The 288,358-nt window shown below is 36.5% G+C and overlaps 4 protein-coding genes across 13 annotated transcripts; 2 read left to right on the top strand and 2 right to left on the bottom strand.

The window, feature by feature from the left end:
* Positions 1-43,775: 43,775 nt before the first annotated feature.
* Tmtc3 (transmembrane O-mannosyltransferase targeting cadherins 3) lies at positions 43,776-84,461 on the bottom strand. 4 transcript variants are annotated; one of them, XM_076920087.1, is made up of 15 exons: positions 84,272-84,459; positions 82,327-82,398; positions 76,393-76,608; positions 75,107-75,325; positions 72,860-72,959; positions 70,850-70,965; positions 70,263-70,435; positions 64,969-65,221; positions 59,537-59,685; positions 57,585-57,705; positions 55,751-55,862; positions 49,167-49,270; positions 47,946-48,115; positions 46,507-46,733; positions 43,776-45,403 (listed from the first exon to the last, which is right to left on the bottom strand). In XM_076920087.1, the coding sequence occupies exons 3-15, from the start codon at positions 76,594-76,596 to the stop codon at positions 44,589-44,591; spliced, it is 2,763 nt and encodes a 920-aa protein (XP_076776202.1). In that variant the 5' UTR covers positions 76,597-76,608; positions 82,327-82,398; positions 84,272-84,459; the 3' UTR covers positions 43,776-44,588. The 4 variants fall into 4 exon arrangements, with proteins under 4 accessions (XP_076776202.1, XP_076776203.1, XP_076776200.1 ...); XM_076920088.1 differs by lacking the exon at positions 82,327-82,398 and having other exon boundaries at positions 84,272-84,461; XM_076920085.1 differs by lacking the exon at positions 82,327-82,398 and having other exon boundaries at positions 76,393-76,604; positions 84,272-84,409.
* Positions 84,462-84,659: 198 nt separating this feature from the next.
* Positions 84,660-162,162, top strand: Cep290 (centrosomal protein 290). 4 transcript variants are annotated; one of them, XM_076920092.1, is made up of 56 exons: positions 84,729-84,864; positions 85,371-85,500; positions 85,647-85,724; positions 86,424-86,493; positions 87,181-87,227; positions 90,015-90,158; positions 93,152-93,205; positions 93,891-93,911; positions 94,071-94,223; positions 94,946-95,128; positions 96,075-96,164; positions 98,466-98,588; positions 99,613-99,736; positions 100,464-100,636; positions 102,607-102,769; positions 104,279-104,379; positions 104,450-104,537; positions 106,105-106,217; positions 106,390-107,145; positions 107,390-107,482; positions 107,749-107,833; positions 108,379-108,521; positions 109,289-109,453; positions 110,305-110,454; positions 111,905-112,020; positions 112,369-112,471; positions 112,566-112,796; positions 115,079-115,252; positions 117,807-117,918; positions 119,428-119,633; positions 121,047-121,198; positions 128,396-128,507; positions 129,012-129,467; positions 130,540-130,704; positions 131,760-131,867; positions 132,099-132,233; positions 132,819-133,085; positions 133,689-133,796; positions 134,440-134,639; positions 135,899-136,112; positions 137,179-137,316; positions 139,504-139,725; positions 140,031-140,153; positions 141,296-141,441; positions 141,751-141,906; positions 144,513-144,636; positions 147,704-147,838; positions 149,287-149,373; positions 150,444-150,608; positions 151,285-151,407; positions 152,394-152,566; positions 155,708-155,849; positions 156,733-156,806; positions 157,601-157,695; positions 160,930-161,009; positions 161,796-162,162. In XM_076920092.1, exons 2-56 carry the CDS (start codon positions 85,399-85,401, stop codon positions 162,021-162,023), a joined length of 8,289 nt encoding a protein of 2,762 aa, XP_076776207.1. In that variant the 5' UTR covers positions 84,729-84,864; positions 85,371-85,398; the 3' UTR covers positions 162,024-162,162. The 4 variants fall into 4 exon arrangements, with proteins under 4 accessions (XP_076776205.1, XP_076776207.1, XP_076776204.1 ...); XM_076920089.1 differs by lacking the exons at positions 106,390-107,145; positions 107,390-107,482; XM_076920090.1 differs by lacking the exons at positions 93,891-93,911; positions 106,390-107,145; positions 107,390-107,482 and having other exon boundaries at positions 84,660-84,864.
* Rlig1 (RNA 5'-phosphate and 3'-OH ligase 1) lies at positions 161,193-172,713 on the bottom strand. The gene is made up of 7 exons (XM_076920097.1): positions 172,455-172,713; positions 169,705-169,822; positions 167,405-167,500; positions 166,672-166,788; positions 165,694-165,891; positions 164,277-164,446; positions 161,193-162,695 (listed from the first exon to the last, which is right to left on the bottom strand). Exons 1-7 carry the CDS (start codon positions 172,542-172,544, stop codon positions 162,507-162,509), a joined length of 978 nt encoding a protein of 325 aa, XP_076776212.1. The 5' UTR covers positions 172,545-172,713; the 3' UTR covers positions 161,193-162,506.
* C22H12orf50 (chromosome 22 C12orf50 homolog) lies at positions 170,376-205,292 on the top strand. 4 transcript variants are annotated; one of them, XM_076920096.1, is made up of 13 exons: positions 170,376-170,592; positions 177,933-178,052; positions 178,363-178,483; positions 185,562-185,720; positions 187,011-187,088; positions 187,169-187,282; positions 189,354-189,464; positions 196,167-196,271; positions 197,645-197,764; positions 199,470-199,574; positions 199,791-199,994; positions 201,838-201,930; positions 204,971-205,292. In XM_076920096.1, the coding sequence occupies exons 2-13, from the start codon at positions 178,041-178,043 to the stop codon at positions 204,994-204,996; spliced, it is 1,248 nt and encodes a 415-aa protein (XP_076776211.1). In that variant the 5' UTR covers positions 170,376-170,592; positions 177,933-178,040; the 3' UTR covers positions 204,997-205,292. The 4 variants fall into 4 exon arrangements, with proteins under 4 accessions (XP_076776211.1, XP_076776209.1, XP_076776210.1 ...); XM_076920094.1 differs by lacking the exon at positions 170,376-170,592 and adding an exon at positions 175,178-175,365; XM_076920095.1 differs by lacking the exon at positions 170,376-170,592 and adding an exon at positions 175,731-175,791.
* Positions 205,293-288,358: the final 83,066 nt, after the last annotated feature.

A 288,358-nucleotide genomic window follows, 5' to 3' on the forward strand; every position in this document is an offset into this window, starting at 1 on the left:
AAGACCAACTGAAATATCTAGCCAAATGGATTAAATAAGTACTGAATTCTTGGACCTTCTATTTATAGACAGGCATTTTGGATTAGCTGGCCTAGAGTCTATAAACTATTCTAATAAAATCATATACACACATATACATACATACATACAAACATAAATGTACATGTACAATACATATACATATGTAGAACATCCAGTGACCACACCTGGTAGGATCTCAGAAACACTCCATACCAGGCATCCACAGCCACCACACTCTCCTAAGACCCAGAGAAAGGGAGACAGAGAGAGAGAACAAACATATACCCAGCCGACAAGAGCCAGAAAACAGTATAGTGAATTACAACCATCCTAAATCCAGATGCTGAGAATCCAGTAAAAAAAAAAATCACAAATCAATAACATCCAGGACAATATGTCTTCACTAAAGCCTGCAATACTGCCACCGTAGACCCTGAGAAATGTAATATAGTTGAAGCACAAGACAAGGGCTTTCAAATAGCCTTTATGAATATGTTTGTGTTGTCTAGTTCTATGTCAACTAGATATAAGCAGAAGTCATCTGAGAGGAGAGAATCTCAGTTAAGAAAATACCTCCATAAGATTGGCCTATATGTAAGCATGAAGGGAATTTTCTTAATTACTAATTAATATGAGAGAGTCTGGCCCATTTGAGTGGTGCCATCTAAGGTCTAGTGGCCCTGGCTTATGTAAGAAAGGAGGCTGAGCAAGCCGTGAGGAGCAAGCTAGTACAGCACGCACTATGGCTTCTGCCTCAGCTTCTGCCTCCAGATTTCCATACTATTTGAGTTCCTGCCCTAACTTCCTTTGAAGATGAATAGTGATATGGAAGTGTCAGCCAAATAAACCCTGCCCTCCACAAGTTGCACAAACAGTGGCATTAAGTGAAAAAAAAAACTACTCAATAAAAGAAAATGGAAACAGAATTAATAAAGAAAACCAAAACTAGGGGAAATCTGGAAATAAAAAAAATTAGCAAATCAAACAGAAATCTCAGAGGTAAGCCTCATCAATAGAATACAAGAGATGGAAGAGAAAATCACAATCACTGAAGACAAAATAGAAGGAATGAATACTGAATGTCCCAGTCAAAGAAAATGTTTTTTTTAAAAAATCCAGAAACAAAACATCTAGGGAATCTATGATAAGAGTAAATTTATGAATAATAGGAATAGAGGAGGAACAAATTCCAAGTCAAAAGCACAGAACATATTTTCAACAAAATCATAGAAGAAAATTTTTCTGACCTAAAAAAGGAGGTGCCTAACAAGGTCTAAGAAGCATACAGGACACAAAATAGACTGGACAAAAAAAAAAAAAAAAAGAAATTCTCTATGATACATAATCAAAACATTAAACAGTAGAACAAAGAAAGAATATCAAAACCTGCAAGGGAAAAAGACCAAATGTCTAAAGGTAGACTGATCAAAATAACACCTGACTTTTCCATGGAGACTCTAAAAGTCAAAAGAACCTAGACGGGCATTCTACAAATTGCAAGAGACTGCAGAGTCAAGTCCCGAGTACCTATACCCAGCAAAACTTTCAATCACAATAGATGAAGAAAGAAAGACATTTGATGATAAAACCATATTTAAGCAGAATTAGTTTACGAATCCAGCCTTGCAGAAGGCAATAGAAAAAAATTTGAGCTTGAGAAGACTCGCTATACCCAGAGAAATACAAGGAATGGAACGTCCGTGCCACAACAACAAAATAACGTGAAGAAACAAACAGTGTTCATTGATAATTCTCAACGTGGTCTCAATTTTCCAATGAAAATACACAGACAGACAGGGCAGATTGGAAAACAGGAACTATTCTTTTTAATATTCAACATTTGCACCTTAACATCAAGGATAGACATTACCTCAGGGTAAATGGATGAAAAAATGACCTAAGAAGCAAGTCTAAAAATAATTCCACACACTTGTGGACACCTGATTTACGTGTGTGTGTGTGTGTGTGTGTGTGTGTGTGTGTGTGTGTGTGTGCCAGAAATATATTATCTCCATCAAATGGTGCTGGTCAAATCAAAAGTCTGCATGTAGAAAAATGCAAATAGATCCAATAGATCCATACTTATTACCCTGCACAAATCTCTACTTCAAATGGGATCAAAGACCTCAACATAAGATCAGAAACACTGAATGCAATAGAAGAGAAAGTGGGGAGCAGTCTTGAAGTCATTGACAAAGGAAAACACATTTTTGAACAGAACACTGATAGCACAGGCATTAAGAACATTTAATAAACTAGATCTTATGAGGTTCAAAAGCTTCTGCATGGCAAAGGACACAATCACTTGGACAAAGCAGCAGGCACAGAATGGGAAAATGATGGCAACGTTCTTGCAGTGTTTCAAAGTAAGGAAAAACAAGTATTTAGGAGTATTATGGAACACAAAATAATGGTGATAATGATGATGATGGTGATGGTGATGATGATGATGATGAGATTATGGTGATGACAACAAAGACGACAATGACAACGTTGAAAGCGTCATGAAAGAATGAAAATGTCAGGAAAATTACTCTCATTTTAAATGCGAGGTCAAGGAAAAAGAGCTGAATTTTAACAGTATTTTGTGATAACTTACAGGAGAGGAGACAGTGAAGGCAACGTGTACTGAAGCATCATTACCCCATGCCCATGATTTACATGAATGAAATAGTCCTGTATGTCTCTACTTTCTTCTTATTTAGAATGCTATGTAACTAAAATAAATGACTTGTAAAACTTTAAAGACTGACATCTTCCAATAGTAATATTCTTTCCATTATCTGGATACACCACAGTGTATTTACTTACTTAACTACTGAATGACATCCCGATGTCTCTAAATTCTAGCAATTAAGAACAAAACTCCTATGCCTACTTGGGCTTTATATGGCCTTCTGTAGATAACAAGGAATACAATGCAGTAAGCATTTAGTTCTGTAAGAAATAACCAGGCTATTATTCAAATAAGCTAAGTACCATGTTATATCCCCGGAAAGGTGACTTAGAACGACTGTTATTGTACCGTGATCTGCCATTTGCATTGTCAAATTTTAGATTTGCGCATCCTAGTTGGCACGTTGTGGTATCTTATTGTTTTAATTTGTATTTCCCTGATGGTATACGTACATGTTATTAGGTTTTCAGTTCCAGTGATAAAATATCTGAGACAAACCAACTTAAAGAGAAACAGGTTACTAATAACTTCAAATTTCTTTTGAGCTCCCATTTCCCATATCTTCCTGGGGAGAATTAAAATATGCCACATTGGTTTTTTTTTTTTTAAATCACTCTTTCAAGAGGCTGAATCTCTGTCTTCTGTCTCTTAAGTCCGACTGACACTGTGACTTATTTTGACTAAAAATGTGTGTCAGAAATTATGTCATACCCCTTCAGCATAAACTGTTAAGGTGCTTTGATGGTTAACATTTATACTCTGATGAAATGTCTGGAAAGAAAATCAGTTAAAAGTATTGGAAAATGAAATGAACCACTAAGGACTAGCATATGCTGCTAAAACCAATTCTAGTTTTCAAGTCTGAAAGACAGCATTTTATACCTCAAAGGAACTGGTTTTAACTACCTGAAGCAACCATCCAGCCCCGTGTCTCTTTTGGCTTTGGCTGCTTCAGTAGAACTGAGTAATTGGAACAGTAAGTAGATTACAGAGCCTAATGCCTGTTGTTTTTCCCCGGTTTTGTTGTTTGTTTCTTTACTTGACATGATTTGGGTTTTTTTTTTTTACAGAAAAAAAATGTTGATGTTTGACAATTGCTTTAAGCCATTAGCTTTATTTATTTTTATGTAGCAATACATGATCTGTGTATCTGTGTATTCTTAGATTCTCAGGTTTAAATCTATTCCTTCTGCGCTCTCCAGATCTGAAATGCTATTTCTATTTATTTGTTTATCAAAGCAGAAATGTTAGAAAACATGCAACCATTTGTTTATTATCCTCTGAACTATTTCATTTATCACCAAATCTTATTTAATATGTATTTTGCTTGTCAAGTATAGCTTTATAAAATACTCATCTTCAATATCCCATAAATTTCATCTTTCCTACACACAGTTGTCTCCTTTACTTATCATTGTTTGATAGTGGACAGTAAATAAATTAGCCATAGTTTTTGTAATAAGTAATACAATAGTATAATACAAGAAGATGATTGCTGCTAGATATAATACCTGTAGTTAAAAGCTACTCCTTGAAGGAACAAATAATTTTCTATAACTTAAGTGTATTCTGAAAGAAAACACAAAAGGACCAAATACCATTGATTCAGAATTAGTAGAGTGGATATTACACTGCAAAAGGGACCCTAGGCTGGGCCAACAATCCTCCATACCTAGCCCACATACCATGGAACTCTCTACCACATCATATAAAGTTTTCCATTCACAACTCTGTAGCCCTACATCCTGGCTTAGGAAAGGAAGCACATCTTGTATACCAGCCCAGCCCCGAATACCCATCTGTTTTTATTATAACCAAGCCATTTCCAACCTGCCCCAATATCTTCGCTTCTCTTCCAACCTTTTTTATTGATAACAAATTCAAAATTAACAAAGGAAGTCCATCTACCTAGATTTTTGTGGGAATATCAACAATGTGAGAATCTAAGCGTTTAATCTTTTAAAATATTTTCTCCAAAACTTACTAGTCCAGTAGAAATGCTTGCTGATGAGAATTGCCCAGATGGACTTCAGGAAACAGAAATTAAAAGAACAATCATAAATTTCCTCAAATAATTCAAGAATTTAAAACAATCAGCTTAATAAAATTAAGATAAAAATGCTCAAGGACAATAAGTACTTGGGTGATGCCTAAGAAACTAATAGCATAGAACGATACCCAAATCTAAAATCTGACAATGCCTAATGGCAGTTTGATGTAGAGTAATAAGAACTCTTAATCACATTTTTAGGATACAGCACAACAACCTTCCACCTTAAAAAAATAATATCAAGGCCAGATGGATTCACAGAAGAATTTACCGGACTTATAGAGATCTACAACGAGCCCTTCTTAAACTATTCAAAAATAAAAATCAAAACAGAAACACCCCCAGGATCCTTCTATGATGCTGGTGTCAATCTAATACACAAAACAGATACAGACACAACAACTACAGTTCAAATTCCCTGACGAATACAGATTTTAAATTTTTCAATAAATTTTCAATAAAGTACTTGAAAATGAATACAAGCATACATCAAAATATTATCTACCCTGACCAAATTGGCTTTATCTTTGAAATGCAGTTGTAGTTCAATATACACAAGCAAATAAATCTAATAAATTACATAATGAACGTAAAGACAAAAATCACATGATCATCTCATAGATGTAAAAAAAAAAGTCTTTGGCAAAATCCAACATGCCTTCATGATAAAAGTCCAAAAGAATGTAGAGCTACAGAAAACAGGTCTCTACATAATAAAAGTTGTATTTGAGAAACACAGCTATAATCATCCTTAATGGGGAAAACTTGAAACAATCTGACTGAAGCCAGGAACCAGACATAGCTGTCCACCATCTCCACTCCTCTTCAATCTTGTACTTGAGGCATAGCAATAAGACAAGAAAAGGAAATCAAGGGATACGAGTAGGGTAAGAAAATAATTAAGCTATCCCTGTTTACAGATGACATAACATATATTAATGAACTTCATGTCTACCAGAAAACTTCCCGAAATTTTAAACAAATTCAACAATGTGGCAGTATCCATAAACTTGCATATTCAATAGCTTGTCTATATGCCAACAACACACAGAAAAATATTGTGAACACATTCTGATCACAATAGCGTCAAAGAAAATAAAACATCTAGAAATAAACCTATCCAATGAAACCTTTAAAACTCAAAAAAAAAAGACACTAATAGTAGAAAAAATATTTCACGTACATATTTGGTAGAATTATTATTGTAAAAATGACCATTTTCTAACAACTGTTTACATATTCAACGCAATATCAATAAAAATATAAGATTTTAACTTATCTTGCTGTTTTCTTTTAAAATATTTTTATTAATCCTATGAAAATTTCATAATGCATATTGTGCATTTTAATAGCTTACTTTTTTCCTTAATAAAGTGGCTTTGAAGTATGCTAATAAAGTCACAAAGCCACAAGAATTTTAATAAAAATATTTACACAAGGGGAGGCATTGTCCTTCTTCCAAGAGGCATTCTCCACACTTAAAGTATTGTCAGTGAACACAGAGCCTACATTCATTTTCTACAAAATGATAAAGAGGCAAGAAAGAAGTGACAAAAAATGTATGATAATAAACTGATAATCATTTCTTAGAGATCTCATGTTAAATCTCAATTTATCTATTGAACTATTTGCCCTTGTTAATAATGTTTTCAAGTTTTAGAGGATTAATTTTTTTATTTTATTCTATTTTTACTACATTTGTGTACTGTTGTTGGGCTTCTACCATCATGGCAGGGATATATGACAGTAGTTATATACTTCAGGAAAATATTGGTACAGTATTGCAAGTAAAGTCTCCCTCTTTGCCACAGTAAGTTTGTGTGAAAAAGTCATGGACATCGGATATTCTGATACTATGTTGTGCTTGCAGACAAGAGCCTAAAATGACTCTCCTCTGAGCTGACTGAAACAGAGGCAGATACTCATAGCCAAGCATTCGAGGGAGCTCGGGGACCCCTGTAGAAGAGTTAGGGGAAGAATTGAAGGAACTGAAGGGGACAGTAACCCCACAGGAAGATTAACAGTAACAACTAACATGGACTCCTAGGAGCTCCCAGAGACTGAGCCAAAAGAGCATACACAAATATACACACATATGTAGCAGATGGCTGCCTTGCCTGGCTTCAGTGATAGAGGAAGTGCCTAATCCTGTAGAGACTTGATGCCCCAGGGTGGAGGGATATCTGGGTGGGGGTACCACCCTCTCAGAGGCAAAGGGGACGGGAGATGGTGGTAAGAACTCTGTGAGAGGCAACCAAGAGGGGAACAGCATTTGGGATGTAAATAAATAAGATAGTAAAAAGAAAAATTAGAATCCATACCAAAGAAGAGAAAAAGACAAATTTGTAATCCAACAGGTACAAAGGAATGACTACAACACTCCTGTGTCGAATCAAGCAGAGGAATAGCATCCTCTAAGAATAGTGCTTTCATGTAACACACTCCTGGGGACATAGGCAACTCTTTCAGGGCACTCTGCATTCATAGTCCTTGTTCCAGTTGTCAGGTGGGGAGAACAGGAAGAAGTATAGTGATTTTGATTGCTGGTATGATAAAAGATTGTGTACCTCCATTGTTGTGAAGCATTTCTTCCTAATCAAAACCAAAGCAGACAGAATGAGTAGCAATAGAAATGTAGAAATGACTACAGTTTACCCTGCATGGGTCTGACCTGGGTCCTCTGCATGGGCATTATGGTTGTGCAGCTTGGTGTTCTGTGAAGCTCCCAACAATGGGAAGAGGGTGTCTCTGACACTTTTGCCTGCACTTGGGACCCTTTTCCTTCTACTGGGTCATTCCTTCAGCCTTGATATGAGGGTTTGTGCTAATTTGTAGTCATTGTTGTTGTTATTTGTTTATTTTTAAGGGAAACTGAGGAGGAGTGCATCTAGGGGAGAAGGGAGGTAGGGGAAGACTGGGAGAACTGGATGGAGGAGAAGGGAGGTAGGGGAAGACTGGGAGAACTGGATGGAGGGGAAGCTGAAACTGTGGTTTGGGTGCAATGAATATAAAAAAATAAATAGTAAACTGAAACATTTAAAAAAGAAATTATTACAATTTAACATAACCCCCCACAAATATAGATCTACTTAAAAGGATCAATTTATTAAAATAGCCAGTCAGTGGTAACAGAACTGAAATGTCACACTTCATATAATTGCCCTAGTTTAAGGCATTTATATTCTTCTACTCTGGTCCTTTTTCATCCGCTGCCTTTTCAACCCCCCACCCCTCCAAATAAGTCCTGTCTTCTGTGTTCAAATTCCTAGTATGAATTCTCAGAATATTTTGTTCATACCTATGCCTAACTTTAGTGTTACAGTTGGTCATTGTTACATATTCCTACCCAGCTTAGGTATTCCTTAGGACATTAGAAAGCATGGTTACTTATGTGTTTATTCCTGAAATTTAATGCAGTGTCTAAAATCAAGTGACCACATTAAATATGGACTTATAAAAGGGTGGCTATATAGTCACCTCCACTATAAAGTATCTACGAAAGACATCAGCAGCTGCCACAAATAACAATTATAAGCTGTAAAAATTCTAAGTTGTTTATCATCAGTCTCTGAGGTCATACACCATATGCATCTTATTTTCAAAATCCTCTAAGGATTATGTTCAGATTTAAATATCCACTGACTGAAATTAAACATACTTTCCTCAAGGAATGTTTGAGAGTTACAATGCCTTTATTCAACTTTGGTAGGATGTTACAGAATGTGTTGAAACAGATTATATATCTCAAACCATTTTTCATTTATACTTATCAAACGAAAGTCATTACTAATTATTTGGAAATGGACTCAACCTTCAAAACAAAACAGTAAGACTTGGCAAAGCCCTTGACAAATAGATGCTCTGAGTTCCTTCAGCATCCTATGAGTGCACCACAGGGTTTCCAGAACTCTGAGTTACTGGAGATCTTCTTATCCCTTCTTAGTGTTCACAGGTTTGTACTGTGGTTAAAATAGTGTCAATCAGGGAGTCCTGAAAGCTTCTTGCGAGGAAGCTCTGCTCAAAAGTTCCCTAACTGAAATGAAGTCGCTTGCAAACATACAGATCACTTATTGGAATACAATAATCCTCGTGAGCTCACGGGGATCATTCCGCTGATTTTAGGTTTTATTCTTGTCACTTTTCTTTCTCTTTTTTTTGGATATTTTATTTACATTTCAGATGTCATCCCCTTTCCCCATTTCCCCTATCTTGGCACTTTATAAACAAGGATTATTATGTATTTATTGTAGTTTTCTTGCTTAATTTTTCCTAGTGTTTATTTAGACGGAAGTTATGAAGCTTTGGCTAGGTACAGAAGAAAGTTACTTCAGGATGACACTAATCTTTTCAGCCTGGGCCACACGCAGAAGAAAACATTGTCATTGATGGTCTTGGAGAGCATGAAGCATGACAATGAAAAAAATATGCTGTGTTCTCACCGGAGTTTGATTTCACAAATCTCTATGGTGCTTAATAATTAAACAGTTACTCTTGCCATAGAAACCAGGATCTGCACCCACTAGAGCAGGCCAAGGGTGTGATCTTTCCCAACCTCAGTCTCCAAAGGGATTCTTTATAGAAATTAACAAGCTAATTTTAAACTATGTAGGGAAATGAAAGAATCTAAAATATCCAGCATAGTCCAGAGAAAGAAAATTATTAGAGTTGGAAGGCTTGTCCTATCTGACTTCTAAATTACTCTAAAACTATAATAACTAAGCAGTGTGAATCTGGAAGGTGAATGATAAAAATGAATTAATAATGTCATGTTTCTATAACTCCAGCTATTCAGAATTATGAACTCATAGCCAGCCTGGATAATGTGAGACCCAGTCTTATGAAAATAAAACACCAGGGCCATTGCGTATCACAAATTCATAAAGTCATTTGTTTGGATTTTGTTTTTATTGTCTCTGTCTCTGTCTCTCTGTCTCTCTGTCTCTCTGTCTCTCTGTCTCTCTGTCTCTCTGTCTCTCTGTCTCTCTGTCTCTCTGTCTCTCTGTCTCTGTCTCTCTCTCTTTGTGTGTGTGTGTGTCTATGTGTGCTCATGAATGCCAATGTCTGCTTCTTAGGAGCCATCTACCTTGTTTTATGAGACAGAATCTTTCTACTAATCCAAGGGTGTGTGATTATGCTAATATGACTGACCAGCATATCTCAAGGACCCTCCTTTCTCCTCCTCCTCCTCCCTGGGATTGCATATGTGTGTCACCATGCCTGACATTTTATAAAAGGCAAAGAAGGCATGCACTCACAAGGGATGTTGTGGCAATAGAACGAGAAAGGGTTTGGGATTTGAATCTTGGTACTTCTATCTATGAGGAAAGGTTTTTTTTATGCAAAGAAATACTGTTTTCTACTGTATAACTTTGCATGTATACTAAACACTTAGCACCACATTTCAGATAGAGGATATCCTAGGGTGACTATCATTACCACAACTATTCCTTCAGACTAACTGTGCTCTTTCCTGAATATCCATGAGCAATACTAACAAAACAAAACAAAACAAAAAGCAAACAAAAATCATAGAGTTCAAAAAACACCCAGAGACTTCTGAGAGGACTGAGGTTTTTTTGTTTTTTGTTTGTTTTGTTTTGTTTTATTTTGTTTTCTCAAAAGCTACTCAGATAAATAATTACTATAGTGGAAAATCAAAGTTGAGGAAACACTAGCTTAAATGGAGATGACAAGGATATTAAGCAAATAGTTTTGATGAATGTACCTTGAATATCAGTGCTACCATTATAAATCTCTCTAAGTCATCCTCTGATGATTAACTTCACGGTTGCAATTTAACTAAATCATGAATGGTATAAAGATGGGCATAAATCACAATAGAAGTTTTTTTTTCTTTCACATTTTGCCTTGGACGTATTTTCTGATTTTATCATTTGGCCAGGACGATTTTGCTTGAAAAGAAATTTATTTTGTCCATTGGGAGGCTATAACATGTTTTAACATTATTATGTAGTTTTCAGATATAATGTGAAAGATAATTCTTTTAAAATATCATTTGCTATTTAATGACTATGTTTTAGTATCACACAAGAATTATTTATTGTCGATGTGTTTCATGGTGCATACTTATTGAAATATATATATTTGCTATATAGCCCAGGCTGGTTTTACATTTCCGTGCAGCTCAGGCTAATCTAGAGTTTCAGTGATGTTCATTATCCTAAGTTCTGGGACTAAAAGTGTATGCACCATTCCTGGCTCATGTGGATTTTATTTTACTTTATTAGCTGTGTGTGTGTGTGTGTGTGTGTGTGTGTGTGTGTGTGTGTGTGTTAGGTATACACATGTGGATTTGTGTATAAGTGTAGGTATGGAGACTGGAGGTAGTAGACCTCACTCTTCCTTTAATTTGAAAAAGTGTCTCTTGTTTTTTGCCACTGTATACACAGGGATAGCTTACTTACAAGATTCCAGGAATTCCCCTGTCTCCACTTTCCACATCACTGTGAGAGTGCTGGGACTAGTGTTGCTCACAGCCGTGCCTAGCTTTATGTAGGTTCTGATCATTCAGATTCATAGAGCCAGATCTTCAGGTTGTGGGGCAGGCACTTTTGCCCAATGATTCTTCTCTTGTTGAATATTTGAATAAGCATTTATCATATCCTGTCTCTGATTTAAAGATTCTAACTGTATCTCCATAAAAGCTAAACAAAATAACCAATTAGCAAAGACAAAACAATTCATGTACTATTCTATTTTATTAGTTCTTTATTTTGAAAAGCTTAGCAGAAATACATAAAAGTAAAGAGAATATTATAAAAAATCTTATTCAAGACCGCATCCAAACTTTGAAATGAACTATATTAAAGAACCAACAGGGTTTTTTTAATGTATCTATCTTTCTAAACTCGTCTTCAGATTAAAAGCACTACGAATGTATAATATTCCAATTGTAATACTTCAGACTATTATTGTTATGTAATTGATCTGTAATTGACAAACTTTGAAATGAACTATATTAAAGAACCAACAGGGTTTTTTAAATGTATCTATCTTTCTAAACTCATCTTTGGATTAAAAGCACTACGAATGTATGATATTCCAATTGTAATACTTCAGACTATTATTGTTATGTAATTGATCTGTAATTGATTGCAGGACATTATAGATAACCCCTGAAGAAATAAACTGTCATTAGTGTTCTACTAAACTCTCAGTCTCCGGCTTCCATATCCCTGTGGAGGATGGCATGGAGGTCTGAATGCATGAAATAATTTCTGAGAATAACTGGAACAATGAAGCTTCTAAGCCATCTACTTTTATGTTTTTGGGTAAACAATGAAAAACAGAAGACTCTGAGAGATGCTACCAAAGGAGAAGCATAAACACTAACCCAGCCACAAATCCTCTCATATACGATGGTGCCCTACCTGGTATGCTTGGGCAATGATGTGGCCAAAGCTTATGGAAGTAACCAACCAATACCTGGTTTGACTTAAGGCCCAGTCAATGAGATGTATCCCATATCTAATACTGCGTGGATAACCAAAATTCAGAGACAAGATAGTCCAAATGCTACAAGCCTTAATAATGTAGTGATGAAGCCGGGCAGTGGTGGCGCATGCCTTTAATCCCAGCACTTGGGAGGCAGAGGCAGGCGGATTTCTGAGTTCAAGGCCAGCCTGGTCTACAGAGTGAGTTCCAAGACAGCCAGGGCTACACAGAGAAACCCTGTCTCGAAAAACCAAATAACAACAACAACAACAACAACAACAACAATAATAATAATAATAATAATAATGTAGTGATGATGATATTCTGCTATAGTCAGAGATCAGTGCCTTATTTAGCCATCATCAGAATCAGAGAAGCTTTCTCCTGAAGCAGATGAAAACAGATGTAGAGGTCCACCTTAAGAGGTGGGGAGAGCCCTCTAGAATATACCAGAGACCTGGGAGGTGAGAGATACTCAGGACTTAAAGCGAGAGACCTTAGATGAAATGCCCAACAAAAACAGTGGGGAGAGAAAACTTGTAGAGTCAACCTCCAGTAGAAAGACAGGGCATGAAGTGGAAGGTTGGGGTTGCCAGCCCACAATCAAAAATTCCGACCCACAATTGTTCCTGTCTAAAAGAACTGCAGGGACAAAAATGGAGAAGAGACTGAGGGAAAGGAGGTCAAGTGACCAGCCCAACTTGGTACATATCTCAAGGGGAAGTTCCAAGGCCTGACACTATTACTGATGCTATGATTTACTTACAAACAGGACCCTAACTTGACTGCTCTCTAAGAGGCTGAGAGGCCCAAAAAGCAGCTGACTGAGACAGAAGCAGATGCTTATACCCAGCCAGTAGTCTGAAGCCAGGGCCCCCTGTGGTTGAATTACAGAAAGGCTGGAAGAAGGTGAGGAGGAGGACAATCCCATAGAAAGACCAGCAGTCTCAACAAATCTGGACCCCTTAGATTTCTCAGACACTGAACCACCAATCAGGCAGCATACACTAGCTGGTCCGGGGCCCTTGACACATATACAGCAGAGGACTGCCTGGTCTGCCCTCAAGGAGAAAAGATGCACCTAACCTTTGGGAGACTTGAGGCCTCAGGGAATGGGGAGTTCTGGTAGGGGGTGTGGGGGTGTGGGGGCATCTTAGAGATGGGGAAAGGATGGGATGAGGAACTGTTAGAGGGCAGAACAGGAGGGAGATAACGACTGGACTGTAAAAAAAGATTAAAGATAATAATAAAAGAAAGAAGGAAGGAAGGAAGGAAGAAAGGAAAGAAGGAAGTGAGGAAGGAAGTGAGGAAGGAAGGAAGGAAGGAAGGGAGGGAGGGAGGAAGGGAGGGAGAAAAGAAGGAAGGGAGGAAGGGAGGGAGGAAGGAAGGAAGGAGAGAAGGAAGGAAGGAAGAAAAGAAGGAAGGAAGGAAGGAAGGAAGGAAGGAAGGAAGGAAGGAAGGAAGGAAGAAAGGAAGGAAGGAAGGAAGGGAGGGAGGGAGAAAGGGAGGGAGGGAGGGAGGGAGGAGGAAGGAAGGAAGGAAGGAAGGAAGGAAGGAAGGAAGGAAGGAAGGAAGAAAATGGCAAGCAAGCAAGGGAGTTTCCAGCCTGGCAAGCATCTAACTGAATGACTATTGTAAGCCAGCAGGTGGGCGTTCTGAAACAAAACCATGAACAATCGAAAACATCCGAAACAATCCGACTTCTCTTGATTGGCTGTTGCTGGGAAGTAGCTAGAGAGTAACTCTGGGGTATGGGCCAAGGACAAGCTGAGGGGTCCTTCTTGGAACTTGGGTGCAGCTTGGGTTTAGCTGCATGTCAAGTCATCAGGTTATTTTCTGTTTTCTAAGTTGCAGTCTGGTCCTAAGATGGAGGTTTGCCCTCTCATAGCCAATAAATGAGGTTTGACTTAACTTCACGAAATGGGCAAGTTTATTTAGAGCATCAGACAATTGAATTCTGAGGGTTAAGAAGAATCGCATGAGTAAAGGTGAACAACACGTGGATGAACTGCTCCACATGGCAAAACCATGTGTCTTCACAGGTGTATTCAAACATCTACCCAGCCAAAACATGTATCTTCATAGAAGCATGCAAACATCCACATGACAAAACACATACCTTCACAGGTGCATACAAATAAATAACAATAACCAGTTGTAATGAATAAACCAAATTCACTCCTATCCACTATACCTGGGAGGAGCACAAAAACACTTTCCAAGAACAGTTCTGTGTTTTGAAGAAAGTGAGATTCCCAAGACTTGTTTTCTTGGAGTTTTCCCGCAAGCTTCCAGAAATCCCACAGAATTCCATTTTTGGACTGTATGTTATGACATCACCCCTTTTAAATTTTTTAATAGCAAGATATCCAGGGTGTTTTTGATTTGAGATGCTGTAGATAAATCAAATTATCATTTGATGCACAAGTACCTTATAAGAAAGCAAATAGTAAACATAATGATTACTATTAGAACAGTGAGAGCATTGGGTGTAATACTCTGTCACCAATAAAAGAAATCCAAACTATTTCCAATACCATCAGTTACATTATTATATTATCAAAAAGATCAAGAGAATAGCTTGAAGAGACATCAATATGTTTAGTAGTTCTGGCCCCTTGTAGAATGTAAGCCCATATTGGCCCTTTAATCGGAATATAAATGTCATGATGTTCTGAGAAAACGGGAAGTGATTCAAATCCCCAAGAAAAATTAAATGTGGTCCCTTCTTCAGAAGAGTAAATTGATCTATTACAGTCCTGAGGTCCAGTCATAAAAGCAAAGCCATTAGTACAAAAAATAAAAATAAAAAACAACAACAACAACAACAAAAAACAGGGCTGGATCCATCCACTCTACAAGTTGAAGCAAAGGAGAAAGTGTTACATAAGACCAAAGCATGAGGTCCGGCAATTCCATCTGGAGGCAATGAAGACACAGTATCAGAAGCTTATCAATTTGCTCTTCCCCCCACTCCTCTTCTAATATCTCAACGGCCATAGTCAGCTTGAAGAAGTTAAAGAAGAGTCTGCGCCCCTATTCCCTGGTCTTGGGGACTAAGGTGGTTAATATTGGTCTGTCTTTCTAGGGAAAAGTAGTGGTTTTGTGGGAATAGAGAGGATTAGCTAGGGTTTATTGCATAACCATAACCTATTAGTAGAAATCTGTATAATTAGTATGAAGATGAAGATATAAATTCTTAAAAAGCACCAATTTACTCTGATTACAAATTTTAAGGTTTTCATTGGTATGAGCCTCTTATTGATTTAAAAGAGTGAGATGAATATTGTTACCCTCATAGGCATTGTACCAGTATAACACACTTAGGAATACAAGGCTTAGACCCAGTCCTTCTTTAACTTTTTTTTTTAACTGATTTGAGATGGTCAGCCTGTGAGTTAAGGGACTACAGCAAATTCATGGGTGGGAGTTTGTTAGGGTGTTTTCTATGTTTTATTTAGAAATAGCTGAGTGGAGTTAACAGGCAACAGTCCAGATTACCTTACATGGGTAGTTGGTTTTCAAAACATCAGAAATCCACAGAATTGACATGACATACATTTCTGTATTAATGTTCATTTTCATTAGAGACCTTTCTGCTCCTGACAGCGTCCTATGTTGAATTCTAAGAAGAAATTGAGCATCTTTGGAGTTACTCCAGTTGTGGTGAGACAGCCACTAGACAAGAATTGCCTCTTTCCATCTGCAGACAAATTACTGTCCAGAAAAGGACACACTTGCAGAACAGTCGACTGATTATATCTGCCTAGATAGAGTAATCAGCCCTTAATAATTCTGCAGCACTAAGGTCTGTCAGATGATCCTGGGCCAGAAGGCGGAAGAACAGATGCTCCAACATTATGTAGTAGAGGGAGTGTCCAGGTGTTCAGAGGTCTCTATAAATTGGCTAAGTTTTAGAAGCTATGCTTTGTGCTTCCCATAATTATAGTTAACTCAGTCATTCTGGATTTCTGACGGGGTTGAAAACGTATAGCCTCATAGCCAATTCTGGCTATTTGCCTTGAGAGAAAAGATTTGAGTGGATGGTCGTCAGCTGACATTCATCCTAAAGCCAAGGAAAAAGCCAGGTTCAGAACTAAGTGTTATAGTTAGGAGAGACGACAGAGGTTCTGGTTAGTCAACAAAATGTTGGACTGGGTATGAGGACTATCTTGTATCTAGGTTGGGTAGTGGGTTACACCTCTGATTGAGCAATACCATACTTATAAAGCCTATGATTAACATTTTTTAAAAAATGTATATGTGCAAAAAGAAAAAGGGGGCAAGTGATAGGGGTTTTCTAAGGGGGGGGATGGGGAATGGGGAAAGGGGATGGCATCTGAAGTGTAAATAAAATATCTAATAAAAAAAAAAAGACCAAAGCATGTGCTCAGAGGTACCCACTGCAGATGCACGGGTCAAAGCAGTTAGCACGGCCAGAAAAATATATTCAGGTGATACAGGGCTCTGTATGTTTCATAGAATATCTTCTCTCATGGTGCATAGAGCCTTAACTTGGTCGCAGGTGAGCAGACTTGACTTCTGATGACATGGTCACTATCTCTGCTTATGTTTTAGCTGGAGGTTTGCTGTCTTTCTGGTGATTTTCACTGTCTCCTCACCATCCATGACTTTGTTCTTATTGTCCCAGGGACAAATAAACTGAAGAAGACTCTATAATATGTCAGTGGATCCATCTGCGATGATAGATACACACCTTTTCCCAATTCTCTTCTTCTTTGTGGGTCCCCACTCTCCTATCTAGTAGTGGGCTTCAGGTCTTTTTTTCAGGCACTTCTCATTTACTGCTCTCACTGGTGGTGTGACATGGAAGAGTGGAGCCAATAAATGAGGCAGACTATAGTCTCATGCAATAGCAACTCGCTCAGAGCATCACATTATACTCTGAGGGTTAAAGGGAGTCACATGAGTAAGTGTACAATCACAAGGACAAGTCATGCATGATGAGAAAACCACACCACACAGCACTTCTATTCACTATACCTGCGAGAAGCACAAAACCATAACCCAAGAACAATTCCATATTTAGAGGAAACTGTGGTCACAAGAATCTTGTCTTCTTGGAGATTTCTCAACAAGCACTTAGAATTTTCTTCAAATGACACCATTCTTGAACCATGTTCCGAAAATCAGTGTGTATGTTTATGTGCCTGTTATTTTACATCTGTGGGTGGAAGGGCTTTGTGCGCATGGCATGACGGTGCATAGAAGTCAGAGAACAATTCTATGAGTCAGTCCTCTCCTTCCACTTTCATTCACATTTCAGGGATCGAACTAAGGTGGCCCAGCATGTGAAATGCAGTATTTTTTAAACTGGATGTTCATTTGATTTCACAAATCCTTTTGCTATATGACAAGTTGTTAAGTTCAGTGAAAAGGCTGAGATTGACAGAACAAGATCTCACTCATCACACACAAACAGACACACACACACATACACACACACCCACATACATGCATACTCACAACACTCCCAAACACACACACACAGTCACATACACTTATAGACATACACACATATACACACACAATCACACACTACTCACATATAATCACACACACTACTCAATACACACACACACACATACACACACACACACACAGAGACCACTCACACACATCACTCACATACACTCATAGACACATTAAAATATTTTATCTGCTTCAGTGGGAAAATATGATGCATTATTTTTTCTGAGCCAAAATGTGAAAATGATTTTAACAAATAGAAAACTTTATGAAAATAAGAAAATGGGGTATGCTTATACCTCAATATAACAATATATTGTTAATTGTCAATATAACAATATGAAAATAAAGATATCATATAAAATGTAAAGAATATTATTGTTCTTCATCAAGAGAGGAAGAATAGAATTAACCTTGTATAATGGTATGTATAAGAAGGTGCCAGGAAGCAATCTGTCAAAAAATAAGGGAGAATAAGTTGATATATATCATTCAGGCATTCAATGTATGAATCAGGAATGCTTTATGATAATTATTTTTCTCACAATTTTGCAGCAATTATGGCATGGTTTTCTAATCTACCAATGAAAAAAAATATTCAAATGTTATCATTGGTAGTAACATGGAGTGAATGGGAGAATCTTATGTTAAGTGATGTTAATGTTATGTTATATTATAACAAATAAAAGACAAGTGTTATATGTTCTCAAATGTATGGATATGCTGAAAAGTTCATCACATACCAGTAGACAATAGATCATGATGAGTGAATGCATAAAGAGTAGCAGCGTTTATTTCTAATGTTTTATAGCACAGAGCAGAACCCTGATTGACAGAGATTGCTTGACTATTTCAAAGTATCTAGCAGAGAGGACCTTGAATGTTTCCAATACAAAGAACTGATAAATGTCATAGGTGATATGAGAGCTGTTGGTAACTTTCATCTTATTGTTACATAATATACACGTATTTTCCATATACTGTATATCTGTAGTTTCTGTGTCAATTAAAATAAAATATATTTAAATTAAATTGTAATTTTTATACCTTAGGTTCTTTCAAGTGTTTAATATTTAACACAAACATAGTATTTTATCATGTGATAATAATACAACTTAGCAACCATAATATCTTGTATTCTTAAAGAGTTCGGTGTTTTTAAAGTACCATTGCTCATGTTATTTTTGTAGAATATGCATATATAACTATAACATGCACTTATATATGTATATGTACATATTGTGTAAAATGAATATATTCTATCTAGTATGTGGTATAAAGATAGTTTGAAAATTCCTAGCAGAAGACAGATAATGCCAGACACAGAAAGGAATACTTAGATTCTTTTTTGAGAGCAGCCTACTCTTATGTCTATGGAATCTTTCTTCCATATTCAAAGGCATCTCTACTCAAAGGTATACACAAGCTCGCCTGTGCATACCATGAATACCATGAATACATTGGAAAGGAAACAGAGAGCTTTGTAGCCACTATAGCCTTTGCTGTTGTTCTGCGAGAAGCCTCATCTTTTACCTCAGTGTGACTTGACTTCACTGTGTAGTCTGGCTGGTCTTGAACTTGCAGCAATTCTTCTGCCTCATCTTTCTAGGTGTGGGGATTTTAGATGTGAGCCACTAAACCCGACAGATAAATATTTTAATGTTACAGAAGAAGGGGATTATTATGAGTTCTTACTTTCTATATCTTTGCCATTGACTTCTCCCACACACCTACACCGTGGCTGCTACAATTTTTATCTCTGTCAATAGACCAAAAAAGTAATGTGCATGAGACTGTCTTCAGAACTCCAGGCAGGCTTCCACCCAAGCGTCCTTGACTAGGGCTAAACTGTGCAGTATTTTGTTTTGCTATCTGCTTCAGTCCCCAAGGACCTCAAACCCTGCAAAAAGAAACCTTGGAAAAATGAACGCACTAGTCACTTGTTCAAATAAAAATATGTTTCAGTTCTAAATCTGGAGCTAAAGGGAAATCATAAAGATGTAAAACAGTTTCAAGACTCGTCACACCCTTCCCAATGTCACCTTTACGGTGTGTCACTGTGTATATGCATATGTGTCCAGACATATAAGAAAATAGGTGATAAATGATGGTACAGGCAGAAAGATGAGAGGGAGAGAGATGGCAGAACAACAGTTTTTGTCAGAGAGTTACAAATATATTTATTTTACCACACTTTGTAATTTGAGTGTACTGACAAAATCAAGTCATAAAGATACATTTTTTTTTCAGACAAGTACTATTGAAAATTTCAGAGTGCTACACACAGAGAAACTCTTTTAAAATAGATAATATTGTGTGCAAAGGTAAACACAAACTGTAAAATTTGATTGACACTTTTCAAGCGTCTACCTAATTCATACGTATTCCAGTTACGGCATCAGGACACCGTTCACGCTGAGAGCATGGATATTTCCTCAGTGCACAGAGAAACACTCTTTCTTTTTTAAATTCATCTTTTATTTTTCTTTGGTTTCATTAGGGGTTAATTAACAAATATTTTTACAATGCCCTAATACAAAGTATGCATACATTATGAGATGCTTACCACCATCAACCTACTTGACACATGTCACCTCATATAGTTACTTTTTGTGGTAATAACAGTTTAGATTTATGTTCTTAGCAAGTTTCAATTATATATTACACACACACACACATATCTATATCTATATCTATATCTATATCTATATCTATATCTATATCTATATCTATATCTATATCTATATATCATGAATTACATTTACCATGTATATATTAGGCCTCTAGAACTTACATTAGAACAGAGTTACTATACTTTGGCCAACACCAACATCTTCCCATCTCTCCTAGCTCTCAGCCCTAGAAATCAACATTCTACTCTCTTATGGATGACAGAAGAATGTCCTCCAGGCTTATGCATGTTCTTGCCAGTACCATATTTCCTTCATTTTAACGTTTAAATAACACTGTACTGTATATAGATGTCATGCATTCTCTACCCCAATTATCTTTTGACAGGCACTTAGGTTGATTCTGTGTGTTGGATATTATAAATACTGCTTCAGTTAGCACTAGAGTGTAGATATTTCTTTGCATTTATAATTCAGTTCTTTTGGATATCATTACAGGGGCTTCCATGGACCCTCTTGCAGTTTAAATAAGACACAAAAGTTCAATATAGTTTAAACATTAAGCCTTTTGCTGGGACAGACTCCCATCTGGCATCTAAGTTAACCTGACTTCCAGGCCTGCAGCCCACCTTCTTGCTCTGCTCTGCTGGTCTCCTTTCTCTTCCCTTTTGTGTCTATTTTGATACTTCTGCCTTCTCTTGTGTTCCTTCTACATCCTCACCTGCCCAGAAGTTCCACTCTTTTACTTAATGTAACAGCTATTGGCTGACAGATCTTTATTAAACCCAATAAGCTGTAAGACAATGCCAGGTCCATCTCCTTGGTTGCCTAAGATATTGAGGACTGTCTGACCTTCATCTTTTGGGTAGGCCTAGAAGGACAAGCATTTGCAAATAGAAATCCTAGTGGCAGGTCATAGGAATCACAATACCAAAATCCTGCCAGTACTTAGCTCTCTGCCAGTATAGAAATAACCATTGAAAACACAGACACATGCCTTAGTGCAATGTGAAGAAAATCACCCCAAGAGGACATATACTCAAAAGTAGGGTTTCTGGGTTGTATGACGATTCTATTTGTAATTTTCTGAGTAACTCCCATATGGATTTCAACACTGGTTGCATAATTTACATTCCTAGTATCAATGTAGAAGGGGTCTGTTTTCTCCGCACTAGCACCAAGACATGGTTTCTTTGTTGTTGTTGTTGTTTTAAAGGCCACAAAACATGTGTGATTCATTGATATTTAGTTTTTGTTTATCTGCTATGCTGATTTATGAAGTTCAGTACCTTTTCATAAATCTGTTGGCTATTAGCATACCTTTCCTTGAAAGTAAGTCTCTTCAGCTCATTTAGTTATTTTTAAATTGCATTTTTGTGGGGTTTGCTATTGGATTTTAGGAGATAATTCCCAATAGTCACACTGTTTTGTTCTTAACTTTTGTGCCTTTTGCCAAGACTAGTGCCAAGGATCCTTTTATGGACCATGCTATCTAGTAGAACTTTCAGATTTATAGCTACTACTTTACTCTATTTTTGTATATGGTGTATGTCATGGACAAATTTCCTTCTTTCTTAGAGTTTGATAATGAATACATGCTAGGCAAGTACACTACCATTAAGCCATACTCCCAGCCTTAATTTCATTCTCTTGCTGGTGTATTTCCAGACTTCCTGGTTCCATTTATCGAAGAGATTTTCAATTCCAAATTATGTATTCCTTGTATCATTGTCAGAGTATTTGACTCTGTGTGTGTGTGTGTGTGTGTGTGTGTGTGTGTGTGTGTGTGTGTTGGCTTTTCATTCTGTCCCACTGGCCTGTGCATCTGCTTTTATACCATTATCTTACTATTTTGGTTACTATAAGTTTGTACTATAATTGGGAGACAATAAAGTGTACTTCCTCCAGGTTTGTCAATTCTCAAGATTGTTTTAGCTATTCTGAAACTTCTTTTTACAATTTTTTCTTCATTTGAAAATAATTTTTTTCTTATATAATATATCCTGATTAAGATTTCCTTCTTCTTCTTCACAGTTCCTCCCCATCTCCATTCCATCTGTATTGATTTCCTTTCCGTTTCACATTTGAAAACAAACAGGCTTCTAAGGGATAATAATAAAATATAATGAGAGAAAATAAAAGCTCACTCATTAGAATAAGAAAAAATTAACAAACAGAAGGGGAAAGACCCACCCCCCCCCCTAAAAAAACACAAGTCAGATATAGATGCAGAGTACCATTTGCCCACAATCAAAAATTAAAAACATAATAGCTGGTCCGCTCCCATGAAGACACCATATCCTGATCCTTCCTAGAGGAACCACTGTATCAGAGCAGCGGAGAACCCACTGCACTCAGAGCAGTGGAGGAAGCTGGACTCTCAGGAGCTCCAAAATGCCCAGGATCATAGGATCTCAGGATCCCAGAGGCAGCCTAAGTCCCAGGAGCTCTTCCACCCAGGAGCTCAGGATCACAAGATCACAGAGACAGCTGGACTCAGAGGAGCTCTGACACAAGCAAGATAACCAGAGATACAGGCTCCTATCAGAGACAGTGAGTGACGGTAGCACCAAAGATAAGCAGTTGTTGGAAGGCAAGCGCAAGAGCATAAGCAACAGAAACCAAGGTTACCTGGCATCATCAGAACCCAGTTCTCCCACCATTGTGAGTCCCGGACACCCCATTACACTGGACAAACAGGATTAAGATTTAAAATCACTTCTCATGGTGATAATAGAGGACTTTAAGAAGGACATAAACAACTCCCTTAAAGAAATACAGGAGAACACATGTAAACAGGTAGAAACCCTTAAAGAGGACACACAAAAATCTTTTAAAGAATTGCAAGAAAATACAACCAAACAGATGAAGGAATTAAACAAAGCCATCTAGGATCTAAAACTGGAAGTAGAGACAATAAAGAAATCTCAAAGGGAGACTATCCTGGAGATAGAAAACCTAGGAAAGCGATCAGGAGTCATAGACACAAGCATCGCCAACAGAATACAAGAGATAGAATCTCATGTGCAGAAGATATCATGGAAAACTGACAAAACTGTCAAAGAAAATGCAAAATGCAAAAAGCTCCTAACCCAAAACATCTAAGAGATCCAGGACACAATGAAAAGACCAAACCTAAGGATAATAGGTATAGATGAAAGTAAAGATTCCCAACTTAAAGGGCCAGTAAATATCTTCAATAACATTATTGAGGAAAACTTTCCTAATGTAAAGAACAAGATGCCCATGAACATACAAGAGGCCTACAGAACTCCAAACAGACTAGACCAGAAAAGAAATTCCTCCTGTCACATAATAATCAAAACATCAAATGCCCAAAACAAAGAAAAAATACTAAAAGCAGTAAGGGAAAAGGGTAAAGTAACATATATAGGCAGACCTATAAGAATTACACCAGACTTCTCACCAGAGACTATAAAAGCCAGAAGATCCTGGACTGATATCCTACAGACCCTAAGAGAACACAAGTGCCAGCCCAGACCACTATACCTAGAAAAACTCTCAATCACTATAGATGGAGAAACCAAGATATTCCATGACAAAAACAAATTTACACAATATCTTCCCACAAATCCAGCCCTACAAAGGATAATAGATGGAAAACTCCAACACAAGGATGGAAACTATAACCTAGAAAAATCAAGAAAGTAGTCTTCCAACAAACACAAAAGAAGATAGCTACACAAACATAATTCCACCTCTAATAACAAAAATAACAGGAAGCAACAATCATTTTTCCTTAATATCTCTCCACATCAATGAACTCAATTCCCCAATAAAAAGACATAGACTAAGAGACTGGATACATAAACAGGACCCAGAATTTTGCTGCATACAGGAAATGCACCTCAGTGACAAAGACAAACACTACCTCTGAGTAAAATTCTGGAAAACAATTTTCCAAGCAAATAGTCCCAAGAAGCAAGCTGGAGCTGCCATTCTTCCCCAGGGTCTAAACCACCAGCCTGGGAGCACATAGGGAGGAACCCATGGCTCCAGCTGTATATGTAGGGGAGGATGGCCTTATTGGGCATAGGTTGGAGATGAAGTCCTTGATCCTGTGAAGGCTGGATGCCCCAGTATGGGGGAATTCAAAGGTGGGTGGATGAGGGCACATCCTCATAGAAGCAGGAGGAAGGGGGATTTTATAGGGGGGTTGTAGGTGAGGGGGAAATGAGGAAAGGAGATAACATCTGAAGTGTAAATAAAATATCCAATAAAAAATTAAAAACATAAAACTGGAAGACATGACATATGCTCAAAGAACCTATAGGGCAAAGAGAGAGGGGGGAGGGAGAAAGAGAGAGAGAATATAAGAATGTATTATTACTCAGCTATTAAAAAATAAGGACATCATGAAATTTGCAGGCAAATGGATGGAACTAGAAAATATCATCCTGAGTGAGGTAGCCCAGACCCAAAAGGACATGCCTGATATGTACTCACTGATAAGTGGCTAATTCACATAAAGTACATGATACCCATGCTATGATTCTTATACCCAAAGAAGTCAAATAACAAGGAGGGCCCAAGGAAAGATGCTAGAATCTCACTCAGAAGGGGAAATAAAATGGTGATTGGAGGTAGATGGATGGAGGGAAGTGGGTAAGAGAAGGGATGGAGAGAGGAGTGGGTTGTGGTGGATCAGGTTTAAGGGAGCCAGGGAGAGAGGAGCAGAAAGTGACTGGAAATCAGCAGGGGGCAGAGAGTGGTCATCTCTAGGACATGCCAGAGACCTGGGATAGTGTACAAAGTTTCTTCCCTGGACCAAAGATGCTAGCCTATGCAGATGTAGGTTCTATGTAGGCACCAGATCTACTCCTGCATGTTCAGTGAACTGTATAGGTGTTGTCTTCAGCAAGGAGGACTTTCTGTCAGTTTCTGGAGAGCTAACTGTAGTCTTGGCAATATTCTGGGTTGTTTGTGACTTTCCATGGATTCATTTAGCCAACAAGTCAAGCCTATTAGATGTAACCCATTTCTGGTCCTGTAAGCTGCATTTAGTTATAAAAAATAGCCAGTTGGAGCTCTCTCTTTCCCATTACATGGAAATTTTATTTAAATTACCTTTATGTAACCTTTAGGAAGCTTCTATAGTTTTACGTTTTCACACTACCCTTCAAACGACCCTTATTTTAGCTCTGTATCTCCATACTCTCTTCCTCATCCCCTCTTCCATTCTCCTTCCCAGTTTATTCTCCTAGTCAATCACCCCCCACCCATAATTATCTGGTATATCTTCTTTTCTTAGGGATATCTATATGTCCCCCCCTATACTTTTACTATATGCCTAACCTCTGTTTTATGTATTGCAGCTTAGTTTTTATTGACTTGGTAGCTTACATTCACATGTAAGTAAATACACACCATTTTTGTTTTTGTCTTTCTGGGTCTGAGTTATCTCACTCCAGGTGATTTTTTTTTTCTAGTTGCATCCACTTATATGTGAATTTCATTATTTCATATTTTTAATGTCTGAGTAATACTCCATTGTATAAACATACCCCATTTCTTTTATTCTTTCATCTGTTTACAGGCATACAGCTTGTTTCCAGTTTTGGTTTATTTTGGATAGGGAATCAGTGAAGATGGGTGAGAAAGTGTCTCTGTGGAGAAAATAATTTTCACAATACAAAGGGAAACTAAATTTTCTTTTTACATTTCCTGGCAGTTTGTAATTTTATATACAAATTCTCTTCATCAAAAGAAGCCAAACAAGTATCCTCACAAGAGAACTCCTAAAATTCATCAGAAATTTCTAGTATAATATCAAAGAATAACCCTATACATGAGAGATTAATACCATAAGGATTTTTTTAATTATGCAACTACCACACTAAAAAGAACTATCCTGTTTATTTTTGTGTAGCTCTGAGAGTCTTTGCCAAATTCCAAATGGTAAAATATTTTTAACATTTTAAGATGTCATTGAGATAATGCTTTGATATGTACTAAATGTATTCAGTTCCAAGACTTCGCTATATGCGAAAGCTCAAATATTAAATTCACTAACAGATGTCCAAGGAAATATATCAGCATCCGGAAGGTCACATCATTGGAAGAGACAACGGAAATAAAGAATAAATAAATGAACCTTCTGGGAATGTTGGCTTCCTGGAAACCAAAATCCTATAAAGTGAGAAATGTGAATTAAATCCAAAACCATTATAAACTAAGAGAACCCTGCATAGTCAGAAGAGACCCCATAGAATTTAGAATAAATTGAATGTTTTCTATGATAAAGGGATAATATTTATGTATCCAATTGGAATTCAGGAATAAGATGCTAAGTTTCTCCTTGCCAAGACAGCTTTTAGAAAATTTGAGACAATTTAGAAATTTTTTACACTTAGAGTTTAAAGACTCTGCAGAAGCAAAGGGATAAAAGTGAGCTGAGAGAATATACTCTACATCATAGTGTTTAAGATGATCTGCTGCCACTTGCTCCAAATTCATGGCAATCCATGACAGAGGTACCCAAGACAGACAGATGTGAAGCAGCAGAATTGTGAAAGATGCTAAAATAGCAAGCCACGTGAGGTAAAGGAGTATGATCCTATGCATATTTTCAAGATAATTGTTAATTTGCTAAATGCAGGATATTGTTAGTGGGTTGGTAGGCTATTTCTTTTATCCTTAACAATAGGGCAAATTAAGCTGCCATCAAATAAAATGGAAAACACTGGTCAAAGAAAGAATCTGGGCAGCAGTGGTCAGGCAGGCTGGGCTGGGAAGATGAGCCAGAGGAGATTACTTAATTTTCTGACATAATTTTAAGACACCTCTAAGAAGTACTTCCAAGTAGGAGTATCAAATACATAGATGATCCTGGGATTTAGAGTCATGATCAGTCCTAAAGAGATCAATTTTTAAGTATGGACTGCAGAAAATCGTTATGGCAAAGAGCCTAAACAGAAACAAGAACATGAAGAGATAAGAAAAGTCCAGAAGAATCCAGCAGACAAGTGTGGCTGTAACCAGTGGAGTAGCCTGGGAAGTCTACTAGACTCAGTTTCCAAAAAGACTCCTAGCATTCCTAGATCAAAACAGGACAACTGTGAAATATGACCTTGGCTGTCTGGGCTGTTTCCTGTGCAAGCACTCTGCTCTTGGAAGAAGGTTTCAAATCACATAGAATTCTGTTTTTGCTTTCTGTCCATGTAATGTTGGCTTTATACCATTGAATGAGATACCTCAGAGAATAAATAAATATTAATGTCATTTTAAAAAAAAAGATGATCTGGTGCTTTAAAATGGTGTATCAGAAAGGGAGAGGTGAATCGAGCTAACGAAAGAAGGCAAGATGTTGGAAGGTATACCCAGAAATTCCTCAGGTTGCCAGCTCCAAGATGCGAATGGAGATATGATAAGAAAGCAACCTAAGAGAACAGATATACCTTTCACCAATCCTCAGGTATGACTTACATTTTAGTCACTAACCCAACTCAACAGCTAATCATTGAACATGAAATTATTTGCTGACTATACCTCACTGTTAATTTCAACAGAGTTACCGAAGCCTTTCTAGGTGAGAAGGTACCTGGGAGGGGCTGGAGGGAAGAAAGGAAACAGGTTGTGATTTTATTTCAATTACAAACATATTTAAAATTAGAATTAAGGAATTCTTTGACCAAGACAAACAAACAAACAAACAAATAAACAAAAGAATCTTTTAGGTGGTGTTCAACTAATTGTTTAATCTGTTATTTGCACAACTCTTCTGAAAATGAAATTCTTCTCATCTTTTTCTACTGACCATTCAGCAATCCAAACTGAATGGGGGCTCAATTCTTCACAAATCTAAAACAAGCAAGCAAGCAAGCAAGCAAGCAAGCAAGCAAACAAACAACAACAAAACAATTAAAATTAAAAAAATTTGAAAGACCAACAGTGGGTGGGACAAGGTAAGAAGGAATTCAGGAAGTGATTGGATTTTGATCATGTTCACTAACTATCCTACTTTGCTTAATTTCTGGGATAATGATCATGACCAAAGGGGGACAAGAGATAAAGCAGGAACTATGGAGGAATTCTGCTCACCAGTTTGTTCTCTCTGCTACTATTCTCTCTGGAGTGCCTGCCCAGGGCAGCACTGCCCTCTGTTGGTTGGGCCCTCCCACATTAACTATTAATCAAAACCACACCCCCACAGACTTGCTTAAAGGGAAGTCTGGCACTTGATGTTCTCTCTCCCTAGATGACCCTAGTTTGTGTCAAGCCATGTTGATAAAAAAACTAACTAGCAGATTAATTCTCAAGGATCAGATGAAATGGACAGTGGTCAGTAATATATTTTTTGAAAATGTCATTCTTTTCGAAGAAAGATTAAAAATTCAGTGTTTGGTATGAAAGATAACTATGTAGCATTTTCTTTGAACATCAGTGAAGTACAGACAACTAGACAGTCTGAAACTTACAGCAGACATCTTGTGACCCACTCACACAACAGTGATAAGGTCACAGAAGGGAAATGCTTTTCAAATATAATGTTAAAGAGAAAAACAAGGAATCAGAAATCCAGCTCTATGAGTTCCTGAAGAATGTCACGAAAAGTCCGAGAATAGATCAAAGGGAAATAATAGTGGAACAAATTCTATAAAATTTATTTGGAGCTTTTCTAAACCTTGTGGTTCATTTGTAGCCAAGAGTTTGGGTCTAGGATGATGTAACTCAAAGTGCTGCAACGGAATCCTGATTCACTTGTGGATCAGGTGAGTTTTGATATTATGCAGGCCAAGGGCTTCCAATTTTTCTTTTATGGGAATTAAATAAACCAGAGCTGCTTTGTGCATGTTTATAAAAGAAGAAAATGGGCTGCCAAGACACAGTTAATAATATTGTATATGTTTGAATTTACCATGAGGGGAACTAGTAACCCTCTATATAGCATCTTATTTTTGCAAACAGCCAAATAATTTCCCTAATTTGCAATTCTTAAAATGGCTCATAAACATAAGCTCATAGCCAAATTGAAGCATTAGCCAAGGGCACACAGATTATCTAGCCTCTAGAACAAAACTAGTCACTTTTGGCCAATTCATTAAAATGAACAACATTAATACAATCTTTTTATTTATGTGGAAGTTGCTAATGGTATTTTAATATATTACCATGAGTTTATATAGACTTTGACTATGAAAGGAAAACATCACTTAAGCATAGACCCTGTGTGAAGAGATAGGAGTCAAAGAAAGAAACCGCAAAAGGAAAAAGTTTATAGTCTTCAAATCTTTTTTTCCCCTTTTAAGATTTTATTTATTTTATGTACATGACTGCACCATAGCTGTCCTCAGACACACCAGACCTAGAATAGGGCATAAGAGTCCATTACAGATGGTTGTGAGCCACCATGTAGTTGCTGGGAATTGAACTCAGGACCTCTGGAGCCACTGAGCCATCTCTCCATCCCATCTTCAATAGTTAAATTAGCATTATCTCTGTGTTTTAGAGGTTATACCCAGGAAAAATATGCACTGACATTATTCTCCCTTGTCCATTGCCAATTGATCACAGCCAAGATAGCACTTCAAGTACCTATTACCAACGCTCTGAGTTAGCATTGCAGATTAAAGAGAGAAAGTAGATTTTAGTTTACAGGTCAATGTGCAGTCTATCATGGTGGGGAAGTTAAGACAGCATCAACTTGAAGCTACAGATTGCACCACATTTACAATCAGAAAATGGTGAGGGATGAATGCATGCTACTTCTCAATCCCCTCTCTTCATTTATACAGTCTGGTAGACTCCTAACAAAGGAATAGTGCCACCCACAGTGGACATGCCAATGAGCATATCCAGAGGTCCCTCTCTATGACTCTAGAATATGAAAAGTGGACAATTGGCATTAGTAATCATAATTAGCACACTGAAATGAACTGCAGTCTCCAATGCATTAAAAAATTTCAGAATTAAAAAATTGAAGGAAACTATTTTAGTGGGCTTTCAGGATAGTGGATGATTATAGTTCTGCATATCTATAAGTAGAAGGATATGTGCTATTATCCATCACATGTGTGATCCATCATTCACATTACATATTTGTTAATATCTGCTCATCCATCCTTGTTATGTTTTTCTTACCATAAGTTTTTGTGAGGTTTAAACTTAAAGTGTCTTTAAATAGTTGTTTTCAGTTTCCATCAAATCAATAATTATAATTTGTAAACTCTGTCTGTGAAGAACACCTAATAGCCTCTGCCATGCTTATATAATGGCTCTGTGATGCTTTATAAATATCTCTTTATTCTCTTATCTCTCAGGGTCTTCTACGCTGAGTTCTGTGAGTGCTGGCACAGGAAAAGCATAGCTATCATGTGTGCTGCTTGTAATGAATGCTTGCCCAGAGTAATGAAAACATGTGCTTGGTTGTAGCAGGAGGCAAGACGACAATGGGTGCACAATGGAGAGCAAAGCTCAGAGAGCAGCAGCTTCTTGGGAACATAGAAATCCTTCATGTAGGAGGTGATGTTTTCCAGAGAAAGTTCTTTAGCAGAGCAGAAAAAGAAGCTTGGCATTTCCTCAAAGTATTCAGAAGACCCATGGGATATAGAGATAGTGACGTCAATGCAGTATGAGACCAGATGTGAACTGGCTTTGGTAGCCAAGATAAGAATTTCATATTTTTAGAGATAAGTAAAAATGAGATAGTAGAGTTCTCTTGGGCTGGTCTACTGAGATTTAGAATTGGGGTGGGTGCAATGTTATTATTTGGTGAATTGTGTGTGTGTGTGTGTGTGAGTGTGTGTGTGTCCTTCTAGTTCTTTTGATAAACAGAGAAGAATATTTATTGATATTTTAAATAATAACATATTGATAAGTAAGATGAATAAAAATTATCAGTAATTGAATTGATTGAGATAAACCCTAGGAAACTAAGTGGCTAGAATAAAAAGCTTTTCCATGAACTTTAATAGATATAGATATATACACAGACTTAGTGATTATGTACTTAAAGAATCATAGTATGATTGCATACACTGGGAATAACATCTACTCATTTCTCCCAGCAACATACTTGTAATAAAGTAAATTCATGTCATCTTCTGTTTTCGATATTGTGAAGGCTGTTGAGTTGTCAGTATTGTATCCTTAGTTTTGTAGCTCTCTCTCTGGGTTGGATGTGATCATTGCTGCCTTAAATCAGAGCTGCTATGATCACATGAATGTCATCCATGTGACCCTCATAAAACTGGACCTATTAACATTCCTTGGAAAGGCCTCAGTTTTAGAGATCTCGTGGGAATTATGGGAGTCAAAAGGCTCAGAAGCTTTCACAGGTTCCTCATCAAGGCTGCTTTGCTTCCCAGGGTTCACGGGAGCTAAAGAGGTACCGTGGGATGTGCCATTCAATTGTGTAGCTGCCTGTAAATTATCCAACAGACTCCAGTGACACAACATTTGTGAGTTGTCACCTATGCCAGGATGGGATATTTTGATGAAATGATATACCTGTCTTAGGACACATATCAGTCTATAAGTAACTCCTAAAAACTCATTGATTCACTAAGTTGTTCTTGAATGTATTCATTTCTTTAGTCTATAGATGCTCTATCTGGGATAAATAGATGTTCCCCCAGAAAAAATAATGTGAAATACATACATACATACATACATACATACATACATACATACATACACACATATATGTACATATACATACACATACAGTTTTTATTTATAAGACTATAGTAAGATATGGTGGAACACACCTTTAATCCCAGCACATATGAACAGAGGCAGGTGTATCTCTGTGAGTTTGAGACCACCCTACACATTAAGTTCTAGGCCAGCCATGGCTAGATAGAGACCATGTTTCAAAGACAAAACAAAAATATGTGTATCAGTATATTTTTTTTGCTGGTTCAGCCTGAAGTTGTCAATTAAAACAAATTTATCTCTTTATTCTTAACTGTTGTTCTGTGCCTAAATTTTTAGGTCATCTCAGAATTCTTCCCTGTAGTCAGGAATAACAGATCTAGGAAAGTTTATACCACTTTTTTTTCCCCCACCAGAATGACAGCATCTTTCTCTAACTGCTGGGAAGCAGTTCTCCCATCATCCATCATGCTGCCTGTCTTACAAATGTTCTTGTGGTCCATCTACAGCATGCTATCCTAGTTACTTCATATAGACATTACCAGGGTGGTTTTGAGAGTGGCTTCCTATTTGAGCTGCAATAGTTAGCTCTGTGCCTTGGGTGATCTCAGCTTGGATCTTATGCTCTTTGGTGTTCAGAACCACAGCCACGGTTCGGTAGAGAATGGTCAGAGGCAAAGTGTTTCATGGTTGTGCACACTAAACAGTCATTGCAGATTGAATCATCTCCTTCAACATCCCCAGTGATTCATTGTGGGCTCATGGGACAAATGATGCTAGTGGAAGCAACATCATCAATGTTCAGGCAGCATGTTAACAGGAGTGTGTCATCCCTAGCCACATGAAAATGTCGGATTGTAAAGCCCCTTGTGATTATCCTGAGCCTATTAAGACAATCTTTTCATCTCAAAATAATCACATCTGTGAGGTCTCTTTGATAATATAATAACTCATAATAATATTAACAATACAGATACTATATCCACAGATTCAATGTTTTGATGTAATTTTGGTTTTTTTTTATTTTTAAAATTTATTTATTTACATCCCAAATGAAGCCTCCCCTCCCTCCTCTCCTCCAAGTCCCTCCCTCTCACCTTACCTTCCCTATCCCCATTCCCTTTCTCCTTAGAGAAGAGGAGGCCTTCCAAGGACATCATCCTGCCTTGGCATATCAAGTTGCAGTGGGACTAGGTGCATCTTATTCTGAGCCTAGACAAGGCAGCCTATTTGGGAAAGTGGTCCAAAGGCAGGCATCAGAGTCAGATACTGCCCTTGTTAAGGTTCCCACCTTAAGATCAAGGTGCCCATCTGTTATATATGTGTAGAGAGTCAAGGCCTGTCCCATGCATGATCTTTGGTTGGTGGTTTAGTCTCTCTGAGCCACTATGAGTCCAGGTTAGTTAATTCTAGAGGTTTTCTTGTGGTGTTCTTGACCCCTTTGGCTCCTTCAATCTGTCTTTTCTATCTTCCACGGGATTCCCAAGCTCTGCCTAATGTTTGGTTGTGGGTCTCTGCATATGCTTTCATCAGCTGCTTGGTGAATCCTCTCAGTCATGCTAGGCTCCTGTCTGCAAGTATAGTAGAAAATCATTAATAGTGTCAGGGGTGAGCTCTCTCCCATGGCGTGGGTCTCAAGTTGGGACAGTCATTGGTTGGGCATTCCCTCAATTTCTGTTCCATTTCTATTCCTGCAAATCTTGTAAGTAGTCTGGTGGGTAATTTACAGGCAGCTACACAATTGAATGGTGCACCCCACAGAATTTCTTTAGCTCCTGGAACCCTGGGAAACAAATAGGCCTTGATGAGGAACCTGTGAAAGCTTCTGAGCCTGCTGACAAAGTTGGGGTGGGTTGGTTTCCCCAACCCTCTGTTGGAAGTCTTTCCTCATTACAGGAGATGGCTGTTTCATGCCCCATATCTCCAATTGCTAGGAGTGTTATTTAGGGTAACCCTCATAGTTTCCTGGGAGTTTCCCTCATCCTAGGTTTCTAGTTCATCCCAGAGATGCCCCCCCCAGTTCCTAGTTCTCTCACCCTTTGTTCTTCTCACACTTGATCCCCCCTGTTACCTTCCATTCCTCTCCTACCCAGTTTCTTCCCTCCATCTAGTCATGATGTCTATTTTATTTCTCCTTCTCAGTGAAATTCAAGCATCCTCCCTTAGACCCTCCTTGTTACTTAGCTTTTTGGGCTCTGTGGATTGTAGCATGGGAATCCTATAGTTTATGGCTAATGTGGACATTTAAAAAGAGATTTTAACCTACTAAAATGACTGCACTAAAAGAATGTATAACTAACTGGAAAAGGAACACAAATAACACAAATTTTTATTCATAAACTGATTGTATCTACCTTGGGATTTTTGTCAGCATAATTTGTTGACTTGCTATGCATTTGGGTGCATGCTGAGTTCCCTAGGCCTTATGTTCCCCACCTAGCAAAATGAAATAAATTCTTGACATAACTGGGGACTTAAAAGGCATTATGGTGATTAAATGAAATATCACTTAGGGTGTTCTTGCTTTATTACCTGAGTGTGCTGTTGGCCTTGATGTTTTTGAGTGAAACAGTTTTTATTCCATATTTACTGTATACTAGGGTTTTACTGGGGACACACTGACATTTCTTGATTAAACTGTAACCTTTAAAAAAGATTTATTTATTTTATGTGTATTATTATTGCCTGCATGCATATATATGTGTACAACATGCATGCCTGGTATCATGTATCCCCTGGAACATGAGTTACAGAAAGCTGTAAACTGCCGTGTGGGGTGCTGAGAATTGAATCTGGGAATCGGTCCTTGAGAGGAACATCCAGTGCTTCTGACCACTGGTTTGTTTCTCCAGCCCTAAACTGTAGCTTTTTTCAAAAAAGAGAGAATAGTTTGAATAATCTGTGCAATTCCATGTATTATTGTCCCAAATTTTCATGTGAAAAATGACTATATGATGGCTGGCTTTCTTTAAGCTACTTTCTGTCTGTAAATGTCAACATACTTATATCCTCTAGTATGAATTGGGGATCAAGCTTTTAAATTAAGGAATGTTTTTAGATGTTCTTCATTTTCATGTACATTCTTACATTAAGAAATAAATATGACAAAAGCCATAGCCCAATGTAAATTTAGCATGCCATTGGAACTATTATAATAAAAGGGAGCAGTCAAGAGGAAAATGAATACACTTCATAGTTGGATACATTTAACTTTAATTTCTAAATTTGCTATGAGCTGTATCCTTGGGCTTTTTTTTCTTTTTTTCCTTTGTAAATTTCAGCTTTATCATTTTGAGAATGTAAATAATTTCATTATTTTAGATGTGAGTCTCAAGTAAGGAAAAAGAAACCCTTAGAATGTATAGAATAGTGGCTGTCAATAAGCAGTAATTATTATCTTAATGTATTTCTTAATTACACTGCAACTAGCAAATAACGCTTGGAACAGTAAATATAAAGCTATCTTATTTGTTTTCGAAACAGATAAGGAGCCATGACCCATTACGAATAGTTTGTTGATTGGCTTTTGGTACTCTTACTTCATGAAGTACACAGAGATACACATACACCAATATGGACACAGTCTAATGTACCATCAGTGTTGGGAGTTCCCTGCAAAAATTCAAGGAATTAAAAAGTAGTATACCATTCTTAGTGCTGTCCAGAGCATTGTCTTCCCATATTTCAGATTTTCCAAGCCTGGGAAAACAATTGACTTTCTAGGTAACTCAGTGGCCTGATAACCTCAACTTCTCTATTCAACTCAATATAATCAGTAACTTGCTCTATTAAAACCCCAGATGAGGATAGTCTGGTGCAAAGTAGAAGTCATAGTTTCATCTGATCAGTCATAAACATAACACATCATCATTTTACTCTGTTGAGGTTATGCGTAATGCTATGCAAAGCTGAACGTACTAGGGTCATAGATCATTGACGCCTTCCTTGCTACGAGCTATCTAAGTGATAGGTATATATTTGCCATTTTTATAGAAGCCAAATGGATTTTCAAAGGGCTTGCTATTATTTTTCTCTTCTACCAGCAGTGACTAAAAATACATTTTATTATAAGTGCTTTTAAATTTTATATAGTAGTAGGTGTGTACATGTCAAGTGTTTATTAACACAGTTCACGTAAGTCAGGAATGCTTTCAGTTATGAATATGTGGTGCAAGCATGTGTGTGTGTGTGTGTGTGTGTGTGTGTGTGTGAGAGCGTTTTATATAAGAGGTTGTTGGGGATTGGCTCTAATGCTTTGTCTTACTTCAGCTCCTGAAGAAGCCATGCTTCCAGACCTGAAGTTCCTGCCCCCTGCTGGCTTCAATTGATAATGAATAATTGCTGTACAGCCATTGGCTAGGCAGGAGGACAGGGCAGGACCTTTTAGATTGTGCAGGCAAGAGACTGGGAGAGAGGAGAAGAGGAGAATCACCATGACTCAGAGGGGGAAGAATTAGATTTAAGAACTGCAGGAGAGAAAGCATCGTACAATGTAGGTAGGAAGGGAATGTGGCCCTATTGGTGGGGCAGGGGGAGCTGCCCAGAAAGATACAATATAGATTTAGAAGGTGTTAAGCCAGGAACATCAGAGGGAAGGGTGTGCTAGCTGAGGGAGGTTTAGAAATGCCCAACCATTGAGCTAGTCATATCAAAATTAGCTGTGTGTGTGTGTGTGTGTGTGTGTGTGTGTGTGTGTGTGTGTGTGTGTTTCATTTGTGAATTCAGAAAGCTTTTGGCCACATGCAGCATGTGTGTGAGCCACCCACCATGACCCAAAACAGTTTTACTAATTCACTGCTACAAGAGGTTTTCTTTTTTTATTTTCATTAATTAATTAATTTGAGGCAAGGTCTCTAATTAAATATGGAATTCATGGCTCGGCTGGAAGCCTCCAAGAATCTACTTATCTTCTCTTGAATGGCAGGATTACAAGAGTGTGCTGCCATAACCAACTTCTTACCTGGATGCTGGGGACCTGAACTCAGGGCTTCATGATTATAGAATAAACACATTACCTACTGAGCCATCTCTTATTTCCATGGCTATAGTTTTTTGTATAGTGATCTTGTACACTGTCTGGTTGTACACTGTCTAGTTGTGGGTCTCTGTACTCTGTATTAGTTCCCATCTACCACAGGAGGGAGCGTTTGGTGAAGGGTGAGTGAAATACTGATCTATAAGTATAGCAGACTGCTGATGAGTCATTTTATTGCTATGTACCTTTAGCTGAACTACCGCATTTGACTTTGACTTTCTGCTATGCCCGTGGGCTATGTAGTCTTAGGTTCTTGGCAACCAAGCAGTGTCAAGTATGGGTTCCATCTCACGGAGTGGGCTTTAAATTCAGTAAGATATTGCTTGGTTACTGCCATGGTTGTGCCATTACTGTATCAGCATATTACGCATGCAGACCACTATTATAGATTGGAGCATTCTCAGTTGGGTTGGTGTTTACCTTTCTTCTCTAGTAGCATACAAAGTACCTTCCATTTCCATGAAGAATAGTCAGTGGGGGTGGACGCTTTAGACACTGGCTTGACTTCTCTGTGTTCAATGAGTTGTGTAGCTGTTGTCATCAGCAACATGGCTTTGTCATTCGTTTGTGAAGAACAACTAATAGCCTTGGCAATAACCTGTGTTCTTTGAGGGATTTCCATGGGGTCTCTTTGGCCAACAACTCAATTGGATTAGTCACATTTCTGGCACTGAAGGTTTCACTTGGTGACTAAAGATGTCTACCTAGTTGGGGCTTTGTTTTCCCTGTTATTACTGGTGACTCCATTTAGATATATGTACACATATTAAGAAGCTTCTACTGTAGTAGGCTTGCACATGACACTTTAAATGGGCTTTGCTGTTCATTGTCTGTTTCCTCCTTTACCCCACTCTGTCTTTCCCTCCCCATTTAATTCTCCAGTTCTAGTTTCTCCTATCACTCCATATAATCTATTTCCCTTTCCTTGGGCAACCTTCTTCTCATTAGTCCCTTACTCAATACCTTACCTGTATGGCTATACAGATTATTGTATGCCCTTCAAAGACTTAAAAGCATACCCCCACATATAACACAATACATTCATCTTTTTGGGTCTGGGTTACCTCACCCAGGATGATATTTTTTTTTTCTAGCTCTATGCTCTTACCTGTAAATTTTGTGATTTCGTTTTTAACAGCAGAGTAGTATTCTATTATGTAAATGTATTATTAAATGTGTAAATGTATTATTGTGTAAATGTATTATTAAATGTATTTCATTATCAAGCTATTTTGAACAGAGCAGCAGTGGACATAGAAGAGCAAGCGTCTCTGTAGAATGTAGAATTCTTTGGGTATATGCCTAAGAGCAGTATGTATAAAACTAACTTTTATTCACTAGATGTAATTGTTGTTTTGGAGACTTACTGCTGAATAAGCTCACCCTTTCTGGTTCTTTCTGAACTCTGGCTGGTTCAATTCAGCTGTTCTGGCTCAACCTCCTCTCCAAGCTGACTAAATCAAATTGGCTTTTCACTGAATTGTTCTGCTTGGAAAAACTAACTCTGGCAATTTGCTCTAAATTTTTGGCTCCTTCTCATTCTCTGGCTCGTTTTGTCTTCACCCGCAACCTGTCTTTATAAAACTGTCCTGGTAAACTGCCTCCTCTCCTTCTCTATCACTATTCTTCACTTCTTCACTCCCTCTCCCATATTCCCTCTCTATGCTGTTCTCTTAAATCACCTCTTTCCTGCCTGTTCCTGTTAAGAGTTGGGTGTGTCCTATCTCTGACTCGTCCTGATAAATCTGTTTCTGATTTGTCATGTTGTCTGCTCCTTAAACATCACTTTCAAACATGGCAGCTTCCTTCTACAAACCTGAACTTCATTGTTAGGGATTAAAGGTGTGTACTAACAAGAGTGTGCCTATATTCCAGCAAGATCACACTGTAACCCAGAGCATGATTGCATTGCAACTAAATCACACATATCTAGAAAGGCCTTTGGATATGACCACTGCTTTCCGTAGTGGCTGTAGACGTATGCACTCCCAACCAGCAATGGATAACTGTTTCCCATCCTTGCCAGCATGAGCTATCATTTGTTAATCTTGGCCATTCTGCCTGGTATAAAATTAAATTTCCAAGTATTTAAAATTGGAATTTCCATGATGACTAAGAATACTGAACATTATTAAAGTGTTTTCAGCCAGAACTGTTTAATTCTGTATGCCATTTTTAAACTGGGTTGTTTGGTGATATGTGGAATTTTGCTTTTTTTTTTTTTTTAATTCTTTAAATACTATTTTAGATATTAACTGTCAGTTTTCCCACATTTCTTGCTTTATTTCTTGTACCTTTGGTTGCTGTTGATGGATTTCAATGTCTTTGGTTGAAAACAGGTCGAAAATATTTATATTAATACATTGATGTAACTTGGAAAATATTATAGTTTTTGATTCTTTTCTTCTATAATTTCAATGAAATGAATTCTACTTCTTGTCTTTGCATTTTTCCCTGTCTGTCAGGACAACTGGTTTATGCAAGTCATTTGCATGTCTCTGTTTACTAATTTTATGTTTTGCTATGTCCAGTCGAAAACTAAAAGTAGTTTCTATCATTTTTAGGTCTAGAATGTGCATTTAATTCATTCTCATAAAATCCACATTTTGATTATTCTTGTAACTCTTTTTCTGCTAACTCCAGTAGGAAAGAATTATGTCTTATTTTTATTCTCCTGGTGAAAACCCCTCCCTCGCCCCACACTCTATCTTTAGATACCCAGCTCAGAAATCAGGTAAAAGTGAAAGAGGTAACTGTTTAGTTATCTTCATTGCAGGTCTCCCTCTTTTTTAGGAATTTGTCACCAAAGCAAAAGGCTAAAATGTAATAAAGTTCAGTCTAACTTTCCTGCCTAACTCAATAATCTGTGGTAGGGCAGAGCTCAGACTACATCTAATGGAAATATCAACCTTATTTAATAAGCGACACACAAAGTTCAGCAGCTTGTCTCTAGTAGCAGGTCCTTTCTGCAAATAACGTGTCAAATATATAGTGTATACATTCTGTACAGACCTCACAAATGTCCCCAAAGAAAACAAGTCCCCAAAATTAGCTCTTCTAGGAAAGCCTCTTCTTCTACCTAGATTCTAATATTTGTGATCCCCATTATTTTCACAGGTCCTCGATGTATTCTTTCAATGTGCCCCTTTTCATCTGTAACTGTGAATATGTTCCTCTGAACCAGATTCACCTTCTGGATATTGACTGTTTAATGATGTGTTATGGATGTTCAAAGAACTTACCACTTTAGAACTTAGTGATTTCCTTTAATTTATATTATAGGTGGACATACAAACATTCCTCATGGATATTGTTTGTTACTCAACTGATAAGTTTCCTTTTCCCTCATTCACTGTGGCCTTGAAATTCACTGTCAGGTAAACTGTTACAGCAGCTTGCCCTTGGTTCATATTTTCCTGATAATGCTCTCTTATTTCCTCAAATGTATTTTATAAGCAGACTGCTGGACCTTTGTATTTTTAAACAAATAATCATTCAAAGATTAAATAATGATAAAATGAAAAAAAATCAACCCTTTAGTAATTAGGTTTAATCTATATGTATTTTAATTTTGCTACATAAGCCATTAGACTTTAACATATTGTCTCTTTGTTTGCCCATCTCCCCATTATGACACACACACACACACACACACACACACACACACACACACACACACACACCCCTACCTATCTTATTCATAATTTTATGTGGTTTAGTTAGCCACTTTTTGGATAACCCAAACCTAGGGTATAAAAAAGATGAAGGTTACTGAATTCTGATCACTGAAGTCTTTAAAAAAAGGATAAATTACAATGATTTTTGAGATCTACTTCATTCAAAGCAGAAGTAGAAAGGTACCAAATTCTTACAGAACATAAATTCTTTTTGATGGGAAATATCTACTTCACTGACATAAACAGACATTTTTGATGAAATGTGTTTTAAAGAATTTGCCTAAGACAAACTCTTCAGACTTTTTCTAACGTCTTTTGCTATGTCAATGACAGAAGTAAAGGAGCAGGACTGTATAATAATCCAATTTTAAGCTTAGTTTTCATTTTAACTTATTCCAGAATTATCTTTACACTATCTATGCATAAACATTAGTGCTAAATCTAATTATTTGTGCCGTTACAACCATCACTAACAAATATTCCAGCATGTACATAAGCCAGGTTGTACTTATCCCATTAAAAGAGCTAACATTTTATGTTTAAACAACTAAATCTATATACTAAGTATTTGAAATGTTTTTGTGATTGTGTATACCAACTCTTTTAAAAATATGAAGAAATAAAATAATTTACCCTAAATTATAGTAAGGGTAATAACTTGGATTTGAACCTAGAGAGATGCAGAACTTTATATAAAATTTCAAGTTTGAGTTTAATCTTTTCATTTTCTAATATTTGAAAATATAGCATTATCAGGGATTATAATGTACAACCTGCTATTCATAGGTCATTTCTAACAAATCACATGTCAGCTCATTGATTTCTTTCTGTAGACAGACCTGTTATACATGAAACTTTGTATTTCATTTTAACATCAAAAGACAATCAGGTTAAAAATTTTAAAAAGTAACAATTTAATAATGAATATTTAGAAATGTGATACACACAAACAGCATAGTAATATAAAAATGCATATAATTTTAAACTAGTTTTTTTAACAAACCCTTAATATGGACAGGTGACAAGAACTTTAACAGTTACTGGATATTTGGGGGGGGGGGGGCCTCATTTTAAATATCATTTGGCCATGCAAATAAAAAAATAAATATGACAAATATATGGATTTTTGAAGTATAAATTGACATACAAATCTATATATTCTTAATAATTTTCATTAAAGCATCTTTGAAGCATTCTATAAGATGAAGTTGAAAACTCAGATGTAAAGAAAGGCATGATGTTTTATTAGATTGTGTAATTCACACACCAAATACAGAAGAGTATACATAAAACGTTAAACAAGGTGATATATCTACCAACTTATTCTCTGCGTCACTGACGTCAGAAAACCTCACGCTGGGACTGGGCAAGGATGTACATGCCAGTATTCCCTGGCACACAGGGAGCTGGGACAGGATCCCTTGAGCCTTTGAGTTCTAGACCTGTTTGGGTAACATTCTAAGGCCTAACCTCAAACAGGAGGGTTGGTGAGTAGGGCTACTACTCAATAGAAAAATTTGAAAATTCCCAAGTTTAAATGTTAATAGGGAAACAAAAACTACAGTAGCAATTTGGAAGTTAACTCTACTTTTTGAGGAGTAGTGAAGGAGAAATGAACATGGCTCCTTGAAGATTGTCAAAGCTTTGCTAGAACTTATGACAAGTAGGTTTGTAAAATGTTGAAAATTAAACCTACATCCTTTTATCTGCACACAATCCTTTGATGTCTTTTTTTCTTTTCTTTTTTTTTTTTTTTTTAAATTTAGATATCCAATGTGCTAAACCATGAGATATTAAACTGGGCTTAAAATGATTATATTCTCACTTCTTCAAAAAGACAGCTCTGAGGCAGCTGGAGATACAGAGATTATTTATTGTATCTTCTCATCTGAATAGTTTCAATAAAATTTCATGCACTTAACAAATATTAATTTCACCATAAGCAAGGTTGATAGAATTTACTATTTATATTTTCAATAGAATATATTCCTTAGTGGGATTTAAGCCATGAAAACTTAATTGGGTTGTATTACTAACTTACACATTTAACCCAGGAGTGAAACAGGACCTCTGAACTAACATGGAGCAGGAGCCCTGAACTCTACTACAGGTGAGAATCACTCAAAGAGGTTTTGGAAAGACTGAAGCATGATTCAATTTCAGGAAAGCTCCCATATTATTCTACTACGAAATGAGGTTGGATATCATTGATTGGTAATAATTGCTATTCAAGATGGATTTGTTTAAATAAATTAAAATTCAAGTATGAGTACTTTCTTTGTGACAGACATTATTATGAGTGCTAATAAAAGATTTTTTTCTATAAAAATTATTGGATATTACTATTTATCCTAATCACTCGACTAGCTATATAAATTTACTAAAATAGTCTTCAAACTTTTCTTGTTTGCTATCATAAAAGGTTTCCTTTGACTTTACTTACTGAGCTGTCCTCCACTTAGAATTTTAACTGTAGTGATTATCAACAAAAAGTTTTCTAGAGAAAAGAGAGAAACAGTAACTTCATCTTCAAGTTATAGTACATGAGGTATTCTCCACTCCATATCTGAAGTCACAAAGATACACTCTAAAAACTGAAACAAGATACTGCTTTGATGGTTACCAAAATCTCTTGGGTCAAGAACTAACACCCACTGGCTTTAGTGCTAGAACTAAATTATCTTTAAAAAAAAAAATCTATGTCAGGTCCTCTGGGAAACTAAAAGGAATGGGTCTTTAATGCAGAACATGTTTCTTGTGACCTATTTATAAAAGATTTCTTAGAAAACATTACAGAAGGATGGTTTCTAAGATATAATTAGAGATTAGTTAACTCAAGAGAACAATTTAAACTAAAAGTTTAAAATTTTTATGAAAGATCAGTAGTTAAAATAAATACTTAATAAAATATGTACCACAAGAGGAATTTAGTGTTTAAATGTCACATTGTATTACCTTCAGTTAAACAAAACTGACTTTAGTGGCTTAGATATCTAAGAATGTCTAAGGTATGAGTTTGGAAACAGGAAACTCATCTTAAGACCAGAGAAACAAAGATGAAAGAGATTACTATACTTACTCTAAAGCTTACAGAAAGAATGATTGGGATTTTTCTGCCAAGAAGCAGAAGACTTTAGGGGCAAGTGTCAGTAAGTAGTCATGGTTATGTAGCTTATGTCAAAATCTTCTCAGTGTCAAAGAGAGAATACAGTATTAGTGAGCACCACTATGAGTGTGTATGTATAACACTTTATCTGCTTAATGCTTTCATTTTATAGTGAAGGAAAAAATGTATTCCTAAGCTAACAAGTCATCTATGTGATTTATGATTTATCTTAAAATGTTTTTTTTTTCTACCATTCCTTCTAAATCCCAATCAGAGAACACATAAAGAGAACACGATGCATTTGCAGTACAATGTCCCTTGGTTTATGAGAATTACTGAAGAGAAAAGAAAGTCTTCAATGAGTATCAGTCCATTCTTGGATCCGAAGAGGTAAAGAAAAATGAAAAAGTTAAGAAATGGGAATTCACAAACCCCAGTACATTCTGGATTTATCTCCAAGGGTTCATCTTTGACACCCCATATTGTTTCAATTCATATTAGTAGAAAGACTTACCACTACTCTCCAACCCTTTGTTTTCTATAATAAACCCACACCTTTTTCTTTCTATAATAAAAGTTTCAAGTTGTGACCTGGAATTTGTGATTTCTCCTTTCGTCATCCAAATTAAAATCTGTGTTCTATCTTATAAAACATATATCCTGGGACAGATAGGTCTTCAATAAAACTCTCATTTGGATCCTATATCGAGGATCTTATGCAGTTTCTGAAAAATCAGTATATATTCTTGACATTTTCAGTCTCCAGTACAAGCAAACACATGATATACACTGAAGGTCTTAGAAACATTGTTACATGATACAGAATTAGTATTATTCTCCATTTAAAATACGTTCAATCTCTTCCAGCCTTTTCAAAGCAGCAACTCTTTTCTTCTCAATTTCTTTGATGTCTTTTGTTGTTTTATGCGGGGCATCTTGGTCTGCATTTTCTGTTGATTGCTGGTTGGATTTAGAGTTTCTTTTATCATTTGTTTTTATGATTTGTGCTGGTCTGGATTCACTGCTGATTTCTTTTACATCCTCAGAAGGGATTTCATCTCTTTCTTCTGTACCTGAAGTCTTATCAACTGGGGACAGTGGCTGCTCCACAATACCAGAGGAGGAGATTTTATCCCTGACTATACTCAGATGGCGTTGAATATATTCCTCATGAGGTGCTAATGCCAATGTTTCAACGAGGCATCTCTCAGCCTTTAGTAACTCCCTCTCCTCAAAGTACACGACACACAGATTGTGCTTTCCTTGCACATTGGTTGGATCCATTTCCAGTATCTTTTCAAAACATTTTTTAGCTCCAGGTATATCCTTCTTTTGGTTCATCAGAATGTCTCCTTTTAAAATGAGACCCTTGGTATGGTCAGGATAGTATCTGAGCAGCTCTTCTAAGATTGGCAATGCCTTTAACTCCTTAGCAGTCTGTGAGTACAGGAGTGCCAGGTTAAACAAAGCACTTCTGAAGTCAGGCTGTAATTTGATAGCTTTCTTCATCCAAGTCTCTGCTTCAGAATCCTTTTTGTCATCCATGGCAAGCATCCCCAAATTAAAATAGCCATTAGCATCTTGTGGCTCTTCATTTATGTAATTTAGAAGCCGTTTTCTAGCTTCAGGTCTGAGTTTAACTTCACCTAAAAGTAATTTTATTTAAAGGAGATACATTATCAATGAATTAACCATTCAGGTATTTTGTTAGATTACAAAATACAGCAGTAAAGCAACTTATTTTTATATATAAATAAAAAAGTAGAAAACAAAAAAGGGATAACAATGTGATTGAAACACTCAAATGATAAATTCATTTCTTTTTCAATCAGTACTCCAGATGCCAAGAGAAGAAAATTCTTTAGTTTGGAATCTAGTAAGGCATCAGAGAAGAGTAGATACGTGTCCAACAAAGGATTTCCAAAGAGCTGTATTCAAGCACAGTTGTGTTAGTATTTTGAATTTATATACCAAACAAGTTCTTTAATTTCTCTGGGTTAATTTACTGAGTTTTCTAATAATTATAGGACATGTGTATATATGTAAGTATATATGTATGTACACATTTATGTGCATATATATATGTTGGATAATGAGCGATTTTTATCATTATTTAGAAAAGAATTACACTTAACACAGAATAAAGATGATATTTATGACATAAAAAATTAATATTATAAATAATTTATTCTGTCTTGTGAAGGAAAATATTCCCACATAAAATATGGTTTAAAAACACTATTGCAGTTAATATTAGTTTACTAAATTATAGAAAGTACTAGAAATTATAATAATAGTTGAAAAAACTAAACAAAGATATGCAAAGAATTTTCTTTTAAGTCACAGTAAACTAATATGAGATTAAAAATATGATAATGCTCTGGAATCTTTAAACATAGTTACAATTTTTTTTCACAATTTCTGCAGCATTTAGACTTCATATTTACTATACAAGAAGTTTTATTATGTTTATATGAATAATGTGGTATTATATGCTAGTTAGGTACTGGCTGATGGTTTCTGAAAAGTTAGTTTCACTATCTCTCTAGAAAAATGGGCAAGTAAACTGTCTCATAGGCCTCTTCATGTCACTTGAAAGGACTTTTTGTCAAGTATTTTAAATATTCTTCTTATTATAAGTTGTGTTCTGTACATTATTTTATAATAAACAACCAGTCCACAAAATACTTATTATAGGCTTTGCAATATTTTAATTGATTAAATAGAGACATATTTTCAGGAAACTTACCTGATTCCTGCATTAGAATAGCAGAATTGAACAGTGCTAGCTTATGTTTGGGGTTTAGTTCCAAAGCCTGATTAAAGTTCTTCATAGCTTCATTTGGGTCTTTCAGTTCAATATAAACAATTGCCAAGTTGTACCACAAATCTGCATTATTCCTGTCCAGCTCCAGTGCTTTAAGATAGGCTTCTTTTGCTCTGAGAGGCTTATTCATTTTTAAAAGCAACTCTCCCCTGTGGGAAACAGACAGACAAGGTTTACTTTATTATCTTAGTATGCCACATCATAAATACTTCTTTAGACAAAAACAGTCTCTTAAAAAAAAATCCCTTTCTGAAACTAGCCTCAAGTCTAAACTCCTTTCAGCAACTCTGGCTGCACATGCTTTCAGATATTATAAAAGAAGAGCGCATGCCTGACTGGACAGTAAATGAGAGAAGCAGTCAGGAAGGGCGACAGAGGAAAGGTGCTCAAGAATGAGTCTTTAAAAAAGACAACTAGACTGCTTGGGGACATAAGCAGCTAATTACAGAGACAGATTAATAAATCAGATGATAACATTGGAACACTTGAGAAAAAAATGCCATTGTTACTGGGAGTTTCTCGTCTTTAAATCTGATGTCTCACTATACTAATTAGCCAAGACTTTTAAAAATGTGAAATCTGCACATATATTAACTTAGTCCCCTTCAAAGTATTCTTACATAATGGCTAGCAAAAACAGATAGACAGACAGACAGATAGATGGATGAATGAATGAATAAATGAATGTACTGAATTTTCAAATGGTTGATTAGGAGAGCCCTTGTACTACCTACAGGTAGCTTTCAGGAACACACTAGAACCATGCAGCTTAAAAACTTTTATCTATCTTTCCATATGGTCACTTTGAGTTTGAGAAGTTAAAAAAAAGGCATTTTGCTTAAATTTAGTGAACTTATTTTTACTAAGAATAATACAGCAACTTCTAGACATGAAACCAAAGTTTTAATGCAGACTACCAAAGTCTTCATCAAATAATATAGGACATACTGACTACTGGATGAGGAAAAAACAAAAAGACAATATCCATTTTAGGAACAGAAAAAAAAAAAAAGCTAAATTCAGAATATTCTTTCCTCAGAGAAACAATGTTATAAATTCTAAGTTTAATGCTCAATATATAAAAGAAAGCTTAACATGCGATGCCCCGTAAGCATGGGAATGATGTTTATATGGAGTATGGAGCTCTGCTAGAACTCTTTCAAACAGAACCTACGTCAGCTACTGTAATGATTCTCTTGTCAGTATCAAATTACTTAAGTGTGACTATCTACTTACAAGATACACACTTTGTGCACACAGCTGTCAAGAAAAAACATTAAAAGAACACCATGGTAATAAACTTGAAACATACATGCAGATGTAGGTTCAATTTGACAGAGGTAACCCTGAAGTAAGGATACCTGCTAATGTAAGCCTGCTTGAAGTCTGGCCTCATGCTGATTGCCTGTCGGTACAGTTGATCCGCTTCCTCCAGGCGGGACTCGTTTGCTCGAATAAGGTTGGCCAGATTGATATAAACATTTAGGTGATTAGGGGCAATTCTGGCTGCATATTTTTTACCAGGAATAATCTATTTAAGAGAAAAACACGTTTGTGTATTTGACAGTACAGTAGCAAATAAAAATAACAACAATTTTCTGAGTGACTTATTTCAAGGGATATGAAACCTAAGATTTTGCTGAAAGTTTTACTAACATAACAAATTAAATCATAAAAATGTAAAAAGTAAGCAGGGCATGAAGGGTGGCACATGTCTTTAATGTGAGCATGGTAGAAGCAAATGAACTTCTGGGAGTTAGGGTCCATCTTATTTACATAGAGAGCACGCCAAAGATCATGCATGAGCACACACATGTACACAAAAGCAAGCACTTACAAGCATCTGAAAATATTAATAGAATTTTTGACAGTGAAAGCCATATATTGGTTTTATTTATTCTGGCTATGAATTATTTCTGGCTTTTTGTTTACATTTATCTTTGTATTAAGTCAGATAAACCAGAAGTTTTAGAGATTAATGGTTCGTAGTCTACAATGCAAGAAAACAATCCATTTCAGTCTGAATATACACTTTGTTAACTCTAGCGCGGTCAAGAAAGTTATTTATTTCCTGGCTGCAATAGTAGGGCAGCCAGTTTTATTTTAGAGTCGTGTATCAACTTGCTTATTTAGTATGGTTGGAAAATAAAATGCTCTAACTGACAATTCAAGGTAGTTGTTATACATAATACAGATATGGATGTCTGGTACTACATATCCAATGATCTTTTACCTGTATCAGTGCATCTGTCAATCAGCACAACAAAGCAGCAGTGGTGCAGCCACTGTTTTACAACTTCCTTTCATTGCTCTGATAGTAGTTAAGTTTGAACATGCTATTTAAAGTACATGAATTAAAGTCTCTTCACTTAGCCATTTTTGGTAATTTATAATCGGCACCAGATATTTATGTTCTAAGAGTCAGCATTTATATATTAACTATAAATAACCTTTTAAAAAATTGTTTGAATAATCAATTCTGTCTAACCAGGGACAGAAGGCTGGGGTGGAATAAACTACTGCTTTATGTCAATGACTTAAGTAAGTCTTTTCATATGGACACAGTAAAGGAGACAACTTACCTGAGGCATTAGTGATTTAGCCAACATATAAGACTCCTCAGCTTCTTTAGTTCTGTTTAAGTTTTTATAAGTTCTTCCTACATTCATGTGGGCACCAATGTCATCTAAAACAAAACAGAACACTTAATGGCAAATACACCAGGCATTACTCAGTGCAACTGTTGGAAGGCAGGTTTTCCGGGACAAGCAAGAGCGTGTGAGAAGAGGGCTGGCCCCGCTTTCTAGGAAGTTCTTCTAAAACAACTTGTCTTAATTTACACCTAACAGGACTGATGGACACAACAAAAGAACTTAGAGCAGCATAAGAACAGAATGCACACAACATGGGAAACTTCCTGAGTGTATCTTTGAGGGTGTTGGGCAAGAGAGAGGGGCAACGGAGTGCTGCACATTTTACTATATCAGACCATGCACAGCTCGATTCTACTTGCTTAATCTTACAGTTTGGAAATCATTAAAAATACCGCTCAATTTTACACCTCAAAAAGACTACGGTTAATTCCTATAATAGAACATGAGTTTAAATAACAAACCTTGTTATTGTACCTTGGTAGAATTACTATTAAGAAATAGAAAAACTTGTATTTAAGAAAAAAATGTGATTGTGATTAGAGTTGAATGACAGGTTGATAGGCTGACATAAGAAGTTGTGGTCATTCTCTTTTAAATGATGATACATTCTTATAAAACTTAAAGAATTTTAAAGTTATGTTAATATCAGAATGTGAAGAATTTATATATCATCTCTTGATATGGAAAATAAAATACAAAGTAAATTTATTTAGGGTGAGAATAACTATGCATCTTTAAGAAAGATCTCTGAAAATGATTTCAAAGGTTTGGAATAAAGATAAAAGGAAGGGAGATCTTAAAGCAAGAGCCTTTACACAGCATCAGTATCTAGCGGACATGGCAGGATTTAGTTATGACTCTACCTGCCGGTAATACTGAGGATTTGCAACAGTGGAACAGTGGTTCTCTGAGTGCCACTCCCAGGACACAGAGGGGACAGACTTATGTATTGTGGCCATTCCCCCCCCCCCCCCGAAGGAGAGCAACAGCCCTAAGATCTTGCTATGTGATGTTCTTTATGTTTCAACAGAGTGCAAGCATGAAACTGTCAAAGTTTCGGGAACTAAATGTTCCTAACAATTTTGCTTCTAATAACCCTGAACTGCAAATAATCCAGCAGTCCATGAACAGATAAATGGCTGGACAACGTGGCATATCCACATGAAGAAGTGCTAGTCAGCTACACAAAAGTAGTTATTTCAGAATTCATGAACAACATTGATGAGCAACAACAAAAAAAAATCATATATAACAAGATATTCAGAAAAAAAATGAGTCCATAGAGGACGAGTCTCTTTATATATAATTTTAGAAGAGTAAAGAAATATATGGTAACTGAAAGCAGTTCTATTTTATTTGGAGGAAAGTACTGTAAAGAGGTAGAAAGATTTGGGAAACTGATGTGTATTTTCCCCGTTTGGTGGTAATGGATTTGCAAGCACAAACACATGAGCACTTAGATTTCTAAATGGTCTCCACTTCCTCTTATGTGTTTGCATAGCCAGTGGTCCCAAAATCACCTTTAATGATTCATACTTACAAGGAATCTGATCTCATTTTATTCTCTGCCAAATGATAATTTCTCAAAAGCCATTTCTAGCCATTACTTCTAATCTCTATGCTTCTTATTTTTATATTTTAACTATAATTTCAAGTACTTAAAAAGACATGACTACACACATACATGCATTTTTGGCTGTGTATTTATAAGGAACTTTTATGAATCTTTTATACCTTACAGCAAATGTATTTCTTTGGTATATTTTGACTTGGTTAATCAAGGAAACTAAGGACCCTAAAAAAAGAGAAATGCATTTCTATTTATATTAGTGATGTAAAAAGCAAACAGACAGCAGGTAATACAACACGGTTTTTTCCTGTTATTCATCTGTAGTCAGTTTATATGACCAATTAAAATTATCAAACATGAAAAAGATCTGAGTAATTTTTAAACTACATTCCCAGTGGGAGCCTCACGGCAATGGTAAAACCGTTCTACTCACTGCTGGTTTTTAGCAGCTAAAGCAGTTCCTGACACATGGCTACGTTTTCAATGTACAGGCGATGAACACATCTATTATTCTCCTTTTAACCTTTCTCTTTGGTGTAATCTGGTTCTGGACTGTCAGCCAAAGGTCATGTATACAGGTGCTATGCTCTTGTGAAGTGGTGGAACCTTTAAGAGATGACTACTGTTAAGAAGTTAGGTCATTGCAGGAATGCCATAATGAAAATATTTGAACTCAGGCATTTTCCTGAGGCTTTGCTTTCTGGCTGTCATAAGGTGAGAAACCTTGTGCTGTAACACTGTCATATGAGCACTGTCTACCAAAGGCTCAAAATGATGGATCAAGTCACCTAAAACTTTCCTTGTCTTATTTTAAGTTGATTGTCTCAATATTTATATATTAATACAATAATGGCAAACATAAACATTCACTGTATCCCACAGTTGTACATTGTCTCCTTGTTCCCTAATGGTATTGAACATAATATATTTGCATATATAGTTTTAAGTTACTTACTATGTTACTACAGGCTAGACACTGTTTTTATGAGTTTCTATTGAGTATTTAATCAATACAAAAAGACATTTGATTACTTTTCAAAATATATGGAACATTTGTGATTGGATTCATTTTAATATAAAGTGTATTTGATAGCAGGTTCTAAGCATTCCCATTATGTAATTTAGGTTATCCTCATTTCTAAAAAAAAAAAACAGTTTAACATATAAAAAAAAGTCTTAATCTGCTAAGAATCTCCTAACCTCATATTTTTAATCTTTCTGCCCATATCCCGAGTGCTGTCTTTACAGGCCCATGGTACCACAAGTGTTTTAGAGTCTAACTTTTTAACCACAAAACAACTGCCTCTTTTAGCTTACCCTGGTCATTCTCTTAATTTCTACAATATCTAGTAATAGCATGTTATAACATATCATCCTACATGCCAAGTGACGTTAAAAACATCACTATATAGCAAGAAGTCAAAAAGCACACCATACATGCTATCCTCAGAGTTTCCAAGTTCATGTGCCTCAAGCAAAAGAAACTATAAGGATGTTGACTATCTTCCTAGCCTATAGCTTATCAAACTTACTTTTGAACATGTTGATAGTGAAGTCATATTCAGGCTAGATACCGGGTATATTTGAAATAGAAATAAGTGAAAACTGAGGATGTGTTACTTAGACCAAATGTTTACAACTGCAACATTCTCCATTCACACGAGAAAACTGATCACTCATAAATACGGGTCACACATGTACTTGATTTAGTCTTTACAAAAATGCTGAGACAGAAACCACCATGCCAACATAGAAGTGAGATAAGAGTGAGCAGGCTGAAATCTTAGGTGTTTGATATGAAAGTGATAACTTAAGCTGGCAAGATGGCTTGTTTGTAATAGTGCCAAGCCTGGCAACCTCAATTCATTTCCCTGGACCGACAAGACTGAAGGAGAGAACTGATTCTAATTGTCCTGTGACTGTCACAAGCACATAGCGCGCACACACACACACACACACACACTGCAACAAAAATTTTAAAATGATACAAATTCTAGAATAAAAATCTAAGACTAAAATAAATTAGAATTACTACATTTAGTGAATTTGTTTGCATATAGGACTAATCAGATGATGCAAATATAAACATGAATCAGATGTTTATGCTGCCACAATGAAGCCCACATTTAAAATAAATTAGTATTTTAAAGACCTGAATTATAAGTACATGCGTATCTCACAGGAAATATGTGAATAGTGCTTTTACTTAGAAGGGAAGATGCTTGGGAGAGAGGCCATGAGGCTGGTTATAAAAGACAACTAGTGTAGACAACAAGGTATGTTAAGGTTGACAACAGATGGGAGGAGAAAAATACATTGTAGGCTCAAGAAGATACATTAAATCAAAGAGGAGTTGTAGGACACATACTCGTATTCCAAGCAAAACCAGACTATGTGAAAACTTAAGGAAGGCAGATTAGCAAGTTACATTTCTATAACCGTCTCTTCACTCTGTTCTAACTGAATTTGGTTTTGTCTTAATGACACAGTAACTGTCCTTCTTAGTGTAATGGCTATGAACATTTCTTTGTTTTTTTTTTTCTTTTCTGAGAACATATTTAATTTAGCAAGCAAATACAAATAATAAACAATGTTTTATACACCCAGTTTCTACATTTAACAAAACATAAGGATTAAATTTTACAGTTTTTTAATATCCTACTTCAAACTCCACTTCCCCAACATGAGAACTTAGAAACCTATTTACCCTTTGAAGTTATAAGTAAGATTTTTTTCTTTCCCATCCCTTGTTTGTGCCGTATGTCTCATGCTGCAAAAGTTACACAAATGACTAATGTCAAGCAAATTATGTGGTAACTGGAAACCAGGGCATACATTTTAAAACAGAATGATGGCGGGTTGTAACAGATGCTCTCAGAGCAATACAAGGCAAGCAATGGTTACGGATCAGTAGGAAGGTCAATTTTTATGGCAGTAATGGCCTATTAAGGAGTCACCATTTGAGCACACCTCAAATTATGTAGCTGGGTCCCATCAGCAGAGGATAAAGTGTGGAGGAGTATTAAGGACTGACTGGGCGTGGTCCATCTTAGGTACAGAGAAGCATCCCAGTGTGGCAAGTAGTCTACAGATGGAGGAGACACTACAGCAAAGAGCTCCTCTGGACAGTTGCTAGACTTGGTTTTTATTCCCTTCTTTTTATATTTACAAATACCTTGGCCATGTAGCTAGGCTCTACTATGAGCAGATCATAACTAAAGATAATCCATTCATTTTAACCTACATTCTGCCATGTGTGGTTACCAGTGCTCAGGTACCATGTGGACTATGACCGTTAATTACCCTGTGCAAACTGGGCCTGGAGGAAGAGGTGTTACCCTTAACCTCTGTTTTTCATTCCATACAATTCTCAGTGCTTTAAAAAAATTCACTCCACTCTGATGATCATTAAACTGTTTATCTACTGCTATTTTTACAGCTACCTATATTTGACTCACAGATCCTGGATCTCTGGGGCTCTAACAACACTACTTTCAAAACTCAGCAGTGTACATACATGTAACTGTTTTTGTGAGACAGGGTCTCTCTCTATAGTCTTAGCCATCCTAGAACTTACCATGTAGATAGACCAAGCTTGTTTTGATCTCAAGAGATCTACCTGCCTCTGACTTCAAAGTGCCAGCACATAGAGTGTGCCACCACACTGAACATATACATGTTATTTTCTAACACTGTGGCCTTGATGTTCTTTTCTTTCAATAAACCACCTCTTTTCTACCCTAACACTCAGTTCAAAGGTCTCAATTTTACAAAATAGGAAAAAATAAGGCAGTGCCCACTACTGTGTCATTTGTGGGACAGTTACTGCACCATTTGTGGGACAGTTAAAATATGAAGATTGTTCAACTTGTTTCTGAATAGAATGATGACCTCTGGTGGTACTGGTAGCTGGATACAACCTTTGGTGAAATAATTCTGCATACTAAAAATGTCAAGAGCATTCTAATGAAAACAACTGCTGTTCCAGTTACATGCTACTCAGATGTCATCATTTTGTTAGACATATCTGCTGATCTTATCTCTTTTCGCCCATCCCTTTTGATTCAATCTGTACTATAAACAGTTACTATAATTGACCTCTTAGCCTTTTCTTCCTTAGTAAAACACATCTGAAAAAAATTCTAGTCCTTATTAACAGAGTAATGCACATCTACAGGATCATTACCTTACCTGGGAGATAAGAAGAGAAAACCATTTAACTGTATCAAGTGATTAAATTTTCAGTTTTCACTAATCCAGGATGATGTTAATGGCTGGCAACTGTGTATTTTTCTAGCTGCCTACCTTTGCTTCATGTGGATACATCATATGAGGGCTCACTAGAAATGTACAATTTCAGCTGGCATCTAAATCTGCATCAGAATGGCCAGGAGAACAAGATCTCTAGGTCTCTATGTACATGGAGGGATAGGAGCACTGTCTTACAGGACCACTTTGCCTTCTCTCTTGTTCTCACATCTCAAATGAGTTCTTTCCTTTCCTTTCTACTGGTGATTTTACTTTTCACTGAGGAAACAGAAGCAAACAGAAGGCAACTTCAGGTTACTCCATATTATTCACTCACCTCTTATCCACTGTCCACACACTATGCCTGTCTGTTATTACAACTGATTCTAGTCCTAAAGGAAAGGAGCCTGCATAGCAGATGCTGTCTCTCCCCAACAGCTGCATTATTCCTTTTCTCAAGTATACTGGATACGCTTGGGATATGCTTGATTCTCCACCTTAATAGAATCTCTGTCATTCTGGCATCCTTTCGCCTGGCACAAGAGCTTTCAGTTTGCAACACCCTTGACATTTTCTATGGTGTCATCAATAACTCTTTCTTTACTCCCTTGAACTTAAGAGTAATAAAAACTGGCCCCCTCACTCCATCTAATGTCTATACTGCCACCTACCAATTACAATGAACAGTGCTTACCTGGCTGAACATGGGTAGCCTGCAAGAAGTATTTCAACGCTTTCTCAAAGTTCTTTTCATTTTCCAAAGCATGACCCACATTATTCCATAATTTGGCATTGTTTTTATTCACCTTAAACACAAATGAAAATAGAATAATCTATAATCAGAAAAATCAACAACAAAAATCCAAAACACTCTAGTTGACAGACATTTGTTTGGTAAACTACTGGGAATGGAATGTTTTATGGAAATATTCCTAGAAATGAGACAAAAGCCTATATAGTCTGCCCTTTCCTCTAAGGTAGTTCTCAACCTTCCCTATGGCGTGACTCTTTAACAGAGTTCCTCATGTTATGGTGGTCGCTAACCATAAAATTATTTTCATTGCTACTTTATACTTGTAATCTTCTGATTGTTATGAATAAAAATGTAAATACTTGTGCTTTCTTATAGTTTTAGGTGACCTATGTGAAAGGGTCAGTCGACCAACCCCTGCAGGGATCAGGCCTCACTGGCTGACGACGACACTTTAACATGTTAGAAAACCACAGCAGTTTGACTTCATTTATCTATCAGAAGTGTTGCAAAGGTTTTTCTGATTAGATCACAATCCAACCTATTTGTATTTTGTTGAGGAGAGAGGATATGAGAATATACTTAAGAGAGTGTATTGATGGCGTATTGTTGGGCGAGACATATTTAAAGCTAATTATATAGTTTATTATGGAAACAGAAATGCTGAGATTACAGCTGTGAAGTCCATCTGTGTGTGTAGAGTTCACAGATGGGTGGAGAGCATGATATACACCCAAAAGGCGAGCTGCAGTGATTAGCACGGAAAGTTTTAACCAGTGTTCTAAGAATGCAGGTAAGAAAAATTCCTAATAATTATGACACACCATTAGCACTGAAAATTATGGATTAACAGTGTGGTAGTGATACTTCACGTGTGTATCCAGCTAGGAGGGAAATAAAGAAGTAGTTAAAAGGAGGGGCTGGAGAAATGCCTTAGCAGTTTAAGCATGGACTACTCTCACAGAGAACTTCTGTTTGGCTCCTAGCATACATATCAGGCAGCTATTACCTGCCTGAAATTTGAGCTTCAGCGGAATCAACACCTCTGCCCTCAGTGGGCACCTGAATACACATATACATACTCATCTGCAAACATATATATTTTAAAAAAAGAAACAGTCAAAGGGAAGTATGAGTTTAGAGATTTGTAAAGGATAAGAAGTGTTTATGGAAATATTCTATTGATAACTATAAAAATGAGTCTGTATAGTTGAAATAAAATTCTGCTTACCAGCTCCATTCCCAATACTGCTAAACCAGTGGTAGTGCTGCTCCTTCACACAGTAGGTGACACTTTTGTGCACTTCATCTCACTGAACTAGTGATGCACTGATTACACAACTCATTATTTTATATACCATTAGCAACTAAGCTACTAATTAACTGTATGTTCTGCCCTATCTGATTTATCTTGCTATTAAGCCTATAAAGGTAACACAAATGTGCACTCTAAGAACTAAGAAAATACGGTTTTATATTTAAATATTTTACCATGTGAACTTCATGTAAATTTAGTATACCATTCATTAAAGTAAATACATATATAAGTATATATGTATGGTATGTATATGTGTCTATCTATACATATATATATGTAATCCTTCAGACATATAACTAAGTAGTAACTTAGGGAGTTTGGTTATGGTATATACTATAAAAACAATGTATTACTTCTCAACTTCTCAGCTAAAATAGAATTAAAATGTCTGCCTAAAAGTGTGGTAAATACAATTTTACAAATACACATTTTCCTGTCCTCTGAATAAAAATACTTTACCTTTAAGGCTGACATAAACAATGTATATTCTGACTCCCAGTCCCAATTTCTATGGAGTGTTTTCAAGGCATGGGTTAGTATCACCATGGACAGACAAACCCATGAGAGCTTTTTCAGTACACTGTTGAAAAGATAAAAACAGGGAAAAATATTGTCTTCATCATCAAGAGCATTTTTCTTTAGAAGAAATAAGAAATAAGGTAGGTCTAAATTATCATGTTTGAATCCATCCCAGTGACTTTACACATTTAAATAGCACCCCCAAATTAAATATGAAGATGGCCCACCAACTGAGACTTTACTTATATTTTATTCTTTGGGATTTGTTACAAAATTCCCACAGGACAGTAAAGTCTGAGGCTGCTCAAAACCCTCAACTAAGATGATAAACATTTGTAGAGAGACTACACAACTCTCCCATATATTTTAAGCAATACTCGACAATTATGTTAGAGTTAACACTTTGTTAATGTAAATAATTAACATTTGTATATTAACAATGTAATTAGTGACCTGTAAAAAGTCTACATACTTTCAGTAAAAATAAAAGTTTTTCAAAATATATTTCATCTGTAAAACTATATCATGACCAAAGGGAGAAAGGTGACTCCATATTCTAATGTGTTAATCACTAGTTCTAAAGCTGTATTTAAGTTAGTGATTTAAAAACTGATAATTTTTTTATTTAAGTGTCCTTTGGGTCATTGTTTACAACTTAATAGTTGAGTTTAGAAAGGGTCAACCTTACTTCTGATACTTTGAAAAGGGTTTTGCTTACAAATTATTCTATAGGCTCTCCTATTCTTTGACTTGTTTTATTTTTACGTTTCAGAACTGCCTGTTAAAACTGAGAAAAAGCTGTAAAACAAATGCAAATTACAAAACTTTAGACTAACTGCTGACATCTGACTCTTCACTGACAACAGGATGATCACTTCAATTTCTATTATCCCAGAGTTAATATTCTGAGTCTGTCTGTGTTTTGTGTCTCTAATATGGTTCAATTTCCCATTTCGACAGGTCCACCTATACAGAACAGGATAGTATGGATCTGATAATACATCATTGGCAGAATTAAGATGTAAACTGGAATCAACACGTCTGTTTACTAGTTGTGTGACCTTGGGTGATTCAGCTAATTTGTATGGGCTTCAATTTTCACATCTGCAAACAAGGGCGTTGCGTTAAGATTAAATGAAAAAAAATAATCGTAAATGTGCACCATAAATCATCCCTGGCATACAGTAGTTCCTAAAAATGGGTCGTGATCAAAACTATATATATATATGGGTAGAAATTCTAAGAAGGGATAGTGGATAAAAATTGTGAAACTAAATAGGATAATCTACTGAGTCCATGTTTGTCAAAAGAGGCTAGATGCAAAATGCAGGAAAAAACTGTTAATATTCAGAATAGATATAAAAAGAAGATTCTGAAATAGGATTTACATGAGATAACTAGGTTGGGGATTTTATAGAAACCATGGAAATAATTTTTAAATAACAGTATTGACTGGATATAGGAGAAGCCAATTTTTAAGAGATATAGAGAAAAGTCAGATTGATACAGTAAATGTACATAATCTCTATGATTATGAGTTTCTAGGCATTTTAATTGGTAATGCAACAAAAAGCCCCATATGCGTGCTAAACACATTTTATATGCACTAAGCACTTAAGATGGCTCACTCCAATAGGGTGAGTGTAGCTGTCATTGCTTATGAATGTGGAAATACTCATCTGTAAACGCCTCAGTAACAGCAGCGCTGTCTGCACATGGGTCTGACTCAGGCTGTTGTGTGGGGCTGTAACAAACTATGTAGAGGGAACATAGCAGGAGTAGTGGTGAAATCTTTTCTAACCTGAATTCTAGCTATACAGATGGAAAGACTCAAAGTATGCCTTACAGAGCATGTATTTTATAGCTATAAAACAAACTAGTATTTAATTCACCTTTTGTTTGAAATTTTTTGCCATCCATGGGCTACTAAAATACAGAACCCCATGCTAGGAACATATAGTACTCGCTCAGCAACAACAAATCCCACAGGAAAGAAGAGGTTTGATGCAGGAATAAATGGTAACGCCATTAAACAAAGTGCCTAGAATGAAAAAGATAGCATGTTCAGTTAAACAACACAGATGACAGGCAACACAGGCTTTTACACTTTACTTGGAGTAAATGATTTGTAAACTATTTTAGAAAATACTGCCAGGAATAATGAACACAAAGGCCACACACGGGTGGTAATAAACATCAGGGTGTAGTTGGCAAGGTAAGAAGGGAGTTTTTACTTGTTCTGTGAGCAATACGAATTTTACCAAAGGTTGACTCCTGAGGTTCACCTAGTTAAATTAAAAATTACTTTAAAAATATTTTGAAAATAGCACATTCAACTTATCAGTAAGCAAAAATATATAATGAAAAAATGGGCAGAGAAGAAATACCAATAACCAAAAGCTATATGAAAAACACTCCACATCATCAGAGAAGTACAAATTTGAATACCAATGGACTCAATCTGAGTCTTGATGGCTACTGTCAGAAAGACAAGTGAAAGCAAGTGTTAAGAAGAATGTGGACAACGTTAACCAATGCAAACCTAACAGTGGGAACTGAATTAGTCATGCGGGCAATGGTATGGAAATGTCTCAAAATATTAAAAACAGAATTATCGCAATCCAGTGATCCTATCAATAGGCATATAGCCAAAAGAAAGGAAACCCACACAGTGTCCTCCACTACACCACCAGGATTCAGAACAGCTAACATATGGACCCAACATAGTGATGGGCAGAGCACATAAAGAAAACAGGGCATATATGAACAAGAAAATCCCACTTAGTCTTAAAAGGAGAAAGAAACTCAAACTGAAGGGCATTATGTCATATATCTGATACTCTCATTTGTATATGAATGATTAAAAAAAGTGATATTAGAAATTGAGAACAGAATGGTGTTTACCAGAATGAGGCAGTAAAGTTTGGTAAGATGTTGGTCAGGAACATAAACTTATGTTACATAAGAAGGATGAAATAAAAAGGAAGAGGAGGAGGAAGAAGAGGGGCAGGGGAGGGGGACGGGGAGGAGGAGGAGGAAGAGGAGAAAAGTTACATATCTAACTTTCCTGCATGAACCAACAGTAAGGTAAAAGAAATGCTAATAAGCTTTATAGCAGAAGAAAATCATGAATGTTGGTAACAAACAAAAATTTTGGTTTCTATATAAGAAACTAAATGAAGAAAAGAATGATTTAGATAAGATACCAGACTTCTGGTTCTATAGCTTAGTCATACTTTGTATAACATTCTGTTTTTAAAGATGTTTCTAAATGATGTTTCTTTCTTTATTTTTATTTATGTGGATGGGTGTTTGCCTGTGTGAATGTGTGCACTGGGCCCACAGAGGGCAGAAGAGGGTATCAGCTCCTCTGAAAACGGAGTTACAAATACTTGGGAACTGCACTGTGGGTGTTGGGAATTGAATCTGGGTCCTCTGGAAGAGCTACCAGTGCTTTTAACCACTTAGCCATCTCTCTAGCCCCACCTTATAATGCCAACAGGCCTATATGTTTAATAAGATGTTTATACTATGTATATAAAAATAAGATTTTCCCTTTAAATCAATTCCTTTTTTTTTTCTTTGAAGGAATCACTAAAATGTTAGCACTGCTTACTGAGAGAAATATTAGGCTATTCTGACTTCCTGTTCTTCAGAAAATGGGATGACATGTGGTTTCTTGACTATAAAGCCACCCGTGACTAAGCATATAAATAACATGGGAAGATTTAAGTTTAAGAGTTTAGGACTTGTAGCTCTGGACATTTGCCTACTTCCCTGCTCTTCTTTTTCCAGTTTTTTTTATTTTTTATTTTTTTTATTTTTAAAACAGGATAGAATCTCTTGTAACCCAGGCTGGCCTTGGAATTGCTGTGTTGCCAAGGTTGACTTCTAGCTTCTGCTGTTTCTGCCTGCACCCAGGACCTCAAGCACACCAGTCAAGCAATCTACCAATTGTGTTACACCACTAGGTCCCTTTGCTTTGGTTTACAGAACTTAGTTAAATATGCAACTTAATGTTTCACTTTGGAAATCTGAAATTATCTAAAGGGCATGGAGAAAAGATTGTTTCTTACTATATTTCATTACTGAAATAGAGGTGAAGATGTATTGCATCAATTTATGTGTCTGAAATTTCAGTTTTTTTTTTTAAATCAAAGCATGAACCATTAAAGGTTTTTCTTTATACTTCCTGGAGACGCATGATTAATAAAGAACCAGCTAGATGTAAAGCTATTTAGATATAGATATCCCCAAATTTGATGATCATTTAAAAAAATAATTTGGTTGTCAAAAAGAAATTTTATTTGTAGGACTTGACAGTACTCATTCGGAAACACCATAGATTAATGAATAAATTACAAAGGAGGAAAACGACCAATCAGTTAAAGTCTATCACCTCCATAAGTTTTTAATGATTAGTGACCTAGAAATCCTAATTAATGAAGTAATAATAAATGTATGGGAATTACATTAACCGTGATTAACCAACAATTTTCTAATAATGTAAAGTCTTTTTGAGATGAATGTTACTGACTGGAAACACAGTAGCTTAGCAGTTACAGGTGCTTGTTCTTCAAGAGGACCTGGGTTTAGTTCCTAGCACCCTCATGGCAGCTCACAACTAACTAACTGCCTGTAACTCCAGTCTCAGGGGATCCAATGCCTTCTTTTGGTCCCTCCAAGCAGTAGGCACAGAAACTGCACAGAAATAGATCAAGAAAAATATCCATACACGAAAAAACAAAAAACAAAAAATATTGGGGTATTAGCAGCAAGAGCCAAGAGTTTAAGATAAAACTTTAACATAATTCTTTTGTAATAGAAACTATTCACTCACCCTGAGAACACCTCCTTGTAAACAGAAATGGAAACTAATAACTGTTTACATTATGTTGCTGGTAAATATTAAGTATCTTAATAGATAATATGAAATCTGTCCGAGTACTACTTTCTTACCCTGCTTCTTCAGATATCTTTAAAAATTCAACATTTAGAAAATTTAGCATGCCTCAGAAATACATAAAACACTGTTACATTCAAGGGCATATTTTTCCTTTATACAAATATGAAATAGCAAATAACTTACATAAATTATGTTTATTTTGTTGATTTTAATTTTTTAAATATATCTATCTACGTGTCTATGCTTTTTTACTTGGCAAACTTGGATTCTTCTGTCTTTTCTTATTCAACTGTTTTTTTAGCACAACTTCAAAAGTAAATACATCCTAGCATTTATCTATTTTGTGTGAATTTACTTAAGCAACAACGGACTCTTAAAAACAGTATGACGACTGACAAGTTGTTTTTATCATCAGAAACTCATGATGGCCAGCTTCAGATCAACTTCCCAGGCTGCTCAGGAGTTTGAGGTTTTCCTGATAGGCCTAACTCCAGTCTCCTGGGTTGTTTTGAAACTTGATTGCTTTTATCAAATTCTCACCAATATTTTCATAGAAATTTTTTTCCCTAATTTATGGGAGGGAACACTGAAGGGTTAATAAGATTAAAACAAAAAAAAAAAAAAAAACAAAAGAAAAAAACAAGTTGTTACTAACCTCACTACCATTCACATTAGTGATCCTTCTCTTTCTTCATGTGATAGAACAACCCTTACAATGCAAACCAAATCTCTGCTAGGTGTTCTCGTGATCCTCACAAACATACTAGCTATCCACTTTCTAAATAAATGTAGTCTTCACACCTAAAGTTAAACATGTTGCCTCTGCAACCCTAGATACCGTATTGCACACTGCATTTTAAATCTCTCTCTACATCCCTCACATATAAAACAGTTGTGGGATATGACTCTTAAAGCTGTGGTCACAAGTACTTATTTTACAGCCACTAAATACTTCAAGTAAATTTGATTTTACAAATTCAACCAATTAGTAACGTTGTAAACGTCTCACAACTCAAATGAAAGTGCTTTTTAAATATTAACCAATGGTCTCTGACATCAACTTGTTCTCACTGTCTCACGTTCCAATCTAACTGCTTCAGTGAGAGTTCACATAGATCTCACTTTTATGTTTGACAATGCCTCTTAGTGTCAGCCATTTACTCTTTCCTAAAACATTTACCTTTTTGAATTTCTCTCCTACCCAGGTCTTTTTCTTCTCCATAAAGACCTAATGACAAGAGTTCTTCAAGAATTCAGTGGTGAACTCCTTTTTATACTACTCGGCCACATTAACTATTTTCTAGTAAAGAATTAACACTAAGAACTCCATAGCATTCTTAAGTTTGATTTAACCTCTCTGTGGCCTGAAGGTATTAGGCAGTAGTCTATGAAGAACTGGCCAAGGCCTAGGCCTATTTGAGAACCGTTTCTCCCACCCGCCCCTGCCCCCCATATGCATCTTATCTACCCTCTGGTTTCAATTAGTACCTTAGGTCTACGTGTGACCTAAGCATTTCTTCTGACCCTCAGAACTCCAGTAAGATGTTCTAATGATACAAACTGGCATGCTGAAGCATAAAAGTAAACATCTTTCTCCTACACTCTGCATTCTTTCACATTTTTTCTACTTCTTAGCCATGTATTGTAAATTTCTTAGACTGCAAACTCTGGAAACAAGGACCTTATAATTCATTCATCTTATTATAGTGCTTCAAATGTTACCAGGTAAATAGAGTGCAATCATAATTTTATACTGAACGAACAAATATGTGAATCTATTGGTGTTAGCCATAAATGATGTACTTGATACTTTCTCAAATACAGTAAATGCTGTTGAAATGTTATATGTAACAAAAATAACGAGGAAAAGAAATTCTTAAGGGGTCAAGAGTGAAGGAGGAAACTAAAAATAAACAAACAAAACACTGCCCCCACACAAACAGTTTTGAAATAATCAGAGGTTTCTGGACACAGTCCTACTCAGGGAATAATTAAAACCTTGTTAACAAAACTTAAAATCTATTACTTTTAGCTGCATATTGCAGGACACTATTTATAATGTCAAAAAACCAAGTATACAATATAATCAATTTTTTCAAATGTGTGTATAATCTAGTTAGAAAAAAATAAATGTAAAGAATTATAAATGAAATACAAAGAGATGCACTGTGATTTTTTCTATTAAATTAGAAAAAATATTAACTTCTGTTTTACATAGCTGAATGTGCAGGCTAAAATATACCTGCAAATTAACCATATTATTAATTTAATTAGTAATATAAAGGCAATCTAACAAGTTTATAAATCAGGAATGATCAAAAAAGAAACATACTTCTAGAAGCATATGCTGGATAAATTAAAGATAATGTCAAATGTGACCAACCAAATGCAACATTCTTTGAAAGAAAGATTTCTTACCATTAGGACAGTCTTTGAGGAGTCACCAGGGTATCTGAGACTGAATATTCCCAAAGCCCCCAGAAAGCAAAAGAAAGCAAAAGTGGCAAGATTTCGAACATCTAGAAATGATTCTATCAGTGGTATTGTCCCCATGGTCCAATCACAGCAGAGCTCTGAAGGATTCAATAGAAGCCAAGCATTCACAGGAAGGAGGTAGTTAAACGTAAGCTGTCGTGTAGGGGTTGGGCTTACAGCAGCTGGATTATCAAACCTGCATCAACAACAAAAAAGATATTTAAACAAAACTTGTTTTCTCTTTGTTTCAGCTGAGGACTGAAACCACACACTGAATAAGAAGCCAGCACTCTATTACTGAGCTACATCTTAGCCATTCTTGATTTTGAGACAAGGTTATTGCTTATATAATTCATGCTAACTTACAACACATGATCCTCCTGTCTTAGTTTTTCAAGTACGGCAGTTATGTATGCCTGTACCATGTAAATAGCAAGCAACAGCTCTAATTTTAAATGCTGTTGGCTTTATTTGTTTTAATTAATGGGAAGGGGGAGTGACAATGAATGAGGGCATACACATGACGATCACACACATGGGGAGGGCAGAGGACCACTTGTGGGACTCAGTTCTCTCTCCATCATGTGGGTTCCCCATAACCAACCTCTGGTTCTAAGTTTTGGTAGCAAGTGCCTCTACCCACTGAGCAAGCAGTACCAGATCCCACCTTTTAAATACAAATTTTATGTGTTAAATTATGTAAGTAAGACATAAAATTAGTTTATGTGCAACACAAGAATAAATCCGTTGGGGCTCAGCAGTTGGAAGCATTTGCTGCTCTGTTAGAGACCTAAGTTCGGTTCTCAGCAACACACGGAGCAGCTTACCACTGCCTGTAATTCCAACTCCAAGGTATCTAACATGTTCTTCTGGTCTCTGTTCTTACCTGTACACATGTGGCACACATATACACAAAATAAAAATAAATAATAAAAATATATTATTATAGGTACCTCAGAATCGTGCTAATTGAAAATCTAAATCGAACTGCCTAACATAAATGTCTTTGTGAGAGCAATGGTATCCATGGAGAAATGCTTGAAGAGAAATTAGGTCAGCTGTTTTCAGTAATTAGAATGATCCAAACTGACCTGTAGAAGTACTTCCATTAAATCATGACCTTCAAATTAAAAGTCATGAAGAAATTGTATGAGATTCAGATTCATTTGTTTTATGGAAACTTCCAGAATATCTAGCCATGTTGCTCTATACAAGTGAAGGTTTAGAGCTAAATACTAATAAAAATTATGGTTCCCAGGGAAAATTTGTCTTTGTCCTTTCATCACAGACAAAGCTGTAGCATTTAGAGCTTTTGTCTTGCTTTGAAATGAAACTGAAAATAAAATTTCCAATACAAAGTAATTAGCAGTGAGCCCACTCAGCAGTTTGGGTTCTCATTTTTCTCCCAGTAAATACTAACATGTTCATATCTAGTTTTCTCCAAACCATGATATATTGAATACAAATTTAATTATTAGTCTACCTTTTGCAAATTGAGTAAAATATTAAATTAAGTTTATTACAAAGGACTATATTTATATATTTGGTATTTTATCCAAATACTACATTTAAATGACTAAATTTACATATAGTCCTTAGGAACCCAGTTAGTTGTTTTACAATGAGGAAACGAATTAAGCATCAACTGCATCTTGTTTGAGTTGACTTACTTAACTGAAAAGTATCAAACAACTGAGGAAAAGTCATACTGCTTGAACAAGCCCTATCATTTGGAACTTTCATAGTTGACTATATATGGAAAGTAACATGGCTTCAGAGTCAGAGCTTGAACTGTAAAAAAAGTGAATGCAACTTGAAGCTCTTTCTATTTCGAAGAAACACTGTTCACTGTTTTAAATTAATAGCTTAATTAGGATACCTGATTTAAAGAGCCAATGTTTAAACAAACCAAATCATATTAAAATCAATTTCTCGGTGCAGTACAATAAAATATAATTTATATACTCACATTTTAAAATTGTTATTTAAAAATATTATATGCAATACATACCAAATACATATTCTTATAACGCATGTACACAGAATTTCTCAGAATGATTAATAAGCAGAGCAAAATCATTGGAACTAAGAGTAAGGGAAATATAACTTAATCTAATTGAGCACAGATAGAATCATATAAAAGATAAGCTGAAATTATTTCTTAAATTAAAAAAATGCTGAGAATAACTAATTACAGGAATATACTATAAATGTTTTGGCTTAGATAATAATCTGAATTTTTTTCTCTAATCCATGCTTATAATGCAGTATGAATCTGAATGATTTTTTTCCAGCTAGTACTTGTAACATACTATCATGGACAACCAAGTCACTATGTTGGTATCCCTCCCCCCACCCTTCAATTATTTCATGTAACACTAGTTACTTAAAATTTATAGGAGACCATTTTAAATTTCATTGAATAATTTAACAGTGATAACGTGGGGAAAAAGTTAATGTTACAGCAGGCAACCATGGAATGCGGATTTTAAATTCTTAAGATAGTCACACTAGAGTGGCACTATATCCAATGACTCAGTGCCCTTTACACGGAGAAGACAAACAGACACGCAGGCAAGGCTATATAAGGATGGGGCAAACCTGTATGAGAAAGCTACAAGTTGAGAAATGCCAAAGAATGCTAGCACTACAGAAGCTAGGAGCAGGGCTGCTGTTTCAGGCCATCTAGCTTGCAGTTATTTGCTACAGCTCTTACAGAGAAACTAATAGTCAGGAAAGAATGTCTTGAAGAAAAAAAATCAAGAGATAAAATCTACTAATAAAAAAATCTCTGGGGTTGCTATGAACCCATAGGGGCCATTCCTATTCAAACCAGAAGTCTCTGTGGTAACTGCCATCTATTGCAAGGAGAAATTTCTCTGATTAAGGCTGAGAGATGGCCTGATCCCATTCTTTTCTCCATTCTAAACATTTATCATTTTTATATGAATTTTAGAATCAACTTGTCAGTGTCTCAAAAACAGCTCTTAGGATTCTGACTGGTACAGTATTCAACCTATGGTTAATTTACATCCAAGTATCATTCGAACACGTCAAGCTCCTTATTATATACTATTTATGACGTCTTCATTTCCCTCATTGATTCCTCAGTTGTCAGCATAGAAATACTACATATACTTAATTAATTGATTCCAAGTATTCTGTGTTTCCTATGTTTCATATATAGAACTGACTTCTTTTTCCTTTTTTCCCCTTCATTAATTTATTTATTCACTTTACAGGCTGATTGGAGCCCTTCTCTCCCTCCTCCCAGTCTATCCTTCCATCCCTTTCCTTCCATCTCCCCCTTTCCTTCCAGTTCCTGTTGCCTCATACTTGTGGATCAGATGTAACCTCCCATAGACTCCTCCAGTATCACACCTAGCTGCCTGCGACCATACTCCCCACAGTGATGGGCATGGACCTAACTTCTCAATTTGTAAGCTTCCATTATGTGCTTTCCCTTATAAGTTTCTGTGGTGGTTTGAGTAAGAACAGCCTCCATAGGCTCGTATAATCAAATGCTTAGTCATCGGAGATTGGAACTGTTTGAGAAAGGTTAGGATGTGTGTGTCTTATTGGAGAAAGTGTGTCATTGGGAATGGGCTTTGAAATTTCAAAAATCCATGCCAGGCCCAGTATTTTACTCTCTGCCTGCTGCCTGCAGATCAGGATGTAAAGCTTCAAGCTAGTGCCCCAGCACTATGACTGTGTGCTTCCTGCCACAATGTTTATGGACTAACTCTATAAAATGGTAAGCAAACTACCTATTAAATGATTTCTAAAAAAAAAAAAAAAAAAAGCTTGGAAAGGTCTCATGAAACAAAATAACTTTTAGGCTAAGGCTTAGTGTCATTCCACAAATAAAATTTAAAAGCAAAAATTAACAGATAACACAACTTTAACTAACAGAAACACACCTAGAACAAACCTCAGAAGTATGTTTGGTAATACTACAGAATACATCCAGAATTACCAGGTGTATGAAGAATGCATGTAACTCATAAGGAAAAAAAAATTACAAAAGACAAACTAACTATTCTTCATAAAAGAATCATGATAGCGCGTATAATTGGAGACCAGAGAACACAACAGAACATGTAGAAATATGGGAGACATAAGGAAAGCATGTCTGAGTGCACACCTGTGCAGAAGAGCATATCTAAGAGTAAGATGAAACAAATATACCATTTCTTAAAATTCTGAGGCAGCCTATGAAAGCAATGCATGCTGGGTGATAGTAAAATCAACTTTAAGGAACAACTGAGATAATGTAACCAGTAGTAATGTAAAGGTATTTTTAGAAAAAAAAGTTGAAAAAATTTGTTGCTGATAGACCAGGGCATGTCAAAATCCTTCAAGAAGTAGTAATGGCACAATCTGAAAATGTTGGTAACAATGAAGTAAGAAACACTGAAACTAATACCATAATTTAATATAAAAATTTTATCTCGTATTTGTCCAAAGATAAATGGTCCAAGCCAAAATGTACATCCCAGGAAGTCACGTGAACCTGCAGAGGGCGGCTCTTTACAAGTCACACTTACACCATAGATAAGACAAAGAGAAAAATCACACACTGGAGATTTATGTCACATATATCAATAATTATATTAAAAGTAAATGGATAAAACACCCAATTTAGAAGATCTGAAAAGACAAGAAGAACACCAAATTATATATACTCTGTATATATACATACAGAGTCTCCATAGTCAGGCAGAGAGAGGAAAAAGTAAAATGCTAGAGAACAGAGATATTATGTCACACTAAAGAGAAAGCTGGGCAGACTACATTAAGAGAAAACAGTTAACGTCTGAAAAGACAATTACTAGGAATTAAAAACAAAGCCCATTTCATAGTGATAAAGGGATAAACTCATCAATATGACAACAATCTTAAATATTTAATAACAGAGTTTTAAAAATACATGAACTTAAATTACTCATGCAAGGAGAAATATACAAATCTGCCAGACTAGTGAAAGGATTAAACTTTTTTCTCTCTCCATAGTATATGATAAAACACTTACAAGTTACTCAGAATATGAAGGCCACACTCGTATAATCTTTGCAGTGGAGGCTTCACACGTAACTAACCATATATGCCAGAGTAGTCCATCTATTTATAAATGCAGCTTTTAAAGTATATTGATATCTCAGTAAAGCTGTTGAAAAATTAAGTACGAACTAAAGACTTTCTGGGACACTTATGATGACTGACAATCAAGGTCATACCTTGTAAACACTGGAAGTTGTGACTGAATAACCTGGACTCTGACCACGACAAGTAGCAAAGTACTGAACATCAGGACGATGAGCTTGATTAACGTCTGCAGCATAGAAAATGGAATGCTCCCCTTCCCGCGGAGAAACTGTCCAGCAACGGTACATAACAATGGCAACGTGTACTAAAAAAGAAGACGGTCTGAGTAACAAACACCAATGCACATTTTCAGAAATGCAGCAATTCTAAACATGTGTTAAAACAAAAATTAACTTAAAAACAATTAAAACAATTTGTAGACTTGATAAAGAATAATACCACTTTTGATAACTTTGGCAAATATTGAGCTCAACTATAATGGTATCACTGGAATATCCACAAGTTGTCTAAAAATTTTAGTTTTTAAAACATAAAGGTATCGTAACATTTTAATTTTGTTTTTTGTGGGTAAGAGGACAAAATACACTTGTTTCTTATAAATTGTGTTTTCATTATAGTAAGCAAAGTGTTTATATCTATGACTTATGTAGAAAATAAGGGTATTAAAATCTGACTTAGCTAGACAAAAGAGAAAGTTGAAATTTTCATTTTTTCTTACCCCTTGTGCCACAAATACTTCATATACACAACAAATGCCAACAACTGTTATTCCTTGTTCTTTACACAATGTTGCAACAGCCACTAAGAGCACTGTCAGTACAATCGGGGGCCACACTACAATTTAAGAATAGAAAATAAGAGGTCTATGCAAATTGTTATCATGTAAAAAGTGTATTTTAAATTCTTCTTAAAGCTATCAATAGTTTTTATTTCCTATTGACCAACACTTTATATTTTATGATATATTTAAATTGTATACCTTTAATGTTATATTGTCAAAACATGATACGATGCATAATTTAAACTACAGAGTTTTGTGAAGATGAAAATTATCTATGCATAATTTAAACTACAGAGTTTTGTGAAGATGAAAATTATCTATGCTCATTCTAACTTTTGTAATAAAGGTTAAATATAGATAAATTAACAGGGCTTATTAGTGACTAATCAACCAGAAACAAAGACAAATATTTGAAATTAGGTATAGAAAGAATTTAGAAGAGAACATTTCCAGGGTTGATAGCAGGAACATAAAGAAAATGGTATACAAGTTCCTTAAAATTAGTAGCACGATTAATAACATTTTAACTAAGTGATCCTACTCCTGCCTAGCAGGAAATGAAAATCAGTATGTCTAGGAGATGGTACATACTCTTGTTACTATATTATTATTCACAAGAGTAAGCGAATTGTAGTATCATCTGATTAGGGTATCAAGAAAATGTTTACATACACAAACACTATTTAATAATACACAAATTAAACCTTAGAATTTGCAAGAACATAGATCAAACTGGAGGCCAATATTACATCTTAGTTATATGAGGAATCTAAAAAAGTTGATCTCATGAAGTTGTGAATATAGTGGTGGTTATGAGAATCTGGAATGACCGAGGGAAGAGATGGGGGAAGGTTGACTAAGTGCTAAGTTATGACTAGACAGCAGTAAGCAGTTCTGAGGTGATATTGTTCAGTAGGGTAGTAGGGTAATTATTAATAATAATGTGTAGTATGTTTCAAAAAAAATAAGGAACTTTGAAAAATTTTCCACAAAGAAGTTACATTTAAGAAGACAGATATTTTTAATTTTATTACATTATGTATGCATGCATTTCTGTATCATATCAGACTCTATAATATGTATTTCTTTTATGTGTTAAATGTCTTTTTCTTGAGACACGGAGCCAGGCGGCCTCCAACTCACTCTACCACCTTTACTGAGGAGAACCTTAAACGTCTCATTCTGCCCCTCCCCTCCCAAGAGCTGGGACTGCAGGTGTATGCCACCACATTTAGTTCTGGGCAGCACAGGGACTGAACCCAGCGACTAGCAAATGCTGAGCAAGCACTCTACCAACTAAGCTTCATCTCCAGTTCCCAGTAAGCTCAGGTAGAGATGCATTTATCTTCACAATACCTCAATATTCTACATTGAGATGCTACCACCAAACAAAAGTGAGGATAAACCTGGGAGTTTAATACTGACCACATATAGGTTAAGACTACATAGAAAGTCTTTTTTTTCTGACCACTATGCCCACACTGTTAAGGGAAAAATGGTGCAGCAATATATAAAATCTATTTTAGAGAAAGCTACATGGTAGAGGCTCGATAAATATTTAACTGTGATGACACATAATAAAAGAGAAATTCTAGCAGGCTTCAAACTTTGCCTAAATGGAATCATGGGTCACTAGCTATTATTTCTCAAGGACAACCGAGGGCTGGGCAGTGGCTGAACAGGGAACGCACTTGCTGTGCAAGTGAGAGGGCCTCAGTTCAAACCCGCATTTGAATTTGATTATAGAGAACACATCCTGCTGGGTAACGACAAAAATATAAATTACATATAATTTTTAAGAATATTGGCCATGTTACAAGTCAATTACATTCTGGCGGAACAATAAAAGCAAACTCTAAATGTTATCTTAATAGAGAAGCACTTAAAAGAAAGAGTTATTTGATCAAGTTTCATAACTATAATAAGAGACATCGGGTAGACACGTACCTATGGAATTATCTGGTCCTTTTGATTTAGTATATGACAGAAATGCAGCTAGGAAAAAGACAGATGATAAGAGTTCAGCTCTTCCTACAACACCTGTGACCTGGAAAAAATGACAGGACATTCATTTTAACGCAGTGTCCTGAAAATCTGTTAAGTATAATAATAACAGGAGAACACCCTCATAGAAGCAGGGGAGGGGGAATAGAATGGGGGTTCCCGGGGAGAAAATGGGAAAAGGAATAACATTTGAAATGTAAATAAAAAAAAAAAAATCCAATTTAAAAGGAACATTTAACCACTGCAATCTTGGACCAAAAACATAAGCTTCCTCTGTGTTAATAAAATAAAATCAATAATTTTTACTTTAAAATTTTTAATAAAAATGAAAATGCAAATAAGTTGTTTCCAAAGCAGAAACAAGTTGGAAGACAGTTGAGGAAGCCATAACTGATAAACTCCACTAAAAACACATGTCCTTTCCTTAGAAACAGCTCACTATAATTATCTGATCTTCCTGCTTTAGGAATAAATGGTGTATGGCTGTGGTATTAAAAAACAAAAAAACATAAAACCTACATTTTTAAAGGGTAAAATTTCTGGGCTTTTTTTTTTTTTTTTTTTTTTTTTAAGGAAATGAGCGCCCTCTTGTGGTAAACATAGGTATCATTCATAAATGGAAAACCTATCAGTGATTCTTGTAAACAAATCATTTTAACTTTGCAAAAATTAGGTTCTGTGTATTCTTTATCATCTTTCATATAATCATAACACCTTATGTAATTAAAATTAAAATAAAATTTAAAGAATTTAAGTTCTTTAAAAATTTTAGTAGCCCTGCATTATTTTCTTAAAATTAGTGTTCTTTTAAATATGAAGCTACTATAAATTTGATAATCTACAAACCAAAGAAGAAATTTTAAAAGCTCTTTTAATTAAAAGAACACAGAATTCCAAAAGTTTGTCTTTTAAAGCAATAGAATACAATGTACAAATTAAAGCAATTTATCTCTTTTATATATGAATGGCGAAACTCGGCTAGACACCACATAGTTCCAGCATGGCAAGAGAGATATAATCATTCTGCAAATTCAAACATTTTTTGTTTAGGAAAAAAAGCTTATAAGAAAGCTATGAAACCCCTGACTCTTAAACAAGCAAAGAAAGAATAAAATAGTATTCTTAGTTCTTTCTCAGAGAGGCAATTTTAGAACATCACTGTATCCAAGAAAAATTAGTTTGTATATATCATCATAGAAAAACTATGTTCATTTGTATTTTCATTAATAACATAAAAGAATATATTTATATCTATCCATATAGATATAAATATGTATACATATATACGCACGCAATCTATATATAGGTAAGATTTTTCTCTGTGTATGCTTGTCAGAATATATGTGCAAGGGTGCACGTGTGTGTGTGTGTGTGTGCATGTGTGTGTGTGTGTGTGTGTGTGTTTGGACTGCGCTCCTCTTAACTTTCCTTTTTTTAAAAGATTTATTTTATTTATAATTTTTATTTTATTATTTTTATGTATGTGAGTACACTGTTGCTGTCTTCAGACACACCAGAAGAGGGCATCAGATCTCATTACAGATGGTTGTGAGCCACCATGTGGTTGCTGGGAATTGAACTCAGGACCTCAGAAAATGTGGACGGTGCTCTTAACCACTGAGCCATCTCTCCAGCCCTTAACTTCCTTTTTAAGGATTTATTTTTATTTTATATATGTAAGTGCTCACATGTATTACTGTGTATGCCTAGTGCTTGAAGTGGCCAAAGGAGATCTGGAATTATTGAATGTTTAAGCTACTATGTGGCTAAGAACTAAACCTGGGTCTTCTGCAAAAGCAACAACTGCTCTTAAACACTGGCCATCTTTCCAGTCCCTTTATATTGTTTTTTGAAGAAAAGTTCTCTCAATAAACCCAAACTCAGGCATCATCTAGATCAAGCCAGGGATCCTCTCGACTCTACCTCACACTGTGGGATTACACGTGTCTTCTATCACACTTGGCTTTTCACATGGATGTTAGGGATACAAACTCCAGTGTGCATGCTGGTGAGGTGATCACTTTACCTATACATTCATTCTTGAACAACACTCTATTTCAAAAACCACTTTAACTGCAAAATTTTTATATAATAGGTAAGCTGGACTTTGTGCATGGGCGAGTAAGACTGTACTAAATTAGGAATACTTAATGCTCAAGATGTAAAAAGTGATGGCGCAGTTTTACTTACTGCTTCTGTGTGGATTGGGTGCACTGCAAAGAGCAGAGCAGCAATCACACTGCTCCTCTTATCCAGAAAAAGTCTGCAGACCTTAAGAAAGATCACACTGACGACAGCATGGAACACTGTGTTCAAGAGGTGGTAAGACATGGGTTTTAGCTCACTGAGGAGATAATTTAAGCGAAATGTCAACACTGTTAAGGGCCTGTATGACTTGTGGCTTCTCTCCTGAAAGGAAAAACAAACAACCATTGATTACTAAAATATTCAATCTTCTGGCTAGGCATTAGTTTATTAAGATAATGATCAAAGAGTTACACAAACAACAAATTGTGCTCATCACTAGAAGGAGTGAGGTAGGAAAACCTAGACAGGGGTGGGGTGGGGATATTCACGACATTTGTCACTTATAAATATTGGCTGAGATTCAGACTGTGGAGGAGCACACAGTCAGTTTCAAAGCATTTTACTCCAAAGTGACCTGACAGGCACTGCAGATAAATACCTCAAGGTATCATCCATCTTTATAGCCAGAGAAATAATTTACCATCTAAAAGTTGTAGTTTATTTCACATAGCTAATGAATGACAGATCTAACATCAGGATCCAGTCTATATGATTCCCAGTGAAAAGGGTTTAATCCTAAATAAGTTAAAGCTGACCTTCAAAATTATTTTAAGTGAACATTTTCTTACTGCAGAGAAACAGGCAGTATGTACTCAACTGTAAAATCTAATCTACTTACATTAAATTTACCATGTTTTATTGGTTACATTAAAACAATTCTGTTGCCTGACTCAAAGCAAAGCAAACGGCAAGAAACTTTTGTTAACACTTGTTGCCCTTCCTACACACACATACGTTATCCTCATACATAGATATTATCTTTAAAAAGTTAAGTCAAGGCACATGCCCACTGAAACGAATACTGCTTTTAAGATAAGGGAGTTACAGGACACAGTGACATTCACAGCTGCATTGGTTTTGAGTGGGAAAGTAGTTATTTTTTTCAAATACCTGAAAAAAATCTGGAAATTGATTTTTTTTAAAAGTCCTCAATATTTGTATTCCCTATAGTGAATCTTCAACAGTCTTCTCGAGGTTGATATTGGATATCAGGGATATAGTAGAATTTAGTAGCTCACTGGTTAATTATTTATTAAATATCTATCTAAATATACTGACTTAAGTGATGAATATTAAACTATATTTGTTTTTTAAAGGTAAGTAAATTATACCTGTAATTTGCTTGAGTTCTATTAAAAATTGTTTTATATAAACAAGTAATTATTTACCTCAGACATAGGAGTTCCCCAGAAGTCATTCTGAAATAAAGTTTTTAAAGGTGTAGATGGATGCAGATCTTTATTATCCAGTATTGCTGAAACATCATCAAAAACAAACCCACAGAACAGACTGTTCCAGTAGCAGGCAGCAACCACACTGACAATTAAAGTCACTTCTTTGAAGTTAATATCAGCCATCTTTCCTTCAAGCATCGATCAGCCTAACTAGAAAAACATTCAAGATAAAAATAAAATAACCAAGATTTTCCTCCAAATAATTACGTTAGCATTAAATAATATTTAGAATAAAGACTGTACAGTAACACTCCCAGAGAAAGGATCAGCTTCAGTGCCACTTACTTTTACAGAACGATTCACTGACTCGTTCCATATTTCTAAGGCAAATTATTTCTTTTATACCACTTAATCTTTGTACCTCTGTCTCTAGCTAATTAGACAGTGTAAGACCCACCGGCTGTCACTGGTTAGGCTCGTTGGGAAGCAGACACATAGTACATCTTGTGGGAGAACCTCTACCCTGAGTATGAGATTTCCAAGACTAATGGAACTTTCATTTCAATAGTTTATATATTTAAAAGTCTACTTCAGCCATAGCTTCTGGAGTTTTGTTTAGTTTTGTTGCAAGCTTTAAAGTCCTTCTTGAATCCTTTCAGTTTGAGTGTATATGAGCACTCATTACCTAATTAGGTGTATTACCTAATCCTAATATTTCTTACTCTCGAATTTATCTCTTTGATAAATCAATTTGCCCCTTTGGTTATCTGAGTTTGTGACGTGCATAGATGTCATTTTTTTTTTGGGGGGGGGGCCACTGCACTGAATGCTTTTAGTTTAGAATCTAAGTGTCATAAACGACAATCTTTATCTGAGGAAGAAGAGAACATGAGAAGCACTGCTTTAGAAAATACTGAGTTAGGAAATGGTGCAGTGAAGAAAGATCTCTAGTAACTGGAAAATAGAGAAAAGGAAAATCAGCTACACAACAAACGAAAATTATTTAAAACAAAACTAAACCAAGTCGGCCATTATCTGTTTTGCGTAGTGTCAATAGATCACTAAGTTATTATATTAGCACTTATAAAATGCAGATTAATAAATAGTTCCTAACAACTGTTACTATCTACATACCATATCTTTGTCTATGATGTTTAGACAGCAAGTGACCTTAAAAGTGTGATGGTTTTACCAGAGGAATCAACTGGGTAGGCCCAACACAACAGCAAAGTCCTTAAGAGTGAAAGAAAGAAGCAGACAAACCAAAGGCCAGAAGGTAAGCCTGGGGACCCTAAGCCCAAAATGACAGCAGCTTCTGCTAGGTTGGAAAAGGCAAATAAATAAATTAAATTCAGAATCCTTCTCAGCACATCTAAAACTACTGACACTGTGGTTGTATTTAGATAGAATCATTTTGCACTTTTGATTTTAAATTGGCAAGAAAATGAGTTTAGCTGAACCTGCTATGTCTGTGGCAAAGTCTTGAATGGTACCAATGTACCATTTACAGGCAGAGGTTTGAGATCTGAGTTTGTCTGTAGGACTTCTGACTATTTTCACAAAGGAATGAGAAATAAACTTAAAATTACGGTTAGCAATAAAATAGCTAACATGGGTACAGATTTATAATCCAATGTAAAACACAAAGCACATACTTAAAACTATATATGTGATACATAACTTGTGAAAGCAAAAACGCACTTCTATAACCGTTAAATGCCTTGCACTTAAAGAAAACTTAAAATTCAGACCAACAAAGCACAGGAACATAGGTATCAAATTTCCTCTAGGAAATGAGCTTTCAAGTAAAAAAAAAAAAATTATTTAAAGCTTCATCTTGACTCTGGAAGTAACTTCCCACCTCTGAAGGGTATAGAGTTGTGTGATCCTGTTAATTCACACACCCCAAAAGCTGATGGTGTTTCTAATTAAAAGGTTGAATTCAACTAGCATTTTCTTCAGTTCTCACCAAATTGGACAACAGAATATGAGGCATTTTTGCTATGGGAAGGATATAAGTATGTATGCATAAGGCAATGCAAAGGCAATAGCAAATTCTGGAAGCTAGAGAAGTGAAAGAATCAGTAAGTTAATCAGTGGATCTCTAGAAAGTGAGTTCCAGGCTGAGAGAGAAGCTGAAATATTTTGTTCCTAGCATGCCCCATAACAGCAATCAGAAAATCGAGTCTCAAGATTGTAGGAAACAACAGGATTAGGAGCAGATGAGTGAGTGAGTGTCTGGTCCCTCTTCCCCTCCTCCTCCTAGGGAATGACTGGAACTTTCTTTTTGAGAGTATTAAAACACAGGGTCTCTTACATAGGCTATTGTAAATGAGGGTTAAAGAAGTTTGTCTACATAATTTATGCTAAGACCCTCTAGCTCTCTTCTCTATTAAGGCTGGTAATTTTCTCCAACTTTACACCATTGGAAACAGGGATGATTCTAAAGGTTTATAAAAACAAAACCGGTTTCATACCCCAAGCCAGAAATTAAAAAAAAAAAAAAAGGTCAACAACGGTACATTTTAGAATAAACACTCCACAAGGCACAGAAAGAAGCAGTGGCTTAAATTTCTACAAGAAAATAAAATTCTTCATCCAGAAAACCAAACTACATGCATGGAAAAGCAGAATGGAGAAATTTTAAAGTTTAGTTTTAAGATGTTTATAACTGTCAGCCAATTAGGGCAATACTAAATAAATAGTGTATATAGTGTATATTATTAAACAAATAGGAAAATTGGAGAACTGAATCCATCAGGTGGTATTCAAATTTCTAAGAAAACAATTGAAGGGAAGGCTTTATTTTAGCATATGGCTTTAGAAGGTTCAATGAATAGATATCTGGAGTTACTGCTCTGATGGCCATGGGAGGACAGCTTGGGAAAAAAGCATCAGGTAAGAAAGTTGCTGGTCTGAAGGCAGGAAAGACTAGAGAAGAGACAAAGAATGGCTATAGGGGCAAGTCACCTCCTTCAAATGCACACTGCTGGAGACCCACATCCTGTCAGGCCCCACCCAACAATTTTTACTACCTCATAAGAGTCCACTCAGTTATGAACACATGGCTTACGTTATAGAATTCATGATCCAATTACTTCTGAAACGTTGCGCCTTTGAACACTAAACTTGGGAGCAAGTATTCAACACATGAAGTTTTGCGGGGCTTTTTATATCAAAGTTACAAAACAATGTAAAGCAGTGAAAAAAGGAAATACCCAGAATGACAACCACAGCATGTCAAAAAGTTTCTTAATGATGATCCCAAGACGATATAATACCCAGTACATTTAAACAGAAGAACCAGTGTTATATAAGTTGTATATACACACACACACACACACACACACACACACAGCTTGTAAGTCAGGAAAGCAACTCACACACCCATTATGAGGTAGACTTAAAAAATCAAGTGTTACATAAGGTTGGAAACCTCTCTCATAGTCTAAGGCTTCAGATCTGCTAAGACCAATCTACTTACAATGAAATGCATTCTTTGATTAAAGGTTTTAATAACACGTTTAATTAATAGAAGATAATCTGACATATTGAAAATTGACAAGCTAGTTTCATAATTATAACTTAAAATAGAATATCTGTGATAATGTGCAATATAAAACATTAAGCTCACTAATTTATATACAAATTATAGAAATCCTTGAGTTGCTAGTTTTGAGTTTAACTTACTAGCTTTATGAAAGTTAGTGACGTTGTCATACATATATAGCATTGCAATCAAAAGAATACAATCTGAACAGTGGACCTTTAGGATTAAATAGCCTAGTGTATTAGGATTATAGCTTATGTAAATACACTCTAGAATGATCAGACAATGACACTGGTTTAATGATACACCTTTAGGAATACATTTTCATCACTAAATGACATATAATTACACTGTCAATGTTTGGCTTAAATTAGGCATTTCATTTAAGTACTTATTAAAGATGAATGCATCCAAATTATAAATGTAGTTTTAAATTAAACCATTTAAACAAGGTTTTCTTTTTATGGGTGCTTTTTTATTAACCTTGTTGTCTTCGTTTCATGTATATAATATTTTAATTACTCTGACCTTCAGACCCTTTCAACCCTCTTAGCTCTTCCTCCTCCTTAAAATCCTGTCACACATTTGTCTTTCTCTTTTAAAGAAGAACAAACATTTATTGATTCGGAACAAGTGGGAAAGAACTATGAAGAGCAGGGAAGGTTCCAAGGAAGAAAATCCCCAAGTTTCAAATGTTCAAATTACAGAGTTCGTCCTTTTGAGTTTTTTTTTAACATGTAAAAAAAAAATGTAATTAAAAATGTAAACGAAATTAAAAGTGATTTTTTTATATGATACAAAGTAAGAGTTTTAGGTTTTAAATGTTAAAGACTACAAAGAGTTACTTTAATAAAGTTGGATAGACCCATGGCATCTATATAATTAGGTATGATTACAAGAATTACTGTACTGCAAGAGGAGGAAGAAGGATTGAAGGAGCTAAGGGATCACACACCACAAGAAAACCTACAGAATAAGCTAACCTGGACCCATAGGGGTTTACAGAGACTTAACTGACAACCAGACAGCTGCATGGGAGGGACCTAGGCCCTCTGCACATATATAACATTGTGTAGCAGGTCTTCATGTGTCTCTGACTACATTGCCTGCCTTTAGATTCCTTTCCCCTAACTGGGCTGCCTTGCCTAGCCTCAACAGATGTGCCTAGTCTTACTGCAATTTGATTTGCCAAGGCTGGCTGATACCCATGGGAGGCCAGAAGGGATGGAGGCATGGGGATGTGAAGTGAGCGGGAGGGACTAGGAGGAGAGGAAGAATGTAAATAAATGCCAATAAAAAAATGACAGTACTTTTAAACTACAGAAGCTCAATTCCGTAAGCATAATGCTCAGTTCTAATGTTATCACTAAAACTCTGAACTTGATTTAACTTTGAGAAATGTCCTCTTCCCAGGCTTAGGCTCACTAAAAATGAGATACGATCTGTCCTCCGTTGTGGATAAATAGTACCTCATGTTCTTATTATGCAAACACACATGGTGTTTTGTTTTTATCACTGATGTCAAGGTAGAATAAAGAGACAAGAACAATAAGCTGTTATATTCAGCTCTCACTTGACTATTATATTCAAACCCTCATGGATGTTTGCGGGTTCTCTGGAGCACAAAATCTCATGCAAGGGCAGAGAATGTAGTTCAGTGGTAGTGCCTGGTTAACATATAGTATTCTGCATGTATGTAAATGTTCGTGCACACTTGCATGCGTATGTGTGTGTATGTGTTTGTGCGTATACGTTAGAGGTCTTATTATGTATATAGCCCAGTCCATGAAACCTGGGACCTAGGAGAGTTAGTCCTAGTACAAACCCTGAGTGCAGTTACAGCTTTGTTGAAGGTTTGCCCCAGTGAAGATTTGGATGAGAGTGCCTACACAGCACTCCTTCCTCACTAGAAGATTCATTGTGGGAATTAGCATATTTACACATACGTGCAGTATAAGTGATCAGGATGCCCAACTTGTCTGATTACAAAAAAAGAGATCTCAGCAAATATGTACACAAAATCCAACTGTAATCAAAGGTCACTAAGCACCTATGTTATAGATATAAATTCAATTCCTTTAAAATTAAGTGCTGTTAGGGTTAAAAATCTAATGATATACTTACAGAAAGACATAGCTATAGGACAAAGCTATAACTCTAGGGGATCTTTAACCAAGGGAAGTCCTTCCTGTTCTGTTTCCTGGGAAATCAACAAAGTCATTTAGACCTTCTCTATAACATCCTCTATTTATTATTAATTTTAGTTTATAGAACTTTGGCATGGGAAGTCTATATTCACGCTGAATCATACTTATCTGTCTAGACTCCTCATGCTAAAGAGAGGCAAGTATCTGCTTGTTATGGACACATTCCTTTACCTGAACATGAAGGTCCTTTGAAGCAGTAAGATTCTTGAAAAATCAGCAAAAGACAGGTAATGAATTTAAGTCCTTTGGTACAGAGAACAGAGGCAACAATTACAAAACGCAAGGCTTTGTCACAAAGTGATTTTTGTTTGATAAAACTCTTCATATAAGCCCAGGTTAGATAGAACACAAGTCCAGGCAAGTGCTCCTGAAAAAAAGGCTATTTATACGACTGTCACATAAAAATTAGCTCTTGGAAAATTTTGAAAAATGGAGAAATTCTGATGAAAAACTGTTTTAGTAATTTGAAAATTATATAGCAACTTGCAGAACCAGACTTCAGTTACATGTCCTGACACACAAGTATACAATATGAAGACCTGGATCATAATATAGTTTGTTTCCTGCTGTTCTCTTAGGCCAAGAAAATTGCATTAGCTCAAAAATACTGTTACAATAATCTACAGACTTGAATTTAATAAAGATTATAGTTTAAGTTGTGACTGTCACTGAGATGTACAATCTTGGCTTCATCAGTTACTAATAAATGACTTCTTTGAAATTCTCCCTTCTGAAGAGAATACAATTTATTACTTGAAGATATTACAAATATGAACAACAGAAAGAAATAGGGGTGGAGAGACCAATACAAATGCACAAAAATAGTAAATGAGTAATAGGAAATATGTATTAAATCATAGAAAAAAATCAAGGTGTTGTGATTAAAAACAGCAAATTCTTAATATAGTATACTAGTGAACATATTACATGTGTCCAATAAATACTGTTTTCACTTCTTAGTATTTTTGACAAAATGGACAGGAAAAATTCATACTTTTGAGTAAATGAAGCTATAAAATTGAAACGTGCAAAATACAAGTAAAATTTAGTATTGCCGTTTAAAACAGTAAGAAGGAAGTGCAACTATCTCAGGAATTTCACAAGCATTAGTTTGTAGAATGAATGAACGTGTTCATCACATTAAGTGAGAAAACAGTGTTTATCCTCTCCAAGCTCCAACCTCTTAGATGGACAAGGAGGACAATTTAAGTGCTCATTTTGCTGGACCTCTATCAAGAATAAATCCAAAACTGAACAGTATTTGAAAAAAAAAAAAACAAACAAATATGGTAATCAGGCCTACAAATCTGATGAATGTCTTTAAAATTTGTTTCAAATACCATTTTTTACGCTATTTGTTTTTCTCAACCACAGAAATCTTTTCAAAAGAAAACTTTAACTGCCTACATTTTTCTTTTAATTACTTAATATCCATTACGCATGACACATACAATTTATATATCCATGTATACTACACACACACACACACACACACACACACACACACACGCGCGCGCGCGCGCGCGCGCACATATGAGACGCACTCTTTCAAATAGAAGTTTACAGCTCCTAAAGTTACCTGCTGGTGTTGATTAGCTGTGGCACTGGCAAAAGTTCCCTGCGCAAGAAGGTAAACACCCGAGGAGGCGCTTTCACCCAAGAACTCCCCTTGGTACCCAGCAAATGACAGCAAAATGCCAGCGCTTGGCAGAGCCCTCCTCCCTCCCTCCAGCAGGGCTAGCCGCGCGCTAAGCCTCCCCTTTCTTCGGCCTCCACTCCACTCTAACTAACCTAAGAAGCACTACAATCCGCAAGCTGCTGCAGGAGGCTGCCCCATTTGGATGCTCCTCTACTCAACCAGAGCATGAACTCAGCGGTGGGGGGTAGGGGCGCTCCACTTTCCCAGACACCTAGGAAGCTGGAAACTTTTATTTACTCCCTTCTCATGGAAGCCACTAATTGGGAGCTCCTAGCACATACCTGAGTAGCTGGAGGACTCTTTCCCACCTCTGCAAGATCCGCCGGCCCTTCGGCCGCCCCAAGCTAGAGAGCTTCCCTAAAACGCAAATGTTCCCTGAGCTCCTCCCGGCTGCTCACTGACCCGCCCTGACCTCACCTGAGGGCGGTTCCGCCAAGAGATGGTTCAGGAAAGCTTCTGAGACGGTGGACCGGAGAGGGACTGTGCAGAAGACACTGTCATGGTCCGCCACTCTCAGGCTCCAGGGCGGCCGCACCTTAGCAGCCGCTCCTCCAGCCTCCCGATCCTTCCCCTGCTCTTCCAGGGCGGCCGCAGCCTCTCGCATTGCACGCCGGGAAAGCGCTGCTCTTCCCAAAAACTTCTAATCCCAGTATGCACAGCCGCAAGGCCGAACTGCACTCTGGGATGCAGAGTCCTCTTCTCACGGCTTTCCCTCATCCACAGTAAGAAGGTCTTGGGGGGGGGGTGGGGAATATAGCCGTAAAGCTTTTCCCACCGTCGTGAAATGTAGTCTTCCCTGGTATCCGGGGCCTACTTCCGGCCTTGTCTGGCTGGGCGGGGAGTGGTGTCGCCTAGCAGCCGGCGCCGCTTCGGCACATTCGGGAAGAGTTGGCGGGAGCCGCCTGAGTGCGCGAGGACAGCTCTGGGAAGCGAGAGGCCGGGGCTGTGGCCGAACCCGGAGGTGGTCGCCGTAGATGAGTGACTGCTCCAGTTTGCACGTCTTGGTTTAGGTGGGTGGATCCTCCGGAGCCGGAGCAGCTTAGTGTCGTTCACAGGTTCATAATCCTGAGGGACAACCTGCAGCCTACCTACCCAGACCTTCTATCGCTCTTGTCCGCAGTGCCTTGGTCTCCTTGATTGAGCTTGGTTCCGCGCACACTTCATTTAGCTCAGTCTTTATCCACTTTAAAAATCCTCTGGTCCCCTTTTTCTCAGAATCGGAGGAGGTTTTCAAAAAACTTCCGAACATCTTGGGACTTGGTACGGTCATTGATGGTACGGGACTTGGAAGAAGGGACTCGGGGTTTTAGCTCCGATTTCGTTTTAGCAAAGATAATAATTTAGCATGTACATTACCGTATAGTCTGTGCCAGGTGAACTAATTCTCATCAACGTTGTTTGCCTGTGCATCTGTTTAGCGGTTCAGGAGCCATAACTCTTAGCCAGCACCTAGATCATGTAAACACTGCAATGCCATTTTCCTTGAAAATGCTAAAATCCACCTGCTTCATTGTAGGGACTGAGAGACGGTGAAAGAATTCAAGATGCCACCTAATATAAAATGGAAAGAATTAATCAAAGTTGACCCAGATGACCTGCCACGTCAAGAAGAGTTAGCAGATAAATTATTGATATCCTTATCCAAGGTACTTAATGAATGATTTGTACACAGATCCTGATGTACAATATTGTGAATTGAAATTGCTTCTTGAAATAATTGAAAGCTATAACCAGAAGAGTGATTGCATTTTATGCACAGGGTATGAAATACTCCGTTTTTTTCTTTCTTTAGGTGGAAGTAAATGAACTAAAAAATGAAGATCAAGAAAACATGATACATCTTTTCAGAATTACTCAGTCACTAATGAAGGTTTGTGGGAAAGAGTGTAGGAAAAGAAATATTTTTAAAAGTAACATAAAGAAATATAACCAGAGGGCCAAATAAAATACACAATGTCTCCCCTATAAGCTAATAATGAAATGATAAGAGGATTCTATATTCTTCATAAATAAATACTGAGAAAGAATATATTTATTCATTTCATTAAGGTAAAAGCACATAGAAAATTTGTAGGCTATCGACACACAGATTTTGGGTTGGTAGTTTGGGATATACTGGTCAATCTAAGGGTATATTTTGGTTATCAGTACTTTAGAAGTGAATAAAGGTTTTTGAATCATAGTTGGCAGATACAGAAATGTGCTTATAAAGGCAAAATTAAATATGTTGTATAGACTGAAGGGATGAGAGCTGATTAGCTCCAGTTATAAGAAAGAATTAATAAATTTATTAATAACAATTTGAATAGAAAAAAAGATAATGAAAACATTTAAGATAGATATAAAATGGATATAAAGTTTAATGGAAAAACCAGAGATGATTCAAAGTCTTGTCATTTTGGAATATCTAGCCTTAACTATTTATTCAACAACTGTTTACTGACTGTCTCTGTGTGTTAATCATTGTACACACTAAAGACTGAAATAGCAAATTCTACACAATTTCCATTCTCACTGTTTATATTAGTGTAAATAATACAGATTTCTCTCCTCTTATTTTAATATTCAGATGAAAGCTCAAGAGGTAGAGCTAGCTTTGGAAGAAGTTGAAAAGGCTGGAGAAGAACAAGCAAAATTTGGTAAATGTCTTGGGAAAAAAAAACTACTGTGTTTCCATTATGTATTAGACAGTACAAAATTTATCATATTCTATAATATATGTATTCAATTCATATTGAAAGATGCTGCATTCTTGCACAGTTCCAGGGATGGACTTGAGTGCTGTGGTAGGGAGTGAAGAAAAGAAAACACATAGACACCCAGAACAGTTGGGTGGACCGGGCTCTCTGATGGAGAAACTGCCACATCCCAGAAGCTCAGTGTCTATTGAACAGAGTAGTGGAGTTGGTACACAGCTGAACGTGAAGTCAGCTGAATGCATGCAGATAGACAAGGAGACAGGGTTCCTGGTAGACAGTTGAATAGGAAGGCAGCTGTAGTTAATCTCAGCAGGAGTAGTCTCTAAGGGAAGCAAGCTACAGTGTCAACATACACACTCAGACTAGGAGGGAAGTCTTTGCCCACATCAATAGTACGCATTGACTCAGGACTTTACTCACTCGTGTCTTCCTCTGCTCTCTACATCAAGACGTTTCTAGAATTCATATTTTATGCATTTAGTATATGATAATTACTTTCCTTTACATTATATGATAAGAAGATGGAATCTTTTATAGAGAATTGTACTATATTATTGAAATTTATGTAAAATATGATGGCAGGAAATTTAACCAATTGAAACATTTGTGTTTTTTTTTTTTTACTAGAAAATCAATTAAAGACAAAAGTAATGAAATTGGAAAATGAACTGGAGGTATGTCATTTTGTATTTCCTTGTTTTTGAATTTCCTTGTAATTGTTTTTAATTGCATTATTTTAAATTATATTCAAATTTTCGTATTAGTTGAAAAATACAAGATTTCATGCTCAAAGAGTTTTCTCATTATACAGAATGTGTTTTTGTAACTTGAGTTTTAAGAATTATGCATCAAATAAAATAAAAACGGTTAATATCTGAATGGAGCTGTCAGTCTAGAGAAGCATACAGGAAGTTTAGTAGCAACTGAGGGAAAAGGATATGGGAAGTAAACACACTAAGATTCTGAAAAGCTAAGAGGGCCTGTAATACGAAAGGATTAGCCTACGAAAGGAGGAACTAGGGAAAAGGAGAGAGGTCCAGAAGTTTTTCTGCTTGTGAGTTTAGTGTTTAGAAGCTGAGATGGAGATGAGATCACCTGTGAGATTTAACAATGGAAGACAGTAAGATTAAATAACCTTTGAGACATCGTAGACAAAGGGGGGCCACCTGAGGGCTATGCACACAGATGGGAGTTCTAGTCCTCATTATTTTGACTTGATTAACTCTGTGCACACAGATGCGTTAGTTCACATTTCCGGCTGGATTTCAAGCTCCTTTTGAAGTAACTGATACCTGAAGTTGAACTGATCCTGTGCTAGAATTTAGGCAGACAGCTGGTAAAGAATAGAAGACTGTGGCAGTTCAAGGTCTTTAAAGTATTGGTGATGAAATCTTAGCTCAATGGGGCTGATGTCAAAAACTGGAGTTGGGACAGGAGAAGTGTGGAGTCAGGGAACAGGAATAGTCAAGGATGTGTCAGCCCATAGAGTTGATCAAAGGGAAAATACCAGAGAACAGCTGAGGAAGATGTTTCTTTGGGCAGAACCTGTGATGATGTAGGACGGGTAGAATGCAGTAAATCAAGAAACATGTTATTTTTAACTTTTCACTTAAAGCTACTTAACAAATTAATTGTGGAAGTCATCTGATTGTGGATATTGCTCAGGTTGATTTTTGATAGAAGACTGAGCTGCCACATGCCCGGCTCCTAAGGACGTTTAAGACTGGGCAGGAAATTGGTCGTTTGCTGATGCCACGAGTGTATTGGAGTGTTTAGGAAGCTAGATATCTTGTAAAGTCAAATGGGTGAAGATATGGAAGAGGTGTCAAGATGGAGGAGCCCTAGGAGACCGTTGTCACCTTTTCTTAATCTTGAAACAGTGTTGGGGTCCACACTAGCCCCACGTTGGGGCGACCAAAATAATGTTGGGGTCCACACTAGCCCCACGTTGGGGCGGCCAAAAACGTCGCAGCCCAGGCAAAATGTTGAGGCCTAGGCCAACCCACGTTTGGGTGGCCACTGTATCCCGGCCCAAGCTGCCGCTCTGGTCTGCGGGTCGGGGTTCAGTAAGCACAAGGGTGAGGGCAGACTCTACCTAATGTCTGATGTGTCTGATTCGTCTGATCTCAGTCTGATTCTGATCTGTTCTGTCTCTGCCTTTTATATGTCTTACTTCTAAGCCACGCCTCTAAGTTACACCTTTAATCATGCCCTTAGGTCTTGTCTCCAACTCTGATCTCTATACTTCTAAGTCATACTCTTAAGTCACACACCTTTAATCTCACACACCTTTAATCTCACACACCTTTAATCTCAAGGTATCTAAACCAAGATTATTGGAGTGTTCTCAGCTGTTGTAGGCTATTGTAATCCAAATCTCATGTCAGGGTATATGGCTCAAGATGGCTGCAAAGCTGATAGCCGCTTTCTGCTAAAAGTTGGCCCCCAACAGAAGAGCAAACAATATCCAAAGGAATGAGTGCTCTTCAAAGAACCTAATTACAGCCTTGTACAACGTAAAGAAGGTTCAGTTAAACACAAAAGCTCCGGCTGTAAAATCTGTATTTTAGAAGAGATTGAGAAGCATCCGAGCAGGAAGTGAATAGCAGAAATGTGTGGGAAGTGTTCCCCTTGAGGCAAGCCTAGGGGACTGATGGCTCAAGGGTTGGGCCATGGTCCAGTTGACAGGAATATGAAGTAAAATAAATGTAATTGTCTGGAAAGTTGTAAAGTGAATCTGTCTTGGCTTGCTTATAGAGTAGTACTAAGCAGTTATAATGCTTTACACTTGTGAAAACTGAAAATCAGCTCTTTGGTTGCCCTTGACACAAGTCAAGTGTACACATGGCTCAGACCAAGGGATGACACACCACAGAGACTGTTTCTACTAGACTACAGAGTGTCGTCTATTCCAGCTAGCCTGTGCTATCAGGGAAGAGCAGAAGAAGAGGACCCAGCTGCTTCAGTTTCAGTTCACAGCCTTTGCAGTCTCTAAGCCTTTGCATTGTAGTCTGTACCTATGCTTAGTGACCATGACAGAGCCTGCAGTCCGTTCCTGGTTCTTTTGGTGGTCGAAGAAAGCTCACGGATTGATTGCTGATTTACCAATTAAAGCCTAAATAAGTTCAGGGTTTTTGTGGTTGTTGTTTTTTATATTTTTTATATTATATGAAGTTTATATTTTTTATATTATATGAAGTGATTTTAAATTTACATATATTTTGATCTTATTCTTCTCCTTCCTCAAGTCCTTCCAGATCCTCTCCCTCTCTCTACCCACCCGATTCTAGGTTTGTTGTAAATGGTGTTCACATGCTTATGCCTTAAAATATCTGGTAATGAAGCAGACTGAAAATTTAAAGTGGAGAACTTGTTTATTGATTTAAGGAATCAATCCAACCTTCAAGTAAAAAAGAATTACTTATATTTGGAAGAATTAATTCTTGGCTTATGACTTTAAGATGGCTCAGCAGTCTGCGGGCGGACGTGACACTCGGTTCTTACGGGACGAAATTCGCCAGCTTGAGAAGCAGTTGGAACAAAAAGATAGAGAATTAGAGGATATGGAAAAAGAACTGGATAAAGAGAAGAAGGTTAATGAACAAGTAAGACACATCTATCTCAATGAATCTTAATATTTAAGATAACCCTACACGGCTAATCTTACCTCTGTAGTTACCTTTGGAAGCAGTTCTGGGTTGTGTGTTCTAGTTGGGGAATAATGTACAAGAAGGTAAGGTTTGTAGTAGCGTTCATTTTGTAGGCACATTTGAAATACATAATGGAATTACCTACCTACTTCTTATGATACGCTGGGAAATAATTCTTTAACTTTGTGGCATGTTTTCTGAGGATGTTAGAATTATGAAAAATTAACTTTGGTCTTGAACATTGGGATGAAGAAATGAATTCCACATTCATAAATAAACAAGTAATTTCTCTACTACTGACAATTTGTTTTGGTGAGTTATATATGAATTAATGAATTTCGATGTGGTAGAATTAGAAGATGTAAATACATGGCTCGTATACTTCTTTAGCTCCTAGAGTATAAAGTCCCTTTTTCATCCTTAACTTATCACTGTTATAGCACAACCAAAACTTTGTTGTATAGTACAAAGTTTCTAGTTCTAAGACAGATTCACAATTTATAATAGGTGTAGCATAAGGATAATGTGATACTTTATGGTTGCATCTGGATATAAGACTTGATCTGGGCGGTGGAGGGATATTTAAATCAGTCTGGTTGTTCAGCATGTAGTGCATAAACTAAGTCTGGAAGTACAAGTGAGTATGGCAACAGAAATTAGAATGTATATATCGTCAAGGATTGAAGGTATATCATTTACTAAGACTAGAGGTAAGAAATAAGAACTATAATTACTCATTTGATGAAATAGAGATAAAGTGGAGTTTTCACCATTTGTCAGGTACTTTTTATGCCTTAACTCATCATTCCATATTTGATGAGATGGGAGTCACTTCTGACATGGTAAAAGTGAAGAAATGAAGGAATATAGGGAGTGCATAAGTGTGCAGTATTGCAGCTAATAAATGATTGAATACTGACAGTCCCACTCAAGAATGCTCTCACTCGCTGTCTGTCCTTCCTCCCAGCTTTACCCTACTTTGTGGAGAGCAGACGGAAGAGGGTCAAAGTTAAAAGGAAACATTTGTATTGATTCTGGCAGATGCCAATGGTGGACTAATTAATGAATAACTGCTGGGATTACTAGACATGCCTGAGGGATAGAGTACAAGTGGGTGTGGTGAAGGACTGAGGATGGAGAGCAATGGAGTCTGCCTAGTTTGTGGTTTGGGTGTGGATAAACTGGTGCTGTCTGGAATATAACAGTTTGCAGGTTTACCATTGTTTCAGTTTTGTGTAGTTGATCTTGAGGTTTTTGTGCACATTCTCAAAGATGAAATATTTAAATATTGTACACATAGTAGACATGCGAGTGTATTGGTATTTATTACAGATATTAATGAAGCCAGAACCTTGATCATAAGATTTGCCTTGGAAAAATGTTTAATAAAATAATGAAATAGGCTTTCTGAAAAAAAAAAAAAAAAGACATCAGTAGTGAAGCCAAAGGAAAACAATGGAGTAACACAGAGTGCTTGAGTATTAAATTATTACCTTTCTGATTTAGAATACGATTGGACAGATAGTACCAGATAATAATAATCACCACTTAAATCATCATCAAACTTATAAAATTTTCATTTGCATCGCATGTTATGAGTGTTCTTGAAATGTTTTATCTTGGAAGATAATAAATATAATAAAGTAAAATAAGTATATTTTATAAAGATTGTCAGAAAAAACAATAAATATTCATATTCTTATGTGAATATATTCTTATTCATCAATTAAGATTTCTGTCATATCATTGTACACATAATTCTTTTATCTCTCACTCATTTTTCTTGAACCATTTGAGACTTAATTTTAGACATAATAATACTTTATACATAAATATAAAATTATGAATATTCCCTTATACAACCAAAATAGACTTTTGATGTTCAGGAAATGCAATATTGATTCAGTAGTATTCTAGTCTTTAATCAGATTTTCTCTACTGACCTAATGGTGTCTTTGATTCTGCTGCCTCCCTTTGCCTAAAGAACCGTTATATGCCTCCTTATAGATGGGTTTAAGTTTTTTACATACTATTGTGATTGGATTTTTTTGCTTGAGTAAGGCAGAGAACAGAAAAGTAAAAGACCATGAAAAGGATGTTTTATAGAGAATAGATAATTTAAAAAACTATCATATTGGTTATAATATTTATTCTGTCCAAAAGAAAACAGAAACTGCTGCAAATGATCTGTTTTAGGTGAAGAAAACAGCATCTAATACTGTTTGCTGTTCTGTTAGTCGAGTGTCACGTTAAGGACTTAATGTCTTGTCATGACGACAAGAGACATAAAATCAACTAAAGAGATAGTAAACAGACTTTTTGTACTTACATAGGAGTTGATAATCAAAGGATATAAATGTAGGCTAATCTGATTTCAGCTTGTTTCAGTCATATCTGTATGCCCTCCCCCTGTTTTTTTAGGTATTTCAGAGTTTATAAAGAGGAAAGAGTGATTTCTCCTTGGCATAAAGGAAAGGCAGAAAGATCTTAAACAGTTTTTAGGACATTGGGCAATATAACTTTGAGATTTTTGTCTTTAGTTTACTTTGGTATATATAGTTTTGTTTTGTTTTTCTTTTAAAGCTGAGCCTTTCCTTTTATACTTTATTAAATCCTTAGTTTAAAGTTCTGACTTATTTGTGTTCTAGTGTGATATGAAGTCTTTACTAGTCCTTAGTACTTAAATGTTCTCTATTGGAAAGGAATAAGAGTTTAAGTAAAAAAGCTAAATGTGGAATTTAGATTGAATTATTTTTGAGTTTTAGTTTACAGAAAAGTAAAAGACCATGAAAAGGATGTTTTATAGAGAATACATAATTTTTTTTTAAAAAAAAAAACTATCATATTGGTTATAATATTTATTCTGTCCAAAAGGAAACAGGAAATGCTGCAAATGATCTGTTTTAGGTGAAGAAAACAGCATTAATACTGTTTTTTTACTGTTTTAGTTGGCTCTTCGAAATGAGGAGGCAGAAAATGAAAACAGCAAATTAAGAAGAGAGGTTAGTAGAGACTTTGAGTTTTGGGGTGGTTCAACAAAGGCTTACTTGTTTAAAATGTTTACTTAAAATTGTATTTTATCCAGAATGTAAGCTTCTGTGTAAACTGATGATAGGCACACTGGCTCTTTTCATGATAGCTTTGTCTCAGGAAATTACAAAGTCAACCAAAATGTGAGGCCATTAGGTAGTTCATCCCTGCCTTGGATCTGTGTGGGGAAATCTTGTTTTCTGTTACATGACCATCTTGCTAATCAGCTAATTATGCATTTCAGTGGATTTCTTTTCTTATGACTTCTTGTCCAGCATTGTTGTAGTTTCGTTTCTCACGAAATCTTATAAGTCATACTATTATTCTTGTATATGTGCTAAATCAGAGTTTTCTGTCATGTAGCAGAAATGTTTTAACTCACATATGATCACATCATTTTCCCTATTCCTGTTTTCTTCTGACCGCCACCTATCATGTCCTCTTTTATTTATTTTTATCTAAAATTTTTTAGCCTAGTTAGAATTTTTTTCCTTTTGGTTCATACTTAATATTTTTTCTTTTCTTTCACTGTTTTAAATTATGAATTCAGTTGTTCTCAAATGTTCTTTATTCTTATTTCTCTTAACACTTAAATGTTAGTTTTAATTATATGTTGCCTTTCTCATTTCTAATTATTCTTTTCCTGTCCTTTTGAAGAACAAACGTCTAAAGAAAAAGGTGAGGCTTTAAGGGTAGTTAAACCTTGGGAATTTAGAGACCTGCTCTGGGATCAGTAGCTAACAGATAGAGTTTTGTCATTCTCAATAGTATTGTCCTGTTGTCTCTTGGCTCTGGAGAGTGGTTTAATGCTGACTGCTGTGTTTGCTCTAAACTCAGAATGAACAGCTTCGTCAGGACATTATTGACTACCAGAAACAAATAGATTCACAAAAAGAATCACTTCTATCAAGGAGAGGAGAAGACAGCGATTACCGATCACAGTTGTCTAAAAAGAACTATGAACTTGTTCAATATCTGGACGAAATACAGGTAAATGAGAAAGTTAGTTCAGAGCAATGGTTTTACAAGTTTTTCAGAGTGGTGTAAATCTAATATTTATTGCTCTTTGTTACTTTTGAGTATATATTTGCCACTGTGTCCATTAAATAATTTATTTTGTGTATGTATAATGCCGCCTGGACATGTATGTGTGTACGTGAGTGCTTGCATGTGGGCCGAAGTCAGAGGATAACTTCTGGTATTTGTTACTGGCTTCTGCTGTGTGTGAGATAGGATCCTTTTGTGGCTCACTACTCTGCATTCCAGACCTTGTGGCTCACAGATTCCAGGGATTGACCTCTTTTCTCTCTCCTATCTCACAGTAGGAGCACTGAGAATAAAGATGCATAGTGCAGTGTCTGGCTATATGTGCATTCCCATATATGTATGTATATGTATATGCTGCAACTATTTTATTCATCTGGATCTACTATGTACTATTAAAGCACAAAATACATTGTGTCTTTAAATTTTCATTTATTTATTTACTCTGCTTTTGGCTGTTTTGGGCACCAAGAACAATTGATATACCAAATACAATTTTCTTGACATTTAATTTGACTTAATTAGCGAATGCTGTGTTAATCTAATTGTTTGTCAAGATTCATTGTTTTCTCTAGAGGACCCTGTGGCTCTATTTAATTGTAATTTGGTATAAATTTCAGTTTCTTGGAAGACTGTTTTAAAGTAATAGTATATTTAACATTTTTTAGACCTTAACAGAAGCTAATGAAAAAATTGAAGTTCAGAACCAAGAAATGCGGAAAAATCTAGAAGAGTCTGTACAGGAAATGGAGAAGATGACAGATGAGTATAACAGGATGAAAGCTATCGTGCATCAAACGGATACTGTTATGGACCAGATCAAAAAAGAGAATGAGCACTATCGCCTTCAAGTAAGAGCGTAAGACGCTGCTGGAATCCAGCCTGGTTCTCACCAGCGTCTTAGGACTTCACTGCTGGGTGTTCGAAAGTAGACAGACTCTATAATTTCCTAGGATGTTGCTTTTGTTGCTTGTCTTAATAATAATGTGTTACCATCCTGACATACGTGTCCACGAGGGCTCTTCACCCTCTCACGTGCACCTGTGCTTCTAGCCTTTTGGGGAAAGTAAATGAAGCCTGAGGGAGTGTAGAAAAACCCAGTGGCTATAACATTTAATTTTATTTCTTAAAACACTGAAAATATAACAAAGATCAGCATATTATTTATTATTTACATGGGGTAAACTTGTTTAAAAAGTCCAATAACGTTTAAAAGTGTGGTTCTCTGGTAGTAATTATGTAGTAGTTTCTTGAGTAGAGCTTATCGAAAATACATGGGATTAGAAGTGGTCCAGAGTGTGAAGCTTTTTAATTTTTGTTTTTTAATTTTTTTAGATTTTTGGGAGATTTTTAGGTTTTGGAAATAATGTAGGTTACACATATACATGAGTAATTTTGGGGATACCGTTAATAGCTAAACAGTAGATTCATGTATGCTCATATGGTCCTGATATGTAAACCATTGATACAGTATTTTTATGCCTATATTTTAACTAAAACACAGCAAATAAAATGTGATATGTAATTTTACACTTGTGGCAGCATAAAAAGTGTACAATTTGGGAGTATTTCAGATTTTAAAGTTTTATTTAGTATTGTACAGTCTTATTACAGTTTAGTATTGTAAAGGTTTTTAGTATTACATGTCACCTTTAAATGTAGGACTATGATAGTAATGAATAGCACATGTAATATAATGCATCTGTCAGCATGTCTTTGTGCATAAATAAATATGTGTATGCCATCACATTAAGTCTCCCTGGTTTGTACTATTTTTGAACTGATGGCTACTCTTAGGTGCGAGAGCTCACGGATCTTCTGAAAGCAAAGGATGAAGAGGACGATCCAGTCATGATGGCTGTCAATGCAAAAGTGGAAGAATGGAAGGTACTGTGTCACGTGATAAGATTCTTTCTCATTTCGTATTTTGATTTAACTTTGATTTTGATTCTTAAGGATTTACGTCAGATAATAACATGTTGGTTTTTAAGAGTTCATTATCTGCCCTGAGTATAAAAGCTGTAAAATTTCTATATGTAGTCCTTGAGCTTGTTTATTTATTAGACAAGCACCTTCAAGGCAAGAGTAATCAGGAATGCAATCAGGAAAAAGATTTATCAAAATCATGTGGAAAGCCTTCTCAGAATACCCCCTTTCTTTGTCTGATTTCCACCTTCCAGCCTAACTCCAGAGCTGTACCCCCTGTAAGAAGCTATGATTAGGATGCTTGCTATTTGTGAATGAACTGAGATGACTGAATTGAAAATTCTTACTGTAAATGTAGGCACTTCTAGGATCTCCACTTCTGGCCATGCCCATTGAACTCTTATTGGCAATTAAGTATTGTTTATTATCTGGGAAGCTCAGATAATCGATATTGTAAACAACTGTAGTTGCAATGAGTGAAACCGCATTCATTGTGAAGGGGTCAGATAACTTGTGAAGCTCTAGAAAGTAAATGTTTTAGCTATCCCATTGCCGTTGTAGCCACTCAGCTGCTATTTCAGCTTGACAACAGCAGTGCACAGTTCATGGCTGCTTTCCAGGTCCTTAAGAAACAAGCATAGGCCAGGTTTGTTTCCAACTGTGGGGTGTAATTTTCTAACCTTTGCAAAAAAAAAACCAGTTGTTCCAATCACATTTAATATTTAATTTTTGTACATATAATGAATGAGTACCCTGTTGTGTAACACTTAGGAGGCTTCCAGTTTTTCTTTGGAAAGTAGTATTTTAATAAGAAACTTTATATATATATACTATTTGCCTATGTATAAATATTTTGGTGAATTCAATTGCTGCAAGTATGCTGCAAGTATGATTGCAGTCTAAATTGCAAATATATCCCTCTAGTTTGTTACTTATCTTTTGGCACTTATAATTTTTGATATGAAGTATTTGTTTTTATATTTTATAATTATATTTAGTATATTTTAATGTTTTGACCTTTTCATTGACCTTTTATTATAATTAAATACTCGTGATATTGCTAGGGTAGAGGGCACGAGCCTAACCCTATTATTCAGAAAGTTGAGGATCTGAAATTCAAGGCCAGCCTGGACTTCAGAATAGTGAGACATTATCTCCAGATAGATAGATAGATAGATAGATAGATAGATAGATAGAAAAAAAGAAAGATAGATGAATAAATAAATAAATTAGTTAATACACTTTGAAAAAAGAAAAAACAAAAAGAACACTTTTTATTCTTAGTATCTTCTGCTTTTATATTTTATTTTAAATCTTCAAAGCATGTATATTTATTTAAAAAAACTTTAATATGTGCAGCAAAAATGACTTTTATTCAAGCAATGTTATTGAATATTTCATCTTTCTCATACTGAAATATTGTTCTACTTTTATTACATAAAGCTCAGGTTGCATTTGAGTATTTTTGCATGCTTTTTTATTTGTTTGATTGAGTTGTTTCTTGACCACGTGCTCTTACAGTTGTTGTATGTCTCAATACCTGACAACCTGTTCTCCCTATTTCTGTTTTGTCTTTTAGACTCTTACGAACAATTTTTATGATTTTTATGAACATTTTATGAATTTTTTGGCTTCTGTAGCTGAGAACATAAAATATCATTTAATTTATTCAAGTTATATTATATTTTTTGTGACATTTCAATGTTTTCTTAATAAACATCTTATATAAAACATCTTGCATTTCTATAAATTTTCATTTAGAAATGAGATCTGACACTCAGAGAGTTTTCTCTGAATTGGATTGAACTGTGAATTCCAAACTGTGTATATGTACTTGTAGTTACTAACATTTTTCTATTAAACGAATTTTATTTCCTGAGTTTGAGAGATGACATCAATCCAGTTCCATCTGTGGCAGCATGTGGCCCAAAGTTTGGATCTCTAGCACCATGTGAAAGCATGATGGGGAGGCAGAGGCAGAGGCAGAGGCAGAGGCAGAGGCAGAGGCAGGCAGATTCCTAAAACTCACTGGCTAGTCAGTCTAGTTAGCGTGTAAGATCTAAGTTCAGTGAAAGAGCCTATCTCACAAACACACATAAACACACGTATACATAAACACATTATAAACCGTACACTGAAAAAGTATGAGAAAGAATTTTTTTTTTATTGTTTTAAATGTACTAAAAGTATTATTTATACTTTTCTAAAAATGATGAGGGGTTTGTTAATTTTCATTTTTTATAACATCTTTTTTTTTCCTAGTTAATTTTGTCTTCTAAAGATGATGAAATCATTGAATATCAGCAAATGTTACAGAGTCTGAGAGGGAAACTTAAAAATGCCCAACTTGATGCTGACAAAAGTAACATTATGGCTCTGAAACAGGTAAAACCTTCTTAAGGTTTGTAATATCAGGAAATGATGCTAAAGTCCACGCTGTCTTATCTGTCTTTCCTTGTGTCTCATTGGCCTCCATTACTGTGTGTTTACGTAACAAGCTCTGAAGTTTCTCATACATGCCTAATGGGGGAGGAGAAAATGGAATTAAGTTTAGAGTGAGTGTAAAACTTTAGAATAAGATTATTTTAGGGTTATTTTTCTTTTTTATATTATTATTTATTGTCAGTTTGGAGTTACTAAGTATCTACTCAAAAGCTGTAGATTTTAAAATACTTTGCTACCTTCTTATTTATTATTGTGTATCTTATGCCTAAACTACTAAGTGAACTATGTTTATACTGTGAGTGTGCTACTTAAAAGTTGTTTTTAGCAAAACAAACTCATTCAGAACTCCACCCCCCCCCCCCCCCCCGCCCCCTGGCACTTCTCTTGTGTGTGTGCTTTCCGGTGAAGTGCTAAGACAGAGTAGAGTTGTATTTGGAGAACGAGAGCAGTGACGAGGACCTTATCTCTCAGTTGGGCATAGAAAGCACAGAAGTTGGACTGGATGGAAAGAAAGAACAGAGAAAACAAGCAGAGAAAGTACTAAAGATAAGATTCAATGGATGATGAGCAAAAATACCCTATCATGAGTTATAAAGCCATAAATACTAAGGAGTTCTAGAATAAAATTTTTCAGCTTTCAATATTCGCATGAGAACAGTTGTGCAGTACAGTTTGAGGAATACATAAGCAACTTACTTTCTTGCATCTGGTAAGTGGCGAAGTGAGTAAAGACACTTAATGTCCTTCCTCACAATCTTAGTTTAGTCCCTGGAACCCATGAGGGGAAAGAGAAATAACTGTTACGAGTTCTCACCTGACCCCCACACATCTGCCTACAAATAAATAAATGTAATAAAAATTCTTTGAAAGAAACCGTTTGGCCACAAGGAAGTATATTCTCTTATTTGTTACAAAAATGTATGTTCATATTAATGGGTAGTTAATATTTCAAAATGTTTTATAGGGTATCCAGGAACGAGACAGTCAAATTAAGATGCTAACTGAACAAGTAGAGCAGTACACGAAAGAAATGGAAAAAAATACTTTTATTATTGAAGATTTGAAAAATGAGCTCCAAAAAGACAAAGGTAACTTAATATTTTACAAGTAAATGGCTTGCATATATTATTGTGTTTCAAATGGTATTTTACATTTCAAATAATAGTCCCCTTCCTGGTCACCCCTTCACAACCTCCCCATCCCATCCCCCCTCTCCCGCTTCCTCTTTGCCTCTGTGAGGGTGCTCCTCCACCCACTCATCCACCACCTCACAATCAGAGGGAAAGAGGAACTGGAGAGAAGAAACTGAAAATCTTTTCTGCAAAGGGGTAGTAAAAAACTAGGTAGTAGCCTGAGGAGAAAGGTTAAGAAAGTTTTTATACTTTAGAAGAAATAACTAATTTTTGTAGATTAATGGAAAGACTCCATTGGTGAAGCAGAGGAAAAAGAAACTTCTGAAGGTTTAGATTGGCAATACGTCCAGCTGAAAATCTATTTTACTGTTAATAGTGGTCAAAAGAGATGTTGATTCTTATCACCACTCAACATTTCCTGTCACAGAGTTGCAGCTTCTGTAAAGTGGGCTTTTACAACTTTTTAAAAATAAGCCATATTCTTCTAGTTAGAGTAACTGTACTCAACTCTACTTTTTAGTTGGTTTTCTTAATAAAACCAAAACAGTGCATTGGTTTTCCAATGAGTAAACACCTAAGAAGCCTTTGTGCCATACTGATGTTGCCCCTTTTCGGGAACAGGAGATTCATAAGAAGGGTTACTCAATTCAGTTCCTTCATGTTTTCTTTTTTCACACTGTAGGTACTTCAAACATTTATCAGCAGACTCATTATATGAAAATTCACTCAAAAGTACAAATTTTAGAAGAGAAAACAAAAGAAGCCGAGAGAACAGCTGAACTGGCTGAGGCTGATGCTAGGGAGAAGGACAAAGAATTGGTTGAGGCTCTGAAGAGATTAAAAGATTATGAATCTGTAAGTATTTTTATCTTGTCAGTCAAAGAGCTTAAAATTATTCATGACACCAGGCTTGTTTTGGGGTTCTTACTGTGTTTCGTGTAGAAAACATTCTAAATCTTTTGATTTTAAACTACAAATTTCGAAGCATTTGTTTTATGTCAAGAGAATTGTTTACAAACCTTTTTTTCTTTTTAAAAAAAGTTTATTATTTTTTTCTTTTAAATTTGAGATTACTATATCATTTTTCCCTTCTCTTTCTTCCTTTCAAACTGTTGTCTCTTAAGGAGCATTTCTTTCCTCTTTCTTCTCCTGAGAGTTGGACATATCCTATTCTGTAAACTCTTTCTCTGATTCATCACTTTGTCTGCCACTCAATTAGACATCATTTCCAAACGTGTGCTTTCTTCTACAAACTAACTTTACTTTCGTCATTCAGGATTAAAGGTCTGTACTGAGGGTGTGTCTGTATTCCAGCCAGAGGGATTACAGGTGTATGCTAATGGTTGAGCCAGACCACAAATAGAAACAGGTTTTTTTCAGTAAATAATACAATCTTGGGGTTCACAGTATGATCAAATATCATGCAATATGTAGAGTTACTTGTATGTATTTATTGGGTATTGGATAACCAAATGTGTTTTTCACTGGAGAAGACTATTTTTTCTGCTCAACTTTAGGAATTGTTCTTGTGTAGTTCTTTGTGTAGGGCTGAGGTTCTGTGGGCTCCTATTGCAGAGAGAAAGAACATTGCACTTATTTTTAGGTATAAGGACAAATGTTTCGACTGCTGTTGAGATTATGCTGCTTTAGTAAAGTGGTAGCTGTGGGCTCTACGGCAACCACGATTTCACCAGCACTGAGTAGTTTTCCTTAGGATTATTGTGTTGTGTCGGTCATTGAAGTTCATAACCAGGCAGGTAGGGTTTGTTAGTTCCTTTCCACCTTTTCAAGCTTTCATGGTGTCTTCTGGTACCATGAAAGCTAGCCCTCAGGGAAGAGACTTTACACTCAGTTCCAACCTGGACTCTCTAGGCCCTGTGTCTGAAATGCATGGTGTCTTCAGTAATTGGAACTTATTGTCTGCTTCTGGGGTCAATCAGGGGCAATAGCAATAAACTGTATGTTTTCAGAGTCTTTTAGACAACCTTGGCTAGCAATTCAAAAAAAACGCATCTCATGGTCTGGTATTGGATTTTTGTTACATGATCTTTCGCACTTGGAGGGATCATTGTCAGGACGGATGAGAAAAGTTTATCTGAACCATATATGCATTTCTACACAGAATTAGATTTGGTATAGAGTTGTTTTTATTGTCACATAAATAATCGATCATGTGATTCCTTATGGCTGTTTCAGACGGCATTATTGTTGTTTACCCTCCTCTTCCTTCTGTTTTTACCTCCCTGTCAAACCTTTTGATGAGGTGTTTTGTTCAGAGAAGCATCTCAGGTGAGGTATCAGGATTAGTCCCTTGTATGAGCATGTCCTTTGTGTGAGCATGGAAGTGTGACTAGCTTGATGGACTTGGGATGGAGATGGCTTTGGTGCCTCCAATGTCTATATCAACTGAGTTACTTGGACCTTTCATATCTTTAAATTGATTCATCAGGCAGTTAAATATACATTCTAGTTGGTATGGCTGATTCTCTCTTCATGTTTCATCTCTGTACCTTTATGTTTATCTCTAAGTACTCAGTATTTCATTTATAATATTCTGAGTTACATTGCTTTTGGGTCAGATATTCATATTCTGCCCTCTTTACTAGATTTGGTTTATAGAAGCACAGTGATAGATTAATATGTACCATTAATATGTACTATTTTTATTTTTTATGTATCAGTTCTAAAAAAAAAGTCTGCCATATAAAATACAGGTGTAGGTAAGTTTACCCATCACCTTAATAAAAAAAAAAGTAAGTTCATACATTTGATTTGTTTATGCAAATAAATTATATTATATTGAAGTTAGATGGGATATTTTTCAGGGAGTATATGGCTTAGAAGATGCTGTTATTGAAATAAAGAATTGTAAAGCCCAAATTAAAATAAGAGATGGAGAAATTGAAGTGCTGACCAAAGAAATCAATAAGCTTGAGATGAAGATCAATGATGTCCTGGATGAAAACGAAGCCCTTAGAGAGCGGGCTGGTAAGCTGTTTTCTGAGACAGTGCTTTGTCCTCAGCCTTGATCAAGTCCTCTTTGGGTTTTTTTGGGCTTGGTTTTACTTTTGTAGGGGAAGTTGCCCTATTCCTCAAGCACATCCTGTGCACACATCCTGTGCACACATTCTGTGTACGTGTTCTCCCTTCCTGCCTTGTGTTTGCCTCTAGCCCTTACCTTACATTTGTTTATTTATTTCTCAGCAGTTGCATGGCATTTTTGCCCAAATAAATGTTTCTGTAGAAACACTTAAAGAAAAGTGGAGGTACTCTGACTGAAGTAGGTTTGGGACCGAATCATTGATAAGGAACATGGCTTTTATTGGCCAAATATGCCTTCAGTAATAGTCGAATGGTGAAAGTAAAGCAGTGCATTATGCTGCATAAGAGGACAACTGTTTTTCTGCAATAAGAAACATCTGTATGAAAGGTTAATTTACAAAAGGATTTTGTTTCAAGGCCATTTAAAAGTCCTATGTAAACCTTTTAAGGACATATAAATACATTATACACAGCTTATGTTTTCTTGAGTAGTTTAGGAGTTCCATTTAGTCTAAGATGTAATTTCCAAATATAACATGGGGATTTATGTACTTTTAAAATTAGGGATGAATTATTTAATTCTACTACTTTACATGTTAAGTTATGACTAAAGTGTCCAATCTCAGTTGCTGCTTTAAAATGACTGATTTACATAGTGATTTCATTGTGCTCTCTGACTAGCAGTTAGTGCTTTCCTAGAGTTAAACTGACAGTCTAGGAAATTTTTGTCTAGAAGAAAAATAAATACTTTATATTGATTATTTAATTCTGAAACAATTTAAGTAGAATTTAGAATTAGACTAGGTGGTCAAGGTAGATTTCTCTTCACTTGACTAGTCAAGCCACAGCTAGGAATCTAAAAGTATGTGTGGATAACTTCTGACCTATCTAGAAAGCTGTCACAAATATCGCGTTTCTTGCCTTTAAGAGATTTAGCTTTTAATATCCGAAGTCTGGTTTGCAACTCTTTAAACTGTCTTGGTACTTGATTTTCACCTCCTACTTATTTATGAACCACGAAACATAATGGAGGCATATTAGGACTCAGGTTAGCTGGAAGGATTAAATCAGTAACAACATCATTAGTAGTAATGATTGCTATTTGACAGGTATTACTCTAACATTTGATTTAGTCTAATCATATTATACTCTTGGCAGACTAAAATAACATATAAATAAGTGTCATCAAGTTTCAAGTGGGCATTGAGTCTCGTTTACTTCATGACAGGGATTCTTAGTTAATGAATCGTAGTACCTTTGCAACATCCCCATATGTGTTTGTTAGGATTTTCATAATTAGCTAACATTTAGCTTTCTTGTAGTATAACTGTCTGGAAATCTTATATAAGAAGTCTCCATGTTTTAAATCATAATGAATAATTCTTGGTGTTTTGTGAAGATTCTGTGATTTATTTGCAAGTTTTTAAGTTTGTAATTATTTGTTTTCTATTTCAGGCCTTGAACCCAAGACAATGATTGATTTGACTGAATTTAGAAACAGTAAACGCTTGAAGCAGCAGCAGTACAGAGCTGAAAACCAGATTCTTTTGAAAGAGGCAAGTGATGCTCAGTTGACGAGATTCTCACCTGAACTAAGGAAAACGACTAATAATTCATGCTTTGCAGATCGAAAGTCTAGAGGAAGAACGCCTTGACTTGAAAAGAAAAATTCGTCAAATGGCTCAAGAAAGAGGCAAAAGGAGTGCAGCATCAGGTAGTCTCAGTTATCCCTCAGCTGCAAAGAGTCACTTGGAAAACACAGGTCTACATTAGGGTGGTCTGTGTGTTGAGGATGATTTTGCTGTGCATGTGGTCTCACAAAAGCGATAACTGAGTATAATTGAGTGTGATCCTGAATCTGAAACAGTTAAAAAAATTAGAAGTAAAAACAACAACAACAAACAAACAAACAAAACCAACCAAACAAACCCAAATATTGGAATTAGGGACTTTTGAAAAATTCAGTGTACAGTCTGTTGACTTTTCGACAGCCCTACATTATTATGACCATAATCTTAAAGCAGTATTGCTGTATTTCATCCTTAGAGTGCTTCTTTATTTTCAAAGCTATACATTGGGAGTACTTAAATTAAATTTTATTCAAATTTACTGAAAAATTTCATTAATCTTAAATTAACATTTGTTAATCTACCTTCCTTTTAAAAAGGCAGTATGATCTTTATAACATTGCAGTTCACTTTTTGAGGATCATATAAAGAAGGTTTCATATATATATAGTTTGTTTGTTTGTTTGCCTGTTCCATGTATGCCAGTACCCATGGAAGCCAGAAAAAAGCACTGGGTTCCCTGGAGTTGGAGTTACATGCAATTGTGAGCTGCTTGGTGTGGGTGCTGGGAACTAAACTTGGGTCCTCTGAAAGAGCATTGCACACATTTAAAAATTAAAATATATTGCATTATTTTCTCACCCTCCTTTACCTCCGATGTCTTCATCCCACCCCCATCCTGTACATGCGTGCGTGCGTGTGTATGTGTGTGTGTGTGTAAATAAATCTATCAATCCCGCATACTGAATTCATTAGTGTTGGGCTCATATGCTTGTTGTTCGGACTGACACATGGCATTGGTATTCTGGGTAGAGGACATATCTAAGGGGAAGACGAATTCCCCCTCTCTCAGCATTTTTTAATTTCCTGTAGCTTTTCATGTAGTGTTGAGGCCGCATCTGATTTTTCCTGTCCATGTTAATATAGTAACTGGTATTCTCATTGTTCAGGTCTTCTTTAAGCAGCTGTACTGTTGCAATTTTCTGGGTGTAACTTCCATGTCATGTACGGAAGACTCAATTTTTTCACAAAGGTCCTGATCCTCTGGCTCTTATAGTATTTCTGCCCCGCTTTCTGCTATGTTTTGTGAGCCTCGGGTGAAACCCTAGTATCGGGACACTTGTCTAGCATGTACAGAACCTGTGCAAAGTCGCTTGCCAGCAGCTCAAAAATAAAGTAAAATGTAAATATAGAAAATCCAAATTTATGGTTTTTAATTTATCTATATATCTTAAATGTCTTATATTAATGGTACTTTTAAACTAACAGAATAAAATGATAAAGATGATACAATTCAAATTATTCCATTATTTTATTGATATAGCCTATTAAAAATAAACTAAATCAGAGGGTTATATTGGCTGGATGTTAGTCAAGAATTTTAAAAACATTAAACCATTTTTTGGATTAAAATTTTATTCTTGCATTGGAATAAAGGAGAGTTATTGTTTTTGTTGTTGTTGCTTCTTATTTGTTATTTCTTTCATCTTGTAGGATTAACCATTGATGACCTGAGCTTAACTGAAACCTTTTCTCTTGAAGATAAAATAGGAGAAAGAAAACTAAATTTTATGAACCTCCATAATATGAATGAAACACAATCAAAGGTAAATAAAATGCTTAAGAAGAAGGAAAAGTGCTAGCAGCTGGGTCTCTTTCTTTACTTAATCCCATTTATCACCTCTTTCCCCATAGGTGATTAAATAATAATTTTTGCTTGCTTAAATAGCATGGTGATCTGAAGACTGATTAACGAGACATTGTTTACTTTGTATACAGATTACAAGTTCAGCTAAAACAGAGCTGCATAGGAGACCATCATTCAGTGTTCTGCAGTCAGATCAAAGTGAGACAGAGGCGAATATGGCCACACGATCATTATCGAGAATGCTGTCCGCAATTCATCATAGTGTAGGCAGTGCAGTGGATCCGATTGTCTCTTTAACTAGATGCTCCTCATTTATGCAAGTGAAAGACAGCAGTACAACTCCAGAAGCTATTACAATAAGGGAGATTTTTAAAGCACCGTGTCTGCGCTCTTTGAGAAACCTAGAATCGCTAGTCAGTACCTTCAGTAAGGACAACAATGAAGAATTAAGTGAGTACTTACACTCTCACTCTGATGACCATTTGAAGAGAGGGGCAGGAGACCATCGAGCACTAGAGAAAACCAGGTTCTTACAGAAGAGCAGTTCATCTTTTCAAGCATCACCAGCAGCTTCAGAGTTAATGCAGAAGTCATCACATGGGCAGAGCTCTGCAATATTTTCTCAACAGTCATATGACCATGATAAAGATAAAGTAACATCAGAAGATAACCAGGTCCATTCGCAAATAGACAATGCCAGTCTCAGTTTGAAAGACAGTAAAAGACAAAGTGAATCACCCTCACAAACTGAGATGTTGAGAAGTAAGAGCCAGGTTAATCTTTCAGATCTTGTGCCTGTTACTGTACAATCCAAACCATCTCTAATACATCCCCTTGAAAATCTTATAGGGCAGCTACAGAGAGAGCTAGTATTCCTTAGATCTCAGGTGAGCTTTCTTCCAAATATATTCATGGAATCACTATACTTATTATCATTATTATTATTATTATTGTTATTATTATTATTATTATTTTACTGGAGTTCTCTAAAAAATTCTGTGAAGATTTTTTTTTTACTTACACATTAACACTCATTTATAAGTGATCTGTACTTTTTAAAAATCTAAAATCGTAGTATATTTGCATGGAACTTGTTGACTCCCCTAATTAATATATTAAATGTTTCTTTAGAATGAAACCGTAGAACAGGATTTATCGATCCAAGAAGAGCAGAGTAGAAATGCAGAATTAGAACTTGACCATCAGAGAAGCCAGGCAGAACAGGTAGTATAAAGATAGACCACCATGAACAACGATATAGTTGATACTAAGAACAGAAAACTCCTGTATGTCTTTCTGTGCCCTGCCATGGGGAATGTGGGCGGAAGAGGTGGTAGAAAGATGGCCTCTGGACTTGACTTTATAGCTGCTGTGCAGCTAGAGAGCTTGTTTGCTGGTGTGCTAAACTTGAATCGGTAAAATATTGTTTTAACTTGAAACCTATTTATTACTGTGATATCTTATAAATCATTTTTCTTCTCTTTGTTCAGAATGAGTTTCTTTCAAAAGAATTGATTGAAAAGGAAAAAGAATTAGAAAGAAGTAGGACAGTAATTGCTAAATTTCAGAATAAACGTAAGTCACTCTTATCTCTTTCTTCTCTGCACCTATTTTTTAAGTCTTTAATTACATTTATAATATATAGCTCAGTCTCTTACTTAGCTTTGTAGTTTATATTGCTATGTTTATTGTTACAGAATATTATTATGTCCAGTTTTTATGAAAATATGTGTCATATATTTTATGCTCAAGTGAAGGTAAAGTTATAAACATTTAAAGATTTTTAATAGGACAGAGCTATGCCATCTCTCTCTCTCTCTCTTTCTCTCTCTCTCTCTCTATGTATCTATGTATGTATGTATGTATGTATGTATGTATGTATCTATCTATCTTCTCTTTCTGTATTTATATAAATTTTGCATTTATATATTTGCATATGTATATTACTAAAATAAGTGTTTAATTCAGCATTTATATTGAATTTATAGTTGAATATAGTTGAATTTTTTTATTTCCATTTTTGTTTTTCAAATTTTTTTATTGAAATCTGTCATGAACATGAAATAATATAAGTTGTAGAAAAGATCTATTCATCTAATGTGAAAAAATTATGATTACAGTAAAAGAACTAGTTGAGGAAAATAAGCAACTTGAAGAAGGTATGAAGGAAATTTTGCAAGCTATTAAGGACATGCCGAAGGATTCTGATGTGAAAGGAGGTGAAACATCTTTAATCATCCCAAGTCTCGAAAGACTGGTTCATGTAAGTTATGTTTTCATGTTAATGTCTGCCTTCAGCCAACCCACCTCCTGTATTAGTTTCATTTTGATGCTATGATAAAATACTCAGTTAAAAAGCAACGTAAGTATTTGTGTTTATTGTCTTGCTTGCTCCTTGACTATTTGCATCTATTGTTTTACTAGTTCCTCAAACTAGAACTGACCTTAATACTTGCATGTAATTAAAATGGTATAAAAGCAAAATAGAGGAGGGGAGATGGGATGGGGGGTTTTCTACAGAGGGGAAATGGGGAAAGGGGTTGGCATCTGAAATGTAAATAAATAAAATTTCCAATTAAAAAAAAAAAAGCAATGTAAAAAAAAGGACAAATTATACAAGCCGGGTATAACCTGTTATGGCAGGCAAATGTCGTGAGCCGGTGCCAGCTATAGAGGTCATCACTGCGTCCACTGGCTGGCTGACTAATGCTTCTAATAGAAAGATGCTCAAGGGAGGATGTGGGCATGGAAGGAGTCAGTTATGTGCTCTAAGAAACTGGATCATGTATGAGTGCTGATCGTTTTCTAATCTATATTTACTAAATGTTATTTTTAATGAAGTAGTAACTGTATAATAATATAAGCTAAATTTAAGTTTTATAAATATTAGTTCATAAGAAATGTAAATAGCATTTTATTATACATGGCAGTGAGCATGGAAAGAGGATTAGTTATTTAAAGGCATATTTTTCTTGACTATGATTTTCCTGTTTCCCATTGCATTCATAATACATAATATGAATGTACAAGGCTATGGAATCAAAGAATGCAGAAGGAATCTTTGATGCCAGTTTGCATCTGAAAGCCCAAGTTGATCAACTTACAGGAAGGAATGAAGAATTAAGGCAAGAACTCAGGGAATCTCGGAAAGAGGCTGTAAATTATTCACAGCAGTTGGTAAAAGCAAACTTAAAGGTAACAATTCTATTAAATATAAAGAATATTAAATCTATGACTGTAGTTTTAACAGGAAACTTCCTTAAATCACTGCTTCATGAGGGGAAGATGTTCTATGCATTCTTTCAACCCTAAGACTACATTTTCTTTTAGAGATTTTGAAAAATGTTCCTAGTCTTTGATAATTTCATATAGTATATTTTAATCATATCCTGCCTACACACTTTCTTCTCTGATCCTTCTTAAGTTCATGTTCGTTCTCCATCTTCAGACCACAACCAAAAGTAAACAAAGACAAACCATGGAATCTGATTTGGAATAGCCAACTAAGCACTGAGCACGGTGATTGCCCTGGAGTATGCTTGATATACCCAGTGGTTCTCTACTAAAGAAAACCGAATTGTTTTCCTGTCCTGGCAGCTACCAATTAGAAATGGCTTTTTGGCTAGCGGTGGGACTTTGTGACCACATCCTTTCCTCTGTGCTGGGGTTTTGTAAGGCTTGCTCTTGTGCAGATATGGAGTGTGCTGTCACAACTGTCTCTATGAGTTCTTTCTGAGTCTGAAAACGCTGTGTCCATGGAGCCATCTACAACCACGGGCCCTCATGATCTTTCTGTTCACTCTTCCACATAGATCCTGAGCCCTGTTTTGGCTGAACATCCCAAAGTCTCTCACCCTCTGCACAAGGTTTTTTAAGAAGCTATGTGGAAAATGTTTCTTGTATTATAAAAGAGAACATAATAGCTCCAAATCTTATTTTAGGCATTTCTAAGAAAAATTAAAGCTTAATTTAATTAATTTGTGTTAGTATAACTTGCTGCTTTGTACTTTTCCTAAATGCGATTATCATTCCTGGATTGTTTCCAGATTGATCATCTTGAGAAAGAAACTGACCTTCTACGACAGTCTGCAGGCTCCAATGTAGTTTACAAAGGCATAGACTTACCTGATGGGATAGCACCATCTAGTGCCTATGTCATCAATTCTCAGAATGAGTATTTAATACATCTTTTGCAGGTACTAAAAATTTATGTGTCAATGACAGTTTTGATAGAATGTTTCTGAATTTAGTCTATGAATGCCTTTGAATTCTCCAAATAAATAGATTGTTGGGAGATAGTGAGTCAACTGGACTAATATAAATAAACAAGTTTATTCCATTTACCTACATGTAAAATATGTTTAATTGTGTGTTATGTGTTTGAAATATAGAAGGACATGAAGAATATAAGCAGTCAGTATGAAGTAGATGAGTATGTGTGTTTACTGCTGCTTAGAAACATGAGAGAGTGAAATGCTAAGGGTTGGTGTGTTCGTCACTCTTAAGAGAATCGTCTCTTTTCTGTTAATCACGAGAAAAGCTTGCAAGTACACTTGACTTCCATCTTCCCTTTCCTGTGTAAACTGTTAATTGATCCTCAGCAAATTAGAAGGGTGCTCTATTATATCACGTGCCCTGTACTTGCTTTACTGTTGGCATCTATACAGTGGGATGAAAAAATAGCATGGTGAAGTGGTTTTCAAATTTTCTTTTAAAGTTTAATATTTATAACATCACAAACACTATAATAGTACTTAGAAAAGTCTACACAAAACCAACAAAATACATTTGTAACTGTAAGCATCCCACTGCTAGATTATCCATTGTGTGATACTTAAGTTACACCCATTTCTTGGTTTTGTATTTGGGCATGACATTAATCTTGCCTTTATATGAATTTGTATGCTACTTAGGTCAGATATAGGTAACTTTAACGACATATCAAAACATTTCTACATCTTAGGTCACTACTCTTAAGTACATGGAAATATTAATGTTTTATTTTCATACTTTATATAGATACCATCAACAAATAATGGCAACCTGGTATTGTCATGTTTGATCTAGGATTTGTGGTTTGTATTTTTATTTAAAGAAATTGCGAACTAGCAAGATGTCTCAGTATGTAAAGGCACCTGGTGCCAGCCAGCCCTTAATGACCTGTGTCTGTGTTCAATCACTGGGACCACATTGTGGAAGGAGAGGGTAGACTCCACAAATGTTTATCTGACCTCTAAACATGCACTGTGCATGCACTGCATGCAAACAAATGATTACTGTAAAAATCACAGGTTTGCCATATTTAAAAAGAAATAGGCTAATTTTAGTGGAGGCACAAACGTGTATGTTGGTAAAGACTATGTGACTAGGTAATAGGAGTTGAGTATTTAACTTGTCAGTCTGTTGAACAGTTGTGCTTAAGGTGAATTCTGTATCTGATAGTTTGTGTGCTTACTGCAGCTACCATATTTAAAAGAATAATTTGTTTTAAAGAACTTTTTATGTGTATTGCCTCATTCTTTTTGCCTTATTAAAATGTTGAAAATACAGAGTTTGAATAATTGCTTTGGAATGTGAATGTGTACCTTTTGGATTCAAAATATAGTCTAATGTTATTTGTATTCTTATTTATAAACCAAATTTTAGGAACTAGACAATAAAGAAAAGAAATTAAAGCATTTAGAAGATTCTCTTGAAGATTATAACAGAAAATTTGCAGTGATTCGTCATCAACAAAGTTTACTATATAAAGAATATCTAAGGTATTTATATTTTGAAAATTTTATAAACATAGATGCAGTATTATACTAATAGTCACAAAAGAAAGTATTGATCCTTCTCCAGATAATCACTGCTAAGAGCATGTTTAAACATGTTTCATAACTAATTTATTGATCTTAACTCTCTTTATTTGGGAATAATAAGAGTTTAGTCAGATTCCAACACTTGGTAGGTGTGAGGCATTGAGCAAGTTGCTTTGCCTTTACTGTCTGTGTCTTTTGTTCTGAGAAACCTTAAAGCTCTCATAATCTAAATGTATTTCTCTTGTGGTTAAGCATTTTATTCGGTTTACTTTATTCTCTTTTTCATTGTTATTGCATTTATTACAGTGAAAAGGATACTTGGAAAGCAGACTCTGAGGTGATAAAAGAGGAGAAGAGGAAACTTGAGGATCAAGCCCAGCAGGATGCTGTGAAAGTGAAAGAGTACAATGTGAGCACAGCTCTGAGCATCGCCTCTTCCTGTCTGCCAGGTACAGATGAGGATAACTAGACTCACTCAGTAATGTTGCTGTGCTTTTGTCCAGAATTTGCTCAATGCTCTTCAGATGGATTCGAATGAAATGAAGAAAATGCTTTCAGAAAACAGTAGGAAAATCACTGTTCTGCAAGTGAATGAAAAGTCCCTCATCCGGCAGTATACAACCTTAGTGGAAATGGAGCGGCATCTTAGAAAAGAAAATGGGAAACACAAAAATGACATCATAGCCATGGAAGCCGAAGTTACTGAAAAAATTGGAAGTTTGCAAAGATTTAAGGTATTTCTGACTTATTTTTTTGTTTAAGACCTTTTTGGGTCTGAAGATAGTTAGGATCATATCCATACATCACCAGGGTTAATGGTTAATGTTTGTTGACATTTGCTGTAATTACTTCATTTATTTCTTGTAGGAATATTTAAATTGTTGCCATTTCTCTCCTAAATATTTTTAGTGTACATCTCTACATGGAAAGCTTTTGTTTACATAACTGTAATAATGTTATTTTACTGAAAACACTGACAGTATTTCCATTTCCTAATGTGTAGGCTGTATTCAGTTTTCTTTGGTTGCTGTAGGAGTTGATGATGAATAAAACATTTATTGGATTTGACGGTTACATGTCCTAAATCTCAAATACAGCAGCCTATTTTGCTATGTTATACTTTTCTCCCTGAAGAATATTTAATCCATTTTGTTTTTATTTTATTCAAGTTTACCTCTGAGGCCTGGGTATGATTCAATTAAACAGTTTTAGCAAAAATATATCTTAAACAATAATCTGTGTTAGTTCAAACGACATCATAGTTTGATTAGTGTTTTGTGGGGAATTACATATTTTTTGATGGATACCTTCATTTTTAAGTGATAAGATTTTAACTTGATTTAAATAAAGTCTCCTTTTCTATTTTTCTCAATAATTTTAGCATTCATGATTAGTGCCCGATGTGGGTGTTCACAATTTTTCCATTATGTTAGTGCTTTTATATTCTTTAGGAAGTAGAAAATTTTTTGTCATTAGCCAGGGGATCTTACCCTCTGGAAATATATCTCCCACTGGGAAGGCAGGATGAGTGCTTTGATCTCTCCTTCTCATCACCAATTATAGAAGGCAGGTGTGTGCATGTGTGTACAAGTGTGGGCAGGTATGGACACATGTGTGCACATGTGTACAGGTATAGGCAGGTGTGTGTACATGTGTACAGGTCTAGGAATGTGCACATGTATGTATATGTAGGCAGGTGTGTGCACATGTGTACAAGTGTGTGTGCTCTGTTTCTGGGATAATTTCTTTGTTTCCTCATAAAGTTCTTCTGTGGTTATCATGAGAGGTTCATAGACTTTTAAACAGTAGGCACAATTGTTACTCAATTGTTAATTCTCATTAGGAAGCTTTTGATGATGTCTGTTAGTTATTTTAGCAAAGACCATTGTTTTTTTTAACCTAGCTTGATGTGTTTTCTGGCATAAGGTTTCCTAGACCTAACATACAGTGCACACAACTTCTGCTAAGTTATAAAGTAATCTAATTCCAAGGAACCGTGTTTCATTGTAGAAAAGAAAACATTTATATACTCAGAACTTATTACCCTGAGTCATTGCTTTTGGGATGTCATTGCTGCTAGTCTCTTTCCTTGGACTACACGTAGTGTGTTTTTAGAATACAAGTTCATATTTAACTTTGTAGTTTTATGTTCTTCATTGTTTTACAGACAGCTGAGAGATTAAACTATTTATATATATATATATATATATATATCATCATATAGTAATTAAAAATAATAAGCTCTAATACTTCTTAATATAAACTAAAATTGCTTTAAAGTTCTTATGTTCCTTGGAACCTATCTCACTGAGCATGTGTTGGCAAATCTAACATATTCTAGTAACTTGAAATGATACTTGTTTTCTATTTTTTTTAAATATTAGGATTTTTTTAAAGTGAAATTGAATATATAAAACATTTATATTTTCAAAAGATTTAGTGTGAAGTGTCTAGCTGCTGTACCTGGCCTGCTACCCAGGTAACAGAATATCCTGTAGGTAGCTCTCCTGCAACAGAAACAGAAGGTGGGAATGATGACCCATTCACATGCATCTGGACCTTCACCTGAGAGCTGCTTCTCTCACATGAGGAAGTTTTGAGACTTACAAATGTTCTTTTTTTTTTTATTTTTTTGTGGCTTTTAAAATTGACTGCACTCTTGTGGAGTTTTGCCAGTACAGATAGTGAAAAATCTGAGCTGGGGTTTTCTGCAGGACTCCTTTTTGGGTTTTGTGATTTTTGTTTTTAATAGAAAACAAAATTTTTTCTATTAAAAAATTAATTGTACTTTCTTTTACTGTGATAGCTTGTAAAATGATTCATTTAAATCTTTAATTAAAAGTTTCAAAATGTTGTTTCCTATATGAAAAAATAACATAGAAAATATACATTTTTTCCAAATGGCTTCCAACTATTTTGTTTTCAACCAAATTATTTTTTTAAAAAGTGAGTAATGCTTTGTCAGAAAAAAAATATGCAAACTTAACTTAGTGTATCCTTTTTTTTTTTTTTTCAGGAAATGGCTACCTTCAAGATTGCAGCTCTTCAGAAAGTTGTAGATAATAGTGTTTCTTTGTCTGAACTAGAACTAGCCAATAAACAGTACAATGAGCTGACTACTAAGTACAGGGACATTTTGCAGAAAGATAATATGCTTGTTCAAAGAACAAGTAACTTAGAACACCTAGAGGTGAGTGTTTATGGTCTTTAAACCTTGTTATTCTAGTCATTTTACTTTCAGAGTATCCTGGGGTCTGTAGGATTTTTGCTGATTTTAAATGATTAAAATTGGTTTCTATTTATCTAACTATGGTGAAAATATGATAATAGTTATAATCTAATTGTGGTTTGTCCTAGATATAAGTACATATACCAATATGCGATATACTAACTATTTATAATTGCAAATGACTTGATGGTGAATTTACCTAGGCCATTCTGTTATGACTCTTATATGATTTAGCTGAGCCAAACTTCTTTTAAGGCACAGAGAGGATATTGTAATTAAAGAGGGAAATACTATTAAGTATCTATTTCTTTCTTTTCTGACCTTTTTTCAGAGTCCCTAGATTGTATTTCTTATGATGGATTTATTTGACTGTGGATGCATTATTAGTGGCATTTACTAGACATTGGATGAGCTTTCCAGTTCTCTATCCTTTTGTGTTATAGAAATACTGAAAATCAGGGAGAGGACGAAAGAAATAGTTCAGTATACAAAACACTTACTTGACAAGTAATTTGGATCTGTGGTATGCATATGACTTAGTTTCCATAATAAATGACTTCAACAACAACAACAAAACTTTAAAAAGGAAGGGTTTATTCTGACTCACAAATCATGGTAGTGTCTTTCATGGTAGGGAATTCAACAGAGCAGGATCTCAAAGTGCTGGTCACATTGTATCCACAATCAAGACAGACTGATTAATGTTTCAATATTGCTGTTTCCTCCTGCTGAAAGCAGGTTCATTTTCTTCTTTATGGTTACTACCTATAGTAATAGGTAATTCTAATATTTTTGTTACATCATGATTATGCATTTACATGTCTGCCTCCTTTAGTGAAATGTAAGCCTCTTATGAGGAAATGTTTAATGCATTTCCATGTGAATTTAGTATCATGGAATTACTGCTAATTTATTCTGGATGAAGTTTGGGGGATGGAAGGGAGAGAGAATATGAATATAGGGCCATGGTTATAGTAATCAGGAAAATATTGACACCTTTTAAGAGTAAAGTGCCATGAGACTGTAGACTATGAAAATCAGATTTCAAAATATAAAGAAAGAAAGAAATAGTAGCAGAAAAGACAAAGACTGGACAGGTAATAAGGAAGGCAGGAGGGAAACTGATGAAGAGAAACATAAATTGTGATAGAATGCACAGGAGGATTTGTTTTATCTCTTTATTCTTTAAGTAGTAAGACACTATTGAAAAAGGGGGAAGTTAGAGGTCGTACAGAGAGCAGTGGCTATGACATCCATCATAAGAACTAAAGCCTGAGGGTACAGGGAGGAGATAGGATATAGGCAGGACCATGTGAGGTGACAGTAAAAAGGGAATAGAGTAGTATGGTATTCATTTTTACTAAAAAAAAAATCATGTCTTTTTATCATATTTTTACCTCCCCAAGTTCAGTCAGATCTTACTTTTCTATCTACTCAACTTCATGTTCTTTTGCTTTCTTTAAAAAGAAAAACAAAACAGACAAACAAAAAAATAGGGAAAATAACAACCCACCTCCAAAAAGGAAGAAGAAAACCAGCAGACAAGCAAAACAGTGAAAAATTAATGAGACAGAAAACACACACAAAAAAGGTTCATGCTTGCCTTCTCACGCACGCGCACACACACACACACACACATATACACACACACATACACACATACACACAGATAGAGAGAGGTGCGGAGGGAAGGAAAGAGAGCGAGCATAAATGGGGAAGTCTGAAATATGGGGGTTCAGCTTATTTCTTTTTATTGTTAACATCTAGCACCTGCCTCAGATGGTGTGCTAGGGATATGCACGTAAGTGCATGTGAATGAGGCAAGGAAGCACTAGTTTGTGAGAGTTGTGAAAACCCTCACTAGGCCTTATTAGTTAAGATGGGTAGGTACCTTCCCTGGTGAAAATGAATGCTTGGTAATCTAGAGCCTGGATTATTATATACAAGAGTTTGATTATTCTCATTCTCTCTCTCTCTCTCTCTCTCTCTCTCTCTCTCTCTCTCTCTCTCTCTCTGTCTCTGTCTCTGTCTCTTTCTCTCTCCCTTTTCCTCCCTCCCTCTCTCTCTCTCTGATGTGTGAGAAATTATAATTTGTAAAAATTTCTAGATTTTAGTTTGTGATTTTTAAAATTATTTATTTTAAACTCCAAATTGTATTCCCCTCCCAGTCCACATCCCATACCTCCACCCTGGCCCCCAGTCTCCATGAGGATGTCCCCACCCCACCCCCACCCCACCAGACCTCTAAACTTCCTGGGGCCTCCAGTCTCTTGAGGATTAGGTGCATCTTCTCTGACTAACCCAGACCTGGCAGTCCTCTGCTGTATATGTATGGGGGGGCCTCAGATCTTTTTATTTGCATCTTTTTATAATAAGGTTTATTTAGATTTTTAAAGTAAAGCGTGGATTGTGAATTCTAAGGATACTGCATAAAGTCAAAGCAAAGCAGTGTCATTTCTGCGACTCTCACCCTCACTGAAGTGAAGCTCATCTACAATGTCTGTCTTCCACTCAGTGTGAAAACGCGTCTCTAAAAGACCAGATGGAGGGTATCAGCAAAGAGCTGGAGATTACAAAGGAAAAACTCCACACCATTGAACAAGCCTGGGAACAAGAAACGAAATTAGGTGAGTCTTATTACTCTGCTAATACCAAGTGATAAATATCTAACGGTGCATTTTGGTTTTGGGTTTTTTTGTTTGTTTGTTTTTCTTTTTTTACTGAAAAATTATTTTTTGTAGCAGAATACATGGATGTAGTTTGATTTAAAAGATGAACTGTATCCCATACATTAGTTTAGTACACAGATGATGACTATAATACTGGGTATTTGCTTTATAGTTCTCATGTGAGATTTTTTTCCTGTTAAAATCATATGTTATAAATTTATGATTCAACACTAGCTGTCTCTATTTCTATTTTTCATTAATTTATTTATTCACTTTCTATCCCAATTACAGCCTCCCTCCTCTTCTTCCAGTCCCACCCTCACAAATCCCTCTTTCATTGCCTCCTTCCCTTCTCCTCAGGGAAGGGGAAACCCCCACTTGGGTACCACCTTGCCCTGGGACATCAAGTTACAGCAGGACTAGCATCCACCTTGCCCTGGGACATCAAGTTACAGCATCCTCTCCCACTGAGGCCAGACAGGACAGTCCAGCTCAGGGAAGGGCTCCAATAACAGGCAACTGAGTCAGAGAAGGACCCACTTCCAATTGTTACAGGACCCACATGGGGACCTATTTTAATTATTATAACAGTAAACACCAATGATAATTTTGAAATACATGTTTTTCTGAGTGCAAAGTTTAAAAGTTTATGTGTTGAATACTATCTGATGATATGTTTTACCTTGAAATATCAAAAATTTGGGATTTATATTGCTTATATTTGCAGCAGTATATCATCATAATTCTCTTTTATATGATTTTATTTTTATGTATTTTAAGTAATAAACATTACATATTATATACTATACCAATTTAGTAGAAATTCCAAGTATTTCCATATTTTAATCCTTTTTCTTATAGAAATTTATGCAGTATCATGTTGTTTGAGTGATTATGATTAAAGCATTAGTTGTTTACTTTTACTATTATTTAGAATGCTACAGAAATCTTCATCTATACTTGACTTGCCGTATTATTGAAAATAAAATTATAATATGATAGTATTTGATACTGCATGCTTATAATGCCCAAAATAATGCTCATGATTTGAGATTATCTTGTAGGGTTTCTTAATCATATCACTTAAGATTTTACTGTTGATTTTGGTGTTTGGTAACTTTAAACATATTATACCTGTATGTCTAAAGTCACATTCCTGTCCTGTATTGTCCCAGTGCAATTAATATTACTTCCATAACAAGTGTTCATTTACTGCTTGTTAAAATCCTCCTATATTCTGACAGCTCTACACTGGCCTTCCCTTGAGTATTTCAGTAATATTACAGATTTTATTGTCATTTGATAAATGGAGATGTTTATTCTAGAAAGAATACATAGATAACCATCAGAGAGGTAGGGATAAATAAATAGAATATGGATATGTCTTAATTCAAATAGTTCATAGAACTGTGCTATTTTTTACACCTCTTCTGAATTGTCTTTTGTGTGTTGTATTCTTGCACATAGGAAATGAATCAAACATGGATAAGGCAAAGAAATCAATGACAAATAGTGACATTGTTTCTATTTCAAAAAAAATCACTGTGTTGGAGATGAAGGAATTAAATGAAAGGCAGAGGGCTGAACACTGTCAGAAAATGTATGAGCATTTAAGAACTTCATTAAAGCACATGGAAGAACGTAATATTGAATTGGAAACCAAGTTCACTGAGGTTTGATATGATTTTTATCATGTAAATAGACATTAAGAGTCAATAGTAGACACTAGATTACTGCTAAGAACTTTGTGTCTCTAAGCTAGCATATGCATACAGCATTTGCCTTTTATATAATGGATATATAGACTATTCTTTTAAAATCTCAATTGCTCTACATCAAAGCACTTGATTCTGTAAACAAATTCTTTCTTGCTAATGTCATGGTATTGTTTTTAATGAGTAGAAGAATGTTGTTTCTTTACAAAGCAAGTTATCTTCCAATCTCATCTCTTTGTTTAAAAAAATTCTCTTTTATACTCCAGAAATATAGTTAAAAATCTCTGTGTTCAAAAACTTTAATAGCAGGTTACTAAAGATACTTAGTGTGGTCTGAATTAATCAGTCTGCAGATACTCAACAACCTATGATTGATAGATTTCAAAGCATATATATCATTTGTTTTCTTTAAGCCATTTAATGTTAAGAAAAATTTTAATAGTTTATGCAACAAAAACTATGTTGTGGTAGGTTTCTTCTCTGCTGGCTTAAATTTGTTAAATTCAAGAGCAAATAGAGACAGCCTATTTGACTAAATCAAAGCCACAATGAGAAAAAAAATAATTAAATAAATAACTAAAAATGTACATAATTTTATAAATCACTTGGATTTATTTGTAAGTACTTTGCATATATTCAAAAGTTCTTAAGTAGTGATTGCCTAACATAAATAATTTATGATAGAATTAGATTATCTTTTTTTGTTCTCGATTCTTTTTTTTTTTTTTTTTTAGAGGAAAGAGTTTATTTGGCCTACATATCCCAATCACAACCCATCACTGTAGGAAGCAAAATTATCCCCACAGACTAGCCCATAGTCCAATCCCATGGAGTCAAATCCTCAGCTGAAGTTCTCTCTTTCATGGTGTGTCAGATTGACAGCTGGGGCTGAACATGGTATACTCCCCTTGTCAAAGTTGAGAACATGAACATATCACATCAAACTGTAACCTTTCCTTTTTCGTTTTTTGCTCCTAAGATCTTATATTAAAATCACAAGATAAAATACAATATAAATTTTAAGGTTTTTAACCACAGGCTTTTGCAAAATAGAAAACTAAAAACAAGTTAACCCATTTCTTATGGTAAGAGAGAAAAACATCAGCACAAAACAACCACATTTAAGCGAAACCAAAGTTGAGCATTGTAGCTCCAAAATCTTGTAGCTAGTGTCGTCTTTAGTTTGTTCTTACCACTTTATACCTGTTTTTGGACTAGGGGAAACTAAAGAGGACTTTAATACTCAAGAGACCAGATGTTATGTATCCAGACATTAGTGTAGGCTCTGGGTTCTGTTCCCAGCATAAGGTAAAATAGAAAAAATAAAATGATACAGTCCTGGGGAATATTTTGTTGTTGCTTTTCCCATAGCTTACCAGAATCAACCTGGATGCACAAAAGGTGGAGCAGATGTTGAGAGATGAATTAGCTAATAGTGTGACCAAGGCAGTAAGCGATGCCGATCGACAGCGGATTCTAGAATTAGAGAAGAGTGAAGTGGAGCTCAAAGTTGAAGTGTCCAAGTAAGTGCACGAAAACAGTTTCACCATTTGATGGGTCTATTTGATTTGTCTTTAAGTTCACCATTACAAATATGTAGAGCAGTATTTATACTCTTTTTTTTTTAAAGAAGAGGATTAATATCCTAGTTGTTTTTTAACCAGATGACATATCATTGAAGAGGAAGTGACATCATACAGTTTGTTCCTTCCCCCCCCCCCCCACCGAGTATAGGGATGCGAATGTAGAAGACACTAAAGTTGAAACAGAAAATTGTGTAGGGTCCATGTCTTACTCATATTGCCTATTTTGGAGGAAGTAGAGATGGCAGAGTCACTTAGTAGTTAGTTCATTCACTTTCAAAAGAAAGGAATTTTACCTTTTTATAAGGTTGATGTCAACATATAATTAATTCATATTTAAATTTTATTTCATTTTCTTAGGAGCTAGCTATATGGTAGGCATTGTGTAAGACATCAGACATATTAACTCATGAACTCTTGCTTACTAACAGGCGAATTGTTTTTCATTTGGCAGTAGAAAATCTGCCCAGTTACTTTAGAACATTAAATGTATGAGCCAGGTAGTTACTGTCCACTCACTTTTCTGGTCAGGTACTGCCTTCGTCGGTGATCATAAGGAGCTTTTAGGTCCAGCCCCTGCTCATTCTTTGGTTGTTGATTCAATCTTGGGAAGCCCCCAAGGGTTCAGGTTAGTTGACTCTGCTGGTTTTCCTGTGGAGTCATTGTCCTCTTTGGATCTCTCAATCTTTTTCTCAACTTTTCCATAAGATTCATTGAGATCCATCTAATGTTGGGGGGTTTCATTGAGATCCATCTAATGTTTGGGGGTTAGTCTCTGCATCTGTTTTCATTGGCTATTGGGTGGAGCCTCTCAGAGGACAGTTATGCTAGGTTTCTGTCTGGAATCATAAGAGTATCATTACTAGTGTCAGGGATTAGTTCTTGCCCATAGGATGGGTCTCAAGTTGGGCTAGATATTGGTTGGTCATTCCCTCAGTCTCTGCTCCATCTTTGCCCCTGTACATCTTGTAGGTAGGACACATTTTCAGTCTAAGGCTTTATGGATGAGTTGGTGTTCTTATCATTCCACTGGGAGTCCTGCCTGGCTATAGGAAATGGCCACTTCAGGATCCATATCTGCCATTGCCAGGAATCTCATAGAGTCAGTCACTCTTTTAGACCCTCTGCTCCTCTTCTCATCCCAGGTCTTTAGCACTTTTGAGAGATTGCCCCTCCCACCCCCAGGCTGATCTCCCTTCTATCTCCCCTGCTCTCCCTACCTATATGATCTACCTCTCCACTCCCCTACCATTCCCTCTTCTACCTAGATCACTCCTTCCATCCATCTCTGATATCTATTTTGTTTTCCTTTCTGAGAAAGATTCAAACATCCTCATTTGTGCTCTCCTTGTTATTAGGCTTTTTTGGGTCTGTTGATTATAGCATGGTTATCCTGTACTTCATGGCTAGTATTTATTTATAAGTGAGTACATTCCATACATGTCCTTTTGGCTCTGGGTTACCTCACTCAAGATGATATTTTCTAGTTCCATCCATTTGCCTGTGAAATTCATGATATCCTTGATTTTAATGGCTAAGTATTATTCCATTGTATAAATATACCACATTTTCTGAATCCATTCTTCAGTTGATAGACATCTAGGTTTTTTCCAGTTTCTGGCTATTATGAATAAAGCTGCTATAAACATAGATGAGCAAGTGTCCATGTGGTATAGTAGGGCACCTTTGGAGTATATGCCCAGGAGTAGTATATTTGGGTCTTGAGCTAGAACTATTCGCAGTCTTCTGAGAAACCACCAAATTGATTTCCAGAGTAGCTGTACAATTTGCACTCCTACCAGAAATGGAGGTGTGTTTCCTTGTTCCACAACCTCTCCATCATGTGCTGTCCTTTGAATTTTTGATCTTCACCATTCTGATTGGTATAAGGTGGAATCTCAAGAGTCATTTCGATTTGCATTTCTCTGATGACTTAGGACTTTGAACATTGCTTTATGTGCTTTCAGCCATTTGAGATTTCTCTGTTGAGAATTTTGTTATTTATACCCACTTTTTAATTGGGTTATTTGGGTTGTTGGAGGATAACTTCTTAAGTTCTTTATATATTTTAGATAATAGCCCTCTGTTAGAATTAGGGTTAGTGAAGAACTTTTCCACAGTTTGCAGGCTGCCCTTTTGTCCTGATGATGGTGTCCTTTGACTTACATAAGCTTTTCAGGTCCTATTTATTAATTAATTGACCTTAGTGCCTGAGACATTGGTGTTCTGTTCAGGAAGTTATCTCCTGTACCAACACATTCAAGTCTATTCTCCTCTTTCTGTTCTATTAGGTTAAGTGTGTCTGATTTTATGTTGAGGTCTTTGATCCATTTGGACTTGAGTTTTATGCAGGGTGATGAATATGGATCTATTTTTATTCTTCTGCGTATAAATATCCAGTTACACCACCACCATTTGTTGAAGATGCTCTCCCTTTTTCATTGTATGGTTTTGGCTTCTTTGTGAAAAATTTAAATGTCTGTAGGTTTATGTCTAGGTCTTTGATTTTATTCCATTGATACACCTGTCTGTTTCTACAACAATATCATGTAGTTTTTTTATCACTATTGCTCTGTGCTACAGCTTTATTCAGTGATGGTGAAACCACCAGAAGTTCTTTTACGGTTCAGAATCGTTTGGCTGTCCTGTGTCTTTTGTTTTTCCATATGAAGTTGAGAATTGTTCTTTCCATGTCTGTGAAGAATTGTGTGTTGGAATTTTGATGGGCATTGCATTGAATCTGTAGATTGCTTTTGGTAGGTTGGCCAATTTCACTATGATTATTCTAATGATTCATGACCAAGAAAGATCATTCCATCTTCTGATATCTTCCTCAATTTCTTTTTTCTGGGACTTGAAGTTCTTGTCATACAGGTCTTTTCACTTGCTTGGTTAGGGTTTTTTTTTTTTTTTTTTTTTTTTTTTTTTTTTTTTTTTTTTTTTATTTTATTTTATCTGTGACTATTCTAAACTGTGTTGTTTCTCTAACTTTTTTTCTCAGCTTGTTTAATCACAGTAGAAGATGGCTACTGATTTCTTTGAGGTTAATTTTGTATTCAGCCACTTTGCTGAAGGTGTTTATCAGCTGTATGAATTTTCTAGTAGGTTTTATGGGGACACTTACCTATATTATCATATCATCTGCAAATAGCAATACTTTGACTTTTTCCATTCCAGTTTGTATCCCCTTGATTCCTTTAGTTGTCTTATTGCTCTAGCCAGATCTTCAAGTACTATATTGAAGAGATTTGGGGAAAAAGTAGACAGCCTTGTCTTGTCCTTGATTTTAGTGGAAATGTGTTTGTTACTCTCCATTTAATTTAATGTTGGCTATTGGCCTGCTGTATTTTGCCTTTATTGTGTTTAGTTATGCACCTTGTATCCTTGCTATTTCCAAGACTTTTAGCTTGAAGGGGTGTTGTATTTTGTCAAATGCTTCTTTGGCATCTAGTGAGATGACCATGTGGTTTTTCTTTCCATTTTTTTTTTTTTAATTTGGTGGATTACCTTGATAAATTTTTGTATATTGAACCACCACTGCATCCCTGGGATGAAGCCTACTTGATCATGATGAACAATGTCTTAGATGTGTTCTTAGATTCAGTTTGCTGGTATTTTACTGTATGTTTTGCATCAATGTTTGGAAGAGAAATTGTTCAGAAATTTTCTATGTTGATTCTTTGTGTGGTTTAAGTACCAGGATGACTATGGCTTCATAGAATGGGTTTGACAGTCTTTCTCTTGTTTTTATTTTATAAAATAGTTTGAGGAGTATTGGCATTAGCACTTCTATATGAAACTCTGGTAGAATTCTGCACTAAAAGTCTGGCCCAGGGCTTTTTTGGGTTGGCAAACTATTAATAACAGCTTCTATTTCCTTAGGTGTTATAGGACTATTCAGATAGTTTACCTGATCTTGATTTTGCTTTGATAATTGGTAACTCTCTAGAAAAACATCCATTTCATTTAGATTTTTTCAATTTTGTGGAATATAGGCTTTTGAAGTAAGACCTAAAGACTCTTTGAATTTCCTAGGTGTCCATTGTTATATCTCCCTCTTTATTTATGATTTTGTTAATTTGGATACTGTCTCTCTGCCTTTTAGTTAGTTTGGCTAAGGGTTTGTCTATCTTGATTTTCTCAAATAACTTCTGGTTTCATTGATTATTTGCATTATTCTCTTTGTTTCTAACTGACTGATTTCAGCCCTGATTTGGATTATTTCCTGCTGTCTACTACTCTTGGATGTGTTTGCTTCTATTGCAAGTGTACTTTTAATTCGCTAATATGATTATGCTCCAATTATTTTAGTGCTATGAACGTTCTTATCTGCTTTCATAGTATTGCATGAGTTTGGATATGTTGTGCCCTCATTTTTATTGAATTCTAGAAAGTCTTTAATTTCTTCCCTGACTCAGTGATCATTGAGTAGAGAGAGTTGTTCAGTTTCTATGAATAGGAGCACTTTTGTTGTTTCTGTTGTTGTTGAAGTCCACCTTTAATCCATGGTGATCTGGTAATATGAATGGGGTTATTTCAATCTTCTTGTATCTGTTGAGGCTTGCTTTGTAATAGATTATATGATCAATTTTGGAGAAAGTTCTGTAATGTGCTGAGAGTAAGGTATTTTGTGTGTGTGTGTGTTTGGGTGAAATGTTCTATAGATATCTGTTAGGTTCATTTGAATCATAACCTCTGTTATTTCCATTATTTGTCTCTTTAGTTTCTGTCTTGATGACCTGTCTATTGGTGAGAGTGGGGTGTTGAGGTCTCCCACTGTTAATGTGTGGGGTTTTGTTTCTGATTTAAGCTTCAGTAATGTTTCTTTTACGAATGTGGGTACCCTTGCATCTGGGGCATACAAGTTCAGAACTGAGATGTCCTTTTGGTGAATTTTTTTCTTTGATCAGTATGAAGTGTCTTTTCCTGTATCTTTTGATTACTTTCTGTTTGAAGTCTATTTTATTGGTTAGAGAGTGGCTACTCCAGCTTGTTTCTTTGTGTCCTTTTGCTTGGGAAACCTTTTTCCATCCCTTATACTGAGATAATGACTATCCTTGATGCTGAGATGTATTTCTTGTATACAGCAGAATGATGGATTCTGTTTACAATCCATTCTGTTAGCCTATGTCATTTTACTGGGATATTGAGACCACTGATATTGAGAGATTCTAATGACCAATTATTGTTACTTTCTATTATTTTGATGTTGATGGTTGTTGAGTGTGTATTTCTCTTTTATTGATTTTAATTGTGAGAAATGATTTATTCCTTGTGTTTTCTTGAGTATAGTTAGCCTCATTGGGTTGTAGTTTTCCTTATAGTAACCTCTATAAGGCTGGGTTAACAGAAAGGTATTGTTGGAATTTGGTTTTTGTTTTGTTTTGTTTTTTCATAGAATATCTTGTTTTGTCAATATATGGTGATTGAAAGTTTTGCTGGGTATTATAGTCTGGGCTGACATCTGTGGTCTCTTGGGATCTGCAAGGCCCTTCTAGCTTTTACAGTCTCAGGTGAGAAATCAGGTGTAATTCTGATAGATCTGCTTTTATGTGTTACTTTGCCTTTTCCCTTGCTGCTTTTAATATTCTTTCTTTCTTCTGTGCATTTAGTGTTTTTATTATTATGTGACAGGAGGATTTTCATTTCTGGTCCAGTCTGTGAGCTTCTTGTACCTTTATCAGCATCTCTTTCTTTAGGTTAGGGATTTTTTCTTCTATGATTTTGTTGATATTTTCTGGGCCTTTGAGCTGAGAATCTTTTTCTATTCCTATTATTCTTAGGTTTAGTCTTTTTGTAGTGTCCCAGGTTTCTTAAATGTTTTATATCATAAGTTGTTTAGATTTTACATTTTCTTTGACAGATGTATTGATTTCGTCTATTGTATCATTTACACCTGAGATTCTCTCTTCCATCTCCTGTATTATGTTGGTGATGCTTGCATCTGTGGTTCCTGTTCTCTCCCCTGGGTTTTCCCTCTCCAGGATTGCCTCAGTTTGTATTTTCTTTATTGCTTCTATTTCCCTTTTCAGGTCTTAGACAGTGTTATACATATCCTTCACCTGTTTGATTTTATTTTCTCTTTTAATGCCTCTATCTGTTTGAATGCATTTTCCTATATATCCTTAAGGGATTTATTCATGCGCTCTTTAAAGGCCTCTATGATCTTTGTAAGACTGGAGTTAAGACTATTCTTGTGCTTCGGTTTCATTAGGATATACAGGGTTTGTTGTAGCAAGGTGTTTCCATGGTCCCATATTGCCCTGGGTCTTATTGATCGTGTTTGTACCCTGTCCTTTACACATCTGCTTTTCCCTGGTGTTGTATGGGTGATCTTGATGGCAGCAGGACTTCTCAGGAAGGTAGGGGTTAGCTGTGGGCCAGACAGTGGAGGTCAGAGTACCCTATTTGATGTCCTAGTCATACCCAGCTGGGGTGGGTGGGTGTTCAGGATTCAAAGCTAGTTAGTTTGGGGACCTGCAAAGGTTTCCATGGGGAAGCAGGACACTCTTGGGGTTCCACCAGACTCCTCCAGACCAAGGAACAAGTCCAGAGCTAGACAGTAGTGCTCAGGGAATTGTGTGGGCCACACGTCTGCAGGCTGGCCCAGGCAGACCACCTGGGCTAGTGGGTAGATCCAACCAGGATGGATGGTCGAGCAGGGTTCCAAGGTGGGTAGTTTTGGAGTCCTAGAAGGTTTCCACAGGGAAGCAGGATGCTTTTGGGTTCCCAGAGGGCTCCTCTGGACCAAGGAGTAAGGCCAGAGCTAGGCAATTGACCTACTATTTTCTAAATAAAATAAAAAGTATCTTAGGAAAAATGTGTGGAAGTGTTCTCTGACAGCCTGCATTTATAAAATGCCATCTGTTAAGTGAAATTGGGATAATGACTTATGTCACTTTCTTTCAAAATGTATTTATTATGTTATACCACAGGTTAAAGACTTTCCTGAGTAGATGTTGTTGATCACATATAAAATTAGGTTTCATGAAATAGTTCAAGAGACCTTTGAACTCTTTGTTAAGTTTGATACAATGAAGAGACACAAAAACTAAATTGCTTTTCTAAACAGGTATCTCAAAATTGGAGCTTTTGGTATTTACTGAATTGTTACTTAAATATGTTATCATTTTCTAGACTGAGAGAGATTTCTGATATTGCCAAAAGACAAGTTGATTTTTTGAATTCGCAACAACAGTCCAGGGAAAAGGAAGTGGAATCCCTCAGAATGCAGCTGCTGGACTTCCAGGTGCATATAGTGTTAGCTCCGCTGATAGTCTGTTGTTTCCTAAGCTCACCTTAGACATTGCTGTATGAAGGTAGTGCTCTTCAGTCATTGAAGCAGCAGGAAAAGCTGTTTCTGCTGGTTGGAACTGTAGAGAAGATTTTCATTTGAATACCTATGGTTGCGTTTCCTGGCTGCTGGTCAGTCAACACACTAAGGAGGAGTAATTAGTGAATCTTTACTGACTATTTTGTATGTATTTGTAGGTTTTTATCTATCCCATGTTCTGTAATTTTTAGAGGATTAAAAGGTGTTCATTGTATATATCAGAACTCTGCTGTTAATGTTATCTGTGAATTACAAGGCAAAATTAGAAATGTAAGTGTACTTTATTTGTTTGTTATTTTTTTTAAAATCTCATGTGTCAGTGTTTTAAAATTTTATTTACTGAACTGTGACTTTGAACCCATGACATATGTGTTGACAAAAACCTGAAATTTACTCTAAATATGTATTTTTTACTGTTAGGCACAATCTGATGAAAAGGCACTAATTGCCAAATTGCACCAACATGTTGTCTCTCTTCAAATTAGTGAGGCCACTGCCCTTGGTAAGTTACAGTCAGTTACGTCCAAACTCCAGAAGATGGAAGCCTACAATTTGCGCTTAGAACAGAAACTGGATGAAAAAGAGCAGGCTCTCTACTATGCTCGTTTAGAAGGTAGGAACAGAGCAAACCACCTGCGCCAAACCATTCAGTCTCTACGAAGACAGTTCAGTGGCGCCTTACCCTTGGCTCAGCAGGAAAAGTTCTCCAAAACGATGATTCAGTTGCAAAATGACAAACTTAAGATAATGCAAGAAATGAAGACTTCTCAACAAGAACACAGAAATATGGAAAACAAAACCCTGGAGATGGAATTAAAGTTAAAAGGCTTAGAAGAATTGATAAGTACTTTAAAGGATGCCAGGGGTGCCCAGAAGGTAAAACTTGATCTGAAATGTAGTATTCCCATGTTGTATAGTAATACTACTCTCAATGTGTAGCTGTATAAATGTTTACTGTGCGTCAAAAATACTAATTGGTTAGCTTAGATTTTATAAACTGGAACTTTAGACATGTATAAGCAAGGGTCTTTAGGAAAATTACTCTTTGTGTGTAATAACACAGAATTTTAAACATTCTAGAAACGTCTAAATATATATTAAGTAAATATTAGGTATCATAATTTTTAAATGATTTAATATTGTCATCAGTTGATTGCTACTTTGCACAAATATTTTCTGTTAGAATTACTTGTTTTTCTGTGTTTTTACTTGTAGATATTTCTTGTGTATACTTATAGTCTTCATAGAGCTCCATTTTATTTTTTAAAGATTAGTCTTTACTATTGGAAAGAATTAAATGGTAAATAATTGTCTTGCAGTTAAATCCTATTCCCTGTTCTAGAAATACAATTTCCTTTAAAAAAAAATTCTTGGATAGATTTCTGAAAATGGATTCTTTGACAGTTTCATATATATATACATATTATATATATTATATTTATATATTAAGTGTATATATATGTATGTGTGTGTATGGATTGTGGTCACTCTCACCTCTCTATTTTCTCCTCCTGTTCCCTCACCCAGTGCCACCTCCTCCCATCAAATCCTGACCCATGTTTCATACGTTTCTTTGTCATTCTGTGACCCATTGAGCTTATCCAGCACCACTCATGTGGCCATGGGTATGATGTTGTTCACTAGAGCATAAGAAAGTGACCAGTAATTCCATCATTATAGATAAGGCTTAGGATTTCTGTTTGTAAAGTTGTACCAATGTGTCAATAACGTGACTGCAGCCAGCACTTAATAAACAAGTGACAGTGAGTGAGAAATTGAAAGCAAATGTTACTAATAGCTGATTATTCATTTGGAAATAAATTGAAGAATGTTTTGTCCTAATATTGTACATACTTTAGGATAATCTGGAAATTCTAAATAGCTTTGCCATTAATTTCGATTAAAATCATGATCAGTAATGTAGCATTTATGTTTATATATAATTTAGGTAATCAACTGGCATGTGAAAATAGAAGAACTTCGCCTTCAAGAACTTAAGCTAAATAGAGAACTAGTCAAGGGTAAAGAAGAAATCAAATATTTGAATAATATCATCTCTGAATATGAGCGTACAATCAACAGTCTAGAGGAAGAAATTGTTCAGCAGAACAAGGTTTCATTTTCTATTATTTCTGTTCTAAAACTTTCAGTGTCAGATGCTTGTATTCTATGTATTGTTGGGATTAGATGGTTAAGTATAGTTCCCCTTATAATGAGTCACCAAATAACCTGGTTCTTGCTCTTTTAACTCCAAACATGCAGATTTACTTAGTTATAACTAAGCTCTTAACCTTAAAAAAAAAAAAAGTGTGTCAGCTAACTTACTTGGTAAGTTAGTTTTTATTTTGATGTTAGTTATGTCATTATTTCCTCAGTCCAGTTCCTCCTGGCTGTCACTGTTGATTTAGAGCACAGCATGGGGTGATAAAAGATGTTTACATGACAGATGATGCTCATACATTGATGACAGATGATGCTTACAGTATGATGCTCATAAACCAACACAGACACTCTATTCCCTGTGGTTAGATTTACCTCTCTCTCTCTCTCTCTCTCTCTCTCTCTCTCTCCCTCCCTCTCCCCCTCTCTCTCTCTCTCTCTCTTTTCTCTCTCTCTCTCTGTATCCTAGATACTTTTATGTTTATACTTTCACTGCCTTAAGATCTTCCTTCACTTACAGTGAAGATCTTATCGGTGACTACAAAGGCTCCTTGGTATTGAATAGTAAATTGTTCCACCAAGATTTCCTGTATAGGGAGCATTTGCTTTCATTTTTGAAGTAGTGTTTGCCATCCTCTGAAATGCTATGTATTTGTTATTTCCTGTTTCTTTCTACCTGGGATATAGTTTCCTTGTAGACAGGAACTAAGTTTTGTGTATTGCTATGCTTGCCCTGCCCCAAATACTGCTTAAGAAGTGTGTGACATGTATGTGGTTGGAATGGATGGATGAATGGGTACATGACTAGCCTGAAATTCTGACTGTGGAGCTGCTGCCTCTGGGTTTTTAGGCAAGTTGCTTGACCTTTGAGTTTAGTTCTTTTTCCCATAAAATAAGAGTGATAGTTATGACAGCAAAGGTGAAGGGTAAAATAAGAAAATGTTTATATGCCTGCTCTATGCTCATTGTCACTGGATGTACCTAACAAAAATAAGTGTCGTTTTTTAGTTTCATGAAGAAAGACAAATGGCTTGGGATCAAAGAGAAGTTGAGCTGGAGCGCCAGTTAGACATTTTTGATCGTCAGCAAAATGAAATCCTCAGTGCAGCACAAAAGGTATCAAGAACTAACTGTGGTTGCTGCTTTGAAGCATGGCCTAAAGCGTTAGCTAACAAATTAGTGTCTGAATTCAGTGTATTTTGAACTTTAGGATGCGTGCTTTATGTGAATTACTTCTTTGTTTAAAGATAAGTGAAATTTAGTCTACTATTTTCATACAGTTAAACGATTGAATATTGTTTTCTCAGTACTACACTACTATTTTTAAAGCATATTATTTCTCAATAGTTTGAAGACCCTACAGGATCAATGCCAGACCCCAGCTTGCCCCTTCCAAACCAACTTGAAATTGCTCTAAGAAAAATTAAGGAGAATATTCAAGTAATTCTTAAAACACAAGCAACTTGCAAGTCACTAGAAGAGGTATTTGGAATAATTTGCATTTTAATTAGTATATTACTAGGAATGCTTTTGGAAATACCTAAATATTTATTAATGGCAATTAATTAAAGTGGTAGATTTTTGCTAATTCCTCTCATTTTTTTCTATCCTTATATACTATTTCTAGTAGCTGATAATAGTCCACATAGTTAATTTAAATTTACAATTCATTTGTTTACTACATTCTACTTTGAGGCATAATAAGTAGGTAATAAAAGTCATTTAATTGAAGCTTTATAAATAGTATATTGCCTTTTGTTAATTGCTGATTTTTATTGTTACTTATTTTTATCATTTATTTTGCATTATATGTTATATATCTTTTAAATAGTTTATTTGCTCATTTTCTTTGTGAGTAAATAAAGTTGAAGCAAATGAAATTATTTAATCTAGGAACTGAATTTCATTAATAATTGGTCAAATCAGCTCATTAAATTATTCATAAAATAGTATAAACTGAATATTACTTAAATTGTAGTGTCCATTTTAGTAGTCTTAAGTAAAATTTATATGAAACATTTTAAAGGATAAACAGTGCTGAAATAATTTATTGTGACTTTACTCTAGAAACTAAAAGAAAGAGAATCTGCTTTACGGTTGGCAGAGCAAAATATTCTATCAAGAGACAAAGTAATCAATGAACTAAGGCTTCGATTGCCTGCCACAGCTGATCGAGAAAAACTTATAGCTGAACTAGACAGAAAAGAGCTGGAGCCAAAATCTCATCACACAATGAAAATTGCCCATCAAACCATTGCTAACATGCAGGCAAGGTTAAATCACAAGGAAGAAGTATTGAAGAAATACCAGCACCTTCTGGAGAAAGCCAGAGAGGTATTTTGTCATGCTGCTTTACTTCCTGTGTTTTTTAGTCAAGTCCAGAAGTTATTTTCTCTTAAAGTGGTAGGTCATTTTTGCTCTCACATGATTCTATATAGGAATTGTTGCTTTTATATGATTGGATTACAGATCTGTCACTCAAACTGGCAGTTTGTGTTTGTATGTCTTCCTCTTGTAGACTGAGGTAAACAGGAACATCTCTTATGGTAAAGCTGGATGATTTAGGAAATGTCAGGTGAACATATGAATAAAACTTGAAACAGTAAGGTAAATGATACTACCACAGGAGTAACCAATGGAGATTTACTACTTTTCTAGAACAATATGAGAGATATTTAGTGTTTAAAAATAGTTCTCAAAATAAGTTATGGGTACTTATTGTTAACTCTAATGTTTAGAATAAGTTGTAATGAAAGGCTTGCATAGCCAACATGAGCACATTCCTGCAGAAATGTATAATGGTAACATACATATGCATGCAGAGATTATCTCTTCTGTTTTAAGACTTTAGAAATTTAAAGATCAACTAAGATCTTTTAGAATGTGAATCTATTTCAGTCATAATTTATAGTACAACTTCAACTGTCTATGAAATAGGAGCAAAGAGAAATTGTTAAGAAACATGAGGAAGACCTTCATGTTCTCCATCACAAATTAGAACAACAGGCTGATAATTCACTCAATAAATTCAAACAGACAGCTCAGGTAAGATTCTGAGAACTTTGTTCTCTTCTTTATTGAGATTTGTTCTTATACAATTTAAAAATGTCTCCTCTTTATATCTCACAGTAGAACACGCCTTACCTCTTTCTTCTTTCTTCATTGAGAGTTGATATCACACAATTTAAAAACATCTCCTCTTTATGTCTCACAATAGAACACACCTCACCTCCTTCTTGCCAAAATAATCTTCAGAAAGCCACCTCTGATCATGCAAACATGATCATTTTTCTTACACCCAAATCCGTCAGTAATTGTCACTGCTCAGAGTCATATTTGTCTTCCTTCACTGCGGACTCAAGCCTGCTATGGTATGAGTCCACTTGTAAATGCATTGCCATCTTTCGAATTAACCCCTACTGCCTCCTTTTGATCATTATGTTCCTATATGTGACAAATGGCCCTTCTCTTAACCCACAGCATTAGGCTCCTCAGGTCTCATCTCATTAGTTTATGGCCATAACCCTCCTCTGCACTTAGACACTGGCTAGAAATAGTGTATACCATGTCTTCCCTAGTCCATCTCTTTCTCTTAAGTTTCAGACTTTATTGATTCATAAAGAAAATTATAGGATGAGTCATAGTCTCAAATTTACTTTCCCATTACTAATATATTCATATCTCATAGGATTTAATCAAGCAGTCTCCTGCTCCAGTACCTACAAACAAGCATTTCATTCGTCTGGCTGAGATGGAACAGACAGTGGCAGAACAAGATGACTCTCTGTCCTCACTTTTGAGCAAACTAAAGAAAGTTTCAAAAGATTTGGAAAAACAAAAAGAAATCACTGAGTTAAAAGTCAGAGAGTTTGAAAATACCAAATTACGGTAATGTTTAGAAATCTTTTTAAAATAATCAAATGGAAATTATGCTGTGGTGAAGCTTGTATCTTCTAAAACCTTGATGTGAATCGTCCCATTTTGTCCTCCCGAGCACCCGGGACCCGTTGCTTTAGAGTAGAAGGAAGGCCCTAGGAAGACTCCAAAGCGTGACAGAGTGGATGTAGGGAAAAGCAAATCACAGTTTGAAACTAGTCACTCTTCCTTACAAGCCAATTTATTTTCTTCTCTAGAATCTTGTTTTTAATTCCTTCTGCTGTCCACTTCATCCTTTGTAAATGAAAATGGCAGTGTTTACTTGGGCTGCTTCAGAGTGGTTCAGTGAGTCCCCGTACTACAGAAGGTACTTGAAAAGTGTTAATTCCCGTATAAATAGCTTTTGTTTAAATACCTGAGAGTATGCAATAAAAACCAGGCTCAATAAATGTTTGTTAAAATATTCACTTTTAAGGAACTCTAGTGAGAGAGTGTTCACAGCGTTATGTATATTAAAGATTATAAGCATTATTGAACTTTTTTAAAAATAGTCTTTTAAACATATAATTGGTATGAAATGGTTCAGTTTCTAATCATAGACTATCTGGGCTTCAGTTTATATATGATGAAAGTGAGAATGTTGGCCCACTTATGGTTCTATTCCCTTTCTGATGGCCCATTAGAACTTTGACTGTTTACTCTTGGACCCAAGATACCTCTCAAAAAGTTACCACATATTTATGAATATGTAAGTTGCTGCCATTTGAGATTCTTTACTTTTGAAAACCATATATGGTACTGCTTTTGTCTTGTTTTTCTCAGCCTGTTGAATATACAGGAGAGTTTATATTTTTTGTATACTAATCTGATGTCATATACTAGATTACAAAATTATGTTTTTTATAATTTGTTTTCATTTCTTTTTTGAGACTCATCTCACCCTAACCCAGGCTGTCCTAGATATAACTCACTAGGCAGTGTAAGCTGCCATTGGGTTCACTGTAATCTTCTGCCTTAGCTGCCTCAATGCTGAGATCATAGGTGTGGACCACTGAAGATTACTTAGGCTTTTGGATCTAATTCCTACATGCAGGAAATAATAATATTCTGAAATAGCTTGCATGTCTAGTCTCTTACCACATAAAACTCTGTGGCTGTGGCTTTATTCCTTCATAAAGTTATTTTGTTTTGTTTTCTTTTGCTTTGTTTTCTAAATCAAGGTATTCCTTGCAATACCCAGTCTGGTAAATACATTTGCTTGTTTATCTCAGGCTCCAAGAGACTCATGCCAACGAGGTAAAGAAGGTGAAAGCAGAGATAGAGGACTTAAGGCATGCTCTGGCCCAAGCACGGAAGGACTCACAGAGTTTACAGTCTGAACTCCAGGCTCAGAAAGAAGCAAACTCCAGAGCTCCAACAACCACGATGAGGAATCTAGTAGACAGACTAAAGAGCCAGCTAGCCTTGAAAGAGAAGCAGCAAAAGGTAAGTGCCGGATAGCCACCAAAGAAAGAGGCCTAGCGATCTGGAGATCTGAAAAGGGCACTAAGAACCATTGAAAAAAAAAAAGGATTCTATTTCTAATGTTGTTGCATAGAAGTTCTTTTACATGACTCGGCACTGCACTAGTGCTATTTTAAAATGCAGATATGGTGCAATTTATTTATGTATGGTGGTCTGTAAATATCTGAAAGAAGGAAAAGAAATCTTAGCCTTGTTGTTTTCTCACTTCCCGTTGGTTCTCATGTTGCTGAGACAGTTTTAAACGTGTTAGAGGATTAGGGGTGATACGTATAAGAAGGAAGAGAAATGGCAGAATGTGGCCACAGTGGCTTTGTGTGAGAAGTTGGTCAATAGATTTAATAGGATATCGTAGTTTTGCTTTGTTTTTTATTTATCTCAGACTTAGTAAATGGTTTAGAAGATGCTACACTTTCCCCACCTTCATTCATGAGTTTTATGGACAAGTATTGTAAACAATGTCTTATAACATTACTCCTCTGCCCATATTCAATTAATTTTCACGTGGAGGTCTCTACTGAGTGGAGTTGCTTTTTTTTTTTTTTCTTTTTTTGCTAAATGAAGTACTTCTTGCTAATAGATAAACTTGGAAATTATCAAACAAAGCATGCTTTCTTTTCTAATAGGAATTGCTTGACCGAATTAGTGCTTGATTCTGAAAAATAATTGCCAGGTTTTTGAACTCTCAGTTTGTGAAGAACTGAGTAAAATTATAAGGGGATTTATTTGAAAAAGTTCAGGAGTTTGTGAATTATGTTTAATTGAGCACATCCCCTGCAATAATCATCTTTCTCTGTAACCAGGCTGGCCTAGAACTCACTAGGTGAAAGCCGTCCTCAGGCTTGCTGTGATGTGTTGCCTTTGTGTTGATAGCGTAGGTTAGGGTGACAGTGCCAGATGTAAAGCCTCTTAGGTTATTGCATCTAATAGGAAAGCAATAGAAAGCCATACTGCCTACTTTGTATTCTTTTTTACTCATACTCAGTATTAATTTCCCACAATTTTTTTTTTTTTTATATTGTAATTTTAGGCACTTAGTCGAGCCCTGTTGGAACTTCGGGCAGAAATGACAGCAGCAGCTGAAGAACGTATAATTGCTGTAACTTCTCAAAAAGAGGCAAATCTCAATGTTCAACAAGTTGTTGAACGACATACTAAAGAGCTAAGGGTGAGCATCAGATATGCATTAATATGGCCAAATACCCAATCACTCAGAGAGTTTGTATTGCACTGGTGACTCATTAGACAGGTACATACATAGTTTTAAACATTATTTATCTTTATGTTATTCATGTATGGACTATCATTTTGAGGTAGGCCACTATGAGTTGTGCTTACTAAAAGGACTCATTTAAGAAACATTTTACTTAAAAATATTTAAAGCATTTTTAGTACATTTTAAGCATTGCTGGGATTCAGGTCCAACATAGACCACTTCACTGATGAGCTAAGCCTCCAGCCCTCAGAATTCTATTAAGGCTGTTTTATTGGAATAATTTCAGGTTCACAGCAAAATCGAGAAGTCAGATAGATCTTACAGATACACTTTGTACCAAATGTATACAGCTTCTTCTGTAACTGGCATTCCCCATCAACACAGCACACTTTTTTACTGTTTGTAAGGCATTTTATCTGTAGAGCTGTCTGGCTCTGAAGCCTCTTCTTCCACTAAATTATTTTTATCAACATACTTTGTAATTTTCTTATCTGACCATTAAGCTTAATGATTAAAATTTTTTCACTAAATGTGTATTTCATAATAATTTGCAATTTCTCTATTTTTCCCCACAAATTTCTTTATAGTAAATTTCATATAGTATATTGTGGTAAAATGAAAAATCTAATCACTTCTTTTTTTATTTTTTATTTTTTTATTTTTATTTACTTTTGATTTTTTTTTTATTCTTTTTACTCTCATAAATAGTTTGGAAAGTAGATTTTCATTAATTTTTTAAAAAATTAATTGTACTTTTCAGTCATATTGTCATAGTTAATAATAATAAAATCTGCTAGCTAAATAAATGTATAAAAGGGAATAGTCCTTTCCTAATGTAATTTTAATATCTTTTCATCTGAAATTTATATATTTTCAAATCCTTCTTTCATAAGTTTCTCTGAGATATTATATTTTTCTTTTAAACACAATAATAATATCATTAATAATATCATTAACCTTAATAATTTATTTAATAATAAGCCATAACAAGACAAATAATAACATGTTTCTGCCTTTGTCATCACATGTTTATACCATTGTTTTTGTTCAGACAGCTAAGAATTCCTGATGTTTACATGCAGGATTATATATGTTGCTTTTATTTCCTGAGATGAAGTGATGAAGTGAGAGTCATACACAAGCTGTGTGAATACACACCTTGGCCAAGCCCAGAGCATTTTCTTTTCTGTTCTAGCTATCCGTTGACCTAAGACTAGAAGCTTCTAGCCTCCATACAATCTGTTCTTCCAAGATGACTGATTCAATCTGCCTTCTCTTGGCTTCTGACTGAATTGCTCTGTCTGGCCTTATACTAACTTTGACAATAAATTCTAATCTTCTGGCTCCTTCTGATTCAATGGCCTGTTCTGTCTTTACCTGTGTCTAGCTTGTTCTCTCTGTAATCTGTCTCTGTAAAACTGATCCAGTAAAACTGCCATCTAAACACCATGCATCAAACATCACATACACCTCCCCCCCCCACCCATGCCTGCTCGTAAGTAGCCTTTCTGCTGCTGTTGTTCTCCTGTGAGTTGGGCATATCCCATTCTGTCAAATCTTTCTCTGATTTGTCACTTTGTCTGCCCCTCAATTAAATTTCACTTTCAAACACAGCTGCTTCCTTCTACAAACTAACATTACCTTCATTGTTAGGAATTAAAGGTATACTAAGGGCCTGTCTGTATTCCAGCCAGATCATATCGTTGGGTGTGATCCCTACCCAGAGCAATCATGTTGCTGGATTAAAGTTCCTCTACAAGGGTCTGCTGTCTCAAGCAAGCCTTCCATGTCTTTATCTTCACAAAGGACATACTTGAAGTCAAAGATTTAATGTTATACTAATCTTGTGTTTCATAATCTTTAAAACATTGCTGTTCATGATGTTCTCTTTTACTAATTGACCTGTAGTGAAATATTTTTTGTTTTCTTTGTCTTTTCTTGTGGTTGTAGTTCTCTCAATGAACTTTCTTCATTTCACATGAAGGGAGAAAATATTGCAGTTTGTAGTTTTCCCTTGTATGATATACTTAAAATTTTATAATGGAATAGTGTTTCTAATGCAAATTAATATAACTTCAGTTTTCTGTTGCTTTATTATTAATACTTGAGGAAATTTATAATACATTTGTATTTTATTAGTCACAAATTGAAGATTTAAATGAAAATCTTTTAAAATTGAAAGAAGCTCTTAAAACAAGTAAAAACAAAGAAAATTCACTAGCTGATGACTTAAATGATTTAAATAATGAACTGCAAAAAAAGCAAAAAGCTTATAATAAAATCCTGAGAGAGAAAGATGGAATTGATCAAGAAAACGATGAACTGAGAAGACAGATTAAAAGACTGTCCAGTGGGCTGCAGGTAATTTTGTATTTAAGTCAGATGATGTGTTTGATCTGTAACATATAAGTCATGATCCTCACTCATTCCATAATATTTGCAAAAACTATCTCCAGTTGTTTGATCAGTTTCTTGAGAGGCCTCTGTTATACTTCCTGTCTACAGTGGGGCATGTTTATGAGTGAGAGCTTCCATGCTATCCTCTGATACTCAATGTCATATAGAAAACATGATTAATTGTAGCCTCCCAGATTTCTATAATTGGAATATTTAATGTCTCCTTTAATATTTTTTTGTCATGTAAAGTTATATCTTAATGTTTTTAGAGCAAAACTCTGATAGATAATAAACAAAGTTTAATCGACGAACTTCAAAAGAAGGTTAAAAAACTTGAAAGCCAACTGGAAAGAAAGGTGGATGATGTAGACATAAAGCCGGTAAAGGAAAAGGTATGTGAAGTGTACTCATCAATTGTTTTAAACTAAGTGAGACATGCATTGATAAGCAGATAATTACTCTTCGATTAAGGGCCTCATGCATACTGTGTATGGTCCTAAATAAAGCTGAGATGATGTCTAACACAGGTTTCTGTCATTTACAAAGTTGCATTCCACTTGAGGACACACCAGTGATAAATCTCCATGTCATTTCTTGATATTGGAGGGCCATTAGTGTCTCTTTACGTTCTAGGTAGCCCGTGAGTTTCTCATTTCTCCCCATTCTCTCATTGCCCAACCCCTAAGAATGATTCCATCCCATGCTGCCCAATTACTTATGTGTGGATCTTCTTCTCCAAGTTAGTACTCATATTTCCAGAAGTCAAGTGACTCTTGGAGTACATTTTAAAAAAGAACTATCAGTCAGGAAAGGTTTTTGTAACTTCTAAAAGGATACATAGTAGCTGATTTGAATAAATAAGATTAGAAACTAATTTGGAGAAAACATATTGAATGCTCTCTAGTTTTAGGGGACATTTTTGATTTGACTTCTAACCACACCTCTCAGCCTTTTTAGACATGACATCCTCATTTATAGTAAACATGATGTTTCAAAATATCATTTTCTAAAGTTTGTTCAACCAATCAAAATTGTAAGATTACACCCTCTTATCTGGTTCACCTATGCTTTCTGCTCTTCGTATCTACAATAGTAGCAGGGTACATGGTTAGCACAAAATAAATAAATATTGGGTGGTAAAGTAATATGCATTTAGACCACAGTGAATTACGTAATAGGAAATTGTCAAATTGTCATTCAGTAACAAGTTTGGGTTGGTGATTCACACAGAATTGTTTTTTAGAAGCTTAAATAAATCATGTATTTGAATTTTCATTTAACTTCTTAAGGATATTTGTTGTGGTAATTTCTTTGCCATTAGAATCTTGTGTGAAACTCTTATCAGTCAAGTGATAAGCCAAGCGCATTTAAATGGAAGGCGTTCTTTCCTAACAGGTTAACATATCTAAAGATTCTAGAATTTTTGTAACAGAGTGAACTATTTACATATTATCTTACATACTTTAAATTGTGGTTAAATATTTTAAATGAGATTAAAATACTGGCAGTTTATAATTTGTGTTACTGCTTGCAGACTGGTAAAGAAGAATTAATCAGGTGGGAAGAAAGTAAGAAATGGCAAACCAAAGTAGAGGGGATCCGTAACAAATTAAAGGAGAAGGAAGGAGAAGTCCACAGTCTGACAAAGCAGCTGAGCACCTTAAAGGAACTTTTTGCCAAGTGAGCTAAAATTCATTGTAAAACTAATAATAGTTTAAATTTCTATCTTGAAATTATGTAGTTTATTTTATTTGATAAGTGACAAATTTGCTTATTTTAATTATCTTTGATTTGCATTTCATTGCCTTTCAAATGTACTATATTTTAACAAGTAAGAATAAATTATCTGATTTTCAAATAAATTCATGCCAAGTACAAAATGGTGCACTTACTTCATTGTCAGGACAATGATAGCCAAGCTGCAGTTTAATAAACTGAACAATAAAAGTTATCAAAAATACTTTTTTTATTCTTTATTAAATTCTACAGAGCTGATAAAGAGAAACTTACGTTGCAGAAGAAACTGAAAACAACAGGCCTGACTGTTGACCAGGTTTTAGGAGTGCGAGCTTTGGAGTCAGAAAAAGAGTTGGAAGAGCTAAAAAAGAGAAATCTGGACTTAGAAAATGACATATTACACATGAGGTAATTTAGTGTACGGAATTATGGTACCTATGTTGATGAAGAATTGCTTGGCTTGCACATATGAAAATATAAATGTATTGCTTCAAGTATGGGTTTTATTGATGCACCTCAAGAGTGAGCCTAGAAGGTGATAACCAACTCTTTACAGCCTTGTTTGGAGTTCCCCTTGGCCATCTTGATATTTTGATGTCTCCTGCCATTGTTACTTTTGGTAGAACTGGACTATAATTAAGCCCTTACATTGTATAGTTTCTAAATGCATGTGCCTAAACAGGCACCAGGTGAGCAGAAGGGAGGAGCAGAGGAATTTTTGCTGTACTGTTTCAACAACTGGAGAGGAAGATTCCACCAGCCAGGCAGCAGGCACCAGTTGATATGAGACCCCCCAACACATATACAGCAGAGGACTGCCAGTCTGGGTTCAGTCAGAGAAAATGCACCTGTCAAGAGACTTGAGGCCCCAGGGAGTTTAGAGGTCTGAGAGGGTGGGGCCATCCCCTCGGAGATAGTGGGGCGGAGATGAGGTATGGGGTGTGGAACAGTCAGAGGGCAGACTGGGAGGGGAATGAAATTTGGAGTTTAAAATAAATAAATTAATAAATTAAAAAAAAAAAAAAGGTATTTTGGGTTCCTATTGCAGACTCTGCCACAGCCACCATGGGCTGAGATCTGGGATAACTTAGGAGGGAATGCAGCCTTAGTCAAGTGAGCTTAAGTTTCAGTGTGAAACTAAGACTCTTTGACATAGAATCATAGCCATTTTCTTTCTTGCTGAGTCAGAATTAGGCTTTTCTGGAACTCTCCTCAGTGTTGACAGCCATCTTTATGTTTCAAATCTGAGTTCAGGCCAAGGGGTAAGAGGAGAGGGTAAACTTTGCTTCCTGATATTTCTGCTATTGTTCCAATCTAAACATATTTGCTTTTCAAAGGCATAAGTAGTTGGCCCTTATATTTGACAGAGATGAGATTGTATTCCAGGGTTGCAGACCTGAAGAACCCCAACTACCACTAAATTCACATATATCTTAGAAAAGCCTTTGAGATTTATTTAACTTTACTTCTTTTTAAAACCTCTGTCTTCTCCATGGTCAGAGTAAGAGAAAATCGTACCACATTGACACCTACAATATATGACTTTTTATTTGAATTACTTCTTCCAAGATTTTTAAACATACATATAAAATATTTACTTTTCATAAATGATGATACTTTTATTTGTCTTTTAAAATTAGTGCTTTTTAAAACCAAACATGTACAGTGAGTTGCCTGTGATGTTTCAAATGATACATGAGGTAATGTTCAAATCAAGGTAGGTAGGCACTTACTTTCATTCAGTTAAAGCACTCAAAATTATTCTTTCTAGCTTTTTTGTAAACTTTTTGACTATGCATTCATTTCAAGAAATGTCTGTTTATGTATCCCTTTTTCTTAAACTTAAGAGTTTTCATACACTTTTTCTTGATTTGTACGTTGTCTTTTTGTGGTGCAGAGTTTCCTAATTAGATATAATCTCATTTTACCTACTTTTGGAAGTTTTGTTTTTGTTTCTTAGAATAGTATCTTCTTGTTTATGTTCCTGGGTGTGTCAGTTTGAATACAACGATGTGAATACAGGAAGTTGAAGTCTTCTAGAATCCATTCTCACCAACTTCTAGAAATAGTATATACTCCTTCCAAAATTAAAATTACTGTTTATTTTTAAAATTTTTTTCAATCTTATTTATCTTTCGATATTTTTTTAAGGAATAATGTGATTAAGGAACTTTTTCTCTTGACAGGTACAATATGGCTTTCAGACATGGATGTTTCCTTTCCTTCTTTTTCTCATCTAAACATACACTCCAAGCAAAATTCTGTTAGCCTCTGTGGATTTTACTAAAATCATTTTAATTTTTTTTGAAACTTTCTAGTACCTTTAAGTTTTCTTAATTTTCTATTGTGAATATATTAATGTAGCTGGAGATGTCCTAGAAGAGATTTATTTATTTTGTCTTCTCTCTAAATTCAAGAAATTTGAATATCTGAATTTTGTTAACCAAATACATAATTAACAGTTGAAAGGAGATGATATAGATGAGTTCTTAGTGAAGTTAGAAACACAAGAGTGAATTTTAATGTTTTTATATTAAGTGTGCACTGACTTGTTAAGTGGAGAAAAAATCTTGGACCAGAAGATTTCATAGATTTGTTTGTGTCAGAGTATGGTGGTTCTTGTAGCCAGGCAGTTAAGTTTGGACTTAATACGACAACATTTACTGAAAATGTTAGTCTTGTTGGATACTGAAACTGATGGTATGCAGTTACTCTGTAAGCTTTTTAAAACAGTATTTTAGTTCTTCTATATAGTTCCATATAAGCAAATACATGTGCTTTAAAAATGTTAATGTGTTTCTATAAATCAGAGCAGACTTCAACTGACAGTATAAAAAAAATCTTCATTTTTTAAATATAAATTACAGTTTCCTAATTTATTTCTTGTGAACTTTGTACATTTGAAAAATTTTCGTTATAGTATTAATATACAGACAATATTTTCTTTTCTGTCTCATAACTTCATAAATTTTAGAAAAGTAAAGTTTACATTATAGTCTGGTTGTTGTTCATAGGACCCACCAGGCTCTTCCACGAGATTCTGTTGTGGAAGACTTACATTTACAAAATAAATACCTTCAAGAAAAACTTCATACGTTAGAAAAAAAACTTTCAAAGGATGCATATTCTCAGTCTTTGGTAAGTATACATCTTTCCTTTCCTTAGTGTTAAAGGCATAAAAGTAACACAAGGTTCTTCCTTTATCTGGACAAAAACATTAGCGCCTCCTTATTAATGTTAATAATTAATGTTAATAATAATGTTAATACTCAGCAAATTCCCTTTTACTGGTTAATGCTGACTCATTTCTCTCATCCCGTCTGATACGACCATGGTTAATTTTAAGTCCTCATGCATTGTCTACTCCTTCACTGCAAACCTTCGTAGCTGTTGCAGCTCTAGTTAGAGACACTGCTATGCAGAGCCCGCACTTGTTAAGCAATGGTTGGCAAGTGTGCTGCATCGCCAACTCCTCTCACATGTGCTCCGTGTGCACGAGAGAGAAACAGTGCTTTTCCTCAAAAGCTCAACAGCCAAAAAAGTGGAAGGAAAAGTAAGACAAACAGACAAAATGCCACATAACCATACTCAGAACAAAAACAGCAAAAAAACAAATATCAGTGATGACTTCTGTATCTGAAGATACTCTGTGGTATTACAGAAGTGTTGTAGATCTCACTGAATTAAATATGGAAGCGATACCAAATAATAAGTAGAGCAAATTTAATTCAGCCTTACAGATTTTTAATCTCAATTATAAAAATGTACCAGCTCATAAAGGTAAGTAATTAATAATTTTGTTAAAATGAAAATCAGAAGCATAAAAATGAGAACAAGAATGAGGCTGGTAAGAATGAGAAAAGAAAAGGGACATGTAGCCAGAACTGTCAGTCATGTCCTATTGGTTAGAGTAGACCTGCTGAGGAGGACATGAGGCTGGCACCATGCTCATATGGTACATATATGTTGAGGATGCTGTACAGAGCAGAGAGGAAGCAGGTGTGTCAGTCCAGAACAGTGCCCTTATTTAAATACACTGAGTCCTTTATTTCTTTACAAGCTAAGATTGCTTATAAACAGTCATATATATATACATTGTGACAATTTAACAAAGAAGGTAAGATTCATAAAAAGAAAAGAGCCAATTAATAATCAGTTTTTTAGAAATTTGGACAATGTACACAATTATATTTAAGAGCTTTCTTTTCAGAAAATAACAGGAAAAAGTTACAAATCTCTTATATAGTAATTACATTCATAATTCAATAAGAAATATGTTTAAATGCCTTCTTGGAAAATCTTCAGATATATTTTTTCCTATAAGTCATAATTAATCTTTTGTTATTAAGCTGTCATTAATACTGTTATCATTAGTCATATCATATGTATGCCAGAGATAGAAGAGATAAACTAAAAGAAGAAAAAAGTTTAAAAACAGATTTAAAGATTTCCATGACTAATGGAGACCTTCAAAACCATCCCAGATGCTAAAGGTGTGAGCTTTACAGATGGGAGGATTTGCATTGTAATAAGTAAGGATCCTAAGAGCCTGAGTATGTGCTTGGGCCATGTGAATAAGTGGGGACCTGTTTCTTCTTGTGGTTTATGCCTGTCATAACACATTGTTTGCTCTCTTGCCATTGCATGCATGCATATGTATCCTGTAAACAAAAAAATCACACCCAGGGCTGCCTGCGTGCCAGTGTTCTGTGTCTCATCAGGATCAAAGATCTATCCAGAATGCTTTTAGTTTTATGTCCTTTTTATTTCTTTTTTATACTAAGAAAATGTGAATATGTTTCTTCACTTCAAATATGTATTGTACATTCTAATTTTAATAATTTGAGGTAAGTCTAGTTATACAATATTATTTTAAGCAGAGTGTCTAGGGAGGAACTGACTTTACAGCCTGCTGAGCTAGTAGAGTAGTGGTGAGAAACAGCCAGAGCCATGCTGACGACTGGTACAAAGTTTCTTATGTACATAGCAGTTCTAAAGCATGGGAAACATTCTAATGATCCAGCCTACTCAGACTCATTTTAAAAACCTCTGTTAAAAAAATATACAACTTAAAATAAAAACATAAGCATAAATAGTAACCTAACTATCTCAAACTACTGAATGCCTTCTGGAGGAGGAAAATGCGGTAGTTATTTTATGTATCTTTGTGTCTGCAAGAGTCACAGAGTACAACCTTCCTCTATGTTGATAAGGCTGCAACTAAGTTTCAACCAATAATAGACGATATTTGGAGAAAAATAGGTCTTTACTAAATGTATATAAACTTTCTTTTTTGTCTTTTTATTCTGTATACAATATGTTCTGTAAACAAGCCTATAATAGCTGTTTATATTGCTTTTGTATTGTAAGTATAAGCAACTGCAAAATGATTTAAAGTATGTGAAAAATATATGTAAGTTACATATACATACCATGCTATTTTATTTAGTGGAAGTAAACACCCACAGAAATTGAAGGGAAGTGTCCTGGAGCCCATTTTCTTTGGATACTAAGAAACACTTGTCTACAGATGTCGTTTAAATAGCAGAAATTTATTATATCACAGTCTGGGGATTTGAATGCCCAAAGCCAAGCTGCTGCAGTATTGTCGCCTACTGCAGACTGAGAGGAAGATCAGTTCTGAGACTTGGCAATTAGGTGACCATCTTTTCTACAAGTAATCTAAGAAAACATGCTCATATTTCTTTACTTAGAAGGATAGTGTGAAGTCTCTTAATATCATCTTCCTGTCCAAATTCCCTGATTTTCACCTTGCATAGGAAGTGATCTTCCTCCATCAGGGTTGATCCTAATGACTTCCTTTTAACTTATGTCTGTAAAGCGAGTAAGATCACATCTGAGATGCTGAGAGTTAGGAACAATTCCATCCCTCACAATTTGATAACCTTTATTTTGAACTAACAAAACCAGTATAGGATAGTGAAAACATTATGGGAATGGCTATGAAGTCATTGTATGTATAGATTTTTAAGCCATATTTGACTTTGCTTTCTGTTTCAATTTCTAAAAATTACCTTCTGAAAGCTTTATAGTATGTCTTAACTTGGTTTTGATTTTATATAATACTTTCAATTTTCTTTCCACATTCCGCTTAGAAATTTCACTTTTGACAATATTTCTTTATTCAGTATGTCTTTGTGGCTTTTATTAAATGTTGAACATATTCTAAATTTTTATTTTCCAGACTTCAGAAATAGAGTCAGATGATCATTGTCAAAAAGAACAAGAACTTCTGAGGGAAAACTTGAAGTTGTCATCTGAAAACATTGAGCTTAAATTTCAACTTGAACAAGCAAATAAAGACTTGCCAAGACTAAAGGTAAACTTAGCTCTATTATAATGCCTGAATTCACCAAATTCATCATTCAGCTAAATTTACTTATATTACTTTCTGAAATGCATATACATACAAGATATCTTTGTGTTATTATATCCATTTCCTGATTTTAGAGTTGTTTATTGAGTCTCTACTTTGTAAACAGACATGCTTTTAGGTACTAGAGAGGGCAGTCATTAAAGTTCAAATACTAATAAAACTTCCAATGAGGAAGATGGCCAACAACACGCAAACAGGTTAGTCTGTAATAGTTTAGCTGGCACGAAATGCTATGGGAAAAGAATAAGCCCCATTAAAAAAAGGAGAGAGGGGAGGTCTGGTTTAGAATCATGAGAGGGTTTGCACAGAAGAGCTAGTGGAGGAATAGGAGGTGAGACATACTGCCAATGAGAGTTCCAGAGAATGGAAGTGTCAGTTTCATGTGTTCAAAGTAGAAAGATTATTTTTTACATCTCATTAGTAATTGTAATAACTGAAATCTATTTGTGTTTTTAGAAGTATTACTTCTGATGTTAATAATGTCTATCTTTGACTTTCTGTATCTTACCCTATTATGGTGACAGCTTTCCTCTTTGCTAGCTAATTGTTTCAGACTTATTTTGTAATCAAGAACATTAGCATTCTGTCATTTCCACTGGTGGTGGAATTGCAATTACGCTTCCTACTTCTCATTGTGATTTATACACTTAGTAAGCCAGTGCAGTGTCTTCTTTTCTTTTCGTCTACCAGAAAAATAAGTATCTATGTATGTGCATTATGAGACAGGAAAATCAGAGTGAGAAGCCTAATTTTTGTAGTGTATTAAGGCAGTAGTTTGGAAAATAGTTATTCAGTATTTAATTCAGTGTTAATTCAGTATTAGTATACTAATACTCTTTATCTAACATGTTGTTAGTTAAGGTTTCTATTGCTGTCCTCAACATCATGACCAAAAGCAACGTGAGGAAGAAAGGACTTATTTCCTTTTAGACTTCTACATTATAGCCCATCAAGAGTTATCAGGGCAGGGACCTCAAGTCAGGAGCTGATGCAGAGACCAAGGAGGAAAGCTACTCACAGGTTTGCTCTTCAGTCAGTGCTTTCTTATACAGCTCAGGACCACCTGCCCAAGGATGACACCAACCACAGTGAGCTGGGATCCTCCACATCAATCTTTCATCTGGAAAAGACACCACAGGCCTATAGCCTGGTAATATGGAGGTGTTTTTCTCAACTGAGGTTCCTCTTCTGAGGTTCCTCTTCTGAGGTTCCTCTAGCTTGTGTCAAGCTGACAAAAATCCAGCACACATCTTATATCAAAATTTCTTTTGTTTAGAGACAAAGTTGTTTGCTCTATGGTTGAGTTTTTAATATAGATAATTTTTTCCTCTCTTTTTCAGCAGCTATTTTATAGTTATAACAGATTATTGTTATTTTCTTTTATCTTTTAGAATCAAGTAAAAGATTTGAAGGAAATGTGTGAATTTCTTAAGAAAGGAAAAATGGAACTTGAACGGAAGCTTGGTCAGGTCAGAGGGGTGAGTAAATGTCCTTAAGAATCTAGTGCCAAAGGTCTAAGCTTCTATTGATTTTGTATTGTGTTTATAAATTGAAACATTCATGAAACAAAATTTGTTCAGGTAAGAATACTGTGACATACATGATGCATTCTCTGAAAATACTGAGAGTAGCAATATAAAGTACTTGAACAAATACTGACAGTTAACATTTGTTTGAAAGTGTAATTATAAAAATATATATGTACTCTAAGTATACATATAATTTTATCTTTTTAAAAATATAAATAAAGAATCTGTGTTGATATTTTTATTAGGTCATATATTAACTAAGCTAAACACATGGTTTCATTTCTGTGTAAAGAAAATGTTTATGTACTGGAGTAGTGGTTCTCAGTCTTCCTAATAGTATGACCCTTTCACAGTTTCTCATGTTGTAGTGATCCCCAACCATAACATTATTTCCATTGTTACTTTACAACTTTCATTTTGCTACTGTTACGAATTGTTTTTTTTTTTAAGATTTATTTATTTATTTAATGTATATAAGCACACTGCCCTTGAAACACCAGAAGAGGGCATCGGATCCCATTACAGATGGTTGTGAGCCACCATGTGGTTGCTGGGAATTGAACTCATGGCCTTTGGAAGAGCAGCCAGTGCTCTTAACCATTGAGCCATCTCTCCAGCCCATACGAATTGTAATATAAGTATCTGTTTTTTTCTGATGGTCTTAGGTGACTTCTCAGAAAGTGTTGTTTGATCCCTAAGAAGTCTAGACCCAAAGCCATGTAGAACCTCTGCACTAGAGAGAACCCTTTCTAATTGGAATACTTAGATCACACATCATGGAGTGTGTAACCCATTATATGATTTAAGGAATATCAAATACATTCAAGCCCTGGTTTTCATTTATGGAGAGTAAAATTATAATTATTGTCTCATATACTTTAGAAATGTATTGAATTAACACAATCTTTAGAATCAAATATTAGCAATTATTAAAGATGAGTACAAGATTAGACCCATTTTGTCATTAGTATATCATATTCTCTAAGATATTACTTTTAAAAAATATGTATATTTTGTAGTCTGGTAGAAGTGGAAAGACAATCCCAGAACTAGAAAAAACCATCGGGTTAATGAAGAAAGTAGTTGAAAAGGTCCAAAGAGAAAATGAACAATTGAAAAAGGCATCAGGAATAATGACTACTGAAAAAATGGCTACTCTTGAGGAAGAAAATAGAAAATTAAAGGTAATTTTTATGTAGTCATTTTATATGAATGTTTTACTATTTTAATTTGCGTTGCTTTTTAAGGGGATTGCTAAGTATGCTACAGTACACTGAATGTCCTCAATGGATACAGTTTTATTCTATACAGTTAACAGATTTATTGGCAAGAAATATAAAGGTAGCTAGCTACAGAGTGTGTCTGTTTCATCTTTACTGTTTCTGTGATAGAGTAATTATGTATATCTATTTTAGATTTAATTTGTTAAATAGGGATTCTGTAGGGGTTCCTGTATTTCCTTTTAATCTTAAAGTCATTTTAATGAATAGCCAAGTTTGAATAGGAACTTTGGTTATAAATAACAAGTTTGGGAGAGTCTTTAATTGTAATCATGTCAAATGTGGTATCAAAAACTACCTACATTAAATTTAAATAATAATCTTCATTTTGACATTTAAGAGAATAGAACTGTTTCATTTCCTCATTTTTCCTTGCTCCTCCATCATGTCCCTTGCCCCCACCTTACTTCCTCTCAAATGCATGACCTCCTTTTCTTCATTAGTTACATATAAACATGCATAAAGATAACTTCAACTTGCTAAGTCCATTAAATTAAATGCTTATGTATATATTTTCATAGAAACGATCATCTTTTCTTGATGTTTTCATTTGATAATACGTTGCTTCATCAATTACCAGGCTGAATTAGAAAAGCTTAAAGCTCACTTTGGACGTCAACTAAGTATGCAGTTTGAATCCAAGAACAAAGGTACTGAGAAAATTGTGGCGGAAAATGAACGGCTTCGGAAGGAACTTAAGAAAGTAAGGTGATTTTGACTTATTACATTTATTTTCATTTATTGACATATGCTGTCAAAATCAAAATTGATAGATCTTTGATGCCAGTATCTGTCCATAGTACTTATTCAGAGACTTTATGAATTGTACTTTATCAAGACATACATTTATATGAAAATTTAGAACTGGGGTGGTTTATGTTCTTAGTTCTTTTACTTATTGGGAATCTCTTAGGTGGGCATGGAATTGAATGCCTGCTAGTCCAGTACTCAGGCTGGAAGGAGAGACCGGCCTAGGCTACATAGAGAACCCATCTCAAAAAAGAAATATATACGCATATTATATGTCTCACAGAGCCGTTGAGAAATTTAAATGAGTTAATATTTATGCATATGACTTAGAACAGTGCCCAATTTATAGAGCAAAAAAATAACCATTTTGTTAATAAGATTCTTTTCTATTTAAATAATACAATATATTTTTTACTCCTGACAAATAGGTATAATTTTTAACATGCATTACCTAGTGAATGAACTGAAATTATAATTCTTAAAACTTTTAACAGTAACTCATTGTACTGTGAAGCCAGAACTGTACTCTCTTGAGTCTTAATGTTCATTTCTGGAAATAATCTGCCACTTACATGGTGCTTGTGTTAATAGCTGGGACTCTTCTTAGTATTAGAGTCAAAACAAAGCGTCTTTTAAGATGTAACAAGATTAACTGCCTCATTATTCTGGACATTTTTATGAGAAACAAATGACAAATTTAGAGTATCCAATAGATACTTTAGATATTAAATACTTTTAAATACATTTCTCTGTCTTCATTTAATTGATCTTTTGTGCTAATTACTATTTAGACAAAAGCAAACATTTTTGCAGTTTTAAGACAACATAGCTCCAGTTTGTTTTATGATTTCCAGCCTATAGTGCTAATTTTAATACCTGTCATCTATGAGAACAGTTATGCTCTGTTATAATTTATTAATTATAAGCCTTTACTGATAGGAAATGGAAGCTTCCGAGAAACTGCGGATAGCTAAGAACAACTTAGAGCTGCTGAATGAAAAGATGTCAGCTCAGCTCGAAGAGACTGGGAAGAGATTACAGTTTGCAGAAAGCAGAGGCCCACAGCTGGAAGGCGCTGACAGCAAGAGCTGGAAGTCAATTGTGGTTTCAAGGTAGGATCAGGTAGTTTCAAATGTGGTCAGGTTTAATCAGTTCTAACTGTCACATCAATACTTCAAAAATGACCATATGCTGAATACCCTAGTCTGTTACTGATGAACAGTTTGCTTGTTTATCAGTGTCTCTACATTCTGCCTTATCATTACCAAAACTCAGTTTCTTTCTTAGCTGGTTTGGTTAGCTAGTTTTATCGGCAGACTACAGAATAGAGCAGACCTGGAGCTAGATGTGCATCAGGAAGTTGCTGGTCTTGGGCCAGGGCTGATGGTGCCCAGCTTCTCCTAGATGCTGTTTCTGAAGTATCAACATTACATTCTTGATTGGGTTCATTTATTTCTGATGCAGCTATGTCCTAAGCAATTGGACATTTTATACTACATCTGGAGTGAGCTGCATCACCTTTATTTGTATACTGGGAAACTTTCCTTACAGAGAGCCCACTAGATGAATACAGCAGTCATGTTAGTGTCTTATTGGCCTCTGCTTTCTGATTCATTTTCTCCCATCCTTTGAATACTTCCTATAAGTTTATTGGATTTATGTCTATGGGACTACCTGTTGTCTCTGTGAAAGCTAACTTTATTTCACTGTATTTGCATTCGTGGATTCCTCTTTAATCTTACTGTAAACCACATTTGCCCTATTTGGATCGACGTGATAGGAAATAATGTGACACCCATTATCTTGCCTACGAAAAGTGAGCTGTAGCACTGAGGTTCCACTGTGGACCTTGCATTGCATATCCTTCTGTCAGGCAAATTTAAGGAGAAAAGAAAAAGCTAAGTAAGCAGAGTTGAGAACACTCAGAGAGATGGCTATAATCCTGGAGAAGAATCCTTTTTTCTTTCCTACCCTAGAGTAGTCAGAGTCCCTATATCTCTTCCCTATATCTCTCACTTTCCCGTCTACAGACAAGGCTTCTGTCAGAATGCTTACATAGGGTTGGAAAGAACAAGTGTAACAGTGTGAAGGGGAGAAAACATGTTGTGACATGTGTTGAGTGACTTTGAGATTTACTTTTTTCATAAATATTCACTCAACATCTACTATTACCATACTCTGTGTGCTTCAGGGCCTTTCTAAAAAGTCCAGCTTACTTAGGTTTCTTTAAGAGCCAGCTTCTATCTGTTAGGAAGACTTGCTTTTCACTGTGATATTACTTGACTCCTTTGTGGGTCAAGATATATTGAACTGTGGAAATGATAGTCCCTGCCCTTATTTTTCTATAGCTCTATGCGGTAACAAAAATGATTACTTCCTGGCATAAAAAACTATTGAGTTTTAAAACAGTTGTGGATTGATGGCACTATTTAACCTTGATTAAAGATGAGTTTACATGTTAAATCACTTGAGTTCTTATTCTGAGAACTGCACATAGACAACATCTTCAGGAAACATAAGTCCAACTTGTTTTCAAGACAGTCTTGCTGTGTAGCCAAGGCTGACCTCAAACTCTGCCATGCTTTTTCAAGTGTCCCACCTATAGTTATCTGTAGGAGTGTTGTGTTTTATAAAAAAGAATGAGCCAAAGATGTGTTTGATAGAGGCGCAGTATGGTGAGGTGGAAAGGGGTGCCTCTGCAGGCCCATGCTGAGACATCCCTTCCCCCGAGGTACCAGCCACAGGATGGATATAGTATGGAATAGAGTTGATTTAGGACATAGGAAGTGAAGTTGGGAAGGGACAGGGGGGTGGGGGGGACAGTAACATGTAGAGAGAAAGGGGGTAATGGGGAGGGAAGAAAGGAGTGAGAGAGAGTAAGAGAACAAGGGGAGGCCAGACAGCCCCTTTTATAGTAAGCCAAGCAGTTGCCAGGTAACTGTAGGGCAGAGCCTAAAAGTACTGCTGACAAGGAGCAGCCAGGTTAATGTATGGGCTAGCTAGGTGGGTTAATGTGATCAGGAAGGTCATCAGTGGCTTTCTTAGTTACTATTCTGTTACTGTAAAGAGACATCATGAACAAGGCAATTCTTATAAAAGAACGCACTTAAATGGGGCCTTGTTTACAGTTTCTGAGGTTTAGAGCATGATGGTATGTGGGCAGGCATGCCTGGTGAGAGAGCAGTAGCTGGGAATCCAGATGCAGATCCTGATCTGTAGGCAGCATACAGACAAGACTGAGTCTAGCAAGGGCTTTTGATACCTGAAAGTTCACACCCCTACCCTCCACCCCCAGAGACAAGACTATCTTCTAATCTTTCTAATCCCTTCAAAGAGCTCTACCCTCTGGTGACCAAGCATTCAAATACCTGAGCCTATGGGAGGGGGTTGGAGGCCGGAGGGCATGCTCATTCAAACCACCTGAGTGGCTTTTGAAGAGAGAAATGGATGAAGTAACCGAATGAGCTTCTGATAGTTCACATTAACCTTTGGGATATGTCTGCTAGTTAGTCCTTGTCAAGTAAGCACACCCTTCTAATCTGAGTGTAAGATCTGCTTGAATTATTTGAAAGTGTTTAGGTAATCATAACTGTCCTTCCTTATGCTGTCACTGTCAGATACTTTTCTATATCGATACTTTTTAATTGATTCAGAAGACATTATATATTCTTTTTTTTAGAAATGTTTGAATACAGTAAACATTGTCTTCCTGTAAGTATATGCCTGTAAAACTATTTGGCTCAAATTTTGAAGGTTTCTTTTGAGTTGATTTCTTTAGGCCATTTGTCATTTTCTTACTAGTTAATCTGTGTTGCTTTCTTTTTTCCACAGGCTGCACTGCTCCTCGCAGGCATGCTTCTGAACAGCTTGTTCTTTCTGTAGTGCCCGCGCCCCTTAGAGCTGTTTCTTCCTAAACACCTCCTGGGGGGTAGGGAAGGGTATTGGAAGAGAGAGAGAGAGTTTTGTAAACTGATGAATTAGGTATTCTTTTATGCTGAAAATAAGATATCAACTAAAACGCTTTACAGTTGCCAAATTCAATCCCCTCCTCTTATCTTAATCTCCATAGGATTACTTTAATTTTCTACTTTAATTAGCACATGTTAATTAGGCTGCTTAGCCCTTAACATCATCTTTTAATGCTAAATACATAGCCAAAGGTTTGGCTAGAAGAAATACTATGTACATTGCCTTGCATATTTTACTGTAATTTAAGCAGACTTTTAAATTAGAGAAATTACATATCTTTTTAGAATGTATGAGACCAAGATGAAAGAGCTCGAAAGTGACGTTGCCAAAAAGAATCAAAGTATCACCGACCTTAAACAGCTTGTAAGAGAAGCAACCGAGAGAGAACAGAAAGCAAAGAAATACACTGAAGACCTTGAACAACAGGCATGTAATAGTCTTTAAATGATAAAACACTGTAATACAGCTATCTCAAGACAATCCCTGAATTGCCTGAAGGTGAAAGAAGAATGAGCTCCTGACAGTGTCTCCCCTAGGAGACTCATCCAGTGACTGGTACTTACTCCCACTCATTATGTATATGTATAAGCCACAAGCTGGGTCATCACTGAGTTCATTCTCAGTCTCTATATCGTCATCATTAATCATGTCAAGTGTATTCTTAAAGTACATCCCAGATATGAGTACTGTTCAGTGTGGAAGCCATTACTTCATACTGAATGACTGCAGCAATTTTCTAATTGGTCCCTGGAATACAGCTCTTTTCATAGCCTGTATCTATGTACAACTGTCTAACAGTTTGCATTTTCTACCCATGTTAATATTGCTTTTCCCAACATTAACCCTATCAAACCTTTGAACAACTGAATTTTGTTTAAGCTTCAGGTCTTTATACCTGGTGGTTTGTCTAGAACACTAGTCACTATTCCCAATATCCATATAGCTGACTTGTGAATGTCTATACAAGCATATACATGTCCTCCCTTATTTGTCTGAATAGCCTTTCTTGCTATCCCGATGCATCACATCCTATCACAGTATCAGTACTGTCCTCCCTCGGTAAAAACATAAGGAGTCTGTAAGAGATCCCAGCTCCTCCCTATGCTGTGTCCTTATTACCAAGGTCATACTTGGGCATGCAGTATGTGTTGCTCAAGAACCGATGACTTGAATGCATAGACTAGAATACAGAACTGTGGCTATTTCTTGCCTCCAAAATCTCTAATCTTATACTTTATTAAAAGCTCATCTCTAAATCATCATCTTTCCACGATTAACTTTGTCTTCTAATTTTCTGTTCTGCTTAAAGATTGAGATCCTCAAAAGTGTCCCTGAAGGTGTGGGAACAGAGCAAGAGCTTCTGCGGGAGCTCCAGCTTCTGAGGTACATACATGATGTTTACCACCGTGTGTGTGTGTGTGTGTGTGTGTGTGTGTCTGTATTTGTACACGTGCACGTGTGCGTGCATGCTTGTACAAGCTGCATGCAGGGGTTAGGGGGTACGTGCATGCCATGTGCTAACGAAGATCAGAGGACAACCTGGAGTTGGTTCTCTCATTCCAAGAATTTAAGTCAGGTCATCAGCTTCAGAGCATGCATCCTTATCCACTGAGCCATCTGGCCACTTATTTATTTTTAGAAAATTATTTTATATAGCCAGACTTGCTATACTTAAAGACTATGGTTTTTTCAAGTTTATTATTATTTCGTCCTGTGTCTGGAAACAGAAAGGGGGATGGGATCCCAATAATAGTGTTTCCATAGTGTGATGACCTAGTTTAAGTTTTTCTAGGAGCATAGACTTAAACCTGAGCACTCCAGAATGTTCATTCTCATCCCACTCTCATCTTAATGAAAGAGAAAGAAGTCATTCTATGCTTCTAGGAATTTCTGTAGTCTCCTTTCATTGTAAGAAAACTACTCTTGAAAATAATATCAGGGCTGATAGTAAAAATTTAGATTTTGTGTTGTTTGGGAATTGGCCGCATTGAAACCTAGAGAGTATATAAATATTTACCTTGATGACCCTGTGCCATCTTTTCAGGATATGGGCACCAGCACAGGCCACCAGAAACCTGATCTGAGGACCCTTTACCACTACTCTGTATGAATTGCCTACATACTTTAGAGAATGGCACCTATTGTTTATTTTTCTAACATGCTTCATTGTATTCTAGGTTAGCCAATAATCAGCTGGATAAAGAAAAGGCAGAATTAATTCATCAGATAGAAATTAACAAGGACCAAACTGGAGCTGAAAGTAGCACACCTGGTAATGTATTTCATAAAACTTATTAATGATCCCAAATTTTTGATTACTGTGTACATCTAGTATTTCTGATCATTATTTTCATTAGTGTCAAATACCTGACAGGACCATTCAGAGCTGTTCTAAATGTTCTGAGCGTTCTGAATAGCCCCGCATGGAGGCTATGAAAATATTCCCATTTATCAGTTTGAATTGCTTATACTACTAAGTGGCATAAGTTTGTCTCCTTGTAGTCCATCCAGGTGTTAAAAACTTAATCATAGTATGTTACCAAGCAACGAGTGCTCTTGTTTGCCTCTAGCTTCTAAGTATACTTCCTTCAGTTCCTATGAACATTTTCTTCTAAGTGTCACTAATTGTTCTCTTAATGTTAGTTTAGTAGTTTTAAAAAATACTTGTATTTTTTGTTATAAAATAAAAATGTACTTTTTGTTCACTTCCATTCCTATTCAAAAGTTAGCAGTCATTCCCCTGTATAAGACATAATTACATACGAAACATTTTTTATATGTGTGCTCACATACAGAATACAGTTAGTTATTCTTAATTATTTGCAGATCTGTTCATCACACACACACTATATATATATATATATATATATATATATATATATACTCATATATATATACACATACATATATACACACACATATATATACACACATATATATTTATTTATTTATATATTTATATATATTTATATATATTCATTCATCCCAGGGATAACAAGTTAGTGCTTGACATATAGAGGTGATCTAGGTTGGAGAACTGGGTACCTGTATACCCAGTTAGAGATTGAATCCTAGCTCTGACACTTTTAATAGGACAACCTTAGTGGGTTAAGACCACTGAACATTTTCTTTTGAAACTAAAGAAAATATGAGGATGAGTTGTTTGTAGAATCTAAGATAATTTGAACATTTATATTTATAAATATATTTTCATTTCTCCTGTGATCCATTGCAAATTCTTTTCTACCAAGTTTATAGGATATCACTTTTAAAAAGGGAATAGACTTTATATGTATATTGGATTTTGTGTATTTTTTTCTAGATGCACACTGTAAATCCAGCTGCCCTTAACTTACTACAGAGACCTCTTAAGATCTGTACATCATTCATGTCTTTACTAATTTCATAGTATGCTAGTGAATGGATACCAGTGAGCAGGTTACCCCGGGGTAGATACTTAGCATAGTTTTAAAGCTTCTGGTATAAATACACTGTACCTCCTAACCTAACTATGCCATCTATTATCTGATAGTTGATGAAGTGTCATGTTCTACCCCACAGGATTATACCAATTTTATATTCTGAATCATTTAAAACTATTCATAGAGTTCCTATAGAGTCCTGATGCTCCTTTGTCTTAATGTGTGATATGATTTGTGCCAGGCACTATGCTTAGGGCTTTACAAAACTTTTACATTTTTTTTAGAATGTTATAGGACCAGTATTGTTGTCTTTATTTTTTATACTTGATAAGTGATTAATAACCTATCCTCAAGATACAAATGGGAAGTGACATAGGAAGGCCAAGCATTAATTCTATGAATGTTCAGAACTCCTTACCATGCTTGGTCTTAACCCCTGTGCTACTGTGCTTCTTGATAACTGAAACAAGTATTCATCCACCTAGAACTGATGTGTGACTGCTAGCTTGGCGTGCTGTTAAAACAGTCCCAGAGATGTGTTGATTCGTTAGGAGGTTCTGTAATTGGTCCAATCCCAAGCCCTCATATTGCATATGTCTTAAGAAAAGGAAGACAAGAAGCTTATCACATTTCAGAAAATACCCTGCTTCAAAATCAATCTGTTTGGATGTTCCCAAGTCAACATTTAAAGATGAGGACAATTAAAGAACTTTCAGAATATGTTATACATATTTTCTTCATGCAGTATTTCATCAACAGTGTGTATAAGATCTCAGTGGCTATGCTCAAACTAATAAATACATGAATATTGATTGTGTTTACTGGGGTACTACTTGCAGTAGCCAGCTAATAGAATCAGCCACTGTGTCCATCAGTAGATGCACTGTAGGGAGCCGCGGCGAGCGGTGACAACATTCACCATTACAAGATGGCACTGGCATCTGGTGCTCCCACAAGTAAACAACTAAACTGCGCAGGTGCAAGAGGTGAAAGCGAGCCAAGTCCGGGCGTAATATGGGGTGATGACTGAACAGCCAATCAGAAGTGAACACGCCACTCTAGGGTGCATATAAGCAGTGCCTTTTCCGGGCTTGGGGTCTTCCACTTCAGCTGATACAAGAATAAAGCCTCGTTGTAGTAACTACCCGAACACTGCCTCCTGTGTCTCTCTTGCCAGCGAGGGGATTCGGAAGGGGCGTGGAACAATGCACTGATGATAAAATATATGATATATATATATATATATGAGAATTTTATTAAGTCATAAAAATTATCTGTAGGAAAATGTGACTACAAATCATCTTGTTCAATAACATAGGCCAGTCTCTCTCAGGAAGACAAATAGTTTATTTTTTTCTTCATCTGTAGAATTGAGATTTACGTGAGATATGACATAAAAATAGAAGGGGAACTTTTTTTTTTCTCCAAAAGGAAAATGCATTGTTGTTGTTTGATTTGAAACCTTGTTTGTTCCCTATCTGAGTTATAGTGGACCACCCCAGAGCACTCCAATACACTTCTTGTCCTTATCATGAAAACTTCATTATTTCATCAAACTTGAACATTAAAACAAAACTCTTTACCCTTCAAAGACTGCATAGATGACATAACACTATTTCTTAACCTTTGTGCTACGTGACAGCAGCTGATTCCTCCTGCGCTCCTTCATCTGTGCCACATACCTAGTCTTAGATATTTTGCATGTAGTGTAAAAAAACTTATATGCAGTAGCCTATTTGGTGTGAAGGCATAAATGGCCAGCTTACAATTTTAGTTCTTTGCCTATATATTTAATACCTAACAAATTTACTGGTTACAAGATTTTTCTCTCAAAAATAAGAATTTCTCTCATATAAAAAAAGAATAACCCACATTTCTGATACCTCACGGCTACCCATGTGTCATGACCATACCTACTAGTGGTAGCATACAGTTTGCATGAAAAGTCTTCCCAGCATACAGTGCCAGATGATGCCAGACCTTAGGATTCAGGTTTTCTGATTATTCTGAAATAAATCCTCTATCTTTAAGTCACTCACAGTAAAGAAAAACATAAGTCATCATTTTCCTGACTATTTTGGCAGATTCTGATCAACTAAAGGAAAAGATAAATGAGCTGGAGAGACAACTCAGAAAGTCGGAGCTAGAGAAGCAACATTTGAAGGTAATTCTTACTCGTGTCTGGCTTTAGTGCACTCCGTGTTCTGTGAAAACAGCTTTGATGATCACCACCTTTAAGTACGTGCCTAAAAATTCATGGACCTATTTCATACTTACTATACTCTTATTTGACTCATGACAACTTTTTATTAAACAACTCTCAACAGCAAAAAAATCAGACAAACAGGACTAGAGAATAAATTTATTTTTAAATTGTAACCAATATACATCTCTTAATAGCATTTTTCTTAAAAAAAAAAAAAAGTATTTTCTTAATTTGTGGGTCATGGTGGGAAAAGTGTTTTCTAAGTACCTTTTGAAATTATTCTCAGGGATCTTTCCCTTAAATCATTTCTGTTCTCTCCCTTAAGACTCCAGAAACACAGTGGTCTGGAGGTGAGCACTGGCTGCTCATCGCTGGTTAGTGTAAATGCCATAGGCATCCGCTCTCCTTCACCAGCTCCTTAACTTTTACAATCCCAGAGTTTCCATGATCATAAGTACTAGATATAAAAGATAAAAAATCAGAACATTAAGAGTACTGAATACTCTCAAATGTTGGAAAAAGCAAAGTCCCTTTTTACTTGCCTGAGAGTATCTGAGGCAATTTAAAGATTCAATCTTAAAATTTAGCCAAAGATGGCAGCTTGCACGTTATTCACATGGTACAATGGAACCTGAAACAGTAAAATATAAAGAAAAATATTTATAGTTAAGATTTTGAGTTTTTATGTTTATAATTAAATCTAAATTTCAAACCAAAAACATGTATCCTGTATGCATCTTTTAGGAGGAAATTAAAAAGCTGAAAAAAGAACTGGAAAATTTTGATCCTTCATTTTTTGAAGAAATTGAAGACCTGAAGTACAATTATAAGGAAGAAGTGAAAAAGAATATCCTGTTAGAAGAGAAGCTGAAAAAACTTTCGGAACAATTTGGATTTGAATTATCTAGCCCTCTTGCTGCTTCTGAACAGCAGGAAGACAGAGAAAGTCCTAATAGTTTCCCTATTTATTAATGGCCTCGTTTAACTGTAGATTTAAAACTATCTTATGAGTTTAAAAGTTTCAGCTGGAAATCAAGCAGTCTCTGAACTACAGAATTTACATCTCAAAATATTGTATTTTTTTGCTTAAAAATAAAATATTTAGTTTTAACTTGTTAGAAAAGTATATTTTTGAAGACATCAATAATTTATGACTATACAGTGCATAATGAGCTATGATAAATATTCCTATTTTCATAATATCTTAAATTTTCAAAAAGCATAAAGGTAAGCTTATAACAACTTTATTATTTAAATTGATTATTTTATACTTTTTTGTGTTAAGATATTCAAATCCTAACAATGGTTTCTATAAATACATAGAAACATGTTTAGAAGTTGACATATGTTTTGCTAAACAGCTAGCAAAATTAAATTGAAGATTGTAACCTCTGTAAACATGGCAAACTGTTCAATATTAGAAAAATCACAATAATCCCAACTATGATTTCCATTTTATACACCCAGTATTATATCTTTGAGCCTATCAAATTTCTGTTTATCTATTTTTGAAAACTGATTAAACAAAGACTGGTTATCAAAAGCACAGTCATATTTGTTCAGGTTCATGTTAACAATAACTGGTTTGGAATTCATGTAAGTATCTGGAAGTGGCCAGCATAAACCAAGATGGTGACGGTGAACCTGTAAGGAGAAAAAAAAAAATGATGGTATTAGCTTTAGTCTGTAAATAACATCGTAACTTACTTGTAAATACTTATTTCAGGTACAGTGTAGGGGTCCACCTTTAATTCCTTATTTTAATTGTCACAGCTGTTCTGTGGACACAGTGTGTCTGTCTTCCCCATTCGAATATGAGCTTCCTGAAGGCAGAGCAATGCTTTGTTAACTCTGCCAATACCTGAAAAATGGCAGTAACAAAATGAGGAGCTGCTGCTTCAAAACTTAATGGATATAGTCTGTTGATGACTACAGAAAAGAAAGTGTGAGCCAGACTCTAGTGTCACCAAAGCGAGTGCTAGTGGTAGAATGGTCGGGTAGTCTGGGATCACAGTTGGTTAGGACATTGCTGGGTAGCTGTTTCCGCCACATAAACATCTCCTCTAGGTGGAGCCTCTCTAAGACCCAGAAAGTAAACAAACTCCACAAGTTCAGGAAGGTCCCTAAAACTGTCAAGATTCCCAAAACTTTCTGCAAGGTTACAGGAGCACTAACAATTGTTGGAGAGAAGTGTCTCCTCCCACCAAAGGAGCTGGGAGCTGCCTGCAAAATGTGCATCGAAGTTGGGAGGGCTTCTTACTGATGCTGCAGCCTTTGGGTCCACCATGTTCCTTGTAAGCAGCTCCTTGCCCATATTCCTGTAAGTAACCCCAATAAAGTCCCTGGTTCACTACTGGGTCTGTCCTCAGTACCTTATTGTGGTAAGTGGGCAGTTGTTTATATCTCCCTAGAACTAAGCAATCACACAACAACCAGACAATGTGTGTTTTCAGATGGTAATGAAAAACAGTGATAGGGAGTTAAGAAGGGGCTGTGTCACGGGAAGTCCTGAACAGCATTATGTAGGAAGTACTAAGTCAGTTGTGAAGAATAAACACAATCAGGGTAGAAATGAAAGATGAGTGCTTTAGGGGGCAATAGAGTAATTCAAGCCATCGACTTGCATTTTGGCCTAAATTAAAATTAGCACCTAGTTGAATATAAAGAACAGAGATTCAATAGATGAGACCTTTATAGAACTGGTAATCAGATATATGAAGTAACAGCAAGAGGACTTAAACAGTGAACGCAGGCTTCTAATTTCAGTGAAGGATGTAGAAATGGGATTGGGTAGACTGAGATTTGAACATTATGAATTTCATATACCAGTGAGAAATCAGAAAGACAAGTCCATGGGACAGGGCACAAAGGAGACAGTAATTCACCCTGTGTAAGCTGCCACTAGATACTTTTCTAATCAACAGATTCTCTACTAAGTTAATTTGAGAAGCGCTGAGTTATGCTAGGCACAGCATGTCTCAGAGAACTCTGTGCTACATGACTTCCCAGGAGGGAATGTGTTATCACTATAGACGGTGCGTGGCTAAACCTCTCCGTCAGTATGTAGTCAGTCTGACACGTCCCATAAACTTGACTCTGTTTTAGCCTGATGACATACGAAATGAGGGAAATATTCTAACTGCATGCCAGAATTAATACAATCTGGACAAAGAAACTGAGTGTCACATCTTTAAGAACAAACTTAAGGTGTTTTTTTGTCATTACCTTAATTAAACAGCCATCACCACAATGCCACACAATCCCTTCAATTTGACCCTCTCTGCAGTCTTCAAACCAGGACAGCAGGTCATTGTGTTTCAGTGTAGGCAGATTTCTGACTTGGAATGCTCCGTGTGGTGTAAGAAAATGTAACGGGTATTTCTTGCTTCCTAGACCTAAATGGTAAAGTTTAAAAAAAAAAAATTCAGTCATATTCTTTTCAGAAAGAGTGAGAAACCATATCTCACCAAGTGTATAAATGTCTAAACATCCAGGCATAATGCCAACAAAAAGTTTGATTTTCTGAAGAGAATAATCCTAAGTGCATTAAATCCTTCCCTCACCCAAGTATGGTACTTCTTCCATAAACGCTAAATTCCACTTTCATGTACTGTCTACACTGGGAGTTGGGGCACTGAGCTGTGGACAAAGGCCAGACAGACACCTATGGTAAGTAGTTTCACTGGAATGCAGCCTTACCTATTCATGTAAGTACTGCTGATAGCCCATTCAAAGATACGGCTAATAAAGCTTAAAAGATCGGCTATCAAACATTTTTTACAGAAAAAAAATTTGTTGCCATATGTTATATCATTAGCTACACTCTGCTTTTATTCCATGGTATTTAACCTACTTAAATTTGTGTCTGCATACATGTTTCTGTGAAGTACAGGGGTGTATGTGTTTGCAGCCTGCACTGTGGAGACAGTAGGTCAATACTGGGTATCTTCAATTACTTTCTACCTTCTATTTGAAAAAGGGTGTCTTGCTGTACCTGAAGCTAATGGCTATACTGCATGCGCTGCAAGGCCCAGAGAGCCTCTTATGTATACCGCTCTGGCTCTTGGACTACAGGCATGCGCCACTGTGCCCAGCTCTTAACGTGGGTTTTAAAGATCCAAACTCTTATGGACTGGACCACGTCTGTACCTTCAATCTGCTTTTGATCTCTGTACAATTGTTAGTACAGCTTTCGTGTCTTTATTCTATGACTCTCTTTTCAACTCTGTACTCCAGAGTGCCACTGGCCAACTCAATTCATTATGGTGTACATTCCGAGCAAAGCTCTATACAGTATGATGCCAATCAGTACTCTTGCCAGTATTTATTAATGACCTAACAGGGAAGGGTGCATTTTCACCCAGCTAACTTACCTACAATCTGTAAAGCAATGAAAAGCTGCAGCTCAGTGATTGCTTTTCATGCGCAGTTGATAAAGCTATCACAGGGAAGGATAATAGGATCAAATCAGCCTTTTGCATTAATAAACCTGAATGATTAGCCATATATAAATATTCCCACGAACCTAAGATTTGCAGAAACGGATGTGCTTCTAGCAAATGGACACAAATGTGTTAGTTCCCTCTTCCATGTTTCTCGGCTTGACGTTAGGACTTGCCTTTTAATGAATGCCTTCGCTTACCGTATGGGTTCCCATTGATATTCGTTCCTATCAGCTCCAGGGTTTGCTCTAAAAGCTCTGACAGGGGAACCGCACTGATTTCCAAAACTCCAGGATCATCAGGATGGTGCCTTAGTACCAGGGCAATCCCAGACTCGTAATTCACTACAGATGCGTGCCAGCAATATTGCTTGCTGCTCTTTTCTACTGGTACCCAACCTGTTAAAGAAAAAAGTATCCGTATCTCGTTGGTTCTATTGAACGATACAGACCTTTTTTTTTTTGGGGGGGGGGAGGTTAATCAACATTCCTGCTTTTCTAGATTCCCTTATCATCCAGACATTGAAAATCAGTGACGAAGTTAATAGTTTAATTGTTTTTGTTATAATCATAAAGTATTCATTTGTTTATCCTGTTGAATATGAACATGAATTAAACATATTCTTCAAAAAACTCATCTTGGTTCAGGAGCCGTTGAACACTATCTTGAGGCAGCATTAAACTTTTTTCTTTCTTCTTTTAAAAAAGCGTTAGCATTCTAACTGCTTAGTATTGTCAAAACTTTTTTCATTTAATAAAGTGGGTTTCTCTCTAGTGTCAAAGATAACAAATAGATACAGTAGGTGTTCCACAGCATACACCATTGTTTCAGTCGTGCTCAACAGCTTACTGATGTCCTGTTTGTTGTCACTGTTTTTTACTCTTATTGCTAAAATAAGTGTCCTCAATACAGAAAATTCGCTACAAATAAAGAAACAAGTCACTCTAACCAAAATCTGATAAAATATGCTTATCCTTGAGAAAGATTCAAAGTAAAAGTATCCCCTCCTATATTTTTAATATAAACTGATAGACTTTTTAATAAACCTCATTCAGAAATTTTGCACTATAAATAAAAATAAACTGAAGAGCTAGATTAAAACAAATTCCTGATTGGACCTTTTTTCTTTGTCTCTTAAACTAAACACAAAACACACTTGGGAGGAGATTGTGTGATACCAGGAATGTGTCCGTTTTCATCAGGTACTGGCTTCCCATTTTGTTTTTCTATTTCCTTTGCTGGTATCCAACACTCTGGGACAGGCTTGAAGTCTTCCTCCGTGTTCCAATGAAACTCTAAAAGGAATCGTTACACTTTATGTGGATGCAAAGTGGAAATAACAAATCCATCAATTTCGCATGTGGTTAGTTCTGTTATTACTGCCATGTAACTGCATTCCAAATTAGGGAACTAACACTGTAAATATTCAACTTTCAATACAATACCACATGTACACACTAAAGTAGCCAATATTCTGTGAGGATTTATGAGTTCTAATGTGTTTATGGATCAGTATAGATAGGTAATGAATGTGTATACTATAGTTATCAATGCAATAATAAAAAAATCTTCATATTTATAACAGGACTTAGGAAAATATTTTTCTCATACAAACAAAATAAAAATGTATCTCAGGTAATACTGTATGTTTAAACAGCATAGATTGTTTTTCAGTATTCATGTGTGTGTGTCCACCAGATTGTCTCTGTCAGAGCACTGTGTCAATTTTTTATTACTAAAAGTGGTTATTTTATATATAAGTAAATAGATATGTACATATGTGATATATATCTTATATATATTTTTTCCCAAAGATTGAAATTCAAGATGGATATATGTAGAAGAACCGTAGCAATAAGTGACAAATTTCAACTGTTTAAATCTGAAAAGTTTAAAGAAAAACCCACTAACCTTTTGTGCTTTCTTTTGAATGTAGAAATTTTTTAAATCTTTTGTCAGCTTGCTTGTTAGGTTTTCTATCTAGTCGAGCCCAAAGGTATGGCTGACCTAAAAATACAGTAATAAAAGGCAACAAAGTTTGTCTTGAAAGACATTTCAAAGTAAAAGAAACCACAAACAAACCAGTAGTCTTTACAGAAAGAAAACCAACATCTTTGAAAGACAAAAGAAATAGAGTCTGTAATGTGCAGCACTAAGGCATCATCCCAGTGTGAGAGGATGCACTTCCTTTGTTAAATAATGAGGGTGACAAGAATGCATGACCCCTTGATTAGAATGCTCCCTGGTCCCTTTCTAAATGAGTGAGCATAGCCAGGTAGTTGTGTTGACACATGCCCTGAACATTACCCTGCAGTGTGGGCTTAATTCAAGGTCAAGTCATTACACACACTGGTAAGGGGGTTGTTTTGTAATCCTGATGTAATAGTCTGAGGGCACTGTGCCAATATTCCTTATTGATAAAAGTGAGACTTTTGCACCTGGTTTCATTGAGACTTCTGCATAGCTTGCTGTTGCCACTGCTGGAAGATCTTTATGTAACAAGCAAAACCAGAAAGTTCCCCAGCTAAGACTCTACTTCAAGTTCCTGATCACATCAGTGGTTCCTACTCTGAGAAAGATGTGTCCTGCAGGACAAAAGCAGGACAAAATACAGATTTCCCGCAGCATTCCAGACCTGCTGCTCTGCTCTGCGATTGTCTTACTTCTGATATCCTCATTTTCTTATGTATCTACTCATTGTCACCGTCGTCCTGTGAGCATTCTTGAGCAGTAAAGCTCCAACACTATCTGCTCCAATCAGTGCACGTCCCGAATATGAAGTAAGAGCCTGCTAGAGCTTACTCAAATATATAAATCAGAGTTTCATAAAAACTGTTAATGACAATACTACTAGCTCTCCATATACATAATATAAAGAACTAGATCAAAATTATACTGTTTCTGGTTGAATAAACCTCTTGTCTTTTTTACTGGTGAACATACAAAAATTGACTCCACACATTATCATTAGTATGGCTACTATCACCAATAATAATAACAACAGTTCTAGTAAAGATATAGAAAAATTGGAATATCTAAAAGCAAGAACTTCGAGTGTGACTATTATGGAAAATGAATGATGGGTACACAGATTTTCTAAATATTAATATGATCCAGTAATGCCATGTATAGGTTAATACCTCCCAAAACAGAAGGCGGCAGCACTCCAGGAGAGTAATCTAGCATTGTTAGTTTTATTTTCCACACTGGCTTAAAGGTTGGAGCAATCCACATGCCCCTCAGAGACTGAAGTAAACAAAATGTGCTATGTATATATTAAACAATCTTAAAAATGCATGTGATCTGACATATGCATTTACCCAATAGGGTAAAAACTGTACTAAGATAAGAAAGTAAGCTAGCCACAAAGAGGCCATTTATATGTGTTACCTATAGTCAAATTAAGAGACAAATTAGTTTGGGCTAAGAGGCTGGGGGATGGGCTGTGTGGAGAGGGGAGGGGCTGAGGGAGTTCCCAGCAAAGCAGTCACAGTTCTAGAAGACGAAGTCCTCTGGAGGTGAACCGTGGTGATAGGATGACCATGTGAGTCTCACTAATGCCAGTGTTACACACCATTTTAAAGTACAGCTTTGATGGCAAATCTTTATGTGTATCTTATCACAGTTGAGAAGGTTTTAAAGTGCATTTCAGAACATTCCTTGACACCAAGGAGTGACATCTGGCTCATCTACCTATTGCTGTCCTTGGGACTGAGAGTTCATCCCACCATTCCATCTGTAGTAACTACAAATAATGGCTCCCTCTAATATCATCCCTGTGAACTTTCTCTCTAAAGTATAGACCTGGTCAGAGCCCTAACCAGTGGGAATGAAAGCACTGGACACAGCACTGCAACACTACAGTGACAACAAGCTCCCGAGGTGACAAAGCCAGGTTCCATGACTGTGCGGCCATTCATTAACTGAATGCTTTAGACATTACTGAACCAGACCAAGACTCAGTTTCATTATTGATATGGATTATGCAAATGAGGGACCATGTGACACCTATTTATTGGGCTATGTGACCCTTCATGGTATCAAGTGAATGTTAGTCAAATGTCTTTAATTTCCCCAAGAAAAGGAAACATAATCACTGATTTCTTTACTCACTATGACAGGTTTTCAAGAGTTAAGAGTCAATATCCATCTCAGTTGGAGCAGGATTTATACAGTAGTACTTTTAGTAAATATGGCGGTTGGATTTTTACCTTTGTAGTTAGTAACATAGCAACATGTTCCATCCACTTTTTCTGTCGCAACTGCATTGTACACATCTGCATCTAACGCCTTTTCACTTAGAGTTTCAGTTGCCAAAACTTTAAAAGGCTTAAAAGAAGAGAGAGAGAAAAGAAAAAAAAACTAATGTAAGATACACAGCCTCTACCTTCACACATAGGTTCTCCTGAACTGTGCCTAATTTTATCAGTTCTAAAGGTCTGCCTACTTTCTGTTCTGTAAGAAAAGTTGAGGTAATTTATTTTAAGAAGTTTCCTGAATTATTTGCTTTTTTTTCTTTTTTTCTTTCTTTTTTTTTTTTTTTGATTTCTTTTTGTTTTTTGGTTGGTTGGTTTTGGTGTTTTTAGGCCTGTGTCACTCTGGAGCCCAGACTGCCCTTGATGTCCTGACCCTTCTGCTTTAGCCTCTTCTTCTGGGATTCCCCTCCTGTCCCACCACACCAGCTCACCTACCCTTTCTTAATGAGATCACAGTAAAATGTAACTTCTCCACAGACTGTTGAGTATTTACATGCTTCTCACTCACCACAATGAAGCCAGGAAACATGCCTTACTCTGTGTTGCATCCTCTGCACAGGTTCAAGATGAACAATCCCATTCTTTGTGACTATGCATTAACTACAGTAAACACTACTCTTGACACTGGAAATACAGAGAAGGATAAAGCAGGGCTCAGCTTTAGTGGGCTACATCACTGAGAAGTACCAAAGAGACGGGATAGGAGAACACAGGGAGCTCTCTGCGGAGGAGCATCTGAGCAGATCTGATGGAGGGGAAGGAAAGGCCCACAGTCAGGACATTTTCGTAGCCGAAGAATGCAAGTCAGCACATGTGTTTGGGTGTGTTTGGAACAAAGTGCAGGTAAAATTAGATCACAAGCTTGTGTAATTCCAGAGGCTGTTCTGGTTCAACCTGTGTATTCACCATCACGATTCCCCATACTCCAAGATTAAGTCTTGGAGTCATTAAATATAATGAAATATTTACAAAATTTAGTTTTTCAAATCACACTCGGTTCTTAGTTGTAGTGGGAGTCTAGGAGAGATGGCCTGTCTCAAGCCACATTTTAAAAAAATGAGAAAAAGGTAGCTCCTATTTTAAGCTTTTAAGACTTTCTTGCAAAGCTGAAATCCACATGCTTGCCATAAAAACATGTTTATATATATATATATATATATACACACACAATGTTACAATTTCTTTAAAAAGCCAACGTCAAAATGCTTCATGAATACACTCTTTTCATGACTGTTCTCAACAGCATGATAAAACACCACATTTCTCTTCTCTTAGCATGTCATCTCTGGTCTGTTGTGATGATCTTACATACCCGCATAAAACCTTCATTCAAGTCACAGACTTTAAAAGCATCTTACAGGACAGTGATGTAGCTAAACAGGAAAGCATTTGCCTAGCATGTGCAAGACTCTGGAGTTTATCCTAAGTTGCTAACATATGGGTCTCCCCGCTCTCTTGGGTCATCAGCTAATATGGCCCACAAAGGAACAGAGATGATGAGCGGAGGGTGAGTTGGGGAAGGAGGTTCAGAAGCTCCGTGAATATGTATTGTGAATAACCACACCGGGACCAACTATCAGGAGGCAAGATTAACTTTACTTTGGGTGATTCAAGGCTTATGTTTTGAGGGACTTGGGGTAGATGGGCAAAGGTCACTGGCTGAGGGTTTAGGGTACCAAAATGCCTCATTAGCAGGGGGAAGCATTTCAGGAATCTCGGGTGCTACATGAACAGGTTCTTAGCATTAGAAAGGGTGCTCTACTTGAGGCTGCAAGGTATGTGTGGGCTTAGAATTCCCCAGACAAGGTCAGAGAAGAAGTCCTGCTAATGAAGGAAGTCTCCCATATTGTATGGAGCCCAGAGTTTATCTGGTCATCTGTGTGTTAACAGCCAGACTCTAAAGGTGACGGGAGAGTTAATAAAGTATCAAAATGGAAGATGTAATGGTATGGGGGGAGGGGGGTGTGGGGGAGGCGGGCTGCGAGCTGGAGCCTGCAGGGAGATTGTGAAGTTTGTTGAACTGGAGAGGGGACAACCAAAATTACTATGAAAATGCCACAAGGAAACTTCTTAGTATGCTAATTAAAAAATAAAAAAAGACCAGAGGGCCAATGGTACAGCGGTACTACTGAAAAGAGTGGAAGTCATTTCAGGTGCACATGCTGATCCTGTCTGAGTTGAGAGGTTAAGAACTTTGCTACATCTCAAAGAATCACACTGATATAAGCTATCTATATTTATCTTACTTTCACTGAAGGCTTGCTATGTGTAAAAACAAGTAGCAACACGACTAGTAAACCTTAGGATGAGAACTCAAACAAGAAATTACACGAGGTCTGATTTGCGTAACCTATTTAGCCTAGCTGTCAATACTGCCATAGGCCCCTAGCACACAATGCCTTCTCATCAGACTTCTGACAGAAGTTCTACCCTAGACTGCCATGATACCTCATTACTCCAGGGCTGTCAAAGGGAAGATTAGGATGCAGATTTTCAAATCTGCCAGAACATGTTTGAGTCATCTGATCAGTGAGGGTACAATCTAAAAAGAACTCGCCCACACTCCTTGCAACTAAGAAGATAAAAGAAGCTGCAGGTCTGGGAAAATGGGTACTTCATCCAAACCTCCCGGGTAAAACGTGCAGGGCTCCCGGGCAGCAGCTCTGTACTGGAGGAGCCGTCCAGCAGCACACACCGCCGGATACCTGATGCTCCCGCTTGGCTGAAGGCTCAGCCTTCACCTCCGTCACAAACACGCACGGCATCTTCCGCTGCACCGAGCCCAGGCGGTTCATGGTGCCCACGCGCAACCTGTCTCCACTGCGCTGGGCCCCGGGCGGAGGAAGTCTGCAGCAAGAAGCAGGGAGAATCCAAACACCAGCCAGAGGATCCAAACAGCACCGTCAAGATCCACCCCGGTGAGAGGCGGAGACTCACTACCGGAAGCGACCGCCTAGTCGCGGTGCATTCTGGGAGTTGTAGTGCGGCTGTGAGGCTACAGAGCATGCGCCTCCACGTGCGTGATTTCCCCTATGTTTTGATGTCCAATTAAAACAACAACAAAAGAACCGTTACCTGATGTTGTGTACTTGGCCACAACTTAGTAACGTAGTAACGATGGTGTTTCCGGGAAATAATGTTAAATTATAAGTGATGAATCACTTTAGGATGCATTTTAGCACGTTTCTACTAAAATTCTCTTACCTGCTTTTCTATCAAATTTAAGGGATTGAAAACCCAGAGAAGTTTAGAAAATACTTTCAGACATTTCCTAATGTTCAGACAGAAAACCTGAATTCCCAGGAAAAATATTAAAACAAACAAACCTTACAATTAAGAAAACTGGATTTCTGTTTGAATTAATCACCACAGGGTGTATAATTTATTTCATGATAGCCTTTGCAATGGAGAGTAAAATTTAAAGAAGTTCGAAAACATAGAAATAACAAAAAGCTCTGTCAAGTTTGTCTTGGGAATCCAACAAAAGACTTGAAACAACTTCATTTGACTTACTGTCCAAAAGGACATTAGAAGGAAATAATAAAATTGATGCTTGAATAAAAAATATACTCTAGTAGTATACCTATCTTATTGAAACCTGAGACCATAGGGAGATTTTTGACCTTACTATCTTAGGTAATTGAAGAAGCCAATTTATGTTTCTATTGTTGTTTTATAATTCCAATTAATAGTTTTATAAATGTTTAATCAGCACGTATTCTACTGCCCAGCATTTTACTTACGTAGCTCTTGGGGGGAAAAAAAATCAAATAACCTTGTCTCACTTGGAAATATGTACATGTAAGGGGACTCTCAAAGAATAAAATGTTCCTAACAACAAGTTTACACTTTTGTGATTACTGAATCAGAAGGGAGGGAGGTGGGGACAGAGGGAGGCAGGGAGGGAAAGAAAAATACCTAAACACACACAATTTTATACAAAACAAAGGGATTGGTATAAGGAGAGAATACCAGTGTGTTTCTGGCTCTGTTGTAGTGAAACCAAAAACTTTTTAGCATTTTTAAATTCAAATGTTGGTACCTTCTTTGAGGCTCTAGAGGAATCCTAAGCAACAGCATGTCTTGTGGGTTTCAAACAATTAAATGACCTTTAAAGCTCTCAACTGTCATTTCCCAAACTGCCACAGAATATTCTAGATCCAACATTCTGCCATTTCTGAGAAAAGATAATCTTCCAAAAACATTCTACCTGCTCTGAGCATCTCTCTGGAAGGACCAACAGCTATATTTTGGTTTCTTAAATGCCTGGAAAAAGGCTTCCAACAGAAACAGAAGAGTCCACAGCAGGAAAACATCACAGGATCAGGTTATAGATGTAAACTGTGCCTCTACTCTGATGGATGGCAGCCATTAGCTTCCCCTGATTCCCATACAGAGCTGGTAGAGCCCCACCCCCACCCCTGTCCTTCGAGGAGTACTACAGAATAATACATTGAAAAAGACTCTTTTTCTTCTCTGTTGTGTTATTAATCTAACACATACCAAGAAGAAACTCCATGTGAATCTATCTAGACCAGCACAAGACAGAATTTCTGGGTCTGTTTTTGAGGACAAATTTCTTGTCACTTTTCATTACAGAGAGTCAAAAAAAAAAAAAAAAAAATCCTCTCGAGTAGAATCATAGCTTTCTGTAGAAGACTAAAATGAAATCTGCAACAGGAAGGAAGTGGGGTGAGAGTGGGAAATAAAAAGAAGTGATTGGAAGAGGAAAGAACCTAAAAGAGGAAAGTGAAGGGTTTGGGGGTGTTCTAGACTAACAAAAGTTACACAATGAAGAAACGTACTTTTTATTTTTTATTTTTTATTTTTCATTTGTGTGTGTGTGTGTGTTTGGGGGCTGATTTTGCCATGCCATCAGTTGTCAATCGGTAAAAGCACTTTTCAGATCTTTTCCTGTGTGAAATCACTTAAGTCAGCTTGATAACAGTATTGGAAAGCAGTCTAGAAAAACTTCACCCTTAATCAGGGAATTCATCTGGTGGAGATGGGATGAGCCTCCCTTCTTAGACGTGTCTCTCCCACTTGCCTGTTAGGGTGAGCACTTCGCAGCTGCAGAGCTAACAAGAAGGGCAAACAAAAAGGCAAGGCTGTTTATGTATTTAACAACATTTTCAAGTGCTCCGCCAAATCTTTATCTGCTCCTTTACTGCCTCAATCCCTTTAGTTATAAGCAAACTACCTTTTTCTAACTTTAGTTTTAATTCCAAGATTAATACTCTATACTATGGATTCAAAAAATTCATGGCAATTTACCATTTTACTTAAAGTGGAAATCTGTGTCTCGATCAAAGTTTGCCGTAATTTCAAACCATGTTTTGATCCATTGTGGTCAGTTGTCTCAAAATTCCAGGTGCCCTGTAATGACTAGTCCTCATTTACACTAAGTTCTGATACCCATAAAATCTAGGATGCTAGGATGAAGACTTTCAAGACTGCTCATTGAAATGTCTCTGTCAGAAAATCAGAGGACTTCGCATGGTTTTCAACAAATTCTACAAGTTTTCGAGCACTGTGGAAATACAGCATTTGCTATTGGATAACTCGAGTTCTCTTTCCAGGATGGATGGAAATGCAATAAAGCCACCGGATAGATAGGTACTCCTATTTATTTTAATGTATGTTTATTACTGTGTTGAAATCTGCATTGGAATATATATATATATATATATATATATATATATATATATATATATATAGTATTTACCTTTGTTTTACTTCCAAGCCACATATATAAAATACTTACCACTTACCCAATTTTAATTTTGAAAACCTGAAGTTACATTTCTTTAATCAGAACACTAGAAGATAAAACACAGGGTAAAATCTTCAAGTAATGCTTAGTATATTTGATATGTATTAGATAAGGGAAATAATTCACTTAGGTGACGTAACCTACAGTTCCATATGAGGTCAGTTATGATGACCAAACAATGGATTATGTAATAATGGGGAAAATTCTGGAAGTTTGAGTTTGTGTGATTACTAGTAACCACTTTCAACATTTCTGCAAAGCTAGAGAAGGTATCTTCTAATTTAAATTTATTTAAGAATTATCTATTGTGTAATATACTGTCAACAGGAGGTCAGTTTTAAAGGAATACTTCTGATAGCCTGAAAGGCTGAGGAAAAGAACAAGTTTTCCCCCTTACACACTGATAGTTCTTATATTTGCGTTCCTGCAATTTGTACATATTTATAAAAAAAAAAAAACAATCATTGGATTAGCAGCAAGAGATTGAAAATGGCAGAAGTTGGGAATGACTGCTATTTCTTTGTTAATTCCACATGCATAAAGGTAAATATTGTACAACTTACAGTACACATGCTTAAGGTTTTTAGTTGAATGAAGGGAGAGACAGCAATAAAAAGATACCTTAACTCTGATGAAAAAGCCTAAGTATTTTTCATATTCTGAATTTATGTGAGGAAATTTGGGTTAATTTAAAACTATGATATGTTTATTTTATATATATGTAAATTTCATGTTAGTTTTCATATAACATTTTTGCATATATTATTCATTTCAAATTCTTAATTCTGTTCACTCTATAATGGTATTTGTAATATAGCGTATTATTTTGATGAATGTGATTTCAGTCATACATAATCCAATAGTTGAATTCAGATTACTCTCTACCATTTAGTATCTATTTTCTTATTTGAAATTAATAAACTTATTGCATTTTTTCTATCAGAAGTCTGAATAACAGAAAGTAATTAAATACCATGTAAAGAGGGATATAGTGTGATATAAACAAATTAACCAAATTATAAAGTTCGTAAAGTAGGAAAACTGAATAAGGATTAATGGATGTCAACACAATCAAATATGTAGGAACTCTCTTGTTGCTCATGTCCCAAATGAACCTAAAATAAACAAAAACAAAGACTACTAAATGCTCTGTCCGCTTAAGCATCTTTCAGCTCTGCTAGAAACCTGGAGTCCAACTCATTGGTCACGAGAACTCAACCCACATTTGTCATGTTACCTTTCCAAAGAGATGTTAGATAACAGACTTTTTGTTTCAGAACAGCACAGAGTTTTGTCTCTTTCTCTGTTTTTCTCCAAATGATTGATGAATAATAATACCTAAGGATTATAGATAGATAGATAGATAGATAGATAGATAGATAGATAGATAGATAGATAGATAGGATGAGATTGGATTAGATAGAATTTAGAAACCATTTTACCTTACATCTCACAGGTTATTACAATATCCTGTGGTAGGATATTATTTTCCTTTTTAAAGTGTAAAAATCAGCAGAAGATGAATGATTGTAGACAAGTAGTGAAGCCATGGTGATAAATTCCAGTTTGCCTGAATCCAAACTCACAGCTCATTGTCCCATGTTTTAAGAGTACGAACTCCATCTTTGAAGGGAGAAGAAAGTGAAGAAAGAAGTAGGAAGAAGGCATAGTTTATATGTCAAAGAGGGAGCAATGTAATGGAATGTCGCTATTCTTTTTAGTTCTCCCATCTACAAGACAGTGGTCTACAGTTCTTCCAACTGTGGATTTATACACAAAAGAATGTATAATTCAAAAATCAAGTAATAGCAGACCACTGACACAATCCACATGTACTTTGGTTGGTACATATAAATAAACACACTGTGTAAATATACTTAGTCGACTGGTTCTCTTCATATGTCAAGAACATAAGACATGTATTTATGTGTGATATAATTACTTCAAATTCCACAGTATCACACAAATGAGGTTCTAATTCCTCAGTATTAACACAGCTTGCAGCATCTCTACAGAATGTGCTTCTTAGTGGTTGGAAGAGAATGTCTGCACATGCAGAACTTGGCTAGTACTTCTTAGATAGTTGCCAAAATTTCCCCAGAAAGAAAAATAAACTTTCCCTGTTATTGTATCAGGGTAGTGTCTATTCTTACATCTTTGCTCTTAATGAATTCTGTGGGCTAACTGGATGGGAAGGGCAACATTTTGAGAGTAACTTGTGTACCTTTCCTTAGCACTTTCTCACTAAGGAGAGACAAAATTGCTACAATTTAGTCTTCACAGATGCGTATTGACAGTGTATGTTTTCACGATTCCAATTTTATGGACTCCTTATTCCTTAATTGGGTAGCATTTTGTTATTAAGCACTAACATTAATATATTGTGTCTTGTGCACTGTTTGTTTCTTAGGGTTCCCAGTGCCGATTCCGACACTGTGAAGAAGCCCTTGGCAGTGACACTGTGTGCTCATTATGGAGAGAGAGAAAATGTTTAGACCCACTTTGCAGATTTAGACACATGGAAATGCAGGTAAAATGACTGATCATTTTCTTTAAAGCAACCTTCCTTCCTCCATCGTTGAATTAAACCTTTACAGCAAAATAGAGAAATTGTTTTAGTCGTTCTTCCTCCTTCAAAAATTTTAAGTGTTTTTCACTTTGCTCAACCTAAATGTGTAGGAAACAAAGACTGTTTTTTTTTTAAATAGCAAATCTTCGAAGTGGCAAAATGTAGGAAACACAACCATCTTAAGTCAGTGATTAAAGCTGCTCTTGTCACATTGCCTCAGCATGCATTTATTGAATACCTAAATGTATTTCTCTCCACTTCCTTTTCTTAGCAAAACTGCAGCATCTCATGCTTCTGGGAAACCCAACCTCTGGGTTGTGTGAAGATCAGTTGTATCTTTTACCACAGCAAACCCCGAAATATCAATGGATTATTTTTGCCACCAAGTAGCAGTGAGTATATGGGTAATAACTAGATAAATACATTATTATAGTGTGGTCACGGAGGTGACACATTTGCATGCAAGAAGGTGAGAAGTGCAGAATTCTCTCACAGGTGCTGAGAGCAAAGACATGCTCTGGGGTAAGTGTATCAGTTCTAGCAGAGCAGCTATCCGCTGTGATACCAAAATGCTACTCCATAGTAAGAATAGATTCTTCACATAACACAAAAGACCTCATATTTATTGGAGCTGTGTTGGAGAAATTGGTCTCTTCGAGGTTTTTCTGATGCTGTAGTAACCTGATTTTGTTATGCTCACCATATTTCTCTGGTGGAATAGTCCTAGATATTAACAGAATATGATATTAGTCCTTTGGAAATTGAAAGATTAGTTTCATATAACCTCAGTAGGTGGATTGCTAAAACTTATGCCCTTTTATTACATACTTTGGGAAATGTTTGACCTCATAACACACATTGCACATGCAATACTTTTATTATTTTTCTCTTCTTCACTAGACTATAAACATCTGGAGATGGAAAATGATTTTCTTACCATTGCTCTGCAATGCCTGGTGCAAAAATAAAAAGGTAGATAGATAGATAGATAGATAGATAGATAGATAGATAGATAGATAGATAGATAGACAGACAGATAGACAGATAGACAGATAGACAGATAGACAGATAGATAGATAGACAGACAGATGAATGTGTGGTAGATTGGTTGCTTAGACATACAAATTAAAAGTTAAACTAAGAAACAATTTACTGGAAGTCCTGAAGCTTTGTAATTAGTTAGCTTGGCCCTTTTAGTTTATAAATAGTATGACTCTCATACAATGGAAAACATTCTCAGTACATTATTTTTATCTGGTTGTTAAGTTCCGGTGATTTCATTAGCTCTTTTAAGACTAGCAGGAAATAAAACTCCTTTTTTTCAGAGCAGAGATGGATAGGGTGGCTGTGTGAATGATAATCACTGGTTACCCCACTGATAAAATAAGCTCTGGACTAAGTGCTGTAGTGTTGTTGGACAGATTCTTATGTGTTGTAAATAGAACTGGCCTTTCTGAACATCTCAACTCTTTCAACAGGAGTTATGGCTCAGCCTGACTCTTGGAGTAAGCCTCCCTTCAAGAGGGTCACATCTATATTCTACGCACTGGGTCTGACCCCTTTTCCTAAGCATTTTATAGCTTATGATGAGATACTAAAGGAATGTGTAGATTGATGATGCCCAGTGTCCTTAAATCTTCCTGGACCTTTGAAAGAGAGGGAGAGAGTTCCTCATGCTTACATCACTATCCATCCAGCACAGGGTCAATACATTCACTTGCATGTTTTATATTTGGAATAGAGATAATCTCATTCTGGCTTTTCTTTTAAAGTCAATCAGCATGAGAGCCTCTAAAGTGGTCCTTGCCTGTCCTTCCTTGGTTTTCCCGTATTCTTCTCCTTGGTCGACACAGTTCCATCATCTCTGAATTGTCCTCTCATCTTCATACTTTTATGTAAGAAGTTCTTCCTTTTGAGAACTCTAGCTCTCCTGTAGAACTCCTCACTGTTGGTGGTCCCCACCACACTCTCTCTCCTCTAAGTCTCAAAAACCACCAGCTCTGGTGCGAGGTGAGGGATTTTTCTTGGTTCTTGCTGCCAATTTCAGACTGCTTCTGACACTTCTCTCCAACACTATCCACGATGAATCTGGTGTTTATCATTTGTATGGTTTTGTTCCTTGGTGTCATGTCATTGTCTTTTGCTTTTGCTTATGTTCTTTTATATCCTCTTAATGTTTTCAGCAACATCCAACTTCTAGCTCATAGTCACCACATTAGGACCACTTAATTAATTCTTGGTAATTTCAGTATGAAAATATGTGCTCTATCATTACCCTAGCCCCTCTATGTTTCAACTCCTCAATCATCCCTGTAATATCCTCTTCACGAGTCTACCTGGCAACCAATGCTTTTCAGACACTTCCTAATCTGTTAGCATTCACTAACTGTAGTACATTATTCTTCCAGCCATAATATTGGTACGTGACTCCCCACCTCTTTTGTGTCTGAATACATCAAACTGTACATGGCTGTAGTACACAAATGACCATGCTGATGGGGTTTGAGTTTCTAACCACAGACCTCAATGGGTCCATGCTCTAGGATAGGGCCCCATGTACATCTCTATTCTTCTGGTATATGTTTTTCTTCTGTCTTCAATTTCATCCATATTCCAACATCTGCTCCTACTAGATGATGACTGTAATATCTTATAGAATGAGTAGAGAAATTCTATATATTTTCATCTACCTAACTAGCATCTGTATTTGTCTCCTCTTTACATTTCCAAGAATAAACTATCATTCTCTATCTAGTCTACCTTTCCACTTGGTAACTAAATGAACACTAACTCAGTAATTCTTCTTGTGATGTCTACGCCATCAATTTTAATCTTGCCAAGTCATTCCTTCACTGGAAAAAATATACATTCATCTTCTTAGTTACTAAATAGTGTTTTATTCTCAGTCTATTCTCTCACAAGTAGCCAGTTTGTGTTGTTTTCTTCCCACTGCAGTAGCTTTTAAAGTATGTGATTATACTCTCCCATCCTCTCTCTCCTCTCCTTTTTTTCTTCCTTCCCTCTCTCCCTCCCTCCTCTCTCCCTCTCTTCCTCCCTTCCTTCTTCTTCCTTTTTCTGATAACCAGGCTTCTTAGGCCCTTCTACTCACTATGTGCAGACTGTTTAATGCACAAGTCAAATCTAAGTCTTTGTGTAATTTCAGCCTTAGAAGAAGTGGACACATGTGGCACCCCTTCCTCCCTTCACATCATCCCTTAGCAGCTTGCAGCACTCAACACTGTCTTTATTCTTTATCTGCTGTGACTTGCCCTTGCCAGTTACTCCCCGTGAGTAGTATTCAAGGAGTCGGTCATTGACTCTCCATTTTTCTATCCCATGTCTCATAATATCATACAGTTTATTTTTTATTGTTTATTATTGCATGTTAATTATACACAACAATGGGTTTGTCTATACTGTCACTCCGGTACATAATAATTCTTAATCATTGTCACCCTTCTTTATTATCTTTTCCCTCTCTCCACTTTTGTCCCCATTACTTTTTCTTATTTATTTATTTATTTATTTATTTATTTATTTATTTATTTCTGTGCAAGCCTTTGTGAGTGTAAATCCATGTGTGTGTTAGAATGCACCTACCTGTGTGCAAGTAGAGGCCAGAAGAAGATGTCAGATCCTACAGAGCTAGAGTTCCAAGCCATCCCAGGACTCCAGCTTGACATATTGGTGCTAGGATCTGAACTCTCATCCTCACAGTTGTGCAGGACATGGTATTAATCACTGAGCTGTCTCTCCAGTCTCAAGCTGTGGCTTCAGTGATTCATGCATCGTTGTCTCTGAAGTTTATATAACCACTCCAGATCTAGACTTCTTCCTTTCCGCTGCTATTAGATATCTAGATTCAATTTCTTTTTTATCTCTTGACTTTTCTGACAAACCAACATTTCACGCTTAACATGCTTATTGCTGACATTATGATTTTAATCTATACTTTCTCAAACTGCTCAGCCCATAGCTGCTCTCATCAGGATGGTCAGCCCATCCTTGTTCGTTGCTCAGTATATCTAAATCTCTCTCTGGATGTTGTCTCATTATCCCAGATCTAATCCATGCAGAAACATAATTCTAACATCCAGATAGATCAGATTCAGACTTCCTCATCATCTGTGCAGGATTCCCATGGGCCAAGCCCCTATTATTGTCTCATAACTATATTGTCACAGCAGCCCCTGATTTCATTGCTTTATCTCTATTCATGTCTATTCAAAGCTCAGCACCTACAGTTCTAGATCAAGAAAATTTTACTCCTCTACTCTGAATTCTCCAGTATCTTTTCAACTCATTCAGAGAGGTCAGCATCCTACAGGAGTTTGAATTCAGGAAGTTATTTGATCATGCACCCGTTTAGTTCCCTGGCACCCAAGTACTTCGCATCCTGCCTCAACTGTATGTTTCCCTACTTGTCTTGCCTAGAGCAGCTAAGTATAGTCCTGCTTCCAGGGTTTTTCATAAAGTGCCCTTTCCTCAACATCTTTATGACAAACTATGCTATTTCTCCAAATCAAATATTGCCTTTAATTAGTGCCATAATTAAAATGTCGTCACCTCCTCCATATACGCCTCCAATCTTCCTTGTTCTCTATTTCCTGTTTGCTACACCCCATGACTTTCTCAGATGCAGTAGAACTTGTTTGCTATGTGCACTATTTATTTTCTAATGCTTACTGATAAAGTAAAAGCTCCAGGACGCTGAGAATCTAGTTTATAAACTTACCAATGCCATAATATTACCTCTCAACAATTCTACCCTGGGAAATCTTGGATATAATCATGTTAAGCTGAAAACTCCTTCATGTAATGTTTTCCTTGGCTGTGACCCAGTTCTATACTCGAGAAAGAGAATTAAATGTCTAGGTAATATGTAAACTGTTGTTTTAGTCTGTTTGGTGTTACAAAGTACCAGAGGCTGCTTAGAATATAAAGAAAAGAGGTTGATCTGCCTTATAAATCTAGTGGACCCATGTCTAAACAACACAGTACAGATGTCCTGTGAAGGTCTCTCAGCTACATCGAAATATAGCAGAGAAGCACAAGGAAATGTACAGGTGCAAATAGCACAAGGGAAGATGCCAGCCTCATGTTTAAAACAATCCACTCATGGGAACTCAATGAATCTCAGAAAACCTGACCCTTGTGCAAGAGAGAGCATTAATCTATTCACAAGAATGGCAGTTTCATGATGTTATTCCCTCTCATTGTCCTCCTCTCTTAAAAGTTCCACCACCTCATGCCATCACACCTGAGGCCAAGATTTAAGCATACCAACCTTTATTTACCAAGCATACCAACTATCAAAGGCTTTTAAAAATATATCTATTGCCCTTAATCCTCGTAAGACTTGAAGACTCAGGAAAGGGGGAGGTTTGGTGGGGGCAGAAGCATTCTCTCGAAGGCAAGGAGGAGGAGGAACAAGAAGAACTATGGGAGAGAGACTGGGAGGGGACAACAACTGGAATATAAATAAATAAAATAATTTTAAAAATATTGAGCTAATATATTACCTAGTCATTTTAGAAATATTGAATACTCTAGAAGATATAAGTTGATCCCTGGCAGGCTTGATAATTGCTATAATATTTGTAGCAAAGTCTACCAAGTGCTATGTCTATCAGAACTAGAATCTTAAATCTTTTTACCTTAGATCATTAGACTGTCATATGTACCTTTATGAAAAAAATACCTACCTTTGTTTGATTAAGTACATATAACTACTTAGACATTCAAGATGGATATATTATAAATTATGAAGAGACACAGCTAATAATGTATAAGTTAACACAAAGCACATGTAGCCTATACACAATGATGTCCTTTGGGCCAAGACAAGATAAGGCTTAGATATTTAAAAAGACGAGCAGAGAAAAATATTTTGAGCTTTCATTTGCTGAATTGAGACCTACTAGACTGCCGATTAAAAGAAGGTAAGGTAGAGCTACAGAATGTTATCTATATCACCAGCTGTACTCTTCCATGATGAGGTGTCACTCCCCATCAGCTGATCTGCCATTGTAGATCATATCTATGCTCTGAGTGAATTTACCAAGTATGAGTTGATTGTGGTTCTTTTCAGGTTGGTGTGGAGTTTACATCACATACCCATAGTCAATGAAATTTAACATTCAGTCCTCAAAGGCTGACCGGAGCCAACTGCACTCCACCACTGGCTTTAGGAAAAGAATCGCAATTTGACTGGATTTAAGTGAATGCTGGAAATCTGGGGCTTTCATAGCAGAAGAGATTAAGGACAGAGCTGATCTCAGATGCCGGTTTTCCTTACCCTGTTCTTGGCTCGGAGGTGTCTTTTCATAAGCTATTGTTGGTCCAGAAGCGCCAGATATAGACTTCGGAAGTAAAATTAACAAAAGATGAAGATCACGGGCTACATCTTAGACTGGGTTAAAATTCTCAGCCTGCCACACACATTTGACGACGTGATGTTGGGCAACTCGCTGTGGCACAGTTGTCTCATCTGTCTGATACAGCAACAGTATCTGTGCCATGTTGCTGTTTCCAAAATGTGTCAGCTTCACGTCCATTACTCAATATTACCACCATCATCATTACCATTGTAAATTAACGGAGATGGTTAAGATAAGTTGTATAATGGGAAAAGCCTGTTGGAAATAAATACTATAAAAAGCCTGTTTTACTGTGCATGCAGTATTAAGGGCAGTTCTACAGATGGCTCAGAAGGAGTGGCTATCCTTAACCACACTTGCCTCTTTCAACACTGTAACCCTGACCAGTAATGTGGTTTCTCAAAATGCTGCCTCCTGTCGTTAGTCCCTCTTTCTCTATCATATTCATCAGCCAATACTATGAGCTCCTCTCAGATTGTCTCCCCATCTCTCGTATTTCTACTCACGTTTTTAAAACTTTATTTATTTTTATTTTATTTATTATTATTCTATTATTTTTTTAAGGAGTATACTGTAGCTGATGGTTGTGAGCTGCCATGTGGTTGCTGGAATTTGAACTCAGGACCTCTGGAAGAACAGTCAACATTCTTAGTCACTGAGCCATCATCTCTCCAGCCCATTTCTACTCATTTTTAAAATAACTTATCAAGACCAGTTTCTACTGTCCATGTACTCATGTGTGTGTGGCCATCCACTAGAGTGTGATCAACATACCAAGGCCCATACTAATAAAGAAAAATCATCCTTCCTTTTAGAAATCATTAACCATCAATAGTTCCGCAGTTAGCAAGGTTCCTAGGGAATCCTTATCCTCTCTATACTGGAATCCTGACTGACTTGATTTTGAACAGGTCTTATTCAGGCAACCACAAGTACTGTGAGTTTATGAGTTCTATCACATCCAGAAGACATGGGACCATTTCTATTTTTTAGAAAACAAACAATGAAAAAAAATAACAAAGAATGCGTGGTCACTGAATGAATTAGTAATAATGGTTGAACAGACTAAAGTGTTGTGTTTTCTCTGTAGATACCACCTTACAGAAAGAAAGTCAGAAAGGAAGCCCACCCCCAACCCAGAATCAGGAACCTCTGAAACCCATGGAGAACGTATCAAGACCTATTCATCACCCATTAGTTTTAAAAACTAACTTTGAAGAAGAGGAGGAGGAGGAAGAGGAACCAAATGGTGAGTACCCCCTTTCTCGGATTGCAGTACACATGTGAAAACCCTCAGTATTTTCTACGTACTCCTGAAGTATTGGAGGTTTCACATGCAATATATTTAGACCATGTTCTGTTGAGAGATCTATATATTGGCCTGAGAGATTTTATTGTATTGTGATCAGGAGACATATCTCACATTTACATTTGTACCTGTACTTACAGAGACACAAACTGTCTCATAAGCGACAACTGCTCTGACACTGACATATGTACATTTATTTCTCATAACATTTATTCCTCCAATTTTTTCCCATTTTAATTGGTCCCAGTTTCCTGTTTCTCTCTCCAAACCCCCTATCCCATCCCCCTGCCTCTATCAGGGGTGCTCCCCCATTCACCCACCCAATCCTGCTTCACTGCCCCAGCATTCCCCTGTGCTGGACCACTGAGCTTTCACAAGACCAAGGGCCTCCTCTCCCATTGATGCCTGACAAGGCCATCCTCTCCTTCATATGCAACCGGAGCCTTGAGTTCCTCCATGTATACTCTGGTTGGTGGTTTAGTCCCTGGGAGCTCTGGAGGTTCTGGTTGGTTGATATTGTTGTTCTTCCTATGGGGTTGCAAACCCCTTCATCTCCTTCAGTCCTTCCCCCAACTCCTCCATTGGGGGGGTCCCCATGCTCAATCCTACGGTTGGCTGAGAGCATCCACATCTGTATTGGTCAGGCTATGGCAGCATTTTAATGATCCAGAGAGTAGCTTGAAATTTATAAAGCCTTGCCATCTACTTCATCCCTGGTATTACTTAGAGAAGTATGGACTAGATTAGGATCCACGTGTGCTGTGTTGTGGTCCTTCCTTTCCCATGTCATCACAGCACAGATAAACTTCAGATAAACATCTGCAAAAACAAATTTACTTTGTGTCTGTCCCGGAATGCATCTTTCTGTGCCTACTCAGTGCCACAACTTCTGTGCTTAGGAATGCACAGAAATCTTCACTGTTCTTTTTGCCAGGCATATACATCTACTCTCTCCCACCAACATGTTCCACCACACCGCATCTCCGTGCATCTGTGCTTTCAGCTTCTCATTTCTGGATCTAGAGCATAAAACACACCATTTCTCTTCAGTGATTCTTTCAAATACTAAATAAGGGGGCGTTTTGAAAAAAGAGTTTGTACTTTTTATTTCAAACATTAAAGAACAATCTACACACAAAAACAATATTGGGGGATTTTTCTTTCTGGTTTATAAATTTTCAGATTATTTGGATTTGGGTCAATTTAATTAAAAAAAAATATATCCTATAGATGCTTCTAGTTTGTGGACAAAGACCCCTGAAGAAATTGAAGAGAAAAGAGCAATAAAAGAGATGTGTTATAAATCTGGTAAGAAATCACACTTTTGTGGAATTTCCATTGATTGATATGATCCACGTGCTAACCGTTTTTTTCTCATGGGAGTTTAGGTGAATACTATAGATTCCATGCTCCTCCAGACATCCCAGCATCAAAAAGCATAGCTCCTACAGTGGAGAAAGAGTTAGAAAAACCTTTGGAAAATGGCAGTGAATTACAAGAAGGTAAGAAATGAGCTGGCAATATTCAAAGTGACATGCAAGAGACACTTAATGAATAGATGCTGAATTATTCAGTGCAGTGTACACTAGAGCAGGATAAAATGATAAATAATACATCCAGTTTGTGAGTGAGAAAGATGCTTTCTACTGCATGACCCAAATCTCTTACGAAAGGATGCTATTAATGTAATGATATTTTCCCGGAGGAACCCCGCCAAATGAACAGACTTCACAAACGCAGGTAGCTTTCACACTCCACACAGGAACGCTGTAAATAATTTTCCTTTCTGCCTCACCAATAAATCTTTCAGAGCAACAGAACTCGATGTTTTATTTTGAATGGAAAGGAGAACCCAGATCAGGGTGGACAAAAGCGAGGTGACAAAATAACGTTAATGGCAGAATGCCAGTCTGTCTGTTGAATGAACATTTTTTGTGTGCCAGGCAATGGCCATTTTGATGTATAAGTACCAGACTCCTTCTTTGATGATGCATTTCTTTTAAGCACATCTTAGTGCTTCTGCTCAGCATCTTGTTCTTAAAAGCAAGGCAAAGAGCATTTGTATTATGTATGGAAAAGCAAGAGCTTGAAAAGAGAACACAGGTGCTATAAGTTTATGTATGTTTTCTGTCTTTAGAGTGAGCTTAAGTGTACATAGTATAGCAGTAGAAGACTGTTCCCTGCTTCTCTGGAGGTCAGGAAGGAGGGCAGGCTCACAGAGAGAAGGGACAACAGAAAAAAGAGATGAAAAGGCTGAGGTTGGTCAGTTGGATACAGAACAGAGCATCTGTACATCCCTCCCTCCCTATGTAGCAAGCTGTTTAAGTGCCTGGCAGAAGGTGGCAGTAATAGACCATCAGAAGGTGGAGCTGGCTGGGGCTTGTACTAACCAGACTTGAGAAACCTTAAAACAATCAAACAAAAACAAAAGACACACCTGCCAGTCAAAATTACAAATGTAAGATTATAAGACAGATAACATGTGTATTTGAATAATGTAAATATTGCCTTGAATTGCTTTCAAAAGTTAACTCTTGTATTTTCTGTTCACTTAGAACAGTGGTTCTCAACCATTCTAATCCTCAGACCCTTTAATACAGTTTCTCACATTATGGTAACCATAAAGTTTACTTCATTACTAATCTTGTTTCTGTTAGTAATTTTAATGTAAAGATCTGTTTCCTGACCATCTTAGACAAGCCCTGTAATAGGGTCATTCCATGCCAAAGAAGTCTCAACATATAGGTTGAGAATCCCTGACTTAAATTGACAGGAAATGTTACTATTTTACTACATCTGGGTTTTAAATTACTATTAGAGCAATCAGGAACACCTCCACTATGATTTTCTGAAGTACTGAAAGTAAGTTGAACATATGGTGTTCTTCATTCTTACAAAACTATAGCAAAAAAAAATCAAAGTCAAGAAATTTCCTTTAATACATTGTTATTGTTTCTGGGTCCCCTCCAAAAATTTCTCCAGCAATGATATTGGTATCTATGAAGTGAATTTATTCCTTCTTGGTAAATTGTCCTAGTTAGGAGTTCATGCTGCATTAGGCAGCCATTTTTGTTTGTTTTTTTTTTTTTGTTTGTATTTTGCATTTTTAAGTCAACAGTTTATTTTCAAAGTAGATTATCTGGAATATACAATGAAAAACCATGAGAATAATTTAATAAGTATCATTTGAGAATAACTTAATTATTAAGAATCCTCAGAGTTTTTTAAGCTGTAATACTGTTTGCTAAATTAATCATGAAGAGATAGACACTAAATATTTCAAATTCATTACAGTAAAACACCAAATACACTAAACATATTATGAACATGGAATAGTGTAAGACTGTTAAAACTAAAATTGCCATTTACTTACCAATCCAGATAGGAGAAAAAAAGTCTACATTTTTGTTATTCACAAAATTAGCTTGAAATCAATGTGCTTCTGTATCATTCACCAGCTCATAGTGTATATTATTAATTTTTTAAGTTTCTTAACTGCCACTATGAATTACAATATTATTTGTAATGGACTGGTTACTGGAGTGACTTTTTTTTACTTCTTCCCTTTTCTAGGAGATGGTCTTACAGTTCCAACAAAGTTTAGCCTATTTGAAAGGGCAGGAGAGGCAAAAACATCATTGGATAGGAAACCAAGGACTGACATTGCTCCTTTTGAAAATGGAGGTGAGATGGTTGGCTCCAAATAGACCATTTCCAGAACTAAGGGTTTGTCCTTAATTTGTTCTGTTTCCTGTGTGATGCAAGAATTTGGAGATATGTCATAAGATACTCTGAAAGGCTGGTATCTCTACCAAATACCTTGGGAAAATTTACACTTGATGTATAGGGCATTCCAGCTTCTCTACCATTATGAGGCATTTGGCCAGAATGTGTGCGTGCTTAACTCCAGGATACACCTAATTCAGATATTAAGCACATGTGATAATATACTAACTCAGAGCCAAGTGCAGGGGAAGTGGCTAATAAACCCTTGGAGAGAGTCGAGGTGGTGATATCGGAATATATGTACCGTGTACACCAAGACACACATTCTCATTGTTTATCATAGCTTAAATATTTTAAGACTACTGCCCATTAGCATATGGGAAAATCCATCCTCTGATAGAAATTTTAAGCTCTTGAGAAAATGTGGACACCTTTTCCAGATGTGGGAAAAATAACAACATAAAAACAAGACAGAGAGGAAAAGTGCATGTAAAAGAAAACCACGTGTCATCAAGGCTGGAGCAAGATGGTGATGCTCTCCACAGGCCTGATGTTCAGCCACTGTCTTCTGTCTACCTCTCCTCCTTGTGCTACACTGACACATTCTTCTTCACTTTTATGCTACAGACCTAATGAGAGCCAGAGTGCAAAGCTGGCAATCTACTTCTTCTGACCAGCCCTAATTTTCCACTTTGGCAAAATGTTACTAAACCATATGCCATTTTGGAGGTGGGTGGGAGCAGATAATTTTCAGTCATTGATAAGCTAACTCTTTCCTGTAAAGCATGGTCTTCCTTCATATGTATTTCTTGCTTTGCTGAGACATAGGAAATGTGAGAATGTCTTTGCACTTTCATCATAATACCGCGAGTAATGCATTGCTTAGCAGGAATGCTGAAGGATGTTAAGTCTCTCATTCATCTGGGAGACTGGGCTCCTGAAACAGTGAGTCTTAATGATTCTCCAGATACCATAGGATTGAATTAGAAACATCCCCCTGGGTCTTTGTATATGAGAGTAACACGCTTTAAATTGATAATTCAATTCTTTGAACAGTGGATAGAACATCTTGAGAGGAAGATGGTAAATATTATAATTATAGCTAGTGACTCCAGATTCAATTTAAACCTGTAAGGTATTGTTTTTAGTTTATACTATTTATTGTTTTCTTGAGCTTTGAATTTAATGAAGTATGCTACTCTGAGATAGATAGCTTGGGGGAAATTCCATATGCATACTTATCTATGTTTCCATATGTTCACTCTTTGGCTACCTTGATGCCCTCTTTGTCAGGTTGTACTGTTATATCTCAATATTACTTAAAATTAGCTTCTTATCATCAGTCACTGAGGGAGGAGGGTTCGTTCCAGTTAAAGCAATAGTCCCCACTATTTGGTAACTGCCACCCGTTGAGTTTTACATTTTTGATTGTTATTTAAGTGGAAATGTAGAGTTTAGACTCCTTTAGTTTTAGTATTTCAGTTCAGTATCTGAGTTGTTTGAGACATAGTCACATTGTTGATTGTTGCAGTAGCTCTTTGACATTGCTGTGTAAATCTCATACATACACATTCATAGGTAAATAAGAAGGTAGAGCACATAGGCATTTACCAGTGCCTATTTAAAACATAGTCTATATACGTATTCATTTCTTTCTGAATACAGAGAAAGAGAGAGGAGAGAGGATGGGAAAGAGGGCAGGGGGAAAGAGAATGAGAAAGAGATAAACGAGAGTATTCCCATGAGCAAATATTAAACTGCTTACTTTTTAGAGAGGAAACAGAGTTCAGAGCATTTAGTGACTCTGCTGACTCTGTGCCACAAGGCAGGAACCAGTGCTAGGATTCAGAGCCCTCACAGCTTCCCTTGCGTTATAGTGATGACATGATGCTGTGTTGTCCTCCTGAAAGTCCTGTCCTGTGATCATCTCGGAATGATGAAAACACAAATGAGAAGGCTAAGCCTATCATCACCTTGTTGGATCTCCTTGAGGAACACATGTAGTTGAGAATTCAAATTCCTTTCCACTCTGCGTGGTGTTTGTGAAAAGTACCAGAGAGCGTTGGCCTCATTTCCAGCTTGTGGCCATCTGGAACCCCCACTCCCTGTGCCCATTTCTTTTTTTTTTCTTTTTAAAATTTTTATTGATGATTTTTGTGAATTTCACATTTTGTACTCCAATCCTATTCATCTCATTCCTCCATATATGCTCATTACAACCATATATATATGTATGCATACACACAGACACACATACACACACATATATACACATATACACATATACACATACACATATACAAACATACACACATACATACACACATACACACATACATACACACATACACACATACACACATACACATATACATATACACATATACACATACACATATACAAACATACACACATACATACACACATACACATACACACATACACACATACACATATACATATACACATATACACATATACATGTATACATACACACACACACACACACACACACACACACACACACACACACACACACATATATATATATATATATATATATATATATATATATATATATATATATATATTCTTGCCATGGAAGCTACAGTGTATTATGGCATGCCACACAGTGGTCTTTTGCTCATTCAACTTTACTTACAACTGTTAAGTGCAATGAGTCATTGGTCTGTTTTCAGGCCTCTGGCTTCTGCTACACTTTCCATACTGGATCCTCACTGGGATTTCTCTTGGATATCTTGTTGTTGCCCTGTGTCATGAAGATCCAGCACAGCTTTGGTTCTGTGAGATTGGTCCTTTTATGTGCTCTTATAGTTCATAGATGGGATAGATGTTGGAGCAGGCCAGCTCCAAGCCATGGGTCTGGGCCTGGGTGGTAGCTGAGTTAGACAACCCACCAGCTCTCTGGCACATACACCACCAGGCAAAGCTTTCCCACTTCACTCAGGTAAAAAGCAAGGTCAGTTCTCCTGTCTGCAGTGAGGACCAGCTCTCCTGTGCTCACACCATCCTGGCTAGCTCTCCTGCACACATGTCACCATGGCAAGCTGTTGGCTAGCTTGTGATACCTCATTGTCCTAACCTTTGTTATTTCCTGATTATTAATGACATTGAACACATTTCCATGAACTTAGCAGGCTAACTTAACTTCTCTTTTGCCAAGTTCTGTTTTCTCTCAGTATCCTTAAAATTAGCTTTTTATTATTAGTTACTGTAGATACAACTGGATCCTTCCTGTTGACCTGATGTTTTGCTTATTAACCCACCCTTTTCATATAAGATTCTACCTCCTCATTGATCTTTTAAAGAATTTTCTACCTAAAGTCTTGATCATGTTTTTTCTTTCCTTTCCTTTTTTTTTGTAATTGTCATGTTATTTTTTTCTATTTTCATAATTCATAATACTTAGACCTTTTTCACTTTCCTGTGGTTTTGATGAACTTTTGTGTTTCTTAGCCTATCTTCTCAGTTTTAATTAGGTGCTGGACATTTCAAGTAAAATAGTATGTAATGTTTGGCTGAGGCTTCTTTTCCCATAGAGAAATTTCTCTGCACAGCAAGTGGTACAGTACTGGACCACTTCGGCTATATTTGGTGTGGTATTGAGGCCTTATTAAAAGGGTCTTGATAGGTGATATATTGTTTGTCCTTTCTTTCATGTTATAGTGTATTTTAAAGAGAAAGCTGTTGCTTCTAAAGTCTAATCTTTCTGGCTTTAACTGAAAGCTTACTTGGGCTAGCCATTAAGATTACTCTATCCTGGGAAGGCTAACATTACAGATTTTGTCTCCCAAACAGTACACAACTGCTGAGATCTCTGACTGGTGCTTGCAACTCTCAAGTTATTTTTATGATGATACATTTTATTGTTTGAGGGTTTTATATATGCAAATAATGTCTTTTGATCACGTATACCCCCATTTTGCTCTTTTCCAGTGTGTGTGTGTATGTGTGTGTGTGTGTGTGTGTGTGTGTATAAACCCATGGAGATTAATACAGAGACTCATGAATCATTGACATGGGAAAAAAAAGAGGTGGTAGAGTGCTCAACTCACTGTGTCATCTGCATGTCACATCTACTGTGTCACATGCCTTCAACCCAAGGCTCAGTGATGACCATGAAACGTCAGGTAAAAAGACTGAGAAAGGCAGAGATAGTGAATGTCTGTGGCAAAACAGTGTTTGCCTGACACAACAGCACTATAATGCACACACAAACACTCACATACAAACACACACACACACACACACACACACACACACACACACACACACACAGAAGCTGTGACTGCATTCCCAAAAACCTTCACAGGATCAGGCCAGCCAAAATCTCAGCACAGATGGATCATAAAGCAGAAATTAGAATTCTTTCTGCAACTTTTATTATTTGTTTTACATAACTGAGGAGGCTAGAAGAGGGAGCCAACTGTGAATAGACAACAATAAAGACAAATATTGTTTTTACATTTTGGTTCAAAACATAAATTTTATATAAGATTTTTTTTCAAGTGGAGCAAAACTTCATATGAAATAATTTGTGAAAGTATATATATATATATATGTTGGTTTTTCGAGACAGGGTTTCTCTGTGTAGCCCTGGCTATCCTGGAACTCACTCTGTAAACCAGGCTGGCCTCGAACTCAGAAATCCGCCTGCCTCTGCCTCCCAAGTGCTGGGATTAAAGGCGTGCACCACCACCGCCCGGCGAAAGTAATATTTTTTTTAACCCATTATATTTCAAAATTATCCAGCAATGTGTTTTACTGCTAAACTGTAGTAAACATGCCCTAAATTAGTAGTCAATGTTGGGACTAGAGGGAGATAATCAAATTTTATAAGTCATTTAAAATACTCAAAAGAGGTTCTGACACACAGAAAAATACTCCATGTGTGTCAGCTGATATTATACCACTATTACTGTATTTAAAATTTTGATTTGACTAGTTTTTATTTAAAGGTTTTTGAAAATTCCATGTGAAATATTCATATTCCCTCCTTCCTCTACCCTTCCAACTGTGTCCTCTCACCCCTCAAATTCATGACTTATTTTTTTAGTATTGTTTTACACTCACATGCATGCACGTATATACGTATGTATGTATGTATGTATGTATGTATGTATACGTACAACTTGCAGAGTTTGTTTTCTGTTGTTCTCCTGTATATGAGTCTAGGACCGACCTCTTGGGATTAGATAACCTCTCAGGGCGCTCATCTCAGGTAGTCATTTATTACCTATATCTTTTCATTGAGTGGTGGAACCTTGTGAGACTTCCCCCATGTATATTGTTATGGCATCTGGTATTGTGCAGGTCTTGTTTAGGTGACCATGTTGTTCATATTTCCTGACTGCAGTTTTACTATCACATATAGAAAATGTTGCCTGCAAATGTGCTGGTCCTCTGACTTCTTATATCCCTTGCCCATGATGTCTCCCGAGCCTTAGGTGTAGGGAGTATGCCAGGGATGTATCTGGTCCTGGGCACCCTACCCTCCATAAGTCTCCGTGTTTTGACCAGTATGGCTTTCTGTAATGGTCACCACTTGCTGTAAAGAGAAGCTTCTTGGATGAGGGGCAAGAGTATACTTATTTGTGTGAAATGATATGTCTTTAGGATGCAGTTGGGAACTATGCTGATTTAGGAAGGTAGAATAAGTTGGTTTCATAACTCTACCAGTCACAGGTAGTTGGTGTGGGTTTTTTTTTTTTTTAACCATCTTTGAATTCCCTCCTATGAGCAGGCCTTAAGTCCAATTACATCATCATCTTAATATAGAAGAGCCAATGTTTCACCCCTAGAGACATCTTGGTTTTGTTCACAGGTTATTCTATAATCATGTTTTTAACGTCTACTTTTGTCACAGTGGGGATTAAGATGGACATAGAGCCTTGGGCATGCTAGGCAGGAGCTCCTCCACTGAGCTACATTCTCATCTGAATATTATTTTTAAAGAAGGTTACTTAGGGGCTCAAGAGATGGCTCATTAAGTAAACTGTTTGACAGTAAGAATGGGGATCGGAAGGACCTATACAAGGCCATAAATGTATTTTATATGTCTGTCATCTCAGTGTTTTTACATCAAGATGGGAGCTGGAGATCCTTGGAAACTGGTGGGATAGCTTGCCTGGCAAATAAGAATTACTGTCTCAATCATGGTGAAAGGTGAAGACCAACACCTGAAATCAGAGTGTCCTTTGATTTTTACATATGATGCATGGGTATACACACACACACACACACACAAATGCACACAGGTGTACATGTATACATAAACACGATTCTCACACACAAAGACAAGTGGTTATTCAAAACAGTCTGTTTGCTTAATAGAATAGATTGCAGGGTGAAGGTACCATTAATTAGATATATGTAGTCTTTAAAGCAACTCTGCACATTTATTTTGAAAAAATAAGAGAATCCCTGGGAAAAATGAAACTGCCTTCATATATCTGGAGATTTTATGTGAAACGTAAAGTTAGATGCACTATGAATATATCTAAAGGTAGCTCTGTTAGAGAAAAGTTAGATCACTCTGTCAGAGAAAACAGGGATATGGTGAAGACCACTACTATTTTGAAAGGTGGTCATATGCCTCTTTTTGCTATTGCTGCCCCTGACTGTACAATTTTATTCCAGGAGGTGACTGCTATGCTCCCCAGAGGATCATATTTCTTGGAGTGGATGAAAGTGAAGCATTAGCTGAAGACAAAGAAACCACCTCAAAATGCTCAAATGCCAAAGGTAATTGAATCTCATTACAACGTTGACCCATCTGTGCTTCGGGTAGAGAAATTAACCAGACACCTTAGCTGTTATGAAAACCAAATGTAATCAAAAGATAATACATCAAAAACTACTAAATAGGACACCAGAGCCCCAAGGCTCTAGACTGGCTGTGTATTTAATTGTTTTATGTTTTATAGCCTGCTTCCTAGTCTGAAAAGTCCGTCTGTTGGAGGAGCCCTCCAGCTATAAAGTGATTGGCCTTCTTAAATAGCAATAAGATGACCTTTTAAGTTTTCTTTTAGCAACTTAAAGCGGAATGACTGGATTTCCTTAGAAACACTGTGGAGAAATTCATTCTTATGAGTGATAGACATGTTATATATTAATTGCTAACCACAACCTGTGACTACTCCAGAGTGGTTTTCAACCTTCCCAACGCTGGAGTCCTTTAATACAGATCCTAATGTTGTGGTGACCCTCAGCATAAAATGGTTTTTTCACTGCTACTTCATAACTGTAACTGTAATACTGTTATAAATCACAATGTAAACAAATGTTACGGAGAACATCTGAGATGTGACCGCTCCCCCGCCCCCCACCTCCTGGTGAAAGGGGTTGAGACCTGCAGGTTGCCCTGTGCTCTGTGCTCTTCTATAGCTATAGTCAACATCTCTAGAGCTCTGTGCTACTCCACCTGTCTCCAGCTGACAGTGCTCTGGTAGCCATATGCATAGGAAAAGACATTCGTGTCAAGTGATTTACATAAAAATATGTCTCATATTCGGAGTTATTTTTTTTTTTTTACATCTAATTCGTTAATGACATTCAGGTGAAGAAAAAAACCCAGCTAGTTTTAAGTCTAGTTTTAAGGCCGCTAGCTAGCTAGCTATGTGTGAGTGCCTAATTTAATTATAATTGACAAAGCTCTAAATTCAGCTTTTCAGCTGCACTAGCCCCAACAGCAGGTAGTAAACAGACACTTGGCTACTGGTGACTATGTGAAAGAGCACAGATTTAGAAGATTCTCATAACTGGGGAAAGTTGATTGGCTAGCCTCTCTTGCTATGCACAAGGGAGATGAAAGTGGGTCCAGTGTCTTGAGAACTTAACTGGGCTCATTCCTCGAAAAATATGTGATTGACTAAAAAACAAACAAACAAAAGCCCCCCCCAAAAAATCTCTAGGAGACATCAAAATGTTGGCACAGAATTCCCACTGTTTCATTAGAATGGTAGCTAGTTTTAGTTTGTTTGTTTGTTTGTTTTTAAAGTTTTATCAGTACTTGAGGGATGGGTTGGCAATTAGAAAATTTTACCTACCTACACGTAATAGCGGCACCCATCTGAAGTGCTTCTAATACTGACATTTTATGCTCTTAACTTGCATAGAAGAAAGCAAGAACGGTCTTCATCCAAAGCATCCTCTAACTACTCGTCTCGTGCCTACAACACATGTATTAAATGCCACTGAGAATATCAGCACGAAGTGCAGAGAGAACCCCTCTTCAAGTAAGTCCTATCCCTTTATTCGTCTTATTATGAGTGTTTGTTTTCTTATTTAAAATAGTATTTGAAAGGGACAAAAAGAAGGGATGGGGGAAAAGTATGGTTTAAAAAGTCTGCACTAAGTAGTAAACATGTTATTTTTAAGTTCAGAATACAGATTGTGATAGGTCATAATCAGTTATATCCACTAGTTTAGGTGCATATTGACATGAATGCAAACTGCCCCTGAAGAAGGTCACTAGCACATCACGTTGGACTTTGTTCATCATGTAATATACTGGCAGCTTTGTAATTATTGTAGATCATTCGTCTTAATTTGGTTTCTCCTCGGCAGTGGTGCTTTGATCTACTTCTTTGACGGGGTCTTCTCGGTTCCTTCTCTTCTTCCTTGTCTTAGTTAGGGTTTCCATTTTTGTTGAAGAGACACCACGACCAAAGCAACTCTTACAAAGGAAAACATTTCAGTAAGGCTGGCTTATAATTTCAGAAGTTTAGTTCGTTATCCTCATGGCTGGAAGCATGGTAGTGTGCAGGCAGACGTGGTGCTGGAGAAGGAGCCGAGAGGTCTACATCTTGATCCACAGGCAGCAGAAGGAGACTGAATTCCACACTGGGTGGAACTTGAACACAAGAGACCTCAAAGCCAGCTCCTCCAGTGCCATACTTCCTCCAATAAGACCACACCCACTCTAACAAGACCACACCTCCCAATAGTGCCACTGCCTATGAGACAAGTATTCACATACATGAGGCTGCGTGGGCCATAACTATTAAACCACCACATATCTCCTGTTCCTTCTTTGATATTCTTGGTCCTCAGGCACTGAAGGAAAACAATAATTACTTCCCTCAGGAAAATCATGTTAGTGGTACTTTAGATGTTAAGGTCTTATGTGTTGGGAGTCTGGGAGTGGACATGGACATGATGTATGGAGAAGAGGCAAAGATTCTGAGGGCTTAAAGCTTAAGCTAACGGCTAAGGCAAAGATGCCCATTAGCCTATTAATAGAGGCTCACTGTAATCTCTATACGGACACTCATTTTCCTTGTGGTGATTTCTAAATAACAGAATGCCTCTATGACATTGGTTTAAAGGGCGCTGAAAAATATTCCTTAGAAAGTCTTGAAAAAATTGAGATTTAAGGTGATGTGAATGTATCAGCATAAAATGTGGGATAAGTGTGATTGGAATCTTACAGTTTCTACAATTCAGCCTCACTCAGTCAAACTATCTATATCTCCAACCTCAAAATGCCATACAAAGAGTAAGGCAAAATTCAATAAAAGCGCTTTATGCATTAACCTAGTGCATAAAGAAATGGTAGTACAGGCTTAGAAAATACAAAAGGGTTTATTTTGAAGATAACAATTGCGACCTTAAAATAGCATTATGCTGCGATTTGTAATTATGATTGGAATGCACTTTTCTGTCCTTTTAAGGAGTCTGCACCCTTTAGGGAACAATAAGACATATTTTTAAAAGGAAAGCAACTTATCATCAAAAGGTTTTTTTTTCTCATTAATGTGTTTCCAAGGGGAACTTTTTTTTTGACACTTAAAAACCAGTTGTTCTTTGTTCTAAAAACTTGTTTTAGAGTGACATGCTTTTGGGTTAATGTGAGAAAGCACAGATATGTAATTATCACCTCAGTAATTTTTCAGATAAAAGTTTCTCTTAAAAACTGTAAAAAATTATATCTTCTCCAAGTGAATGATGTCCAGCCAGTGAGGAAGCCTCATTTTAAAGGTGTGAAGAAAAGAAAATGGATTTATGATGAACCAAAGAACTTCCCTGGCTCTGGAATGCGGAGAGGTAGAATATCCAAGTGTTTGATATTTCTAATTGTCATTTTTCACTTTCATATAACTTAAAGTAGACTTTAAACTTTACCCAATTCTTCTCTGAACTGAGTCATTCTTTAGCTTGGATTGTGCTCTGTTTTGATACCCCATGCTTCACGTACAATGTATTTCTATGAACGTGAATCTGGCCCGTTTCATCCCTCATCTCTACTCCTTCGTTTTACAGCAGTGCACATCCCAAATCCCAAACATAAAATGAGTTACCACCATCATCATAAAAATCGGAATGCCGAGAATGCCTCCTATACGCATGCTCAAAGAGATGCAGTAAGAACTGTCACACTGAACGCCCCTCCCCGAAGCAGGCCCACGAATGGGTCCTACAACAAAGGTGATGTCAACAAGGAACCCAAACTCAACCTCTGTCCAGGTGAGGCTCTTTATTAATGCCATTGGCTCTTGACTGCACTTTGACTTAGTGTAGGATTTCCCCCATGGGACACTGATCTTTACTCCTTTCTCTCATGGCTTTTCCTGGGCCAGCATCATTGTAACATCTTCAACAGTAGCCAGAGAATCGCATCCATGAGCAGTCGTGCACATGATTTAAAGGCTATGGAAGAATACTCACTGTGGGTGCTGATGAGTTGACACCGTACCTCCGTCAAGCTTTGCCTCCACGCGTTGCACTCTGTTCACCCTGGGTAGTTTTATTTCTCTAGGGAGGATTATTTTTACGTGGTTGACATTTTCTCGTTCCACTAAGTGCACTGTCCAATTATGACTGTCAGACTACTACCCTGGCTTTTCTTGAGGACATCGTGATTACTTTCGGAAAGGGTTAGTGTGAGGGTTAACTGCAATATTTCTGACAACCTCTCATCTCTCCCACACGGCCTTCTAAATCATTTCATCATGTAATAGGCGACGGCATGGTGTATGTCAGGAAGTACAAGGCCACAGGGGAGAATCGCTTTTTCTTCCTGCTTTAGATGAGTTTTGCTCTTTTGAAGTTGGGTTTCAGTTCTCCCGACTTAACAAAATGCCATTCAGTTCTCTCTAATTCACACTGTAGCTTTGTATTCACAGTGGACTTTGGGAGTTCCGACTGTCAAGAAAGAAACAGTAGCTAAAGTAGTTTGAAGAAACAGTAGCTAAAGGCTCTATGCCAGTCTTTAACAACATAAGTTGAGGTTTTGTTTTAATTATTTGTTTCAGAATACAATGATGGATGAGTGTATAGGAGGAAATGAGTATGCACTGGGAAGAAACTTTTAATTTAATTACTATTATGATATTTATTATTTTCTCTGTAATTCTATGACAGCTATGAAAGCTACAATGTATACCATGTGTTGCCAAAGTATAGATTTGTGTGAACTGAATGAGCCAGCAATTGTACTGGTTACTGCTATTCCTCATGCATGCAAATATCAATACACGAAAATGACACACACTAAAAAGAAAATTCTTGGTATTGTTATACGTCATATTCTCAGGCCTATAGTTTTGTAGTAATAACCTGGGAACACAAATAAATCAATGTTGGGAAAAGTCAAACATGACTTTATAGATGAAATATATATATTAATATATTTGATAGCAGTCTCCTTTTTATATTCTCAGATAAACATGTATCTATCTATATCTATATCTATATCTATATCTATATCTATATCTATATCTATATCTATATCTTGTATGCACACACCTGCTCTGGCTTCCTGGGGCCTCAAACCCACTATTTCTGTGGTCACTGTATACACAGAGGTCACTTAGTAAAAGAAAATGTAGCTTGTTATTGTTTTAAGAGAAAGTTTAAAATATTTATAAAGTAGTTTATTTCTTGAATGGAATGCTAAATTTTTTGAAATACAATATAATTATACCATTTATCCTTTCCTCCACAACTCCCCAACCCACTCTGTGTTCTCTTTCAAGTTCATGGCCTCTCCAAACATTAATAAGACAATATGTTAAGTCACAGAAGAAAGGTTGTGAAATATGTATTTAGATACTGTTATGTCTTCAAGAGTAGCGTCATGGAATAGAAACTTATTTAAGGAAATGAACTGTAAAGTAAGAGATTTGCAACCATGCTTGCTGCTCATGTAAGTGGACTTAATAAAGTCACTTGTTTTCAAATGGTGGAGCAAACACATGAAGGTTAATTCTTACTGCTGAGATGCTTATAGCTTTGAAATGCTCTTGGAAGATAATTGTTTAACTCAGCCATATTTGCTAGCAGTCTCTCTTTTTTTTAATTTTTTCAGATAAACATATGTCAACATCATATAATGGTTCAGCCTGGCGAAGAAGAATTCCTTTTTCAAAAACTTATTCAAAAACTGAAAAGGTATATCCAGGTAAATACACACTGGTGACTTTAGTGTACCATGCAGTTCTGAAAATAAATGACAAGTTCTAAGCTCCAGAAACAGATTTTAGAACATTTAAAACTGAAAAGAATTTAAATATATACAAGGCCTGGGGAGTTCGTAGTAGTTAGTAGCAGGCAAGATAATATTATTTTGCTTCATGATGTTCATTCAGTTTTACCTACTTATGTGTTATCAGTATAAATAAGACATTGTCTTGCTGAAGTTATCAGAGACACATGTAGGCTAGTATAGACTAGCAGTGCATAATTTGATCACCAAGAATAGGGTATCTATTCTCCTTAGTGTTATACATTTTGCTCATTCAGAGAACAGGAATGCTGGACATCTCAGGTTAGCCATTGGTAGGAGTTCGGACTATAGGTGGGTCTTTTGCTAAACAGGCTGATGTCTTAGTTTGCTTAGAAAATAGTTACTGTGAGAACAAATTACTTGTCAGACAACTGACTCTGAAGACATAATTCAGGCAGAGAACTTATATCTAAATGGATATCCTAGAAATTTTAAAATATTCTAAATTCATAAGCCCTTATACGAGAGTCTTCTAGAAGGTATACATAAAGACTAGATATTTTCCTTTCTCCAAGGTAAAAAACTTATATGACACTTTTTTACAACCTCATTTAACTTCAGCTGTGAGTCAGTACCCAGAATCTCTATGAGTTTATGTATTAGAGAACAGTTCTATGCTTCCCCTAATCTAACAAACCAAAGTATGCTGGAAGAGAATATTAATATAGTATTTTTATCTGATCACTTTATTAGAAAGGGAAGAAATAAAAGAGAGAGAAAAAATAAGGATATGATGAAAATCCTCTAAGGAAGTAAGCGTTTCTAAGATACTGGTTTTCTTGCTGTGGCTTTTATCAGAAAGGGATCCATTTGGAACACTAAATATGTGGTCTTTGCTTGACTACTGCCAGATTGGCTACTTTTGTACCCCAGTACCCCTTTTTCTCTCCCAAAACCAAACAGTTAAACAGTAGTTATAGAAGTATCAGGGGTTCGAAACATACGTCATTCAACACGTGAGTATGCACTTCCTATGCATAGCACAGAACCTATGCATCCATGTAGCTGGGTTGCACTTCTTAGGTGCAGAATGGGAGGAAAAGCTTTGGAGAGAATGTCTGTGTCAGGCACCATTCCACATACATGGTCTAAGACAGGTTCTTAAAAATTCTAAGTGTCAAGATTACATAGATGGACATCACACAGTCCTGTGGGTCTCAATGAGGAGTCAGCCCTTGTAAGAGTGAGATCTGGAAGTAAGTGCTCCATGTAGCATTCTGGCTACAAGGGAAGGGATGAACTTCAGAAAGAAGTGCTTGATGCTTAACTCTACTGGGATGACAGTGGTACTTTGCTGTAGTCTCAACAGATGGCCTATGACAGAGATATAAGTAGAAACCAGTCCAGCACCCAGGAAGCAAACTCTTGTTCACAAAATTATGGTCTGAGGATGAGCTTCCATGTCATCCCAGTGAGTTTATTAGAAAGGTGGAGTTTCTATATTAGACTTGCCTTGGCCAAATCTCATCTTAACAACAGGGTGAGGTGTTTAGGGTGCATGTTAAAGTTTTGAAACCCTAGGAAGGTTATCTGGCTCAAGATGCAACTACAACAGGTAGCTGAAATTATGTATTCTTTTTGGCCCATTTTCCTTGAATCATCCCAGAAATTAAGAAGGGAAGCACAGAGTCTGGGAGAGGAACAAAGCTCCAAGAAAAACCTTTAAATGTGACTCAATTATGAAAGCAAAGTGACTAAGAAGTCACTTAATTCAATTGACCTTGTATACAAAGGTCTATTACATCAGCAAGGATGAAGATTTAAATTTAAGATATACATATATATGTAATATATATACACTATTAATATATCATACATATATTATATGTATTATATTACATATATGTGATATATTTTACATATATATTATAGGTATTATACATACAGTTATATGTATATATATTACAATACAATACTTTATAAAATGAATATCTAGTATTTTATAAAGCACACATTTGTTTTCTTACATGCTTTTGGGAAACTGGTAACTCCCAAATTCATCTTTTCCAGTTTTTGCTGTCATTCTCAGAACAAAAAGAGAAAGATTAGCTTGTGGTTTTCCCCCACACATACTCTTGCTAGGGCACAGAACAGCCATCGTGACATTTCCCAGTGGGCAGATGGATTGCTAGAGGGAAGAAAGAAAGCACAAGCTGCCACTTGCCTGTTCCTCTAAGGTACTGGCAGCCAAGACCACAGGAGTGTGAAAGGACCAGAGGAGTCTTTTGGGAAAACATTACATGGGTGTAGAGGGAGAGGAGAGAGGAGAGGAGAGGAGAGGAGAGGAGAGGAGAGGAGAGGAGAGGAGAGGAGAGGAGAGGAGAGGAGAGGAGAGGAGAGGAGAGGAGAGGAGAGGAGCAGGAAAGGTTGTTTGCCCGTGAGAATTAAGGACACAAGCTGAAGGTGGCCAGACAGATTTCCATTGCCAGTCTTCCCTGGTGGCCACACGTGCATTCTAATAGGGCTTTACCAGAGTGAACATGAAGGTGCCTGTCTTCCTGTTATCAAGCATTCATTCCACTCTTTCTAGGCATCCCCTAAATGCAGGCTTACATAAAATATTAGTTCAGCCTTTCACCAACCCATCATTCAAATGCAACCCTCCAAAACATTGAAAAGAAACCTAGTAAATTCGAATGATGTTTTTATAATTGAATGACTAAAGTACCATCTTGGTTTGGGTTTTTTTTTTGTTTTCTGTTTTTTGTTTTTGACTTTAGATTTCATGGTAGTTAACAGGAAAAAAAATATACATGCATATATATATATATATGCATATATATACATGCAGAAAAAATATATATGCATGTATGTATGTATACATATATACATATATATATATATATATATATATATATATATATATACACATTTCATGATGACATCTTAGACAAAAATGTAAAGGAAATGAAATATTTTTTTATTTTGTTCCTAGAGCCAAGAAGAAATGGGAGTAAGTAAGCCCGGAGGTTGAGAGAAGAGGAAAATGAGAAAAGAGAAAAGCGCCAGCAATCATCTGATTTACAATCAAAAATGAAAATTCAAAGAATGCGATATTCAAGTACTCCATAGTATATAGTGGGTAGCCAACGGTGATAAAACGCAAATTCTGAAAATAAGACGCAGGAAGAACATTGTGCTCTTTCAAAACTGATAAAATGCGAATTGCAAACAGCTGCCTGTTTATTTATGTATGTCTGGGATTCATTCAATACATTACCACAAAACATTTAATAAAATTTCAAAGTTTGACCATTAAAATCATCCTTTAATTGTGAGCAAGTTAGAGCGCACAGACTGAGGGGTGAACTTGTGATTTCATCTCTGCTGTTTGTGATCAACTTCTTTGGAAACAACTCCCACTTTTTTCCCTCCTAGATTTTAGGCAGGACTCTCTCGGTAGCTCATAAAGCATAAGTAAATTCAACAGAGTCCCAAGGCTGCAGTTGGTGAGGGGTACCTTGGCAGAATTTTAATATGAATATCCTTTGGTGCATCAGAGATGGAAAGACAAAGTTGGCTTTTCAGGCAGGGAAGTTGCTGAACAGTATCTTTTAAATTGGCAACTGAAAAATTTGTCTGCTGAGAAGGGCTACATTCAAAACTGATCAGCAAACATTTTCCTGTCAGAAAAAGAATCAAAATTATATGATCATAATGGAGCAAAGGTGGGTCTTTAAAAAAAATAAGTAATGAAGTGATATAGTTCCCAGAAGTATTGCTGAAGTTTCAGGACTTCAGTAACTCCAGAAGTATAGACAGAAGTGAGGGACCAGGCAAATGGTGGCACACACCTTTAATCTCATACTTGGAAGGCAGAGGCAGGCAGGTCTCTGAGTTCAAGATCAGCCTGGTCTACAAAGACCAAGATCCACAGTGAGACCTTATCTCAAAACCAAAGCCAATTAATTTTTGAAATTTTACCCCAAATGACTCATTTCCAGTGTGGCTAAAAGGAGAACTCAAATGCTTAGCTCTCAGTCTTAAAGAACAAGTGTGAAAACACTTGTTACATAGGTGAAAAGTGACAGACTTTAATCAGCAAAGATTTAGACATCAGGGAGCAAACTTAACAAATAGCTGGGAAAATAATAAGAAAGATGAAAAAGGTAGTGTCATGGACACTATCACGGATATATCTGTAAGGTGTTGTGTGACACAAAATAATTTAGACCCGGAAACACAGATACCAGGTTTAGCTTTCAGGTAGAAAGTAAATAAAAAAATACTGATCTTCGTTCAGGATAGCAGCTATTAGAAATTGGCAGTGAGCTGGAAGTGGGGTAGTAGGGTGGTGGACTTGGGGTGGGTAAAACCTTTAGATAAAAGGAACCCCAAAATCAAGATACAGTTCTAGTGTTCTAAAGTGTAGAATGACTACTAGTGTTCAGAATTTTATAAGTCTTGAAGGTATAGAAGTGAGGTGCTTAAAGATGTAAGGAAAAGATAGTAGCTGGCAGCATCAAGTAATGGCACCTTGGCTCCAGGCCTGGTGACCTAAATTCTTACCCAGAGCAATAAATGGCTTAGGGAGAGAACTGACTGTAAAACGTTGTTCTTGATTTGACTAGTGCACACTGCAGATGTCGATATCAAAATCTAGACCATTAATTCGTGCAGTTGTAAATGCTATATCTATCTAAACAAAGATGCTAATTATCTCTAGATTTAACTGTTTAATACCAACCATATCAGCCAGAGTCCTCTGGTTATTCTCGGGAAACCTCAAATTTATTCTAAAGTAAGTATGAAATTCCAGTGTGTCCAAAATCGTTTAAGGCAGGAGCGATAAAGAAGTGTAAGATACAGGTTTGCTCTGAAGGGCAAGAGTGATCTTCAAATTACCTGAAGTTAAATTTTGATTTCTTACTGGTTAGCATAGGTACTGCTATAGTGTTTGTGACAACGTTAAAGAGTAATATGGAAGACATTTTTCATGGGCTTACATGGTCATGTGATGTGATACACCACAGAGATGTTGTTGATGGATTCAGAAAAAAGTGTCTATTAATTGAATATGAAAGGATTTCTTATTTATTGTGGAGAAGGAAGACAATGGATTCTTAAACTTGAGCAAAAAAAATGGGTTTTCAGATTGATCAAGTATTTTTGTAACAAACAAAATGAACATTTATAAACACTCTATGTCGGATAGGTGCCTGAGTCAGAGAAAATTTACCAGTGGATCTCCGAACAAGATTTTGATGAATGTAAGTTTACCGTTATGCTCACCAATATTTGAGTAAAAGAAAAATAAACTAATGTGCTTCACCTTTTTTTTTTGCGTTGCATCAAATTTAATATATTATTACTACATTTAGTGAAAAACAGGCATTGGATACAAAAACACTTGCCAGAAACATTGCGTTTTTTACAGTGACCATGATCTACTTTTAAATTCCCACAGATCCTGGTAAAATAAATTCACCAAATAAAGGACAGCACATTTAAAAGAATTTGGTACTGGCCTCTGAAACATCTTCTGAAGATGCTGTTCTCATTGGTTCTCCTCTTTTTAATTCTATGTTCTTGGACCTACATAATTTATCTCAAACTACAACTGTTAATATTTATCTTTCTTAAATTTCCTTATGTTCACTCAAAGGGACCAACTACTTTGTTTTCAACTCAGTCTTCATATGTATTGATGCTCTTTAAAATTTATTTACTTATTTACAACTTAGCCATTGCCCCCCTCCCGGTTTTCCCTCCCACAATTCCTTACCCCATTTTCTCCCCATTGTCCCCAAGTGGATGCTCACTGACCACCAGGCCTCCCTCCTCCCGAGGGCCTCAAGTCTCTTGGAGACTTGACACATCTTCTCCCACTGAGGCCATCTTTAAGAAAAGTTCACTACACACAACCTTTCCTTTGAAAATAATAACTTTTGCCACCGGCTATGATTTGACCTGGAGGTGCAAGTTCTAGGTCCACAATTTCTTTGGATTTGTAATTATTTTGTTACTAGTTGGTGTCTTTATTGCTGGGAAAAATAATAAAAGCAACGACATTTAGTTTGTTCCTGGCACAAAGACAAAAGGAGAAATTTATGTCATTAGTGAGGTGGTTAAAACAGACCATCCTAGGAAGACAGGGAGAGCTCTGTGTTCCAGTTCCATCTGCTTTGAACTGCTTTCTCTCCACAGTGTGTGTGCACAGACAACTGAGCTCTTTTTGGAAATGAGGCTTTATGTTCTTCACCCCAGGGAAAGCGTGGCTTTCCAGCAAGTTAAGGGAGTTTAGTGGGCTGGCTGGGTAATTGCCAATAAAGTCAGTAAACTCTTAGAGCTTGCATCCAGGAGTCTCGGGAATTACTTGAGGCTCCTGAGTTTTTCATGTGCTGTCATTTGATTTCAGAGGAAACACTTTGTCTCTCTAAATAATAATTTTCTAATTTGCAATATAATTTTCTGATAGGAATGGGCTGGATGTTAGAAATGATATGTGAAACATCAAGAGTTGTGCTTTGTGGTTTTTGATAAATGGTAACCATTAATAAAATACATCTGATAGATTATCTGCATTCATTTTCTGGGGCTATACCCAGAGCCACTCCAGTAGAGATCAAACTGAACCAAAACCCCCTAAAATTTGAAAATGATAAATTTGTTTAAATACTCCAGCTATAAGAGAAGTAGTTCATGGAATACAAGTAAGTGTACATACAGGGGGAACATGTAGTCATTCTAGCTTTTTAAATGTTAATCTTGGCCGCGGAAAATGCAAGTCTCCTTTATCTCTTCTGTTTTTCCAGTAGGCTAATGTACTTGAATATTTTAAGTATAATAGACTTATTATTTTCACATGTAAGTTTTATGTTAGACTTAAAGGTTGGAATTTTTATAAGGTCAAATCCAGATCATGATGGCTAATCATTTTGATATGACCCAGGAGGTTCTCTCTTAATAGGTTTGCCAGATATTCCTTTCTTTTGAGATGGCAATGGTGCCCTCTACTCAAAACCAGATGAGATGAGTCTCATCTACATCAGACTCATCCATCTTAGCTATGTGAGGCAATACAATATTTAATAAATAATAGACTCACCCAACCCCCTCTGAATAAAAGGCGATATTTGCCAGACATCAGGAACTCCTTGAAAAGCTGAAACTATGAAGGTTGATAAACTTGATTAGATCTTGTTGTAACTCCAGACTAATTACAGTTTATCTTTAGCCCTATGAATAGCCATTGCTTGCTCACCCCTCCAGATATAACATCTGGAGACTAACAAACTTCCCAGAACATGTTTAATCCACCAAAAGGCTAAGATTCACTAGAGAACATTCAAGGCCTCTGAGAATTCTCTGTTCTGCTGCAACTAATTAAGGTTTCCACTAATGCATTTGAAAAATGCCTTGATTCATGATTTTCTTTGTTCTATTACTATAAAAATAATTCATGAAACTACTTAGAATTAAGAATTAATTAGAATATAGAATTTGGGAAACCTAAATCTGTGTTCCCATGAACTAGGTCATTTGTGTATGGTTGCAGAATAAACTCTCTTATTTCCCTTTCGAATAAAAGAGTTGTGCAGACTTTGGTATACTAGTGTGACCATGCTTTTTCAGTCTTATTTTAATGTTTAACCCGTGTGATATTAAATAGCAAATAAATGTAAGAACTAAGGATTTATGTTATGTTATGAAGTAACCTTGAGATTTTAGGCAGCAGATGGTTAATTCTCGCACTTATTTTATTGTTGTCTATGAGACTCTCTGGCAACTGCAAATGTGTGTATTTCTTTCATGCATTTTTATTTAAAAAAATCTATTTCTAGTACTTTAGTAAAAAATATTACTAAAACATAATAAGAGCAAGATAATTCAATTGGGTATACTACTAGAAGTTAAACAATAAAACACACACTGCAGAATTCCAATTGCATTTTCAGTTTTCATTTTAAAATTCTGATTTAATAATTTATACTCTGTAGCCATACAGCCCTAGAGAATTCTAGCCCTGGGCACTGTAACTCTGCATATAGTCAAGTAAACGGTTTTCATGTGATTTTCCATAGGGAAATAATTTCAAGTTTGCTTCCTTTTGACACCCCCCCAAAATTCTTTTTTCATCTGTTGAAGAGTTGGCTAATATATTTAAAGATATAAAATGGCCTAACACCACACTGAATAATTCTTAATAGGAACAAACTGTTTTTTTTGAAAATGTCTATCTTAAATTAAGTCAAAAATATTTATTGGCTGATACTCAGGGTTAATTTTACTCATTACTGAAAGAAGCTAGTGAGATTTAAGTAAGGGTATATTTTGAAATCCCTTTCAAACTAAAATGACACTGTATATAATATTAACCTTAGTTTTGAAAAATATATTAATGTGCTATATTAATGCACCATGCCAATGTATAATATGCTAACATGATATATTGATGTTTATTTCCTTTCAGAAGAGCTTAATATTCAGGTTTGGTTCTTTCCCAGATTTCACTAGTTTCCTGGTAAACCTGTAACTTATTTGTAGTAAAACCAGTCCTTGGGTGTGGTATTGCTGGTTCCTGTGGTGTAAGAGTTCCCCTGGGTGACAGATTTAACACCAATAAAGTGAGGCCATTGATCCCCAAATCAGGAAGAAATACACACCAATGATTCAGTAACATATTTCTGCTTATTTTTCCAGGTTTTCATTATGCAATTTTAAAAAATCAAATTAACTCTTTTGGAGTGACTATTGTGAACCAATTTTCATTCAGTTTTTATTCATGTTATGTTTGTTTCTTGCCAGTTTTTCACACTATAATAGCATCTTTATACAGGTAAAGAGTTTGTAATTTTTAGTTCTTATTGATTGTTGTTGATTCAAATGGAAAAGCAAAGACTGGGGATAACAGCTCAGGGGTGTGTACACATGTCTAGCATGTGTGATGTCATACATTCAAGCCCTAAGACAGAAAAATATTAAATAGAAAGAAAATTAAACTATAATCAATAAATTACAGCTCATCAGAAAAATTAAAAAATAGTTGTTCTTAAGAAAAATTATATTAATTTTATCATATCATTATATAATTTAAAAGACTTTATATTTCTTAACCTGAATATTAAACTATAATATATTTGATAATGCTGAAATAACAATTTGTATCTTGAGCAAGAGGTATATTTGATTTAAATGTAGTATATTAAGTATGGACCTTCAAATATAGCCAGTGCCAACAGTATTAGTAAACTTGTTTAGAATGCTTATGCAGGGGGAGGAACATTTTTTCCCCAATCTGCTTTTATACCATTTTAATTACAAGTATTAAAGTCAGTTCTAGTTTGAGGAACTAGCAATAAAATAGATGCAAATAGTCAAAGAAAAAGCAAGACAATAAACACAAATAGGCAAGGAACAAGCAAGGTAATGAACAAAGTCCCATTATCATTCCTGTGATCACTGTTTCTAAGGGCTTATCAGGATGACCAAAATATCTGAGCCTACTTCCCTATCCTAGCCCATAGCCATTTTCATGCCTGAAGCCTACTTCTTTGTTCTAGCCTAAGATTTAGATTCCTGCCTGAAATTACTTCTTTGTTCTAGCTTAATGTCAGATTCCTGCCTAAAGCCCATTTCCTTGTCCTTGGACAATGTCAGATTCCTGCCAAGCATCCCCAAAAGCTCTCCACATCTCCCCTCCCCTTTTTTTTATTTCATAAACAAGACTGAGCCTGTCGTAGGTCATTCTGACAAGAAATTCTTCCTTATATGTCATAGAATATGCATTATCAAAAGCAGTGCACTTCTGTCTTAGGTTGGTAAGGCTCTGTGCAGGATCTTACCTGTCCTTGGCTTGCCAGCCTGTTAAATTAATAACTCTGTCTGGGGGTTCATTTTCAGTTTTAAGCCATGTACTTTGCCTGCCAACATGTTGATGTTGTTAAATACAAGTTTTCAAACAATGTGCAGGAATAAAAGTATTCCCAGGACAAAAACGGCTAATATGATCAAGCTATATATGCCACTTTTGAAGTTTGACTAAAATGGAAATACTGACCTCAGGCCATGGATAATTTTATCAGCAGTATCTGCAGCATCAAAGGTCAGCAGATCAGCATTCCTTAAATTCATAATCTCACTATGCAAACATCCAGAGAGGTGTTAGAATTGTGCCAAATACCCTGCAAGTGTCTTTAAACTTTTTCCTAATTATAACGACTATCACTGTAAATTTTAGAAGTAACAACTGTATTGGTATTTGGTATGACATTTGAGATGGCTCCTTACTCTTAAACTCTGAATCTCCTTCTAATAATTTGAATATAATAAAAAGCATCAACCTGACGTTCCAAATATTTATCTAAATCCTCTTGTATACTCAACACATTAGTAACATTTTTTTTTTTTTTGCTAAATGATTAACAAAAGTAGCTGTCTTATCTTCTTGTGTCAAAGCAATTTCAGAAGCAGTGGTGCTAGCAATTAATGTAATTAAAGCTGTTATGCCAGCAATGATCAGGCCCCCTACCCTCTTGCTTCTGCTTAAAGGCTGACTCACTTCTTCCGGTACTTGTAAGCTTTTTTCAGAATACCAAGGTCCTGTAATACTCAGGGCAATAAAACAAAAGCTGGTTGATAGTCCCCCATAACAGACATGCCAGGTTTTAACACACTAACACAATTAGAAGTATACAATCAATACAACTGACATTAAATACTGTAGAAGAAACAAAAGTAATTTTAAGTTGATAATTAAAAGAGCCTTCAAAGATGCACTAATACTTGTTTGAAATCCAGATTCTGTCCCAACTTTATCTCTTGCTAACATGACATCATAGAGAACTGCAGCTAACTTCCAAATATGTCTCTGAAAATGTCCAGAACCAGCCTTCCAAATGAAGACTGTTATTTCCAGTATTATATTGATTTCTAGACCATTCCATAATTGAGTCCAAATAACTGGTCACATTTAAGAAAAATACAAGAGTCATTATAACTTCTCTTTTTGATTCTCTGTCCAACAAGGTCTAAAAACTTGAGGCAAGGCAGCTTATCCCATCTGGGGTATAGCCAAGCAAAGGTGGGTCAGGAACATATGTCCAATACAGCACCCCAGTCACCCTTGTCAGGGCACTCAGCAAGCTCACAGGTCAGCATCATTCTTTGTCCTACCATCAACATGTCTTATTAATCACTCTGGCAGCCACCATGCTCCTTCAGCATCCTGCAGAAAAACACAAACATGACCTCTTACCCATATTAAATACCTGATTGCGATCATGCCATATGTCAGTAATTAGATCCTTCCTTTTCACCTAGGAATAAGTATAGGGTGCCATAGACACTCAGCAGAAAGTTCCTTGGCATTCTTTTTTTTTTTTTTTTAATTTAAAATAAAAAAACATCATTTAAATAGATTTGTAGTGTATGGGAATATAACTTCCCCTTTTTATTTAATGAAGATACTGTTTAATATTCCATGGGCCCATTCCACAATATCTTGTCCTTGAGGATTATAAAAAAATCCCAGTAATATGGGTAATATTAAATTGCTGACAAAAGTCTCAAATGTTCAAATGTAATAGCCAGTTCCATTATCTGTTTTTTATTGAATATTTTATTTATTTACATTTCAGATTTTATCCCCTTTTTCCATTCCCCCCTCCAGAAACTCCTTATCCCATCCCCCATCCTCCTGCTTCTATGAGGGTATGCCCCACCCATCCATTTACTCCTGCCTCCCTGCCCTTGTATTCCCCCACACTGGTGCATCCAGCCTTAATGTGACCATGTACCTCCTCTCCTCCTGATGCCTGACAAGACCACTGTTCACTACTTATACAGCTGGCATAGGTCCCTCCATGTGTGGAACATTTTAAGTAATATATATGGATGCTTAAATTTCACTCTCATAATAATAATCTTTTGGCATATCCCAATTTTACCTATCCATTTTAGAAGCTAACTTAACCATAGTTGAAAACTGTTCAGTAATTTGCTCAATTCAGCAGCTGATCAATGCTACCTTTGACCCTGTAGTCTCTTTGATTTGATAGACTCAGGTATTCATCTACAGTCTGTCTTCTGAATATAATTTTGTCATTTCAGAATGATATTAATTCTAGAGAGGTCACAATTTCATTTTGGTGCTTTGCAATGTGTAGATACAAGAGCAGGAAGAAAGATAATTTTTCAAGGTCTAAGGTTCTCTGAAAAGTGCTATAGAGCCCTGAGGACATGACCAAGTTTACTATACCTGTATGTAAAGCAAAGGATCATAAAACAGTTGCCTTATTTTTTTTTAACTTCTCAGATATGCACTTGGCAGCTATGAGTAGATAGATTGATAATTTTTTTTCTTTTTTAAACAAGTTCAAATTTTGGACTTGTCATAGAAAATCATATAATTATACCTTTCATATGTTACTGATTGTTGGGTTTGGGTAATGTATGATTGCATGTGACAATTCTTACAATCGTTTAATGTGATATTTATAACTATTATAGTGCTATCCCTAAGTGGTGATACAAACTTTGGCAAAGAATGGTCATGTTAATAATATGACCTCAGAGAGTTGAGAGGAATAAATATGATTACCCATGCAAAACTTGAAATTATGCCTGCCACTTAGTAATAATTCTACACATTTCAAGTTTCATTCCTATTATTATAAGTAATTTTGAAGAGATCTAAGTTAAGGGAACATAACATTTCAGCATTTTACAAGGTAGCTACCAGACTGTTAATCATAATTTGTTGTTCCACAGTAGAGTATATGGTTTTCATTGATTGAGTTGAGAAAGACCTTGGAGATTGTGCCTGTGAGGACATTACCAGAGAAAGTCAGATTGCAAATCCTATTTGCAGATGGACTCAAACATAAGTAGACTTATTTAGAGGTGGAACAACCTGTGACATATGGTTGAAGTGGGTCACTGGAGAGTATGATTTGAAGGACATTTTAAAATTGTAGTCCCTTTTGGTCTCAAATCTGCTTCCTGGTTGTAATGAGAATGAACATTTCTGCTACCCCATGGCTTTGCATCTGTGACAGAAAGAAATCTCTGAAATAACGAACAAAACAAACACTTCCTTCTTTACATTGTTTCTGTCAGGTATTTTGGTCACAGTGACCATGAGACAAACACAATGTCATTTGACAGAGATGTCTGTGTGAGTGAGATGCTAAAAATAATTCTGACATTGTTAAAACAGTAAAGCTCGTGCTATTCAGGCAAGACACCTTCGGGAGGGACAGGAGCTACTGTGATCCTGTGACTGGGCTTTATAATAGAAGAGGGAAACTGGGGTGAACTGTGATCACAGCAAGGACAAGTAGAGATTTAAAGCTGAAGGCCAGGTCTAGTTGAGAAGAGGATCCAAGAACCATAATACAATTCGGTCAAGGCAGGAATCTTTGGAAACATTTGCTTTCCAAATTGTACCTTTTCCCAATTACCAGTTGATGAGAAGTTTAGGTTTACCCAATAAAATAAGTTTCATCCATTCTACAGTTGTTCATTTCTATTGTTACCCTAAATTACTTTACTTGCCTAAATTGTTTTCTCTCCTATGTGGACAGCATATTTTATGATGGGATCTGCATTTGACCTATTAGACTGTCCTCTACACTGTCAAGTAGGAGAGTCTTCTGCACAGTGATGGAATTGGATATCCATGGGCAGCAGTGGATGAGTGTATGTGGTCATTCTTGGGAATCAACAGAAGACCCAATATTGTCTTTATTTGTATTTACTTCCTTGGAAGAAGAGCTCACATTGTATGTAGCCTTGGGTGGCCTGAGTATCTCAGTGTAGAGTAGGCAGTCCTTGAACTTGCCAGGGATTTTCTTGCCTTTGGCTCCCAAGCAAGCTCTGGGATTAGATACAAAATCTATGAATTTCAGGCCTAGAAGAAGGATCCCAGGCCAACTGGGGATCAACTTCTGTGTTAGTCACATTTCTGTGGTGATAAACACCATGACTGAAGCAGCTTATCAAAGGAAGAACACATAGTTCTTGAAATGTGCTTAGAAAATGCGCATTTAGTGGAGAAGGATAAAACATTAGTTGGGGGAGAGTAGAGGTGGGGCAGTTGCTGTTTGACTTAAGATGGGGAACTCACCAATAGAGTGACAGTTTGAACAAAGTCTTTTAAAGGAACCAGGCTGGCTCACCATGCGTCCTCACCTCCTGGTATACATAGGTACACAGGGAGAAAGAGCACACTTCAAATAGACACCCTGAAGGAACAAGCACACTTGCATTGTTAAAGAAAAATTACTGTGAACAAAGTTATAAAAGGGGAAGCCTCTTTATATGTAATATGACATAGAGGCTGAACTCCACTCCCCAAAGGGCTGGAGATGTGAAGAGCTGGGGTCAGGGATTGCTGGACCATCTGCTCCTGCTATTGGCTTTGCTAAAAAAAGAAAAAAGAAAATAAAAAGGAAACTGCTGCACCCTCCCCACCTCTGGCAGTGTTACAACTGGGGGAGAGAAAGTTAGGCTCTCCCTCTTTTAAAATCTGAGAGAGATGTTTTGGAGTGTCTTTTGAAGATTGCATCTAAAAGATTGTCCCTAAATTGTAGATTGGGCACAGAAGTATTGACATCTAAAAGGGCCCAGGGAACAGCATTTACAATGACACCTTTCCTAAAGTAAGTGTTCTGAAGAAACGGAGGTTAGAGGCAGGGGGCAGTTCAAAAATCTGCTTACACTAGAAGCTCATGGGAATGTTACAGCCTTTTGGGGTATTGTCTTTGAGTGAGGGAGGATCTGACCTAGCCCTCAGGTAGGCATGAACTGTGTGAGTGAGCTCCAGAAGTTAGTCTTTCCCTGAGAGGAGGGAAGGCATTCGAAGTGTTTGTGAGGGGGAATGATATGTAATCTACTTTCCATTTTTGAGGGACTGTGGAGACTCATGCACTCTAAATGGGAGGGGAGCTGAGGCCTCATGGAGAATAGCTGAAGAATTAACACCACAAACCGGAGACTGGGTGCGTGGTTCAAGAGGGCAGTGACACACTGAGAAAAGGCAGAATTCTGGTACATTTGATAGCACTGTCCACAGACTTTCTCATAGAATTATTGAGAAGGAAAGACTTCAGGGTTAATTTGAAAAAAAAAAAAAAAAGAGTAGAATTTGAACCCAAAGAAATACTAAAAACCTAAAAATCAACCAATTAATCAATCGATTGATTAAAAAAAAGACAACAAATATTGATGTGGTAGTACATGTTTGTAATCTCAATAAGTTGGAGACAAATGGATGCTTAGGGCTTACTGGTCAACCTAGCCTACACCATGGTTCCAGGTCAGGGAGAAGCCCTGGCTCAAGAATGTGAATGTGAATAGTGCCTGAGGAAAAATATTTGAAGTTGATTTATATGCATGTGAACACACACACACATACACACATATGCACACATATACACACACACACATACATATACATACATACACACACAGCAGCGAAGGGAGAGGTGTAGGGAGAGAGAGAGAAGAAAAAGACAGAGAGAGACAGAGAGAGATAGACAAACAGAGACAGAGATAAAAGGGAATGCCTGATGATAATTGAAAACATCAGTAAATGTATCTTACAAAAACAAAAAAAAAAAATTATTCATGTCTTACAAAGCCACCAGCATCTACTATGTTGTTTATTACTTTAAGCGTAATCATTTATTTCTGAGTATAGACCTTATAACAATTGTGCTTTAGTAACAACAGAGCCAAACTCTCAACAGAGCTTGGAAATAAGATTCAAAAGTGAAAGGCAAATCTATGGTGATCAGAACAGAGTTGCTGCCTTCATTCCAACAACAGAGTGGGGGAAGGGGGAGAGATTCCAAAGGAAGAAATTGTTCTTGCATAGGGCTTCCTGACAGGCATAATCTTAAAAGACTCATCAGTTTACAGAGAGGCCTCCTCAATGCTTCCTGTCACAACCTGTCTACAACAACATTGTAACTGCTCAACCTCAGACTGTTTTCAGCTCTTTACTGATCATGGTGACCAGGATTGTTGTTTTAAAACATTAGATGTAATTCTTATTTGTGCCTAAAAACATCACCCTTTGCTTCTTTGAGAGCAGCTATGGTTTACAAGGACACGGGAGTATTTTCATTGCAATGCTGTTCCTAAGTCAATATCATTTGGAGAATCACACCTTTTATTTAAGTTGTCATAAATTGAAGGAAAATAACCACGTTCTGAACGCTAGAGGGCAGCACGGTCACAGAAACGGGCCATAAATCTAGCCCGCCTTCCCAATAAGACATTTTGTTTGGACACATTTATTTCTACCTTGCTGATGCTAGCAGTAGGAGCCTTCAGAAATGAAAGTAAACAAAGCATAACCTTTTCAGCGAAGAGACTTTATAGAAAGAAAACGATATTTCGTTTTCATAAGGATTTGGAGGAGCGATAATGTAGCTTGGGGCTTCTATACTATTTAAAAATAAAAGCATAAAGAAGGATAGAGCCGGGGACACCCCAGGGCATATTTTCCTCTTGATGCCTTGGCTGAAATCACGCTAGCAGCAATGAATTGCGTGATGTTAGAGAAAAGAGCAGCCTGGGTTGCCTCCGTTCAAATTTGGTATTCCTCTCCAGGGCTAGGCTGCAGCTTTGGTGTATGTTCCTTTTCCAAAAGAAGATGACATGGTTGCCCATGGCCTTACTAAAACCGGCAAGTCATGAATGCTTGAGGATGCAGGAAACAAAATGAGAAAAGAAATTGGGTCAGGCAGAGAGAAAAAAAAAGTACAGAATGGAAGCAGAGCTAATAAAGGTGTGGAAACGTCAAAGAAGGAAATCTATATTTACAGCAAGAACAGAAAAGGGAACAAGATTGTGAAAAACTGGGATTGTATTTTATTATTTGAAAATATAAATAAAATATATCAGCAGGCAACAAACCTTTAATTTGGTCTTGAAGGATGCTGTTCAGTGGAGATATTGAGTTATAATGTGACAAACCAATTAAGGAGTGTGTGTAGTGTATAGACAGATAGACAGACAGACAGACAGACAGACAGACAGACACACACACACACACACACACACACACACACACACACACACATTGAGAGACCAAGAGACTACTTTCATGTGCCATTTCATGGTCATCCTCTCTTCAACAGTTGACCATAAATAAATTAATTCAAGAAATGCTTTTTGACAATGGCATTTACAAACATAATACCACAAAATGTCATTGTCATGTATAAGACTTGCCACACCATTTTCTCAGTATAGAGAAGGCTATAAATCATTGCCTTTTAATTTGAGATTATAATAAAATTATATCATTTGCTCCTCCCTTTCTTCCCTCCAAATCCTCTCACAACCATGCATGGAATAGCAGAGCACATGAGCCCATAATAAAATTTTAATTCTTGTTATTTATTTTTTCTTTCTGTTTGTGTGTGTGTGTGTGTGTGTGTATGAAATGTTATTAAATTTGTATTGCACAGCCAAATTCTGTGGACTAGGAATTAAATAGTTGGTCAAAACAAAGTGGTCCCTGCTCTTTGGAAGTTTGGGAGGTATATGAAAGTCACAAATTGTATAACCACTCTGTGATGGCTTGTTTATCCTTGGCCCAGGGACTGGCAGTATTAGGAGAAGTGGCCTTGTTGGAGTAGGTGTGTCATTGTGGGTGTGGGCTTTAATACCCTAGTCCTTGCTGTCTGGAAGTGAGTATTCTGCTAGCAGCCTTCAGATGAAGATGTAGAACTTTGTTACTGAAAGTGATTTGAACTGTGTGAACCTGGACCAAGAGATTCAGTAAAAAATTTCAATATGTGACCTAGAGACTGTTTTTGAGGTATTTTGGTGAAGAATGTGACTACTTTTTGCCCTTGTCTGAAGAGTCTGCCTGAGGCTAAGGTGAAGAGACTCAGATTAATTGCATTGACAAAGGAAGTCACAGAAACGCCCATCATAGATTTTGTTCTCTGGTTAAGTCTCATGAAGAGCATTTTAAGCAAGTGTAGCAAGCTGAGAAAGGAAAAAAAAAAAAAAAAAAATATATATATATATATATATATATATATATATATATGTATATAAATATGTTTTGAGTATTAAAGGGATACCAGGAAGTGAAATGGAGCTGAATCCTGTGTTCAAAAAGATAACAAACTAAGGCAATGGAACTTGGGGCAAGATCCTACCCAGCTAAGTTTGGGTCCATGTATCTCAGGAGACAGGAATGCAGATCTCTGAGTTCAAGATCAATCTACAGAGAAAAATCAAGGACAGCCAAGCTTAGGCAGTGAAGGAGTTGGAAAAGAGGAAGCTGGTAATATAACCATAACATAACAAGGAGGACCTGTTCCAGCTCCTGCAAGCAGCAGAACTCAGCGACTTTGGCCATATGTCTCTGGCTTCAGAGTTAAGAGGAGGAGACTACTAGGACAATTGATGCTGGTTAGCTGGAGCTAAGAAATTAGTGGTGATTAAAATGAGATCAGCTACACTGAGGTAAAAATCTTCTGGGAAGTGTTTCCTGAGCATAAAGAAACTGTGTTCCAGAGATAGCCAAGGTTGTGCCTCGTACTGCAGCTGTATTTGGTAATGTGTAAGAGTCACTCAGGGGGTACTGGTTTTGAAGGCATGAAGGGGTCATGGAGAGCAGCTGAGGCTTGGCACTGTGAGAGGCCATGGAAGGCCATTGGTGAAGGTGCAGCCTTCAGTTGCAGATGCCAGAACCAAAGGCTATCTGCTGAGGAAAGCTGCTAACAGGGAGTGGAACCAGAAAAAGAAGTTTGTTGCTGTCAACAAAGATGAAAAGGGAGTTTGAGATCTAACGACTGCTTTGACATCAGACATGGAAATGCAGAGTTTGTCCAGCTGGTTTCCTGTCTTACTTTGCGGATTGCAGTTAACTGATTGGAGGAATCTCAGAAGAGTCCTTGAACTTTGGACTTCTTACATTGTTGAGACTGCTATAGACTATGGGGACTCTGGAAGTGGGACTAAATGTATTTTGCATTATGCTATGTTTAGGTATGGCTTCCACAGACTCATGTATTTGAACAAGCCAGGGAGTAGAATGTGATGGTTTGTATATCCTTGCCCTAGGGAGTGGCACTCTTAGGAGGTGTGGCCCTTTTGGAGTAGGTGTGTCACTGTGGGTGTGGATTTTAATACCCTAGTCCTAGCTGCCTGGAAGTGACTACTCTGCTAGCAGCCTTCAGATGAAGATACAGACCTCTCAGCATCTCCTGCACCATGCCTGCCTGGATATTGCCATGTTCCCACCTTGATGATAATGGATTGGACCTCTCAACTTGTAAGCCAGCCCCCATTACATGTTATCCTTTATAAGACTTGCCTTGGTCATGGTATCTGTTCACAGCAGTAAAACCCTAAGTAAGACACACACTATCGAATTATAGCATAAGGGAAACAATTTGGAGCTAGAATATACAGTTCAGGATGTGAACCCAGGAGCTTATTGTGTGAAGTTGTCTAGAGAGACATTAACAGACAACTATTCACCACTGATAGGACACCACCAACAGACAAAAGAAACCACCACCACCACCAACAACAACAAAACAATTTTGCCCAAGTCTAGCTTAATGAACCAATGAGTTTGTTGGGATGGTTTACAGACGCTTAATGAGGGTTCTCTTACAGAAAGAACATTGGTGACAAGATAGGTACATCACCAAAAGGCAGCGTGGGTGATGATGGGTGACTGGGAAAAGCCACACCCTTGGAGATGTACAACCTACATGCCAGAGTGTCTCCTGTCCCTACAACTATTTATTGCTTGTAGTTTGAATGTGAATGTGAAATGTCCCTGCATAGTAATAGGCTTGTGAGCACTTGGTCCCCAGCTCTTATTGAAGTTTGTAGGTCTAGGTGGTACAGATATTGGAAGTACATCACTAGGGGTAGACTTTGAGATTAAATGCCTTGAACCAGACTCAGTTATCTTTTTCTCTGCTTTACATTTAATGTTCAAGATGTGAGTTTTCAGCTTTCTACTCCTGCTTCTGCATTTGATGCTGTGCCTCCCTGCATGATGAGCTCTTAAGCCAGGGAACTGTAAGCTCAAATAATTTTTTTTTCTGTAATTTGTTTTGAATCTTGGGGTTTTATCACAGCCACAGAAACTTAACGGATACATTGCCTTTGTACTCATTTGAAACTCTGTGAAATCTTTTAAGTCTCTGGGGTTTTCAGACCTTGTACGTTTTATTCATTTCCCTGGTCTTAATGACTTCAATTTGGAGGAAATATTTATGTTGTGTTTTATGAAAGTCTGGTGTGAGGAATGAGGGAGTCCCTCAGTGGCCTTGTCAAGATGTTCCCCTGTGGTATCAGCCATGTACAGGCCTAGTACAAAAAGAAGTGTATTGGAGGAAGGGAACTAGGGTGCAAAACAGGTACCTGAAAAGGGTAGAGGCAGAGAAAGGGGCAGGGAAGGACAGAAAGAGAGAGAAGAGAGAAAGGGAGGAAGAAGGTAAGAGGACAGCTGGAGACATTTGGGAAAAGAGAGAGGAAGAGAGTAGATGGGAGGGGACGGGGACACATACACACACACACACACACACACACACACACACACACACACACACACACACAATGTCCAGTCCTTCGTACATGTGAGCCAGGCTCCTACCTAGCTATTGCTAGGGTGGAGCCTAGAAGAATTGCTAACAAGTTACACAGGGTCTTGGGAAATTTTTCACATCAGTGTAGAAGCTATGAGTCTTTACCATTTGATAGCTCTTTATTTCACTCTCAACGTTGAAAAATGCTTATAGTGGTGGTTAATATTTAAGATTTCCTATTTTAAACTTATGTAATATATGTGTCTATATGTGGGTTTATGAATATGAATACAGTGTTCACGGGGGCCAGAAGAGGGAATCAGATCCTGTGAAGCAGGGCTTACAGGTTATTGTCAACCACCAGTCATGATGGAGGCAAGTAAAACCAGGTCGACAAGAGCAATATGTGATCTGAACCATCTCTCCATCTCTCCAGCACCTGTGTTGATTAGAATTAGATGCCAACTTGCCACAACCTAGAATAACCTGGGGATAAAGAGCCTCAACTGAAAAAGTATTGAAATCAAGTTGCCCTTGGGTATGTCTGTGCGTATTGGCCAGCTTGTTAACTGATGTTGGGATACCTAACCCATTGTGTGCAGCCCCAGTTCATGGGCTCTTCCCCTATCTAAGCAGGGAAAGAGAAAGCTAGATGAAACAGAAACAGAAGCAGGCAGCAGGTGTGGGTTCATCCCCCTCCACGCCTGACTGTTGATGTGATGTGAGTAACTTCATGGGTTCCTGCTTTGATTTTTCCTCAGTGATGGAGCTGCAATTGTAAGCCAAATATAAGCCAAATAAGCTCTTTCCCCTCAAACCAACTACTCTTAGTCTGGGCATTTGTCACAGGAATGGAGATGGAACTTAACTAGAAGAGTCACTATTGTTACTATACTGTTCCCACTGAAGAACTCATTTTTACATGTTATGACAAAGAGAAAAAAAAAACAGCAATGAGAAATGTCCTTTTTAAGTTTCTTGTCTTTCTGTTTAGAATTTATGCCTGCTACTCGATAGATTCTATCTTTTCGTTTAGAGAAAGGCAAAAAAAAAAAAAAAAAAAAAAAAAAAAATCTCATTGCCTCTAAGTGCCCCAAGCATTTAAAAAGAGGTTGTTCTTAAATCTTATCACCACCAATCGGCCAATTTATAAAAGACCGAGCTAGACACCAGAAGGACAAAGAATACAGCTTCAGATTGAATGCAACTGCCAGATAATATGGGTAGACTGTGAACACTGATATATATATATATATATATATATATATATATATATATATATATATATATATATATATATATATTACCAAAGACAGGTGGAGGTTAGAGGATGCTTACCTTCAGCAGCTTCTTAAACAAATGAAGGCTAAGTCTAGAGAGAGCTAAGTCAGTGAAGGGAACATTTGGCCATGCCTTAATAGTGTCTTACACAGAAGTAAAAGAAACTTGTCGAAACCCTTTTGCCTGACCTCTCTAATGGTTTCATTATTTGTCTTATAACTTGAGAAAAATGTTCAATCCATCTTTAGGGCCCGTGGCAAAGACTTTTAGCTGCCCTTGGAAACCCATTCTCCCCTTTTCCCCAGCATAAAGCTAAACTACATTTAATAGCTTCCTTTGCAGTTAGGAGAGGACATGTGACCATGCTCTAGGCCATCACCAGAGTGATGGATGTACTTCTAGGGCTGGCACATAAAGTATGCTAAGCTGCTTCTTCATGTTCCCTTTTCTTTTATGGCTGCACAGGATCATAGTCTCCAGATGAAGTGGAAGACATGTACCTGGATCATGGCAAAACCTTTGTAATTCCAAGTTCTTAATTATGTAGAATTGGTTTCCTAATCTTATGCCAACAGGCATCTTTTGAGGATCCTTGCAAGAAAAAGAAATATATCTCTCATTCATCAACCATTGAATTCTGTGGGGCTTTCTGTTTTGTAAGCTCAGTTGCACTACTTTGAATGTGTCTCATGTAAAGACAGGACTTGGCCATGATTACAGAGCACTGTCAAGGCATTTGTCAATCCACAGTGTTCTTCAGGAGGAAACGATGAGATGATTTGACTGTTATTGCTACGATTTCTGCAAAACACAATGATTCTGAAATATTTCTGTATTCACGCATAAGAATGGATTACAAAAGTAATGAAGATGGGAATCAGAGATCTGACCTCCTATCAGTGCTTGCTATATGATCACGAGAAGGAGGCTGTCAATAGAATCAGACACAACAGAGAAGGGTTTGGCAAATACATTTCTCAAAGCCCTTCCTCCAAAGTCAGATATGCTTCACTGGTCCAGAACAAAGGACGAATCTAAGGGTAGGTTGCTCGTTCCTCATACAATGAAAAATGCGAAAATCATACATTTGCATTTTAAACCCAGAACAAATATACCTGATGTGATATCCCTAAATAAACTATGTCTTTCATACCTTGAGTCTCAGTTATCATGAACAATCCATATTTAGGGATATTAGAAACACTTATGAAATACAAGAATGCTACAAAAATATAAAATCTCTTCTTTGAATATATAAACACTTTTTATTCAGCTTGCCCTAATACTGAGTTTAAACTCAATGGGACTTCAGATCCTTTTCTTTGCTCATAAAGATTGTGAATATATCACCCACCCACCCCCATCTCTCCGCACATCTACTCTGTAGTTGTGTTAACAGATGTATGCATTGTATATATGTGTCAAAGCCAGGGTCAACGTCAGTTATCATTCTGTTTTGTTTTTCTGTTTATTTGTTTTGTTGGAACAAGGTCTCTCACTCTGACCTGGAGTTCACAGATTAGGATAGGCTTTGCTTTCCAGCAAGATTCAGGGATCCCGCTGTGTCCACCTCCATAACCAGTGCTGGGATTGTAAACATGGGTCATCACTTCTGGCTGGGAATTGACCTCAGATCCTCATGTGTGTGCAGCAGCAAGAACTTTACTAACTGAGCCTTCTGCCGTTCCTTCCAGTATATGCCTTTAGCTTCTCCAGTACGATTTTATAACTCCATTGAAAATGAGCAGTATTTTATGGACATTGACAAAGACTCATCTAGATAAAGTCAAAAGAAAAATGCTTTGTAATACAGACACATTTTTTTAAATCCTCCATTCTGTTCCTGGGTGTGTAAACTTGGAGACAAGTTGAAACTATTGAACTCACCAATCAAGTGGGTGAGTGGGATGAACAGGACTACTGGGTTGGATCCAGACCTACGCAGGCTTTGTGTTTCTGTGAACTAAATTAAGTCCTCGAATGTGATTTGTTTCTTCAGTCCAAGAAGAGTGATCTGGCCACACTTAAGCCGCCTTGTTCTAAGATGCGTTGACCTCTGTTGGCTGTATGAATTTGATGAAAGAAGTGTGATGATTAGTCAAGCAAATAAAAAATAAAAACAAAAACAAACAAACAAACAAACACTCCCAGATATCCCATAGGTTCCCAGCTTTGAAGTCCAGAACCATGGTCTCTAGAACTTACAGAAAATAGTGAAGAGAAGACCAAGGAAAGGCAAGTTCTTTGAAGAGTTTAGAAATTATCATAGGGATCAATAACATCATTATCTTTAATAAATTCTGTGTGCATTGCTTTTCATACTTACCATTCCATTGCTGAATATAAGGGGATCTCTGAGCACTGAACCTGCACAGTGAAGGGAGGGAACAGAGGCAAGTTTTCATGATCTTTTCACCAACATACTTTAACAGACAACTGTGTGTGAGTGAGTGATGTGTGTTCAGTTGTAATAGGCCCACAGATATTAGCACAACAGATGCCATGCTAGAAGTATCTGGCATTATTCAGAACTAAGAGCCCAGCATGCAGCCCCCAACACCTGTTAACAAAAGAACAAAGACCATAATTCTGAGAAAGTCCTTAAAAGTACTAACCTTGGTTTTGGCTTCTGTAGCTCCACATGGTGATAACTGTTCTTACTACCTGAACTGTGTCAACCAGAATATGGTTTTGGTGCCTATAAAGCCAAGAAGGGTAAGGCTTGTGGCTACATGACTTGGGCAAGTTTTTGTGTAGCTGCTGACCAACAAATGAAGACTTCCTCTTGGGTTTAAGAGCCCTTGTATTCTCTGAAGGAATTACCCTGTAACAGAACATCCCAGTCAATTAAAAAAAAACTGTGGAAAGCAAGAATGGCAATAATCAGGATAATATTGCACAAGGATTGAGATGTAAATACACTTGGAATTGTCTTCAAATTTTCTACAGTAATATTTTTAGAATAATGAGAAATCTTTTGTCTTTTATATTATTCATACCTAGTTCATTGCCAGTATCAGAACAAATACAATGAATGTTTGTGACATTGGAATCTTTTTAGCATAGCCAGTCTACATTTGTGGGTTTCCCCCCCACATTGGCAGGCACAAACCAACCAGTGGTTTATGATGATCCTTCAAAAAGAGGGAATTTGTTTACTTTCTTATATCTTGAGTATAAATGAACTTCTGGGTTTTAAAAAATATTACCAAAAAGACTTTTAAAATCTCTTAATTACATAAATTGAATTCTTATATTCATAGAGTATTTAACAATGTAATGGTTTTACTCATTTGAATTCTCATTTAAATTGAAATATAAGTTTTACTCAGGATTTGAAGTAAGCTAAAGTTGCCCTTGCTTATTTAAAATTTAAAAATTCTATAAAGTGAAAAATTAAAATGATCCATAGTCTCACAGTTCAGAGTTGACTGCTAATATAATTCTATTCTTCTTTCCAAGATATCTACCATGTATGTAAATATATTTTTGTAGTTAAAAGTCATATATTATATCAATTTTGTATCTATTTTTTTTTATAATTCCTGCCATCTTGGTTTTGAAATCTTTAGCTGGCTCTGGCCAATTCTACTTCATTATTATGAGTCCTAGATTAACAATTCTGGGTTGTTTTTTCTAGAAAACCAATGGGCAAGAAGAGTTTACATTTCAGAATTCATCACTATCACATTATATTACAGCTTAGCATTTTCTAGGCATTGTTTTAAGAGTATTTTTACATTCATTAATTCATTAAATCATAATGCAACTTCTAATAAGGTAGACAGTGTTAGACTAGCCATTTAGCACATGAAACAAAATAGGTCCTGAGAGATGAACTGTCTTTCCAAGGTCATACCACGTACAAGGGCTAGACACCAGATCTGAACTGCCTGAATCTACAGTTCATTATGGACAGTAGACCCAATTTCTTGTTAGAATATTGATTTGCACCCAGCATGGTGTTCTAAAGAAACAAATAATTGTATAAATGCCTCAAACGTCGAGAATTAAAAACTTTTGAGACCTTATATAAGGTCCACACATTGAGCCGCTTACACTGTAGAAAGTGTTATGGCCAAAGGAGACAGACTCATGGTTAGGAAGCTCAGAAGGATACTGACTGACCTAGGAAAAACATGAGCCTATCTATCAGCCTGGAGCCCTGTGTTGTACACAGTGTGATGGGAGGCCAAACCTTAATGACTGCAGTTATAGACAAATACATACTATGCTAGCTCATGGACAATGGAAGAAAGTCTGATTCAACACTCTTCTGTTTTATAAAGTCCTTATGGATCTTCAGAAGAGGTAGTGAGCATGGGATGAGGAGTGGCAGAAGAGTTTCAAGTGGGTGGTAATCTACTTTCTTTTGTTAGTTTGTTTTAGTTTTTCTTTTCTTTGTGCTGAAAATAGATTTCTCTCTCACACAAAACATCCTGACCAGTTTCCCCTCCTTCCACTCCTCTCAGTTCTTCCTTATCCCTTCTGCCCCAGTGTCTTACTGTATTTTGTTTTGTCATGTTTGGTTATCTACCTTTTAATATATGTTAGAAGGAATCTTGTATCAATTCTAGTATCACCAGAGTTATAAATACAATGGATGCAGAAAGATCTGTCATACTATGAAATCTTTGTCCTATCTTTGATATTTGTTTTACTGATCTATATTGATGTGATATACATGTTTGAAGTTTCATATTTTAGAGCAAGGATGTTCCTAGGTCATTATATTATCATGCATGGTAGAGTTTTTGTCATTTATAATGAGTGAGTAGTATTCTTTTGTGTCACATTTCTTTATCCAAACATCGATTACTAGCCATTTAATACCATATCTTGGTTATTCTGCACAATGAATTCAATCACCAGGGACACATCTCTCTTTGGCATATTGGAACCAGCTGTAAGACGGTGGGATCTTTTGGTAATTTTTTAATCTTTTAAATTTTTGAGGATCCTCTATATTCCTCATAATAATAATAACAGACCCTCTTTCAGTGCCCACATTAAAGGTTTCTCTTTACATTTTGTTCTTCCTATCATAGCTGGAGAAACTGGGTCAAATGTTGTCAAACTGTAGGCCATATTACTAATCTGTTCTGATACCTATAGCTATAAGTAAAATTTTATTGAAAAACAGCCATACTTTATTATTATATATAGCTTTTTAAAACTTCTCTGGCACAGTTAATGGTGATGATGTGATGACAGCCCTAGAAGCCAACCGTATTCACTTTCTGCCTCTTCAGTGGAAGGATATTTTCTGTCCCTTTGTTGAGGTGACCTCTCTACTTCTTTCTCATACTGAAATTTTATGACTGTGTAAATCTGCAGTTTGGGGCACTTTCTTCTCGAAACTTCTGAAGTAATGCCAACAACACTTAAAATTTGCTATTTATCGAGAGAAATAAAAAGGACCACAATCCATGTTCGTTTTTTACCTTGAATCTCTATTTTATACTTGCATTCATAAAAAATAAAACGATAAGGAATGGATCAGAGTGTGTAAATACTACTGAAATCTTTACATTTGTTGGGACTGAAATGCACACTAAGAATATAAAAGCTGGCTGGATTTTTTTTTCCATCAGAAGGATGGCAGTGAAATTCACAATAGGACATAATAGAACTAGAATTTTGATTTCTGACGGTTTGGGGGGTTATGAGGGTAGGAGAAGGGAAATGCTGGGAGAGAAATCACCCTGAGAAATTTTCCATGTCTGTGTCTGCAATGTTTCAAATCTTGAGGTTGGCGGAGGCTGAATATTTCTTGTTCTAGGGCCGCAGATACCTGCTGCTTGATTTAAGGCATTAGAAAAGCGATCACCTTGCTGTGTGATGAAATTGCCGCAGAATAAATAGCCTCATGAGTCTAGTACTCCTGAACTTTTATTGTATTACTCATGCGTTCAGTCTCCCTCACCCTTTGCTGGCTTCCCAGGGCTTCCCAGCAGCTCTTCCTAGGCCAGGATATTAATGATGGCAATAGGCAAGCTGTAGAGAATGCTGTTTTCAGGAGGCCACGCTGTAGCAATCTGTGTATAACTCTCCCCAGTTTCTTGTGGCTTTGGTTTGTTTTGGACCTTTTTTCCTCTTCCTCTGTAGAAGTTTAATTTACCATTTTTTTGTTGCCAGTTATATTTTCTTCCCTGCTGACTCCTTGAAAATAAGCTGTCAGTATTTGAACAATCTTCTTTGTACATTGTAGTAGGCTCCTTTAAAAATGCATATTAGTGATGATAGCAATTATTATTATTATTATTGTTATTATTATTTAATATCACCAGAGTTATAAATACAATGGATGTAAAAAAATCTCCCATACTATGAAATCTTTGCCCTATCTTTGATATTTGTTTTACTGATCTATATTACTATTATTATTATTATTATTATTATTATTATTATTATCTATCATCTTTGCAATCTGTTGCCTATAACACACAAATCAGGAACTACACCTAAAATCTTTGCCCTGAATTGACACATTTTGAGCCCTGTTCAAACCAGAAGCTCCTCACCCTCGGCAAGGCCATGATATTGGTCTTTGAAGATAGAGTAGTGCTACAGAAAAATCAAAGCTGTTAAAATTAGTTAGTTGGTGAGGACAAGAGGATAACAGCCTCTCATGATGGGGCTAAACATATACAATTAAGACTGTCTGAGCAATTAGTTCCCCAGCTCTACAGCATAACTTGCATGTCTGCTTTGCTCTAATCTAGTGAGAGAAAAGTTCATGAAAACTCGAAATTTTTTGTAATCTTTCAAGTCTGGTAATTTGTTATTCATCTATGTTTCCCATGAAACTACTCAAGATAACATCTAGCTTGTTGTACCTCTCTGATAACATTATGTTCCTCTAGGCTGTCATCTCTGAGCTCAAAGTAGAGACAGCAGACATACTTTGGTAGAAGAGTGTCAGTATATTTTTATAACAAATACATGGGATGATCAAGTCAGAGGAGGATTGTTTGGACTCATGGCTTTGAAAAGGCCAATGTGCAGTCTGCTTTCTGGGCATTGTGTCTTGACTTTTGGCAAGTTTAAACATCATGATAAGAATGCGTAACTGATCAAGTTGCTCAACTTGTAGTGACCACAAATCAAAGACAAAGAGGAAAATGCTGGAGTCCCAATATTGTCTTCAAGAGCATGCCCATATATATCTATGGATTTATATGTATATATGCTTATATATGTATATATTTATATACATGTATACACACACATATATATTTTTCACAATTTGTAAGTGTCTTCACTTTTCAAAGGCACCACCTTTTTCCAATGTAGCAGCAGAGGCTAGAGACATGAGATCAATTCATTAACACATGGAAACCTTTAGGGGACAGATGGTTGAACTTAATGAAAATAATTCTAAGAGTGCTAGAAAAGCTGAGAATGGGGAGATAGTTACTATCTTCTGTGAGAATTGAGAGTTTCACTGGATGACCAAGAAAATTAGACAGAGGATAATCTCAGAAGCAGCATATAGGGAGACTGAGACAGGAGCTTGTTTCCTTTGCTATCTCCAACTTCTCATTTCCTCTTGTCAACTGGGAAGAAAATGCCTCTGTGGGGGATGAAAAGACCAATTGACATGGTGCTGCCAAAGGTCAGGAGACTCATCAAAAGCCAGTGAAGGACAAGCAAGAGCTAGATACTCCTTTTTGGTATCACTAGTTTAACCTCTAGCATTTAGTCTTCCTTGTTATCAACATTTTAACATGCACCTGGTTTATGTTTAATAATATTGGTTCACAGATTTCCATAAAAAGTCAGAGTTAGGCAAGATTGATTTAGAGCCAAGGGACAATCATTTAAAAGTAGCATAAATCATAATCTCCCTTTGTGATGGTTGTATATGTTTGACCCAAGGAATGGCACTATTAGGGGGTGTGGCCTTGATGGAGTAAGAGTGCCACTGTGGGCATGGGTTTGAATATCTTCGTCCTAGCTGCCTAAAAGCCAATCTTCTAGCTGCCTGCAGATGAAGATGTAGAACTCTTAGCTCCTTCTTGCAGCATGCCTGCCAAGATGCTGTTATAATCCCACCTTGATGATAATGGACTGAATCTCTGAACCTGTAAGACAGTCCTAATTAAATGTTGTCCTTATAAGAGTTGCCTTGGTCATGGTGTCTCTTCATAGCAGAAAAACCCAAATGACAGTAAGTACAAAGGAATGTGAGATACTTGCAAACTGTTCCCTGGGCTTCTTGTCTAACCAAACGTGACATAGAGAATGAGAAATTAGGAGGACTCTATAGATATCTGGTAGGTAATTTATTTTAAACAGAATGTATTATTCTAGGTTATTTTAAGTATGTTAGGGCTAAATAGTGAATAGGAAAAAAGGTAAAGTTGCAACAATTTCACATAGCCATGTACCCATTTCCCAAACATCATGTGTTTATCTTGGGCTTCACACCACTGTAATCCTCCAGGTAGAACGTGATACATAAAAACATCTATAAGCTAAGCACCTTTGATTAAGAAAGCCATAGTGAACATATGCTTGCACTTCTTCTCCATGCATGAAAGCCTCAATGTGGTTTCTATTTATTGTGTCGGCCTAAATGTTATGCAGTTGGCTGTCATCTGGAGCGTCAGTTGGAGTAGCACACAAATGGCTCTGCTTTCTCATTTCCCACAGGCAATATTTGTAATAGCATGATTATGTGTCCAGAATTCAGGATAAGCAAGGGGGCGGGTGGGTAGGAAGGAAAGGTTAGTGTTTTAGCTTCCAATGTTGCTGCAGTGGAAGTCACACATCTCATTGGCCAGTGTTCTTCGATCCAGGTGGCAATGGGGAGACAATCAGGCTCCACATGAGGGGCGAAAATAAAAGGAAGCAGGATGTTACAAAATAAATAGTCCGAAATTATTTTAAGATCTGAGAAACATAGTCATTCCAGATGTTTAACAGAAATAACGCACCACAGAGAGATGAGAATGATAGACAGACCAGTTCTCTACTAAGCATACAACCCATTTCCCAGTGCTATATGATGAGGCGTTGCAGCTACATGATAACATTATTTCCATTGCCATTCATCTTTGACAATATAAAAGACAGATATTCTCAGTTGAGTCTGAAAGGCAGCTCTCATCACACAATTCATCCTTTACTTCAGTTTAGTCAGGTTATTGTTTTGATATATTTTTTTTCATATTGTTATATGAAACAATGGCCACCAGTGTATCTTGAAGAACTTCAAAGACAATACTTTCTGCTTCTGACCCCTATGAAACTTTGAATCAAACATTTGAGTGTTTTGAGTATGTTTTGTAAAATGAGGTTGAGAAAAAGTATGGGTAATACATAATTGTTTAATACCCCAACTTGCCACCCAGGTTCCAGGAAAATAGCTATTTTTATTATGACATAGTTTATTATGGTGATTATTAATGTTACAGTTAGTAATAGAAGCCGTTGTTATATTTTGTTAGATATGTCCATTTATTTTATTTTATTTTATTTTTGTAGCCAAGTGTATGCTTTTGACTAAAAGCAGTACTTGTTTTTCTGGCCCATGTGTCTTGCCTGAAGGAGCAGCGAGCTGGAGAAAATAACAGCTCTAATAAGGAAAGTGAGCAGGAAGCTGTTTGGCAGCTGCTCTGTGTAGTGCCAACATGCTGGTAGACTGCATTCTGCCTCCCGTTTGCACTCACCTGCTGGGTGGTGTTCTTGTGCGCCAATTTAGCTTGCATGTCTGATGTAACGCATTTCTGATCAAGTATGCATTCAAAATTTAAATTTTCATCCTCACCGGGTGTCTATACTGATGACAAAACCGTTTGTATTCTTTTACAACAAGAATGATCTGGGAAATTAATTTAAAATGGTACTTGACCTGGATGGTGGTTGAGGAATATGTTACAATCTCTCCGTGGATCAACACTTGATCATTTGAACCTTGAGCACTGACAATAATGAAAGATTCACACTTTATTCCCCCTAACTTCGTAGGATGCTGTCATAGCTTACGATGTGTCTGCGAACAACTTGAAGATACTTTTTAATCTCTCTGAATAATAACACACTTGGGAAGTCAATAGGGAGAGGAGAACCAGGGGCACACAACAGTGTGGCAAGGTGGAAGTAATTTGGAAGAACTTTGTCAGGTTTTGGCTAGATTGCTGAGCTAATTGGCGATCTGTTTCCTGAAATGCCAAATAACTGTGACACGTTGAAATGATGTGTTTGGCTCTACTCACCTGAGAGTGAAATTCCGGGGCTCTAGTGTGGCTCATGTGCCAAGACTGTGACTAATGCATGCTGGGAAATGAGGTCACGGAATGGGGGGGGGGGCTATTTGTTTTTGGTAATTAAAAAAAATCTGCACACTCAGTACATGTACTAGGTATAGTGTAGTATTTTCTTCTTTCGCCTATTTCTCTACATAGAGGAACTACAGAGTCATATTTATGGCATGATGTTTACACAGTTGACCTAAAATTCCTAAACTTACAAAGGAATTTGATAGTTTTGGGGGGAGCCAAGAATGGCTTGACTAAGTGACTGAGTCATCTTCGACTTCAACCCAACAGAAGTGAAATGTGTGTGTGTGTGTGTGTGTGTGTGTGTGTGTGTGTGTGTGTGTGTGTGTGTGATATTTACATCCATCAGACTAGTGGCAATATTGCTATGTAGTGACTGAAAGCTAATGTAACCAGTGTTCTTCAGGGAAATGGTGTAACTGCCCCATATTTTAACTCACATCTTTGACTGTAAGTTTGACCCTGCACAAATTCATTCCTTTCCTCTTAGTTACAGTTGCTTCTCTAATATTAATTTGATTGTGTAGGTTCTAGCTTAAATCTCTTTAGTGAGGCTATACACCCCTTGCACACCAGTCCTTTTCTGTTTCCCATGTATCTCTCCTATCTTTGGCTGGCCACTTAATTTCTATTTAACATCTTGAAAATATACCATAGAAAAACTTCTGACTTTTTACCTGATATGTTCAATGTTACTTACCATTCAATAGAATAAAAATTGATTAAAAATATAAATATAACTACAAGTGACTAATTACTCCTTTTACCTATAAGTATAAGAGCCATTTAAATCAAGCCACACTAACCACCACTTTTATGCCTTATAAAAAAAGTCTCTCATAAAAGTCTATGAGAGAATTTGAAACACTGGGCAAGAAAAATCCCTTGAATGTTAAAAGCAGAGCTGAATGGACCATTCTCATGAGAACTTGGGAGATGAGAATGCAGAAAAATTGGACAGTAGATGTCTGGCTTCTGAGGTTTCAGAGGGTAACAAGATTCTGTCAGGAAGAGGACTAGGGTACAATCATGTTGTATTTTGTCAAAGAGTATGTATTCTGCCTGTGTCCTCAGAAATTGAAAAATGTTAAATTTAAGAGTAATAGAGGGATAGCATGTAAGTCAATCGATGACATAGATGGTATTGATCTTTCCTTTAAGGGTTTTACCATACAGTCAACAAAAACCATTATGTATGGGTTTTCATTTTAAACTCTGTGTATGTATGTGTGGCTCTGTGTGTGAGTATGGCAGCCAGAAACCTCAGATCTCCTTGGGACTGGAGTCACAGATGGTTGTTATCTTCCCGGAAGATGATGTGAACTGAACTCAAGTCCTCTTTAAGAGTGGTACCCTTAAGCACTTCGGCCCCATCTCTCTAACCCTGTGTAAGCTTTGTTTGTTTGGTTCTGTTTTTGACTTTACAGGAGATTGAAGAAAGATATTATTTTGAGAAATTGACACTATTAAAGACAACAGTAATTTTAAAAGTTGATCTAACTATATTTTGCATCATGTAGTAGTCATGTGTATATGGAGGTTAGTGATAGAATGTGGTGGTATGAAAACTAAAAGTGCCAAATAGGCTTACATATTTGAATACTTGTTCTATAGTTGGTGAAGCTGTTTGGGGAAAATTATGAAAACTTTCAGAGCTATAATTTTGCTGAGGAAGCATGCCACTAGAAACTGGATTTGATGGTTTATAGTCTGACCATATTTCCTGTTCTCATTCCATGCTTCCTATATGCAAATGAAAATATCATCAGCCACCATCCAGTTTCTGCTACCACACCTTTCCTGTGTGTTGCCTTGCCTCCCCTATCCCTCTGTAATTATAAGATAGAACATTTCTTTCCAAACAAACAATAATTGAAGAAAAAAGAAGGAAGGAAGGAAGGAAGGAAGGAAGGAAGGAAGGAAGGAAGGAAGGAAGAAATAAGGAAGAACTCAAGAAACAAAGAAAAGAAACTCCTGGTATAAATTACTTTTAAAATTATATGAAAATTTTATCTCTTCTAATAAAAATATGCAAACTTTTTGTTATATCATGAAGATTGGTGATTCAGATCTGATCAATTAAAATATAGCCCTCTTCAAATGATAAAAAACAAACGCAGAGAACTTTCTAGAGGTTATTCTAACAGCCACATTCATTGACCTGCCACATGGCATAGGAACCTTTCAAGGGCTGTCTAGAAAGAACAGCGTTTATAAAATTCCCTGTCTTAGCTGTCACAAGTCAAACTCCTCCTGATATTTTATTATTAAGAACCTACTTATTTTCAAAACATTGGTATAGGCCCTTTTCTATCACTAATAATACATTAGCCTCTGGGCTTTCTTTGAGAATACTTAGAAAGAAATAATTTCCTATTCAATAAAGGCATCATATGAGAGAGATAGATACATTACTGAGAACTAAGCTAATAAATGTGCCAGAGAACTTGCCACTTCTGAAGTAAACTAGTGTGAATATTTTAGTATTTTGGAACCAATGAAATGACTACATCTTTATAAGCTCCTGTAGTATTTAAACCTATATTAGAATTCAGAATGAAAACAGACATTGGAAAAGGTCATTATTTTATTTACTCCCCTTCTTTCAACCATACAGTGTGTACTGTACTGCCATAGCTGTAACAATGTCTATCAGTTTAATATTATTAATTGATTTTGAAGTTGTTTTTGTCTAGAATAGGCATTTCACCAAATATATATTCAGTTTCAGAGTTGGAAGAGTGAAACTTACCTGCTCTCTTTCAAACATATTTTTATAAGTCTGCGCAATTTGGTATCGAAAGCATATTAGAACATTAAAATAGGTCACTATGTTCACTATGTAATTCATGGTAAGGAGAAATGTGGACATTTCATTTGTAAGAAACTAAGAATTTACATTGTTGTTGACATTGAACCTCAAGATATTAATTTTCGGATGGTAAAAAAGGTTTTTATGTGCAATGTCCCACATCTGTGTCCAGGTTTAACATTTTGTTCTCCTTATTTCCTTCTTTTCTGTTTCTTTTTCTTTTAATTTGCAAATCTATGCTCCCTAAAGATTTTCCAATGGATTTTTCTCCCACCCCAAGGCAGAGTCTTTAATCAAATTTGCTTGTTTTTCTTCCTTACTCTTTTCACCATAGAGACAGCAAGTTCGCTGTAGCAATTTCATATAGCACATATCGACAGTGGCTAGACACGTAGTGTCTGGGAACAGTCTCAAAAGTCAGAATACTTCATGTTGAATAGCACCTGTCAGATAAGTTCACTCCAGAGATAAAAGGGGAAGGCTTTTCAAGACAACATCGCAGCAATCACAACATAGCAGTGATTGTGTTGTCGCAGGTTGTTTCTTTAGAAAGTTTAAGGAGCATTGGTGGTACCCAGATGAGGATATTCCTCAAGATTTTACAGGATATTTTCATTTTTAAAAAGATCTCACTGGAAACTTCTCTAGGAACTTATTTATAAGTTATTAGTAAGCGAGGCATAGTTTCACATGGTATTCTTTAGAGATGGAAGACAATGGTCTAGCAATAGACCCTTATGTTGTGGCTTCTGGTGGACATGCTTTTTTTTTTTTTTTTCCATTTTCTTCTGTTAATTATTTGTGGAGATATCATTTTATGGATTTTGGGTGAATATTATCATGATCTTGTCGTTTTGTGTTTGCTTATGGTAGGCATATGCTTAATCCTTACACCACAATGTATTTTGATATAAAATCTGAGGATTCCTCATATCTCTAACAACATTTAGAATTCATACACTGAGATGAGATATCCTAGAGAAAACCAGACAGGTATTCATATCAACCAGGAATTGTTTGAACAGATGCTACCCACAGTTTCTATTGATATTAGCTATTGGATAGGGTGTTTGTTGTGTAATTTGACTGATACCCACATAGTTCTCTCCTGTCTCTAAGACCTACACAGGAGTCAGAGCTCAGCATTTTCTACTGCTGGTTCTTTTGCAAGTATCTATCTGTCTAGCTCCCCTGCTCTTGCACCCAGGTGTTTTCTCTTTCATGGTGGTGCCTGCACTTTTCTTTTGTTTTAAGAACACTTTTTATAACCCCTAACTTTAATGACCTTTTGATCCTGATCTTTTGCTTCTTGGGTTGTCTTACTTTATTTAGGAGAGCTTCCCAATGTGCAGAATAACTAGGCTTCTAGGCACACCCCACCCCTTTATCCATGAGCTCTTTTTGCAGGGTGTGGTCAGGCACTGTTGTGGGAGTGAATTGGCCAGCAGTTCACATTGTTGCTGAGTCATGCTTTGCCTTCTGCTTTCCATCCCACTGCCCCAGATTTCTTCATTTCTTTAGACTGAGATGGAGCCATAACAAAGATGATGCTTTTTATCAGTCAAGTTACCTGTGTAAACTGGAATTATAATCTATGTCACATTTATTGATAGGCTGAAGACAGTTGGTAAACTTGGAATAGTAGAAGTCCTTTTTTGGCTTTGAGAATCCCCAATTTCTTTGAGTTTTGGGGAGTAAAGTCTTCATTCAAGTGAAGTGGGAGGAGAGGACGAGGAGATTGTTTAATAAGAGTAGTACAGTTGTGTTTTATAAAAAGGAAAGAAAGAAACCAGGACTATGTTTGATAGAGTGAGATATGGTGAGATGGAAGGGGGTGCCTCTGCAGACCCATGCTGAGATATCTCTTCCCCCTGAGGTACCAGCCATAGACTGATATAGTATGGGATAGAGTTTATTTAAAACATGGCGAGGGGAGTTGAGGGAGTAGAGATAGAGAAAAGCAGAGAGAGAGAGAGAGAGAGAGAGAGAGAGAGAGAGAGAGAGAGAGAGAGAGAGAAAGAGAGAGAGAGAGAAGATCCTTTGCTACAAAGGCAGTGGCTTTGAGTAATAAGAAATAAAAGGGGAGATGTGATTCACAACACAGGTGGAAGGGTTGGCCTTAGAGGGGAACATGAATCATTCATCCACAGCGATAATCTGGAAGGCTGAAGAACTAGGGAAATAGGGACAGATGGTAGTTTTGTGGTAAACACTAGAGGAATTCTCTTTCGATTACTTCCATTTTCACAGTGAAGTAAAACGAAAGTCACTGGTGCATACTTACGCAGAAGGTGCATAGTTTATGCTACCATTTGAGTCAAAGCTTTCCCAGTTCTCCCCTTTGAAGGTCAGAAGTCTCAGCATTAGAAATTGTGGGGAAGATGCATTTGAATCATTTGGGCCCAAATGAGAGATGACTAATGACTGAACACCTGGAGCAGTCCCATAGTTTAAAACATTTACATTTTTATTATTGAAATAATTCGGCATCTTTCATCAAAATCAAAGCACACACTTCTCTTAAAAAAAACAACAGCAAAAAAGAGAATATTTACCTGGGTTGCCTAGTAACACAAGGTCTGAGCTTGTTCAGGACAGCAGTAGGATGGAATTGAATAACACTCTCCCTTCAGACATGTCGCTGCAATGTTTTCCAGTCTGTAGTACACTCACTGTTATCTTGTTACTGGCGCTGCTAATTCCCTGATGTTAGTTTTCCAACACTTACTAAAGAAATTGAGGCAAAGCCTTTGTTTGCTGCCATCCAGTGGTTGTTTGTGGTGTAACTCTTTTAAATGGTGGCAAATGGTGGCTCCTGTCAGCAGATCCATGTAGAGGTCTGAAGCTCAACAGATCCTTGCAGTTCTTCTTTGAACGGTCATTTTGAACTGAATTACGTAGAGACTATTCCTCACAGGATAATTCTTACAGTTAGATTGATTTCCACGTTCTATCCTGCAATTTTCTTAAGAAATAGCTTTGTAATATCACTTTCCTTCAAAACACCTAAGGAGATATGCTTACATCTTAACCCTGTCAGCATGCTGTACTTTGGAAATAGGAGGTGTTCAAGGATAAATTTGTAAATAGAAATACAACAAAATCTTACTGGGTTAGTCTGATTACTAATATCCTTTTAAGAGTTGACACAGAGATACAGAGAAATAGACAGACTTGGAAGAAGGTCATAAAACTGATGGATTGGAAAGATGAAGCTCAGGTTACAGGCAACAACCAAAACCTAAAATGAGACCGAGAGCCAGTCTTTCTAATGGCCTTCGAAGAAATCTGGCCTGAAGATATATTAATTTTAGAATTCTAACTTCTAGGACTATGACATTACATTTCTGCTTTGTATGGCTTATAATGTGTCATAATTTTTAGGACAGCCATAACAAACTAATACAGGGCCATGCATTCAAAAATACTTTCTTCATTGCATTCTTAAGCATTCTACATTTTGGTATTTATGCCTCGGCTTCTTCTTTGGAAGAGGAAGCATATTCTTAGTTGAGGAAGCAGCCTGTCTTTGATTATACAGATTGCCTTTTATCAATGCTGAAGTCAGTTAACTCCTTAGGCAACCCAGACTCGCTCATTTTCCTCCATGGAAATTAGTTATACATCCATAGGCTCCATATTATGCAGTTTCATATTTCTGAAATTGTGTGTTACCCCGGTGTGGTTTCTACATTTTGAACTGTAAGGCATGCTACCTAGGGACTGAGGGTAAATTTATACTATTGTAGCATATTTATGAAAGGCTAGGTGTTGTTTGTATTTAAGCATTGATTTTAGTGGATAAAGACATAGCCCAGGACTAAATTAGCTACTTAATAAAAACTAAAGAAATAAAAAAAAAACTAGGGACATTTAAACGATCACTTGAATGTTATTTTATACGATACACAATTTGTATGTGAAGAAGGATGTCATTTTACTAAGGTTAAAAGAAAACAGATGCTTATAAAATGTGTTAAAAACGTTTGTAGTTGGTTATAGTTTTGTTTCAAAGGTTGAAGTGCCTAATTCCAACAGTACATTCATTCATGTCACTTGAAGCATCATATTAAAAGACAGCAATAAAGTAAAACAAAGAGTGGATGTTAGTCTTATAACAAAGGATTTGCTACAAGCAAACCAAATAACTGAGGAGAGACCCTCATTCTCCAGTGAGAAATGTCTGGTTTTATTTAGTGTATATAATCACAAATTCATGGTACAATCAGAAAGTAAATCACATGAAAATAAATGCATTAGACACTGAACTTTGTGAATTCAGTTACATGATTAATTACATGACAAGGATATGAACATTTTATTAATTTAACATTTTGGTAACTGGAAAATTAATTATATGATGAAAGTCTCTCTTCCAAATGAATGACTCCTTTAAAATATTTAATAATCTTCATCTCACTGAAATATATTCCACTATTAAAAACCTGAATAATTAAACTATAATAATGATTGCAAAGCTACATATTTTTTATTATTTTTCTAAAGGGATATATTAAATTAAATGTTGCATGTTTAAGTATATGAATGCCTAATGATGAAAGAGGAATTATTCTGTAGAATCCAAAGTTGGTTTTCTAGAAAAAATTATATATTAATGTTGGCAATGACAGGAACAAATATTTTTCAGAGATGTCTTAATATTCAACCTAAAGTAATAAAATATTAGTATTGTACAATGCTAAATCCTTTCATAATTAAAAACTCTTTATTTCTTTATTTCCTGTGGGAGATTTTTTTATTTTAAAGTCACTTAGACTCTGGATTGTTTTCCTATCACTATAACAAAATATCTAAGAAGGTGAACCATCTGATGAAGGAAGTTTATTCTGTTGTACATTTGAACATTTGATTGGACAATAACATTGCTGAGGTTTCTGGTGAGCTGACCTGTGGCAATGGTGGAGGAGACATGTTGGAAGAAATTGCTCTTTTAAGGACCAAGAAATACACATAAGATGGGGCTGAGATCCAACAACCTCCTGCAGACTGTCCACTGGATTCTCCTTCTTAAAGCTTTCACTGAACTTTCACTTTCATCTTTCCTTTAATGCCTATGATTTGGGGAAATATTGTACATCAGATCCAAAGAGATTATTCTTGCTACACATTGTCTAAGGAGGAAGCAGCAACCGAAGAACAGTAGAGAAATTATCACCAGCAGCAAGGCTCACTGCTATCACTAAAAAGCTGGACAATGTCACCCATTATGGGCAGAGAGTCACTAATAATTATAATATGTAATAAATAACAAATTCTTTATCTCCATAGCATGAACATATGAATCAGAACCAGCCAATTCCATTTAGAAAGACCATTCCTAACTGTAGTATGCAACATTTTTTTAAACATACCATGAACACAAATCAAATAGTCAACAAGAAAGTATTTAAGTTAGCTAAGTTTAATAGCTGATAGCCACACACCCAATACTTGGAAGTCTGAAGGAAAAATATCTCCTCAAGTTTTAGGATAGGCTGTACTACAGAGTGAGACTTTTATCTCAAATAACAGAAAAGCAAAAAAAAGAAAAGGAGAACATAAATAAAGAAATGATTTAATTTTCTTAGTTGTCAAGTGAAAATTTCTGAATGCCTGTTACATTCTCAATATCAAAAATACAGTATAGAAATAATTCATAATGTTTGTCATCTACTGGAATAAATGAACATTCTGTATAAGACATTTTGCTTTTCTTAGTTCTTACTATACATATAAAGAACACAGATGTACAGTTTGGCTAAATTGAGAAGCTTTGTGTTGTTTGCTTCTGGTAGGTTAGTCACCATGCTCTCGTGTTGCATATTCTCTTGCAAGTGTGATCCCAGTATTTCCAGCTTCATTGCCTTCTACCTCAGGAAAAGACACTTCAATTTCCATAAACTCTTCATCTGATTTCTACCATTGCTAACATTTTCTAAACACACGGTGTAATGTTCAAAATTAAGAAATTGGCCTTGACACATTTTTGTTAATAAAATTCTAACTTCACTAGTATGTCATATTCTCCTTTTTCCAACTCATGTCCATGTTCCAGGATATAACCCAGGATACAACTCTGTACTTAGTAGAGCAATGATTTTGTGGTTTCCTTAGTTGCAAAACATGTCTTTAGAGTGACTAGAGATAATAATTTTTTTTTCATTTTTCTCTTCATATTCATTTCCTCTTTCAACCTCATTTCAATAAAATTACTGTGATTTCTTTCAAAGACTTTAAATTTTTGGGAGGAGAACAACTGAATAGACTCATAGCTTGATGGAATTTCGGGATATAAGTTCTTTCGCTTAAATGTAAAGTCAGAGAGAAATCTTTAGGAAGAGACAATAAGATCATAGACTCTTCTAAAGTTCATAAGACAATTGAACATCATAAGATCCAGTGGAAGAAATGACTTTATCTCTAAATTTCCAGAAAAAAATTTGTACTTCAAAGTTGGAAGTAAATTGATCTGGTTGCTGTCTGACCTTGAATTCACAGTCACCAAAGAGATTGAATTTCTATTTGTAGGAAGTCAAAGTGAAATAATCTTAGAGGCATGTGATCAGAGCTGGAGAAAGATCATAGTGAAAAAATATTCCAGAGGATACTGGAATCCTTTACAGGGAACTTGCTTCATTGCTTCCATCTTATGACATATGAAAATGGCATAAATATTACCCAGATGTTGACTGACATGTTCTTACTTTCTCAAGCGTATTGAGAACCATTTAATTTTGGTAGCTTGCAAATCAGTTGTTCAATTTTTACTTTATTATGATTTATTATTCATTATGGGTTGTTACAAAAGTGAGTGGTTTCACATTTTTCACTTTTCCCAAGGTAAACATTATGTTGCTTTATTTTTCGCACAACTCTAAATATCTATCAGTTCTTGTTTTATTAAGGTTTATGATTTTAAAGGTATAAAAGAAAACAAGTGTTAAGGTTCTGACAGATTTTTTTTCAGAGTAAAAAAAAATTATCAACTTTTAAGATGAATGTTATTGGTAGTTTTTCTCCGTGTCTTTGAAGTCTAGAACAAACCCCACTTAGCAACCAAAGGGCAACTCTCTCTTGGTGACAAAGTGGTAATTCTCAATAGCCTCTGGTTACTTTGTCTTCATGTTCATCAATGAGATGTAACTGTAGGCTTCTTTAAAAGTCAGGTTTGTAGGTGGTAGATGGTATTTTGTTGATGTATTAGCAATTCTGTCATCTCCATCAGAGGGACAGTTATGATTGGTCATTCTCTTCAGAGCAATAAAAGGACTTGTCACTTTGACTTTATGGGCAGTTATGACATGTTTACTTTTTTGATACAAAATGTAAGGACTCTTCACCTTTCCAGGCTACAAGGAAGATAGCCTTGATATATAGCTTGCTCCTTCCGCGTGCCTCTCCCTAAGGACAACAACATAAAGACCTGAACCATTTGAGCAGACATATCCAGGACACACTATGAATAAGAGACAAATACTCTTAAAAACCAGTGAAGAAGAGGTGTTTGGTGCTATTCTATACCTTTCATAAGACTGTCCCTATAGGCACTTCATCATTTCTGCTAGTTTTGAATAACATCCAGCTTGCCAATTATCCCTAATGATTCTTTGTACAAATAAAGCAATTGATTTCCTTACAGTTCAGAAAATACTAGAATATTTTCTTCTTGTTATTGTGGTCTAGAATAAATTAAGTTACATCTTAATTTTTTTCTTGTTGGTTCATCTGGAACTTATGTTTATCATTTTAATAATTAGGTTGTAATTATCTTATTTACTCATTTAGGGGTGTGTGTGTGTGTGTGTGTGTTTATTTCCAGGTATGTTTATCTCTCTCCTGATATGTTATGGGATCTGGGGATCTAACACAAGTTGTCAGACTCAGACCTGCACTCAAGTGCCTCTCCCTGCTTGAACTGCCTTGCTGGCCTCTCTTCGATAATTTTAAAAATTGCTGTTCTATGAGAAACTTTTCTTTTTACACATTCTATTATTTACCATTAATTTTGGTGAGTTGTATTTTCTTAGTTAATTATTCACTTATTTCAAATTTTCTTTTTTAATTGTTCTATTTTACCACTAGCTCTTATTATTTTTAATTAATTAGTTAATTAGTTATTTGCTTTACATCCTGCTTACAGTCCCCCCCTACAATTCTTTACCCCTCCCTCTTCCTCTTCCCTCTGAGTCGGTAGTGTCCCTGTGGGTATCCCTTGACCCTGGCACATCAAGTCTATGAGGCTAGGCACATCCTCTCCCACTGAGGCCAGACAAGGCAGCTCAGCTAGAAGAGAATAGCCCATGTACAGGCAACAGCTTTTGGCATAGCCTCTGGTTCAGTTGTTCAGGACCTACATGAAGGTCATGCTTCATGTTTCGCACATATGAGTGGAGAGGCCTAGGTCCAGCCTGTGTATGTTCTTTGGTTGGTGGTTCAGACTCTGAGAGCCCCAGGGGTCCAGGTTCGTTGACTGTATTGGTCTTCCTATGGCGTTCTTGTCTCCTCAAGTCCTGTAATCCTTCTTCCTATTCTTTCATAAGAGTCCCCAAACTCCATCCACTATTTGGCTGTGGGTGTCTGTATCTTTCTGAGTCAACTGCTGAGTGCAGCCTGTCAGAGGACAGCCATGCTAGACTTCTGTCTTCAAAATTTTCATAAAAAGTAATACTAATTAGTTACACATGATTCAATGAATTCATTTTTAGCCTTTCCTTAAAATACTAAAAATTTGTATTTGTATTGGCACAGAAAATGTGTGAATGATTCAAAATTACCATCTCAATGTAAAACATCAACTTTTAAGAAGAAATATTTGGGTAAAAATTCAGTTATTTTATTTTTAATCACCACCATACAAGTAATATATTTCCAAGTGCTAAAACAGGCCATCATCTATGTTAAGACAAAGTGTCTTAAGGGAACATTGCCTGCTTCTGTATTTTCATCCAAGTACAAAATCTCTATCATGAAAAAAAATTAGAAAATCTCATTAGAAAGATTTTGGTTGGTAGTCTGTGAAAATATGATAATCATCCCTTTATTATTACTGTGGATAGATACAATAGTTAAATCAGATATCAACTGGGCTGTGGACTAAGTGATAAAGGAATATTGATTCATTACCTACAATTAAATCAATAACTTGACACATGATAGAAGCTCTCTTACCAACTTTTTTGGTCAACATGAAGTTAGGTGAGAATTCTGATAGACTGCGTGATAAAATGCAAACTCAAAGTGACAGTGACTTGAGACTTTAGAGACTTGAGACAAGATGAAACTCAATGGGGAACAATGGTGTTCTGATATAGAAATCACAGCCCTGATATTTTCAGCCATGATATAGGCTGAAAGCTTTTCTTCCTATCATTCACTCACCAAAGAAAATGCCCTACAAGCTTGCCTATAGCCACATCTTACAAGGCAATTCTAAAATTGAAGATCTCTTCTCTCAGTTGACTGTAGTTTATGTCAAGTTGACATAAAACAGCCATGCCATGCTTGGTTTAGTACTAACTATCACTCTAACACACACACACACACACACACACACACACACACACACACACACCCAAATATACACAAACATAATTATAGTCTAATATTTGTAGAGATAATCTCTTGTGTATTGTGTGGAAGAATCACCTGTCAATAAAAATCTAATGTCTAACAGCTGAGGCAGGCTTAGAAGGTGGGACATCCAGCAGGGAGAGAGGAACCCTGGGAAATAGAGATGGGAGATTTGCCACACACTTGATGAAGTTGGACTTATGAAACTGAGGAGAGGTAAGTATAAAAGGGTTAATTAAAAATTACAAGCTACTCAGGGAATATGCCTAGCTTATGGCCTAGGCATTTTAAAAATAAATAATAAATCTCTGAGTCATTATTTGGGAACTAGGGTGCTGGTAGAAAAGCTTTCAATTACAAATATTAGTCTGTGTTACTAAGAGTTCAAAGTACATGATACACATAGACAATACCATAGTCCAGTATTAGTCTGTATACTAAGAGTTCAAAGAATATATGCTAAGAAGGACATATACTAAAACTTCTATTTGACAAACTGTGTTTAGATTAAGAATGAAAATTGCATTTTGATTTTGAGATTGCTGAAGCCATGAAACCTTATTTCTTTCTGAGGCATCTGAAATTTTGAGTGTGTCTCCTCAGGTCAAGGGAAGTTCTTGTCCAGAAAGCTTTCCTGGATTCCCTGGGATTGTTCAGACCTTTTTTTTTTTTTTTTGTTTCTACCCTGTGGCCTGGATTCACTCACCCCAGCAAGAATTATACAGTATGCCTTTGATGTGCTAGGAACTGTCCTACCTCATGGGTCACAGAATGGCAAAGAGAAAGGACAAGATTCCTGCTCTCACAGAAAGGACTCTGTGGGAGTTACAGATAAACAAATGCTCAGATCACTGACAAGCACCACAAAGGAACAAAGTGCTCCATAGAAATGCAATAGCCAAGCAGGGAAGCTTTTTCAAATCATAGCTGTAGAAGACCTCTGTGGGGAGTTGACATTTGAATGAAGTAGATTACAGAAGGAACTAGCCAATATGTAGATTGTCATCCTTGTAGCAGGATACTAAAGACAAAGTTCTGCTAGACAAAGGATGCTTGGCTCAGGATGCAGAATGATGGGCAGAGTGTAGGAGATGTAATTAGAAATCAAGTGATATTGCCTTTTATGGTACATTTCAGTGGTATCAGTGATTTGGGGTTTTATTTAACATCCATGAGAAATTCATGGATGATTTAGACAAGGCAGATCTGCAAACTGTAAGGCTGACTATGTGGCAAAATTATTATATAGAGATATAAGTAAACTGAAAACCATCTTAGTTCTACACACTCTATTGATTTTATTTGCCCATCCATATTTATTTGTCTCTAAGCTATAGCTTCCTTAGAATAATCACTATCTCACTTATTTTCTGCCTCTATTCTCACCTCAATCCTTTAAAACTAAGAGATGAAAATTCTTCCTGGAAGATTCTTTTTTTCCCTTTCTTGTTGTTCTCTGATATAGGATAACTAGCAGTTGGGAACCGAAGGTATTTGTTTGTATTTCATTGAAATTGGAAGCAAAGAAATCTGGTTTGTAACAACAGATGAAGTGGACATATAAGGCCTGGCCAGCTGTGTGCTTCAGGGAGAGATTCTCTTTGTGAGTGATGGTACTACAGCTTTGTCTTATCCCTTGTGCTGATATGAGATGTGGAGACCACGGTTGAACTCCTATCATAAACTCATTATTTTTGTCTATCCTTGGGTTGCTACGATTATTTCTGTTACACGCTGAGTTCTATTTCTGTTCTACGCAATTAATTCTTAATGTTTATTTACTTCCTGAGTAATTTTGTGTAAAATTATTTAGCTTCAATTTTTTTGGGTTTTAAAAACATTTGAAAAAAATTATTTTAGGATGTTTGAAAAGGCCACAGTGACTTATATTACTTAATATTTATTTAAATTACATAAATCTGTATTGATACATAAATTAAGTGCACACACATATACTTTAATTAAAGTTGACTCACTCTGGATAAAAATGCTGTCCCCCCAGGCCCCCCAAAACCCTAAACTACCTATCAAAAATCCCAATGTTAGGCATGGAAAAGCTACTTTTGAGTTGCTTATCAATGGAGTCCAAACAACTCAACCAAATAATATAGGCTATTACCATTGCTCTTAGTGCCTAATAGAGACAAAAGGTTAAACTCTATTGCTGAAAATCCCATACATGTGAAACCCAGAAATTGGAGAAATTGATCTGGACTTGATCTGGAATCAATTCCCTGAGGATGAGTCCTCATATTACGTGAAGGGGCTGTGCAAGCTTCCAAGGAAGGACAGCTATCAATAGTCTTACCTAGTTGCAACCCTCATGAGCCACACAATGGGCAGCACAGAAGGTAATTTGAAAAGTACAATAGTGGCACTTATGTTCTGGTAGCAACCAATGCCTGCTAATTGCATTTGAGGCTCTCTCAATAGGATGGAATTCATGCCCTGCAGGGTCTACTACCCATGGTTGGCAAGGTCGTGCAACCTAGAGGAAAACCTACAACTGGCAGTTTCCTAAACCATCAGAATCTCTAACTGTACTCTGAATGTTATCTTTATATCCATAAAAATGTAGCTAACCTGATGGGTCTAAGGTGGAATTTCAGAATGATTTTGACTTTCATTTCCTTGATGGCTAAGGATATTGAACTTTTCTTTAAGTGTTTCTCGGCCATTAGAGATTCCTCTGTTGTGAATTTTCTGTTTAGCTCATTACTTCATTTTTAAAGTTTGTTTGTTGGTGTCTAATGTCTTGAGTTCTTTGTATATTTTGGATATCAGCCCTCTGTAGCATCTTTTTCCATTCTGTAGGCTGCTGTTTTGTCCTATTGATGGTTTGTCTTTTGTCTTGTAGAGGCTTCTCAGTTTCAAGCAACAGCACATGCTGGCAAGGATGTAGGAAGAGGAACAATATTTCATTTCTAATGGGAATGCAAACTTATACAACCACTCTGGAAATCAATGTGGCGGTCCCTCAGAGAACAGGAGACAGTTCTACCTCAAGACCCAGCCATACCACTCCTAGGCATATACCCAAAAGATGCCCCACCATATCACAAGGACATTTGATCACCCTATGCTCATAGAAGCTTTATTTGTAATAGCCAGAAACTGGAAACAACCCAGATATCTCTCAACCAAAGAATGGATAAAGAAAATGTGGTTTATTTGAACAATGCACTGCTACTCACCTATTCAATACAAGGATATCATGAAATTTGCAGGCAAAATGGATGAAACTAGAATCCTGAGTAAAGTAACCCAGACACAAAAGGATATGGATTGTATGTACTCACTTTTAGGTGGATATTAACCATCAAATACAGGATACCTACATTACAATCTACAGACTCAAAGAAGCTAAATAACAAGGAGGGTCAAAGGGAGGATGCTGGAATCTTATTCAAAAGGGCAAATACAATAATCATTCAAGGTAGATGGAGGCAGGGAACTGTATGTGAGATGGAATGAAGCAGGGGATTAGGTATAAGGGGATATGAAGATAGGCCAGGATAGTAAACAGAAATTGGCAGAGGGTGGTGGTAGTGGTGGTGGGGCATCCCAGGATGTGCCAGAAACCTGGGATGGGGGAGGCTCCAGGGTATCTATGAAGGTGACTGTAACTTTGACTACTAACAATGGGGGATATGGATCCTGAGCTGGACAACTCCTGTAGCCACATAGCTCTTCCCATGGAGGAATAAGCACACTATCCCACCCAAAAAACTAGAGACCCCAAATTTGTTCTGCCTACAAGAAGTTCAGGGGCAAGGATGGAGAAGATGCTGAGGGAGTGGCCAACCAATGACTGTCCCAGCTTGTGACCTATACTATGGGCAAGAACCAATTCTGACACTATTTTATACTTTGTTACACTTGTGGACAGGAGCTTAGCATATCTGTCCTCTGAGAGGCTCCACCTAGCAGGTGACACCAGCCAAGCATTAGACAGAGCTCAGAGGAATTTTGTGGAAGAGTTAGGGAGAGATTAAAGGACACGGTGGGGATAGGGACTCACTCCACAAGAAGACCAACGGAGTTAACTAACCTGTATCCTTGGGAGCTCCCAGAGACCGAATCATCAACCTAAGAGCATACAAAAGCTGGACCCAGGCACCCCTGCACATATGCAGCAAATGTGTAGCCTGGTCTTTATGCAGATTTCCGAACAACTGGAGTAGACCATCCCTGACTCTGTTGCATGCCTCTGGATCCTGTTCTCCTCCCTGAGTTGCCTTGTCTGGCCTCAGTTGAAGAAGATATGCCTAGTCGTGCAATGACTTGATGTGCTAGGGTGGGTTGGTACCCAGGTGGTGGGGTCTCCCTATTCAGAGGAGAAGAGGAGGTGGAATGTGGGTGGAGCTTTTGAGGGGGTACTGGGAGGTAAAGGGTGTCCTGGGATCAGGGATGGAAACTGAATAAATAAGTAAATTAATGGACAAATATAAATATCACCTCCTCATCAAAGAAGCATCTTTTATCGCAGATGGAGATCATTACAGGACGCCACAATTAGTTAAAATACAGAGATCTATTGACTAGAGGTTGCTCAGCTGCCAATTGCTATTTTTTTTTCTTTTTTATTTTATTTTTTTATTAGATATTTTATTTACACTTCAGATGGCATCCCCTATCCTCATTCCCCCCACCACCCTTAGGAAACCCCTATCCCATGCCCCCTTTTCCTTTTTGCATTTATACATTTTTTTAAAAAAATGTTAATCATAGGCTTTATAAGTTTGGTATTGTTCAATCAGAGGTGTAACCCACTACCAAACCTAGATATAACAACTATCTTTGACTGGTGGAGATACATGAACATCAGCCTCCCTGTGATTAATATTTTTTTAAAAAATGTGTACCTTAGCTCCTCCTACACATCACCCTTCCTGTTAAAATGAAACTTTTCTCTCAAAATACAATTAGAGCATAATTATGCCAATTTGTACCAGTGAGGTACAGGATAGTCCTAATACCCAGTCCATCCTTTTGTTGACTAACCAGCTCCTCTGTCATCTATTCTAACTAGAACATTTAGTTCTGAACCTGGCTTTAGGATGAATGTCAGCTGACGACCATCCACTCAAATCTTTTCTCTTAAGGTCAATAGCTATATGTTTTCAACCCCATCAGAAATCCAGAATGACTGAGTTAACTATAATTGTGGGAAGCACAAATCGTAGTTACTAAAACTTAGCCAATTTATAGAGACCTCTGACCATCTGGACACTCGCTCTACTTCAAATCGTTGGAGCATCTGTTCTTCTGCCTTCTGGCCCAGGATCTTCTGACAGACCTTAGTGCTGCAGAATTATTAAGGGCTGATTACTCTGTCTAGGCAGATATAATCAGTTGACTATTCTGCAAGTATGTCCTTTTCTGGACAGTAATTTGTCTGTAGAAGGAAAGTGGCAATTCTTGCCTAGTGGCTCTCTCACCACAACTGGAGTAACTCCAAGGATGCTCAATTTCTTCTTAGAATTCAATATAGGAAGCTGTCCGGAGCAGACAGGTCTCTAATGAAAATGAACATTAATACTGAAATGTTTGTCATGTCAATTCTAAGGATTTCTAATGTTTTGAAAACCAGCTATCCATGTAAGGTAATCTGGACTATTGCCTGTTAACTCCACTCAGCTATTTCTAAATAAAACATAGAGAACACCCTTATAATAAACTCCAAGTTATGTATTTACTATAGTCCCTTAACTCACAGGCTGACCATCTCAAATCAGTTAAAAAAAGTTAAAGAAGGACTGGGTCTAAGCTTTGTATTCCTAAATGTGTTATACTGGTACAATGCCTATGAGAGTAACAATATTCGTCTCACTCTTATATCACTAAGAAGCTCATGCCAATGAAAACCTTAAAATTTGTAAACAAAGTAAATTGGTGCCATTTAAGAATTTATATCTTCATCTTGATATTAATTATACCGATTTCTACTAATAGGTTATGGCTATGCAATAAACCCTAGCTAATCCTCTCTATTCTGACAAAACCACTACTTTTCCCTAGAGAGACAGCCCAACATTTACCACCTTAGTCCCCAAGCCCAGGGAATAGGGGCGCTGACTCTTCATTAGCTTCTTCAAGCTGATTATGGGCGTTGAGATATTAGAAGAGGAGTGCGGGGGGGGGGGGGGAGAGCAAATTGACAATCCTCTGATGCTGTGTCTTCGCTGCCTCCAGATGAAATTCCCGGACCTCAGAGGTTTGAGCAGGTCTGCCCAGCTTGCTTGTTGAGTAGATATACCAAGGCTGATCATTCTGCAATATACAATTCTCAAAACAAATTTTAGTATCAAGATAGTTTTTTTTTTAAAAAGGGCTGACATTTTATTAAGAATGTTGGTTCTACCCGCTTTTCTATTTTTTCCCCTCTTTTATTGGATATAATATTTACATTTCAAATTTTATCCCCTTACCATATTTCCCCCACCACCCAGGAACCCCTTATCCCATCCCCCCTCCTCCTGCTTTTATGAAGGTGTTTATCCACCTACCCCCAGCCCCCCTCCCCACCCTCAGATTCCCCCCCCCCCCCAGTGCTCAGCCTTCAGGGTACCATTGACCTTGTCTCCCACCTATGCCCAACAAGGCCATCCTCCCCTACATATACTGCTGGAGTCATGTGTCTCTCTATATGTGCTCCTAGGCTGGCGGTTTAGACCCTGGGGAGCTCTGGCTGGTTGGTATTGTTGCTCTCCTCACGGGGCCACCAGCCCTTAAGGTTCCTTCAATTTACTCTCTAACTCCTCCATTGGGAACTTTTGATCAGATTAATGGATAGCTGTGGGTATCTGTCTCTGGGTATGTCCGACTCTGGGAGACCTCTAAGGAGACAGCCTTATCAGGCTGCTGTCAGCTTTCCCATCCTGACATCCATATCAGAGTCTATTTTTGGTGACTGCCCATGGAATGAATATCCAGATGGAATGGTCTCCATACAACCCCCCCTTCAGATTCTGTCTCACACTTTGTGTCCATATTTGCTCACCTGGGTATTTAGTTACTCCTTCTAAGAAAGACCTAGGCATCCTCACTTGTTCTTTCTTCTTCATGAGCTTCATGTCGTCTGGTAGTTGAATCTTTGTTGTTTCAGATTTTTGGGCTAATCTCCGCTTATCAGTGAGTAAATACCATGTGTGTTCTTTTGTGATTGGGTTACCTCACTCAGGATGATATTTTCTAGTTCCATCCATTTACCTAAGAATTTTCCATATTCATTATTTTTAATAGCTGAGTAATATTCCATTGTGTAAATGTACCACATTTTTTGTATCCATTCCTCTGATGAAGGGCATCTGGGTTCTTTCCAGCTTCTGGCAATTATAAATAAGGCTGCTATGAACATAGTGGAGCATATGTCTTTGTTATTTGTTGGGGCATTTTCTGGGTATATGCCCAGAAGTGGTATAGCTGGGTCCTCAGGTAGTGCTATGTCCAATTTTCTGAGGAACCGCCACACTGACTTCCAAAGTGCTTGTACCAGCTTGCAACCCCACCAACAATGCAGGAGTGTTCCTCTTTCTTCACATCCTCGCCAGCATCTACTATCACCTGAGTTTTTGATCTTAGCCATTCTGACTGGTGTGAGGTGGTATCTCAGTGTTGTTTTGAATTGCATTTCCCTGATGACTAAGGATGTTGAGCATTTCTTAAGGTGCTTCTTGGTCATTCGAGTTTCCTCAGTTGAGAATTCTTTGTTTAGCTCTGTACCCCATTTTTTAATGGGGTTATTTTTTTGTTTGGAGTCTAATTTCTTGAGTTCTTTGTAAATATTCGATATTAGCCCCCTATCGGATGTAGGATTGGTAATGATCTTTTCCCAATTTGTTGGTTGCCGTTTTGTCTTGCTGATAGTGTCCTTTGCCTTACAGAAGCTTTGCAATTTGATGAAGTCCCATTTGTCGATTCTTGATCTTAGAGCATAAGCCATTGGTGTTCTGTTTTGGAACTTTTCCCCTGTGCCTAGGTATTCGAGGGTCTTCCCCAACTTCTCTTCTAATAGTTTCAGTGTACCTGGCTTTATGTGAAGGTCCTTTATCCACTTGGAGTTGAGCTTTGTGCAAGGGGATAAGAATGGATTAATTTGCATTCTTCTACATGTTGACCTCCAGTTGAGCCAGCACCACTTGTTGAAAATGCTGTCCTTTTTCCACTGGATGGATTTAGCTCCCTTGTCAAAGATCAAGTGACCATAGGTGTGCGGGTTCATTTCTGGGTCTTCAATTCTATTCCATTGATCGTCCTGTCTGTCTCTGTACCAATACCAAGCAGTTTTTATCACTACTGCTCTGTAGTACAGTTTGAGGTCTGGAATGGTGATTCCCCCAGAGGTTCTTTTATTGTTGAGAATAGTTCTTGCTATCCTAGGTTTTTTGTTATTCCAAATGAATTTGTAAATTGCTCTTTCTATCTCTATGAAGAATTGATTTGGAATTTTGATGGGTATTGCATTGAATCTGTAGATTGCTTTTGGCAGGATAGCCATTTTTACTAAATTAATCCTGCCAATCCAGGAGCATGGGAGATCTTTCCATCTTCTGAGATCTTCTTCAATTTCTTTCTTCAGAGACTTGAAGGTCTTGTCATACAGATCTTTCACTTGCTTTGTTAGATTCACTCCAAGATAATTTATTTTATTCGTGGCTATTGTGAAGGGTGTCATTTCCCTGATTTCTTTCTCTGCCTGTTTATCCTTTGAATAGAGGAAGGCTACCAATTGCTATTTTTTGCAGTACAACTCCTACACCTAAGGCTCAACTGACATCAAGGAAGAGGAGTTGTCAAGATTGTAAGAGTAAGAGGAAGGCCAGGATGTTTGCTTTGAGATAGTCTGTCTCCTTGTAAATATTACATTTTTATTATTCACTTAATGTATTTTTTATGTTTTTAAATTATTATTTAATTACACCATTCCCTCCTTTCTCTCTTTTTTATGCCTCATATGTACCCTTTCACTCTCTTTCAGATTCATGCCTTTCTCATTAATCATTGTTATAGACATCTAAATATATGAATAAAATATGTTTAGTTCATATAATATTATTATATGTATATAATCTCAGGGTTAACCCTCTAAAGGAAAACAAGAGAGTATGCCGTGGGGCTTAGGGAGAAGAGGATGGTTCTGGGAGGAGTTTACAGTGGGGGGAGGGTTCGAGGAATGTTCAAAACATGCTGTATGAAATTCTCAAAGAATTAATTATGTTTTAAAATTATTTTAAGTGTTACATATCTGTATCTGTGTGAGTACATATGCACATTTGTGAGAGCACATGTAACGTTGCATGTGCTGAGGCCAGGAGAAGGAATTTTATCTCTCAGAGAGTGGGTTACAGGCATTAGTGGGATACCTGGCTTGTTGATAGGGTTTATTCTTCATGATTATGCTACAAACAATCTCAACTGCTCTTTCTTCTCTAATCCTGTTACTTAACTCCTGCATGCAGTCTGACCTTTATTCTCCTTTAGATAGTTTTCATAATGCTGTAATACCTGGTGAAAATATAATGCAGAGAACCCAACTAGTGCTTCATTATTTTTTTCCTGGGTTCAATTCATCATATGAAATATGTAGGGTTGCTGTCATGGAGAATTGAGTGGGAATAAAAAGCTAGACAGGTGGGATTAAGGGTGACGTGTTTTGGGAAGAAGATAAAATAAAGATGAATAGCTCTGTCCCTAGAATATTCTAGCCTAATCACTCTTATTGATTGATTAAGATGACACTGGAACCGATGATTACTACTTAGAAGTCTAGTCCAACTACAGTCCCAACATAGTTAGACATACCAAGTTGACATCTGTCACAGGTGACGGCAAGCTACACTTGGGACCATGATGGATACAGTGAGTATCATGATCCATCTTGCTCCCTTGAAACCTTTTCAGGATCACCCTACTGACTTAATTGTGTCTTCAGTAATGTGACTTTGTATTTTATGCTGTGGATCTTTGATGTCTCATTTAATACAACATGGTAGGATTTTACAATAAAAAAGTCTACCAAAAAGTTACTATGAAAAAAAAAGTCAGGTTATGTATAAATGTTTTCATCTAGCACACTATACTTATGATGGTGTGAAATACCTATTAATAACTATTATCTTCATAATTATGGTTATTAGACTTGGATGGCGAGTGTAGGAAGGGGTTGAAACAATTGGAAATAGTGTCAATACAAATAGCTGAGGTGAGAATTGGCAAATTTCATGTTACTTCTCCCTATACTCAAACTAATTGTGTGCTGGATACCTCGTTAATGTTTTAAACAGAAGAATTGGCAGTGAAATCCTCTGTTGGCATTTTTGCCCATACATTTGCTCCTTCTGTGCCTAGAGATGGTGCTATTTTTACCTTCCTGTCACCACTCTGCTCTGTTTTATAAGAGAAAACATTTCAAAATATGAACATTTGGGATTTAGTTTGCTCATCTTAAAACACTCATCTTTTTAACTTGCATTCATTTCCCATGATATGTGAAGCTTGTAGACTTTGTGCTACTTAGGATTTGTAAAGCAATTATTAAAAGTCTTTGATATTTATAAAGGATCTGAAGCTTTCAGAGCGATTAATAATTGATTACCCAAATGAATCAACCTATCAGGCTATAATAAATTTTTAATATTTTTTGAGTGAAGTGATGCATTTCTTGAAGATTTTTGAAGTTATATTGTTCTTTCTATGGTATTTAAAATGCCACAATACAGTTTAACACTTTCTAGTAAATAAAATTTTTTGGTTCTTATATCACATTTAATTTGTTTTTTTTTTTTTTTTTAAATAAACCAAGCATATGATACAGTCAGTTGCTTTTTAATTTAAACACTGATGGCTGAAATTTATATTCATATTTTGTTGTGTGTCTGATGCCTCCTATGAACACACATAAGATTTCTGTTTCCATGAAATCACTTAGGATAGTTTTGTTGTTTTGACTGTGTTTTCTAGTTATATGAAGTTATTTGTCCAGCATTCAATGGCTTCTTTGAGCTAAGTAGATGTCTATGAGAAACTTGCTATTCAGTCAGAAAATAGAACTACTTTATTTAGCAATAAAATCTCTTACAGCTATAATCAAACTAGAAAACATGCCTGATAAACTCTGTTAAAAAGCTTTTTAAGAATACAGTTTGTTACCAGTACTATCCATTTACTCAGTATTCTTTCAACAATGGAGTAGATACTTTGTGTGTGCATGGCAGATTCTGCAAATTTTTTCAATAAAGAGGGCAGTGATTTAAAAAGGGGGGGTACATGAGCTTGGGGGGAAGTGATAGGTAGACAAGGGAGGGTCTAAAAAGGAGAGGATGAGGTAAATTTGAACATAACATATATACATGGATAGAATTCTTAAGCATTTTTTAAAAAAAGGAAGACAAAAGGACATGCTTGTAAATGGGGGGAGTTTGGCTCTTGAGCCATTCATGAGTTGACACCACCTAGGGAGTGCCCACAGAAACTTATGAGGCAAAGACATCATAGTGGTAAATAAATAAATACATAGACAAACATAGACAGAAATGAGGTAGTGCTACAGTGATGATTCAGCAGTTAAGAACAATTACTCATCTTGAAAAGGAATGGGTTAGTTTCCAACACACACACACACACACACACACACACAGACACACATAGACACACACACACACACACACACACACACAGAGAGAGAGAGAGAGAGAGAGAGAGAGAGAGAGAGAGAGAGAGAACATAGATAGCCGTGTTTCTTGTCTCCTAGAGCTCAATAGAGAAGGTAAGTGTGAGATTAATTACATAAATGGCTGTGACTCTGAAAACAAGGATACCTAAATTGATACACATTTGTCAATGTGTATGGCAACTATAACAGGAGTTTGCAAAGTGAAAAATCCGGAAACTGAGTTACTGAAATGAAAGGATGGGCCTACATTTGTAAAATGTTGGAATTTGGAATAGGTGAATGGTAACAAGGAAGGGTTGAAGAATGAGAAATGTTGGAGAAATATATTAATTATCGGTATTCCTCTTATTTATGGTTCAACACATAAATAAGAGAAATAATTAAAGTGTGAGACCAAGTAGGTGAATAAGAAACACAACTGCAAAGAATAACAATTATAAAGTGCCGAAGAGTTGGCTCAGAGCTTAAGAACTCTTGCTGCTCTCACAGAGGACCCAGGTTCAAGTCTCAGGATCCAAAAAGTGGCTCACAACCACCTGCAACTCCAGTTTCAATGGATTTGATGCCCTCCTCTGACTTCTGTGGGCACCTGACATGCATGTAGTTCACATACACACATACATGCAGACAAAACACTCACACGCATAACAAAATAAAATAAATCTAAAGAATAAAAAGAATAAGAGAAAAGCACTGGAAAATAAAACTTTATTATAGGACAGTTATGTATACATTGTTTAAAAGGTGTGAGAACAAGACCTGGAGTTTGTATTTCTCTGGATCCTGTTGTATATAACCTTTAAGAAGTTTCCATTGGTGTGTAAGACTGTGTAAAATTGACTAGATCTTCCCAGAGCCCTTAATAATCTAATAAACACCACGATTCCAACAGGAAGAGATATATCATGTGTTTTCTCCAAGTTTATTGATCATAAACTGTTTTTTTTCTTGCTAGTATCTCCAGGGATGGCACTACTGACAAAGGGGACATATTAAAAGAGATCTATGAAGAACTGGAAGAGAAAAGAGAAAAATTTAGACCAAACATTTTTTTTTTGCCTGAAGCTTTTCATCTTGCAAAGTCTTGCTTGACTCAGTGACTCTTATCCCTACCCAGCGTTTATTCTTTTGCAACTTTTTACAAAGATAAACTTTGTGACCTCTTATATGTGTATCTTCATATATGTGTATCTTTACATAAAGATATGTGTGTGTGTGTATATCTGCATAGACACATATGACCAAGTGTGAGGCACATACATAATTCAACATCTGTTTTTCCTTACATATTACTTTTCTTGTATCAAGAGCAAATAATATCCACTAACCTAGACTACATGTCAATTTTGTTGTTACTAACAATATATGATACAAAAAGTAGTAATCAAAATTCCTTCTGATGTAACGAGAAAAAATATATAAAAAATAGGAAAATATAATAATATAGGAAGTGTTATGAAATGCTCTCCCAGTCTGCAAATGTGTTACAGCAGAGAAATTCTTCAGGGATCAATAACAACAGTGTTTATGCATGCCATATGGAAATATTTCTTCAGCACAGTTCCTGCATTGCTATTTAAATGGAGAATAAATGTTATGTTAGCAATATTTTTTATACAGCCAAGAATGTTGAGTTTTTATTTTCTCTTCCCTGCATCAGGATAGTAAAGAAAAGATAAAACTTAGCTACCAAAATAGTTATTTTTAGAATTTATGTAGCATGATTAAACATGGACCTTTTACAATAATATCTTGGAAGAATACTCATTATTTTTCAAAAGCATTAAGTTCAATTAGTAGATAAATATGTATTTAATATAATACTTTTATGGATCACTGGCCTTTAATTTGCAGACTGATATGGGGATTAACAATGACATGTACACAGTAGACTGTTAATTAAAATTGGAAACTCTTGTACTTTTGGAAATTTTAAAGTTGTTTTTGAACTGTTGTTTTTGACACTGATCATTTACCACTTCGTTTTAAGATCCTTTCTATACAATAAGAATACACATAAACTTTGTTTTAAAATTTTAAGCTTTTACATAATTCAGCGCTGCATTTTAAAAAGCAGAATTGAAAATGCAGAAAATGATGCAAAAAAAAAATACTACAAGTGAATATAATTCCAGTTGTTGAGTTCTCTCCATGGTGGACCTTCTTTTTGTACATATGGGTTCTAGAAGCTTGTCTCAGCTTATAAATTATGGATATATATTATATTAATGTTCAATATAGGACCACACTGTGTGTGCCATGTCGTTTGTTTATGATGCATTTTTTCGTAGCTGTACTGGAGGGACATATAAGACTTCTGGTTGCCAAGTGGCAGCCACCATTTGCTTTCTGAGCTCTGGCAACCCTCTGGAGTTGTCTCTTCCCAGGCCTTAACACCCAATTGCACTTTCTCACAGCTAACCCCACTGTCTCTTGCATAAAGGAACAAACAAGAGTAGATCATTATGTAGTTCCCAAAGCATGATACCCTTTTGTATTCAGGGCAGGGAGGAAGAAAACAAACCCTTTGTAAGTTCTAAATAATATGTTTACCCAAATACTAAAGCTGTAATGCTTGGGCACTAGATATTTCTTTAGCCAACAGAACTGGGGGGTGGGGGGAGAATGGTCTATTACTCAAAAACAAAACAAGTAAAAACCCTAATTAAGCTAGAAAACCACACACGAAGAAATTCATGAGGCCTAATGACTGAATTTAAAACTTAAGTGCGCATTTATTTACCAGCCTCAGACATTTTTAAGGCGTCTTAATGAGAATCTCTCTAGATTTCATGATTTTATCCAAATTTGTTATCTTGATCATCCACATGAATTCAAAATAACTTTCCAGTAGTCAACTCTTACCATTTTTTTTCCCCTAAAGCATTTAATTTAGCTTCAGTGGAAAACTTTCTGAACTCAACATTTCATGAGTTTCCCAAGTATTTAATTAGATTGGGTAATTACTCTCTGTGAATGGGGATGAACAGTTCTGAGCTTTTGGGTTTAGTTCTGAGAAAGAAGAATACAATGGGCTCTACTGTGGGAACTGTTCTGTGTGGCTCAGTGGGTGGCCCATGGGTTGTGAATTTTCTGCAAGCAGAGGGTTTTCCTACAGAACATTTCATGGTGCAAATACAATTCCCCTTAATCAGCAGGATTTAAGGGAACGATCATTATAGTTCAGTTGTGTTATAATTGTCTTTGGTTCCTTTCATAAAAATGAACTTCATGCTTTAGTCCAGGTCCTACAAAATGAAAAATTTCTATGTTAATCTACTTGTAAATTTAAGCATTAAATATACATTTACGGTGATTCTTACGTGCGGCTTGAGAACTCTAGGTTGCTAATTCACTTGGACAGTAGGGGTCAATTTATATAACACTGTATTATGATTAATATACTGTAGGGCTTTTCCTCTCAATGATCTTAAACTTTCTGAATAATTCTACATAATTATTTTACTATGTCGAAGTGAAAATATATATTTTTTTATGGTTGGGAGATTATATTGATTATTTAGGTGAAAGTAGAGAGAAAATTTTTACAATTTTTTTTTAAAAAATTACCACAAATATGTGGGAGCTTTCTACAGTACTAGGCTTCCATAAGGCATTTTCAGAAGTCTTTAGTATTAATTATTCCTCTTCATAACTCCAACTTCTACTCTGACTTCCCACTCCCAAGACTCAATTATCAACGTGGAATAAAGCCCAGAAACATTTTAAGAGCCTTAGTTAGTGGGTATCTGAAGCAGTTACAGTATTTGTGACATAGGATGCCATGGCCATTGTGTACATGAACTCACAGTGGCTGTGACTGTATGCACAGGATCTGCAAAAGACCAAGGCAGCTAAAATCGCAGTAAGGATGGGGAGGGCCTCATCAAGTCCCACCACTAGTAGAAAACTAGAAAGTTTTCTTCAGGCATTCACACCCTAAAAGACTGCTCTTACTTTGTGGATATCAGTGTTTGTAAACAAACAAACAAACAAACAAACAAAAACAAAGAGCAGAGGAAGTTGGACGTTGGAAGGAAACCAGGAACAGGGGATGAGGGAGTAAGTAATTGGAGGGGAAGGTTCAGGGGATGGATTTGATCAGAGCACATTATCCACATGTATGGAGTTCTCAAACAATAAAAGGGAAGAAAATAAATGTTCTAATGGGGTAGTTCTCAGCTTTGCTAATGCTGCAACACTTAATGCAGTTTCTCATTTTGGGGTTGTTATGAAATATAACTTAGTGAGGGGTTATCTGGCAGGCCCATGCCTAGATGTGTCCCCTGAGAAATTATGTCATGAAACAAATCTGGTATAAAGGAGGTTTATTTGGGGGAAGGGAGGGAGGGAGGGAGGGAGGGAGGGAGGGAGGGAGGGAGGGGGGAGGGAGGACCTGGAGAAGGGGTAGAGGCAGACAGACTGGAGCAGAGCCACGAGGGCAGTGAAAGTGGAGACAGAGAGAAGGACAGAAAGGGGGAGAGAGATCTGCAGGGAATATGTGGGAGGGGGGGTTGGAAGAGAGAGAGAGAGAGAGAGAGAGAGAGAGAGAGAGAGAGAGATTGAGATTTTGTAATATTTCCTGAGTGATTTTTTAAAATATTCTTTCTACTAGTTTTCCCTTAAAGGTGATTCTGTTTCCAAACATTTAGTCACATATGAAGCAAATTATGTCTATCTGGTGTTTTATTTTTTAATAAATATGATTATATCATTTACCCACTCTTTCAAGAATCCCGTCTATGTCCTCTCTCTAATTCCCTTTCTTATTCTTTTACATATGCACCACTGAGTCCATTCAGTGTTCTTTGCTTTGCACTCATGTTTTCAGAGATGATCACTTGGTAGGTTCTCTAATTATAGGGCTCATATTTAGGGAAGACTTATTCACCGTCTCTCAGCAGAAGGTAATTGACTATAGCAACTTGCGTAGTGGGGACGCCCCGTAAGATTTCCAGCTTGCATATATATTAACGTGCCTGTTGGTGTTGTCCTTGTTTAGTTCTTTCTTAGGAAGCCATATAATTGAGGTATCATGGGTGTAGCTGTCCTATCAGTTGTAGGAGACACAAACACAGCAGACTTCCTGTTCTTTTAACTGTTAATGACCTTTCTTTCTCCACTTCTGTCATCTTCTCTCAGCCTTTGGCTTGGTGATTGCTTTGCATACATATCAGTTGGGACTTTGTACCCCAAACTCTGTTTGCTCTTTGCATTTTGTGAAGTTGTGGATTTCTATAACAGTTGCTTCTTTTTTATATCGATTGATTGATTGATGGTTGATGGATTGAGACAAGGGTTTTCTGTGTAACCTTGGCTGTCCTGGAACTCACTTTGTAGACCACGATGAACTCCAACTCCTGTAGATTTGCCTGCCTCTGTCTTCCAAATGCTGAGGCTAAAGGTGTGTATCCCCACACCAGCTCAAGGAGAAGCTTCTTAGATGAGGGATGATAGTAATACTTACTATGAGTGTAAGGTTGAGTATTTAGAATGCAGTTAGAAATTATACTGGTTTAGTTAGGTGGTAATAGTAGGGTCTCTTCTAAGATCTATTTTGTGTTTTTTGTTTCATAAGTTTTATTTCTTAATTTTCTTTTCAAATGGCCTGACTTACAGAAGGGTACTTTACTATTCCATAATACAGAATTGGTTCTCATAGGGGTCCTATTTCTCCTGTCTCTGGCTCATGCCCATGGCACTTGCCAGTCTAAAGAAATCACGGCAGGCTTTTCAGAGTGATGCCCTTTAATTCTTGATAAATCACCCCTGAAGTGTAGAAAGTTACATCTTCCCTCTATTTGCTCCCAGGTGCACTGTATTTGACAGGGATTTTTCTCCATTTGCGTTTTACATTTGCAGATTTTATTTAATGGATGAGGCTATAATTTTTGATTCTGTTATTTTGGTGGAGTTTCAGGTTGGATTCGAAGAGCAAAATGATTACTTTTCTGCAGCTAATTATTGCAACATGTCTGCTGCATCAATTTTTCAAAAGCTGGGAAAAATATGGCGTGTGAATTTTAGTTTCTTTTCTTTCACTACATTTCCATATCAAATACGCTGAGGGATTTTTTTCCTGCATAACTTGGGCTTATCAATGTCACAAAAGGTTGCAGAAGGTAGAGGAGTTGAAGCTGGATAAGGGCACACAGGAATTCATAATGCTGTTTGTTGCTGCTCTGTACATATTTATAAATTTTTAAAGTAAAGGAATAGGTATCTGTCAACTTTGAACTTTAAAAAGATAGTGCCCAAAGTCTCATTTTTGACATTTTAGTGTTAATTATTACTTTCATAGATTTGGAATTATTTTTTTTTTGTGATATTGCATGAACACATATTTTATCTACCAAAGAGATAACTACATTTTCTCCCTCTCCTCACTGCACACTTTTTCTGTCTGTCTTTCTGTCCTCAGACAGGTTTAGGGTGCTACTCTTATGGTGTTTTGACACCACTGATAAAATCTGTTTGGGGGTAATTTATGCCATTTTGCCTCTCTGTATTTGCACAGAATTTTTTTTTTTTTTTTTTTTTTTTTTTGCAGCTTATGGTTTTAACACTAATAAAAGCAAACATTCTCCATTACAAAATCCTGCATTTAGGTAACTCAGGCCTAGAATGATAAATGCCACAAATATAGATACCAACTTTGAGATTTTTTAAAAAAAATGTTTATTTTAGTAAATCTAAAATCCTAAAAAGGTTTTAAATATATAGAGCTGAGCAGAGTAATTCCTTAACATTTGTTACGTACTTCCTCTTAATTTTGCTGTTTCTCTATTCTAGTCTTTCTTTTTATTAATTTATGCTTCCTAACTTTTTTTTTAGACTTCTCAGCTAAACATTTCGTTGGTACCAAATAATTTCTCAAATCAGAAAATTAAACTGTCATTTCTATGCAAGTAACTTCTAAATTAATACAGACTGTAATGTATTTTCCTCTGGGCACTGCAGTTATCCCTCAGGGAATGGTGCACGCTTTTCTATGTTTTCTGCTGGGTTTTTTATTTTTATTTTGGTGTGTGTGTGTTTGTCTCTGTGTGTGTGTGTTTAGAATTGTATATCCTGTGTTTCTTATTCCTATTTCTTAGAGTTGTTAAGAAACTACTGTCAAAGCCAAGCAGGCTAGCACTTGGGAGGCAGAGGCAGGCAGGTATCTGTGAGTTCAAGGCCAGTCTGATCTACATAATGAGTTTCAAGGTAGCTATATTATAAAAGACAATATATTGTATACACATACAACAACTGTGTCTATGTTATACGCATATTGAAAATAACCACTAAGGGTGAAATATCTATAGTAGTTGGAATAATTCTATTGCTATATAACAAACTAACACAAACTTAGTAATAGAAAATGACAATTATTCATTAAATTATAGTTTTTTAATAAAACATTATTTAAATAAAATGAGATAAATCAAGAACTATCATATCGAGGCTGGATATATTAAGCCACCAAAAGAAAAAGAGCCCCAAGATCAGGCATGAGAATCAGAGACCCACCCCTTAGACCAATCAGTAAGATGTATAAAAATACTAAGCCGAAAGCTATGATACACAGAGGACCTGGTGCACACCCACCTGTGTAAGCACTGGGATTGCTGCTTCAGTCTCTGAGAGTTCATATATGCTTCTTTAGTTTACTCAGAGGGCCTTTTCCCCAGAGTGCCCCTCATTCCCTCCGACTCTTAGACTTTTTCTACTTTATTGATTTATTTCATCCCTGGGTTTGACCATTTCTCATCTTGGGTGTGATTACTCTTTGTGTTCTAGAGCCTTCGGATGTGCTTCTAAGTTGCAAGTATGAGGTAATGCCAGTCTATTTATGTAGGAGCTTAATGCTATGAGCTTGCCTCTTAGCACTGTTTTATTGTGTCCCCTAAGTTTGGGTATATATTTTATCTTTGTTTTCCTTGAATTCTAGGAAGCCTTTAATTTCTTTATTTCCGTCTTGACCTATTTATCACTTAGTAGATAGTTGTTCAGTTTCCAAGAGTTTATTATTTTGTTGTTGTTGTTGTTCTGGTTGTTGTTGATTTATAGTTTTAATCCATGGTGGTTTGATAGGGTGCAAGGAGTTATTTCACTTTTTTTTTTTGGTATCTGTTGAGACTTGCTTCACCATGGTGTCTATGTGGTCACTTTTGAAGAAAGTTTCATGAGGTACTGAGAAGTAGGTGTATTCATTTGTGTTTGAGTGAAATGTTCTGCAAATATTTGTTAAATCCATTTAGTTTACAATAACTGTTAGTTCCAGTATTTCTCTGTTTAGATTTTTTTTTTTTTTTTTTGGCTGGGTGCTCCATTGGTGAGAGTGAGTTATTGACGTCTCCCACTCTCAGAGTGTGAGGATAAATATGTGACTGGAGCTGTAGTAGTGTTTCTTTTAAGAACAAGGGTGCCCTTTTGTTTGGTGCACAGATGCTAAGAATTAAAATGCTATCTTGGCAGATTTTTTTCTTTGATGAGTGTGTAGTATCTTTTTTCTCTTATGCTTAGTTTTAGTTCAATGCCTATTTTGTTAGATAGTAAAATGGCTGTATGAAAGTGCTTCTTAGGTCCATTTTCTTGGAATATCTTTTGCCAAACCTTTACCCTGAGGTAATATTTATCTTTGATGTTGAGTGTATTTCTTACATGCAGTATTTTCACTCTGTTAGTCTGTTTTTTTTTTTAATTGTGGAATTGAGACGATAGATTTTGAGAGATGCCAATGACCAGTGATTGATGTTATTTTATTGTTGCTGTTTTTGTTGGTGGTGGTGCTGTTGGTGGTGTGCGTGTTTTCCTTTTTTTGGATTTTGCTATTCTAATATCATCTATTCTCTGTGTTTTCACGAATATATTTAATCTTTTTTTAAAAAAAATTATTAATCATTCCATTTGTTTACACCTCAAATGATATTCCACTTCCTAGTTACCCCCTCCACCAACCCCCCATCCCATGATATACCACTTCCACGTTATCCCTCTGCTACCTCCCCATACCACTTCTGCCCTTCCCCTCCCTTTTGCCTGTATGAGAGTGCACCCCCACCTACCCACACTCTCCTGCCCTACTGCTCCAGCATCTCTCTACTCTGGGGCATCAAACCTCCCGAGGAACCTCTCCTCTTGTCAGACAGGCCATCCTCTGCTACGTATGTATATGGAGCCATCCTTTAGGTACATCCCTTGGTTGGTGGTCTAGTCTCTGAGAGGACTGGGTGATCAGGTCAGCCTATGTTGTTCTTCCAATGGGGTTGTGATCCCCCTCCACTCCTCCAGTCCTTCTGCTAGCTCCCACACCAAGTTCCCTGAGTTCAGCCTGATAGTTGGTTTCAAGCATCTGCCTCTGCATTGGTAGGTTGCTGGCCAAACCTTCCCAGGAACTGCCACACTTGGTTCCTGTCTGCAAGTGCCTCTTAACCACAGCAACACTGTTGGGTTTGGTGTCTGCAGACATGATGTATCCTCAGGTGAGCCATTTCCCAGTTGGCCCTGTTCCAGTTTTTGTCCCTAACATTTCTGGGGAAAAAAAAAAAACCTTTGAGATGGGTAGGTGGCTCCATCCCTTGACCAGGGGACCTGCTTATCTATTGGAGGGGTCTCTGCAGGTTCCATTGCCCCCTTCTCTGTGCATTACAGCTAAAGTCAATTCCATTGGGTCCTGGGAACCTCATGTTTCTCTGGTGTCTAGGGGACAAAGGAGGGAGAAAGGAGAAAGAGGTAATAAGGGTGGCAGTGACAGAATCTGGAGGAGACTTGAGAATATATTTAATCTTTGGTTGGAGTTTTTCTTCTAGTATCTTTGCAGGGCATCATTAATAAACAGATACTGTTTAAATTTGGCTTTAACATGGAATATATTTTTCTCTATCTACGGTGATTGAAATTTTTGCTTGGTATAGTGGTCTGGCTTGGCATCTGTTGTCTTTTAGAATCTGCAGCACAGCTGTCCAGCTCCTTCTATCTTTTAGAGTCTCCACTGAGAGGTCGTTTGAAGTTCGAATAGGTCTACCTATATATTTTACTTGGTCTTTTTCCCTTGCAGCTTTTAATATCCCTTCTTTGCGCTGTATGTTTAGTGTTTTGACTATCATGTGCCAATGGGACTTCCTTTCTGACCTAATCTTTTTGTTATTTTGTATGTTTCATATATATATATATATATATATATATATATATATATATATATATATCTTTTTTTTAAGGCTAGGAACAATTTTTTCTAGGACTGTGTTTAAAATACTTTCTGAGCTTTTATGTTGTGATTCTTCTCCTCCCACTTCTCCTGTTATTCTTCATTTGGCCTTTTCATTGTGTCCCAGATTTCCTGGATACTTTGTGTCAGGACTATTTTAGATTTAATATTTTCTTTGACCAATGTATCCATTTTTTTCTATCATATTTTCAATTTCTGAGATTCTCTTCTCCACCTGTTGTATTCTATTGGTGAAGTTTGCCTACATAGTTTCTGATCGAACTTATACATTTTTCATTTCCAGAATTCTCTAACTTTAGGTTTTCTATTTCTATTTTTAGATCTTGAACAGTTTTATTTATTTCCTTCCTTTGTTTATGTTTTCCAGATTTTTTTAAGGGATTTAGTAATTTCCTCTTTAAGGATTCCTTTCATCTTTATATAAGGAGTTCTGAGGTATTTTTTCTCATGCTTCAGTTGTGTTGAATCCAACAGGGCCTGCTGTAATAGGATAGCTGGGCTCTAGTGAACACATATTTCCCTGGTTATTGTTTGTGTTTTTGTACTGGCTTCTGGGAATCTGGGATTGGGTTGATTATAGGTCTAGATGGTCATTTCTGGATTTATTTTTTTTTTGTTGTTGTTGGATGCATGTTTTGTTCTTTGGTTTCTGTTTTCTCTCTGGATTTGCAGACTATGTGGTGGCTCTGTGTTGCCTTTTTCCCTAGCAAGCTCATTAAAAGAATTGCATACAAAAGAAAAGAAAAGAAAAGAAAAGAAAAGAAAAGAAAAACAAAACAAAAGAAATAAGAGATCAAGGTTAGAGGGGAGCATTTGGGAAGAAGTGTTAGCAGTAGGGTGAGGGAGAGAAGACAGTATTGGGGGAGAGAAATTATCACTTTACATTGTATGTGTGTATCAAATTGTCACAAAATGTTCTAAATTTAAAATGGTTTTAGTTTCCCGACACTATGCACATGCTACACTAAAAACATCGGATGGGCAAAATGTATTCTATGTGACCTATTAAGAAAAAAATGATTTTATTTTACAAAGGCGTTCATGGATATTTTAATCCACTCATTCCTCCTGATGAAGTTTGGAAACATTATGTTAACTTCTAAGGCAATCCCTTTGGTGTAGTACTTAAATATCACTAAAGCTCTCTAGAGGTCTAGGTCAGTGGCCTTCTCACAATGTGCCTCTGTCACTTCTCCTCAGGTTACTCTGCCTCTTCTGCCTCCCCATATGGACTAGGAGAGAGTGTACTTTGTTCTCAGATGAACTGTCTCAGGAAATGAGTTGGAATTACAGAACAATCACGTCATTAACTTTTAAATTATAACTGTTTGATCGTATAGTCTTCTCTTTTGGTCTGTTTCCAGCCGTAGAGTTTTAAGCCTAAGAGAGCTAATTTGAGGTGCTAAATAAGCGCACCGTCCAATTAACTCCCTACTAAACCCAGAATCTAATATATACCCTAGGTTGTAGCAATTTACATGTCCTATATGGTTTAGTAAGAAAATTACTTAAAAATGAACTTCTGGACCCTAAGTGAAGTGATGAATCTTAGTTTGCAAGCTCAGGTATGTAATAAATGCAACATTTATTTAACTGTAATTATACCCGAATCTGAGTTTTCCCATCATTTTGAGCTTTGCATTTTAGGTCCTCCTTATTCCTTGATGAAAGTAACAGAATAACCTAGGAGGCTTCTGTGCTCCAAAATGTATGTGGAACACAATCGATTGACAGATCTTCAGAACTGTTTCAGACTTCTTCCCATTTCCCGAAATCATAGCAAAGAATTTGTCTCACAGAAAACTCCACTTCCTATGATGGATTGCATCGGTCACAAGTCTATGCAGGAAACTCTTTCACAGGGTGCCCTTCTTTGGGTACATCAAATTAATGCTGGTCAAAAGCAGGGATTTGTGATAATAAGGAAGCTAAGATAGAACTACAGATACTGTGCTTAGAAGGAAACTGAAGACTAGAGTTTATGAGATGCATCCAATAATACAGCTGAGGCCCGTCTTATGCTTTTTCTCCCCATCCACTGCGGAGAGTCTCCTCAACTGTTTACTCTCTTAACCAATAGCATTGAGACCTACTGTGCCACGCAGAATGGCAACAGTGGTTCAATGTCTTAATCCACAGCATCTAGATCTAGTGTGCCATGAAGAATAACCAATTCACAATGGTAGAAGTCAGACAAAAACAATCACTTTGGATGCTTTCTACACAGTACTGTTATTTATTTTTAAATTTTGTGATTATATTCTAATGTCATCCTTTTCTTTTTGGTTTCCATCCATCTAAATCCCATGTACTCCGTTTTAATTTATGACATTATGTTCATTGTACACACACACACACACACACACACACACACACACACACACACCCCTAAATAAATAAATGCACTTGCTCAGCCTCTCTAATGCTATTTTTGTGCTTCCTTAGTGGTTGGATTAAGTTTGGCTTCTACACATTCTTTTATTTTCCCCTTCATCTTACAGTATTAGAATGAGTTATGCAAAATCTTGCGTGGTTCAGCTGATCTTTTCAGGCTTTCCTTATCTTTAGGTGATCTTTAGCTGAATTATGCCATTATTAGCTGAGTTGTTGCTATTCAACTTTTACCTTTCAAAACTTGGTGGAACTTAATTCTAATTCAACGTCGTGAATAGATATTTTCCTTTCTGATTCCTAAAAATGAACATTCCTGATAAATAGCCAGGACTGATCTTGGCGTTACCAACATGGTGGAAACTAATGTACTATGAACTTGATTGTTATTGTGGGTGAAAGCTGAGGAAGATGGGACATATATTTTCATGCTTGGGGACTCCTTGAAATTGCCTTTTATGTATTTTGATAAATGGGACAGTAATAACTTCTAAACAGGAGACAGTAAATACTATATTGAGTCATTAGAGTTACACTCTCACACAGTGCTAGAACTGAATTACACGATCTCAAAAATCTTTTCATTTTGTATTTACAATGCTGTGTCACTCAGAAAAAAATCTTCTGTGTTTTGGAAATAAATCAAAGCATTCATATCAAGCATTCAAAACTCAAAAAAAGTGCAGGGAGAGGGCCATATCACTACAATGAGAAAATGCCATTAGAAAAATAAGATCCTCCCATGTGACTGAGTGATCCCAGGAAGCTGTGATCAGTAATATCAAATGTCCCTGGGGTGCATTCTTGTCTGTTGCGCTGTTTCCACAAAACCATTTCTAGCACACAATACACTGACTTCAAAGAAAGATTTGAGGATCTTGATGACAACCATGGTCTTATTTGATGTCTTTGATACATTATTTCCCTTGTGCAATTTCTGTCCTACTTGACTGAAGTGTGGGTACCAGCATGTATTATGTATGGCATGAATGTGGGTTTTCAAATGATTACTTTTCACCTAATGAAACAGAAAATTCATAAAAGAAAGAGTTGATCTTTGAATCTAAAACACACCCACTCTGTGAACCATGACCCTCTGTGCTTTCTGTTGGGAGAAAAATTGGCATAGGTATACTTAATTTCATATAAAATATCAAATCATACCAATATAAGGTCATTATGGTAGTTTTATGAAGGACAAAACCCAACAAAAATAAAGCACCAATATATAGTGCTATGGTACAATATAGTGAAACATGTAGGATTTCAGTCATCAAGTTTTTGTTTCATATGGAGTCATCATTAATTCATGTTCAGTCTCTCCTGTGTTTGGAAGAAACTGCATAAACAAGAGGGGTCTTCAATCCCAACTGCTCTCCTGTCACGCTCCAAGGGAAAGGGAACCAAAGGAAGCAGATTACAAATTTGATTCAAAGAAAACCTCAGATACTACAGCCATTGTGCACATACTTCTTAAATAAAGAATGAGTTATCTGCAAGCTGTCTTGACATGGCCTGCAAAGGCTCACCGCATAAAACACCAGTTCAGTAGATTGTCAAGAGGGCTCCCAAGATAAACAAAACCCCAATCAAACTGCTCTTTCCTGTCTTTTCAGCTCAACTTCATCATGCCAGGAAACAAAAAAACAAAAAACAAAAAATCTCTTTTAATCTGTAAGAAAACCCCAAATCCGTATGCCGTTTACATGGTGCCTTTTGATTCCCAAATAAGTTGAATACCAAAACAAAAGCAAAATTAAACAAACAAATAAACAAAACCCTGTGAAGTAATGCATAGATTGTATGCAATAGACACTATAATTAAAGATACATTGGGAGTTTAAAATGAGTCAGTTTTCTTTTGTATATGAATTTCTGGTAATTACAACTCAGAATCAGAAAAAGAGTTTGAAGCAATTGTAGTTGTTAAAAGCAAATTTTGTGGAATTCTTAGTTCATAAATATGCACAATTATTGTATTCCAAAGAAAATCATTCACAGAAAGAAGGAAATAAAAAAAAACCCACTAATATAAACATCTACATTAAAGAAGTGTGCTAATTAGTAATCAGTATTTGTTTAAATTGTTCCTTTTAGTTTGAAGGCACGTGTCTGGAATAGTGTCCAAAAATTGCTTGAAGTAGTACATCATTGTGTCTTCCTTCCATGTCTACTCAGTCTACTTGGTGTTTTTAAGTTATTTATTTGAAGTACAAGTTTGGTTAACTTGAAAAATAAGTATCAGTTGGAATACACACACAAATACATATACACACAGTGATTATGTATATAATGTTATATATTATATTATAAATGTGATATATATATATGTATATATATATCAGTTTTAAAATATTGTTCCTATTGATTTTGTACTTTTTGTTCCTTAAGACAGAGGAACAGTGAGTTTTCTATGAGATTATTTCTCCTAGGAATATCAGAAGCTACATCCATAAACTTTTACCAACAGGACTACTTAAACCAGTAGTTCTCATTCGGTGGGTCCCGCCCCTTTTGTGCATCGAACAACCCTTTCACATGAGCCACATATTATATATTCTGCATATCAGATATTTATATTACAATTCATAACAGTATCAAAATTATACTAATATAATATACTAATATACTAAGTAGCAATGAAAATAACTTTCTGCTTGTAGGAAGTCATTACGTCATGAGGAACCGTATTGAAGTGTTGAGACATTAGGAAGGTTGAGAATCACTGGCCTAAAACTGAACTGAAGTGCTTGCAGACAGCAGCCTGATATAGCTGTCTCCTTAGAGACTGCCAAAGCTTGACAAATACAGAGGCGGATGCTCGCGGCCAACCATTTGACTGAGCACGGGGGTCCCAAATGGAGGAGGTAGAGAAAGGACTGAAGGAGTTGAAGGGGTTTGCAACCCCATAGGAGAAACAACAATATCAAACAACCAGAGATCCCAGGGACTAAATCACCAACCAATGAGTACACATGGAGTGATTCATGGCTCCAGTAGCATATGTAGTGCATGTGTATGATGGCCTTGTCGGGCATCAATGAGAGGAGAGGCCCTTGGTCCTGTGAAGGTTCGAGGCCCCAGTGTAGGGGAATGCCAGGGCAGGGGGTTGGGAATGGGTGGGTGGTTGGGGAGCATCCTCGTAAAAGCAGGGGGAGGGAGGATGGGATGGGGGGGTTGTGGAGGGGAAACTTGGAAAGGTGATAACATTTGGAATGTAAATAAATAAAATATCCAATAAAAGTGTAAAAAAAAAGCTGAACTGAAAAGAACAGTAACGATAATAAACATGCTAAGGCCAACTGAAGAAATCCCGAGAGTCCTCAACCATAAACCACGAGGAAGACTGAGTGAGAGTGGGAGAAGTAGTCTTCCCCAGAGAAGAGCACACCAGTTGGCTACCCAATACCAAGGAACATTTTTTGTAAATGTTAAACTCATTACTTAAATTCATTCTGCATCAATTTTAAGGGCTATCATGGTTCCTATCTAAAAGGTGGTGCTTCATCATGCACAACTTCAGAAAATTCCTGGAATCACTTTAAGCATAATTAGAGTGTTGTATTTTCATTCTGGAGCTTAGAGGCTTATTATCTGTTGGGAAAAGGAAAAGACCTGGCCTGGGCTTCTCTATTTTATGATGAGTTTGTAATAACTTGTTTTGCATTTTTAATTCCTATTTGGTCATCTTTTAGATGACCAGTGATTTTTAAAAAGAGAAAATTGTTGTCACGTTAAGTGGAAAACCACTTCTTTCTCCACTTAACCTGATTAATAATGTATGCTATCCTATTACAAAGATACAGTAAATTTATAAAAGGCTTTAAGACATTCATGAAGGGTAAACATTTAATTCAATCTGATGTATCCTTTATGCTTTATGTGACATCTATCGACATACCATAACATCGTGTTTAGAACCGAAAGTGTTGGGGTACATCTACTCAGATGCTGCACTCAATCATTGTGTACCTAAAGATAAACTTTATATGAAGAAAGCCCCAGAAAATATGAGTTATTCTATTAGCTCACTGGTTGTTTAAAATATATACAAACTTTTCCTCCTTTTGTTTAAATACTTCTTTTTGTTAACAGGAAGTATGGGTTGTAGAGATGTCTATATGTGCTGAAATACTTGTTGTACAAGTATACATAAATTCTGAGTGGCGTGGTAACATGACATCTGAAACCCTAGGATTAGGGAGGGACAGAGAGAAGGAGATCTCTGATATTAGTCAGCTAATTTGGCTAAAGTCAACTCCACATTCAGTGTTATTTTGGTTCAAAAAATATAGTCGAGAATAGAGGAAGGCACCTAGTGTCAACTTCTGGCATTGCCAAGTGCACCATATACCTGTGTACACACATAATCAAATATACATGAACATATATGTTGGAAAAAAAACAGAATCGTCATTAGTTTTTATAAAACTAATAAATAGAAGCTAACAAAGACCTACCTAAGAAGAGGATGGAAAATGAGCAAGTACCTCTTAGAATATCCTCAATATAGCTAACTGTTTGGACTGAAATATATAGCATCCTATTCTATGGCCTATTTATAGAGCTCACCCTATGGTAACAGTTAATCTAAATTAAATCTAGATCACAGAAAGCTTTATAGACTGTTGGGGAAACCGTAGTTATCAGTCTTTCTCTAAATGAGAAGTCAGAAGGATTGAAACCGAACTGAGCTAATGTGACTTCCACTCTTCAGTAGTTGGTGAAAGCAGAGCATAAAGGCTGCAGTGACTTTCCTTTGTAGCTCAGTAGCTCTGTGTACTATGCTGGGAAAAAATGACATGCTATTAAATGCTTTAGCTTCCTTTTGGGGTCTCTAAGATGCTAATTTGTTTTCATTTTATGCTGAGCCACCATAGTGCTAAGCTTGACTTAAGTAGAGATAAGTTGTCCCTATATACTGGTACCTGCTGGAAAACTCAGCTTTCTTTTTATTCTTCATCCCTGAAATATTTAAAGACCCTATATACTTTAATTGCATGATGAAACCAAAGCAAATAATCATCCTTTAGTGTTTCCTCAAATTACAACTTTCTAAGTTTTACATATTTCTTAAAGTCATAAATCGTGGGTAGAAGTGTGCTTCTGATGACATCTTTTCTAATTTTCCAGCTTTAGAACTCTCATCTGTGGCCTGATTTACTCTAGATGACTCTTTTCTACCAAGGAATCTGGTCTTCTGATTGATCCCAGATGCTTGAAAGTTGAAACCATATTTTCCTTTCATGCTCTTGAATATATTCTCAGGGTGCACAAGAGACTAGAAAATAGAAATTTATTGCTCTTCATGTATTTCTTTTGCCCTTATTTACTCATTTTCTCTTTTTCTTTTAACCAACTTTATTAAAAAATAAACATTGGAATACTGAAGGCTTGGGAGAAATTTATAGTGTGATTAAACGGCAGTGGGTGACTGATGCAGGGAGTGTCTGAAAGCAGAGATGGCACAGAAAAAAAAAGGAGATTTTCCACCCCAGTTATGAACGTGCTTCTAGAAGTTTTTCTAGCATTTGAAAAAAATATGTGTTTGAGGTTGGCACTCAAGAAAAAGAAAACAGTGGAACAGGAAAAGTTAAAAAGCATACCCCTGTCTAAAATTTATGATCCCTCCTTCCCAATGTCTAAAGGAATAAATGGGATGCAAGGATCACATGCTTTCAAATTGAAAGAGAATGCATGGGGTGATGATATATTTTACTACGGTGAATGGAAATACATAAAAGTGCATTAGACACCAGAATGTGTGGAGTGCGGTTTTGAAGCTGGTGGTATTGAGGCTTACAAAACCATTTCAATATGTGATATTATTTCAACACATGAGATCAAGGGGGCTTCAATACATAAGAAGCAAGTATAAGGGAAAGACTAGGAAAGGTCTGTCACGCAGTGCAAGAATGCCCTTTTGTCTTCAGAAATAATTTAGTGAATACATTTATCCTAAAACAAAGTGAGACTAATTGTCAAATATTCCTTACCTTTCACAGAGCACTTTGACTTTTAAGATATTCACAGATATCTTTAATTTTCCAAGCAGTGGAGAGGAGTTGTTGCAGAAAGGTGCAGATGTTCCCCAATCAGACACACTGCCCTCCAAGAACCAGTAAACTCTTCCAAACAAATTATGATTGTGTTGGAAAGATACATTCAGAGGAAGGTGCCAAAGGCACACTTGGAGTTGAAGGGCTGAAAATATGGGCCAAGAACTCAGGAATGTGTGAGCTTTGAGCCAATGCACACCAGATGGGAACCATAAGGCAACTTAGAGTCTCAGATATTTTCATGAAGGAGAGCTAGATTCCTGGATTTCGGCAAGTTACTTCCCTTAATCCCATTTCATCTGCTCTATTGAGTATGACAAAGGGAAGAGAAATGATGGCCATGACTTTCGGATTTCTGTAGGCAGAAGTAGCAAAGTTAGTGTCTCTAAATATGACTTTATAAACTAAGCATGCATGACAAGGACCGGCAAAACCAACACATCCATAGAGCAATTAGGGCACTGCAGTAACATTTCAATTATGTTGAAATAAGTACGCAAATCTAGCACTTTTATCCTCAGAACACATTACTGCATGGAACTGTCATCAGAATCTAGGCAGAAAATAGGAAGATTGAACAGATTCAAAAAGGAGAGGAACACTCATAAACTCAGATGCATTAATGGGAACAGGAGCAATCAGCTGGGGTAGGACTGAGGGAAACAATCCTGGGAGAGACAACTGGAATGGGGTACATCAAGTTGCAGTAAGATTAGGAACATCTTCCATTGAGGGTAGATGAGGCAGCCCAGTAGGTGGGAATGGCGCCAAAGGTCAAAGAGTCAGAGAGAGCCCCTGATCTTACCATTAGGGTTCTCACATGAAAACCAAACTGCACATCTGTGTGTTACACATGTGTAGAGGGCCTAGGTCTGTCCCATGCATGCTCTCTGTTTGGCAGTTCAGTCTCTGTGGGTACCAATGTGCTGATTCTGTAGATTTTCTGATGGTGTCCTTGACCCCTTTAGGTCCTACAATTTTTCCTCCCCTCTTCCACAGACTTCCCCAAGATCAGCCTAATGTTTGCCTGTGGGTCTCTGCATCTGTTTCCTTCCATTGCTGGGTGAAGCCTTTCTGATGATGGTTATGTGAGGTTCCTGTCTGCAAGTATAGCAGAATGTCATTAATGCTGTCAGGGGTGAACTCCCTCTCATGGCATAGGTCTTAAGATGGACCAGTCATTGGTTAGCCACTCCCTCAATTTCTACATCATCTTTACCCCTGCATATCTTGCAGCAGGGAAAACTGTAGGTTTAAAGTTTTATGGCTGTGTTGGTATACCAGTCCCTTTATTGGAAGTCTTGTCTGGTTACAATGGCTAGTTCAGGTCCCATAGCCACCACTGCTAGGATTATTAGCCAGGGTCACTCTCAGAGATTCCTGGGTGTTTCCACTGCCTAGGTTTCAAGCTCATCTAGTCACACCCTTCCCCCATTCCAGTTGTATCTCTTGGTACACTTTTGCAAGATAAAAGATAAAATGGTCATCAAAGATAAACCACATTAAAATACGTTGCTGATAGAGATAATTACTAGCACAAATTTCAGTCCCCAGACATCAACCACAGTATAGAAAACATAGCAGGCATTGTAATGCAATGTTACAGAACCGAGTAACATGAATTGCCTTGGATTCTCTATGAAAAAGAGTTTCAAAAAAAAAAAAAGAGTTTCAGATTAGTTCATTGTGACTATTAAAGTCAGTCTTGACCAGAAAAAAATCATTGTTCATAAAAGAGTAAAAAAATCAGATAAAAATGTTAGCAGGCAAATAGAAAGCAAAAGAAAGGAAACAGTTAATTCTGATGTTGGAAAGATAAATCTCAGAGCAAAACTTATGAAAGGATGACAAAGAAGGATACTCAACAATATTGAAGAGCAAAATTCATAATGAAAACATAATGGTAATGAACACATAGAGCACATTACCTTCACCTTTAAAAATCTTAGTAGAATATCTTTCTGAAACATAGTTGCAAGTGTGCATCCATTTGTGTGTGTGTGTGTGCGTGCATGTGTGTGTACATATGTGTGTGTGTGTGTGTGTGTGTGTGTGTGTGTGTGTGTGTATGAAACTAGAGGTCAACCTTACATGTCACTCTTCAGTAATGATGAAATTTTTTTTAGACAGGGATCTTTGACCCAAACCTCACAGAGTTAAAGCTAGACAAACTGACCAGAAAGCTTCACACATAAGTCTGCAAACGTCTCTTAAGCCTCGGGATTACAAGCACATACCACCACACTTTTTTTTTAATGGGTTCTAAAAATTGAAACTAAGGGTCTCGTGATTGCAGTCAAGCACTTTACTGACTGGAGTATCTCCCTGCTGTCTACAGTCTAGATGACTGTATGAAGTGAATAAAACCAGTGTGAATAGTACATATGGCATACTAAACTTTTATTTTTTGAAAGTAAGCAAAGAAGTGAATGATTAATTTGCAAAAGGAAATGAAAAGGAATAGACAACAGGAAGAAAAAAAATGTGAAAACAAGCCATGATGAGTACCATGGACCAAGGAAATGTGAGCTTCTGGAAGCTAGAGAAGGGAAGAATCGGCTTCCTCACTAGAGTCAGCTTGGGTACCACAATAAAACATCAGACAGGAGAGTGGTAACAACAAAACTTATTTTCTCATCATTTAGAAGGCTGAATATCCACCGAATTGGTGTCAGCATGGTTGCTCAGGGTTGAAGGCCCTTTTCCTGACTTTCAGATTGTACCTTCTTGAGTCTTCACACAATCTCTATGTGCATGTGTGTAAAAGGCTGAGTTACCTAATGTTGTTATACAGCTCCGCTCTCATGGTTGATCATGGTTGATCTGCTCTCCTTACACCATTGACTCTACCTCTCAAAGGTGCAGCTCCACAGTCTGTGTCAATGGGGACTAAGACTTCATTCATATTTTAGGTATACCCACATTCATGCCCCACTAAATATATAATAAATACATTGTGGTGGTTTAAATGAAGAATGACCCAATTTTCTGAATGCTTGATCTCCAGTTAGTGGGACTGTTTAGGAAGGATTAGGAGGTGTGATCTTATTGGGGGAGGTGTGTCACTTGGGGTGGGCTTTGATATTTCCAAAGCACACATCATTTCTAGTTAGCATTCTTTGCATTCTAACTGTTATCTTGTCATCTAGACTCACAAATGTTTCTCCCATGTCCTGCCTTCCTGTTTGTTGTAATGATCCCCTCTGTGATGGCCATGGACTGTTTTCTACTCTGGAGCCATGATGCTCAAGTTAAATGCTTTCTTTTATAAATTTCTTCAGTCAAGTTGTTTTGTCATGGCCATAGAAAGTAACTATAGCATTTGAGTTTTCACTGGTGCAGTGAGCAGACCTTGATCTCAGCTCTTCACCCAATACCCCCAAAACCAGAGGAGGCTAGACTCCCAGGATCGTAGGTGAGGAGGCAGTGACAACCACCCAAAACAGGGAGTAACTGGGACCCCCAGGGACCCAGAAACTCACTCTGGGTCAGTGGGATGAATTCCTTTTAGTCTGTGCCAGTGCCTTGAGCAGACCTTGAGCATCAGCTCTGTACCCAATCCCACAGAACCCATAAGAAGCTGGACTCCCAGGAGCTCTAACACACCCAGAAACATAGGATCATAGAATCACAGGATCTCAGGAGATTGGTCACACCAGGATTTCAGGATCCTAGAGGAAGGCTGATTCCCAGAAGCTCTTACATCCAGGAGTTTAGGATCACAGGATCTCAGAGACAGCTGGACTCTGAGAAGTTTAGGTAATAGGAAAGACAGGCTCCAGTCAGAGACAGTGAGTACAGATAGCACCAGAGATAACTAGAGATAATGGCAAAAGGCAAGCACAAGAACATAAGCAACAGCAACCAAGGTTACTTGGCATCATCGGAACCTAGTTCTCCCACCATAGCAAATTCTAAATACCTCATGCCACCAGAAAAGCAAGATTCAGATTTAAAATTACTTCTCATGATGATGATAGAGGACTTTAAGAAGAACATAAATAAGTCCCTCAAAGAAATACAAGAGAACACAGGTAAACAGGTAGAAGCCCTTAAAGAAGAAGCACAAAAATCCCTTAAAGAATTGCAAGAAAACACAACAAAACAGGTGAAAGGATTGAACAAAACCATACAGTACATAAAAATGGAAGTAAAAACAATAAAGAAATCACAAAGGGAGACTACCCTGGAGATAGAAAACCTAAGAAAGAGATCAGGAGTCAAAGGAAAAAATCTACCAAGGTGAATTCTCAATTTTGAACGTCTATGCTCCAAACACGAGAGCACCCACATTCAAAAAAGAAACTTTATTAAAGCTCAAAGCACACATTGCACCTCACACAATAATAGTGGGAGACTTCAACACCCCACTCTCAGCAATGGACAGATCATAGAAACAGAAACTAAAAAGAGACACAGTGAAACTAAGAGAAGTTATGAACCAAATGGATTTAACAGATATCTATAGAATATTTTATCCTAAAATAAAAGAATACACCTTCTTCTCAGCACCTCATGGTACCTTCTCCAAAACTAACCATATAATTGGTCACAAAACAGATCTCAACAGATACTAGAAGACTGAAATAATCTCATGCATCCTATCAGATCACCATGGACTAAGGCTGATCTTCAATAATAATAAAATCAATGGAAAGCCCATATACACATGGAAACTGAATAACACTCAACTCAATGATAACTTGGTCAGGGAAGAAATAAAGAAAGAAATAAAGACTTTTTAGAATTTAATGAAAATGAAGGCACATCATACCAAAACTTATGGGATACAATGAAATCAGTGCTAAGATGAAAACTCATACCTCTAAGTGACTACAAAAAGAAGCTAGAGACAGCATACACTAGCAGCTTGACAACATACCTGAAAGCTATAGAACAAAAAGAAGCAAATACACCCAAGAGGAGCAGATGATAGGAAATAATCAAATTCAGGGCTGAAATCAACCAAGTAGAAACAAAAAGAACTATACAAAGAATCAACAAAAGCTGATTCTTTGAGAAAATTCACAAGATAGCTAAACCCTTAGCCAGACTAACCAGAGGGCACAGAGACAGTATCCAAATTAACAAAATCAGAACTACAAAGGGGGATATAACAACAGAAACAGAGGAAATTAAAAACAATCATCAGATTCTACTACAAAAGCCTATACTCAACAAAACTGAAAAATCTGGATGAAATGAACAATTTTCTAGACAGATACCAGGTACCAAAGTTAAATCAGGATCAGATAAACCATCTAAACAGTTCCATAACCCCTAAAGAAATAGCAGCACTCATTTAAAGTTTCCACACCAAAAAAAAGCCCAGGACCAGATGGTTTTAGTGTAGAATTCTATCAGATCTTCAAGGGAAGACCTAATACCAATTCTCTTCAAACGATTCCACAAAACAGAAACAGAAGGAACACTACCCAATTTGTTCTATGAAGCCACAATCATGCTCATACCTAAACCTCACAAAGACCCAACAAAGAAAGAGAACTTCAGACCAATCTCCCTTATAAATATCGATGCAAAAATACTCAATAAAGTTCTGGCAAAACCGAATCAAAGAACACATCAAAACAATCATCCATCATGATCAAGTAGACTTTATCCCAGGAATGCAGGGATGGTTCAATATATGGAAATCCATTGATGTAATCCACTATATAAACAAACTCAAAGTAAAAAACAAAACAAAACAAAACAAAATACCCTCCCAAAACCCACATGGTCATCTCTCTAGATGCTAAGAAAGCATTTGACAAAATTCAACACCTTTTCATGGAACAAATATTGAAAAGATCAGGAATCCAAGGCCCATACTTAAACATAGTAAAAGCAATATACAGGAAACTAGAAGCCAATATCAAACTATATGAAGAGAAACTTCAAGGAATCCCACTAAAATCAGAGACTAGACAAGGTTGCCCACTCTCTCCATACCTACTCAATATATTATCGAAGTTCTAGTCAGATTAGGTAACAAAAGGAGGTTGAAACATACAAATTGAAAAGGAAGAAGTCAAAATATCACTTTTTGCAGATGATATGATAGTATACTTAAGTGGCTCCAAAAATTTCACCAGAGAACTCCTACACACGATAAACAACTTCAACAAAGTGGCTGAATATAAAATTAACTAAAACAAATCAGTGGCCTTCCTCTATTCAAAGGATAAAGAAGCTGAGAAAAAAATTAGGGAAAGGACAGCCTTTATAATATTCACAAATTACATAAAATATGTTGGTGTGAATCTAACTAAGCAAGTGAAAAATCTGTAAGACAAAAACTTCAAGTCCCTGAAGAAAGAAAACAAATAAGATCTGAGAAAATGAAAAATCTTATGGTTTGGCAGGATTAATATAGTAAAAATAGCCATCTTGCCAAAAAGCAATCTACAGATTCAATGCAATCTCCATCAAAATTTCAACTCAATGTTTCATAGAGTTAGAAATATCAATTCTCTAATTCATTTGGAATAACAAAATCCAGTATAGCAAAAACTATTCTCAACAATAAAAGAACTGGGGGAATCAGCATCCCGAATCTCAAGCTGTACTACAGAGCAATAGTGGTAAAAACAAACAAACAAACAAACAAACAAACAAACACTTCATGGTCTTAGTACAGCAGGAAGATGAATGGAATAGAATTGAAGACCCAGAAACGAATCCACACACCTATGTTCACTTGATCTTTGACAAAGGAGCTAAAACAATCCAGTGGAAAAAAGACAGCTTTTTCAACAAATGGTGCTGGTTTAATTGGAGGCCAACATGTAGAAGACTGCATTGATCCATTCTTATCTCCTTTTACAAAACTCAAGTCCAAATGGATCAAGGAACTACAAATAAAACCAGAAACACTGAAAATAATAGAAGAAAAAGTAGAGAAGAGCCTCAAACACATGGGCACAGGGCAAAAGTTCCTGAACAGAACACCCAATGGCTTATGCTCTAAGATCAAGAATTGACAAATGGGACCTCATAAAACTGCAAAGCTTCTGTAAGGCAAAACACGCTGTCAATAGGACAAAGCAGCCACCAATAGATTGGGAAAATATCTTTATAAATCTTACATCTGATAGAGGGCTAATATTCAATGTATACAAAGAACTCAAGAAATTAGACTCCAGACAATCAAATAACCTTATTAAAAATAGGATATAGAGCTAAACAAAGAATTCTCAACTGAGGAAACTCAAATAATCGAAAAGCACCTAAAGAAATGTTTAACACCCTTTGTCATCAGGAAAATGCAAATTAAAAAAACCCTGTGTTTCCACCTCACACCAGTCAGAATGGCTAAGATCAAAAACTCAAGTGGTAGCAGAAACTGGAGAGAATGTGGAGAAAGTGGAACACTCTTCCATTGCTGGTGGGTTTGTAAGCTGGTACAGCCACTCTGGAAAGCATTATGGTGGTTCCTCAGAAAAATTGGATATAGTATTACCTGAGGACACAGCTATACCACTCCTAGGCATATACCCAAAAGATGCTCCAACATATAACAAGGACATATGCTCCACTATGTTCATAGCAGCCTTATTTATAGTAGCCAGAAGCTGGAAAGAACCCAGATGTCTTCAACAGAGGAATGGATACAGAAAATGTGGTATATTTACACAATGGAGTATTATTCAGCTATTAAAAACAATGAATTTATGACATTCTTAGGCAAATGGATGAAACTAGAAAATATCTTGCATGAGGTAACCCAAGCACAAAAGAACACACATGGTATGCACTCACTGATAAGTGGATATTATCCCAAAAGCTTGCAATAACTAAGGTACAACTCACAGACCACATGAAGCTCAAGAAGAAGAAAGACCAAAGTGTGGTTGCTTCAATCCCTTTTAGAAGGAGTAAAAAATACTCATGGGAGCAAGTATGGAGACAAAGTGTGGAGCAAAGACTGGAGGAGGGAATGCCTGGAGACTGTACTCCCCTGGGGATCCATCCCATGTGCAGTCAGGAAATGCAGACACTGTTGTGGATGCCAGAAGTGCATGCTGACAGGAGCCTGATATAGCTGTCTTCTTAGAGGCTCTGCCAGAGCCTGACATATACAGAGGCAGATGTTCACAGCCAACTACTGAAGTGATCATGGGGCCCCCAATGGAGGAGTTAGAAGTCTTAATGGAGCTGAAGGGGCTGGCAGCCCTTGAGGAGAACGACAATACCAACCAACCAGAACTCCCAGGGTCTAAACTGCCAGCCTCAAAACACACATGGAGGGACCCATGGCTCCAGCTGTATATGTAGTTGATGATGGACTTGTCAGGCATCAGTGGGAGAAGAGATCCTTGGTTATGTGAAGGCTGGATGCCCCAGTGTGGGGGAATTCGAGGTCAGGGAGGCAGGAATGGGTAGATGGGTTGGGTCACACCCTTATAGAAGTAGGAAGAAGGGGGATAGGATAAGGGGTTTCAGGGGTGGTAATGGAGAAAAGGGATAACATCTGAAATGTAAATAAATAAACTATCCAATAATAATAATAATAATAATAATAATAATAATAATAATAATAATAATAATAAAGCAGATAATGGAACTGGCTATTGCAGTCAAGCATTTGAGAATTTTTGTCAACAATTTAATATTACCCATATTACTGAGATTCTTTATAATCCTCAAGGACATGGGACTGTGGAACAGGCCAATGAATCTTTAAAGCAGTATGTTCACAAAATAAAAAAGGGGGAGGTATATCTCCATACATCATACATTTATTTAAATCATGTTCTTTTTATTTCAAAAATTAAAAAAAAAATTTGCCAAGGAACTTTTGGCTGAGTGTCTATGGCACCCTACAACTAGGCATACTTATGCCTAGGTGAAAAGGAAGGATCCACTAACTGGCATATGGCACGATCCCTATCGGGTGTTTAATATAGGGAAGAGGGCATGTTTGTGTTTTTTTCTGCAGGATGAGGAAGGAGCATGGTGATCGTCAGAGTGACTGGTGAGACATGCTGATGCTAGGACAAAGAATGATGCTGACCTGTAAGCTTGCTGAGTGATCTGACAATGGTGACTGGGAAGCTGTACTGGATATATGTCCCTGACCCACCTTTGTTTTTCTGTATTCTAGATGGGACAAACTGCCTTACCTCAAGTTTTAGACCTTGTGGAACAGAGAATCAAAAAGAAAGTTGTAATGACTCTTGTACTTTTCTTAAATGTGACCAGTTATTCTGACTCAACCATATACTGGTCTAAAAATCAATCCAATATTGGAAATAACAGCCTTCATTTGAAAGGTTGTTTCTGGACATTTTCAGAGACATATTTGGAAGTTAGCTGCAGTTCTCTATGATGTTATGTTAGCAAGAAATAAAGTTGGGACAGAATCTGGATTTCAAACAAGTATTAGTGCATGTGTTATGGCTCTTTTGTCATGTTAAGATCACTTTTTGTTTCTTTTACAGTATTTAATGTAATTTGTATTGATTGTACACTTCCTAATTGTGTGTGTTGAAACCTGGCATGTCTGTTATGGGGGTCTATCAACCAGCTTTTGTTTTATTTCCCTGAGTATTACAGGACCTTGGTATTCTGAAAAAAAGCTTGCAAGTACTGGAAGAAGTGATTCAGGCTTTAAGCAGAAGCAAGAGGGTAGTGCGCTTATTATTGCTAATATAACAGTTTTAATTACATTAATTGCTAGCACAACTGCTTCTGCAATTGCTTTGACACAAGAAGATAAGACAGCTACTTTTGTTAATCATGTAGCAAAAAAATGTTACTAATGTATTGAGTATAAAATAGGATTTGGATAGACATTTGGAACATCAGGTTGATGCTCTTTATCCTATTGAAATTATTGAAAGGAGGTTCATAGTTTAAAAATGAAGAGCCATCTCAACTGTCATGGCCAATTCCAATGTACCTGTGTTACTTCTAAAATTTACAATGATAGTCATTATAATTAGGAAAAAGTTTAAAGACACTTACAGGGTATTTGGCATAATTCTAACATCTCTCTGGATGTTTTAATTTTGCATAGTGAGATTATGAATTTAAAGAATGCTGATCTGCTGAGCTTTGATGCTGCAGATAATGCCGATAAAGTTATCCACGGCTTGAAGTCAGTATTTCCATTTTGGTCAAGAGTCAAGAATAGCATACATAGCTTGATCACACTAGCCCTATTTCCTGGCAATACTTTTATTCCTGCCCTTCATGTGAAAGTTTGTCTTTAACAACATCAACATGTTGGCAGCCAAAGTACATGACTTCAAACTGAAAATGGACCTCCAGACAAAGTTATTAATTTAACAGGCTGGCAAGCCAATGGCAGGCAAAATTCTGCACAGAGCCTTACGAACCTAAGACAGAAGTGCATTGCTTTTGATAATGCATTTTCCAAGACAGGTAAGGGAGGCATTCTTGTCAGAATGACCTAAGACAGACTCAGTCTTGTTCATGAAATAAAAAAGGGGGAGATATGGAGAGCTTTGGTGGCTGTTTTACAGGAATCTGACATTGTCCAAGGACAAGGAAATGGGCTTCAGGCAGGAATCTGTCATTAAGCTAGAACAAAGAAGTAATTTCAGGCAGGAATCTAAATCTTAGGCTAGAACAAAAAAGTAGGCTTCAGTCATGAAAATGACTTTGGACTATGACAGGAAAGTAGGCTCAGATATTTTGGTCATCCTGATAAGCCCTTAGAAATAGTGGTTATGGGAGTGATCACCAGACTTTGTTTATTGTCTTGCTTTTTCTTTGACTACTTGTGTTTATTGTGTTGTTTGCTCCTTGACTTTTTGCATTTATTGTATTGCTAGTTCTTCAACCTAGAACTGACTTTAATATTTGCATGTAATTTAAAATGGTATAAAAGCAAAAAGGAGGAGGAGAGATGCATTTGGGGATGTATAGGGGAATGAGGAATGGGGATAACATCTCAAATATAAATAAATACAATATCCAATACAAAAGAGAAAAAAAGAAAAGTAACTACAACATATATGCATCTTTTGTTTGACTTTTGAAACATGTAAATAATTTGCATTTTCAAATATTAAAATGAAATGAATATAAAAGAAGATATAGTGGTGATAGATGACCCAAATAATTTATTCAAACCTGTACTAAATTGGTAACACTGTTACATAAGAAAGGGGGTTACCCAGGTAATGCTCTCAAAGCCCACATTTGCAAAAATGTTAATATCAACAGCAGCAAAATGATGAAATGAAAAAAGATAAAACGATATAGATAATCATACCCTTTGTACGTTCCTTAATATGGTTTGTGTGGCTAAAGATTTTGGCTAAGTCATTATGAAATTATCTTATGTAATCCTCAATGTATAAGATTCAAGGTACAAATATATTTGTACTATTGGGAACTAGGGTACTTATATCTGAAAAAATGGAAATCTTTTGGCAAAGAAAAGCTTTTAGACTACAAATATATAGATCTATTTTTCTCTATTTCGTGGGATTGGAATCAATGATAAACCACTAATAATAAGATCTACTATTTTCTGCAACTTAGT

The sequence above is a fragment of the Arvicanthis niloticus genome, chromosome 22, assembly GCF_011762505.2.
Source record: "Arvicanthis niloticus isolate mArvNil1 chromosome 22, mArvNil1.pat.X, whole genome shotgun sequence".
Classification (NCBI taxonomy): Eukaryota; Metazoa; Chordata; class Mammalia; order Rodentia; family Muridae; genus Arvicanthis; species Arvicanthis niloticus.

Bases quoted from the DNA above. Each gene is read 5' to 3' on its own strand.
- Rlig1 (XM_076920097.1), bottom strand. From the start codon at position 172,544: ATGAACCGCCTGGGCTCGGTGCAGCGGAAGATGCCGTGCGTGTTTGTG. The intron at 169,823-172,454 runs GTATCCGGCGGT...TCTTCTTTTAAG, and splicing joins CAGCCAAGCGGGAGCATCAG to CCTTTTAAAGTTTTGGCAAC. The intron at 164,447-165,693 runs GTAAGCGAAGGC...TTTACCATTTAG, and splicing joins TATCAATGGGAACCCATACG to GTCTAGGAAGCAAGAAATAC.
- Cep290 (XM_076920092.1), top strand. From the start codon at position 85,399: ATGCCACCTAATATAAAATGGAAAGAATTAATCAAAGTTGACCCAGAT. The intron at 128,508-129,011 runs GTGCATATAGTG...TTTTACTGTTAG, and splicing joins TGCAGCTGCTGGACTTCCAG to GCACAATCTGATGAAAAGGC. The intron at 157,696-160,929 runs GTAATGTATTTC...CTATTTTGGCAG, and splicing joins AGCTGAAAGTAGCACACCTG to ATTCTGATCAACTAAAGGAA.
- C22H12orf50 (XM_076920093.1), top strand. From the start codon at position 176,012: ATGGCAGAAGTTGGGAATGACTGCTATTTCTTTGTTAATTCCACATGC. The intron at 187,283-189,353 runs GTAAGAAATGAG...TCCCTTTTCTAG, and splicing joins TGGCAGTGAATTACAAGAAG to GAGATGGTCTTACAGTTCCA. The intron at 199,575-199,790 runs GTAGAATATCCA...TTCGTTTTACAG, and splicing joins TGGCTCTGGAATGCGGAGAG to CAGTGCACATCCCAAATCCC.
- Tmtc3 (XM_076920088.1), bottom strand. From the start codon at position 76,596: ATGCTTGAAGGAAAGATGGCTGATATTAACTTCAAAGAAGTGACTTTA. The intron at 55,863-57,584 runs GTAAAGTATTTT...TTTGTGTTTAAG, and splicing joins TGTTTATGTCAGCCTTAAAG to GTGAATAAAAACAATGCCAA. The intron at 49,271-55,750 runs GTAAGCACTGTT...GTTTTGTTTTAG, and splicing joins GGCTACCCATGTTCAGCCAG to ATGACATTGGTGCCCACATG.